Consider the following 259,278-nt stretch of genomic DNA (forward strand, 5'->3'; position numbering starts at 1 on the left):
CTGTGAACATGCTCAGTGTTTGCTTTGTAACTATTTGTCCCCCATCCGCCTAAAAATATGTTTTTAGGCTGTTAAAATTCATTCCTTGCCAGGGGAGTCTGGTGTGATAATGCAGCCTGTTTGTCTTGGAAAGTCCTCATTTCTGGGCCATGAATGGCTAAGCCAAAATTTCTGGAAGGTGAAAGGGGGAAGAGGAGGTTTTCTTCCCTATTTTTCCTCTCTGCATCTGCTTTTTTTTTTTTTTTTTTCCCCTAGCTTTTGCAGCTTTTTAGACATTCTGCTGAGTGTCTAGTGGGACTGGAGTGAGCCAAACAGCACAGTTAAGAAAGAACAGAGATGGATTGCAGCAAAGTCTGTGGTTTAAAATCTATCATCCAGGGGCTAAGGAAGTACAAACAAACTAATAAAAGCAGAAAATTATGAAATCCTGGCCTTAACGCCAAGCAAAACTTCTTAATTTAGGGCTCTCCTAATGGCTGAAACCACCACCAAGTTGGCACTGGGGGACAATCCCTCCTTCTGCCAGACCCTTCGTTTGGAAGAGAGAAACTCCAGGATCCCAGCCAGCCTAAGGTGTTAGTGGGGGAAAGAGGTTTCAGGAGGAATAAGGCTGGGGGAATGTAAAAGTCTTGTAAAAAGTCTTGCCAAAAGGGAGGTGCAAGATTATAGCTGAAAGTTCAAGATATATTGGGTAGGCTTTGGTTTGTTGGCCAAATTCTCCACCAGTGCATATAGGCTGCAAAAATTTAACAGGACTGACTGCTGAAAAATCCACCCAGTGGCCTGGAAGGAGCTCCCAGAGGCCCAGACATGAAGATGTGTCTAGCACTGATGTGTCAGGGCTGGAAAGCAGGGGACACACAAGGTAGGGAGAAAGGGACAGTGAGGGGTATGGATGAGCCAGCTGCTGTTACTGCTCCACTGCTGGAAGATTCTGAGTTGTAAGAAGCATTTTCCTTTTTTTTTTTTTTTTTTTTTTAAATGAAGAAATAAACAAACCCCATCTTTTTTTTAGTATATGACAAATTAAATCTGAGAAAAGACAACAGTATGGTGAGGATACCAGTGCCTGATAACATCTTCCCAGTATGTCAGACTGATAGACCACATCAGAGAGGCCATTTGCCCTCCTACCCTGCTCCTTTAATTAATCTGTAGGAGTTGCTGACAATTTGTACCACTGAACACCTGAGTCAGTGGTGGTACAATGAGATTTTGTTATAAAGGACATTTAGGGGAATAAAAGGCTATGCATGATATCCTTCCTGTCTCAGTCACTCTGTGTCCTTCAGCACATCAGTTCAACCCTTCATATCATAAGTCAACCCCCAGCTGGAAAACTGGGTGAGAAGTAAGAATCCCACTGAAAACCAGATGTTACATTTTAGTTGAGATTCTTCTTAATAAGCAGTTACCCATGCATGTTAAAACTGCTGTCTTAGTTAAGGCACATGAAGAGGTAAAGCTTAGCATAGCCCTCACTCAAGAAAAATCCAGTTTATAAAACAGAGCTATTGAACAAGAGCTCAAGTTCAAGATGTCCCTGTGATGACTGCTCCCTCCTTTTACACGTGTAATTAGCCTGGACGGGTAAGGCTGTACAGCTGTGGTTGCTTGGAGGAAGATTGGCTGAAGACCAGGACCAGCACAGATGACCATTAGAGCAGGAAAGAACATTCACTAAACCATAGCAGAGTGTAAGGAAGCTTCAGGAGCAGCACATCATTATCTAACAGATAGACTGACCACTCTGGACACACCAAACTCAGATATGACTTATATTAAAGGGAAGTGAGGGGATTCTCTTACCCCCAGGAAAATTTTTGTTCACACAAATTAGATTCTATTCAGATTTTTCACCTCTTGGAGTCTCTTACTTGCTCTGTTGATATCTTTAACAAGAGCTGAGGATTGTTATTGCCATTTTCAGTCCGCATAGATAATTTGGAAGCCTGTTGTATTTATTTTTTCACCTTATTGATAATACATGACTAACCAAACCATACTAGTTTGATAAAGTTAATCATGCTTCTGGGATTGCATGTGACTATCTCCTTTTCTCTTTATTATACATGGTCTCAGTTACCTTACATCCCCCAACACAGAAGCTGCAGCCACATATGAATGACAAAGTTTCCCCACACATGTGTACATCTGCCAGCACAGAGGAGTGGGTAGAGCTCCCTGCACCTAGCTGTAACCCAGCAAAGCATCCATCCCATGGTTTCGGTCCATGGCATGGCATTCTCCACTTTGTGTTGGGAACACAAGATCTTCATGGAAGACGAAACAGGTTTCCGAGTGAATGCTTACTTGGGTTGCCAAATGTGACTTGAAATTAGATTCATACTGCAATTTGCAAAAGCTCCTCATCTTACTGTTCTGTCTTAAGCGCTCTTCTAAATAATTGTAGATAAAACAAGGCACAGCCAGAGTAAAGTACCAAATGAGTTGTGACATCTATTTTTAATTAAAAATATCAGTAATTGAAATGTGTTTAGCTCTACTGAAATATTATGGGTTGGCAATTTTCAGGAGAAATTCAGTATGGGCAACAAAGGGGTTCACAGTCATTAAATTCCTACGTCCTTCCTAGTGTGCTTCAAACCTAGCCTAACAAACCACATTGTTAAAAACAACAAGAAGATCCATTTAACACAGTCCTTGGATGTCCTAGAGACTGCTGGCCAGAGTGTCCATTAAAAAGGGCAAGGATAGAAGAATTGCCCTTTTAACCTTCTTCGTAACCTCTCTCTTTGTCTTGCCTCTGCTATCTTTCATTCTTCCTATCCCCTCGTCCCCAAGAGACAGGAAGAACTGACTTTTCAATTTCCAGCTCCTTCCTGAGCATATCTGCTGTTTGTCAAGCACAGGCATTAAAGTGTAGCACTCTCTTGTCTTACTCTAGTGAGCTTGTTTTGGAGGCCTTATATGAAAGGCAAGTACATGTGTACATAATACAGCCATTTTTCATATCATGACAGATATCATAATTGAATAACATAAATCAGATCTCATTAATTATATGGACAGATCCCCCAAACTGGCTGAAAGAAAGATGAAGGGGGAAAAACAGTTATCCCTATAATATGAGTTAATGATGCATATTTCCTTCTTGTAACATTTTTCAAATTAGAAGTTTGCACAGAATTGGTTTTGACCTGTAACTGAACCATCCTCAACTTCCCAGGGACAGAAAACCTAGTTAAGGATTTCTTGCTGCTTCTTCCTTGTATTGTAAGAAAGCCAAGAAGCCCTGGTCACCCCAAGGCTTTATGTATTACAATACAGAAAAAATTTATTTTTCCTTATGCACAGCATTTGCAATCCAAGCAAACTAGAATAAAAGAAAGCAGTTGTCATCAAAATATCTTGTATAAAAAGCAGTCTGGAGATGTAATGAGGGGCATAAATTTAAGATCTTCCACTCTCACTGATTCCATTGTGGTGAACTGACTCTATTTTAACTATTGAGTCATGTCAAAGTATGTCACACAAGGGAAAATCACTAGCTAAGCAGACAGATAGGCTCACATACAGTTCCAAATGCTTTGATAAATATTTAGATGAGTGACTATAGTGTTATAGCATAATAAAAACACATTTTAGGCTAATGTAAATGTATATATATAATCCTCACTGTGATATTACTATCTACAGTTCCTTAAGCATATATATGCTATATATATTTATCATGATGTACCTAGGTGTGGGTTTTGGCAAACAGTCAACATGTGCAGCTTTCTGAGTTTCAAAATTCCCCTAACCTGCATTATTTCCACTTGTGATTTTAGTTTTCAGTCTCCCATCCAAAATAAGATCAGTCAAACATTTAAATGTAAACTCCTCAAGATGCCTCATCTCTGTTATTTTCCAATGAGGTGTGGAAGTTAATAAACTACTGTTTCTACTGGAGCCATACAGAGAGAAAGCTTTCATACTCCAAGCCTCAGGCAAAGCGACCAGACCAAGCTGGAATTACTAACAAAATCCATGGGCCAGGAGACAAGGTGGGGCAAGAAGATCAGAGCCCTCAATGTTCACTTTGATTCACCCAGTCTAAGGTCAAAACTTATTTCCACTGCTATGTTGGACACAAATCTTAGCAGATACTTTGGCCTCACCGGGACAGCAGCATTCTGAGGTCTGCAGCTGTGGGAGGTACTTGAGAAAGGATTTGTTTCCCAGAGCAAGTGTAATGATCTTAATAGACTTTAATGCAGGGGAAGCAGAGAGAAAGGAGTTCGTGACCAGCACACATGGTGTTAGGGGATTTCTGTTAAAGACATCCATTTAGGAGGGAGGTGGGGAATGGCAGGTACCATACATATCCGTTTATCTCAGCAGAAGACAAAAATGGGACAGAGATGGAAGATAGAAAAGCAGAAATCCCTGACATGTTATTGGTGCGCTTGGCATTTCCCAATGGATTCATTCTCTTAAACCCTTTCACCCATGCCTCCCACGTGACCAGTGCGCACTTTGGGGTGCCCCCATGTTATCCAGCCCAAACTGAGACCAAGGTGGCCAAAATCCTTCAACAGCAACTGAGGCAACTTTCTTCAGCCAGGAAAAGAATAATGTGCATCGCCCCTGGCCTTCTCATCCCTATCTCCTATGCTCCCAAGCTATGCCTCGAGCTCCTAATGTGGACTTAGAAAATCCTGTAATGATGCACAAATCCATTGGGGCATAATTCCTCCATCTCTTTCTGCATGGGAAGAAATACATATGTATATTGAATGGTCAGAAATCACCACGCAGACATAAGGACATGAGCAGGTCCATTCAACTCCAGTTATGTCATATGCAAGGTAAGAGTGTTAACTCCTCCTATGTTCCTCACTAACGGTGTAATAATAATGAATAATAGTGAATTCCACTGACTGCAGAAACATTGGAGTGGCACAGATGTTAAAAATATATTCTTTTCCCCCAGGTTTGTTACACTTGCAAATATACCAAATTTTAAAACAATGACGATAATATTAGGTCCTAAAAGATATTTTTCTGATTCCATCTGCACAACGAATGAAGCATTGAACAGGAAATACACAGTTCTGCATTTTCCAATGGCACAGAAAAAAAGATTAAATAGACCCAGCAGTGAAATTCTACCCAGGCCTGTCATTTGACCAGTAGGGAATGCTGATATTTGCAGTGATCCTTCAGGTCTGAGCTTTCTAGCCCACTCGTATCACATTCCTCCTAAACTGTCTGCCTTGTTCCCTCCAGCTAAAAGGGCAGTTGCTAATCTATTTATGCAGGGCTGACAAGGAAGGCAATCAGATCATGCTCAGAGAGAAAACAGCAAGGGACTTTTCGACTCAAAGACCCAATATGGCGTGTTGGTTGCTGCTGGGAGGCATCTGCAGTGCTGGCTGTATTTACAGAGCTGCTGAGTGTTGATGGCTGGCTTCCTCCTGAAAGCAAGCCAAGCATCATGGGCGTCTGCTATTAACAAGTGAGCAGAGGATCCTAATGGGGCTCTTGTCAGGCTGAACAGTACACACAGTTTATTCTTGCTGCAGCCTCTGAGGGTGGTTACTGGATGCTGAAAGGCCCTACTGAGCCAAGGGTGCCCACAGAAAGGGGGAAGGAAAAGGGAGCAGGAGGCTCTAATCGCCACGCACTGCCGCTTTAGGTAAATCTTTCTCTGTCTATTTGTAAAGTCAAGATGATATTGCACATTTTCAGAGAGGTCCAAGGAAGCCACTAGTGCCTGCAATTTTGACAAGCTCTTTTGACAGCAGGTGCAAAGTAATGCAATTCACCTTCTGTATGTCTTGAAGCTCCTGTACAACATGGCCATATATGATACATTTAATCCAGCTTTATGATACATTAGTATAAAGGAATGAAACCCTAAACAGAACAAGTAAAGCAGCACAGGACCGTTGGATACCTCCGGCTGTCAAAAAATAAATAAACTGCAGCAGGCACCTGGGAAGTCCAGAGGTACCTTCATGGTTGGGAACGTGAAATGTAATTTTTACCTAAGTCAACCACTTGGTCCCTCTGGTCACGGGGGTTACTGTCATGGGTCTGATGTCACCAACATCCCATCAACACACCAAATAGAAATTACACTATGTAATGACTCTCTCGGGCTTTCTGAGGGCAACAGAACAATTGTCAGCCAGTTGTAGAAACACTGGACCAATTCTGAGTGGTGGGGGGGTCCTCCCCTTACACTTGTGCAACTTAGTAGTCCAAGCACAAACTTCATTGCATGTACTGGGCTCGTACACACGGCTATTGCAACAAAACAGGGAAGTTGCATGCAAACCAGCAGCTCTGTAGCTGACTTCCAACTGCATACCCGCATTTGCACACATAAGGCTTTTGGCATGAAACTATTTTTTAAGAAACTAGATTCTTAACATTTCAAGTTCCTCTAAAGAAACCAGGAAAATAAGCAAGTTTGAAAAAAAATAGTGCTGAATTTTGATCGGTTTTGCAGGTGTGAAGAAAACATAACACGGAAGAAAGAAACCACTAAGTGATGAATAAACCCCAGGCTGATACAGAGGAAAGCTAAAGGAAGCTTACTACAGTGATGAAAACTTTCCTGCAACTCCAGGAAAGGGCTTCAAATCTCTCAAGAGGAAGTTCTGTTCCCAGATTTCTCAGACTACTCAGGTAGTTCTGTTAAACACTGTTTTAATACTTCCAAGCCCAACTTCAGCCAGAATTTGTCAAAACAGGCAGTATTTGAGCCATTAGGAAGCAAAAAGGGAAAAAAATATTGACACTACTGAAGTTTTCAGAGACCTCAAGAACAAAACCAGAACTGAACAAAAAGACCCAATTTCTGCCTCCTGAAAGAACGACAATTGATCATTAGCAGTAAAGAATTAAATGACTAAAGAATACCTAGAATATTCTTAAAATGCATATTCCAGCCAGGGGTAATGTGGAGTGTTCTGGGATTACTGTGCAGTGTATGGGAACAGATTAGGTAGATTCGTTGACTCTAAGGCCAGCAGAATCAGCCTGATACCTAGAAAGCTAAATGTCATTGCCAGTCATTAGAGTTTCTGCAACTACATGTCTAAACAGTTTTCAGGAATAGACTTTTCCTTTATCACCTCTTCAAAACTGACTTTGGGTTGGAGTCTTTGAATGCTTCACCAAATATACAGGAAATAACTGACTCCAGTTAAAATGGGAGCCCACCTCCGCTTAAACTGCCTTTGCAGCTAGGAATGAAGAATGGGAAAGAGACACTTGATGTTGTCTCTTTATCTGAATCCATTCAATCATCCCAAATGACAAAGAGGGTTCAGGGAGAGAAAAAAAAAAAAAAAAAAAAAAGTAAAATCAGCCTTTATGACAGATGTTTGAGTGTCCAGATACATCTAAAGCTAGTCTCACACTTCTCATTACGCATTACTGAAACATCTCTAGCTTTATGAGGTATCGACATTGCAGCTCGTTAGTATTATTTACCACTGCAAAGTCAGCAAGGGCTTTAACACTAGCTCAAACCACAGAATACAAATAAGCAACTAGCAGACTATTTTAAAGGGCTGAGTGGAGTCCTTTCCTTTTCATCCCCAGCACCTCTCCCTATCCACTGCTGCTGTGAACAGGGAAAAGGAGCACTGGGAATGGAGTTCAGAATTTGGATTTATACAACAAGTGTCCATAAAAGGGAACAATCCTGCTAATCTCTCTCTTTGGCCCACTGAGCCTCAAACAGAAACATCAGGAACCAGAGACTCTTCATTCTTACAGGGAAGAAAACAACTTTTTTTTTTTTTTTTTTTTTTTTAAATCAAGTCAATCTTTACTTGTCCTGGCCATTTTTTTCCCATTGCAGCCCTTGCACAAACTCAACATTGTGGCTAACCAGAACCAGTCAAGCAATTACAACTTCAAATGTCTCTTGAAATCCACCTCCTTGGTAACCCAATAGCTCCCACTACTGACCTTCTAGAAAGAAAATTGATGTACTCATGCTTACCTCGGCAAGTATATAACAAAGAAGGCAATGAGTCATTTCAACCCACCACTTCTCATTCTGCATTTTGTTTCTGGAGCTAATTTTGTACCACACAGTTAATACCAACAGGTGCTGGGACTTTCTTAATACTGTCTTTCTTCACCCAAGCAAAGTGTTCTTGTAGAGAACATGTATAAAGCACACAGATACTTACTATTATTAGTCCTACTATATTAGCCCATGGCTTACTTCATCATGTGGTTCCAAGCTCTAGTTAAAATGCTCCTGATGTCTCACCAAAAGATTTTTAACTGGTTGCTATCATGACACTAAGACAGAGGCACTTGTCTAAAATACTGATTTTTTTTTTAACCTCACAAAACAGTCCTTATCTTTTCTCCAAAACTTTTTTTCTGAATTTTTGACTTAATACTTTTGATCTTCATAAGGGTCTCTTGGCAAACGTTATACCTAGCAAAATGTTTATGAAACAATATAGTATCCCAAAAATTTGACATGAGAGAACTGGTCCTAGAAAGGCAAACCACTCTCCACTGATAAAACTACCCTGTATTTGCACTGTGAAAATAAAAAGAATCAAAGTGTTTGATATGGAACAAACAGCATCTGTAATTTACTAGCTAGGTCAAGGACACACTTGTTAAAGAAAAACTCAGAAAAATGTTGATCTCATGTTAGATCTTTTCTATAACAGGACCAGTAGGTAATTAGATATTTTTTTTTTCCAGCAGCCAAAGAGGACATCAAATTTTTCTCTTTTCGCTTCTAAAAAAAAGCAGTATTCTTCCATTGATACTGGAGCTGTTCCACTGTGACACATACCATAATCAGACAGCATTTCAACAAATACAACACAGCAGCTACTAACATAATTTTATCTTATCTTTTCCTTCAAGAAATCTTAATCTGTCTTTGTTTGCCCATCTGCTTAAAAAAACTCCAACACAATTACACCTGCCACAAGAGCATCCCAAACGTTATTCATTTTCTATGTCCTGAATGAAGACCTGCCTGGAATTTGAAGGACAAACTTCATCTTTACACTGCTGCTCCACAATTAACCTTACCTCCATCCCTGACCTGAGCACAGCAGACATGAAATACTATGAAAAGTACCTATGAAGGTGGTCAACAAAAAATACTGCATGTCTTCCATCCTACACAGACTTCAGCTCCAGCAAGGCTGCTCCTGAAATGCCTAAACCAGGGCTACCATTTCAGCTAGTGCAAGAAACAGCTTGGGTCTTGACACAAATTCCCCTGTCTCAGAAAGGATAAATAGAGAATGATCCCAGAACAATTCTATCAGCAGGTTTCATCTGTGAGAAGGAAGATTTCATCTAGCCTGATCCTCACTGTACTTTCCTCAGCTGTGCTTGTTTATTTGGGCTCCACTCAAAGATAAGAAGTCAAGTTTAAACACATAGATGTTGTATATAACCATAATGCAATAGACCAAGCCATTTCCCTGTGGTTCAGGGCAGCAATCAGTTCCCAACATATCATATTCCCATCCATATCCTCCAGAAATTTTACTGGCTGGTCTATTCCATATTATGCATTACAGGAAATGGAAGAGATTGAGGAATACAGTGTTAATGGAAGGTGCATGGCACAGAGTTTCATGGCATCAATTGGAAATGCTCTAGGAACAGCCCAGGTTCTGTGATGGAGCTGAGCTTACTTTCAATGTGGTACAGTGCTACGTGATTCAGTCTTGGAAAAATCGCACCCATGAAACACCAGGGTGAAGAGACAGGGGTTACTTGTTCTGCAAGACATTCAGTTTTATGAGTTTTATGAAGAATTGGAAGTCTCAAGAACAAATCCCGCATGCAGAAAGGCATACTTATATGCAAGTGAGGAGAGCATCATTAAGGAAGCACCTGGTTTCTCAAAGGGGCCTAGATAACTTACTCCACCACTTTCTTCCTGAACTCCAAGATTGGAACAGTGGATACACATGTGCATATGAAGAAAAGGAGGATATTTTTGTTGTTGTTGATTAATGTTTAAGTAACCCTTTAAGATCCCACAGGAAAGGTGTTCCAGATTTGCAAAACAGTCCTAAGAACCCAACAACACAGCAAATAGGAGCAGCATCTTAAAACACACTGCTCACCAACCACTCCTAAACAAAACCATAATAAGAAAAACAAGCGAAAATGAACTAAGCAAAAATGGATTAGAAGTTCAGCTTCAGCAGAGATAAGCTGTTCTGCCCTGTTTTCCCAGCAGCTGAACATAAATTTCTCTTGGAAGCAGTTCCCTGAAAAAAATCAGGCCATATTTTCAATCAGTTGCAATTATTTTTGTAAGGGTTCATAGCTTTCTATAGGAGGAAATGGGTTCAAAAGAAACACTCAGATTCCCTTGGCCTCCCTAGTTTTGATACAGAGATGTTGAGAAGCTGATTGTCCCTTTGTTTCCTCTCTTTTTCTATTTGTAGACTCAGAGAAGCATAATCCTGAATTGATAGCCTCTCCCAGTGCTCAGGCTATGATTTATCAGTCCAGAAGACTGCAGTGGAGAAGTAATTGCATTAGCACTGCCACTGATAAATAGTGCTTTCTTCAGACTTATGAGCCGCTGAGGGCTAATTACTCCTCAGATTCCAGATTCCGTTTGGCTTTAATCACAGGGTGAATCATCTCTTTCCAAACATGGCAGATATTAATGGCAGCACATTTATCCTAATTAATCTTCCATGGGGAAGGCCTTTTCTTTTAATTAAAGACATAAAAATGTGCAAAAATGACAAAAGAGCATGTGGCCAAGTAAGGACAAGACTCAAAGCACCTCAGAGGATGGTGAGGATTATTTTCACAAGGAGATAACGTAATAAGCCATATTCATCCTTAGCATCTGGATTTTGACCTTAAACTGACACATTGAGACAAATTCATCTTCAACACTTCAGCTAAGGAAAAGTGGTGTTGATGAAGGAATGGAGGATCCACTTCTAGCATCTTTGACTTTGTGGCTTAGTCATTAGTACTCAAGTCCCCCCTCCCAAGAGCTACAGCTCAATAATGATGATATGCAAAAGCCAGAAAATCAACAGGTTATTTGGCTGCAGAAGCCTCCTGCTGCCATCTGTCTAATCAAAAAAGAACAAACATTAGAGCTCAGGACATAGTAGGATAAAAATTTCCATTCAAATCTAAGCAAAAGTAATGCTTCACTAAATGCTCACTAGTTCCTAAGAGCTGTTCTTCAACCTATCAAGCAAGTTAATAGGATATGTTATATCAGTTCTTACAAAGCTTGCTACTGAGAACATTGTTCACAAATACAGGATTAGATGTTGGTCACTCTGCTGTGAACTAGATGCTGAGAATATGAGTTTCTTTCAAAGGCAGACTTCACATAGGTTTTCTGTAGGCAACATGGAAAATATGTTCTGTGAAATATGTGTTTCTGAATAATTCAGGATCCTGTCTAGGTTATGATGTTTTGCAGCATCAAGAATACCTTTAAATTAGAAGTGAATCTAGATGAATCTATGCTCATGACAGAAAACCCTCTTTGGGCAGACATAAAACTTTTCCTATCCTATGTCTCAGAGACAGGCTGTGGAGGAAAAAAAAAAAATGAAGTCAAGAATAGCAAGAACAACTCATCAGTCAGCCTTATTACATTATTTGGAGTCAGTTGTCAGATTGCTTACCACCCCTGTACGGTCAGTTGATAAATACTTAGCTTGGGTCTGAGCAGTGGGGTTACAGAGAGGCAATTATTCTCACAATGTGAGCAGATAAGATGATAGGATAACATTTTCTTTGAGATTTCTCATATTTTGTTTAACTCGGAAGCTGTTTTGTTTTCAGCATCTCCAGTAATTGCAAAGAAGAGTCCCTTCTGCACTGTTTTCCCTAGGTTATTTTACCTACATTTGTACCTTATGGTTTCCTTAAGCAAAAGGCCATTTTGATTGCACGTGCATATACTGCTCTTTTAGTGTGCAAAGAAAATAAAACCCTGTTCAAAGACCCTCTGAAATCAGACCAAGATGCAAAACAGTTCTTGCCCTGACCTAGCATATTTTAAATTTCAGAGCTTTAGTCTAACCTGATGGTTACGTGGTGTTCCCAAGCACTGAGGAAGTGTACCTACTGGTACATTAAGTGAGACTGCAGTCGATACTTCTAAAGTGCCTGTTTATGCTGCACCAGAGAGCTGATAAACAGCCTTGCTTCTAGTTTCTCTTAATTTAGAATTCATTACGTCTCTCTTTCCATGAAAGATAAACCAATAGCTGCCCTTGACAGCTGTTTTCTTTGGGGTCATTCTCTCTATCCACCCATCTACTCTTTCTTCAGGGGGTTTTGCTCACTGTAATGCTAGCTCTATCAATTTCATTCAATTCTTCCAACACACTCTACAGGGACTGGGGAGGACAGCAAAGCCAAATGTGTTTAACCATTTGGATACCAGGCATCAGTGCAAATTATGATAGTTAAAGGAACTGTGGGCAACAGCAAGAGCTCTATCACAATAAGGAGCACGAGAAAATGAGAAGAGTATGCCAAAAGGCGAGACACTCGGGAAGATGCCAGCTGGATTGACTTGAGATGCTTTATTTTGGTTCAGTTAGCATTGCACCTGGCTGCAAACTCTGCCAGGGTCTAATCTGGACATTCAGTTGTGTTAGTGTGCCAGATAGACACACAGGGCACATCCAGTCTTTTTAGATCAATGATTACTTTCCAGGACTCTGATTTATCCTCAGAAAAGGACTGATATAACTGCTTGAAGAGCATGAGAATCCACTATTGGATCAGCTCCAACAGCAACTGTAGGAGATGTTATTTACAGAATGTGAAGCCTGTTTGATCCCTTCCTCAGCAGATTCCGCCAATACCCAGTGTCACTGCACAAGGGATGTCAAAGAGGACATTCCGGCCTACTCCCATTGCTAACCATTCAGAGACTACTTATTTGTGGAATTATCTTTTCCTTTTCAAGACCACTAATGTTATTCAAAAAGCTCCTACAATTGTTCTCTGACTGAAGAAAACTGCTCAGGTGGGAAGCTTAGGAAGGAAGGTAACAATGCAACTTGAGAACAAGGAGAGCAATGGAACATGAACAACTTAAACTATACTGTCCTCCCTAGTAACTCAGGAGTATAGAAAACATTTCCCGGTGCCTAAAGGCTGGAAAACCACCTTGAAGCTGTACAGAGGGTTCCCAGGGGCCTGATGAGGATTTAATGTCTTCATTCCTATGGTGGCACCACACAGCTAAAACATTTAGACCATCAACACATCAGAGGAAGCAGAGGCAATAACGTTCACATTGCCCCTGTGAAAAATGTCCTTGGTAGAACTTTTCATAATACTGTAAGAACATCGTGATTCCTCATTTTAGGAGGAGTATGTACTATCCAAAAGTTTTTCACTTTATTCGTTCTTCAGTCACCTATTCAGCATCACAAGAGATGGAATACAGAAGAATCACCCAAATTTTTATTTTGTTCACAGCTGAGCTTATTTCTGCTCATATACTGTGATCGGCATTTTCTCACTGAAGCTGTAAGACCTATCTGAAAAACTCACTGTTAACAAGAGGTAATCTGTGATAAATTAGTGCAGAATGGCAAGAACAATATTGACAAACCTTAGATGGTGAAAGTCCCAAAATGCTGATAGCAGCAATAGAATTTCATTAGGTTTTTAAAGTAATCTGAAATCAGAGCGAGCATCAAAAGGCTTCCAACTATGCTGGGACTTAGAAGGAGAGTGGGCTAGGTCTTGCAATTTGTTATTCTTCAAGCTGAAGAGACTTCAATAAAATCACTACAGGCTTTTAAAGCTGTATTGTAAGGGACATCCCAGAATTCCCTCTTGGCATTCCTGGAACAGTTCATCCAAACATTTGTTCTCTGTCTGGTTGGTTAAGACAGTCTAATACTGGCTCTGTTCCCAGATCAGGTGATTCAAAAGACTATAGGGACATGGTGGACTTCAAAAAGCCAGTCTATGACTTTGCACCAACAATCCTATGAGCAGTCTTCAATCTCAAGGGTTTATGGTTAAAGATAACTTGGGGAGCAAACTCTGAACTCATCCTGATAAAGTTTCAGTGGTAGAACTCAGTTCTGTCCTTGTGTTGGTCCTGTTCTACAAAGAGGGGCACGGGGCAGAACATCAGTGGGACTTGGGGCCATTAGCCATAAACTGTTTGTGGCCAGATCAGAAGTCAGCAGAGAGTAGGAAACAATCTTTTCTGGCCTACCAGTGACTGTACACCAGTAGATCCATCTCTGACATTACCAAACTGGAAATGCTAGTCAAAAATTATCTGCTCCTCTCCATCCCACCCCCCAAAGAGTGACAAAAATTCCACCAGATATCAGAATTGGGAACGGTATACCGAACCCATCTCTGCAAAGCAAAATCCTGCTGCCAGAAAGCAACATGGGGGGAAAATGAACCATTAACTGAGCCAAACCTGCCCACTCCCTCAATGAAAGGGGAGCAGCTACTGTTTCTATGGTGGATGGGAAAGACCTTTGTATGGTACTGGAAGGAGACCACGTTCCCTGGCAGCAAAGCCTTTCCCCCTCCTCAGCTGTAATAAAAAGCCACCTCTCCCTCTCTCCTTACCAGCCTCTCATTAAAGGTTCAAATGATCCCCAAGCAGAGAAGTGTAATTAGGATCTAGCTCCTGGGAATTGCTATCAGTTTGCTCACACTGGCTGGTAAATGGCTGAACGTCTCCATCCGCCTGCCAGGCCATGATAAAGTTTCCAGTGTCTTTTGCCACCGCACAGCACGGTGACTCCCAGAGCTCAGGAGAAATACTGCCTGCAAGCCCTCAGTACAGCCCAGCTTCTAGTGTTCTCCTGATAATGCAAACTGCCAGCCAGCATTTTTAATTAGAAAAGCAGCCACGATGGAAGAAAGTCAAGATTAACCCATTGAGTCACTCTGTCCCATTTCCCCACAGAGGAATAATTTTGTTTAGAACCTCCTTTCTCTGAAACTTTAAGTGCCATCATTCACATGGAAAAAGGAGAAAAGAAAATAATAGTGGGTTCACACTACTGAGTCTTATTAGACCTCAAAAAGCTCTGCACTGTATAAATAACCACAATATTGTAAGGAAATGCTCCTCTTTAAAAGACAGGTGGTGAACAATACCAAGGAATCCAGGAGAATTCTTTAGTTCCCCTCAATCATCCACATGGACTAAGCCTGGAAAGCAGTAAATATTTTCCTTCCTTTAGAGCCAGGCTCTGTGTGACCTCAGTCATGTCATTTTGCCTTCCAGACCTCTTTCCCCACCCAAGGATTCAGGAATGGTTGTAACAACTCAGATGTTAAGTCAAAGGTCCCAATATGGTTACAAAAATACCATATCAAATGCTCAAAACACTTAAAAAAAAAATCTGTTTATTTCTAAAAGCTCATGTGCTGTTTGACAGAGATCTAACCAGTCTATAGCATGGTTCCTTTCTGGCCTATTAATCTGGTTTTTTCTTCCTATTAAAAAAAATATGTTCCACCATGTCTGTAATACAACACCTTTGTTGGTAAATGGGAACTCCAATGTCCTCCAGCTGTGACGTTTTGATCTCATGGCATGGATTTCATTCTCACAGAGTTTCCTTTATCTTTGAGTTCTTGTGTCAGCTTTATTCCTCATGTTACTCCACTAGCCTGTCCTGTTATTTATGTTAACGTGTGATCAACTGCAGCACTGCAAGCACTGTAGCATGCTGATATACAATGGCTTTTTTGTTTTTAAAGAGTGGGATGACTTTTCCCAAAATGCATATAATGAGGAATTGCCAGAAATACCCACTGCCCTTTCCCAGGTTCAGAATACAATTCTGTAAGATATTCAATACTGGCTTTATTATATAGAACAGAACCTTGGCAGTTATGTCAAACCTTAACCTGAAGTGAGAGATGGTTATACCATTATGCCGTGGTTCCATTTCTAAGATTGGGTAGAAAAATGATCTACAAATGCTGTAGATCTTTTCTGTAAGGATAATTTTATTTGTCAAGAGAGCGTTAAAATGTGTCCCACCATCACAGGAGATGAATAAATGAGACTACAAGGATGAAATGAAGGTGGGGACATGTTAGACTGAGTATTGGGACAGAGGTCAGGACGGGGATGTTTCCTTGTTTATGGAACAGTAGTGTTCCCATTACTATGAACATTTTAAATCAAACTGCGTGAGTTACTAGAGCAAGCAAGATTAGAACAAACCTCAAAGGGCAGAGAACTGACCTAGTTCAAGCCTTGTCTTTGAAATGCCTGTAATTATGTCTTCCCATTACCCCATTATCCTTCAGCTTATTATTTTAAACCATCACACCTACATTCTTCTCACTCATTCCTCTGAATACAATTAAACTCTACTAAAAAACTCCACTTTAACAAGAAACAAACTAAAGAGCAACATTATCTGTCTGTGCTGCCCTCACTTTCTCTTTGCTCCAGCAGGTAGAAAAACGCCATGCTCAAACTGGCACCCAAGACATTTGCAGCTTTTTTGAACTATATCTTTAACTTCAACTGCATCTGGGTTCAAAGAAACATCAGATTCCTGTCTGCATTTTATATTTCAGGCTCAAACAAGAACTCTGGGTTAAGATGAGTAGATCCTTGCTCTATCTTTTGCAGGTATTCTTCAGGGCATCAAAGTTTCATTTGAACCATTACCTTAGAGTCAAGAAATATATTGCTCATGGATCTCCAGGGAAAATGACACAAGTCAAAGTTATTAAGTGCACAGTCTCAATATTTGTCCATCCCTTCCCAAAGAGACACAAGACAAGGCTACTCACTTCCAGGACAATAAGTGGTCAATCATTTTAAAGCCTGAGGGGGAGCAAAAGCACTAACGGTAGTATTAAAGCAAAGCATCATTAACAGTACTGTGTGTTCACGGGAGCAACATAATGAAAAGGGAATATTTATAGCCAGTATCAGTTTATGCAGCGAGCACATCTGCCCCCCCACAAAAAAAAAAAAAAAAAAGCAGCCCGATTCTGAGGTTTATTACACTTATAATAAGGATCAGCCATAGACTTATAAAACCTGAGGACCTCTCTCAGATAGTGTTTGCACATGGCATGTCAGTGCCACATCCTACGTTGCCAGATATAACTGCTTCTCTGGCTGTACAAGATGGGCAGAAATCCTCCACTGTATCATTCTGGTCAGGCAATAAACATGGTATTTTTTGTATAATTTTTTAAGTCTAACAGCTTTAAGCACACACACCACCTCTCCACACACACCCCCAAAAAAGAAAGCCTATTTTTAACCCCCTACAGAATTAACAAGTTACCTGCCAAGCCAGCTGGCTCTTGGCTCCGTAGCAGCATGGCCTTGCTCAGAAGAATTTTGCTAAGACATGGTTAGAAAGCCAGTTGTCAGCGTCACCATATAACAGTGTTCCCAGTTTCAGGGGGCTGCACAGTCTGACTAAAGTCTGAAATGCCAGTTGATGTGGAGATTTTTGCTGAGTTTTCATTGTCAAAGGTGGAGGAGGCAACAGGCACATACATTGAGGTCAAACCTGAAACTAAAAGCACAAGAATGGAGAGCTGGTTGGAAATGTTATACATTGGGCATTTATCACACCCATAGCTGGTATCTGGCGAGTTGTCAGCAAAGTACAGAAGCACGCAGTGGATTATTTTCAACCATCTTATTTTTGCAGCCAGGAGAAGAGGACAAGCTTGACAATTAACAGCAATCATATTCAGAACAGATACCAGCAAATTAACTCTGCCTGTTTATTATTTTTCCTCCTTGCCATGCAGGCATCCTAAGGTCTGTGGATACAAGCAGAGAATAAAGTGGATGCTGCAGGGGAAAATACAAGGTCTCATTTACAATGCAGTCAGGAGAACTGTAGGGAAAGGGAGGATAAAAGATTATTGCAAGGTAACTCTAGCAGGAAAATGGCATGAGCCATAGCAATGCTGCTGATAAGGCATTTATTTAGAAATTATGAGAAAAAGGAAGTCTGCTTTTTTTCTTAGTGGATTTTTGGGTTCTCAGCCTTTCTTTTTTTTTTTTTTTTTTTTTTTTACTCCTTTTCAATGTTACTTCACAGCCTGATTGAGTCAGAGTTATTGGAGTGGATCTGTAGCTGTGTGTTTAGAGTTTCATAAAAACCTCTTCCTTTTATTAGGGGGGTGGGATGAAAGGAGCCATTACAGGAGAACAGGATAGAGTCACTACTGGAAATTGTTCTTCACCATTGGGGCTCACAGCTCCACAAGCTTTAAAGCCAGTTATAACCACAGCTGTGCAATATGACAAATGCAGGTTTCGTTTCATTGACCTCAAAATCTGATCAGTTCATGCTAATTAGTTCAACAGGACAATTTTCCAGCTCTCAAAGTCTACCTGTTCCAAATGCCCTACTACCCAGCAGCAGAGACCCAAATGTTTAAGGCCTTCAGATGGACAGTGCTAGAAACAACTGCAGAGCTTGTTAACACTGAACACTCCTAACACCCATAGGAGGGAGGCAAGTCTTAAAAAAGAAAATCCATGGGATTGCAGTCCAGAGAACAACTTCTTACGCAGATTATCAAATAAGGCACTGTTCTTTGACTTTATTTTCAGCTGACAGACTTTCAGACCTCTGGTCATTTCTCCAGCAAGGACTTTGTACCACTGTAATAAAATCTCTTTACAATAGGCCACCAGCTTCAGTAAACTGTTATTCCTTATTACCACCAACATCCATTCCTGGCACATCGCACTTTTCAGTACTGTCTTTGGGGGGAAAAAAAATTATGCAAAATGAATCTTCTCATGACCTTTAATGTAAACTTCCCACAGCAAGAAAAATGCCCAAGCTCTTTTGGCCAACATGCTCATGCTCAGCCAGAAGAGGAACCAGCCTGAGACACTGCCCTTTAGGCTTGGATCATTTATCAAGATAGGAGGCTCTCAGGCTCCTGTCTGACATGCACTGGCCCAGGAAAAGGAAGCAGTGGCAGTTTACCTGAAGAAAATAATAGTATACAGCTGAGTATTTTGGCGGGAGGAAAAAAAAAAAAAAATCTACACAGCAAAATTATCCTAATGAAAAATTGGAAATACTTGCTGAACAGAGGCAATCTGATGGAAGACCAGAGAGATCATTATTGTAACCCAGGGGAAGCATACCCTTGAGAGCAGTTTGGGTGGGGTAATAGAAATAACACAAAGAGAGGATGCCTAAACCTATATTTAATGCATTAAGATATTTCAAGCCATTAATGCCTCATATCTCCATTTCACTCATTCTGCCTCTCTCAGAGAACCTGAATTCCACCATGAACCATAAGGAAGGAGGGGGAGTATCACTGAAGGACACGCCTAAGTAAAAATATCTTTCCTCTCCTTGCTCCTTTTTATATTTGTACAGAAAACCAAAAGCTACTTTTCATATTTACTCAGGGAGTGAAGGCAGTAATCCTTCCCACAGCAAATAGTATCACCTGAAGCATCTCACACTACCACCTCACAAAAGTTGCATCAAATTTAAGAGGGTTTAATGCTTTTCCTTTTTAAATTTACAATACTTTACAACACCAATCCAGAAATCCTTGGCTTATGTTTTGTAATCAGAAGGTTAAATCATTTCCTTTATGAAGATGTTTGAGGTGTGAATAAAATGAGTGCAATAAAAATAAATCAGCTCTTGCTTCACTGGTTAACGCATGTAACCTTGCCTATTGTCTCATTCAAACTCTATCCTCACAAAAGGTTTGGAGGCCAGAGAGGCAAACTTAAAAATTACAGTGGAGAGAGAGTGGAAGGGGAGGGGAGAGGAAAGGAAGGAAAGATGAGTTTGCAGATGAGATCTGAAAACAGATGGGGAGCGACTGAGGCACAGAGATTCATTGTTCTTGCAGAAATAGCTCTGAGCAGATTATTAAAAGCAGCCCATCTCATACTGTCACACTGATCCACAGGAGTCTTTCCTAGAAATGTTCCCCATTCCCAGCTCACAGCTTTCTGCAATCAGTTCCACAAGTAACCACATCCTTTCTCTTGAGTTCTTCTCTTTTGCCTGTCTTCTTTTGGACATGGCTGTGAGGATGCACGCAACCTGCCCTACATCACCTGTTTACTGGCTGACAGTGCAAGCAGAAGTAGACCCAGGACTTCTCCATTTTATTTCAGGACACAGACTGGCAATCTAACAAGGTAAGCACATAGTGAAGCTTTTCCCAGTGTTCAGATGCACTGCTGAAATATAAGAATATATGCAACAACTTCTAATTCCCTGCATAATTGAGCACAACATATTTGACTCCTAAAGCATACTAAGACAAGACTCAGATCTGCTTGACCAAGCACGGCAGCCTCTGGTTTGATTGCTGAATCTTGCCTTGGCTGCATGAAGGTCAAGACATATATACATTTTACATACGTATGTTGTCCATCTTTGTTAAAACCAAACACAGTTTATTAACTGGAAGCAGGGCTTTGATGATTTGTAGAAAATTAGAGCTCCTTGGTTAGATTTGAGGGAACTCTGCAGATAAGACTTCAAAAATGTAGTCACCAGTGAGACTATGTAGACAGCTCAGAGAAAGATGGTCAACTCGCTTCATGAATTCATTCCTAAGATATAGTCTTTGCTCAGATTCTTGATCAACTGCTCTATCAACCTGATTGTGTCAGCCAGGATCTTGACTCTCCTAAAAAAGAATAGATTATGGTCTAGGCAAGGAATTTGCTCCTGTTACACCATCTAACATCCTGAGAGGGGAACATAAGCTGTGTTTACAAGTTGCTGAATTTACCACTCCCTGTGCCCTATGCTGTGCTTAGCCACTGGAGCACCAGTATAAATGATATTTAGCAAACAAGTCCATGTATAAGCATGACAATTTATTAATGAGGGATCTTGAAGTGACTTTCACTAGCTATAGGTATAATGCTCAGGCTTATTTCAGCCTTTCCAGTGGAGGGCTACCCTTCTGAAAAGATTTAAGGCTTTTCAGATAATATTTTCCTTTAATGCAAAGGAACAGAGCAAAGGAGACATTCCCCCTTTTCTCCCCCCAATTCACACTGATTATGATATATGACAGGTGATGAAAAAGCAATTTCTAAGAGTATCAAGTATGTTTTTGCTCAGTTCCTCACTTGAGGAAAACTGCACTGCCTGCCCACTGGCAATTGATTTGCCAGGTTCCAATTCAAGCAGCAGATTGACACAGTTACCCAGGCATTTCACATGCCTTGCACGGTCACATGTCAAAAACAAAGTCCTTTTTGGATGCTCCAGAATACACTTACGAGGTAACTGGCAAGTCTCAACAGCTACAGGGCATCTTTGTTTGCCACATCTAAACATTGCCTTAGGTATTTACTTAGTATTATTTCATAACAATTTCAGGAATGCCCTAAGAGTTTGAGTTTTAAAGCTCTCAGAGGAATTTTATCTTTACAACTGGATAGAAAGTTCCATCAAAAGATCTAGGGCTCAAGGTTTGGCATCATGGATGGTGCCCTACAACAGCCCTGGCAGATAGTTATGTACTACTAACCCAAAGAAACAAAGGCACAGTATCTGGAATACCAACTTCAGATACCGCTCCCTAAAATAAAGGGCTTAAATCCTGTCAAGGCATTTGGATATGCCAAGAGTGTCCTATGGGATCACAAAGGAATTGCCTCAGAGGCAGAAATACCATCCATATTTCTAATTTCTGTCCAAGGCACTGACCTCTCCCTTCACTGGATGTGTGACAGAGGGGATAAACAGAGCCACTGACATGTTCAGACTAACCCCTCAGATATCCAAGCCTAGGCTAGGATCCTTTTAATAACTATAGACACCTCAGGAGACGTCTCTGGAGATAACACATTGAGAAAGACATTTCAGCACTAGAACATGACTTAGCTCCATTTTTTTCTAAAGTTGCATTAGTCTGGGCCAGAATCTACCTGGGCAACCAAGCTGTGGAGCCTGCTGATCACCAATCATCGTTGTGACAGCCAGCCTCAAACATAGTGACAGCAAAGAACAAGATGTGAGGGATGATTTCTCTTGCTTAAAAATGCATCCTAGCAGTGCTATTAGTTTTTCATTGTACCATTTAGCTGCAGCTGCACTTCTGCATCTTGTGACCATCCCTGCCTCATGCCATCCACAGCTTTCCTTGTATTACTGCTGGCTGACCCTGATCAAACCTCATCTTTCCTTCCCCAGAGCATGTAGCACAGACCCTCAGCTTTCAAAGCATCAGCCTTCACTTGAATGGCATTCCTCACCCAATAATCCTCCAGTTCTAGACTTCTCCTTTCCCTCATCAAGACCCTTCTCAAGTAAGAAGGTAAGAAAAATAACACTTAACTTGTGGCATCTCCCCAGAGATTCCCATTTCCAGAGATATTTCTGTGAGCGTATGGAAACGCTTTTGTAGTCTTTCCCCAAGACTGCTGCTGCTGTTGTCAGAGGCAAGAAAGTCTCTGCAGAAGAAGATAAATCATTTAACATGTAAGAGGGAGGAAAAATGCAGAAGGCAACTCTCAAGAACAGTGCCAGTTCTGGGAAAGGATCCACAAGCAAAAGGTTAACAGCTCATAGCCATCTCCCTGCCCTGTGAAATCCAGGGGCCATTCCAGCACAGCTACAGGGTATAACAACATTTCATTATCATACAAGGAGGCCCTCTGAGACATCAGCAGGCTTTTCATGAAGACTCTCCTTAATATGTAACAGGCGGAAAGAAAAATATCTTCATTCACAATAGCGATTATTTACCACACTTAGTTGCAGAAGGCCACCCCAGGTGTTACATATAGGCCCAGAGGAAAAAAAACTATTGATAAGCAGCTATTAAGTCTTTCACTGATGTCTCTGCAATCTCTGCTTGTGTTTCCATTCTGCAGGGTCTATAGCCACATGCACAGATTTAAGCAGAACGACAAAATCAGTTGTCCTCTAAGGAACTATTCAGATGATGACTTGGTGCCCTGGAGAAACTGAGACAATATTCACAATTCACACAGCAGTTACTGATGAGAGAAAGGAAATAAGGGGCAGAAGGATGGAATAAGACCAAGAAGGGAAGAGCTAGAATACATCTGAAAACTTCTATTAATCACATTGAAAAGTAGCATGCCTCTTCACCAGAAACCTGATAAAACATTGAGGATGTTGCTTTCAAATGTTTCTGGTTTTGTCACAACTCTTAAAACTTCAGTACAAATATCTGAACAAAGGAATTTAGGCCTCTTGCTACAAAAATAGAATAAAAAAGGCAAACTAAGACTGAATACATCGGTAATGAGGAGATTAATTTGAACTGAGTGCTATTTTTTTTTTTTCTGACATTTCTTCAGTAAATGTGATGGGCCTTATACAAATGATTCATCCACCCAAAAGCTGTTTGAACCAATATGTTTTGACAACCAGCAGCTTGATAAATTTACCTGTGGATTTGAGGTTTTCAGGTTAAGTGCAGTCCTTAAAAAAGAAAATTTCCTCCCCCTGATAAATTAGCTCTTCTGGAAATTATTGAATCCTTGACTATTTTTCTAAAGTCATTCAATGCTACAAGTGCCAGAAATGGATTATATACCATCTCATGAACAGCCATAAAAATAGCTGGAAAAATCACCTTAAAATTGTGTCTGTCTGCCAGAATCCTGTTATCTGGCACCACTCAGCTGAGATCATCTTTTGCCTCTAGAGTTACTCTGGTTTTGTACAGTCACACCAGAACAAAGCGTTTGCTTTTTTTTTTGTGCTCCCACCACCACAGTAAGATTTCCTTTCATAAGGATTCTTATTTCTCACATCTTCACATAACACCACACTCAGCCCTGACTACTTTCACGGAGCCTTCTTTGCCTCCTCTTCCTGACCACTGACTCCCACTGTCTGACAGAGTCAAAACAGCAATGATCTTTGCCATAAGCACACAGAATTTTTGAAGAAATTCTCCAAAGTCATGGACTAAGCCAGAACTTGAAGTCACACTTCTAGGAGCCTGAGGTCTGTGAATCAACACAGTCCTTCACACACTTTCAGCAGAACCAGACCATTGCCACTTCAGTTGCTGTCTGAAGACCCTTCATAACTGACATGTCATTAGGTGAACTCTCTGCAACTGTTTTCACCCAACCGGAACAATTACAATTTGAAGTTTTTGTTTTTTTTTTTTTTTTTTTCCTTCAGCATAATATTTTAAATGCCTTCCTAAGTTCTTGAAATGTATGGACAAGGGTTCAAGGTAGCCATCATTTTGGCATCATTTTACTTATTCTTGGAGAACAACAGCCTGTCTTCCAACAAAATATACTAAAGAATGCCTGTATCTCATGGTGGCCAAACAGAAAAGCCATCAGGATGAAAAAAAAAGCATTAAAGGAATCTTCAGCTTTGCTGTGGGCAAAGCCTTTCATACAGCTTGCTGTAGACACCACTATTCCAGGGATCTTATTTTATGTCAGTAACCACTCCAAACACATGCATGGGGACAACACATGTTGAACAGAATAGCCCATATGGCACCCCTTATACTGAAATGGAGAGGGCTTCACAGATGCATGCTCCAAGGAGACCAGTTGGCTGCTGGGCAGGTCCATTGCTGACCTCTGATGGTCGCAGCCAGACTTACATGACCAGGGACAGTCTCCAGGACAAGGTGGAAGGATCCCCCACTCCTGTGTTTGTCACTCCTGCAGTTAACAAGCAGCTCCCAAGCTGTTTATCTCAGTGCATCTAATCATCAGTGAAAAGTTCAGGGTGGAGAAACCAACTTGGAGAAAAACTTTACACTAATCCAACTGTCGCATCTTTATAGAGACCAGTTTGAATAAAGTCTTGGACCACAAGGGTAGGAAGAGGTAGAATCTCAATAGCAAGACCACCCTTGAAAATGGATAAGGGTCCCACATTGTGCTCAGACCTCATCTGACCACAGTGAATGTGCTCACAACACAACAGTGCCCAGTTAACACATGGGGGGACCTCTGGGTCCAGTATTCTGTCTGCTCAGCTACATCAAGTTCAATGATGGCAGTATAGCAGCTTACTGAAACCTCCTGTCCCAGCAACTGCAATTGGCTCAGGAACTCCAGTCCAGTTATGAACACTCAGACTGGGATCCACCGTGATTGATAATTACACACGGTTATAATCAATGTTCTCTCACTGCAGATCAACACATCAGAAATCTTTAAACAGGAAATACGTTGCAGGAGTTAGGCACTGGAGAAGGGGTGAGGCATTTCAGACCAACTGATCCCTCCCCACCCTGTTCTTCCCCCCATCCCCAAAAGTCATGGGAGCTAAAATAACATTTCTTTCAGCAAATGTCAGAAGGAACTTTCATGACTCATCAGCTGTTGTTTTAGCCTGCAAGGGACTATAAATTACACTAATTAGAACATGGTATTTTTCTTGCAGTTATACAAAACACTGTCTCTTCCTGTGACATCTAAGAGCAGAGCCATCAAGCAGAAGCGTGCTCTCTACATGTTTTAACTAGAATCCACAATTCACTTGCATGAAAATCCTCCTAGCAGCAAAGTGGTGAGAGCTGGCAGAGTACATCAAGAAAGCTGTGCTGAGTTATGAGAGGAGGGAGAGTAAATTAGTGGCCGATCAAACCTGCCCAACCAGAAAGGGAGCCATTCCTTACAGTCAGGGACTACAGCACTAGTATCACTTTCACTCTGAGCAGAAAGAAGGTAATTTATGGGGTCTTCAGTCTCTCACACCACCAGTCCATGTGGATAATAAGTTTAGCATTTGTGACTCTGTGTTTTCTGGGAGCGGCTTATTTGCATTTAGCCATATACACACATGCACAATCTTAGACAAGCCAAACTGAAAAGCCTGGCTATAAGCTGTCACTTCAGTTTTCAAGGCTGAATTATCCCAGCAGAGTAAAAGCAGAGATTTATTCAGAGCCCAACATCCTAAATCTGGCAATTACAACAGGCTCCCGCAGAGCCATTGCCCTGACTCACCTTCCAGCAAGATTTCTTCAGGGACAAATACAAAAAGTTTTTTTCTGCCTCACTCCTAGAACGTGGCAGTGCATTATGGAGCCCTAGTCTATACACCCCCCCAAGGTAGGCATGTATGTGAACAATGTACCCATAGAATAACTGTACTGATGAAGAGGGAGCTGCCCTAAAGCAGAGCTGCTCCTTGCAGTGCTCTATTCATCACAACGGAGTTTGAGGTCTTTGGCTGATTTCCCCTTTCCAAGAAGGGAGAGAATTGCCTGACCTATGAAGGCTCATGGGACTAAGTTGCCCACTGATGGTATAGCTAAGCCCAGGGCCATGGGACAGGCTAGAAGTGGATCTGAAGCAAGGAGAGACACCAGTAGCCTTGGCCAACAAGTTATCAGCTAGATCTAGTCACACATTTTTTTCCTCAGAAAGATGTATTTTTCTGCTTGAGAGAAAATGACCCTCCTCAAAACAGGACTCCCTGGTGTTTCGCAACATTTTAAATAGTTTAATAAGTTCAACACTGGTTATTTTATTGATTGTTTCATAAAAGTCTCATGTGCCACTGCTGAGAGGCAACAGAATATCTACATTTTGTATTGCCACCAGGCTTCTCAACAATGTGAAAAACATGGAGAAAAACAAACTTTTTTTTTTTTTTTTTTTTTTTTTTTACATAAAAGAATGTCATCCTGGTTGCAAAGCCAACACACAACCCAGAGCCCAAGGCAGGACTCTGCCTCCCTCCAGAAACTCCTGACACAAACACTACAGCAACGTTGTCCGCTTGTGCTTTGCGTGGAGATCGCAATCCAGGGGACGGAGGGGAACGGCGAGGGGCAGAGCCCTCCGATTAACGCTGTGCTAAAAAATAAAAACCTTTGGCACCAGGAAAACCCTGAGGAGCTTTTGCCCAGCTGTTCGGAGCAGGGACCTGCAGGGGTCCCTCTTACTGCTCCTTGCAAGCCACCACAACCGAAGCCAAGAGCAGCTGGGGAGCGAGTGCTTCAGGGCAGCTGTTATAACAACCTCCCCTCCCGTCCCGAGTGGGGGGCACAGAGATGGACCCAGCTGCCTGCAGATGCCTCCCCTGGGGCAGGCCCCACAAGCGCTGGCTCTCTGCCCCACCGCCTGCAGGGATGCGCCGAGCTCCTCACCTGCGTGGGGAAGAAACAGCCATGCTTCCTTCACCCTTCCCGCTGAAGTTAGCAACTCGAGGAGCTCAGCAGTATCTGGCGGACATCTGGCCACTTGGATTTCCAGACAGTGACTCATACACACATCCTGGGACAGCAGAACCTGCGGCATGGAGAAGGGATATTACCAAAGGTCCCACTTTCTCTTGATTGTGCAAGCTTTAATTGGCACCTGAGCCTCTTTCAGAGCAGACAAGCAAGGGGCTAGTTTGGGTATTACGGTCACCCCCACCAAAAAACAGCCCCTCTGGCAAGGCAGCAATGCACCGGCGAGAGGAAGCAGACAGAGGTCCGCAGAGGGACTTGAATATGCAGCTCCACAGTCCAGGGCATTACCTAGAGAGTAACAACTTAAGTTTGAAAATTAATTCCTTAAACAGAGGGAAGTATTCGGAAAGTTCGTTTCTGCTGTTTGCCACGAACCACAGCCCAGATGTAACACGGGCAAATCTGAGCAAAAGAAGTCACCGGCACCCTGTCCCAGGTTACCAGAGGGCAGGTCCTTGCCCTTCACACTTTATTAACACAACACAGCTGTCCGTGAGTTATCAAAGTTTGAAGAGCCCTAATCTAGAATAACACTTCGGAGTCAGTGGATTGTGAAAGACAAATAGGACACTGATAGGTGTTGGAAATATCAGTCTTTTAAGTACAGAAAATATTGCTATTCCACTGCTGGCCAAGATCTACATCATCTTTTTGAAGCATGTACAAATATAAATGGGCCCAGCATTTTCTCACTGGGGTTTTTTACATCTTAATTTCACAGTAAATAAAAGGAAAGAAGAGAGGAAAAATCTTTGGCTTCTGTTAAGGTATCATCGCCCCAAAGAGCCAGAGATATGCTGGTCTGGATGGTCTCTACGCACTGTACGTGCCATAGCAGGATAAAGCAGCTAGAGCCACAGCTAGGTAATGCTACCTAAAACCCATGGTGTTTTTTTCCTGTCCTCACACCTGCTGCTCCTCAGACTTGGAGACTGTCAACAATTGCCAGCAGTGCTCCCATGAGCCTAACCCAAAAAAGACAGAGCCCATACACCCCCTTGCTGCCCCCAAATTCTGCCCTGCTCTGTCAAAGGAGCATAGGTCTCCTCTCTGTGAGGCTTGCTTAGTAAAACAAACAGCATATGGCATCCCACAATCGGCTTTATGATCTCATCTCGTCTGACTGCTATTTTTATAGTTTGTTATTAATAAGCATAAACTAGGAATTTGAGGTGCTGTCACATTGGATATTCACACACATACAGCCCAGATGGTGCTTTAGCACGATTACAGATTGCCAGGCAGAGGAGCACGCAAAGGAGAGCCACGCACAGCTGCATACAGACTCTACTCCTTATTCCCAGCTAGGAGTAGGGCATAAGTGAAACAGGACAAGAGAGCAACAGGTCTGTTGTCAAGTGAAAGCAAATTACCTATTTGCAAAACCATAGTACTAGTCCTACCTTAGTGAACTAAAGGAGGATGAACTGGGATTTGCCACTCCTACCAGACTCAGCAAAACAAACAGAGCTCCTCCAGGCCTCTGGGTGGGTATATGTACTCTCTGAGCAGGGGCATCAGCTCAACAGTTGAGCTCCATAACGTTAATTATTTCCACCCACCCTAATGGCTATCACCTTCCCACCACATTAGCAGAGAGGAGCTAAATTATAACACCTATGGGTAGGCTCACCTGTGACCCTGATCTCATCCTCCTCAGACCTACCCAAAGTCCTCCCTGTCTTCAAGTCCCCTCCATCAGTAAACCCCAAAGCAGGGCTCGGGTGGTAATTAGTGCAAGCTTCAGGTTTCACAGATGGATGGGGGAGAAGTCTGCTTCTTAAACCCCATCCCACCCCAAGTCTGACCCACTGTTTTACAAGCTGAATAGATGTATACTATAAAGAATGTGAAGACATCAGGGACTTGTAACACAGATGCCCAGCAGTGGCTGCATCCATGTCATTATCCAGGGTGTTGTCTAGATGGGTTCAGTCGGTCTAAGAGAGCATCAAGGTCAGATCACTAGATGAGTTCAAAGTCCAGCCATCAAGATCTTTTAGCTTGGATGGACACTGAAATCCCTGGGGGCACTGCAGTCCCACCTTGACTGGTTTTCACATTATACCTCCTCCCACAGAGACTGCCCGGAGAGGGGCTGCAACAAGTTCCCTTTGACCAAGGAACAAAACCAATCTCCTTGCTGACCTCATGACACACCGTCATTACAGGGGTCAGCCCTGCTCGCGTCATGTGCTCAAGTGTTTTGACCTACAGATACAGAGAACAAAGTCTCTTTGAAGGCAGCAATATCCATAGGAAGACCAAAAGGGGAAAAATGCCTTCCAACACACGCGAGGCAGTGCACAAGTGAATGAGGCAGAAGCTTCTGGCAGCCTGACAGACTTGGAGGCTGAACGCCTACCACCAAGGCACTGGGGTGGTTTCCACCCAGATAAGCAAACCCCTGCAGTCACTCAGCCTGCAGAACAACCCGTGGCTGCAGAAATGCCTTCGTACGTGCTTCATACAACCTTGGCAGAAATAGGGAGATGAGGACAGAGTCATGAGGAAGGAGGTGAAACACTACTCCCAGATGACAACCAGAAATAAGTGTCCTAGAGATGGGAAAGCATCCCTCTGACCTAAGTGCAAAAGGATGGGGAAAGGAAACATGCAGAAATGGGTCAGGAAAGGTGAAGTGTAAAAATAAGGCAACAGGAGGAGGAACAGGAAGAAGGTTTTAAGGTTATATATAAAGAGGAATGAGGCTGGCTGAGAAAGGTGATGGGAATTGGCTGCTCCAAGCAGCCCAAAAATACCATCCAGCTGTGCACAGCCCTGGGACCAGAGGACAAGATCAGGTGCCCAGCTGAGGGAGGAGGAGGAGATGTGGCTGGGGGGGGAGCAGAGAGGGCTGCCAATGCCTAGGGAAGCTTTACAGACCTCCTAAAGCCGACCAGGCTCCCACTGTTCTCTGGGCTCAGCCCAATATACTGATGTCCAGGGTTGTTTCTGCAAAACCAAGTGATGGAGATGGGTGAACCCCCCGCTCCTGGAAGGCACATGTGCGGTGCAGTGGGCAAGAGCATACGTGTGTGTTGAAACCCCCTTAGTGCTCCCGTGTGGGCAGTTAACTGAGCAGTCCCTCCCTTCGCCTGCCCTGGAAGCGGTGGTGGAGGCTGGAAGAGCCTCTTGTCTTTAACGCCTCTTGCTGACCTCTACATGGGGCCGTGCATACCGCTGATTTATTTTACCCCACTGGGGACACTGCTGTAGCAGTGCATTAAAAACCAGCAGCTTTCTGCTGCGTGCAAGATACTCTGCAATTCGCTCTGAGAGCAAGGCAGGTTTGAGAGGGGGCCTGTGTTGGCTCTGTGTTGGTTTGGCTTGGGTTTTAATTGAAAAAAGTGGTTTTTTTAAATGGGTTCAGAGTTGCCTCTTCGATATGTTTGGCTGATCCTCCCCAACCCCAGCTAACTACCAGAGTGGAGGGACTCCAGCACCTTGCAGGACAGGGCTGCATGACTGCTCAGCCTCAGATTTGTAGGATTTATGTCCCCCACCTCTGTCCTCTGGTCAGTCGGGTGCCTCTGCATCCTCTTCAGCCAATTCCTAGGCCTGAGCTGAATCTGCCTGAAGTGACAGTTTCATCCCCAGCCCATCCTCCTTCTGCTTCCTCTGAGTCGCAGTGAGGTTGTGGCTGGTTTCATGAGGCAGCCATGAATTGTCCATCCCCATCCTGGGCGGAGGAAAAGGAGAGGGAGATGGGGACATGGCAAAACCACATCATGCTCGCAGTGTTTTGGCCAGCTGGTAAACCACCAGTGAAACTGAGGAGGGTGCAGGACACAAGCACCTCTTGGCAAGAGGCTTCTGGATGAGTTTTGGCTATGGAGGACCATTGAGGGAGTTGCTGGGCAGGGAGGAGACAACGTGGAGAGGAACAGAAATGACGAAAGGCTTGCCAAAACTGGGTCCACAGGACAACCAACCCTTTTCCAGCTACCTGGCCCTGAAGGAAGGAGCAAACCTCAGAGGCCCCACAGCACTTTCCTCCCTTCCATCTCCATCCCTGCCCGGCCATCCCAGCCCTGCAGGAGAGCAGAGAGCGGCTCCCTGCCCGCAGCTGGCTGCCTCCCCAGGAGGCCATCTCCTCCTCTCACCCAGCTGGAAAACACACTGCGGAGGGAGCTTGGTTTTGAAAACAGAAAGGAGTGTCTTAATGCACCATTGTTCAGTGGGTAATTGCTTCCTTTCTTTCCCTCTCTCCCGGTAAAGCCAGGGGCAATTCCTTGTAGCTGGAGGCAGCCTCCTCCAGGCTTCTACTTAAGTCCTTAAGAGACACTTTCCAAAGAAATAATTGCTGCTTTTCTACTTCACAGTCTTAACGAATATCTTTCGACCTCATTTCAACACTTAGTGGGTTTTATTTAGGTGATGAAGGGATTGTGTTTTTTTATTTTAGCTCCTGCAGTCTTTCCTCTTTTCTCCTTTTCTGATTCTTTTTCCTCTTTCAGTCCTCAAAAGGACAGATAAGTTTTAAGGTCAATTCAGGACTATTCTTAGGATTCAGTGTACTGGAAATTTAAGATTACTTCCAGCAGCAATGTTTAACTCTGAAAACAAGGTGCTTTTGATCAAATGAAATAAGACTTCTAAGTAAGAAATATTACTTTACCCCCCAATATATCCCTGTTTAATGCAGGATGAAATTTAAATCCTTCCTCTTGACGGAGTAAATTGTCCATCAAATTATTTACTAAACCCTACAAACATGTCATGAGGTGAGGAGGTCTCATCAGCTCAACACAGCCAGCATATGATGGGGAAATTTCAGAGAAAATTTAATAAAGCAAATATGGTTTCAGTGGATGGTCTCGCTATAGCGGCTCTGACACAACCTCCTTTTTCATGCATGAAGGAATATCGCATTTTGTATTCAGTGAGGACTGCAAAAGTGAAGATCGAGGAATATGTGGCCCTCATCTACCTAGAAACCAGAAGTGGTGTTGAGCCATGAGGTAGGACTGGAGCCCATCCACCAAAGCCAGCCAGAGGGGACCTGAAGCCTCCTATACTTCCAAGAAAATTCCTGCATTAGCACTTTATATCTTTAGTCTCCTAGTCAGAGTATATGTTCAATGTCTGGATTTTTTCCCAAGATTCTTCTTTAGTTCCCAGGAGTCCAGGACTTCCTTCTTGCTGCAAACCACTGGATGATACGGTTTGTTACAGCACCTGCTTGCCTGGTGGGCTGTGAACCTGCTGGGTGCTCTGAAGAGAAAGGATGGCTGAGTGACAGTTCCTCCCTGGTGAGAGAGATGAGGAGGGAGAGATCTGGGGTGGGCTAAAACAAGAAGAAAGTACACTGCAGACATACCATACCATTTTGCTGCACAGGGACATGTGCTTTTACCTGGTATCTAAGTGCACAATCTGGGTGGCTCTTTCACAAGAGGAAAGAGGTTGAATATGGGAATTAAATGATCACAAGGCTGCTTAAAAGAATGGCTGGACTGACAGTCTCCAGCGCAACTGGTTTTTAGGAGTATCTTGGCACATGACAAATAAGGACAGGCATAGTGACATCTGACATAGATTTTTGGGAGATCCCATATGACATAAATGTGAGAAAAACCGAAGGCACATATTCCATACAGTGTAAGTAACCTAAAACCACAGACGCACTGAAGACTGAAAGAGAGAGAGACCTGTTTGGGTGCTGACCCCTGGCAACCATAGCAATCTAGCAGACTGGCCATATGTCCCAGTTTTTTTCCCAAAACAATCTTGAAGCCTGCATGCTACATGCTGTCATTCTGCAAGTGCTGAGCAAGAGCACCTGGGACTTATACGCCCATGAATTGGCTAAAGCCTACGTGAAAAGCAGGGAAAAAATCAGGAGGATTCCCTACAGAGTTCAAGAAAACATGTGAACCCTTTCTAGACAATACACAAGTTCAGAGTCAAGCAAATATTTCCCAACACCTCAGTCTGTCACTTTGGTTTTACCTCCTTATCAGCTGTGGATTGGCCACGTTGCATTCCTTCTGCTCTCTAAAAGGCCAGGAATAAATCACACACGAATGGTTTGAATGCCTGAGACTCTTGCTTAAAGTTAAGCATGTGGTTAAGTGATTTGCTGGTGAATTTAAGCTCTGGAGCATTTTGCTGAACTGGGCCTAATGAGTTTGTCCCAGTGGAATAGTCAGATTTGTAGAAAAGCTAAAAAAGAAGTTCTTGATTAAGTCACATTATTTCAGAAGTTCAAAAAAATACCGGGTTTTAAATGTTTCAGGTATAGTTTTTCAGGGAGGGTGGTCCTCTTTTATCATGCAAACTCATCTTTGTTACATATATGGACAATTTATACCTGTGAATTGCACAGCTCTTTTTCTCCTCCCTCTCCAATGCACAACCATAGATAAGTGTTCTTCAGAGTGAATGTATTGGCAGAACGAAAGGTTCTTTGTGAACAATACATTTATTGTTCCAGGTTTAAAAAATAAATATTTTTTTAAAACATTAAAATTGAACCAGGGGGCGTGGGGGGAGGGAATGTAAAGAAGGGATTTGTTTTCCTGCCATAACACCTTCTCAAATGAACATTATTGCTAAACAAAGACACAACAGAAGACACTTTTAATTAAACTGATTTATGGAAGAATTCAATGGATTTCTGCCAGTTTACACCAGCAGAAAATTTGACCCTAGGTGATTCTGTGTGTGGGAGATATTTGTACTTCTGAGTTGGGGTCTTCGGGGAGATATATGAATTTTAGATAATCTCTATTTGTGCTTATCACACAGAAAAACCTTGAAGTATCTTTACAGGGTGATCATAGATTGTCCTTATGTGAGATGATTCCTTGTTTAAATAAAAAGAACCTGAAAAAAAGCCAAAACTTGTATATCTTTGGTTGATATGTTCATTTCAGGAGGGCTGAGAGTGGGGAAGGGTACCACTAGCCTGAAAAGTTTTCTTATTGCAAGCAATGTTGAGGAGATACCAGTCTGGAAATGCACGTGGCAACTTTACATGGGAATACCTCTGCATGCCTTCTCTTAGAAAATCAGATTCAGCCTTTGGAAGTTTTTCTCTGGCTGAGCATCTCTTCACATCTGGCAGCATCTCTTCACCCAGCCCTCTCCCCAGGACCCTCCTGCTTTTTCAAAAGAATAAGGGCGTATAATCCTCGGCAACCCCTCCCTCTTCCCCACTTCAAGCCACTTTAGAAACCTCTGCCAAGAGCCTGTCTCTCTGGTATCGCAGCCAGCTAACAACAGACTGCTGGGGAGACCAGATGTCCTCTCATCTTTATCTGTACATCTGCAGGCTGCAAGTCCTGGAAGCTTCTCTTCTCTGTGCCACCGTGAGACAGATATTCATCTCATCCCAGGCCCATAGGTTGAGAAAAATGACATGAAAATGCAACCTGCCAGCACTGACTGGACTGACTGGTTAAGTCAATGTAGAAATTAGGAGAGTGGTTGCAGAAGGTCACATGAGGTAGGGCAAAAGCCAGTTGATGTCTTGAGAAGTGGGTATTTTCCAGCAACTGCCTCTTGGCCAGCCAGATCTTTTGGACAACCTAAGCCCAAGTTTTTTAAATGGCCGGGTAAAAGATTTAGGCTAACGGCATGTCTCCCCTTCCATAGCCACACAGGAAGTTTGATCACATACTGTCTCAGCACAAGGAACACTCTTAACAGTCTTCTTCCCTGTAGGCATCTTATTTTGATAGGAAATAATACAGTCATTGGAAAAAAAAAAAATTCTTTAAACCAACAGCACCTTCCTCAGGCAGATAAAAGTGTCTTTAATTTTGCTGGAGATTTATACATCTGTTTATTACTACCAGTTATACAAACCATTCTTCCATTAACAGGAGCCCATCCATTGTTCTAGACACCTTTTCACCATATTAAAACTGACAAGCCAACACCTACACTTAGTATAACAATGGGCTGCTTATATGCTCATAAAGTAAAAAAAAAAGCAGGCTTTTTCCTTCTTACCAGCAGTCTCCTTTCTCCTCTCTCCTTAAATTTCTCTTCCCGTCATGCCTGGGAAATAAGCTAGGTCTCTGCATCACAAATTGTTCCAGCAAAACATCCAAACAATCCATGGAAAGAGGCCCGGGACTCTCTTCTCTTTGCTGCAGCCAGGGTCTCATTAAATGGTGAAAAAGAAGACTTGAAAACCTTACTCTCTTTGCTATATGTAATTCGTGTATCACAAAGCAGAGAAAGCTAAAATCTTCAGGGTTGTCACAAAACCTCAAGACGTCCTCTGCACCTTCTCTTGGCACCAGACAAAACACGCATGCACCCATCCAGGAAGAAGAAGACAACACTAGATAAGGTCTCTCTCTGCAAATGAAGGTCTCTCTTTTCTTTGTTGGTGTTTCTTCACTCTATTGTCCAGTTAACGAGTCTTGTCCACACAAAGAGGCAGCTTTGCTATTTTCTTGGAGACTTTCCCAGCAAATTGGCTGCAATTCTCTGCTCTGTTTTTGTTCCCTTGTTTTGAATTGATGACGTGCCCCCTGGTCTTCATCAGATACAACTTTTGTTGCCCTATTTGATGGGGGTCTGAACCACATTGTCCTTTGCCCCACTGGAGTTAAAAGACCTCACAAAACCTCCACACATATGCACTTCAAGTTACACAGCTTGATCAGAGTCATATACGGTGAGGAAGAAAAGGAAACGTGTCAAGGAGAAGACTATAGCTGTGTCCAGGACATATATATTATATATATATGTATATGGGGCGTGCAGCAGCCAATGGACTGTTCAGTCTAGGTGAAGACCTCCTCTGGCCCATCTTACGACACTCTGGAACCCAGAACCCAGCTGCCTTTGAAGATGTCCATGTAAAGTTGCAGGTGCTGGGATGGAGGTTTGCTAAGATGCCCTCTTCTCCTGGACAAGCTTGTAGGGGTCAAGGAGCAGTGGGGAACACTTCCCCCTAGATAAGGTACTGTAAGAAGTTCTGATGAGACCCCGGCCAACTCTCCATTGCCACTTCTTGCATGGTTCTTCCTACACTGTACACCGAGCGTACTCTGTTACCTTGCATGCCCCTAAGAGCTTCAGGGGAAAATGGGATTTATGTTCATTTCAGCCCAGGAAAGTTTGGTGCTAAGGGTGCCAACATTGTCTTGAACACTGTTCATCCGCCACCATAGACACTGCTGCATCTTCACATTTGTTCCTAAAGGATGATGAATAAACATGTTTTAGAGGTGACTTTATTGAAGATACACCAAAAAAAGTGAGGCATCGCTTTTGCTGAACTGGGTAAGGTTTAAATTATCCAGAGAGAATTTAACAATGCCATTCTTATCAAGTGCTTAAGGATCACATCTCTCCTGAAGATAAGATTCAGCCTTACTCTGAGCCTTACGAATTTTTTAGTAATTTTCCTTTGTTTTTCTTAAGGGCACAATAAGTAACTTAGTTTTTTACAGCTGAGTACTAAAAAAGTTTTAAAACAAAAAGGTTTTTTTGAAATGAAGCATCAGAACATGAAACTCCAAACTCACTGAAATATTGAGTTATGCAATAATGCTGGAGCCTCTTTCCTCTGTTTCTTCTAAATAAGCATTCAACGAAATGGTCATGGTCCTGAAGCACGCTGAGCCTGGGACAGAAGTGCACGCTCCAACCAGAGCTTTGCCAGGGGATGGTTCTGTCACCGTGTTTCAATCATCTTCACTTGCCAGTAAGATCACTGTAATGGTCTTTTACGTTTACATGCACAGGCCCTTCATCTCCCAGGACCCCAGAGTATTTTTGAGGTTGTAAATAAAGAGATAAGCTCACCCTCCCCCGTTGAAAGCCACCTTCTTTGCCCTGGATTTCTGCAGCTCATTAAAAGCTGTCAGCACTGCACAGCCCTCACGGCGGGGGCACTGGGGATGAAGGGCAACGTGAAGCTGAGCCCACAGATAGCATTTGTGGAGGAAGGGTATAGTACTCAGTGTGGATGCTATGAAATCACGAAGAAAGTAGAACCATTAAATCAGAAGCCGAATTAGCCAAGACGTCAACTTAAAAAACAAGCTGTAGGTTAAAAAAGAGTTAAGGAGTATGAATTTTCATTCGGAGCAAATGATGTTCTTGGAATATATGAAACATCTATTACCAGACATCGATTTCTACCATATGGCATATGCATTACTTTCCCTTCTAAACACACTTGCAGTTGCAGGCTCATACCTCACATTCAGCTATTGTGTAGTGACAGAAAAGTCCACTTTGATGAAATGCATCAGTCTGGCAAGTTGAAGGTGTTCAGATGGTGGTGTGGAAGTTTACTGAGACTCTCTGTTCTTGTTCAGCCTGTGTCTAAGTACTACAACACGCAGCCTGCAGTAAATCTGAGTGAACATCTTCAGCCAAATTATCACTAGGATTAGGCAAACTAATTCAACTCAGATAAGTTCTTCAAATCTTTTCTAAAGCTCCAAGCAAGCTTTCAGTGAGGATTTATTTTGGCATGTCTCAGTCTCTTCTATCTCATGATCCTATGTTGCAATGGAAAAGAAAGATTTCAAGACTCTTTTTCCTGGCAGCTCAAATAGGAGGGAGGCTTCTCAAATTAATTCACAATTTACAGGTTGAAAACATCTAATCTGTATGATCCAGTTGGTTTACATTTCTTAGGCTCATCAAGAAAATACCTTGCAATATTTTCAGTGCAGCTGGAAGCAGAAACTGGTGGATTTTGCGTCTTAAGATACATCCACTTTAACTTCTTTGGATAAAATTAGAAGAGTCGAAGTGAAGCAGAGTGCAAGTCACAGAAATTCTGGACAGTAAAGGTCCAGCTCTGAGCAGGTGTTTTTACTAAGTGAAAATACCCATTCAAATGTGTCTCTTAGTGACTCAGTTTGGCCCAAATATACAGAAAAAATCTTGTGCATTTTTCTCTGGATCATGCCTCTAAACCTGCTAAGTACTTATCCCTCATTAATATGATCAGTCCTGCCTAGGATCCCTGTTACACTGCAAACAGATTCACAGTTTTGATGTGACCTCCTGAGATTTAATTTCCTTCCTCCCTGACAGCAAGATCGTAATTATTGAGGTATTAGCTGACATGCACTGACTGATTAAATCTAAAATAAATACTAATTGCAGACACATCATTAAAAAGGAGAGACAATATCTGACTGGAGGTCAGATGCAAGCAAAGATCCACTTGTAGTTAAGGACAAACCCCAGCCTGGTGATAAGTTTGATGGGGCAGCTTGTTCCTCTTAACAGTGCAAGTCTGCAATTGAGGAGCCTGAAACCTAGGTGATGGCACAAGTCTAGAATAGTCCTGTCTCTGGGGAAACACACCAAACACATGCACATTTACTGTTCCGCACAGCTGAATGAACTGCTTAAGTCCAAGATGACATGAAACAAGTTCTCTGCTGCTCAACTCATCACATGCCACATCCCTCATGTACTGACACCAGGTCTATAAAGACAATATTCACCTGTACCAGCGTGGACACAGGGTGAAAGCTACAAGGTTAATTTTATGTCACTTTTTAAACCTGTTTCCTCACCTCAAGTCTTGCTGTATCCCTATGACATTTTCTCTGCAAACGTCAAGAAGTCCCAGTCAAGAATGAAAAAAATCATAACACCTCTGACAGCCTGCATCTGGGTTTGGCTCCTTTTATTTCTGAAGCTTTTTCTTGTCTTTCAGTATAGAGTTCAAGTCCATGTTCCCTTTTCCCTAAAACTGATCCAGCCACTTACGGGATTCTCAGTGAGATCATTCAGGAAATATTTCCAGTTGGAGGTCTTTGCTTAGGGATTTTTTTTATTTATTTTGTCCTGTGCTTGGCATCAGTTACAGGTGCTTTTCCTATTTTGGATGGAAAGGATATTAAGCAGTATTCCTAAAGGCCCTTTTGGCCTTTTTTTTTTTTTTTTTTTAATTTGCCAAAAAAGCTTTTGATGGAACATCCTCCCCTGGCCCCCAGTCTGACAGGATTCCCTGACCTGCATAACGCTGTCCAGATTGAAGCATGAGAAACATTTCGAAAATGAACTATGCTGAAGTCTGGGAGTTATTAGCTGCCAAGAAATCCCAAAAGCTTTTAAACCTTGTTTGCAGCTGCAGAGTAGGAAACCTAGGTGCTATTCATAGAGGAATTCAACAGGAACTGTAAATTCAAGGCAACTTGCTGCTAAAATACAAAGGTAAAGAATTAAAACAGATTTAAGAAAAGAGCAGCAGCCCAAGCTGTTACGATGCCAAAGTGACTGACTGAAAAGGAAGTTTGAAAAATTTCAGTATGCCTAGCTGGGATATAAAACTCAGACTGAGGTAAAGCAGCACATTCTCTAAAATCATGTGTCTTTTGCAGTCAGTTGTAGATTAGCATTGAAAGAGGAGGCTGAAGAGCTTGTTAGCCCTCCAGGATGGGAGATTTTTGTTATGCACCTGGCACAATAGAACTGGGGGAGGCTCTGGGCAAAGACCAGATTCAATCAGCCAAAAAACATCTTTGTCAAGGAATCAAATGCTCCTCCAGTCTCACACTTTATTTACTATAACGTCAGAAAACTGTCCCTTCCCCATTAAAAAGAAAATGAAATGAGGGAGAATATTAGTTGGCTTCACAACCAGGAAGGGTTTATGAAGAGCACTGGCGCGCAATCAAAAGTCATTGGATTAGGTTGGCTTAATAAATGGTGTTCATCACCCAAGTGATGGCCATTACCTGGGTGTGTTCTCCCAGCCCAGGCTGTGAGGATGGCCACAACTATCATGCCATGGGCAAGCAATTCTCATTTCACAAGGAGGCAGAGTAGAAGCAGGCGTATGGTGAGTTACAGAGGGTCAACTTTCCTCCTCCAATACAAGCCCCATGCCCCTGGCCAGTAAAAAGCATGTGTTATCCTCTTTCTCTGCCAGCAGAACAGCTAGCAGCCCCAGTCAGCGAGGTAATAAACTGCGAACACCTTTAAGGGAATGATCTCATCCTGAACAAAAGTTAAATAAAATAACTTGATAAATCACTGTTCCCACGTGTGCATGAGCAGACAAAGAAATAGAGTCCTTCTGCAAGCTGAAGTGAGCAGCTGCTTCAATTTTCAAGGCATTTTTAGGGGAAGAGGAGCTTGATTTTCAAATAGTTCCATAAATACAACCTCTGAAAAATCAGGTCCCATCACGTTGCCTTACGTTCAATCCCTTCAACAGAAGCATCCCGAATGAACTTGTCACTTGTCACCATCTTTTCCAAGGACTCCAGGAGAGGCAGGACTCTCAAGTAAGGAAAATACTTTTGCACACCTGGCTTGTACTACTTTAAGGAAAATTACTCTCAAGAGCTAATTAAAATGCATGATTTCCCCCCTCTAGCTGTATAGATTAATCTATTTCATTTTCAAAATCTCATTTTTTCCCATCACTTCAAGTATTCAGAAGAGATTACATTATTACAATCACAACTTGGCCTCAGTCCCAGAACACAGAGATGAGAGAAAAAAGGCTTTTGTTGAGCACACACACACACTCACTCACACACACACCCCAAGCAGTCAGTGTAAGGGGCTGGTACTTTAGGCAAAATGAAAGCACATTAATCAGCTAATGGGGGGGGACTGGATCTAAATTCTTGTGACAGAAGCCACAAAACTGAAAGATTTCTAGTGGAATGTAGAGTCAATACAAGAGAAAAAAGACCAGGGAATCTGATGGAAAACTATAAGGTCTTTTTTTTTTTTTTTTTTTTTAACCAGGGAAAAGCACAGATCTTGGTCTCACAGAGGCAATGGAGTGGAAGGGACAATTTTTAACAGGGCTCAGCAGTGCCACTGGGCAGTTCGGAGCAATAACGCATCCAGGTGAAATCAAGGCCTTTTGGTCAGCCAGATCTTTCAGACAATCTGAAGCCCAAAGAGGTTAAAAAACCCTACTAATATAGTAGCTAGATAAAGCAGTTCTGCTGCCATGAAAGAGTTGTAAGGAAAAAAAAAAAAAAAAAAAGAGAGAAACTACATCGTATGTTAAGATGCTTCATTAGCGTGCAGCTACTCAAACTTTCCCTGGCAGAAACTAATCCCTTGAGGTGAAGGGACCAGATTTTATGTCAGTTATGCCAAAGTACTTTCTTTAAAATTAATGTAAGCACTGGGAAGTTCACACAGCTAAACGAGAGCAGAACTGCTGTCCCTACAGGATGCCTCCTCCCAGCGCTGCCGTCCCCCCTCTGCTGCAGATGTTTGGGGAGGGGGAGAGGCTTAGCCTGTGGTTCCACGTCTATTAATATCACATCTGTTGTACTCCCAGATTTCGTGGCAGGAGAGATTTGATCTGGATCAAGCACAAACACATTTTTGTTGAATTAGCCCAAGCACATGATATGATGTGCTCCAGTTTTAAGTTAGTTGGCCAGATTATGTCAGCCTGAAGATGACAGACAGTACTGGACCTGGCATGAAGGCTGCCAGGATAAAGTTATGTCACCAGAACAGTTGAATGCATTTAAACCAGCTTGTGAATGTATATCAGATCAGGACTTTGCATCGCAGGGATCAAGCTCTTTTGATCCACTACTGGGGACCTTAAATCCAGATGAGCAAGGTTGTGAAAGCAGCCTCTGAATCCTAAACCTATGCAAGATAGTCGCCATTCTCAAAATCCCAGTACCCAGAAGTTAAGAAAACAAGTTGGGTTAGATCTGTTTTATAAGAATCTTCCTTTATCTTGCTGAATCAGGGGCTGACCCCTTGTTGGCACAGGTTAAGGCAGAGATGCTGATGACTGAGACATCACTGTGCCCTGACACTGCAGTTCCCCACGAGTCTGCAGTTGAAGGGCTGTTTCAGGGTGGAGGGAGCATCTCAGAGCAGCAAAAATAAATAAATAAGTCATTTTTATATTTCATCGGAAGGATTTGGGTTTTTAAATTATATATTTAGTGAAAACACAAATAATTCATGAGTGTTTTTCAAATACATGAATAATTCAAACTGGAACTGAAATAGCTAAATCATCAGGGCCATCATCCTCATAGAGGCATCTAGGATAGGTTATTTCAAGTACATTTCACTGCAGACTGGCACGTGCACAAATTCACTAATAAGCAGCTGCATACATGCCTTTTAGCCTCCACAAAACCCAGCTAGTCACAATATCCCAGACTCAGGACGCCAGCCCTATAGCTGAGATGCATCTGAGCCCTAATTGAGCCACGGGTTTAAGAGTAGGGACAGAACCAGTTTGAAATCCCATTTTATAGCTCCTCAAACCACATCTGAACCATGTGGTACGTGTGTGGCATTTAAGAACAAATTATCTGAACGTCATACAAATGTTCACTAATAGCTAACTCCAAACTCTAGCAACCAGCACTCTTGCATGCATATTTGTGGCTGACATTGTGTAGACTTTGAGGCATGTATATTTGTTAATTTGAATTCTGTGTATTTTGCGGGCAGTGAGGATGTAATACTAAAACCATAACTTGATTGTGAAAAACTTTGCAGTTATATATATATATATATGGAAACCTGGAGTGAGCTGGACAGTCAGATACATCAGCAGGAATTCTCAGACCAAGAAAAGCTCAGCTTTTTAAGTACCTTTTAATGACAGTTTCCTTTACCTTGACATCAATGGACTTCAATTATTTTTTTTTAAAACTATTTCTTTAATTTTGTTGTCAAAATTTACTATTAACTTCTAGTTGCATTTTTATTAAAAAAATGCATCTTATATTTCATTTATCCTACTCCATCCAGCAGCATCACTTAAGGCCACTCCTGATTTACTGATGCAAACTGAAACCCTATGGATATTTTGCCAGGTAATCAAGGACATGTTTAGCTTCCTGAAAGAGCAGTAGTTTATCATTTAGGTTTTAAGCATAAAGCATTTGCCAAAAACCAGCCCCTGCCTTGACATTTCACTTATTACTAATTTAATGCATAATGCCAAAACTATATTCCAGTGCATGCATCATCCTACCTCCAGCCTCCCACTTACTCTGGCCTTTATACCATGCCTGGTCAGCTTCATGCCAGGAAGAAATTAAAAACTTAAACCCAGAGAAATGCAAATTCAGCATGATCTTAAAAGCTAGGAGCTGTTGTCACCTCAAACTCTGCAAACACTAACCCCAGAGGAAAACCAGTCAAATCTGAGAGAGCTCTGTGCAGAAAGATGGTGTTTGTTCACCCAAAGAGCTCAGTGAGGACTGGGATGCTCTTAGCCACCACAGTGCCTAAAACAAATGAGTCTCAGTCTAGGAAAATGGAGTTGAGTGTTCCTGGCAATTAGCCTTTCAATAAAGGGCAGTAGTCTCCTTACTGAAGTCTTGGTATATCATCTTCAAGATACCCTTGTCCTAGGGGGGACACAGTCCCTCTGCACTCCTGGTACAGGGTGACATTGGTGCATCTGATTGGCAGCACCCTCCCACCACCCCCGTGGCTATAGCCAGAGCCCTGGACAATCAGCAGGGAGGATATCTAACTTTTAGAAAACAATCATTAAGTAAATAGCTGTCCCATATCCCCTCCTGTATCCCACTGCAGAGGAAAACTGTCTGGGATGGGTTAAACAGCTATCCTGTGGTCAGAGATGACAGAATTTTCTGGAAGGAAGCTATAAGTGTAACATTTCTTTAAGAGGAAATGAAGGAGCTATGTTATGGTATTGACTGACATAGTTATATCTGTGATGGCATTTTATATTCTGTTTATCACCCAGCTATGTCTCCGCTTTGGAAAAACTTGAGGTTCAGAACAACCAATAGAAAAATGTTACATGTTAAGTGCCTAACACTAAGCATGCTGGAGCCATGTCTTCTCTAACCCTCTGATCTTGGGAAATATAATGGCTCATTCATTCTCTCTCTTTTTTTTTTTTTTTTTTCTTTTTTTTTTAGTTTTGTAGGAATTCTCCCATTGTAACAAGCCTTTGACCTAACCTCCATTTCTTCTAATACTGTCTGACATCTTCCCATCATATGTTAACAGTGTGTGTCTTCAGTGAAAAGCACACCATCACTGGTGCTCTCAGGCCCCAAAGAAAAGCAATGTGAAGGAAGAAAGAAAGAGAAACCTCGACCTCACTGGTTCTTCCCAGCGATCTGTTGCTCCAGCAACTGAAAGTCAAACAATGATGTCAAGAAGACGGAGCCGGCCACTTTAAACCCTGCGTCCAGTTGCCACAGCAACTAGTTTTTAAAGTAAGTGATGCAGAGAGTTTTTCTTTTCTCGGTAGTAAAAAAAAAAAAAAAAAATAAAAAAATGAGAGAGTAAATGAGGGCAAAGAATGTTTACCTGCGGCTGGGGATGTTAGCTTAGAGGGCTGTGTTATAGCACCCTGCCGAAGGGCTGGGGCATGGAGGAGGATGATGCTGTTCCCTCCCAGAGGAGCAGAGCAGCTGCTTGGAAGCGAATTGCTTTGCTCTTCCTTTCACCAAAGGAAATGCCAGAGAAGCAAACTCCGCTGCCAGATGCCACATGGACACCAAATGTTCCCCACCAGCCCGTGCTGCCGAGGCACTGAGGGGAGGGCTCACCGTCTCGCTTTCATCCCTCCTGCCCTGAGCTCCCTCAGCTGTTGCAGACCCATCTGTCCCACGAGCCGCTGGCCACGCTGGGCAGCTTACAGGCTTCAAACAAGGAGGACAGGTGCTGGGGCAGCGGGGGGACCCTTTGGCCACCCCTGAGCAGAAGCCCTTTTCCAGCCCCCTCTCCAATCCAGCCCTTTCCCCAGCCTCCTGGATAGTTCTTTTGTTTGGGACTGCCTTGGCTTCCCAAGAACTAAAATCCCTGGCAAAAAGGCAGAGATTTGCAATTTCACTCCACATCAGCAAACTCTCCCAGTCCTCTTAGGCTAAGAGGGATGATGGACTAGACCTCTCTGTGTCCTTGGGTGGACAAGACTTGTCTCATTTTGGAGGTCACAACCAACGCTTTGGCTGACCAGACCGTTTACTCACATAGCTTCGTTGCACTTGGAGCACTTTGGTTTCCAGAGCAGCCATCCACGTGGAGCTGGTGCAGAACAGAGCTCACAGACAAGACACAACCTTCAACCATGATCCCCGCTCGGAAAGACCTCGATAAACCGACCAGCCACACCGCAGACCTCCTAAGGAGCCTCTTATCCCCGCATGCCTGCAAGGAACGACGTGATTAACTCTTCCACCGATTCATTCTTATCCATTTATCTAATACAAACCATTTCTTACTCCATTAGGCCCTTGCCCTCACTGAGTAATCCCCAGTTGTATCATGCTTTGGAATTAGTCTGTAAGGTCCTCAGGGCAGGGATCATGTCTTGGAAGGTGCCTCACAGACTTTAGGCCATTGCTAAATTAATAAGAACATAATAAAAGTGTTAGAGAGCTCTACCAAGGGAGGCATTGTTATGCCCCAGAGGCAGCATATCTGGTTAACAACCCTGAAAAGAAATGCCAACAACATTAGCCTCTGCCCCTACATCCCTCTGCCTAATGTAAAATTAAATAGCTACAAATTACCTATCTATTTTTCTATCTGCCTAGGCAATTAGTCCATGCTTATTACTGGACATATGGGGATACATCCAAGCATGCAGGCACTCATCAAGACAGAAGACACAAGACACAACATGGCACGAGTGGATTCTCCCAGGCCTCTTCTCCATTGTAAAATATACCATTAAACCCATAATACATTGGACCATCAGTGGAGGTCAGAAAAACTCTGCTTCCTCCTAGGGGAGGGGAAAAACCTGCAAAATCTGTCAAGAAAAGTGTCCAAAGATCAAACCAAGAGTCAACAGTGACAAACAGGCTGCGAAAGTGCTATCGGAGTACGTGCAAGACAGAGATGAACAGCCAGGGATGTTTATTCATATGGGAAAGACAAACCCCAAACTATAAGCAAATGTGTCTCAGAGCATTTATTTGCAATTAAAGCTCATGCATACATATCCATGAATATGAGGTGCACCCTACTGATTAGCGAGCCCATTGCCAATGGTGCACTGTCAAGAACAAATCCACAGAATTGCAGCAATGGGACATCTGAGCATTAAGACAAATATCCTGAAAGAAAATTCAGCCCGAGGTTCTCTGGACAGCAGTAATGAATAGGACCCCCCCTTATGCTCCAGCACAGATGTGGGCTGATTTGGGCAATGCCACAGCAGACCCCCACACCATCACTCCATTAAGTGAAGAATGCTGTCTCAAATGCTCTTTAATCCAGCTAAGTTCAAACCCTCCGTTTTGCAGTTTGACGGTAATGTTATATTTTTATTCAGCACAGGATCAGGGGCCTGATGAAACCTCATGTTGCCAACATAAAAGTGGAAGGAGCTTTAGCTAATCCCAAGGAAAATGAAGTCCACCTCTTTCTCCCTGCACCCCTCCTGAAAAGAAAGAAAATGCAAGCCCCACATTTGACTCTCTTGGAAGAGAAAATTCCCTGCTGTCCTCAGATGGTTAAAACATGCAGCCTTAGTGGGCTGCATAAGGAATAGCAATTACATACCCTTCACCTCTTGCCAGCTTGGTTTTTTTTTTTTTTGGCGGGGTTTTGTTCTAAATCTTTCAACTGGCTTTTTTTCCAGTCATTCTTCTGGGGAAAACAATCTCACCCTCCATGAGAAAGGGTGGTTTAAGGGAAAGAAAACAGCAGAAGGAAGTTCACAGGCTACTTCCATGTCATTAAGAAAAAAAAAAAAAAAAAGAATAAAATAAAAAAGAGAGAAAGGCAGGCGAGGTCTGCAGTGAAGTTAGCCTGGCCATATTAAAGGAGCAGGTGTTGTACTGAGTTAATTTATCTGGGAGGAGACCTGAGCAAATCCCAGCAGCCCTGCAGAGAAAAAAAGCTTTGTGTGCTGACATAAAGCCCTCCTGGCTGCAGCATTTCTCTTGCTGCTTTGCCTTCCCTTCCCTCCTCTTCAGCTTCTAATTGCAGGGCTAACATCCTCTGACAAGTGCCTCAGATGGTGCAACATCCAGCCCTATCACCCACCCTCCCTGCCCCACTCCTCATCCCTGATTATTATAATTATTTTCACAGCACCCATCCCTGCAAAGCCCAGGCTGTTCTTGATTACTCTCTAGCACAATCATGCCTGCTGAGGAACTGCAAAATACTCCCTCCACCATGCTGAGGACACAGTTGCTTGGCCGTTACGACTTTGCTGCAATGTCTGGCACAAGGAACCGTGCAAACGGGGATCCAAAGATTCCTCTTTTGACGCTGCAAACCCAGGACCCACATCAAAGCAGCTGCTTGTCTGATGTTTGCTTTGAACGATGGTGTCTGAGGGAGGGGGCCTATCTGCCTGCCATGCCATGAATATGTGCATTATTGGCATAGCCTCCAGCCACGCCACAAGCTGTGTGTCAATTAAAATGTGGATCTGGAGAGCAGCAAGCCTAGGCAAGTAACCATGCGAAGCGAGGTTATTTATAAAATTATTAAAATAGGTAGGTGGTCTTCACATGAGGTAGAAGAGGAACAATCTGACAAAGTCTTCTGTTGACGACAAGAAGACATCCAGCTTTCACAAGCATAATCTTAGCATTTCTCACCCCCAGATACATGCCCAGAAACCAGCACTTCTCTAGGATCCTGGGGTTTTACACAGTAATCACCCTTTCCACCAGGGCCACAGCATCCACCCTTGCTGCTGACCACTTATACAAAGCGGAAAATGTAGGGCAAATATTTCCAGCAGCTCTGGGGTGCTTTGGGCTTCTCTTTTTCTAATAGTAGGACTTTATTCTGGGAACAGAGGCCAGCGTGCCAGCAAAAGGGAAACGAGCACCTTCAATAGCTGATTTTCCCCGTGGCATAAAGATGTGCTGCAGCTTCTCTACTGCCCTTACCATTGCTAGTGCAGCAGCAAGGTGGGTGGTCTGGGAAGAGAGAGGGAACAGGCTCTTTGCTACCAACAGATGCAGAAGGTGCATGCAGGGTTGCTTGAACAACCTCATACCAACATCAGCCCCCCCAGCCCGTGCATGGGTCAGACCACAGGGAGCTGCAACCACAGGGAGAGTGTGCAGGAGGGGATGGTGTTCCCTGTCCATCCTCAGCTGCACCCACCCCTTCATGCTACAGGGACAGGCAATTTATAATGGCAGTTTGGAGAGACAAGGTGCCCATCAGACAATAGTTACCCTGCACTGAATTACTCAAACTGAAATCAGTTTCTTTGTCAGGAGCAGAAGGTCCCCTCCCTTGTGCATCTGGGAGGGAAAGGAAGATTTCAGGATACCAGCAGGCAGCAAAGGGCACCTCATTCAAAAAGCTCATGGAGGTTTCATTGCACAAAGTTAAAACAAAAGACACCCCTTCAAGATACAGGGAAAGGAAAAGGAAGGGTAGTAGGGAGGGATGAGAGCAGGTGGAGAAGAATTCCAGGGGGACAGATAGACAGGCAGTCACAAAGCCTGTTAATTATTTAAAAAATAAACTAACACAGACAAAGACATCCTGGGAAGGAGGGGGAAGCAGAACCTCAAAGTACTCATCAATTTTACATGAACCAGCTCAGGGACACTCTGAATAAGGGTCCTGTGGGCACCTTCACGGAGATGTCACCAGAAGCTGGCCCCATCCCACCACTCATGCCACAGCATAGTACCTTTGTGACCCTTCCTTACCCCTGGTTTATTGTGTTTTGTAACTGGAGTTAATATACACAAGAGAAAACAAAGAAACACAAAGCAAGGCTTGGCAATGATCTGTGTTTCTAATTACATTGCAACCACATTTTCACCTGGCACCACTGTGGCACACAGTAAACTAGCCAGCTTGGGAGCCTCCCTCCTTATTTTTGAAACTGTGACCACAACTAACAGTTGGATGTTAAGCAGAAGACAACTCCATCCAGGTTATTGCTTCCAGATCAAGGTGAGCAAAGTTACAAGGCAGAAGACCCAGGAAACAAGTCTGTCCTGTAACGATCAGCTTTCCCGACCAGAGCTTGGATCAATATGGAGCAGCATCTCCGGAGCTGCAGATTGCCACTTTTCAATAGGATCCAGTCACACACACCATTCTTGGGAACTACACAACATGCTTTTTCTTGATTGAACAGCCACCTACACTGTGGGCTTTCGGATTTTTATTTCCAAGAGCTCCATTAACAAACAATAACCAAAATACAAAGTTTAAGTGGCAAAAGTATTTCTTCCCAATTTTAATATTTTTTTTTATAACTCGAGCCTTGAATTGATATCCTAATATCATCAGTAAATCTCTGGTCTGGAAGGTCTGAAGCTTAAGAGGGGAAGAACCATCTCGGGTTCATAAGCAGTAATCCTGCATCCCGTGTCCACTTCTGCCATTTCTTGTTATGATGAGAAAATATAAAATATTCACCAGAAACCAAAAGCACTAATTTGCCTTATGCACACCATTAAATAATCATGGATCAATAACAGCTTTAGCTTACAAATAGGTGAAGCTAGAATTCAAGTTTTCAGCCTACAAGTATGAAGACCCATGGCACTTTACAAAACCTTAACCCATCCAGGTCACCCTAATTCTTCCTACTCCTCTACTCTTAGTTTATACATGAACTAATCTATTTTCTTTGCATTGAGCTCCTCCTTAAAATACACAGAAACATGCAGCTTGCAAGCAAGAAGGGTGATGTGTGTTTGATAGAAACCACCCATATAAATGAAACCACAATTTTTATGATAGATTGGCAAATGGGCAAACACGCAGAAATTGTATCTGCCATAATGATTTATTTAAAATAAACAAATCCAGCTGTGGTAAAATAAGAGTACTCTACAAATACACACACAAATTCTGGCTATTTCATTATGAACATATTAAATCTAGTCCCTCAACTCCAGCTCTTGATGATAATTAAATACACATAAATGTACTGCAGTGAATTTGCTCCTGATAATTTGCATAGTAGAAAATAATTATTTTGGCAATTAGATACAGTACAACATGCTTCTTCTTTATGTGTACTGCAAATTTCTTTTGATGCTTTTGCGTCACCCTTGAAGAAGTTCATGGAGGACCCCTTCCTATTAATAGCACGATACAGCGGGTTCATGATGGCTTGGGCTCACATGTTTGAAGCAACTTTTGTCCTTGTTGCTAGGGCTGGTGTTGCAAACCGCTCGATGCCTTTAAATAGTCAGCTCCTTTGCTGGAACTAGAGAGTTCTCCATTTGTTATTATATTGGTCATTTGTCCAATTGTGCTGGCGTTGTCCAGTGACTAATCAAACAGGGCCAGGGAATCCTTTTCACATGATGCATCTCCGACAGAGGAGAAAAGGCTCAGACCTGTATCCATTCAGGTGAAACTCCTCATCCCAGGCTAAGCTTTATAGTCTACAGGTTTAGAAAGCAGTCCCCAGTCATCAGCAGGAGCAAAGGGAAGGATCAGGCCAAAGAGGAACATCAAGGAAAACAAAGCCACAGAACAGATTTGCAGGGCTGAGTTTTGTACAGCCAGAAAGCCCAGCCTTTTCTTCTCTAAAGGCATTTCTCTTTGAACGTTGGTTTTAAAAGCCTGTGAGAAAGCCTTCTCTCCCTCTTGAGGCTGCTTCCTGAGCTACAGCTGGCCATGCCAGAAGCCTTCCCTGCATTTCAGCCCCCAGCCTGTGCTAAAAAGAAGGAGATGTCTCAAGGTTACTTCCAGCACCTCCTGATCTCTCAAGGGTATTGCTGCTCCAGTGACACTGCTCAAGTCTTTAAAGATGGGAAGCATATATGATAAACTTCGATTAATCAAATCAAGAATGTTGAAAAATATTTGAGAACCAATTCGTTGCCAGTCCAAATCTTCTAATGAAGGAAGAGAGCCCAGGGAAACGTCAAAAACAGACAGCAAGAAACATGTCTGAGAGGTGAGACCATCACCACAGGGAGATTCTCTCCCTGCTCAGACAGCTCCTGGTCCTGCTTCCTCACGGTCTTGGAGCAGTTTCCACTGGTGCTGCCACCGCTCTCACCCTGCTGCCCTGTGCTGCTCCAGCTCCCCAGCCTGCAGCTCCCCTCAGCTCTTGCCCAAAGCCATTTCTCTCTCCCCTGAGCATCTCCCCCTTTTTGTTGTCCTTCACACTGTGATTTTAACTGAGGCTTAGTCTACTTACACAAACTGGTGAGAGAAAAGGTGGCCCAGAAGTGAGGGTGATAGCCTGGTCAGGGGAGTCACATTCAATTCTCCTCTCTGCCACCGACTTCTTTTCTAACCATGGGCACGCTATTTCACCTCTTTCTGTCCACCACTGTCTTCTTTAAAGCACTCTTCAGAGTTATCTATTAAAGGCTAGAAACACTCTGAACGTCATGTTAGCCACCAGCCCCTTCAGAAAATCTTATCCATTATGGCTGGATGTTTATCCTCAGGTGAAACCACCACTCTACCAACATCCAGCGTTGGACTCGGTGGATGGTGGATGTCACTGTCCCTTCCCAAGGGTCACGGTGAACGTTGCAGTCTGATCCAGCTTACATGGCTGCATGCTGTGTGGCACATCCCACCCCACAAACGTGCCGTAGTTCTCCTACAACTAGCCCCAAACCCACCTGGAGGTCAGACAGAGCAGGAGGGGTGGGATATGGCCACCCAACGCTCTCCAGTGCCGAGACCCACTGGCTGCTGCTGGGGTGTGAACAGGAAGAGGAAAAATGTAACAAAAGACAAGAATAAAAAGACTTCCAGTCCAAAGCACAATGAGGAAGAACGTACCCCTTTTTCTCAGGGTTAGTCTTTATTTCTTTTTCTCTTTTTGGCCTGGCTTATGGCTGCCTACAGCTCCCTTTACTGGTTGCCTAGCAGGGCTAGCATTCATGGCAATCTGAGGTACACCATGGATGCTCCCTGGAAGCAGCCTGCTATTTCCTACCCAGATGTCTTTTATTTCGGTCAGTGTCATTGCTTGAAGAGCAACAATAGTGCTTTATTTCCATGGCACTCATCCTCAGATAGTCTAGTGACAACCTCGCCTTACCTTCAGCTATGTTGTACCCTAGATGAATATTCCATACAAAATAATTCAAAACAAATCAAGAAAGCTAAACTTGTTAATCCTTCCGTTCTGCAGGGGCAAAGGGTTATTTTACAAAGCACAAACACTCAGGCTACACAGTTCTGCTCAAGTGCCCTGCAACAGTCAAGAACAGCTGAAGCAATTAGCAATGCCCCATCTCCTCCAAAAGGCACAAACTCCAGGGAAGGAATCAATAGGAAAACTTTACAATACAGAGCCCTTAGCTCAAGACATGTTTTAGAGATAAAGCCTTTAAAAGGCAGGGGATAAGATGCTAGACTAAGACTCAGGAAAGGGCTGAACTCTGTCCTTGAATATTTGGCTGTGCCATAGAATCTTGGGTTCCCCCCTGTAAAATGAAAGATAATGATACTTGTTGCATTCATTAAATCATTTGTAGTCCACTGACAGAACAGGCTAAATAAGAACTCTATCTCTGAGTTATTCATACTCTCCTATTACTTAACAGAATAGTTTTAACACTGATTGTCCTGGGTTGAACGAGTGAGTGGTGGACACTGACAGATGTGCCAGAACAGACACAGGGAAAAATGCTGCTGCAAACTTCTAACCACAGGCACTGATTCTGCAGGATATCTGGCTGGAGATGAACCATCTTTTCCTGATTAGTTTTTGAATGGGATCTGTGATATGTCCAATTGTCCAGGCAGGAGGTTTGATTTGCTAACTCCTCCAGTCCCACATCTCTAAAAACTGCACTTTCTACAAACAGGAAAAGGAAAATTTTCTCATACGCTTGCTGGCTACATGATGGATGTAGAGTCAGTTCAACCTCCCAAACACATTGCATGTATTCTTCTTAACAGAATTTGAGTGCAGATTTCCAAAATATTGCCTGAAAGGTGAAGCCTACCCAGAGCTTTCAAATTTAGAAATTTCACCTTCATAAGTCTGTATTTCACCTGAGAAGATGCTTGTAATTTGTTTATACTTTTCATCATCGTGCAAGCACCTAACACCTCAGCCACATAAAGTACTAAGAACAGGACTTAGAAAGATATTCTGATTATAAAACTGATTTATTGTTTACTCTCACAGGCCCTAGTTGCTACTTCCACTGAAGTCAATGGGAGTTTTGCCATCGACTTCAATAGGGTGGAGCAGAGCCAGGGACTTTTGTCTGTTAATTCCTTGTGGATCATTTACAGCTTTCCAAGCACCACTGCAAAAATAAACTTCAGATTTTTAAAAAACCACACACATACACAACAAAAAAACAACTGGAGTTAAAATGCGTGTAAATACCCAAAGAGAACCACTGGCATAATATCCCTACAGTAATTCAGAATAGCTCATTATTTACTCATTAAATCTGTAAATGACAACTCCATTTTTCAGGATCAGCAGCATGTGCATTTCTCTCATTGGGGATTGGATGATCCACGAACCCAGGTACATAATTTGCTGTTGAATATAGATCAAGTCTCAATATAATGAGTTGGGCTCGGAGCAGAGACGTGGCCAAAAGTGGGTTTGATAAGTGAGAGTGCTCTGGAGGTGCCTAGCAAAGACATCCACGCAGGCAAGGGGAATATCTCTTCTAGGTACCTCTCTGGTGCAGTTCACTTGACCAACCCTAGATGCCCAAGGCTCTGATGAGGGAGAGAGAGGGAGCAGGCTGCAGGGAACAACCAGCCACATTAAGTCAGATAGATATTCAGGGAGCCAAAAAAGGGAGAAAGGGTGAAAACTCATACACCCTCTATTTCTTCCACCTTTAATGTGACTCTTCTATCTCAAATAGCAGTGACAAAACTCAACATTAGGATAGAATTTGAGTATTTTTGCACCCCATTGTCACATATTTTCAGGCAGAACTCTTCTGAAACCTAAATATTTTCCCTGCAGGAGCATGTGAAATGTCACTCTTCTGCAAACTTCCACCACTCAGCTGCTGAAAGAATAAAAAAACTACAGCCCTGGACTAAACTGGGGCAATGCTCCTGGATGAACCTCCACCATCTTGCTGAAACGATTCTCATGTCAACTGCTTGGGAAAAGTAGGGCTAAGACAAAGGGGAGCTGAAAGCCTGGGGCTTGAATTGAAACTATAAAAGGAACAAAAGTAGCAGCAACAAAACTCTACGGACTCCTCTGGCACCCAAGGAGGAAGCTTAAAATACAGCCAGCATGTCTCAGCTTTTTTTTCTCTATCTTCTTCTGAAAAAAAAAAAAAAAAAAAAAAAGACAGCTCTTAGAAACAATCTCTTTCTGTGTAAGCTGTTGCCAGAGTCTGAGAGAATAAGCCAGCATTTCTGTGCCAGCCCATTCACATGGCCAGGTGAAAAGAAACTCATTCCTTTACAGCCTGTGCTGCCCCACACAACATCTGCTGAGAAAGTGGGATGGGAAACACCAAAAAGGGGAGAAGAGAACAGCCGAGGCCTTCAGGTTAGAAGGGCAGCCTGTTCCCACCAGGGAGCCCCTCTTTCACTTGCAGACAACTGCTGCATTTGACATTTCAATGGGAACTGAGGCAGAGCAGGAGGGAGGGCGATGGAGGAGGGGGAGGTGGGAGAGCACACATAAAGGGACCAGAGTGAGAAAAGCAAGGAGACAAAAATTCTGCATCTCTTTCATTTCTGCTTTCAGGGTTTTTTTTCCTCCATAATATGACAGTCAGGAGAAAGAGGAGAGTTTCTTTTAAAATTAGACAGATAGGCAGAAGGTTGGCGCTGTTAAAAACTTCTTTGAGATGAATCAATTTTATGGGGCTTACAGAGAGAAATTCTTTATTTTTCTGTCGTCCCCTTTTTTGTTTGTGTTTTCAATGAGAAGGAAAAAGGATTTACATAAAATAAACAAAAAGAATGAATAGCAGCAAACCCTGCCATGGGCACCGACAGTGGATGCTTTTAGAAAAGTTACACGAATATTGTTTCAGTGTTCAGCATTGTCTGAGGGTTCAACACAGACACATTCATCCTGGGGAGTAATTCTGGAATTCCGATCACTTCATACAAGTCCCTCAATGAGAGCTGCATGCTTTTTTAAATCTACTTTATAGAAACTTTCATCCAAACACATCAGAGTATTTTGTAAAGCCTTCAAAGGAGCCCTGTGCCATAAAAGGGTATTATCTCCATTTTACAGAACAGGAAACTGAGGCCCAGAGGGAATCATGCAGACAGCATCCAGAAATGAATCACTGGTGAAGCCTGGAATAAAACTGGTTCCCTGGAGCACCACACTCATCTGCAGTGAATGCAGAAGTGGCCTTGGCTAAGTAAAAGCCTCTCCACTGGGTTTCATGTCAAGCCCAACTATGCAAACCAAAAATAACACAAACAAGGCTCAAAACACAGTGTATTCATATCTACAACTAATAGATACAGATTCTAGTCACGACAGTCCACATACTGGGAAGCATGGAGGAACCTTTCGGCATTCGGTGAGAAGATAAGGAATGGTTAAGGTGGGAAAATGATAGAGGAGAGCCCAGGAACAGTTTCCTTGAAGGCAGCGCAGGAAGGTTAAGGGTCTCCTCAGAAGAGCGAGGTGCAACTTGAGTTCAGCTTCGACAAATCAAAATGGGAAATGAGGTATTACATCCACAGTTACTTTAGGTTTTCTTCTTTCTCAGTAAGGGTTCCCATGAATTCCCCTCACAGTCGGTAAGAGAGGGGGAAAAAAATAGAAAAGCTTGCAAGATTAACACCACACTCAACATTCAACACGTGCTGTGCAACAGTCAGGGGTGCCTCTTGCTATTTGCTTGCGACTAGGATCACACACAGGGATCTCCAAAAATCCACGAAGCCCTGAATGTCTGAGCTATAACTCAGAAGTGAGGATTAAGAAGTTAAAATGCTTTGTGTTCAGCTGGGATCAGTCTAGAAAGAGTTCAGCACCACTTATCCTTCTGTGTGTCAAAAATTGCCAATCTTCAGTCCTTCTTGACTGTTGTGATTCGGTATCAATTCCTTTCTGTCTCTGCTCTGCACTACACACGTACATACAAACCGGTAAGGGTAAGTTCCTGGTTAATAGGCCAGTTTGCACCGGGACACATTTAAGGGTGATGAAACAAAGTCACAGGTGCTTCTCAGTAACACTGCTCCATGTGGCACGTATCACACATCCCCATGAGCAAGTGCAACCTGCACCCTCCTCCCACCATCCCAGCCTCATGGCTCGACCCACGGCTCTCCAGGTTTTCCAACCTCCACAATGACCATTTGCACTCTTTTACACATCACAGGCATCCACAAGCAGATAGATGTGAAAATCCATAGGGCCAGTCACAAAGCATGGAGACAAGTAACCAAATTATTTTGGAGCAGTTTGAGGGGTTTGTTGGCTTGTTTAAAGTCAGAAGACTGTCTACAAACATTTCTGCCACTCACAAAAAGAAAATAAACTCTCTATCAAACTTTCTGTATCCTTGAAGGTTAAAGCATGAACCCTATTTTAAAAAGGCCCAGGAGCTTGTGTGAAATATGTATTTTATGTATTTGTCACACCTGCAGCAAGTTCAGTACCATGGCATAGCAGGTATCAAAGCCCTGTGCAATCCCCAAACCTCTCTACCAAACTTGGAGAAAATAACAAACACTTTCCATTCCATCTTTTCCTTCCCCCACACCCCCACAAAGAGAGAAAAAGGAAGTTCACCTCTGCTGAAAAGGAGGCTAGTACATTCTCCAAAACTGCAGGGAAAGCTTCAGCCCATTTTCTGAAAACTCCCATTTTTACACAGGAAGAACATTTAAGAGCAAGATCTTACAGCGTTTCCCCAGCACCAAAATAGAGAGTGGTCCCAAGGGTGGGAGGATTTGCTGCCTGCCCAGACTCACCACCAAAGTCCGGTACATGTGAGTGTCCTAAGGGGTAAGTCTGGATGAGTGCAGGGCGATCCAGGCTGCACTCTGTGCTGTATCACTAAGTCACCCAAAGCCAGGAGGACTCTGGATTTCCAGCAAGGAGCTGTTGGCACATCTGAACTGCATGGCTCTGTTTTCCATCTGCAAAACAGGAATAAAAACTACTCACACAAGCTAAGCACATTGAAATCCTGCACAGAAGATAAAGCTGCAAAGTGCTAGTAAGAGGTTAAATCCCTTCCTGATGCCTCATAACCAGCTGTCAGGGAGAAGACAGCAACAGATAGAGAAAGATTTTTTTTTTTTCTTTTCTAGATATAATAAAGTTGCCCTTATTATTACAATTTTGGCAACAGTAACATAAGTCGGGGAACTTTCCTATATTACAGTTTATGCCCTCCCCACCCTTTAATCCCCAGCAGAAGTGACTAATTGAGTGACAACAGAGCAGAGCCACCAAGGCTCCTGCAGCCTCTGTGGCAGGTGATGAGGACAAGTCCATCCACCTCTTTCTGTATGGGGCTGAAGCCACCTCCCCGTGCCCAGTGCTGAGAGGTTTCACTGTTTTGGCTGCCACGTTTTATAACACATACTCAGAAACCAGATATCTATGGGGTAACAGTGAGTAATGCGCTGGCTGCTATCTGCCTCGCTGAAAGGGTGATAAGAGTCAGTCGGAGATAGTCCAGGTTCCCAAATTAGATAGCTAAATGATCAGGCCCTTGGAAAAATAGCACCACAAGCCCTTCCCTACCATCACCTTTCTACTCACTGATAAGTACTGAGCATTGCTAACACAACATTAACTGAAGCATTAGTCCCTGGTCTTTAAAAAGTCATGACTCACACAGACAAGATCATGAAATTGGTTTAGATTTAACATGGCTTTTTACATTAAAAAGCTCATTTGAATGAGCTTTGGGTTATATTCTCATCGCTGGGATAAAAATGGGTTTTAAAACTGAAAACATTATCAAGAGGCAAGCTGCTGCTCCTACAGAAGTCGGACTTCAGTGAAATCTTTCAATCTGCAGGAAAGGTACATTTTTTTTCCCAGCCAAGTGATGTGGCAACAATGTGTGTCTGTCAAAAGCATTCCTCAGGCTAAGTGAGGCGTCTTCTCTGCCCTTGGCCTAAGCCAAGTTTCTAAGCTCTAGTTCATACATACTCCCCCCAAAAAAACTGCCTCAGAGTCACAGCAGTGTTTTAACTCAAAGCACTGCTTGATGATGAGTTTGCTCTGCTGCAGCAGTTGTTCCATGTTTTCACACTGCCAACTGATACGGGCCAATAACTTGGGCAGGCCAGGTACCTAGGTGGCTGATGAGGAGAAGCAATGGCACCTGGACCCATCACTGCTATTTTTCTGCCCCAGCCAGCAGGTCAGGTGAGGACCTCAGATGATTCAGGCTGGTTGGCACAGGCTACTGCATGGTGGTGAGGAACTCTTAATTAAGTCCACAGTGCTGTCCCTAGTGCCTTCTCCCATAGCAAGGGACTTAGAGACGCTTTAAATGAGCACTGGGATGGGGCAGATCTGTTTGGGGGAAAAAAAAAAAAAAGAAAAAAAAAAAAAGAAAAATATCACCCTGCAAGCATCTCTGAGAGAATGGAAAATCATTAAGTACTTGACACTGGAATGATTCTTTGGATTTGGCGTTTTGGTGCTCTGTGCTGTTGTTGCTGCTTTATCTGACTTGGGCATGAAACACTGTAGATCCACATCTCCCAGAAAAAAATGGATATGAAAGATCTGGGGTTCAGCACTAGCTGAAGAGCAAGGTGACCACAAAGTTGAGATCAGACTTCAGCCAAACCTTCCTGCGAGCGCTGTGTGTTGCTCCATGGTTCTGGTATTTGCAAAGTCCTGGAGAAAGGAGCATTTTCATACAGCTCTTAACACCAGCTTAACACCATTTAATTTTCCATCCCAAAAGGAAAGCTCTGGTTTGCTAGGTTAACTCTGGGCAGAACCGCACCATTCAGAGACCTGTGAGCTGCAAGTGCTGAATTTGGAGCCTCCTCCACCTACTGTCCCCCATTCACATTCTGGGAAATCGGGGAGGGGGGGATAAATCAGAGAACAAATTTTAAATAAAAATATAATTAAGTCCTCTGTAAGATGTACATGGATAATTTACCTGCTTGCTGTTACAATTAGCAATTTTTTAAACTGAACTTAAAGCAGATGAAAGCCCTGAAGGGTAAAATCTGCTAACTTCACCCCCCATCTACCCACCAGTTCCACAAATAAATCTTGTGGGTTTGGAACTAGCTCCTTCCCTACCTCTAACCACAGGCTTGACAGTCCCCGCCAAGTCTCTCTATTTCATTAGTTTCTGGATCTTTCATACACATACAAATATGCATACATACGCACACACATACAAAGAGCTGCCCACTTACAAACCTGACAGGTAAAATTATTCCCTCCTTCTACAGCCCTCCTAATTGCCTCCCCTGGGCTCTTGCAAAGTGTAAACGTCACTGGATAAATATTAAGTTCATGCAGTGTCACCGTTATGCCTTTCATTAAAGCAATATCTGTCTCATAGCTCAGCGTATATGTTACTTCTAATTTCACTGTTAGGACCCACATGTAGTGTGCAACTTTCCAGTCCGACTTTAAATCATTATGCCAATTTCCCGCAGTTATTTAAAGATAATTTTCTCAGGAACCACTTGAAAGAAGATGGTGATATTTTTTAAAAACAGAACTATATTTTTTTTCTAAAACACATTTTGTCCCAGCACGTATAGACGTGCTTTCTCCTGACAATTTTCTCAGAAATTGTTGGTAATTCAAGATCTCATTCATTCAAGAGCATTAAAATTGAGTCATGATACGAGGGTTATTAAAAGGTTTACATTATTTACCATCCTAAATCTCCACTGCTGAAGGCTTGTGATCACTCCATAGTATCTGCATTTTTCTTTTTAACAAGAGAATTCTCCCATCACAGAAGGGTCTTCTCCACAAGATACCATTTTTTACATTTTTTTATGTCTCCTGAAGTTCAAATGAAGGAATACGCCATCTGCAAGAAACAGTAATATTTTAATTGGATTGCAGTAACTATCAAGAGATAAATAAGTAACAAAAATAATTAGTGTCAACCGTTTGCAAATTGGAACCTGTCACACTCCTGAGTTCAGGATACAAACCAGCTCTCCCCAAAGACTTTTGAACTCCATTCCCAGAAGTGACAGGACCTTAAAAACTGAGGAGTCAGCAGAGAGACCGAAGAAACTGCAGACTAACTGGACTTAACCAGAAAACAAACTTCAAAATGGAAAAAGTAAATAAATCTGGCTGCTCCTAGCCGTGGGTTACTCAGAAAACAGCAGTACCAAAGTAAGATTTATTGTGTTCATGTACAGAATATTTCTACAGTCTGATAATTTGTAACAGAGTGAATTAACAAACAATTAACCAACTGATTTACAACAAAATTAACTATCTTCAAATTGTTTGGATTAATGATAAGTAGTGAGCAATGTGGTAGTTATTTTCAATTTTTTAAAGGTGCAGATAGCAACAAAGCATGCAAACTCAGATGCTTAAACCTGGGCTCCTGAGTATATATTTAGGCATCCAACATCCTTGTTCCAATTTTCAAAATATTCTCAACAGCTCAGCAGCTTTGAAAACCAAGCCATACTCTTCATACCCAATCAAGGATTTTTGAAGCTTGACATTTGAAAGGGTATGATTAGAAATGTTGAAAATGAAGCACTAAAATATCATAAGTACACACTGACTTCCCAGTTGATTTATTTCAACAGTTGAAGCGGTTGGTTGCAGATTGAACATGGAGTCAATAATTCTCATTTCTATTTCCAACTCCATCAATAACAATATTTGGGCACATTTCTTCCAGGAAAGATCATCTTCAAATCCTTCCATATGGGATATCAATTTGTTAATGCTGGTTTATGACATTTAAGACTTTGCATTAATAAGATAAAGGGAGGAGTCCCAGTAGTTCAGTGCACAGGCTGGGTGTCAGGCCAGTTATTTTCCAGCAACCACCACCATGGAGGTTGGTCATGGGTGATCCCTACAGCCCCCCTGTGCTGCAGCTGTCACAGGCCAGACTGCAACATCCTCTTTCAGGCTGTAAACCAGCACTTAGATGACTGCAACAGATTATTTAGGAAGCAAGCAAGTCTAATAAGACCAGCTGCTATATCTGTAATAGGTAGCTATGAATTTCTATTCCTCCTTTGCATAAAATGCACAACCCTTATCCAAGAATATGGAAGCACGTTTGTTCTCCACTCACCAAATACCTAAACTTAGTCAAAGGTGCAGGTATGCATACATTTATTTCAGCTGTAGGCTGTATCTGCAGATTAAATACCATTTTTTTGGGGGGGGGTCTGACAGAAAATGGAGCTGAAAAAAAACATAGCAAAGAAGAAAAAAAAAATAAAAACAACCCGGTCAGGCAATGGCTAGTAACTAAAAGCTGATTCCCACCACAGGTGTCTTATTTCCCCTGAGGGCCACCTCTCACTGTGTTTCCCCCCCAGATCCTACAACTCAAGAGGCAGTGGGATGAGTTAATGCAGACTGAAGCAAGTCATGCTCTCCTTCATTCCCCCTCCTCCTGCTAGCAGAGGCAGGCCAGCCACAAAGCCTCTTTCATCTAACACACCTTACTCCTTTCCCCATCCCCAACTGTATAATGATGCTTAAAATACCCCCAGAAGATGCTTTTCACTGGACATAATTATGGACACTTGCAGGATGCTGAAATTAGTAGCTATCCCCCGTGAAGGACAATGAATTAAGGAGACACACAACATGGAGAACAACAAGGGGAGGCAGAAGTCAGAACAAGATTTTCAGCCTCAGGTGTTCAGGCACTTCAGGGTAAAAAAAAAAACCCTCCTTGTTCTAAGTTTCTGGAGAGTTGGAAAAGGTGTGATTTGTACAGAGACAAAGGGAGAGACACAGTTACATCCAACGTGTCCATACTTGTTCCTTTCTTGTAAGAACCAGGGGAGCAGAAACCTTTTTGCAAGTTGGTCCCCATCCCCCCGCTCAAGTTTTGTCTTCCCTTACTGTGGCAGTCACACACTGGCCACACCATGGTGCAATGCCCAACCCCACCAAACCAGGATGAACTGCTAATGCACATCCATGAAGGGGCTTTTTGTAAAAATGGCTCTGGAGCATGTCCTTCCCTTCCCTTTTCTAGAGGAAGAGGCAGAGCCGTGCACTGATTTGGGAAAGCGGAGGCCCCCAAAAAAACAGCTAACTGCTTTTGGTTAGTAATGTGGAAACAGGAGCCTGGCCAGCTCTTACAAAATACACTGACACTGATCTCCCAAACAGGAACAGACTTGTTCTGGCTGTACGTACGTGTACACACACCCACACGCACAGATGTGAGAGGAAAACTCAGATCTTCTGGGCCCCAGCCACCAGCACTAACCCCGCCTCCATCACCGTAACCCACTGCTGTGGCTGGTGGTGGATCAGCTCTAGTTGACGTTTGGAGACCAGCAGACCAAACTGCTGGTCCTGCCACTGACCTTGAAGGGGACCTACCTCCATGGGTTGCAAATGCTGGTAGGACCTGGAAAAGTCAGGAGGACGAGATGAGAGTCTACATCCACATCCATCAAACGAGGCAGCTAAATAAATTGCCCTTTTCAAGAGCTGTGAGTGCTCCAAGTGCAAATCTGTCAGAGTTTGTGGCAATAAATTTCCCCCCATCCTATTAATAAAATATAATAGCAATTCTGAGAATAATGGCCTATTATCTAAAGTCTTGAAATGACAGAGCAATCACAAGTTAGGTGAAATATAGGGCTGGGGGAATCGTTTCCAGGGGGTTTGCAACCTCCCTGCATGGCACACCAGCAGAGCACAATAGATTTAGTCGTTTCTCAGACAGAAAAACACCACCAAACAAGAGTGAATTATTTTTAAAAACCTATCAGATGCGCATTTTTGACTTGTTCTCGGTGCACATATGTCAATTGTTTGCACAGCTCAGAAGAACTACCGTGATCTGCCATCTAAGCCTGCAGAAGAGGCAGTTGGGATGTACCAAACTCCTGCCCCTCCTACACCACAGCTGTCACGAGGCTTGCAGGCTCTGCCACCTGAAAGCAAGGACACAGGTGGCAACAGGGACAGCAAGGATCACATAGCACATGTTGGTCTCTGCTGCTATTCGAGTGGGTGGGGAACACTATTTTTTAATATTTTGCCCCATAGAAGGTACATAGAAAAACTGAATTTAACTAAAGGTTTAAAAAGGTTTTCAGACCAAAAATTATGTCTGACATTTTTGTTGTCACTGGAGGTGGTTTTTTGGAGCCAAATTATGGCCAAGTCTACACTTTATTTTCCATTTTCTGCTACTTTTGTAGGAATTTGAAATTTAAGAAAGGTTGTCAAAAAAGTTAATATTTTTACTTTTTCCTTTTTCTTCTAATGATGCCATCATTCTTCCTTCTTCCCTTATCTTTTATCTTTCTCTCCTCATTATCCAAATAGTGAATTCTCCAGAACACTGTCCTACTCAGTTATATAACCACTAACAAAAAAAAAACAAACCAAACAAAACAAAAACAAAAAAAAACCCCACAACAACAACAACAAAAAAAAACAACACAAAACAAACTAACAAACGAAAAACCACCCTCTGATCCCTCCTTGCATCCAGCCACTAATGCAAATACTGCTTATGACTTAATGATGCTCCTCCATGCCTCATTAGCTTTTATCAGTATGGAAATCAGGATTTGTTCCGAGCTCTGCAGACCTGTCACTGGAGATGGGCATGGAGAAGCAGGATAAGTTTCTGGCTTTCTCGGTGTCATTGGGCTTGTTGCCATTGATTTCAGGGGTGTCAGAAATGTCACCCATGGAGATTTTCAGCGATAGGCCGCTGATTCTGATCCAGCCCCAATTAGCAAGTGCCTGATAATTGTTGACATTGGAGAGCTATGAAGTAAATTGGGGGCCTTAATCCAATGAACCATAAAAATAAATAATAACCATAAAACTACGTCTGCACTATAAAATCTCACACAACTGCCAGTAACGGTGCCTGCTATTTATATATGCTACCTGGCTGGGAAGGGCCCTGCGTTAGATACATAACAGAATCTGCCCTAGCCATCTTTATGAGAGGGTGAAGGGTTTAGCAGACAGTGAATCAGCACTATTATTCTTCCTAGCTCCCAGTATAACCCAAATCAGGGCTGAGATGCTGGGGGTAGATCAGTCACTGTAAGACCCATGGGGTCTTTCAAAGAGGCAGGTTTAAACCACTTTTACAAAGTTCCAGGAGTCAGATTCAGCCCCTCCTCAAGCCCTAAATGATCTATTAAACACAGTGCCAAGTCCAGGGAATATTTTCAAACTTGCTTTGAGTACTTCTCTGAAACAAAACATGACTCCACTCAAACAGACTTTTGCTTTAATTCACCTTTCCCGTCAATTTATCTTCGCTATTGCTTTAGCATGCATAAATACATTGGGAAAAAAAAAAAAAAAAAAAAGAATGTATCTGCCAAAATAATTTTCAAATCAGAACCTGCTATGTTATAATTGCCTTTTCCCAGAAAGCAATATGTGACAACTCACTTGAGTCAACCTGTGCTTGTAAAAATAATCTTGATCTTTGCCAAACCCTGGCTGTGGCTAGTTCTTAATAAACCACCAGTCAGGGAACAACTTAATACTCATTTAAAAACTTCAGTACTGAAAACCATGGAAGCCTGGTCATCTCTTACCAGCTCTTCTGCCAGTCCTGTGCGACTCAGTAGGATTGAGGCACCAGAAAGGCTTTTAGTGGTTCGTTTAGGGTCCAGTACTACACACCTTTGCATATCAAATTCCCATGGCCTTTGAACTGCAGTGGAAAAGCCTGAAAGTTTTCTTAGTGCTACTCTAGTTCGTACAAAAGGGAAATTTCAGTGCTTTCCTACCTCTACCAAGCTTAATACATCAGGGTTTGCAAAGAGCTGTGAAATCCCTACATAGAAGATGACAGAGTATAAAGTTATCATTCGCAAACAGTCTATTGATGTTTTCACCAGAGCAGCTGAATTAATACAATACCAAGTCCTTGCTGATGTTCTACGTAATTAATTCAACACTTAGATGACGTTTCATTTAATCAAAACATATCATATCTTCTCTTTCAGCTGAAAGAAACACTGAAGTTATAATGAAAACAGGTCGATATATCAACCACCAGCAATTTTTCTATGTATTTCTGCTGGTCCCTGAAATCCAAAAAAGAGCTGATGCTTTCCCTTCTCGATCTGCTTGCTCCTTGTTTGATACTCCTAGTGATATGAGAGTCAAGACAGGCCGCGAACTTCTCAGAATACAGAAGTTTTTCGTTTTCATTACATTTGTTCACAGCAGAATTGGTTAATTTTTTTTTCCCCCTCCTAACTAAAAGTGTATTTTCATGTAAATAAAAAATAGAATTGTCAAAGGAGATCTCACCATCTGGTCCTGCATCCTGACTCCAATGGGGATCGGCCCCAGCTGTTCCAGGGGAGGTTTGTTCCCAATCCCCTTCTGTAACAAGCCAATTTGCATCCTGAAACAGGAGGGCTTTCCTCTCCTCCAAGCTTTAAAGAGAAAATTTGCAGCTTTCCTTTTTTTCTTTTTACATTTTACAAAAAAGTTCCCAAATATTTTACACTGTGTATTCAGAAAGGTACTGCAGTTAATAAGGAGTCAGACAGCTTTTCTGGGGAGCAATAGCTGGCTCTTGCACCCTCAAAGTATTTACAGACTTCTGTGACATGTTTAACAGAGAAAAGCTTCATGCTATAGCAGATACATCTATATTTTCCATATCTTAGCCAAGATGATGTGAGATAAACTTCAGCTGCCTTCATATTGTACGTAAAATATTGCAGCCCCTTTCCTGGGGTTTGCTGGAATTGCCATTCTGGTTTCTAATGAGGGAAGGAACTGGAACACTGTAAACTTGCAACTTCGTCCGCTTCATGTAAATCAAAGCACAGCTGCAAAATTTGGGAACAGAAAAAAAGTGAGGGGAAAAAAAAATTCTCCCACCACACACATCCAAAATATAAATACTCCTGGCTAGTAAATGTCACTTGACACTCTCACATCAAACCTGTCATCAGGTCGAGTGTTTAAAAGAAAAAACACTGCTGGGGTTGGGTTCACAAATCTGTCCCTAGTATTAATTTACAAGTAACCCTTCTATATTAGTTATTCCTAAGTATGCCACAATGACACATTAAATTTGCATGCAAAAGCCTAGTTAAAGTCTGAACAAGCCAAGACCTCTGAGAAAGTACCGCACATAAGAGAAATGTATTGTTTTAAATAACTACCTACTGCTGAGCTGGGGCACAGAACATATTTGGAAGCAGTAAAACTGCTGGAGAGAAGCAAGAATATTTTGAAAACAATACATTTGGGTTCTGCTAACATTGGAACAAATAAGAAAACATATATTAAGGTTGGTATAAGGTGGGTTGTTGGGGGTTTTTTAGTCAAATAAATGCAAGTATATATTTGCCTAGTCTGCTGATCCCTGGAGGTGGGAGTTATCTCTGCCTGGTCACAGTCGTAGCAAACACATGGAATATGCAGGTAGAATAAACCATTCCAGCTCCCCAGAGGTTAAGCAGCTGCAGGGACTATCCATAGTTCAGTGAAGCTATGAATCAAATTAGCAAGCACTGGCCCTGTTGCGATGTGCATGGACCTTCCCACAGTGCACCGGGATGTTTTTACCTCATAACAGATACCATCAATGCTAAGCAAATTGCTTGCATAATTATGCATATTTGCACAGTGCCGTCAGTTGAAGCTGATGTCACTTGCTGATTATCTTTCTCCTAATTTTTTCATCAATGGAAGCTTGTTTTTTTTATTTGTGACTCATTCTGCAGCATTTATTATATGCTGTGCCATGCCAGGTGTACTTTTAACACTTGCTTTATTGCCATAGACATGTTGTTTCAGATGAGGATGGGGTGGGAAAAGTGTCTGGCTGAATTTACCCTTCCCACCTCATGGAATGTTGTTATTAATTATAATTTATGTGTCATATTAATCACATGATATTATTATTTATAAAGCAATCAGTCATCCACATACCAGTTATAAAAGTATCAAATCTTATCATGCCCTGATGAATCAGAGTTCAGTATATGTTAGGTTTCCCATAATCAGCTGCCAAAGGCTTGCTTTCAAGAAAGATGCTGTTTATTTTTAGGTTAGCAATGAACAAACATCAGGAGCCCATAGGAGAAATAAAGGGAGAACCACTTCTCTGGGAAATGGAATGATCCTAGAGCAAAAGGTTTGTCCTTAGTGCCGTCACTGAAAGCAGCAATGCAGAGACAACACCTAACAGCTCATTGCATCACACCTTCCATCCGAAAAACAGAATAACATATAAATTTGGCCTCTACATACCCTCCACCTTTGGGCATGTTATCACAAAGATGCTTCCCCAGGGCATGAAGTCACAGGTTCACATACAGGAGCTAGACAAGAAACAGGTTGGCAGGGGATGGGGAAGACCTGTAGTATGCGTTTCATGAGATGATGTCCAAGCCAGGCTGCAGGAGATGGTGGCCTGATCAGATCTGCCATTAAGTAGAGCTTTACTCAAGCCACAACAATTTAGAAAGAAGATGAGGGATGAAGGAGCCTGGCTCTGGTCCACCACAAGCTGCGTTTCTTGCTGCTTCACATCCTACTCTGTTAGCCTTATGAAACAAAAATATGGTGTGAAAAGCCAAAGTGTCACAATGAGGGGACATTCAGGAGCTGCATTCTTGGCTTCAAAAACAAGCAGTTGCTGAAAGCCAGGCTGTACCTGCAGTTCATGGACAACAATAGACTCAATTCTCTGGGGACCAAAAGAGGGTATGAAGCCTTTGACTTGCAGGTCACTGGTTCAAAACCCAGACGGATTTTGTGAATGATCAAATGTCTTTCCTGCCTGATTGTTGTTTGTATCTAAGTAAAATAAATAAGAAAGTCTCGCTCCAACTCTCAGCTGCCCACAGCCTGACAGCCACCTTTCAGCGCTCAACAGCAAGATTCCCAGCAGCAGCTCTGCACCTCTGATAAGAACAAAACCTGCAGTCCAAGCAAGAGACATGCTGGGGTCACTACACCCCAGCTCACAGCAATCAGCAGCAGCCATAGCCATGAAATACTTCCCTTGAACCAGCTTAATACCTACAGTAGAAGTCTGAAATCCATCATTATAATCCTAAGGGAAATAAATCTACGGAAAGACCCCATCTAGTCAAGATGGAAGGATGTTTGCACAGTGTCAGCCCACAGCACGTAAGCCTTCATCCTTCAACATCACCGGGTTGGGTCCTCCAGCACCCATTTAGAAAGAGGATGGAAAGTGCTGGCTGTGTCCCGGGAACCTGGCTCCTCTATGAATATCACAAATTTAGGGCTTTTTGCAAGAACCATGTACGTCTACCACTCACAGTTATCCTGAAACCCGAGGAAGAAAAACCCTTGCTGCTCTCCCAGTGTAACCATGACTCATCCTTCAGAGAAAGGCGTGGACAATTAAGAGCATCTGTCAGTAAAGCCAGTGACAAATGACTCTCTCTCATGGCTCTGAACACACATACTTTGGTCTACAGCTTTGGCAACTCTGGAGTGTTTGGGAAGTATATTACTCCACAGCAGTCTCACCCCCCAGCTTGTTTACTGAGCAAGCACACTAATAAGGAGCCTATTAAAAAGGCCATGGTTATAGAGCACTCCTGGTCTGTCAAGTAATCAGGCTGGATTATAGTGTTGGATCATTAATTATTGGGGAGGGAGGAAGAAGGATAGGTTTAAATTAAAAGCAAAACCAGAGTTCATTAGGAGTGTAGTAAATGCAATATAAAGACAAAGGCACTCAGCTCCTTCCTGTAACCATACCTGAGACCAAGGGATCAGGGCTCTCACACCAGTTCAGTGTTGCTCTTGCCCAGTGGGTAACTTCATATTTCTGTTTCTCTGTGAACATCCAGGGCCCTGTTTCTTTGTCAGAAGAGCGTCTTTGTTATCAGACATAACTCCTTCAGTCTGTAACTGAAGATGATGCTCACACATGATGCTTCATGAAGCATAAACAGCAGGGCTTGGGGCTGCAGGGTGTCCTGTGTCTGGGGAGGCTGTGAACCACCCTGGGCCAAACACCACCTCTCCCCAGTCACTCTTAAACCAATGGAAAACAACCCATTGCACCCCAAAACTGCAGTCACTCCAGGGAGCATGTGGTGCTGCTGCAAAGACACAGGGAAGTGAAAGGAGAGGTGAGGACTGAAGCTGAGCCTGGGGAAGGGAGGAAAGGTGTTCTCCTAAGTGTCTGTCTTCTCCTGCAACCCAGAAGCAACTTGCAGTGATTCTTCATAACGTTTATTATGGTGACTCTTTAGGTATAACAAATGGACTGCTCCAAACTGTCCATTTTGATGCCTCACAATAGAAACACCCCACACATGACCCCCTCCGAGAGGTGAGAACCTGCCCTCACAGCATGCCTGCTTTGGCCTATCCCCCTTTCTCAGCAGGATCACAACAGTAGCACTGAATTTTCAGAACACTGCACAAATGTTGCAGCATCCCACAGAGGATGTGTTGTCTGACCAACAGTCAAAGCCACACAAGTAATAGCCTGTGCGTTTGAACCTAAATCTAGTTTGTAGCAGCATATGCTGTTCGAGTGAAGCTCCTTGAGCTCTTCTTACTCATACATTCAATTCTCCTTGCTCAGATTCAATTGCTTGAGAGATTTATCCACTACTTTTTACCACCCTTCATGTTGTCTTCAAGGCAAAGTTGCTCGTATTCTCCTTGATTCCAGAGACTTAGCACGGGGTTAACTGAGCTCTGGTCTCAACAGTCTCAGCCAAGAGGTCTCATCCCCTTTCCACCACTCATTCCAGTGCCTTACCATCCAAACTTGCCACTACTCACTTGTTTCCAGCCCACGCAGGTGCAGTGCGGGAAAGTCCCTGATAACAAAAATAAATGAAACCTTTTTCCCCAAAAACCTTCCAGGAGGAAGCACTGCAGAGCACAGCAAACTTTTGCCCCACCCATGTCTTTCATGAGTGGCCAGTCCAGCAAGGACACTTGGCTGATGAGCAAGCTCAAGCTCACCTCTGGCCAACCCTTACACAGATGGAAACCACTGACTCAAACCCAGGTTCTGACTTTCTGACTGCTTTCCCCACCCATCCAAGGAACCCAGCCACTTTGTCATCCCCCTGGAGCCCTCTAGTACTCTTTGCAAGCTTCCCACCCTGTTTTCCAAACCAAGCTGGGCGCCTTCTGGCTTCTTCCAACACCAAAAAAAAAATTTCTTCAGCAAGTGTCCCAATACCTTAACATAGGAATTAAAATCTCACTTAGTAAGTGTGCATGCCTCAGAAAAGAACCCTCAGTCTTGGTAGATCCCATAGGGCATCTTTGCAGTCAAACCCCAAGAGAAGCTGCAGTGCTCCTCAGGTCAATACAGGGTGCCATTCCCTCATACCACCTTTTCCCAGGACTGGGGTGGGGAGGAAGGAAAAAGAAAAAAAAAAAAAAAAAAATCAACAAGAGCAAAAGCACAGACAAGTCTTTTGTCTCTGAGCTGCCTGTCATTGTGCAGCCAGATGCAGAGTTTAAAGGAAAGGATTTATATGACTGCCTTGCCAAACCAGGCTCAGATGCTTTTTCCAAGCTTAGGTAAGACATAAGAAAAAGATCAGTTTCCCCGGTCTGCTTTAACTCATGGAAGGAAAAAGAGGTCAACTTTAATTAATTTTGCCTATGAACAAGCTGCACTCCCTTGGTAAGGACTCATAGCAACTTAACATAGAGTTGTCCAGAACAAAGGCAAACTTGACAGTAAGTCGGGTAAAACAGAGCTGACACCACTGTTTCTTATGGAGTCTTACTTGCAAAATAACCATAATTCACTGCACATTGTGAGCGCAGAGGGGTCACTTTCCTTCTAGAGAAAGCCATGCAACTTCCTCATGCCCTGCCCATACACAAGTGTCAGTATAAACAAATGTGAACTGAAATCTAATGAATCCAGCTAATTAATTATTTGAAAGACTTATGTGTTTAAGTTTTGTTTCATCTTGAGGTGTTTTTTTTTTTTTTTCTTCCAAGCATACCAGATGGCCAATACCATTCTCATTGCTAAGTACTAATCAGCCGCTTCCATATGATATTTGCCATGAAGAATTAATACAATTAGGTCAGGATGTAAAGACATCATATTATTCATGGCAATAAGCCCAGATTTACTTTTTATTCCTCCTGCAACTGCCTGCAGCCTGAGTGAGGTCAGAATCCAGGTCCCTTTTTGCTGCAGTGAGCTGAGCTGCTCTGTGTCTCATTGCACAGCACTTTTGCAGCTGCAACTCTTGTTTCCCTTGCATAATATAGTCAAATTCAGCTTCAAAAGTAAATCTTGCTAAGAGATCTCCACGTACATGCTTAGCAAAAGGATGATGCCCTTGTGATACCTCTCACTTTTATTTTTCAAGATTTATTTTTCCTTCTTGCACAGTCACTACAAAGGATGAAAGCAATGTGAATAGAGAACTGGTGAAAAGCACTGGACAGTCTTTGGCTGGCCAAGGCCTCAGAGCCAGGAGCTCACAAGAGCACAGGAGGGAGGACTACTGCCATGCACTTATGCACCTCATCATGGTGTTTCTCCCCGACTGCTCACCCAGAAGTGAATAAGTGGATCAGCTATTTTTCACTGCTTTATTATTTTTTTTTATAAATATTGTTGATTTTTCTTTTTATTTTTTGTATCTAAGTAACTGAAATATAAACAATTTTTCTCGCAGCAGAGGTTGGCCAGGTGGTAGGACCCAGGTTTTTCTGGGAAAGATAGTTCCTGTTTCACTCTCAGGGCATGTTCTCAGTTCTCACTCACAATGAGTTTGATTTATTTTAGGGGTCCTCTTTCTCAAGGTTTCAGGCTGTGAGCAAAGGTGGGATCGCTCAGTGATATATGGGAGATCAAGTTTTGATTCTTAACTCTAGTAAAAACATGTATGAGGCATGAATTTGGCCGAGTTGCTTGCTTTTCTTCTGCGCCACAGACTCCCAGCCCTACCAAAAGTTCAAGACAAAAATCAAAAATGCTCTCTGTGCAGTGAGCAGGGAGGCAAAGGCGCAGACAGAAAGCTCTCAGACTGCAGAACAGACTGAAAGCCAACCTGGGACCTGCTCCCAGGCAGCCGAGGGGCCAGGACGATTGGCGAGTCCCACACAGGGCTGCCCTGCCATCCGCAAAGCTAATTTCCAAGTCAGGCTCTGCTGTCTCACACTGCGGCCAACATCCCGGCAGGCCTGCCCATGAGGCAAACCCTCTTCTGCAAACCACGCAATGGCTCTGCTCTGCTTCCTCTGGCTACTTACAATTCAAGACATCTGTGTTTATTCTGTGACCCATAACAGAGGGTTATTTTCCCTGGAAGGGCTCCATCACTGCCTCTCTCCTGGTGCCTACCATGTGTCCATTCTTTTTTTCCAAGGAAGGTCTGCATGCTGCTATTTTCAGCACCCTCCCCATGTGCTAGAGGCAATTCATGCTTTGGGACACATGGCAAGGACTGCAGAAATATTTCCTGTTGGTCCAAGGAGAAGCTTCTCTAGCAAAAAAAAACATGATAGTATTCAAAGACCCCATTTCCCCTGTATAGCACAGCACACAAGGCAGATACAGTACTCAGAAAAGTTTGCCTTTGATACCACACAAAGTGAAAACCCCATGGAGAGCCAGAAAGCTTAACAAGGGAATTATCTAATCTAACTGCAACACAACTTCTAAGGCAAAATATACTCTTTGTTACTGCACTTCATGTTGTTACAGAAGGGCAACACTACCTTCTTACCTGACTCCTGGATGAAGCAGATTAGAATCAGATTTGGGGTTTAGATCCATGCCCAATGGATTTTGACTAAACAGACAGCTCAGCCACAGCCTTCATAGATGGTCCCATCTCCTGTCGTCATGCAACATAAGGAAGGCATGGTCCCTCTCAGGACTGCCAGCCCTCACTTCTGCTGCTGAATACCCTTTCATTTTTCTCCTGCATGACAACAGGTTGACCGAGTTGTCATCTCGTCACCTCCCTGTGGCAAGGCACCAAGGGACACTAACTCACTGAACAAAACCAACCTCCTGAACCGATGTCCTCCACATTCACGTAAATCCTTTCTGCTGCTCTCCCATTTCACTTTGTGACCCCCCCCAGGGGAAAAAGAGATTAAAGTGTTCATTATTATATAGTAGGGGAGATTAGAAGGCACAGGTGGCAATGGGTGTTGAGTGGCACAGCCCAGTCGGGTGGATGGGAAGACACAAGGAGGAGGGGTTTGCAGGGGACCTGCAGAGCAACTGAGGGAGGAGGGCAGTGCCAGATCCTAACGACCCCTTCCAGCATGGAAGTGGAAGTTTATTCCCCTCCTACGGGGCCCAGTTCCCCTTTTGCCCTGCACTGAGATTTCCTCACCGCTCTGACAACTGGGAAATGCTTGGCTGGGACAGGAGTCCCATCAGCTACACTGGGCCAAACCCCAAACCAGCACATGTATGCACCCTCCCTCCTCCCTGGGGCAGCGGGGAGGGGGTCAGCCCGGGGGAGCACGGGGTGCAGCGCAGAAGGGGCTTTGAAGGCTGACAGCCTCAGGTGCGAGCGTGTGACTGCAGACATTCCTGCAATGCAGGAGCAAAAGATTTGTTACCTGGAGAGGGCTGATGCTTGACGAGTGATGTCTTTATCCAGCTGTCCAAGAGGGGGTTATTCTGCCTGCAGGCAGCTTCTGCTTCATCAGGACCAAGAGCCCACATGCAAGACTTCTTAAGGTCCTTAAGACATCTGTGAAAGAGGGAGAGGACTGAGGGGAAAAAAAAAAAAAAAAATTAGCTGGGGAAAGGGTGCCTCTCTTGTTTCCATATCAGCTGGTGGGGAGACGTGGAAGGCCTTGCAGAGCTCCTGCCTGCCTGCACACTCCTCAGCATGGGACCTGCAGAAACGTGTTCCCCCTCCTAACTAATTCGTGTCACTAATCTGGCAGCCAGCCCTTGAAGCAGGGGTTGCTGAGCAGGCACAGCTCTGGAAAACAGAGTAGGACATATGGAGTTTTCAGCATTTTTCTAATTTCCAGAACTTTTTTCTTCCAGTAGAGAGGCATTCCTCTGGATACAGAATGCCAGGCTAATGATAATAAGCCTGATTTTCCAAGGAACCCGTTAAAGACAACTAACAAGTACCCCATGTACTGCTACATAAAAATCAGAGGGAGAATTTTGGAAGAGAATATTTGGGTGTGTTGTGGCAAGGAGAAAGACCCTGAAGGAAAGGCCACTGTGTAGGAGAGATGGGCTCCTAGGTATCATCCTACCCATATGGCTGGATGGTCCTGCAAACTCAGAGAAAGGAGCCCATTTCTCTGTGCTTCACTCCCCTTATCTGTAAATTCAGGCTGGTTCATTACCACTGCATTTTTAAAGTCAATACATGAGGTTTAATTTATTAGTGCCCATAAAATCCTTTGCATTCCAGGGCGGGAGTTTTCTACAGCACAAACCTCACTGCTGCCTTCTGCTGCCAAAGCACGCCTGTCACTTCTTGGTGTTTACCAGACCACAGCAAGACTCTTTCTGGGTAGCACCAAAATGAGATATTTTCCTAGGATGTAATTCATTTTTCCTTCTTCTCACATGGATTTTAGGCTTCATAAAGTTCACCGCAGAGAATCCCACCTCCCCACCAGGCAACCACAGCTACAAGAGTTGGTACATTGCAAGTCCAGCTCTCACTTGTGAGGATGCAGCCCAAAACATGGCACCTCTGCTCGAGTAGAAGCAAGACCACCCACCGGTACTGAGGGGTTACTGCTCATCCCAGAGGTGGCCTGGACATTGGTGGGAACAGGATGACAGCTACTGGTACTTCACAAGGATGCACATTGCTTGGTCATCAGATGGGAATAGTCTCCATTTACTCCTTACCCAGCCTGGATTTCAGTTAGGGCACCACACTCCCACCTTTCCCCTGCAAACTCAGGGTCAGACAAGGAGCCCTGGAACATCAAGAGGAGGCAGGGAGACAGGCCAAAGACGAGTCAAGTTAAGAGCCATGCAAACAGGCACTCCCTGCCCGCTCTGTGCAGTTGGAGCTGTTCAGAAATACTTTCAGGTTTGGATAATCCCCTTTTAGAAACACATTTCAAGCACTATTTCTAAAGGTCCTCAAGGCAAGATAGCTTCAGCTATAAACCTCTTGGCTAGGGAAAGAGTGAAACCCAACCACACTCAATTTACCTCCTCACCGGAGGACATGTCTGTATTACATTGGCTTCTGAAGTTCCAAGTTTATGTCTCTGCAACAGAGAGGACAGGAAAATGGATGATCTTGCATCTTGTCCGAAAGATGCAAGGCCAGAGGGGTTTTCCTAGTCTACATTAGGAAAAGGATTGAAGATAGTGTTATCAGAAAGGGTAGTTCCTTCTGTTTGCGCTCAGACATGCAACACCACAGATGGTGGGAATTTGCTTTCCAGTTCATTCCAGCAGCCATCGCCAGCACACGCAGGGGACTAGAGCCGGGTAAAGACTGTATGAGCATCAGATAAAGAATGAAAGGAACCAGGGAGAGCCTTGTGCTTTACAACTGGGTGTCCGTTACAGGTCTTCTACTCCTGAACGCTCCCATTTCTTTTCCAGCAAATACATTTCCACTTGATTCAGTCCCCTCAAAGCCAAAGGCTCAAGCAAACCAGAGGTCCCCATGACAGCTCACCCCCCAGCCAGACTCACCACAGGCCATTTCAGAAGGGTTAAAAGGATTCACATATGGCTCTCATTGCTCTTCCTTTTATCCTGGTCATGCCCAGCAGGCAAAGGAGAGCTGGAGGTGGGAAGAAGGAAGGGGGATGGGAGAGGGTTAAACTTGAGGGAGGTAGGGAAACAGCCCAGCCATGGTTTTTTAGCAGAGCCAGCAAGAAGGCTGCCTGCCTGCCTCAGGGGACTATTAAGGGACTATGGTGACTTTCATCTCCAGGTCACTAGTTCAAATATGGTCCAAGTCAGGGACAACAAAGGTATTATGTGAAATTAATTGCTGGTCTCAAGTCCAATTCCTAGTACATACGTGTCCGTTTCAGTAAAACTTGCACCAGCTAAAGCCCACTCCAGCACAGGGGCAGAGAAGTGAAGGGTGATGAAGCTCCTGCCTCATCCCCAGGGGGAAGCCCGCCTTCAGCAAGGGTCAGTGTGGTCAAACAGCGCTTATCATCCTGCTCTCTTAATTTCCAGAGGTATTGTTCTCACACCACACGTGCATTTGTAGAGAAAGAATTTCAAGACGTCTCAGATTCACATGTGCCGAGTCAATAATTCAGACGAATGAGTAATCCCTAACATGATGCTGGAATCTTTCCTTCTCAAAGAAGAATGTCTGAGATAAGTTGGAGTTAGACAGGGAGATTTATAGGGCAGGGACAGTCTTTTTGTTCCAGTGTTGCAGAGCAGCTCCTCTCCCATGAGCGCAGGAATAACTGCAGGCTGGAGAACTCCTCACACACTGCTTTGAACCATAACAAGACAGAACTGCTTCCGGCTCCTAGTGAAAATCAGTGCTGCCATTTCTCTTTTAAAGAAAGCAAATGAAGATGTTTGAGGAAAAGCCACTCATCAAGGTATTTAAAAAATAATACTAAATATCAAAATACTTTTAAACTCACATTAATGGAAAATTAACTCAGTCGCTTTAACAGAACAGGAAACTACTAGACACAGAAAGAGGACCCACAGCAAATTGTCCATGTTAGCAAACAACAGTTCACACCAGTTGTGCTCCAGATGGTACCTCCATACCACCATGTGGGACTAGGGGAAAACACACCACAAACCTGTCTTAGTTGTTCCTGGAGTGTCTGTAGGGCTGCCAGAAAACATCTGTATTGGATACAAAAGGGCATTTCATAGTCTTCCTAGACAGTGTGCTCCCAGACAAGGGCTGAGCAATGACTTCAAGAGCTCCCAGCATTTATTTTCCACCTTTAAACTGGGCAACACACAGCTCTGCCTCACTCCCTCACTGGAGCAGGCAGCCAAGGAAAAACTGCTCTCCAGTCACCAGGACAGACTCACCCTGCAACCAGTGCTCACCCATGATGCACATCAGCTCCCTCATGCTCACCAGAATCATTACCTTGTTTAATTTCTCTGTCGAAAATGACAGCAGATGGTCTCAGCTGGGAAATGTTGCTTGCCCCTGGAGTTACAGCTGCATCTCTCCTGACTGCTCGCCTCTTCCAATTAGAAGCAAATCTGCCTCCTGTCAGGCAGCAGCTCATTCTGCCCCTACAGCCCACCCCATACTGGCTCCCATTTAAAAATAAAAGATTGCCTTTTCTGAGCTGCTTATTGCTGCTTGCACTGACAATAATTCTGTGGAAATTGGTCGTTGCCACCGCTGATGACCATTAGCATGCTGACCTGCTTTGACTTTGCCATCAGCTTTGAATATCAAATCAGTGATTAACGACTTCCAGTAATGACCCTGCCAGGAGCATCCCTGTGTTTCTCCAAGAAGGTACCCTCCAAACTGAATCATTACAGGAGCTTGTAATTTGTCAGCAATTTAAAAGCTGATAAGTCAGCAGTACGCACTCGGGATGAGACTGTGCTGTTTTCCTTGATGTCTGTTGTACTTTTCCTTTTTTACCGGCAGAGGCAGATAAAATTCATATGGTTACGGCCAGTCTTATTTGGTTAACATCTAAGAATAATATGAGGATAATCACTCCTTACTTGCCCCCTCCTGATCCTCTTTCCGAAAGCATCTAATACTGACCATCTAAAGTTGTGATTCAAAAAAAAAAATGCATCAAGTCCAACATCTGTTGCCCAGTTCTAGGTCAAAGACACGATAAAAAATGGTGTAGGGGACCATTCCAATAAAAACTCACTTTTCCAGCTCCAAAAATGTTGGCAGGTTAATTCTGACACATTAGGCATCTGTGTTGCATTCTGTGTTGCATTAAATAGCATCCAACTTCCTACATGCCAGCTTCTTACAAGTGTAAAACCAGTGCAAGTGCTGTACACACCCACAGGTGATCCTGAGCAGATGTATCCCTGACTGGTCCAATGCACAAAGCCAGTACTAGTAAGTATGAAAGTACAGCCTCAGAGGCAGGGTGCTGGGCACACTAGACCTTTGGTTTGCCCAGGTACCTTGGATAGAAGAGTAAAGCTTTAACAATGCAATAAAGCCTGGGCCAGAAAACCAAATCAGGCGCTACTTCCACCCTAACAAAAGCATCCAGTCATTCCTTTTATAATTTTACTAGGGCTTTCTAAAGAGCTCCCTGGAGCAGCATCAAGACCAAGCACTGCAAAGAGCAGGTAAGCCACACTTGGAAACTGCCATCACACCTGCAAGTGCTTTATAGTCCTAAAGAGAAAAAGAAAGAAGAGGAGATCCTCTAATGAGGTTATTACCAGTGCCTGGCACCGCAGCAAGGCTGCACAATGCCTCATGCACTCCCTCCTCCTACAGGAAAGGGAAACCATTTGTGTGAATGATTTAAAGGGCTCCAAGACACTAAAGGTACCATCTCTCAGTAGTCAGGGCAATGGATCAATTTAGAGAGCAAAGGACAAGTTTCTAGTATTTTCAGCAAAATAACCAGCAAAGAATCTCCACCAACAGATGTGCTTGTGTGGTTACAGTCTTGATTTATCCAGCAGAAGGGAGCTAATTTAGACTTGCTGGATTGCATTTGGTGCACAACTACTTCATGCCTCAGTTTCCTCCTTATTTGCAAAGGGTTAACGCTCACAGAGTCAAAGACAAACAGAAGTTCCCATTTCCTTTGGGCCCATCTATTCTGACTGCATGCAACAACTGTAATAACCAGGTCCCAGGAGGAAGGAAACCATCTTATTTTAAGGCAAAACCTGTCATTCACATCAGCATTGCCAGTACATATAAGAACAAAGCTGCTCTCCCTGACCCCATTTTTCCACACAACACTGACACAGAGCCTGATACTTCGCACAGCAGCAAGTACCAAGTTATCCCAAGCTCAAACAGGCTTCCTCATCCTAGCATATAGATGAGCCATACCCTACCACAGGCCTCGGGGACCCTATCTTCGAGCATACACCAGCCCCTGTAAGCCATGTCGACAGCTCTGCATCTTATAGATGCAGCCAAGCGAGGAGGAAGACAGAGCCATAACACCACCTTCCCTACAGCCTGTAGTTGCCACACACTCCCCTCCCAGCCCTGCTCACTTGCTGAGGAAGCACCACAGCAGCAACAGAAAGATGCAGCTCCAGTTTTTTCTTACAGGTAGCTGAAAAAGTAGACACCCATCAGGAAACCTTGCCAAGGCGGCTTTCTCCTACCTGCCCAAAGCAATTTTTTGTTTGCTCCACTGGAATTTCATTCCCCACCACACACAGCTCTCTTGATTTTGCCTTACAATCATGCCACTTGCTTCATAGCAAATTTCCAAATGATAATGACCCAACAAAAAAAAAAAAAAAAAAAAGAAAAAATCAATAACCAAAACACTCCCCCTTTTAAGCAACAGCTATTTCCTGTTCCAGCCTCCCTTTAGTAAGCTTAGAGAAGAACTAACTTCCTCCAAGGATCCAATCAGAGCTTCTTATCAATTAGGGTAATTGGCACCCAGCTGAGCCTGTCTCCCAGTTGGGACCCATTAACACTCAATTAAGACAACCCCAGGCCCTACCTTCCCCCCGCCCTGTGACAGCTCTCCTCTCTATCAGTGCACAGGCCTGCGCACAAAACCCTCTGGAGGCCATGTGGTTGTCCACCCATCATGTGTCTGGAAAAGCATGGTTAATGATAATGAGTAGGTCATGTTCTCAAGGAGCTTTGCACATAGCTATTCTCCTAGCACTTGAGCTATGCAATTAGCCTTGCCCCCATGTCACAGACAGGACAACACAAGCTTTCCAAAGGAAAGGCAGAGATTTTGAAAGTATGGGATGCCTCCAAGCAGAGCTAGCTTGCTCTTGGTGGCATCAGGTGAGGGATTAGTCTCTGGTGCCCTCTGCTATGTGCTAAATCGAATATCTCATTATTCGTGAGAACAGCACCTCCAGTTTTCCCGGCGCTGTGTAGACCTAAGTCACCTTTTCAAGGGCTTTTTTTGTTTTATCTAATCATAAGGGGCAGAAAGCAAATAATAGCAACCCGACACACAGGAAACAGAAGAGCTCGATAGTCTTTAACCTTGTGCTTTCTTTAAAGTCTTGATTCACTTTGGTTGGCTGTTTGGAGCTGATGTCCTGGGACACCTTCACGCAGTTGGGTGAGGCAGGGAGCTGGCCCAGTTGTCCTCTACGTCCTCTCCTCCACCACTTCCACAGCAGCCTCCTCCCCATGGTCCCCCAAGGCTGCAGCCCCTGTTCAACCACACAGCCCTGGGGAGTGGAGAAACCATTCAAACCCCCAGGAAAACAGTGCGTGGTCTTTTTGCCCATAGGGTGTGATCTGCATCCACCTGCATGCCTGTTTGTGCAGGAGCTGTGTCTTGCCTTGTTGCGCAGCCCCGAGGAAACCAAATCTGCCAGGGAGATGTTCCTTCCTTGCTCTCCTCAGTGATTTATTTCTATGCCATACATCTCCAAACAGCACACCAACGTTTGGTCTAGTTTTAATATATACATTAAAATAACCATGTCTGCATTTCCATGTGTATATAAAAGCAGGGGGACAGGGAAAGGGAAATTTGTCAGATGACCTAGCAACTCAAAGCCAGCCAGAAAGCATTTCTTCTCCCATGTTTCCGAAAATAACTGGTGCACATTTGACTTCAAAGTAATAAACAGTACAGACATTTTCCAGCCATATTTATATCACTGTAGGAGGATGCAGCAGGAGACTGGGTTAGTGAACGAGTTTTTCTCTCTGCTGCTCATGTTCTGGATGAAACTGGAGCCGTACTTCCAGAAAAATCATTAATTCCCAGGCAAAAAATCACTCTCTTTTCCCCTTCTCTTGTCTGCTGTTCCAGGAGGTTCAGGGAATTCACATCATCATCAAGCAATAGTCCCATTATCTCACTGCTGCAATTCACCTCACAGGAGAGGGAGGAACCAGTGTTGCCCTGAGACATGGGCTTTCTGGCTCTGCCTGGTGTGTGGAAATGTCTTAAACGTCTGAACTAATTTACTTCCAATTTTCAAGGTGTTTGAACTAATGATACTAATTTATGTCCAGAATATTAGACTCCTAGGGATTCTTGTTGGGACTGACCTTCTGATCACTCTCCTATTTAAGCCTCAATGTATTCTGCTCATGTTTCGAGATCAACCGTGTTATGCCTGAAGCCTACAGTGACTGTTACTACTGCTTTTATGAGCAATCTCTTAATTGATGGTTTCTCCTGCAGTCCCAGGTTCCAGATTTCCCACCAACATGGGCATCACCCTGCCTCTGGTCAATCACGCACAACCCACCCGTGTCCACGATGCCTTGGCGTTACTGGGGATGTTGTGAAGGTGATGTGGATGTGCTCAGGGTGTCGCAGACCTCCTAAGCACAAACAGTGGTGAATTATTAATTCAGAGAGCTCATTCACAGGGAACAGGCTCTGTCCAGCAAGATCTCTCTCAGGAATTTTGAACCAAACTGGGGATCAGGGAGAGCTAGTTCAGACAAGGAGAAATACACCTTGCACAACAGACCCGTGACATTGACTGAGCTTCGTGGCCTCCACTTTTTCCATCCTGTACAAACAAGAACAAAAAAAAGATGACTGAAGATATGGCCACACAGGCCTGGAAGTAAGAATCTCCTGAGATCTATAGCCATCCGCAACTCTTATTCTTTCAGCAATCTCAGGGAAGTCATTTAACCATCCCATCTCTGGTTTCCCTCCTGTAGCACAGATCATCTGATAGACAAACAACTGTAGCAATTCAGGTCATCTTGCAGGTGACTGAGCAACGCACACCACTTTGCTCTCTCCTGAGGCTGCCTACATCAATAGCAGAGCAATCAGCATGGGAGCCTGAACCCCCTGCGTGGTACATCTGAGACTTAACCACCATTTATGGCAAAGCAGCAGCATCTTCTAAAGTCACTTCTAAAAGTGTGCCAAATTGTCATCCAACCCAGCTGTGGAAAAACACAGGTTCTACATAAGGTTTCCTTCCATATGTGTATGGGCCCGGGAGGGATAAGTCTACCCTTCTTGGATGGAAGGTAAAAAATTATTTATTTTCTTTTCATTAAAGGCTTCTTGGTATTTTTTAAAAAAAATGTATAGTTTCAGCTGTTGCTGAACTGCAGCTATTTCTAGGAAGAGCCTGACGAAAATGCATTGCACAGTTCCTCCCAAGGAAAGAAACAGGTGAAGGAGCCATCCATCACCACATCAAAGCAGAGCTCGCCCCTTTGTAGTGCCCATGAATGAGGCTTGTTTTGTCCTCCTAACAAGTGGGTCCTGCGCGGAAGATGGCCGCATTGATTCTCCAGCAGCTACTTTTAACGGCTGAGGCAAAACCAATCAACTTGATGTCATCGACAGCTTTTGAGACATTGACTAAGGATGGCGAAGGGGACAATACAACCTGGAAAGCTCTCCTTCCTTTCAGCCTGCCCTGCACTTCCCCTCTCGCCTTGTTCTCCCTTCTCCTTTTTTATTAAGCTGCTTTTGTGGGGCTTTCACCCATTCTCTCCAACAGTGAAAAAGTCCAAGTGAGTGAATCTCCTCCTCCTCTTTTTATTTTTTTCCTCTCCTTTTCTATCATCCTTTTTCAAAGTAGTGCTTGCAAGGGATGGCAGGGCTTTCAGTACATTGGGGTCCCTGCCATGCCGCTTTGTTGGCTGCCCCAGCATTGTGCTTCCCAAGGCAGTGCAGGTGCAGCAGGGTTTTGTCTGGGTGTTAAACGCAGGCTAATTAGCTGGAGGGAGGGGAACAGGGATTGCAGCGGTAGCGTTCATTATACAGAGACATTCAGGTTCCACAGGAACAGGGATCTGCCCAGTTAGCGCAATCCCAGTTTGTTTCTGCCCCTGCTGCGCGGCAGGAGGGACTTTGGGAGGCAGGGTCACACCCCGCGTGGGTTCGCTCGCCTCCTCTCCACTTGTATTTGCCACTATCCGGGAAGTCATCTCTGATAGGGAGAATAAATCACCATCAGCTCCCCACAGCACTCCCACACCCCCGGCACGGTGAAATGACTTATCAGCTTCAGGAAGCTGGGGAAAGGCACACAGCCCACTAAAAGAAACGCAAATAATCTGCACGTAAAATACTGCAGACAGCCCTGGCATTGAGGGCTAATGAGTGCGGGTCTGCCCTGACTTCAGCAACTTTTCTTTGCAAGCTCTCATGAAAATAAATCTATAACGCACACCATATGCAGTTCATGTGGCATTCAGTCTGGATATTTATTTTGAAAGACTTTGCTTAGTTTCATTTATGACTAAAAAGGAAAAAGAAGAGGCATAAAGTAAGCAAAAACAGAAATACTTTGACCCAAACCTGGAACACCAATGGCAGCCAATTTCACCAAGTAACAGATATGAGTTTCATCCCAGGTATTAGTGTGCACTAGCCCCAAGGTGTTTGGCATCAGCACCCTTCAGAGCAGCACTCGAACACACATTGAATAAACCACACCGACGACCCATGCCTGTGTGCCAGGGAACAAACCTTCATAAGCTGGTGGAAAGAAAATGACAAGTTGCTGTGAGTTGAGAGCTATAGGTCCCCTTGGGACCTCTGACCTCCCATTTCCAGAGTGAAAGTTGCTCCTTATTCACATCTCCCATTTGTAAGCCCAGCTAGGTCAGAGCAAATTCTGTGTTGATTTAGCAGCATTTTACATTTACTTTGGACTCATTTTGTGCTGGTGTGAATAACTGAATAAGTATCAGGCAATCAGGGGAGCAAAGATGTGCAAGTGAAGCAAAATAAACCATACAAAAATCTGCAAAGGAACAGTTCCAAAAAATCAGTCCAGTATTTCTGATATACAGAAATCATGCATCTACATTAAGTCTCAGTCTAGGTAAAAGTTGCTAGATAACCCTATTGCAATTCAGGTCAAAATCAAAAATCTCATATTATGTTTCCCCTGTCAAGCAACAGACAGTTTTGCAAAGCCTGTGTTTGTGGGAGTTTTCCACAAAGGGTTTCAGGCAACATAAAATGTTCCTGGCACCATTTTCAGCTGTGTGTCCCAGAGACACTTAACTCTGTACTTAATTCAGGTTTAATAGGCTGCGATTATATTAAATAAATACCAGCTGAACTGATTATTTAATACATAGTTATAGCTGTTTAACAGCCATGCAATTGACTGTTACATCTCAATAAATGTATGTTTTTCATCGATCGCCTAGTATTTTATTTCACATCCCATAATTTTCCTATATAACTCTTGGACCTCAAAGCGTTGCTGGGGGTCGCCCCAGCCTGCCGCGCGGATCTCTGCAGCCGCAGTATGACCATGCCTTCCCAGGGACTCCCACGCAGGTTAGGTCACCCCGACCGGGCTTCCTTCCACCTCCCCCCTTGGGTTTTCAGGTGATGCAAATGCCCCTCCGCATCCCTTCCAGCCTTGCCCAGCCGCCCCGTGCCCGGGAGGCAGCTGCACCTCTCCACCCCGGCACTGGCCTCCTCGCAGGAAGCCAGAGATCATTCTGCTCTCAACAAGCCGTAAGAGTTTAAAGCTTCAAGAGGCTCTAGAAACATATAATCCGGATCGGATACTTTAAAATTCATAGTTCCCTGCCCATTGATGCTTTCCGACCGATATTTGTGTTTTTCCCTTTGTTATCGGTCTGCCTGCAGCTCCTTTGAATATATTTACTCAGCTAAGAGGCATCTTTATTGCAGTGCTGTCAGGCGTTCAAAATGATCAGAAGATATATAAATAAGAAGTTGTTTTTAAAACCTGCATCTATTTGCAACCCAGCGAACTGAGTAACAAGCTGTTATTAAAAGCACATTTGTTGAGGTCTAACAACTGCACAACAGATACGTACAGTTTCTGCTGCGGAGTTGTTTACCCTAACTAATCACTTAACTTCTCAAAAGACAGTATCAAAATAAAAATGATACATAAGCATATTTAATTACTTTCTGGTGTTACTACGAAGAAAATGGGTCTTTAAGAGATACATTTTACAGAGGCTTTTATCCAAGCATCCACAGAAACTGCAGGCAATGCCATTTCCATGCATTATAACAACTGAATTTCCATGCTCTGCCAGAAATTTCAGGGTGCACAGTAAATAGCAGGTTATTTGTCTGATTTGTGTATGTCAGTGTAAGATCGGTGAGCCTGAAAATACAGCAGTCATTTGAAGAGTGGTAGAAAAAACAACACCAAAAAAAAAAAAAAAAACCCACAACAACAACAACAAAAAAAAACAGGGTGTTTTTCACTGCTTAGTGCTGTCTACCCTTTCAGAATAAAAAAAAACAATGCCCTCCACAATCCTGGCTGTCGTGAGTTGCACTTTCCTATTCAGATCCCAGCCCACTGAAGCCAGTAGTTATAAATGCTCAAGAGCTAATAAACACTTCTCAGGATTTAGCACTGGAGAACCACATGGTAAGGAATAGACAATTCTTTGTTATCATCATACATATCCCCTACCTTAAAATGCCCCGACACAATTTCTCAGGCAATAAATCAGCTTTCTTTTGCCAATGTGCTAAAGCCCATCTACGTACCATAAAAGCTTTTTTTTTTTTCTCCATATTCCATATCCCTGTGATGGCTTTATTCACAAGCAGCACATGTGCATGCAAAAAGAAAACGCAGATCTTGCATTTCTGAGAAATAATTCTTTTTGCAAGTTAATACTCCTCAGAGCAAGTGGAGAAATCTTGTCCTCATCCAGACAGCACCATCTTTATTTGCTCTATATTTTCCTGACACAGTCACAGCTCTGCACCGTTCCATCATATGGTAGAGGTATTAATTCACTATTTCCTGCATTATACAATCCTCACTTCCTTTCCAGTTTTCTCACTCTAATGATGCTATAATAAAAAACAGAGGTAATAATGAAATTGGAAAATAGTATAATTTCTAGCTGGCAAAGGGAGTTGCTGGAATAGAGTACAGCTCTGGAAGCTGCTTTGCTACTAGCTTGTTAGATGAGGGTTTTGAACAGCATTTGAATGACTACTCGTGAGCTGCCTCAAAAATCTGCCAAAGCAGCATTGCTGGATCTTGAGAGCAGCAGACCCAGGACTGGCTAGCTGATGGTCAAAGCCAGGCAGACCGGAGAACAACAGTTGGGGGTTATATTCAATATTGATGGAAAAATTCCTTCAAATGGGGCTTTTCTTGAGGTCGAGTTAAAACTTCTGCGTGCTCCAAAACAATAAGGAGTCCAAGATGCGCGGCTTGACGCTGCTCTCACGTTCCTCCTGCTGCAACCCCGCTGGCTAGTACGGCCGTATTGCTGGGCACGGGCTTTGCTTCAGGGGAGCTACTCCTGACTGCACTGGAATAAACAGGATCTGAATCAAGACATTAAAATAAAGTTTTTAATGAGCAATTTGGAGATAACTTTTCCTCTGAGCACGCCCAGAGGCACACCCTCGCCCATACGCTCTGCCCCTCAGCTGATTTTCAACACTTCATTCACATTCCCGTGACAACTCGTTATACAGATGCCTTTTCCCAAAAGAAGTCCTCATGGTATGGTTAAAGACACCGATCTTCTGGCTGGTTTCAGCTTCCAGAACTCCTAATACCAGGGGAAATGACATTTCAAAGGCTGGGCACCCTTGGGAAATGCAGTAATCTCCTTCAAACCTTATTTATGGGCTGAGCTTGTCGCTGAACAAGTTCTCCAGCCAACCTGAAATGCACCAGGTTGGTTTGAGCTCTGGACAGTGGGTGCCTCAAAGTTGCAGACAGTTACTGCAGTGCTACGTGGATGTCACTGAGGGAAGAGAATTTGGTGATTTACAGAAAATCTGGGCATTTCTCACCCACTGCATCCACCAGTACCAGCACTCTTCAGCCATTAGAAGACAACAGTATCTTGGATGCTTTTCTCAACCAAGCAGAAGAAATACCTTCCTGCTCCTACTCATGGTCATAGAAGCAAACATGAAGGAGGGAACACCGTCTCCAGAAATGGTGGCATGCTATAAAGACAGCTTACTGGTGCATAAGCAACTAAATCAGGAATGGAGAAACTTAGCAGGTACCAGTCAAAGGCAGACCATTCAGGAGGCTGTCCTCAGCCCCAGGGACACCTATTTCAAGGTCTCTGCTCCATAGGACCCTCAAGCTGAGCCCCAGAGCTCACTCTCATCTTCTATTAGTTCCCCCAGTTGCCTAATTTTATGCTTCATCTTGCACCACAGGAGAGTATTCAGCTTCAGGACAAGCGTGGCCTCACCCTTCTCCAGAGGAACAGTGGGTTTTCAGAGGAAAAATGAACTTTTCAGCTCTGTAGAGAACAGGACAGAAGCACAAGATGGGGGATTTCTTTTATGGATCCCATCTGGAGCATCCCTCGTGTCAGGGTGGGGTTAGCCCCACACTGCCCACAAGTAAAAGGCGGGCAGAGGGGAAAGGGGGACGTGGGATCTCACACAACCTGTGAGAGCCCACACTGAGTGGTCAGACCTGTATCTCATACCAAGACACAAAATCCTTGCATGGGATAAAGTGGGAGAGAGTAACTGCTGCGCTCAGCCGCCTCCGATGAAACAGGAGCCTGAAGCCGAGCCCTTTAGTCAGTGCGGCCTTGCTACCTCCTGCAGTTAAAGCTTTTGGGACAATAAACGGCACCCAGATGGTTACAGCACAGCCCCAAGCAGTCAGGTTTCAGTATCTGGAGTCTCTTAAAGCATTGCAAGCACAGACTTAACAGGGAGCCTCAGTTACGTAGGTGAACTGCAGCTGGGAGGAGGGGGCAGCCGGCTGGCTGGAGTGCAGCGTTGGACAGATTCAGAGACACTAGATCTCTCACTGGTCAAAAGGTGGTTGAAAATGAGATGCAGCCAACTCTGATTTCCAGCACAGGTGGAGCTGAGCTCCTGCGGAGCAGAAGGGTTACATACCTGGTGTCAATGCAAAGAAAAGTGGCATTGTGCATCGCCTTCCCACAATAAGGGAGGAATAGATGTCCTACACCCCATCTCCTCACCTGGCTGTCAGCACTCTCCAAAGGTCTGGGCACCTGCAGCAGCAGCTACGGGAGAAAATATTCCCTGTAATGGGAAGCAGATCCCAGATTGCATCAGGGACTCGGTACAGTGAACAGAAACGCGCATCATCCGTCTTTCCTCCGAAGGGAATTTCATGCCACCGCTTCTGCTTTTTGATCCAATAGCTGTCACCTGAAACTGCCAGCGTTTCCAAGCACAGCCACGAAGGGAAAAGCAGTTGCTTGATGCAGCACTATTCAAAATCTGCCCAAATGCATGATGGATACAGTGTCTGAGTGTTTTGACCTTCAAACCTCCCTCTCAGCTTTTCCATAGTCAGATATGATGGTGGTTTCATTTATTCAGGGTATGTGGGAAGAGATAGGTGTCTGTTGACTGATGGTATCCAGTTGCATAATTTGCTTTTAATTTATATCTGTCCTCCCAAAGAGTGTCTGGCGGGGGGAATAAAACAGATCTGAAGACAAAGCAATGGCTTCAGGGCAGGAGGCATGTATAGAACATATAGTCGTCTCCTCATAACACAGGCCAGCCTCTACTAAATATCTGAACAGACATTAGCAGCTCCTGTGGGCTTTGAACTATCATTTAAGCTAGAAAATTATGCAGGTAGCCTAAGTGGTTAGAACCCAGCTAGAATTTTGGAGCAGGTATCAGAAAACAGAGAAATCTGGGGTTGTACTAAACCACAAGCCTGGGCTAAAGGGATGCTCAGGTATGCCAAGAGTCAAGAAAGTAGAGACAGAGCAGGCAAACCAAAGCAAGAGCAAGGTCAGAGAAAGGCTCAGTCACATTGGACCACCCTATAAACTCCCTTGCCCCCTTTTTTTTTTTTTTTTGAGGGGGGAGGACACACGGACATGACCCTGAACAGTGAAGGCCAGCTTGGCACGGTAGGGTCAGCTGACTGGGAGCAGGAACAAGGACATCCATGTCAAGAAGCAGAAATTGGCACAAAATGACCAGAAGCAAGACCCAGGAGAACAACTACAGCAAATGTCACAAGCAACTGGTGGGATCGCCCGACATCTTTGACAGTAATGGGGACTGGCTAGTCCCAGGCCTAACAAGATTGCTCTGAAACTAGTTTGCCAGACAATCTTTCCCAAACTTTGGTTAATAAGACAATCTCTTCACTTGTCAGCCACACAGTTCCTAGCGTTTCATTCACAGCTCCTTCTACTCTGCAAACACAAGAGCAGCTGGTGTTTGCAGAGATTGGCAGCCTGTGTTAATTAATCCTGATACATTGAGAGTTTTCTCAGCCTTTGCAGAAAGACACCCCTCTTTTAATGCACTTATCACCAGCTTTCACTGCAGCCATATTCAGCCATCCTGCCTGTGCAGGCTTGGCCCTCTGGAAGCAGGCTTGCATCCTTTCCTTCCTCTGAGCTTATCTTTTCCACAGACACCAGCAGCTTGCTTTCCTCTGCATGAGGGGAAGGATACAGGCACTACTCTGTACCTTCACGTCTGTGGTCACCAGTCTGCATGGACATATGAGTATTATTAAATTCAGTCACAACAGTAAACGATCTCTGTGCTCTTTGTCCCTTCAGCAGCCCTGCCTGCAAACAGGAAAAGTATTTGCATCTTCTCCATCCTGAGGCCCACTTACATTGCAGGGATGATCATCTGGCTGTTTGTTCTTTCTATAGCTGCTTGTTAACAGCGATGGCTAACACAAAGTTTGTTACCTAGATTTAAGTTGCACTTGTGCAGAAAATGGCAGCAGTGTATTTAACCCACCTGGATTCCCCACTTTGCCATCCAAGACTTCCCTGGATTTGTGATTCAGTTTATGACTGGCAAGATCCCTATACCATTTTGGACTGCAGCATTGTACCAGATAATCATTCACACACTGGGTTAACTGGTCTCAATCACAGTGAAGACGGAGAGCCAGTGTGGAAAAGGCCCATGTAAACCAAATGTTCATCCTGTTTGATTTCATTGTAAAGCCTTGATGTGAGTAGAGGCATATCTGGGATTCAAATGTTTATTTCCAGTGCGATACTACTTACAGTAAACCTAACTATCTTAAAGAGTCACAGGCAAATATTCAAAATCATTTTAGTGGGACCGCTGGTTACTGCCAGCTCCATCCCTTTCAATGGAAGGAAGAAGGAGCCCTTTTCCTTGCTTATCCCCCCACTGTTTGCAGGCACAGCCTGGTGCTGCAAGCAAAAATGACCAGCAAGCAAAAAAGTCTATCCCACCATCTGAACCTCTCTGTACCTTTGATAACTAATTTGACTCGCTACCTTATTACAAAGCACAGCAAGACTGTAGGCAGAACTGAAGGGGAGCCTGAGACCATCAGAGAATTTGAGCACCAGAAAGTAATTGCTGCTTAGAAATCAAATAAAGAAACAGTAAGCTCCGGAGCAGGATCAGTACCTTATGGATGCCCATCAGCCTCTGAATCTCCATCCAACAGGTGAAGACGCCATCGAAGGGAGATGGCTCTGCGAGAGGATGGGCAGCCCCTTGAGCCCAGCACAACACTCAGAGAACAAAACTGGAATTCAAGCAGAGATAGCCAGGAGGTTGGACTGGTTAATATACTAATCATCCCTCTTACTCTTGCACTTGGTGAATGTTGGATCCTGACAGTGGGTCTCCCAGTGTGAAGGGCCCCAGGCTTTCAGGTTTGCTTCATACATGAGTGAACTTCAGGAGAGGTGGGATGGGGTAAGCCACACTCTGTGTGAGATATGATTGATAGCCAGCACTTCCATTTGGTTATTCAAATCTAGCAACGGTGGGAAACCCTTAGAGTCTTCTCCCTGGGGTACCTCCACTAGTTACCTAGAAACCCAGACTGAGTTTTATGAGCAGAAAATATGTTGGGAGGCATGTTTGCCTCATCTGCTTTAAAAAGGAGCTATTTTCCCCTATTCTCCACCCAGCAATTTCATTAGTTGAGAACTATTTATGGGCTTTAACCACCCCTCTCTTCTTTGCAGCCTGGATTTCCCAGCTGCAAGAACTTCCCAGCCCCTTTCACTTCCAGCATTATAACCTCACCCAGAAGTAATCTGTACAAGCTTCTGTGGTATCTATAGGGCTTTCTGTGAATAAGAAACCTTTTATGAGCCTAATACCTCTGCACGCTGTCCTGAGACCTCAGAGAAACCTACTTGCAAGATGGATTTTGCCTGTGGGGCAAATTGGGGTGGGGGGGTGGAAGACCTACCAAACCTACTGGGATTAAATTCCAGACCCATAATTGAACCCAGCGAGTTCTTCACTTGATTGTCCTCTCCTTTTGTCCAGGATCTTGCTGAGCTTTCTTTGTAGGTTGTTTGCTGAATATCACAGAGCAAACAGCCCGGCAGCCAGCATATTATCCCCGCGCACCGAGCAGGGCTTTCATTTAATTCATCATTTATGGGTTGCAGCAGTGATTTCCCAAAGTTAGCGCACCGCCTTAACAAAGCAAAGGGGGCTCAGTGGCAGGGAGGGAGGCGAGCGTATTAGCCTTTCACCTTTGGAGGCCTTAGCTCAAATCCTGGCTCAGGTTACCAAAGAAAGCGAGTCTGATGGGCTCTGAGCACCATCTGCCTCCCTGAGCAGCCAGGCCAGCAGAGATGTGTTACGCCCCGCGCTCGGCCCCAGCACCCCGTGCCCCTCCATAGGTTGCCCATACCGGGGCTCTACTGCCAGGGGGGTTTGGCCAGACTGATAGTTTCATAGCTACAAACAGCCACATCTCTTACGAACACTGCAAAGGCAAGCAGCAACCAAGGCAGCGCAGTCCGAAGGTGAAGGCAGGCTGGGTAACATCTCCCCATTTATTTGCTTTCCCTTGAGTTCGCTGATATTTCTTCTCCAGTCTAACTGGACCAGCTTAAAATTTACTGATCCTTTCTCTTTGTCATTCTGCTTCTCTCTGTGACAGATGATGCAGCTAAAAGTACAGAAAAAATATTGTAGTTTAACTATAAAATAGCTAGGATCATCACTTTTCTTTGGGGGGAGGCTCTGCTTTACGTGAAGCTGAGCTGCTAGGGGATTTATTTCTTTAATTACACTAGAAAAAAGCAAAAAGAATTTATTCTGGGGAAAAAAAAAAAAAAAAAAGAATACAGAACCCAAAAATCATCTCAAACTTTTCAGACTGTTCCTGGAGATAAGACTGAACTTGACACTCAGAAATGTATTTTTAGAGTGGAAAAGTTTTACTATTCTTCCTTCTATATAACCATAACCACCAGCTGTGAGTTTCTGCAACAGCCTTCCAAGGAGAGTATCAGGGACAAAAATACAGCTTTAGAGATGAAGGTAGAGCAGCTTAATGAAAATTTAAGATGTAGCTGCCAACAAGAGCTGGGTTTTTAAATTTATCTGAGATGTGGCCTACTTACGGATCTGAAGTAAGTTTGAATTGTTTGCATCTATAAAACGCTCTGGTTTGATTCAGAAAGAAGTGAAGCGGAGTTTTCTTCCAAACTAGCTGATTTCCTGGCACTCCCTAAGAGGACATCTCCTTCCAGGGACAGTAGACTTCCCAGCACTTCCAAATTTTCTACTTCCTGACTCAAAGAAAAGTGGGGTCGCTGAGGTTTGATGCATGGCGAGGGTAAGCATTCGGATACACATAGCTGCACCAGGGAAGGATGGGGTGCAGGACAGCTAGAAGTGGGCTGCGTAATTGAGTTACCAGCCAGGTTTGTCTCTTCACACATTCTCAAGGCCAGACTCAGCCACCACCCCCAAGATCAGTTCCCACACTTGTGTTTTAGGAGAAGCCAGTCAATCTCAGATAGATCAAGCATGCCAGAGGCTTAGCCCTCCCTCCAGCACAGACCTCAGGGGCTTAGCAACTGCTCCTACAAGACCTTCATGGGCTGTGCAAGGTCAGACCTCGCTCACTCAGCCCACTGTGGGTACTGTTCAGCAGACCTGAATGCTGGATACAGACAACCAAGAGCCACCCAATGTGAACAGAAGGTCTGTGCGTTTAGGGGTCTGGGCTTTTGAACCTACTCAACTGACCATGAAGGCACCCCATCAGGGCTGAGCGTGGACAAGTGAGTTTTTCCCTGCCATGGCTCTTGTCACTGCTGTTTTGCAGGAGGTAGAGACCACCACGGCTGTCAGGCAGATACAGACCACTGGTGCTATTTTCACTTCAGGTATTTCTTTTTCCCTTCATGGAGGAAAAAACAAATACAAGGCCTTTTGCACCTGGTGAGGAACAGCTGTTTGTTTAGACAGCCAAATGAAGTCATCACTGAGAAACGATGCACTCACACACCCTTTAATACTCACTCGCCAGAAATCATAATGGAGTGAAGTGACCCATCACCATCCACAGCTGTCTGATATAACCAAGAATGTCTCTGCCTCTTCCTCCTTCACCTCTTCTAACCATACAAAGGCCAAACTGTTCTTATCATTGTCATTTAACAACAACAACAACAAAAATCATCTCCCTAGGATGAAAGGGAGGTGGAAATTACTGCCTAACTAATTTTCCCTGCAATTTGCCCTGGGAATCTTCTAATGAAGGCTACAGCACCTGAGCCTGCCCTGCTGTGGGGTCTGGCCAAGCACTACACCAGCCCCCAGCCCAAGCAAAGTTGCCTTAGAGAAGCCCCATGCTTTAACACCACTCTGCTCCTCAAGACAAATAGAAAACTCAGCATTTTTAATTTGCATTTTAAAACAAAGGCTTCTAATATCCAGACCATTAACTTGGCTATAAGGCTTTCACAGCAAAACTTGTTACCCACTATGTGTTTTGTTGTCATTAAGATATATTAAATACTATTAATTGTGATGCCTTGCTATTATGCTATTTGGAGACTTGCCACAAGCCCACTTCCGCCCAACCTGTATTATGCTGTGAAACTTGGAGGCATTTTAAACACCTCGTGTAAAATTCATGAACATGAAAAGGAGCCTGTGTATATTTCCAACATCTTGAGGGGCCGGGGAGCCTTCCTGAAACCCAACTCAGTTCAGGGCTGATCCCTACCAGCTACTACATCTCAGTCCAAGCAGCCAAGCCCCCACTCAAGCCCAGATGGTTACCATGCTCTATATGCACCTTCCTTCTAATGAATATAGGCTTATGGACATCTCATGCATTATTTACCAAGGTGTGCTTATTATGATAGCAATGATTTAAGGCAGTTTGTTACAGGCACAGCTCTGAGTGATATCGATCAATAGAAGAAACAAGAACAAGCCAATCTGCATGGAACAACAGTCCCTGTCCTTAGGGGCTGTGCTTCCCTGATTAACCCTTCCCAACCTGGCAGCAGAGGCTAGCACTTGCTTCACAAAAGAGGCTAGCACTTGCTTCACAGACACAAATAGTTGGTTACCCTCCCTCTTGCCCTCCCCACCTCAGTCAAGGGTGACTAGGCATTCAAAGGGGTTATGCAGCTCTTCCAGCTGTTACTTGGGGCAAGATCCCACATGCTGGCACAGCATTCCTCATGGTATTTAATGTGTACCTTGCATGTGGCTATAATCTCCTCATTAGCATGTGTCGTGCCTCCACCTCCAGGCTCCATATATAAAGCCTCCATCTCTTTTCCCAGATACAAATTTAGAAACAGCAGCTTTTGCTGCTAGCTGTGGAGATCCCAGATTCACCCCCCGAGGATGACTAAGGTAGTAGATATGAAGCAACTACTGCGAACAAGTAGCTGGACACTGATCCTTCCTGCGTGAAAGGCAGCGGGAGCTTTCTCAGCAAGAACTGGAAGGAGGAAGGGAAAGGGACAGGGAGCCATTTTGTGACTTCCCAGGTTTAAAGACTGAGAGGTCCCAAGTCTTTGTACCAGATACCTCCTAATATACAGAATTATGGTTCAGCATTTGCTCTGTGCACCCTGGGAGCTGGACCAGATCTCTGAACCAGTCAGGACAACATGGTGATTCTGCTGCAACATCCCACCGCAATAGCATGAGGTCTCAAATGCAAGAAACTTCTCCCCTGTACCACAGCGAGCAGAAAGCTATAGCCTCTGGACATGGTAGCCCAAGGAGTGTGGTTTTAAGGGCAACCAATAAACACTGCTTTAGATTCATCCCAAAACTCCCCACACAAGGTGAGTCTGGAGATGTCTTTCCCCACCAAGTACATGACTGATCTCAGCTCAATGCCTTGCTTTAACATGGGAGCTTTGGATCGGACCTGCCACACAGGAAATATATTCATTATGTCAAAGGGGAAGCAAACAGGATGTCTGGACAAAGCACCAAATAAAAGGCTAATGACACAAATGGATATTTAATACAATGACTTCCTCTGATTATCCTATAAGGAAACACTTCAAACGCTGTCCATTTTGTACATCCTGCATCATTGTAATACGCTTCAGAGTCTGGGAGGGAATTTTCCACACTGTGCACGGGTAAGGTGGGGCTGTGCTCTTACCTGCCTGCTGCAGAGGAGGTGGTACAGCACGCAGAACCTGCCTGAGCTGCCTGGGGTCCCAGGATGCTCTGACAAGCAGCAGGATGGCAGCCCAACAGGCCAGCACCCTTCTTCCTCCCCATCACCGGCTCAGCACGGGGAGAAGGGCAACAAGGCATCGCTGCACGGCTGTTCATGTTACAAAGCTGCTCTTGGTGATACAGAGGAGACCAGGGTTACATTTTCCCCTCTGCTCTATCCCCGCCATCGCCAGCAAGGCGTCAGGAGCTGGGGATAACACCAGCACTGGGATACCACCGCCCAGGTTCAGCCCTCAGACTCGATCTCTCCACGACCATCCTATAGCCTGAGCCATCCCCAGGGTACTTCTGTGCTGGGGGGGAGGCAGTGAGCAAACAGAGTTTAGCTGAAATCCCTGCTTAGATTAAACCAAGACAGAATTCCATTAGCACAGCACTTGTTCCATGTGCTGCTGCTGATCGCTCTGAAGAACAGACGACTAAGACTTTTGCCTTATAGCAACGGAGGGCAGGAGGAGAAAAAGAACAAAATAGTTCAGTTTTAAAAAAAAAAAAATTGTTTCCAGAGTCACTGTGACCTGATGATTGTTTTGGGTTAAACTAAACCCAACCCAACATAACTGGCCAAGAAGTCAGAGACAGCGATATGTAAGAGAATTAAGATTGGATTCCTTTTTGCTAGAGAGACAAGCCTGAAACACTTCTCTGTAGAAATCTCTTTTGATTTCTCTTTGATTTTTGATATGAAAAATTCAAGTGAGAATATGGTTACTGACTAGCAAAATAATGACACCATTAGGAACACAAAGCTGAATGATTGAGGGAAGTTCCTTTCTAGTTTGAACTCGTAGGTTTTGTTATTTCATCCCAGTGCCTAGCCAGCACTTTGTTTAAAATAGGTCTTTGTTAATATTTTGATGAGTTAATAAACATTATTAGACAAACCTGACTATACACAGCCAAGGACGACCTCCTAGCAAAATCAGAAGGAACATTTGACAGTCCTGAGAATTCTAAGATAAGAAAATACACAGAAGAAAAAAAAAAAAGACATTTTCTCAGCCTGAATAGTCTTTAACTATTCCAGCAAAATTAAATACATAAATAAAATTAAGACTAATTAAACAGCAAATTTTATTACAGGCTGTTTTCAAGGCACTGTTCTTCCAATAAAGGATATCTATAGTCTGGGGAGGAAGAGGAATATTTTCTAATGCCTTCTGAAGTCTGTCTTCCTTCCAGAAATTTATACACTGTTCGCTGGGACGATTTCACAAAAAAAAAAAAAAACAAACAAAAAACGCGAACAAACAAACAAAAAAAAAACACCAACCCAAACCCAAAACAACAATCAAAGCCTCTTCTCCATTTCTTAGCTGCATCCTTGGCATAAAATTTGTTTTCCTGATGCAATAAAGGTAGTTCTGACCAGTACAGACATCGCTGTTAGGAATCAGACTCTGGTATCGTTGTACATGGTGTGAATTATAGTTATTTCTGTATCAGTGATGCAATAGCAGTTTTCTACACATCTTGAGTTGTTCCTAAGCTCAAGGGAAAGAGGCTCATTCAATCCCATTTTTGCTGTACAGCTGCTTTAGGAAAGAAGCCAGTTAGTGCTCCATTCCAGTCCAAGAAAAATAATTTTTAGGGATGAGATAAGACAGAATTTGATCCTATGTTTACAGCTCCCATTGCAACCAAGGCCAAGCTAACAGACCTGTGGGAAAGCCTCGTAGTCTCACAGAACGTAGGTGTCACTGAGAAGACAGTTTACCCCAAAGGGCTAACGTTTCTACAGAATGCCTTTCCTAGAGCAACACAAGGGATTAACTGGTCTCATTATTTGATAGCTCAAAGCTCCCTATTGATTCCCATCTACTGCTGACGCTAAGAAATTACAATTAGTTGCAGTCAGTTTTCACACTGGGACAAGACTACTGGCAGCAATATTTAGCAGGCGGAGGGAAAGCCTACAGTCCCATTACCTCCTCAAGTAGCCCAACACCAATGGAGAATTCAAGATGTAAAATCAGGAAACCACCTTCATTCAGGCTCAAGGCCACCTCCTTCTCCCACAAGAGCCCTACACTCCATCACCTCCTCCAGCCTGGGAAATAAACTCCTCTTCCTTCACAAACAACCCATTTCAACAGGCAGCAGCTGATGCTCGGCCACTTACTAGCATCCACCTCCAGCTGCTGGCTGATCACACAGCAGAGGAGGTTAAGTGTCACTGGAGCTTAGCAGCAAGATTGGACCTGCCCTTCTCCAGCTGCATCCGTTGTGCTCTTGGGGCTGGGCCAGGCTCAAGACAGAGGATCTGACAGGGTGGAAAAGGAAATTCTGTGCATTCCTCATCCGTAGCCTACATGCCAAGTGAAATGCAATGATGAGCAGCCAGGCCAGAGCGCTTGTCTGAGGCTTCATTCTAGCTGCAAAAATTGCAATGTGCTTAAAGCAATGTTATTGAGTTGGGTCCAGAGAAACCAGGCTGCTAGGGTTCTGAAATCATTCGCCCTTCAGTACTAGTGCAACAGGTGAAATGTAAGGAGGAGCATAAATCCTGGAATACACCCTCCAAAGACTGAATTCTGTCTTAGGAAAAACACCTGCCCTGAAATGTTCTGAGCATGTGATTTTAATTTTCTTTGACCTTTTCATGTCTCTCCTTAGCCAGGCACAAAAATATCCTCCTCAGAAAAATTTCTGTCTGGAAATGATGGTCCTTTTTCCCCAAGTCCTTTTAAAGGGAAGAAAATTGCTTGTCTTCCAGAAACACGCTGCTATGAAAGAGCAATGCATGAACTGCCTGTTTGGAAAAAAACATGTTCCGCAGAGGGAATGCTCTCAATGCTCATCCATACTCATACCAGCTATATCCTAACAAACACAACTGTAATGAAATTAAAACACAACAGCAGGAAAATCCAATGTAAATGCAATGTGAATTTGCTAATTAACAGTTGAAAAATCCACCTTTTTGTTCCCAGCTCCCTTCTGCCAGTGCATCATTAACTTTGTAAATGGAAATCTCCCATGAGCAGAGTCATGGCTGCTAATCACAGCATCCTGACAAATGCTGGTGTGAGTAGTTTCCCTTCACTGACTCATCTGTCTTCATGGTTTTCTGGGGGGATCACATTCCATCCCAACAATAACACCAGCTCCTTTATTCATCCCATAAAACCCTGTGGGTATTTTGGGGTGCCCCAGATCTAGATCATGTCCTCTCAAGAACTGTCCAAGCCAGTTAGTTTTAATCCCACAGTGTAGCTAGGGCTCTGTGGGCATGAAGAGCATAAAAGACATATGAAGATCATCACTGTTATAAGAAGTGATGGAGAAGGATCTGCTCAATGTCCATGCCCAGGGGTGCCTGTCAGATATCCAGTGTGCAATCAGACCTTTAAAACTTTCAGCATGAGGGAGCTGGAGACAACAATACTCATGCCATGGGGAGAGAAGACTCATCCCTCAAAAAACATAACCTGTGCCTTCCCACCCTTGCCCAGCAGCCAAGACATCGGCCAATGCCACCACGGCACCTCAGCCATTCCATGTTTGCTGACATGGATGGGACATCAGCTCTGGTCCAGGACTGTTTGGAGAGAGCTCACGCAGTTAGGTTTCAGTCCAGGCATTTCTGGCAAATCTACCTTTGATTCAGCAACAACACGGGGTTTGGAGGCCTGGATTTGGAAAACCTACCAGCTCATCTAAAATCACTGGGCAACAGGATATGGCTGGGAGATGGTGCCAATAGCCAAAGTGAAACAAACTGCTCAGAAGAGTCTTCCAGGAAGCTGGTTGAGCTGTATTGGCATTGTCCACACAATGTTTTCTTCACCACAAAAACAATGTTTCTGCCATTGCTACCACTAATTTCACTCCATCGCTCGTAAAACAACTCCTGTCTTCATAAATCTGTATCTTGAAAGGGTTTATAACCCTCCCCTTCGCATCATTCAGTGTGGGACTCGCTTCAAGCCATGCAGGAGATGCATAACCCAAATCCACTCGGCGGTCACCTCTAGTCGCTGCCAAGTGTCACACCTGCTCGGAGGAAGGTGCGACCCTCTTTGGACACTGACCTGCCCCAACACTACTGCAATCCAGGAAGGAGGATGAACTTCAGGAGGGAAAAGCCAAGAAATCAGTGTGAGGCACCATTACAAAGGGCTTTCTCCAGAGCTCTACGTACTGTAGGTACCAGACTAGAAGGACCATAGCATAAATTATCCCCAAGCAATTGACCTAAAAACACTTTTGGTGCCACGTAACGAAGAGTTTCAGGATGAGATGAATCTGAGCCCGAGTGGATCAGGCTGGGGGCATTGGCCCCATAAGAGAAATGGGTCACAGATCAGCGGGGAAATCCAAGTGTGTAGGAGGTAGTTGGTAGGGATGTCACACGGGGTTCCTTTTTCCATCAAAGGGCTTAGTTAACATCTGTAACTGATGCCAGTAGCAATGTATTTCATATGTTCATGCTGGCAAAATGGCTTTTGGTGTTTAAACTTGCCCGCACTGATGCTTCTTTCAGCTGGATATGATATTCGCAACATCCTTCCTAAACCATCCCATAGTTGTCTTCTACAAACTGAAGTTAGTCTCCATTCAGTGCTGATTTCTGCTGAAACACTGCTCAAACTCAAGGTCACAGTCTTCCAGCCTAAATGGCTGATGTAAAACTCTGGGATAAATATCAGCAACAACTTGTGTTCCTTAGGTAAAGTGGAAACCTCCCCAGGAAGGGTAAAGCCTGTGGGTGCAGGAGACAGAGCTCATGCTGAGCTGGCACAGGGTTTGGTCGTTTGTTGAAGGAAAAGTGACATAAGATCCTCAGCTTTTCTTCCACGTTTCTTCACAGAAAACAGTTATGATCCAGGAACAGCCTTGCAACACATGTGCTGAGGGTAAACAACTGCACTACTTTTAAAACAGTGCAACTAGGGCTATGGTAACATGGACCAAACTCCATATCCTAGAAGGGTTTTTCCAGCCCTGTGTCCTATGGTCCTGTTCCTCTGACCTTGCCTTTCTAACATTAACACATACCACACATTTTTCAAAAAGCAACCAGCAAAATGAGATATTTCACTGCATTTGATCCTCCCTGGGAGAGATGAGAACAAAAACTCCTAATGCATGTTAATCCCATCACCAGAGCACTGCTGAAAGATGGTTGATAATTGGGATAGGAGCACTTGCAAGGGATAGGAAAGCCTATAGTCTTAGCAAGGCTCCCACATCCCACCCCAGCAGCAGCTGCCCATCAGTGGTTGGTGAAGCAATTCTCAAATGTAATTTGTTCAGCATAAATAAGTCCGTAGCAAGGCTCATTCGTGATCACAAAGCACTCAGGACCATGGTTCGGGCTCACTCTGTGATCTGCCTGTACAACGTGTCGCAGCGGGCAGGGAGGTGGCCCGGCAGTTTGGGTGATGGACAGCAAACACACACTGCTCTGCACGTGTTGGGTCAAATCCCCTCCTCAGCCAGAACCCTCGTGCCTCAGCCTCAGAAAAAACCCAGAACAAGACAACTTGTGTCCATGGGACCGTCATGAGCCATTCGTCTAGGGGAGAGGAAGCCCTCTACCAAGTACAATGAAATACCAGTAAACACAGCCTAGATGAAGGGTGGCAACTTCAATGGGAGGAAGGGAGAGTCAAGCAGCAATTTCCATCCTGGGGCTGGGGCAGGTGGCAGCAGCAGCCGCCGGGGCTGCGTACAGACTTGTCCTCATTTTTGTTCTTTGACCCTCTCCCCCCCTCAGCAGCTGAGTCTTGTTTACCGGCATTTCGGCAGCCCATCTCCTGTTTCCATTAACCCTCAGAGGAGGTGGGAGGGAGATAAAGGAACGGGCTTGTCACGCTGGGCTCTTGGTGCTCTGCACGAAGGTGCAGCGAGCTGCTCTCAGGCACCACCACGGGGAGAGGCTGAGCCGGGATTTATCGATGGGGGAAGCACGGGCACAGCAACCTGACATGGGCCTGCTGCTTTGCCTGGTGCACAGCACACGGAGGGGGACAGGGCATTTATAACGACTTTGAAGTCGCCAGCTTTGCCTGTGTTGTTGAACATCTGGGGGGATCTTTTGCTGTTCTGATGATTAGATGGATGGTGTCAAAACTAGCCCTGCTCTGCCTTCGGGCTGTGTTTATTCAGCACTGAGATGGGACATTTTCAGAATTCCTCCACCTAGCCTGACCTTGTAAGAGAATGAAATCCAAAAGACCTGTCCCCCCCGCAGATGACACCAGGGAGACTTCAGTACTCCTGGATAACTATGACCCGTGGGTTAAATCCAAGAGTTTAACATAAAATCCAAGGGGAAATATTGTCCTGCTGATAGTCAGCGCCACTGAATTGAACTGATCTGAGCCACATCTGGCCAAACAGATCAGAGATTAATAATACCTGCTACAGGCAAGAAGGCACATCACCCACTCTCCTTGCTCCCTCTGATAACACTGCAGTTACCGTAGCATGGCTGGCACCCAGGCCATAGCTTGGGGTTATCTGTGGGGACAGTCCTGGGACAGTTCTGAGCCATCCCAGCTACGGGCCAGGCCAGTGCTGCACTGTGAATGCCCAAATAAACCCTGTTGCAAGGAGCAGGCATCTAGGAAAAGCCCTCCCAAGTCTTCACATTTTCAAGCCATAATGAGAAATGAGCTCTGCTTACCTGCAAGGTCATCTAGGTTTAGCTTTGGGATATTTATATTTGTGGAGTCTGGCTTCTCTCTTCTTTTTTTTTTTTTTTTTTTTTGTTTTTCTTTATGGAATCTATTGTTAACAACAAAGAAGGAATTTCATCTTTGCAACACTGCCAACTGCACAGCATCAGCCCTTGGTTTGGAGAAATCCCATTAACCGTTTTACAAGATAAATGCTGAACCTAGTGACAAGCTGTCATACAGTTGTTCAGGATGGATAGACAGACAGACTATATCTCCTTCTAATCCATAAATGTCTCAGCCCAGCTGCAGTCAGTCAGCTTGGCTTAGCCATAGGTATATTTGTCATACAGGGACCTGAAGGATAGGGAAGGACACAGTTTTAATCATTACTCCTGCAAATACAGGGTCAGCCTCCCCACCGTGTGCCTGGGAACTACCAAACGCCACAAAGAACAAATTGGGGATTAAAATGACCCCTCGGTCCTTGCGATGCCCTGCTTTGCTGCTGGCCCTGGGGACTGAGCGCTCCCCTTCTCTTTGTCTCTGATCCGGACTGGGGCAGGTGGCGAGCCACTCGCCGGACGAGACAGCAGCCCTCCCTGCCACCCCGCAAGCGGCGGGCTGCTGATGAATATCCATCTAATTGGAATTAGGGATTCTCCAGACCAGCCCTCCAACTGGAGAAATTAGCTAGTTTATTCCAATCAAGATGCTAATATCGGGGGCTTTGTGGAGGGCGAGAAATGCCCATTGTCATTCAGAAGCAATTTGTAGCGGATTTGAAGCCTTTGAAAAGGTGATGTGCTGGTGGCTGGGTTTGTATAATAACCATCCCCGAAATTCACAGCTGAGCATTCTTCCCCTCCATATGCTTCAGTGCTGCCCAATTTGTATTCCCCCGGTGAGGAGCCGCTGGAGCGGAGCAGCGGGCGATAGCAACAGCGAGGGAGACAGCACAGCCGTGCCCGGTGGGGCTCCACGCTGGGCTGCCGGGGATGGGGGTGCTAGGCAAACATCTCTGCTGGGGTGGGCAGCACACAGACTGAAAAAAAGCTGCTTTGGGGGAGAAGGGTCTTAGACGTCTTTATCCAGTGGTATTAATCGTTTAATGCTTCTTCGGGGTCTTCGTGCCATTTCACCCACACTGAACTCCTCTGTGCAGCTCCGTTGCTTTTTGGAGCTCAAATCTCCGTTACTCTTTATCTCTAGATGTAAGTCATCAACTCTGGAAGTGACTGAGACTGAAGTTAACACCGTGTCTCCAGAACAACGCCAAAATCCTTAACTGAAATTTCCAATTGAATTTAATTTTTCCCGAACACTCTCTCTTCAGGTGTAGCCTGAACTGAAGACTATACAGGCTGGTGTCTTGCATGAGGCAGTTAGTGGGACTGAATTATCCGGGCGGGCTGAGGTTCTCCAAACCACTTGGCAGGTGATGTTTTAAGAACCTTCTATCCAGACTTGCCTCTAATGCACCAGTCTCTGCAGTAAACCTAATCAGCATTTTAGGAACAAAGCACTTTTGCAAACTGCAACCTAAATTCACATAAAACCGAAATGCCTCCCTAAGCTGCTGTTTGAAGATTGCTCTAGGAGATAAAATGATATGAAAATGTTTCTCTAATCTAACAGCTGCCTGGAAACGGAGGTAGAGCTCTGTACCACAGTGAGGGACTATTTTTGCTGAGGGGGCATCCTCTTGCCACTGACCTTATATCCTTTGCTCCTTCCATCTCGTGACGCAAAGGCGAGGAGTGACAGCAGAATCCATGAGCAGCTGGGGTCGCTCCCCAGAAGCCCAGACACACTTGACTCCTGTCCATCTCTCTGTCTCTGTAGCCTTATCTGTGTGAAGCCTGGCACTGAATTTAATGTTTCCTGCGGATTGCATCGCTCCGTTGAGTCCATATAACTGACAGGGGTTGCTCTGCTTTAAATGTTACGCTAAGGTCCCGCTCAGCCAGGTATTTGAACTCATGCCTGAATTAAAACATAGGATGGCCACGCTGAGCCCAAGGGACTACTCCCGACCCTGCTGCAAATACCTTGAGGTCAGATGGTTTAGAAGCACAGACAAGGGAGGAGGAATATTTCCATCTGCTCAGGATGCTGCCTTTCCCATGAGCCATGGCCTCACTTAGGAGAGGACACCATTGACCAGGTCAGAACCCATAAATGCTCACTCTTAGCCATGATGAGGAGGACTCCTTGGCTGCAGCCACTGATTCTCTGTTGTACCAAGGCTTAAATATTTTCTCTAGCGATACCTCGCAACAGAAAGGACTTCTGGTGTTTCTCAGTAGCCATGCTGTGCATTTACTGATCAGGCCGCAGTTGAACCAATACCAAATTTTGATGCTTAAAGAAAGTTTCAATTCAAAAGTAATAGATAAAAGAATATTAATAAATGACTGCATAGGAAAAAAGAAGGCTTGGTCCCCAGCCAGGGCAGCTGATGCATCTGTGAGATTTTGCTTGGCTGTGCAGCCTGGCTTGCCGCAGGTCTCTCGTGTGACCAGAGCGCAGATGAGGATCATACGGAGTAGGAGAGCAGTCTTGGCTGAGCTCATCTTTATGCTCTGAAATAAGCTAAATTCAGCTCTAAAACCCCCTGAGTAGGGATTACAGAATCTGTTTGTGATCACAAAGCACTACATAATTGTAACTGTACACTTCTTTTCTTATCTTATTTGCAATGTTGATATGAACTTTAATGAAAATGAGGAAAAAAATATTTCTCAGACATTTTGGCCAGCTCTCAAGCAATGCTTTGCATTATCTACCCAGAAAGAATAGCTCTATTGGTACAATAGCTTTTTTTAAAAAAAACCCTCTTGAAAAATGGAGTGATGATAGTATTTTATTTTTGGTTTCCAGCTGGCTTCATTTCCCACTTGGGGCTAAGAACTGGGGAGTTGTGCCTTTTCCTTGGTCCTTGATCGGGATGGGGCCGTGGTACCTTCCTCCCAAATGCAACAGGGAAAGGAGCAGAAAGGAACCAACTTCACTGAAATGTCCCAAATGGGTAGATCAGGCCCAAGCCAAGGAAAAATGTAAAGATCAGAACAGAGACCCAAGAGCACATGTTGGCAGCACCTCCACACTGAAGCATTCACAGGGGAGAGGGAAAAGGAAAGGCTACCACGTTCCAGGCAGCAAATGCGCAGCCTTGCAGTCCCTCCCACGCTGGTTCACTGCCCAGCTCCAGTCTGGAGACATCCATGTCCTCCCATGGTGAAGAAACCCCATACAGAGCTAAATGCACCCCACAAAACACAGGCTCTGTCACTTGCCTGGGGGTCAGGTCTCGCCTCCTTGCGCGGGTAACGGCAGAGCTGTCGGTGGCTTTGTGGCACTAGAAGGATAAATACATCTCTCTGCTCCTCAGCCCTTCCCCTCCTCCACGGTTCCACATGCTTTAGCTCTGCAGTTTAGGCTCTTGGGGATCCCGTTTTGGTTTAGCCCATGATGCACTAAATACAGAAAGGGAGCTGGAAGGATGGATGTCCCTCCCCAGACACATGGTCCCCACGGGGGGGTTTCTCAGTGCCACCATTAGCCCTACCAACGTAGCTGGGTCATTACCTCCTGAATCGTGCCATTGTTCCTGTCTCCAAAATAAAACAGGCACAGGAGGCATTTCCACCCAGAGAAAACCAGTTTCCAGTGGTGACTTCTCCCTCTTTGCTCAAGAATCCTCCCTCCCTCCCTTTCAGGGCCCCCATAGCTTTTCTTTGTGCCTCTTCTAGGATGAAAAGAGGTAGTCATTGATTGTATTAATAATTCAGAGCCTAATCTCACAGATGGGTGTTCACGACCCGTGAGGTGGCAATCTTTCATCTTGAGATCAGGATCAGCCAGATCTTTCAGAGGTCAAGGAAGATAGCTGAAGCACGGAAAATGCCTTCAAAATAATAGATTGAGGAGACTCTTGTCCGTGGATGAAAACAGCAAATGAAAAGCTCATGTGTCTCATACTCTCCGTTGCCCCTGCATCTCAACCCGGTGATGCCCACATACCCTTGAAGATGACTTCCATCAGCTTCAGTGAGCTGGGGAGTGAGCTCTGCCCCATGCCCCAACCCACCAACATTCCTCAGGTCACCTGAACCCTCCTGCTCTTCAGGAGAGCCACCTGCCTGCTGTTGATGGATCTTGCACTACCATCCTTCTCGCATGGCCAAGCTCCTCCTTTAACGGCCTACTCAGTTGTGTTGTCTTAACCATTTCTAGAAGGTGAAAGTGTACTGGCACTATTTGTTTTGCTTTGTGGCCAAGCAGGTCCCTATGCAGGGAGAGGGGCAAATTCATCTTCAGTACAAGTAAGTAAAACTGGTCACCGGCACCAAACTGAGGATTCCCAGGACAAGCAAAGAAAAGGGAAATCTGAATATTCTGGATTTAATTTTCACCTGGCTGTACTTTACACATCAGGAGTAAATTTACACCACAGCTCTTGAAGCCTATCTAAAAGGCCAATAGTCCATTCTCCATCGAGTCCTTCTCCCACGACCCACAGTTATCTAGCTGCTGCATCTACATTAATGCCCTGATAGCTGGGTGTTGCTCTCACCTCAGGGGCAAAGCTCACGCAGAAGGGTGCCTGCAGAAGGGTGCCGTTACACCTACACCTCTGCTCCACACCTTGCTGGCTGGTTATGGTGGAAATGGCAAGGTCAAAGACATGCACCTTGTACCTGGAACTCAAGGTGCCAACTCCTGCTGCGACGCCAAAGATTAACGGCGTGCTGATAAGAGCCGGGGGGGAAGCGGCCAGCGGGGACTTCTGAGGGTTCCCCTGAGTGCGGGTGTGCTTTGCTGGGAGCCTCCCTGCTCCGGGGCTCCCCGATCCCACCAGGAACCAGGCTCAGCACCAATTTGCTGCCGCCGCGATGCTCTGCCGCTGTTACCGAGGCGCTCCCAGCGCCCTGTGCATTAGCATTTCTTCTGTCTTGTGCTTTGTCTTCCCAGGGAAGCGCTTCCACAGCACAACCGAAGCTGACGTGTTCGCGGTGGCGATGCCCCCCGCCCCCCAGCCCGTGCTGGCACAGTCCCCAAGTGCTCAGATTAGTAACGCTCCAGCGTACGGTATTTTACAGCCCGGGACTCGAGCCCGACCCACTGCGCACACCTGCAGGAAGGCCTGGGCTTGCCATCACTTCTCCCCCCCTCCTCTTTGTCTGCTGCATTCACTTGGGCTGCTCTGAACAAGCAGTTTACCTTCTTCTCTCAGGCAGGGTTTGTGCCTGGTTTCCTGTCTGTGCAGCGTCCCAGGCCTGACAGAAGCAGCTCTGTCTGTTCTGTGGTATCCAGACACCACAGTATCCAGAACTGTGAAGCGATTTGCAAATAATTATTACGGAAGGAAGCCGTTCTTTCTATAGCTGATAACTTATCTGGTATACATCACACTTTCCCCAGTCTTTTCTCTGTTCTGGCTTTAACAGTTCATCCACAGACACGTTGTTCCTTTGTCAGGACTATATATGCCCATAGTATCCACATTTAAGAAAAAGACCTCTTTGATGGCAGGGTTTCCGTAGCAGGGCTGTTTAGATTTGTTGTGATTAAATCACATCCATTTTCTAATTTGTACCTAACACACACTCAAATCCCTCCTTAAGCCTGAGCTGTACAGGCACATTTTGTCTTCACTGCTGACTTAATCAAGCAGCGGAGAGCTGCTGTGTGCCGTAGCAATTGTTGTCTCTTGCACTGGAAAAAAAGAAAGAGAAAAAAAAAAAAAAAAGGGAGAAAGAAACACTTTGCAAAGGGCTGCTATTATCCACACACTACGGCGACAGCGTATTTCGCGTGTTTGTGGCTCTGGGGCTGCAGTAATTAATTAATTGTGTGTCTGACACTTTGGCTGGCACAGCCTTGCACCCAGAGTTTTCCCATCCCAGCAGCAGAAAACCAGGCACCCTGGTACCCACACATGCCAGAATCTGTCCCCCCCAGGCCTCTGTGGGACATGGGTGATCACCCCGATGGTGGGGGAGGCTGGGGTGGTGGTGGTGGGGAGCTGCCACACTGCCCAGCTCCAGGCAGTGCTGGGTGCTGGGGCAGCTGGGGGGGGGGGGGGGGGGGGGGGTTTACGCTAAGGGGCTGTTGGGGTATCCTGGGGTCTCCATCCCTTCCCCATTGCTTGGATCCTCTTCCCGGTCCCAACTCCAGTCCTCGCTGCTACCCTCCATCAGGGGAAAGATGCTCTCAGCACTTCTACCTGCCCCAGTCGCTGGAGAGGGGGTGCACCCGCCCACCCCACCCCAAACCCCGCTTCCCCTCCATACCCTCCCGCTGCAGGTGGAGCATCCCCACCCCTCCGGGAAGGTCTGTACCCTGCAACCCCCCCTCCCCACCCCCCAGCCCTGGCTGCCTGCACAGGGAGATGGGGTGGTATGGGGGGGGGGGGGGAGGCTTGCAGCAGGGGGGACACCCCCCGCCCTCCCCTTTCTCCTGGCCGGGGGGCTGCGCCTGCCCTCCCTCCGCCGCTGCAAGCTCACGACGCTTCTCAGCGTGTGCGGAGGGAAGGAGGGAGGGAAAGGAGGGAGGGAAGGAGGGAGGGAGGGAAGGAGGGAGGGAGGGAAGGAGGGAGGGGACGTCTCTATCTGGCTCTATCTCCTCCGCAGCCTCTCACATGCTCCGGGAGGGCGATGCGGCTCCCCGCGTCCCGCTGAGCGAGGCCGCGCTGCACCGCGCCGGGGCTGCCCTGCGCAGGGCAGGGGGGGCCGCTGCACCCCGCGGTTGGCCATCCCCCCCCCCCCCGCCCGCCCGCCCCCCCCCCCCGCCCCCCACCCCACCCGCCGCCCCCGCCGCCCCCCGCCACTTCTACCCTTGGCGGTTTTGTTTACTATTATTTGATTTGATTTGGTTTTCTTTGATTTCATTTCCTTTTTATTTCCCCCCTCCCGGAAAGAAAAAATAATATATATATATATATATATTAACATAAAAAGCCGCCGCTCCCTGCACCGACCCCCGCGGCGGGCTGGAGAGGCTGATGCGGCCGCTAAGGTAAGCGGGGCGGGGGGCTGCGCGGGGCCCCCCCGGCCGCATGCTGCCCCCGGCTCCCTGCATGGCCCTTCCTCCGCGGGACCTGTTGAGGCTGTCGCTCCCGGTCCCCGGCTGCCTCCCCCCCTCCCGAGCTGTTTTTTAAGAAACCTCGATCCTTCCCATTTTCTCTGCCCAGCTCGCTCCCTCTGTCCGGCTTGTTCCTAGCCTGGCGTGCATGCGGTTATTCATTTATCCTCCCTTCTGATGGTTGCCACTAAAAATGCACCCCGCTGGGCTAAGTCGGTCGAGTAATTCCTTGCAGACCACTGATGGGAACTGAAAATACCCTCCCCTCTCTTTTCCCCTTTCCGTTGCTCATCGCGGGGCTGGTCGTGATTATCGAGACCGGAGCGCTTCGTTTGGGCAGACACAAAGCTTTCCCTTAACTCCCGTCGTTGCAAAGCGCTGGGGTGTTTGCAAGCTCCGAGGGAAAGAAGGAGGGGGGGGGGGGGTGGGATGAGGTGTGTGACAGCTGGACAGATGTGGGACATGGGCAGGGATGGCCACATCTGTGCGCAGGGAGAGGATGGGCAGCTGGAGCATGTGTGGCCGGGGGGGACTTTGCTCCTGATGCTCTGAGTCCATAAATCGCCGACAGCCTCAGCCAGGAGCGGGTGTGGGGGGGAGTTGGTGGGGGGGTGGACAGAATACAGCCCCCAGGCAGGACTTTTCAGAGGCACCAGCTAGAGCAGCCCCTGCTGAGGCTTGCTTCCTACTCTTCGGACCTGCACGTTGCCCTTCCTAAATATTATATACATTTAAGGAAACCGGGCTGTGTTTGCAAGACAGGTGCTTTTTGTTGTGGTGGTGGTTGCAAGGCAGGAGATGAAAGTTTGGTGTTGTTTTGATGTGATTCTTGATTGCTGCCTGTTGGAGTAATTGCATCGCAATTGCTCAGAGGTAGAATCAATTTCCCCAAATTGAGATTTTAATGGGAGCTCGCAAGCTGCTGTTATGTCATGTGGTTTAAGGCGGCGTTGGATTGCATTTATTTTATAAACTGGATACTTTTGCAGACGGCGCAGGGATAACAGCACCACCCAGTGGGGCCGCAGCCCAGCCCAGCCCAGCCCAACCCAGCCCAGCCCAGCCCAGCCCTAGCCCGAGTCCCAGTCCCAGCCGTAGTCCTAGTCCTAGTCCCAGACCCAGCCCTACTCCCACACCTAGTCCTCGTTCCAGCTCCAGTCCTAGTCCCAGTACCAGCCTCAGTCCTAGCCCTATTCCCAGTCCCAGTCCCAACCCAGCCCTTGCCCTAGCCCTAGCCCCAGTTCTAGTCCCAGCCCCAACCCTAGATCTAGTCCCAGCCCCAGTCCTAGTCCTAGTCCCAGCCTGAGCCCCAGCCCTAGTTCCAGCCCAGCCCAGCCCCAAGCTGGGGACACTCGGGAGGACTCCCAGTGCCACCTCGGAGCTGCTCCCCCTTCACTAAAACTCACGGTTTCATTTGTGGAAAAACCTGTAGAGGTGCTGGATTAAAGTTGTTTGGTTGTTGCCTTTTTTTTTTTTTTTCCCCCCCCCCCCAGTAAGAAGAAATGTCTCTCAGATAATCAGGAAAAAGTTTTAAATCAGTTGGTGACACTGTCACTTAGTGTTTCATGACTGAGAGCACAGGAAAGGTGTCCTGTGGTGGGTTGTATTTCTGGCCACTGCTGTCAGGAATTGACAGAAGGGGACCTGGGAGAGGTGGTTGGGTTTCACAGCGCTTTTTCCATAGGATCCTTCAAACACCCGTTTCTCAAAGGGCTGAAGGTGTAGATTTGCAAACACTCGACACCATCTCCCACTTTTAAATGAGATCCAGGAGATGTCCTTAACTGACCTGTTAGTTATAGGGAGGGGAATTAGGGAGCTATGTTTGCACTTTCTCAAGATACCTGTAGCTTTTAAAAGCAGCAGAGAAAGACTGGCCCATTACAGTGACTGGTTTCTGTCTCTGCTGATAAACACCCAGTTCTCTGCAGTTCTTCTGTGCTGTTCATTTTTTGGCAGTTCAGATTTATCCATCTCTTCTTCTGAGCTGACATTTGGCCATTTGAACTTGCTCTTGGGGACCTCCCAGCCTACATTCTTTTATTATTTTAGAGGGGAGCCCAGATGTGAAGAAGATACACTAAAGAGATATTGCTCGATATTTACCTCAAAGAGAAGACTGGGCCAGGAAGACCAGCTCCCTGCAGAGAACTAAATATACAGATGGTGAATTCCAGCCAGCCCTCCAAACACTGCCGAACAAGGGATGGTTACATGCTCCCATCTGTAGGAGTCAGGCCTCACCCCACAGGGCTTTGCAAGCAAGGGAAAGGGAGAGACACGAATGAATGCCACCAGTCAAAAAAAGTTGACGTGATGAACTCTATTTGCCTGAAAATATCCCTGCCTGTTTTGCTTTCTGTCATGGGTGAGCCTGGAAGTTTTCCACCAGCCCATCTTCCCTTCCCTTGTCCAGTCGGGCTGGTTGCGAGCGTTTAAAAGTGATTTTAGGGCTGTGAGCATGGAGCAGGCATTTCAAAGAGAGAGCCCACAGCGGGGATACTCACGGTGACTTCAGTTGGGGCTGCTGTTAATCAGTTCATCTGTGGATGCAAAGATGCAGGTCAACAAAGCATTCTTAGTATTTTGTATATTTATTGGTGTTACAAAGCTGTGTTTTATTCCACCCTCAAGCCACTGGCCTCTTTTTACACAGCCAGATTGGCGAGCCTAATGTTCACAGAGGCAGACGTGGGGAGGTGGATTAGCTAAACCAGCAAACCCTTCTCTGCACTTTGCTATGCAGGAGCGGGTCGCTCTTCAAAGCCCAGCTCCGTGCCATCACCTCCGCCTGCCCCGTTCAATTACTGCAAAAGTTCTGTGTAGGGCACTAATGAGATCTTGGGGGGACGCTTTCCCTGCTGGCTGCTCTACCAGGCGTTGTACTGCAAGGCAGCAGGTCAGGAGGGAAGGGGGTTTAGATGTGTACTCGGCAGCTTCGAGGTGGGCAGTTCAGGGAGAGTGTCTGCCAGGGAAACTGTAAAGTGATAAGAAAATTGAATTATGAGTAAAAGGAAGGTCTTTAAAATGAACTGCAGCATTTTCCAGTATTGTAAACATCAGGGGTGTGGCTGTTACTGCAGAAAGACGAGGGGTTTTTCTTGTTCAGAGGTTTTTCCTTTAGTAAGGGGCTGTTTACAGAACAGCTGTTTGGTTTTACTTCCATGAACATTTTGGGATCAGTTGTCAAACCTCCCCAGACAACAATTTGGGGGTTTCCACTCCAAACTTCCTTTCTTCCTCTTTTAGGAATTTGCTTTTTGCTGCTCGCCCCAAACACCTATTATTGCCGAACGTTTCAGGATTGGCTTCCTGCATGGGTGATCACAGCTCATCCCAGCCAGGCCAGGAGCAGCGTTTGTTGAATGCCTTGTCCTGAGGCAGAGCAGGCAAAGGCACGTGCTGAAGCTGTCCGGAGATAGTTGTGTGAAGAGTGGCCACGCAGAAAGTTCATGGGAGAGTCAGGAGCAGGCCAGGAGCCCTGACATCCATTCCTCTAACTACTAGTTACAGTCCTCAGAAATACCCATGTTTACTATTTTAGCCATATAATTACAGGTAGTGAATAATTCCATTAGGAAAGCTGTAAGGGGAGGTATCGTCTGTAAACCTTAGGGTTCAAATTAGACACGTTCGTTCAGCCCCGTTGAAGCCCACAGCCATGCACGGTGTGACGCGGGGCAAAGGGAAGTTCAGAGGAGCGATCCCAGCTGAGTTCCCCCTGGGAACTGGGAATCTCCCTGCTCATCCTGAAAATACCTCGGAAAATGCTGTCAGCTGACCTCGGCCGTGATTTGCATGCCACCCCCTCCGTAATGACACCAAACGTGAGGACCAACGTGCAGGTGACCACCGAGGTGCCTTTGGGCCCCAGAGCCGAGCCGCTGCACAGCGTAACCCCGCTGTGCCTCAGAGGTGTTTGCATTTTAGCGGTGGGTGGTTTCCCACACGCTGTTTGCAAAGAGCGTTGGGCTCGGCGCTGCCTAACCGGGAAGCCCCGGCCGAGAAGGAAAGAAGCTGGGGAAAACGCAGTCACCCCACGTTTCCACACCTCCGTATCCCCATTAAGCAAGGTAGAGATCCGAATTTCACCCAGCCTGTGATTCAGTAGGTGATTTAAAGCTAATCAGAAAGGTGAAGGTTATTTGAAAAACGTGGAAGGGGGAGCAGGATTTCAGAAACGCACCTTATTTGGGGCCTTTTCCTGCTCTGCAGTTACGGTTTGGACACATCTGTTGTTTTCTCCAGCAAAATCCGCTGCTTTGATCAGTGCCAAAAACAGCAATCCCATTTGCAATGCATGATGCAACTGAGCAAAATCAAGGAGAAATTTTTACAAACTGGAGCCAGGGGCATCAGTCCGTTGCTTTGTGGCAGCGCAGTTTTCCCTATGCCAAAGGCAAAAGTTCCGACAAGGGTCTTATTTTAAAAATAATGCTTCAAACGGGATTCCAGTCTATCATTGCAGTGTGTCAGCTTGCTGCAAAACAGCAGTACCGAAGTGGCGCTTTAGGTCAAACAATCAAACCAGCCTTGCAGCGGCTATTTAGCAGCTGGATTTTAAAAGATCATAATCCAGATAGTTTTTTGAGTTGAAAATAAATGGATCGTGCTCTATGTCATTAGCCAGGATAGTAGCAGAAGTGATGTTTTTTCAGACTGATATAAAAGCAAAAGTTGCATTGCAAGAGGACAGGGTGAGAGCAAGAGGGAGGGATTTGGGGTCTGAAACCCCATCCCCTGGATCCCTCCCCCCTGCCTGGGCTCTCCCCAGCTCATGGACCCTCTCCCTCTTCCCACCAGGCTCCTTCCAGCCTCTCCAGGCCCCTTCCAGCTCCAGCTGCCTACACATCCCATCAGCAGGCATTTCTTCTTGGGTGGTAGCAGCAGCTGGCAGGGTTTGGACATACTTGCCCCTGTTTGACATCCCCCACAAAGAGGTGCTTCGGGTAGGCGTTCCTCCCACACTGCCTGTGCTACAGGTCTGGATCCGGCCTGCCAGCTTTCATCTCCTGCCCAGCTCAGCCCGGTCTGGCAGCTCTTCTGCACACAGAGCTCCTTCTGACTTTAGTGGACATCATCTGAGTGCAGCTGTAGGAGGATCAGGACCAAGACAGATCTCCAGTCAAGCAGGCAAGGCCCCAGGATTTTTTGATCCCATCTGGGTCCCAGATGGAAAAGCTTCAACATTTTACTTCCAGTTGCAGCCTGGATAAAGCCCCAGTGAAGCTCCTCCTTCATTTGGAGGCAAGGGGGCTCAAATTCCCCGAGGAGAACTAGAGAGATGTTGTTAGATCCCTTTGCTTCATGGATATTTACTCCCACCTCCCTCACCTTCCATTCCATGGGATATTTGTTGTAGCTGAATCACAGATTCGGTCCACAACAGGAGGAGATCACAAACTCTTCCTGGAGACTTTAAGCTATCAGAGCATCCTTAAGGGTCACTGTGAGGCAGAAGAGAGGGGGATTTCCAAGGACAACTAGAAGCAAAGTCAAGGAGCATCCCTGGCCTATGCCAAGCTACAGGGGGAAAGACCCACTGTTAAAGGGCATTTAAAAAGCTGGGAGACGAGTTGTGTAAAACAACCAGCATCCTTTTATTCTTTGTATAAGATCCCCAAGAGAAAGGAGATGAAACATTGGGATGGCAAGGGGGCACTCAATCAAAGGAGGGTTAATGATCTAAAACAGGGAAGCTAAAGCATATTAATTAAAGCGTATTACACCCGTGGGCACTCTCATTCAGAAGTGAAGTTGTCTTAGTTCACAGTGGCTAAAACACCCTTATGAGAAATTTGAAGGAGATCCAAGTTAAGGGGATGCCTCCCACCTGACCCAGCCCTTTCCTGGGGGGAGCAGACCCCTGGGGTGGCGGGGCTGCAGATCCAACCCGCTCCTCCTCATGCTGGGGCATCGCAGGAGGTGGAAATGGGCTGGATTTTGAAGCCCAGCAGGCAAATGCCTGTGTGCTTCCAGCTGCTGCTCCATCTACATGGTCGGTGAGCGGGGCGGGCACTCCCAGGACTGCTGTGTGCCCAGGGGCTGCCCGGAGGGTCCCTAAGGGGTGGGTTACAGAGCGAGACCCCCCAGGACAATTGTACCAACACAACTGGTGAGACTTTCCCCCAGCAAAAGCTGATCATCCAGGTCTGGTGGTGCAGACTGGTCGGTGGTGGAGGTCCTGAGGGAGCCTAGGTACACGTGGGTCCTCTCCATCAGTCCTCGGCGGGCCGGCAGCGGGATGCAGGGACCCCCCCAACAGTCATCCCCCCTTTCTGAGGAGTGTCGTCTAACGATGAGGATCTATGAGACTTGCTCTTTCTGAGTTGTCTGAACTTACTTCACCGCTGCCAGTGCCGGTGCGGGTGAAAGACCTGGAAAGGTTGTGAAATGCTCCCACCTCCTCCGCAGCCAGGGCTGGGACAGCGTGGAGGATCTCCCTGTGCCGGGGGTGGGGGGGGCCATGCCCCTGTGGGCCGGGGGCCCGCAGCATCGCTCCCATGATCCCTGCCCCGCACAAGCTGCCCAGCATCTCCCTGCCTCAGTTTCTCCCCCTCTGCCGTACAACGGCCTCTTTGCCCCCGATTTGGGGGAAATCCCAAAGTGCTCTCGTTAGGCCCACGGGAAGGCGGCAGGGAGGCTGCGCCGGGTGTCGAGACCCCAGTGGAGTGGGAGAAAGCCGCTCGCTCAAATCGCAACCGGGCTGCGATGCACGTCGGTGAGGAGACGGGGCAAAACCTCCCGAGCCCTCCCCATCCCGCGTGGGACCACGGCCACCTCAAACAACACCCCCCCCCCCCCCCATCCCCTTCCCCAGAGGGTTCGGTGGCTCGACCCACAGCACTAACCCCCCTCGCCCGGGTCTTCCCAGGGTTTTTCTTCCTCTCCCTCCCGCGGCTGCGGTGCGCAGCGCCCGTCCCTCCGCCCCTTCCACGCCGCCGGAGGAGCGTGGCCGGGGAGGCGGGCGGAGGCGGTGCAGGGAGAGGATACAGACATTGGAAGGCAGCCGGGATGATTGATGGTTCGGGCTGTTTTGTAATGGGAGGGGAAAGAGAGAAGGAGAAGGAGGAGAAAAAGTCTGTGTAATCTTTCAGTGCGGAGGCCACCGAGCCCGAAGCTGGGGCCGCCCGTCCCTGCATCGCTCCGCGGAGCCATGTGGGGCTTTTGATTTTATTTTTTTTTCCAGTTCTTTCTTTCGATTGATTTATTTTTTCCTCTCTCTTTTTTTTTTTTTTTTCCTCCTTCCTCTCTTCCCTTCTCCTTTTTTTTTTTTTTTTTTTTTTTTTTTTTCCTCCCCCTTTTTAAACTCTTCTTCCAGGGAGAGGATAGTGGTTAAAGCTCGAGCTGGATGGATGGGTATGGGGAGAGGGGCAGGATCCACAGCCCTGGGACTTTTCCAAATCCTCCCTGTCTTTCTCTGCATCTTCCCTTCAGGTAAGGAACAGCCTCTTTATTTTGAAGAATATTTTCCTGTATTTCTCAAAGCCCTTGGATAGCCGCCTCTGTTCCCCCTGTCTCTGGGCCTCTTTCTCTCTCCCTCTCTTTGCAGCAGTTTGCCACATGTTTAAAATAAGCAAGTGGGGCTCAGTTTTGGTGTGTGCTCCCCCTCCATTCCCTTTTCCCCAAGCAATTGCGGTGAGTGTTTTTCCTTGACCTCATCTTCTTTGTCTCCCTGCTGCCTCATCCCACAAGGAAGGAGATGGTCGAAATCAAAGCAATTCCCGGCGAAGGCAGCCGGGGGTCGTTTCTGACAGCGGCAGGCAGGTTACGTTGTTCTCCCGTTCCCGGGTGTGCTCTGTGCCTTGAGAGTAAGGGGGGGGGACACCCGCACAAGAACACCCCCGATGCCAAATTTCTGCCCTTGAATGCAGTGGGGGGGTCCCCGCTCCGCGGCCCCCACCCCACCCCGGGGAGGGGAGAGCGGCTGCGGAGGGGGTGAAGAAGGTGGTGGTGGTGGGTGTGTGTGTGTGGGGGGGGGGGTCGTTGCTTTGTGATATCGGGAAGGTCGCGTGTCCGTGGGGGGATTGCACGGCCCCACGGCGCGGGGAGCGCGGCCCCGGGGCTCACCTGGGCCAGGCAGCGCGGCGGAGGATGCGCGGAGCGGAGCGGGCTCCCCCTTCTCCGCGCTGCCCCCCCTCCCTTCCCAGCCTCGGCCTGGGGTTGTTTTGTTGTTTTTTTTTTTTTTTTTTTTTGGGGGGGGCGGGGGGGAGGAGGGGGGCTTAGCACCATTATTCCCTTAGAAAATTAATTCCGGCCGGGCCGGGAGGTGTTGAGCGCTGTCCGAGGGCGGGATGGCAACCGAGCGGCGAGCATCGGCTCCCCCGGCCGAGCCCCCGCCCTTCCCCGCGCCCCCCCGGCCGCTCGCACCTAGTGCTGGTCTCTGCCTCCCCCCTCCTCATCCCCGGTTTGTTTGTATTGTGTCAGAAAAGGAGAGAATTTCAGAATTACAGCTGAAAACGCCATCTGTTTCCAATGAATCCCCCATAGTTTTTCACAATGTTTTTGGCAGATCTCTGCCTGCAAATTCCTTCAAGCCCTGAGTGCTTGTTTTTGTTGGGGGAGGGGAAACCCAGTCCACAGAGGCGGATTTGTTCCTTCCAAAACTCTCCAGTTTCTTTACCTCCTTTTTTTTTTTTTTTTTCATTTGCAAGGGGGGGAAAGGAGAGAAAGCAGGAGGGAGAAAGAAAAGCTCTAAACGCTTAAAACTTGCCGTGTATCTTTTTAGCTTAGTAAAACTTTCCCTAATTTTTTTTTTTTAATTTATTAATTTTAAAATCGCCTCTGCCTTTCTTTTGCATAACCGTAGGTGAAGCAGTCTTGCACACACACGTAGTAAATAAATAAATAAATGCTTTACGCCCTTCCTCCCCCCTTTGCCCTCTCAGCCCTGTTGCAGGAAAGCAAACGCTGCCCTTAGCACTGAGGTGTCCCTCTGGACCCCACTTCTCCCAGGGGACTTCCCAGAAAGCTGGAAGCCGAATCCCCCCCTTTTTTTTTTTTTTTTTCCTTTCTGGAAACTCTGGAGCTGCTCCCATATGCGTTGCTTAACGCCCTTTTCGGAGCGGTTGAGTTGCAAAGCGTTGAGGCTGTGAGATTTACGGTGCAAGAAAGAACTTGATAGGAGATCTGGCTGGCTGCTTTGTTTGCTTCTCCCTTCAGCAGGCAAATAAGGTGCAAGGAACTGGCAGAACGAGGCAATCCGGGGCCCGCAGGAGCAGGGCACAGGCAGAGACAGTGCTCCCCATGCACAGGGCTGGGAGCACGCCGGGGGCTCTCCTTAAAAGCTTTTTGGGATGGGAAGGTAGGAAAAAGGGGGGGATTTATTCCCTGGCATATCCTTTGCCCCTTTTTCCCCTGTGCTTCCTGGGAATTTGTAGATTCCCAGCAGGTTCCCAGCCCGTCTTGGGAACCCTGGGTGAGCGGGGCCACTGGAGGCTGCCCAAGTGGGTGCTCAGCGTGTCAGACCAGTGCCTCGCCGAGTCCTGCCCTCTTTATTTATTTGCTTAACCCCCCACCCCGCTATGTGCACACCCCGGGCTGGATTCCCACTTCTGCTGCTCTCACACCGATGGCTTCACCCCGTTGCCTCCTGGGCGGTCCCGGCCGTCGAGCACCCTCAGACTGGGGGTGCCGGCGTTGGTTCCCCTCTGCGTGGGTCCCCCCCCTCACGTGGGTCAGGGTGACCGCCGAGCGTGGGGCGGCTGGGGAAGGAGGTTTGGGCAGAGCAGGCCGCTGCTGGCAGTTTCCCTGGCAGAAGTCCTGCTCAGGGCTTGTGCCAAGTCCCAGCGTCGGGTGCTCATGGGCGCTGTCCGCCCCCCCCAGCTGGGACCCTCATTTCCCCGGGGTGCTCGGCTGACCCCCACCTGTGCCTCCCAGTATGGACCATGCTGAGTTTTCTTGCAGATCCTTTTGTACTTTCAAAACCTGGCCCTGGGTGTTTTGCCCCAGAGGGTAAGCCTTGCTTTTTCCACTCCACTTTGCTTTGGCTTTCCCTGTTCGTCTTCAGCTTTGGTTTTTCGGCTGCAATACGCTCCTGCCTCCAGAAAAAAATTGGGATTTTCTGCCTTCAGTCCATCTGGGTAATGCAGTTGATTCTAGATAAGGATCCATCCCTACTGGAGGTGTATCGGTTCAGTTGATAAATGGCTTTTGTCTCAGCGGCAGGGAGGGACGTGATCGCAGCATTAAGCCGAAATTGAGAAGAGGGGTAGGGACGCTGTTAAAACCTCCCCAACACTGCAAACAGGGAGCTGGGCCGGGGGCCGGGGAAGGTGGCAGGAGGGGAGGAGCGCGCCTGTACGGGATGTTGTCAGGGCAGAGAAGAAGGGAGGGATTCAAACGTAAACCTGGAAATATTTTGGCCTCCCTCTTTTGTTGCTCACACAGAGCTGGTCTCCTACTTGGAATGGGGACTTCTCTGTGACTGCCAGCAAGGCTCATTGTGGGGCTGAAAGGAGGTGCCTTGTTTTTAATGCAGATGGGGTGGATATGTTGCTTTTTTCCACAGAAAATCCTGACATTCCCAACCCTTGGTTAGTGGGAACGGGGGGATATTAAGAGTGACTGTGGGTTTATCATGGCAGAGGCTGAGGTTTCCTTCTTTGTGGCCCGAACAGCTGTGCTGAGTCGGATGTGCACATGAAAGTGCTCGCAGGGCTGGGCAGCCATAAAAACTTCCTAACCTGGGGGCTCAGCTCCATCTCTGCACCAGCCTGCTGTCCCTGGAGAGCCGGGCAGCAGCGCTGGATCGGGCCCCAGAGACAATGAGTTTTGCGGTCGCTCTTCTGACTCCCTGATGAGCACATCCCATGAAGCAAGCACAGGCTCTGGCAGGGTCAGGCATGACCCAAGTGAGCCCCACCTCAGCCCATCTGTCCTTCAGGGACCCCCCCAGCCGAGCCATACAGCTCCCAAGGGGTGAGCATTAGGTGGGACAGCAAAGAAGGTCAAAGACAAGGGGGGGTCTGGTCCATCTGGATGTGTTTGATTGGGTTTGATTTGCGTTGGAGCGGACATCAAACTTGGAATAAGGGGGAACGTGGGATGCCAGGACCAAAAGACCATCGGGGTCCCAGGTGGTTTGGAGGGGGGCTGGGGTGAACTCAGGGCTGCTGCAAGCCAGGAGTGATGTGTGCTGGGGCGACAGGGAAGGGTTTTCAGGGAGGGTGGGGGATGCTCGGAGATGCAGCTGTGGAGGGGCACGGGAAGGGGGGTGCCCTGGCCTTTTTCTGGCTGTTCTGGCAAATTCTGTCCTGATGCTGCAGAGCAGGAGCGAGCTGTGCAGGCAGGGTCCTGCCTGGCCGTGCACGGCACCCGGAGCGCACTTGTAAGAGGAGAGCCCCTAAATGCCTTTAAAAAGCTTTGTACCCTGCACTTGGCAACTACTGGGATGAAAAGAAGAGGATATTTATTCCCTCGTCCGCGAGCTCTCAAAATAACAGGGCGTTCGATTGTAGCCTCAAGATTGCTTTGCACTCAAGTGCAGCCCGGCTGAGTAAATCACTGCTTCACCAGCTGAAATTCCTGCAGCAAGGGGGAGAATTGAATTATGGCCAACTGCAAAACCAGATGCCATCCCCTTGATGAAGTCATCGGGCTCTGACTGCGGAGAACAAGCTGGCTCCTACACACACGCAGCCCTCGTAGGCGCAGACTGAGCTGCTCTGTCTAACAGCCTGGCCACGGTGTGCGGGGCAGCCGGAGGCTGGTGTCCCTGCAGATGTGAGAACAGTAAGTCCTTCAGGGTGGAGCACCAGAAGGGTGTCAAGTCCCACTTTCCGCTGCGTGAGCATCCAGGGGAGTTTGGCCATTTAATTCCCAGCAAGCAGAGCTATCCCTGCATATACGGGGATTTTACGGGTCAGGCAGAGAGCAAGCTTCACTTGAGCCCAAAGTATTTTCTCCTCCCTCGGTTTCCTCTCCTTCCTGGACAGCTGTTGACTTTGGTCCCCAAAGCCCTAGTAATGATCTATGGCGTTTTGGTTTTCGCACAAGCTACCTTTTTTTTCTTGCCATGTGACGCACTCCAGCCAACCCTTTCTGAGAGGACGAGGACATGTGGCAGGATGTTTTAGGGATGAATCCTGGCTCTGGGCTTTGCCAGCCCACAGTGATGTGAGAGCATCGCTGTGCTGGGGATGGAAGGGTGCGGAGCAGCAGGACTGAGGGGGGGGGCTGCGTTCCAGTTAGAAAGTTACTTTTTGTCTTAAGATTAAAACCTGAGCCCAGGAGGCCATCAATCAGATGTATTTAAAAATAAATAAACCTCTGAAGGTCTGTGGCTGTGAAGGAAGAGCAGATATTGTGGCTTCCATGGGGCACGAGCGATGGGGAGCGAGCCTGGTGCCGGGTGGGAGCCCAGCCCGCAGGAGGGGATCCACTAGATTCCCTGCATCCCCAGGTGCTGCTCCAGCGTCGGTGGGGTGCCCGTGTGGGTTTTCGGTGGTCTCATGGGGCTGCTGCCTGCCAGCCAGGCAGCTGCCACCCCACGCCCTGCGCGCAAACCAACGCCTCCGATTGAGATGCCGCAGTTTTTTGGCAGGCGTTTAATTGTATAAATTTGCCTCATCCAGATTTATGTGCTCCGGGCTTTTCTCCATCTCCTCGTTTCGTGTCTCATTTACCTCTGCGTTTGAAGGGTTGAAATTTCACAAGAGCACGGCAGAGATGATTATTCCTAGAGGGAATCCACACCTGTGAGCAGAAAGCGTTTCCCTGCCAGCCCCGCCGCGGCCTGGGTGAGGGGGAGGAGGGCGAGGGACCTGCTGCCACACCTGGGGGGCCCCCGGGCGCAGGTGGGTGGCAGCCGTGCCTTCAAAGGCACCCTGGGAAAACAGCTTCGGCGTAGGGAGAGGGATGTCTGCTGGAAACCCGAAACACTCGGCAATGGGGGTGGCTGGCAGAGGTGGCCTTGTCCAGGTACTGCTGCTTCAGAAGGATGGGGACATGGGTGGTGTTGGCTCGGGGAGGAGGCGGAGGGTGATGCTGCATGCAAGGGGTGAGAGCGCGTCTCCACCTTTCTTCCCACTGGGCTCATCTTGAGTGAAACCCTTCACATCCTCGGCGTCCTCATCTGTGAAATGGACCGTTCCCCTCGAGGAGATTTACCGGCTCTTGAGATCTGTTGGTGAGAGCAGCTGGGCACTCCCCAGCTGGGAAAGTCAGGTGTGCAGCTCCGGCATGGCTTTCCAGCCCGCGGCACGCCGTGGCGGGCAGCCAGCTTCGTTAGCACCCTTCTGCAGATGGAGAATCAGAGGAGAGCTCTTCCCTCCCTCCTCATCCTCCATCCACCAGCTCATGGTGGAGAAAACCTTCATCCTCTGCACTATCCACCAGCGCTGCTTCCTCTGAGGAGGTAAAAGCTCAACGGCTGCAGCAAAGGCAACGCTGAAGCCCGAATCCCAGGATGAAGTTTTAAGAGCAAAGTCAGTGACTCTGTTGCTGCTTTGGCTGTAAATGCTGGTTCCTCCTTTCAGCCCATCATGCCTCCGGAACTTCCCAAGATTTGCCAGTAATTCTCAGAGCAGCATCACCAGCTGCTCATGGCCCCGGCTACCAGCTCCGTGGTTGATGCCCTCTCCGATGGTGTCTGCTCACCCATCTCCCTGGAGGGGGATGTCGAGGTGAGCCTGGAGGAACAACACTGGCCGGGAGGGCTGGGGAGAGATGTATTCACCCCCGCTAAGCATGCCGGGTCAGCAGTAAGCTGACTCTCCGAGCCAAAAGAGCTGACTAAGTGACAGGAACGATCAAGGGCTCCTTCGGCAGCATCCAACGGTTTGTGCCGTAGCTGGTGAAGACACTGACTCTGCTTTTTTCCTGCCTGTGCTTGCCCTGTGTCTCCGCAACGCCTCGAGAGGAGAGATGGGGGGCCGTGTACTCTTAGGACAAAAGGGAGTTGGTCATGGCGGGTCCTGCAGATGCGTTAGTGAATGACACAGGTTGAAATGAGAAAACTCCTTCTCTGTCCCTCTTTTGATTTAAAGGAACTGGAGGAAGCTTTTCCCCATCATCCTCTTGGGCAAGACAGGGACTGGGTTAAAAGGAGCCGCACAGATTGAGGTGTGTGCTCAGAGACATCTCGAGTCACTATCAGTACTCCCTTTGCCTGGATTTAATGCATCTGCTGCTTTTGCCAGTGGAAGAGAGCACAAAACCCGGGCCCCAGGGTGGAAGGTGGCCCCTCTGAGCCAACCTCCCCATGCACGCCCTTGCAAAATATGAGCTCCAGCGCTTTAAGAGAGTCAGGTTTATTTTTCTCCTTCAGTTCCCTCCTCCCAGTCCTCCTCCCCCTACTTCAGTGCAACTGAAACCTGATCTAATCCCTTTGCACATGGGTAATTTATTGGTCTATTGGGCTTTTCTTGATGGCAAATTGCATTGTCTTTCTTCCTGGGTTGAGGCTTTGGAGCAGTTTGCTGCATTCCTGCAGCTCTTTTCTCAGGGCTGATCTTTCACACCCCCTCTGAGCACAGTCAAATCAGTTTTATTGGGCCTCTTTGTTATGCAAACAAGGCAATAATAACCAGGCTATTATTCTGCAAGATTGTGCTTGATTAACAGTTCAAAGGAGGTCGCTGGAAGAGCCCGGTGCCGCCATCGCGCACAAATCCTTTCATGAAGCTTGGGTCAGGTGGCCCTTGGGTCTTCCTCACCCCACGGTGCCCGGTGGGGCTGCAGGAGAGCTGCCCCTGCCCCTGACACCCCATCCATCAGGGCTGAGGTCGGCACCGATGGGCTTGTTTCTCTTCCTGGTGCGATGAGGCGCCGGTTGATGCACGTCGTAAAACCGAATCATAGAATAGTTTGGGTTGGAAGAGACCTTTAAAGGTCATCTAGTCCAATCCGCCTGCGATGAACAGGGACATCTTCAACTAGATCAGGTTGCTCAGATCCCCGTCCAACTTGACCTTGAATGTTTGAGGAAGGGGGCATCAACCACCTCTCTGGGCAGCCTGTTCCACTGTTTCATCAACCTCATCATAAAAAATTTCTTCCTTCTATCTAGTCTCACAGCCCATGCGGGCATCAAGGTGTGGGACCAGCATGGCTGGCACGTGGGGTGTCTCGTGTAGACTTCCCTGCTGGGACAGGTGCAGTGTAAGGGGCTGAACACAAAGGGCTGATGTTGTTCATCTCCTCTGTTTTTTCCTTGGACTCCTGAAAACTTGCTGGAAGGGATTGTGTCAAGCAGATTTTTGATGAGCAACGTGATTTATTTTTTTTAAACTTCTGGTGACATGTTGGTGCTGGTGGTGACTGCTGTCCACCCAGGAGCTGAGCAGTTCACATCTCCGTGAAGCTGGTGGATGTTGCTGGTATTTAGCACCTCCAAGAGTCATGCCTTTCCTATTGAGGTGTCAGCATAAATACGTTTATTTAGATTACTTAAATAAATATGTGTTTAGGAGCCTAAGTCTAGGTGCTCAGATCTGAGGCCAAAGGTAATTACGTTTTACTGTGTTCTTCGAAAAAGCCCTTCACTGCATGTGTGAGGCTTGCACATCTACACTTCAATCTATATATTTGGAGAGATGCGGGATGATGTATTTGCATCACGTGTGGGTGATGAAATACTTTCCAGCCTGTTAGTAACCAAAAGGATATTAAACAACATCTCTTAGCAGTGAACGCTTTAAAATTAACAGTTCTGGTTAACACGGACCCAAGAGTCTTAAAAGAATTGGGTTTTGCATACTGAAATTAATTTCGAGTAATTCTCTTTGCTAGAGAAATTACAGAACAGATGAATTGTTGATTTTGTGTTAGTTTTCTGAAAGAGCTTTATTTGGGTAAATGAAATCCAGGTAACCTGACACCAGCTGAAGGGAAAGTAGGGGGCACTGATATTTAAAAGGCTGTTAAAGTTAGATATGTGCATGTAATATGTTTGAACACTTAATTTAACAGTGTGTAATATAATGTACCAACGATGAGGGCAGAGCAGCAGGACCTGGGTCGTGTGGGACCCCAGGCCCCTGAGTGTGTGTTCGGTGGGCCATGGGCTGCTTGCTGGATGCAGGACCAGTGCTTTGCAAACTGGGGAGCTCTGGAAAAGGTCCTGGCCAAACTGCACATCTCGGTGCCCACTGTGGTGACATGTCCCGGCGAGAGGGGCGACCTCGGGAGAGCGTGTCCCGCGGCGGTATCGCATCGCCCGTCGCCGCGGTAGGTTTTGCAGGAAACAAGCCTGCCGGGGGCAGGGCTGATGGTGCGGCTGGGCAAACACCTTCCAGTGAGAACTTAAAAGTGCAAACCGTTTAGCTTATCTAGAGGATTGACAAGTGACTTGATTGCAGTGTGTAAATATCTTTGTGGGAAACATACTGGTTACTAACGGACCTTTTACTGCTTTGGAGAAAATTGCTGGTTCTTTTTATGTCCTTACAATGAAGACAGATAAAATCCACTTATAACCAAGACCCGCGTTTTGTTAAGGTGATAAACTCCTGAAACAGCCCGCTGAGGAGAGGGGTGGCTTTTCAGACCGCACAGACCGCAGAAGTCCTCATGGGAGGTATACCTGAACAAACGTGGGGCACCGGGCTGCGCAGGGGGGGGCTCTCTTAGCCCAGGTGATTTAATGATTTCTTCTGCCTTTAAACGTTCCGAAACTGTTGGTTTCAAAATGCTGAAGAAAATTTTGTCCCTAGTTTGAGTGGCACCGAGGCCTTGAAAGGGGAGGTTGGGAGGTGGCTGGGCTACCAAGGGTTGAAGTCACCTGTCCCCCAGGATGACTTGCGATGGGCAAGGGTGTTGGCATCACCCAGACGCAGGGGTGTCTCACAGATCCCAGGAGAGCATTGCTGGGTGCCTGCTTTAAGAGGGATTTGTTTCCGCGCTAAGTCATCTGTGGTTGAAAAACAGATCCATTGCAAGTCGATGGAAAATAGATTATGCGAAATTGAATAAACATCGTTTCTTGGCCCGGGTACAAATGAGCCTGCCCTGCTGTGCCAAAGCTGCTGCCAGAGGGGGACGAGGCCAGGCGTGCATGTCGGGAGGGGGAGAGGGTCGTGTTCGCTCTCCTCCACATCCTTTGTCGGCCGCGGTCCCTCCCCGTCAGGGTGAGGGGTTTGCCAGTCCAGCGGTGCGGTTGGAGACATGTCTGTGAGAAAGCCCAGGCGTGAGGGGCTGGGGAGGGCGCGCGGCCCCGCTCGCACACCGCCTCTGCCGCTGCGGCACCTGGCTTTGGAAATCTGGCCTTATATGGGGCCCTGAGCGAAACAGCAAAAAGGGGACGGGTGCCAAAACCGGAGCGATAACATCTTAAAGAAGAACGCTCCCTCTTCAGGCCCAGGGAGGAAGGAGATGGGCTTCCCTGCCCATGGTGTTGGGTTGGTTTTTTTTTTTTTAAATTCAGTACCTTATAAAGTCATGCGTGACCCTGGGGCAGTGCGGCAGCGAGGGATGGAGGGTTGGGGGACTGTTTTGCAGCAGCCTGCGCTGCCCGTAGGCTGCCACAGCTCATGCCTCCATCTCCTGCTCCAAGCAAATGAAGCACGTCCATGAAGAGCAGCAGGCTATGGCTTTATTCCTACTAAAAAGTCCCGTCTACATGGCAGTAGAAGGGCTGGAGCAGCCGGTGAGTGCTGCAGCCTGGGCTCTACCAGCTGCTCGCTGGGTGGGATGCTTCTCACAGCGCGTGGGGTGAAGTGGGATGTGTGGGTCCTGCGTGTCCAGGGACATGTCCTCCAGCTCTTCCCGGGGCTGTGCCGGCAAGTCTGTCCGCTGTGACAGCGCATTAGGCCACATGCAACCTCAAGGCATCCTCAAGCTGTACATTAGCATAACTACTAGGAGAGCAGTGATTTTAATTGCCTGATGCCACAACTGTTTGGGATAACCGGCAGTGGTAGCACTGGTCACGATCCTACATGCTTTTTTGACTCCGAGCTTCCACCAGGAGGGTCCTGGGGGATCTGCAAAGCTATGGTTGCAGTCTCTTATCGGAGGGAGTGAGATGCAATTTCCTTATTTTCCACCCTGATAAACCCACACCACGAGCGTCTGGCCCCAAAATGCCCCTGCTTGCATTCCCTGCGCCAGCAAACTCGCTTCTGTCACTCCAACTGTGCTACCATGTGCAATTGCATGCGTTAAATACCATCCCTTACTTCTCCCTCTGAGTTTAGGCACTGTGCTAGCTACAGCATATTGCAACAGCCGTGCTTCAATGTATAGCCTCCACAGCCAAGGCAGGCAGTGCTGGGGAGCTGGGCTTTTCTGCGTGCTGTTAAGAACACATCATTTGAATAGTGTGTCTCGTCTAGGAGAAACACCGAGCAATACACGCCATTGCAAGCCAGCTGGCTGTGATGGGAAGCCCGCTGATAAGCAAGATGTCTTTGGTGAAAAACCACACCGTTGGGGAGGGAAAGAAAGGGATGTGAAATAAAAAATATTTTAAAATTTGATCTGTACATGCAGAAGGCGTAGCAGAATGTGAGCCCATGTCCTGGGTCAAAAGCTTCTTATCAAGTTACCTCTGGTCAGTGATGAGTTAAAGACTTTCTACAGTCTTCTTGCAGGTTTAAATGGGATGCTGCCAAGATGAAACAGCTCCTGGGTTCTTGGTGCTGTTGCTAGCATATGAGTTTATTAAACATGAATTTTAAAACTGTGAGGAACCTGTCACCATTTCCTATTTGCACTTCACTCTTCTTGGAAAGGGAGAGGAGGCAAGCTTGTTTCTTAAAGCTGGACTGCTTAGTGTTTTATAGCCTCGGTCTCCCTTTCTGATTTTCCAGCACCAACTATGTTTAGGTTTCCAGCACTGCAATGTTTAAAACTAAAACATACTGTTTTCCCTGAAACAATACTGGGTTTTGTAACTTTCTTTTTAAACAAATCTGAAATGGTTTTGGCACAGATGCCTTGCCAGCCTCCTTCTAAACAAACCCCGAGACAGCAATATACATGTATGCCTGCAAGAGGCACCACAAAAGCATCTGGAAATGGCGGGGCTTTTCTTCTCATCCTTCTGCTGCCTTTTGTGCCCGAGCCCATTCTGTCTCCAAGCCCTCCGAGGAACTCGATTAAGAGGAGAGGAAGGAAAACTCCATGAATTTTAAGCGGTGTGAGCCCGGGTTCACCCAGCGAGACTCCAAATTGGCACGAGCAGAGCAGTGTCTGGGTGATGTTCAGCGACGGCCGTGTGCTTTCTGCAGAGCTGTGTTCAAGCCTGCTCCAGGGAAGCCACGCTGCCCCGGGGAGCAGACGCTGGGGGAGCGGGGCGGGGGGGGGGGAAAAACAGGATCTGAATTTTCTTTGCCTTCCTCCGCCTTGCCAGCAAGCACTGGGGCTCTGGCTGAGCCCGGCAAAGGTCCTGCTGCCTTTGGCTTTGCCTCTGCGTGGGCAATGCAAGGCGGGTGCGAAGGGGAGGCGGGGGCTCGGCTGGCATCCCCGCACCCTGCCCCGCCGGTTTTTCTCCTCCACCTCTTGTTCTCTCTCAGCGGGCCGTGGTGGGAAACGGCTCCCAGGGCTGGGCAGAGCCGCATAGCAGTCAAGAAAGAGGTTTTTTTGGCTCCTGCTTCTTTCCGGGGAACGGGGACACGGGCAAGCACTGTTCCTGGCACTGCTGCAGCCGTGGGGATGGTGGGGTGGCCGCAGGCTCTGCTGCAGGGCTGTTCACGGCATGGATCCTGCTCTAACCTCCACACGTCGACATGTGGCTGGGGCACAGTGGTCACGCCGAGGCTGGGTTTCCCCGTGCCTGTGGAGGAGGAAATGGAAGGCAGACAGATTTTCACCCTGGTAGAGCTCAGTCTGGACACAATGCACAAGAATTCATGCGGCACAGAGCTTTGAATGTCAAACCCTAAAAAGACATTAAAAACCCCATTGCATTTCCCCCCACATTAATGATTCTGCCTCATCCCCGCTAATGAATACATCCTATTCTTCCCCACCCTGGTTTTCCCCTCCAGGAGCATTCATCTAAAGGCTGGATGCCGTTTCCCTTCTTGGCTTAAATCGAGGCAGATCCCGTTGGTTTCTTTGGCTTTGATGCGTGAGAGTTGGGTCATGTGAGAGGGTCACGTCTGGTGAGCGAGGCCCTGTCACGCGGTAGAGCCGATGTCATGAGTTCGGGCTGCGGGAGGAGGACGCCGGCCTCTTGGTGGGGGTAGAGTTGGCTGTCCCACTCGCAGCCGTGTGAGAATTGACCACCTTGTGTTTTCCTCCCCTCCCGCAGTGACCTCTCCATGCAAGATCCTCAAGTGCAACTCTGAGTTCTGGGCGGCCACGTCGGGCTCCCACCACCTGGGCACGGAGGAGGCGCCCGAATTCTGCACGGCGCTGCGCGCCTACGCCCACTGCACCCGCCGCACCGCCCGCACTTGCAGGGGCGACCTGGCCTACCACTCCGCCGTGCATGGCATAGACGATCTGATGGTGCAACACAACTGCTCCAAGGATGGCCCCACGTCCCAGCCCCGCCTCCGGACATTGCCCCCTGGGGATAGCCAGGAGCGCTCCGACAGCCCCGAAATCTGCCACTATGAGAAGAGCTTTCACAAACACTCGGCTGCCCCCAACTATACTCACTGCGGGCTCTTCGGGGACCCCCACCTCAGGACTTTCACAGACACTTTCCAAACCTGCAAGGTGCAAGGGGCTTGGCCGCTCATAGACAATAACTACCTGAACGTCCAGGTCACCAACACGCCGGTGCTGCCAGGTTCCACAGCCACTGCCACCAGCAAGGTGAGCCTTGGGCATGTCCCCATGAGCAGAGGTGGGCAAGGGCAGAGGTGCTGCAGAACAGCCTTTCTTTCTATCATCTCTCTCCACCGTTTGCACATCTCCTTGGGGAGGGTAAAACCGGGTGGAAGCTCCTCTGAATTTGAGCGTTTGGCCCTAAATATCAGATGCCCATCCTTTCTTTGTCCCCTCCTTCGCTTAAATGGCCTGTGGTTTCTTCCTGAGCACATCCAGCCCCGTCGTGGTTAGCAGGCTGAGATGCTGCAGCTCAGAAGGCCATCGTGGCCAAAGTGGGGGACTGCAAATTAAGAGGGCTCCCACCTGGGGGACTCCAGCTTGCTGTGAACAAACAGCCAGACCGCGAATGATTGTGGCACCTTTTGGGGCACGCTCAAGGTCCAAGCAAACCCAGGACTGCCCTAGCAAGGAGGCCCCAGTTTGCAGGGAAAAGCCTGGAGGGAGCTGAGCTCCTCACACCGCCTTCCCCTCTGCTCAGGTTTATAATTGTGTTTGTGGTTTGCAGCCAAGTCAAGGCATTTTGTTGGGCACAGTCTGTTCTGGAGGTACTTTGACAGCCTAGATAAACACCCTGAAGGTACAAGGCAAACACTGAGAAAACCCAAGTGAAAATGTGCTGCTGTGATACAGCAGGACTTGTGTGGCATGGCCTCAGCTTCAGGAGAGACCTGGAGTTGATGAACTGTTATGTTGCTCCATGGTGCACAAGCTCTAAAGGTAACAGGCTGCTTTTTGTGCCAAAAGAAGGGAGGCTCAGCGGGAGGCATTCTCTTGCTTTTGCAAGATGTCCTGTCCCGCCTTGTCTGGGAGTTCTGCTTCTCCCTATGTGTGGAGAGAGGAGAGAAGCACATGTAGGGCAGGGGCTGCTTCTCAGCTATGGATGTGACCTTTTTAGTCTGAGGCGGAGCTGGCGTTTTGGTTTTAACCTGCCCCTAATAAACCTCCTTAAAGACACTTAATGATGCTCTCGACATCTTACCTATCGAAAGGCATCAAAACCTGCTGAAGCTTGCAAGGAAGTCTGGCTTGAGGAAAGTGGTCCTTAAGAACCCCAGGGGCCTGCAATTTCTAGTCTGGATCTCAGGATCTTAACTGAGCCTTTTCACCCGTTATCTGCCTCACGGGCTTGTGGTGAGGAGGGATTAGTCATGAGATCTGCAGCATGAGCTGTGGAAAGCATTACTGGGCCATTGCTAGAGGACCTTGTGCCGTTGGAAGGGACGGAAGCCTCTCGGTTGGGGCTCTTTGTGTTTTTGCATGATATTCTGTGGTCTACCTTTCTTCCTCCAGCCAGAGGCAGGGCTGGACCCAGAGGAGGTAGCAGGAGGCCCATGCGAGGGGTAGTGAAGCCTGAAACCCAAGACGTGGTGGTGCCTCGTGACGTGGCTGAGGGGGGGGTTAGCAGGGCTGCCGTGGGGCTGGGAGCATCTGGGTACTCAGTAGAGGACTGGGTGAGAGAGGAGGACATTGCTGGGGCTCTGGACAGCCCTGGGCTCCTTGCCAGCGCCAATGGGAGCAGAGGTGCTGGGAGCCACCACCGTGTTCAGCCCAGTCCTTGGAAATTCTCAGTTTTACCCTTGGGGGTGCCTGGCCTGTAGCTGCTGGAGCCATCTCTCCTCCAGCCCTGCCCCACTCTGGCCAAATCTCAATCTGCTCCTTCATGGGGGTCACATGGCGGGAGGTCCCCCCTTACTGCTCCTCCCTCATGGAAAGAGGTGCAAGAAGAAGAGCAAGTCTTCAAGAGGTGAAAGAGGAAGCATAGTTTGCATGGGAAGAAAAGCAAGTTGCTCTTCCTCCCATGCAAACTCTTCCTTCACCTCCTCAAGCCTTCCCCCCAAAGCCAGGTCAGCAAGGGAAGAGCAAATGCTCTGAGGTCCTTCCTCCAGCAAGGGATCCATGTTTGAGCCCAGCCAAGTGTGGGGAGCCATGCTGGGCTCAGTCGATGCCCATATCACCCCTAGAAGGCCCTGCCCACTTGAACATGGTAAAGGTGTGTGTCTGCGGGGTTGCAATGAAGCACGACATGTTCTGAGGCCCGGAGAAGACGACTGTTTGTCTGCAAGTGGCCATGGAAAGGAAGAGGTCCAGCCCTTGGGAGGTAAATGCCATGGGAGCCAGAGGAGAAGCTCCACCACCTCTAAGAGAGTCAGGGCTCATCCTCCTCTGCTGTCTGCCAGGCCCTGGAGGCAAGACAGTGCAGCATGCGTGGGCATGCTGCCACAGGCCTGTGAGTAGTGACACTCCACCCAGCTCCAGCTACAAGGGAGTTCCTGTGTTGGGCTTGGAGATAACAGCACAGATCCAGATGGTGTGTTCAGTCCAGCCTCTGGGTCTTGACTCCATACAAGGTGTCCCTGTCCCTGTGCTGAAGCCGGATGACTACGTCTGGGTGCCTCAAAGTTGGTCATCCTTCTTAGGATGAAACTCCTGGCTGGGCTGAGCAGACAAGTCCTCCACCTCCCATGCCACTCGTGGTGGTGGCCACACGCTCTCAGGTGGTCACTGCTGGCTGTAACTCTGTTCCTTTCCTCTCTCCACAGCTCACCATCATCTTCAAGAGCTTCCAGGAGTGTGTGGACCAGAAAGTGTACCAGGCGGAGATGGACGAGCTCCCCGCTGCCTTTGCTGATGGCTCCAAGAACGGTGGGGACAAGCACGGAGCCAACAGCCTGAAGATCACTGAGAAGGTGTCGGGCCAGCACATTGAGATCCAGGCAAAGTACATTGGCACCACCATCGTGGTGAGGCAGGTGGGCCGGTACCTCACCTTTGCTGTGCGCATGCCAGAGGAGGTGGTCAACGCTGTGGAGGACCGGGACAGTCAGGGCCTCTACTTGTGCCTCCGCGGTTGTCCGCTCAACCAACAGATTGACTTCCAGACCATCCGCTCAGCTCAGGCCACAGAAGGTCGTGCTCGTAGGAAGGGACCCAGCCTGCCGGCCCCCCCCGAGGCCTTCACGTACGAAACAGCCACGGCCAAGTGCAGGGAAAAGCTGCCCGTGGAGGACCTCTACTTTCAGTCCTGCGTCTTCGACCTCCTCACCACAGGGGACGTCAACTTCATGCTGGCTGCTTACTATGCCTTTGAGGATGTGAAGATGCTTCACTCCAACAAAGACAAGCTGCACCTCTATGAAAGGACACGGGATCTGGGCCCGGGCAACATGGCTCCCTCGGGGAACCCCCCTGCCCTCTGGGTAGCACTGCTGTGTTTGAGTCAGTGTTGGTTGTGCTTGTTGTAGGGGTTTGCTCCTTCGCACCGTGGAGAGCAGGGAAAGGGGAGCAGGAGGGAACCAGGGATGAGATGGCAGTGCTGGACAACAGGAGGTTGGATATCAGAGCTGCCTGAGTTGTCCTCAAACGTCAGCCCCTCTCTATGGCAGCAGGTCCTCCACCTTCCCAGCTCTTGCCTGGGAGGAACGTGTTCCCAGCGGGACCAGTCAGAAGTTTTTGCTGGATTGTACCTTCCTCACCTCCCCCTCTCCTCCTCCTTCTCCTCCCAGTAGTGTGGGTGCTGAGGAGCACCCACTCACATCCTTGTAGTGCTCCTCCAGGTCCCAAAGCTGCACATGGTGAACGTGACATTGGCGTGCACGAACGTGGCTTTGTCTTCGGAGAGCAGAGCCCACAAGAAGGGTGCGGAGCAGTGAGATGGGGCCAAGCCTGGCAAGCACAACGGGGCTGGGCTTTCTGCTCAGCGGGGCCATGCTCTGCTTTTCGGGCATGTCCCACTCTTCCTGCAGCCCCGTTGTGGCACACGGTGGTTCAAGGGGCCAAAATGGTGGGGAACGGTCCCACGCTTGCCCGGCTGCTGGTGCCAGGTATCTTCTAGGTGCAAGGAGGACACGTTGCTCAAGCCTCAGCTTGCATTTGCTGTGGTTCGAAGTGCATCTCTTATTTTAGCCAGTTGATTCAGCTGATTCACTCAGTAGTTTTATTCTTGGCTCCCTTGTCTCTTCCTGGATCCACTGAGGACTCTTGATGGCAATGGGAGTAATCTGGCCAGTATTCAAGCGGTTTCTGCAACTTCTGCCCAGCGTTGGATGAGTTCCTCGCACCATTTTTTTCTTCAGTCCCCTAAAACCAGCAGCGGGGAGGCTGCTCAGCGGGAGACCCCATCCACACCTCCCTCCAGCCCTGCACCCACTTGCCTGCCCACAGCTCGGCCAGGCCCTGGGATGGAGCAGGAGTGTCGCACTCTCTTTGTTTGCTGCTAGGTCTCTGCTCCGCTCCTCATCCTGGGGCCACGACTTGCAACCCCATTGCAGACCAGTTGCACCTTAAGCCCTTCTGGGCTTGAATCAGAAATGGGGCAATGTTAGAAATCCAGCCAGGAGATGGGATGCAGCAGAGGACCCCTCACAACTGTCTCCCTTCCTCAAAACCATTGATAATCTTCCCCCATCACGTAGTGTTGCCCATCTCCTCCTCTCCCCTGTTCCTCTGTGGTTCACCTCATTGCTTAGTGAACAAACAGCAAGACCACCTTTGGTCTGCGTCTTGGAGACCTCCTGATGGGCTTCCCCTCCTTTCCTCAAGGGGAAGTTCCCAGAAACAAGCCCCCAAACACATGTCATTCTTGGGGGCATCTCCTGCTCCCAAGGGAGGTCTCTGGGCATAAGACAAGCTAGCACCAAAAGAGGTGGGAACAGGCTACATTTGGCAGTCTGAACTGGTGCCAAGAGGCAGCCTGGTGTAAATACTCAACGTGACTATTCATTGTGTCCTAACAGCTCTAGAGCTCCATTTGTAAAGCAGCAGAGAAATGCAAATTGTGTCAATGGATGTAATTTATATTGTCTCTTTAATATATAGAGCCCTGGCATTGATCTCGTGTGACTGTACAGATGAAGAGTTGTAATTGGTTTTTAAATGTTTAAGGAAAGAAAAGAAACAAAAAGATGTGTTTACTACTTTGCTCCTTGCTTTGTTTGCTGGTGCCCCAGGTATTCTGTTTAGGGCGGTTTTGAAATAAGGATATCACAGTTGAGGCCCTGAGGAGAGCAACCACTGGACCGCAGCACAGGACAGGTTAGTTTCCCAACGCGCTAATTGCTCAGCCAGGCTGACTTGGGCTTTTTGTTTCCTTAAGAAAGAACCAAGTTTTTGTCTTCCCTAGAAATTCAAAACGCAAGTTTTGAAAGCCAAAATTAATCACTGGCTAAGAGGGAACATCTGTTTCTTGCTGTGTTACCCCATAGATAACAGCAGCTGTGCAAAGCATCCCTCTGAAGACACGGTGCTTCTTGAAAGCAGTCTTAGCTGGCCGAGCCACAGCGTGCCAACAACTCAGTACTTCCCTTAAGACTTCCCTTTCCTATAAAGCGATTGCCCTACGGCACGATGTGCTGTGGTTTAGGGGTAATTTCCAGCCAAGGAAAATCTGATAATGGTGTGGCTCATTCCCACTGTCCAGGTGAGCACTCCAGTGGTGGCCGGCCATCGTACAGTGGGTGGGGTATCCCTATTTTAGAAGCAAACAGTGAAGCACTTTATTTTGATTGTGTTTAACCCAGATCTCGTTAAAGGTGAAGTGTGGCCAAGAGAGACCCGACACTTGGAAACAAAAAAAAATACTTAAGCAAAGGCGGGGGTGTGTTACAAGAAGGCCCCCCCACACCTCCTCCCTGCGTTGAGACCCACGGGAGTGTCACCGCGTGTATATACTGTAAATTATTTATTGAGAGAAACGCAAGTAAAGTTTGAGGTTTTTTGACAAGAAATGAGTGGGTCTTGTTTTGTTCCTGGTGTGTTGGATGGTGCTGTTTGCCACGCAGTGTCCAAATGCTGCCCCATTTCTGCGTTCACTCTAAAGCAGCTTTCTTACACCTGTAACCCAAGGAGCCCTTGAGAGCTTATTCTGTCCTAAATTACCCTGAAAATTTCAGCCAAGCGAGAAAAATATAAAAAGGGGGTGGGGGCAAAAATACAGATAACAAACTGTGGGAGCTGAACTTCACTGGGAAAGGAGATGTGCAGCAATGGAGTCCAAGCGGGTACTGTCACCCTTCCCCTGCTCACCCCAGCAACTGGGATGTGCCCCCCATAATTTCCCCTTTCAATGATCAACCCTTTCTTGGACATTGCTCTTGCTCCCAGCTGGGTCTGTTACTGCCCTCTAATGAGGGAAACTGAAACTGCAATTTTTTTGTTAATTTTCCTTTTTTGAAAAGCTGAAGGACTCTCTGCCCCAGCAGCTGGGGCCAGGGAGATGTGGAGGCTGAGTGGGAGACCAGCACCAGCGGAAAACACACATTATTTGGGCAAATGCATGCAAAGATATCCAGCACCAGAAATTTGAGACCCAACCTCCCCCCCCTTCAGAGTCCCAAAGAACCAGCAGCTTTTGGAAAGCGCCAAACCCAACTCCCTTTGCCACCACTTGCACTAGCTCACAAGAGCTCAGCTTTAGCTAAATCTGAAAATTCATATAAAAACAGCCCAGAGCATGGGGGGAAGGGGTCTCCCTCACTCACCGTCCTGCCGAAACATCACTGAAGACCCTCTGCTCAGCAGCGTTGGGCAGTGAGCAGGCAGCAAGAGCACACCTCCATCTCCTGGTGGGACAAAGTGCTGGACGTAAGGGAATGGTGACCCCTGAGTGACCGGGATGCTCCTGTCCTCGTTAATCACAGACCACGCAGGGACACCGGGCCACGAGGGCAGTGGTGACAGCAATGACCCTACGGCATCTCCGAGAGGCTCGAATCGCTCTCCAGGTCATGTTCCATCGGCAGTGAGGGTGACAGCCCCAGGCTCTGCGGGCAGCCCACGGGAGATCCAAGGTCCCATCCCATCCTATCCCTCTGAGGCACACTGTCCTGGGGTGGATGGCTGCTCAAGCGCCACAGCCCCGTGTCTCAGGCAGGTTTTCAAGCCCCTTTTTGGCTGTGCCTGCCCATCCCCTGGCCTCGGGCCAGAGCCTCAGCTACTCCGAGCTTTGCATCTGGCTGCTCGGGGTGAGCGGGGACACTGCAGCCACCCCGCTGCTCTTCACACCCGGCTCTCTGGGAATAACAACTGCAGGATATTGTTCACCAAAAAATAGCTTTTTGCTGGGAACCGGCTGCCCTCTAGAGGGTTCACTCCGGCACGGCGTAAAGCAAAAAACGGGGGTCTCTCAGCCTCCCCGTCCCCTCACTGGGGGTTCCTGCTCCCTATGGCTGCACAACAGCTTTGCCGACCACCTTGGGCAATGGGTCCCCTCACTGAGATAAGCCAGTGGGCAGTGACCACAGCCCAGCACCCCGGGATGGCCACAGCACCGCAGGGACCGTGTCCTTATGGAGGAGACATCCTGACGGGGAGATGCGGGAAGTTGCACCGAGCCAAGGGGGTGGCTGCCCCATCGGCTTTGGCGAGGTTTCAGGATTTAACTGTTTGCAGCGTGGTGCTGCAGATGCCGGGGAGCTGATGCTGATGTCCACCCCCCACACACACACACACACATCAGTCACTCACCTGCCACACTGCTCTGGTTCCTCAGGCCTCTGCTTCTCCAGCTTTCCTGCGGGTACCCCTGGATAAGAGATGAGTCAGCGCTGAATCAAAAGAAATACATCACCTGCTTCAGGTAGATTCACATCCCTGTGCTCCAGGGCAGGGACACCCAGACCAGCTCCCCACAGTCCCTGCACCTCCCTCCAGCTGAGCCCCCTCTCCTTGCCACAGCCCCACAGCTAACAGCCCATCACTCTTTCCATTAGCAAATCCGTTTTTCAGGGGCATGTAACTCAGCTGTGAAATTTCACTCTCGGCTGAAACTTGGCTCAGCAGCAGAGAGGCTGGGAAAGGCTGGACCCAGTGGCTACAGGTGTGAAAAGCCCTTTTTACAATGAGCTCTTACAATTTGGGAGGAATGGCTTCAATCCCTGTGGTGGGCCTCTGTGAATGGGTGGAGGGTAAAGACCAAACCAAAGCAGCCGGCTGGATGGCATCGCATCCCACCTGGGGTGAGGGGAGAGGCACATCCTGCCCAGGAGCAGCTGGGAACAGAGCAGAGAACTCCACCGATGCAGTAGGAGCAGCACTTCTCCTAGAGAAAGGGGAATTCTCCCCAGAAAGGAGTAAAAAGAAGTTACACACCCACGGAGATCCAGAAAAGATGGAGGTTGGATAAACACATAAACATTGGTACCATCCCAGTGAAATCTTGGTGGAAATGGGTGAGGAAATGCGCAGCTTCTTCTCATCAGGTGGAAATTCCCGTCCAGTGGGGTTTCCAAGTCTCTATCACCGCAGACTGAAAAACTATGTAAAACAGCCAAGAAGAACATGCTTATTCCTGCACGGTGAAAATACCCATTGCGGCACACCTGTGGCTGGCAGGGAAGGTCTCTGTGATCCCGTAACAGCCCCGGTTTTAGGTGCTCACACTCTGCTTCCACCAGACATGCTGCCGTACTGAGGGGCTGCAGGACCACCCCCCCCCAGACACACCACGCTGGCGCGGTTCTGAAAATCTCAGTAACACTTTTTAATATACAAGAATCAAAAGTACAGCAGTTTTACAATGTAGGAAAATTTAATACTTACTATATAAACAACATATTTACATCAGAAATCACTAGGACAGTGGCATTTTTTTCACAAATATAAATTAATATTAATTACTGTTTTAGTCAACAGGTTTAAAAGTCCACATTTTTACAGTAAGAGTCCTTCTCTCCCCAGAGGGGAGGTGGAGGTCGGGAGGAAATGGGTGAAAGCAGAATCGTATTTTCCTGTGGATCACTTAAACTGTTCACTAAGAGCGCTGTTAAGTATCCATTTCGGTTGGGCACCACATCGCCTGTCCCCACAGCAGGTTTTGGTCTGCAGGATTTCCATCGTGTGAACTCACAACTTTTCACCATTTCCAAAGGGGTCAGGCTGAAAACCTCTTTTTTAAAAAATAAAACCCCAGCAAGATGCTACTTTTTCCTGCAAAGAGGCTTAGAGGGAATCCCGCAGCTGGTTCGGAATGAAGAGCTGTACCAGATGTTGACACAAACACCGCAGTGAGGTTTATGGCTGTGGGCCTGTCCCACTCCTATCCCACTCACATCCAAGTGACTGTGTCTAGTTATGGTCCCTCTGTTGCGAGGACATAAAAATGCATATGTGTTGTGTGTGCTCACGGAGGATTTTCTCCCACATCTAGGTCTCCAGGTTCATTAAAGCCAAACCCAGCAAAGACCCACCCACCATGAGTGAACAAAACTATATGACTTCAGTATCAGGCTAACATGACAACGGGGACAGCTCTTCAGTGGATACAGGTAAAGCTTTTGCTGTTGCACAAGGCGGAAATCCCACCCAACCTCATACCTGGAATCTGGGAAAGCAGAAACCCCCACATCTGGACACAGAAAATGCCTCTTGCTGGGGTTCAGAGTTTCCCTGCACCAACCGTAACACTGGTCTGGCCAGTATTGCCTTTTGCTACAAGTGTATGGCACGAACTTTCCATCATGATAGCACCGCTTGGTGAACAAAAAGAGCAATTCTCTTTGCCCCTCCGAGGTTTCTTCCATTTTCACATTAAAAGCTAATACCTCTGAAAAGAAAGGACCTCTTTGTTGAATACCACAGCAAGCGCACCTGCAATCACAGCTTAGTGAGAAACACCGTGGAAACATGTTATCTCAACACCTCCCATCACCTGGCAGTTCCACGGGAGACTGTGGAAGACTTGCCTTCACCTCCTCCTGCACAGGTAAACACAAGCGTAACACTTTCTCGGGGCAGCACAGTACCCCTAAGGAAGCAAAATTGCCCTGCATTTGGTGGAAATCTTGCAAAAATAAAAACAAAAGGGGAGGAAAACACTTCCCGGGTGTCCCGTTAAAGCAGTGGGCTCAGAAAGGAGTGAGTGATGACAGCAGATTTTAAGGGAAGCACGGCATGGAGGGGGGACATGGGGTTATTAGTGTCGCTTTGCGTGCGCCTTCCAAGGCGCTGGCTGGAGTCAGGAAGCCAGCCCTGAATACCCAGCTCCCCTCTGTCTTTCCGGGAAAAGGACATCACAGCTTATTAGGGTCAGATACTGGCATCTTAATAGCAGGCCCAGCTTCTGTCCCCCACCAAAAAGAGGAGTCTGGAACAGCCCGGTCTTTAATACTGAGCTCCAGGAGATGACACATCCCCGGACACCACGCTCCGGGCAGCCCGGCTGCTGGGAGAGCTTTGTGGTCTCCCGGGATGTGACTCTATGAACAAAGACCTAGGACCTGAAAAATAATCACCTAAACTACTTCTGGCCAGCAATCTGTGCACTCCTCTCGCCACACCAGTCTCCAGGCTGGACACTGCTCTGCATGGTATGCTGTGACTCACATACTTGGAAGAGCGCTTGCTCTACTCAAAGAGCAAAGTCTCAACTCCACCGAGCTAGGCTGTAGACTCCTCTTTTCTCTCTGACATCCTGGGCTCTTAAGACGTTTGCTCCAAGGATTTTCAAGGACCCAGTCCTGAATTCCTCATTCTCTCCCTGCTAAGTTAGGTGCTAAGCCCCCCGGCACATTTCCAATTTGGACAGACAGAAGGTCTTCCAGTGCAGGTACTTTTAGCAATTCAGAGTTAGTGCTGACCGCTGGAACGGTGGCAGGAAGGTGACCGTTCCCTGAACAGCGATCAGTCCACTGGATTCCTATTTAACTCTGCTCTACCATCCCTTATCTTTTGGTTACAGTAAAGATTTGCGATCAGTGTTTTGCAGAGTGGAGAGAGAAATGGCTTGCCCAAAGACCAGAGCACTTCAGTGGCAGGGAGATCAGGAGCTTCAGGATCCCCAGATGCCCAGAGCCATCTCTTGACCTTGAAGCTCTCAGCCAGCATCTGTTCATCCCTGGGCCATCTGAGCTCTCCATGTCAGAAGAGAGGAGGATTTTTATTATGAATTCCTGAGCCCTGTCCACTGGGAAATACTGTTCTCAACCCAATTTCTTTCCTACTGGTTTGAAGCGAACTAAGCCTTTGCTAAGGAAGTCTGTCTTTTTTTTTTTCCACATATCCCAAAGCCTCTCCAGAGTCAAAATTTGCCAATTCCAGCCCTGGAGATGGGAGGAAGGTTCCCCACACCTCTTCTGTTACAGGGGACACAACAGCAATCAAAGCAGAGCCAGTTTCTTGAAATGGATAAAGACATGAGAAATGATAATGTGGCCAGGAAAGTGATGGATTGTCACCAGCATGGCTCCAACTCCTTTGGAGTCACTCTGCAGGGACATCGAGTCCCTCTTTCAGCCAGGCTTGGCTGCTGAGGGACTCTCCTGCCCCTCCTTGAATACATCCTCCCATTGCCCTATGCTGGTTACACACAAAGCCCAGCCCAACCGGTTTACCCCCAGTCCTAAAGCAGCATCTATCACGTAACATCAAGTCAGAGCAGGCACACAGCCTTCTGCACAATCCTAAGCAGCATCGATCCACCTTCTTGGTTTGAGGAAACACTGGCTGGGGAAAATTCCCTTGGGTCCATCAAAATGGGGAAAACAAAAACAAAACAAAGAATGAGGCAGTAAGGCTGATTCCAGCGTTCAATGATAGAAGAGGGGAAACAGGAATCCAAACCAGAAACGAGAACTAGGGAAACATCTTCCTCCACCTACTCCCCCAAAATCCTCCTTGACCCAGCAAGATGATAGCAGCATGTTCAGAGTTTCTGGTTGCTGGCTTGGAGAAACCAGCCACTGTTGCATCAAACCAAGTATTTCAGATGTGCGCTTTCCCCCCTCGCAGTCACTTTATGTTTTCCTCATATTCCAGTTATAATCTGGATTGTTTTTCTGTTCTAATGACCTATCCAGAGGTGACCTGTGATCAAGAGGTGACTTGGAATCGTGGGGGGATTTCTGAGAGGGGGGTGAGCGAGGGTCCGACACTGCAGGGTGAGGTGGAGGGAGAGGCTGTTTGTAATCTCCCAGTTTGTCTGTGTGGAAGGACCGGTAGTGGTCCGAAGGTCCTTGGCCATGGTATCCCATGGGTGGCCTGTGATCAGACATACGTCGGAAATCCTGCTGGTGGTAGTTCTGAGGCCTGAACTCATCCGATCGTCGACGCTTGGAATCGTGGTGGTGCCTGCAGAGAGAAAACAAATGGATGGAGATCAGTTCCCCAAGGAAAGCCTGCCCACTGCGGCCGGGTGCATCACTGCAAACTCCTCCCAGCCTTTCAGATGAAAGGGCATTACCTGTCATAATAATCCCGGTGGCCTCGGTGGTCTCGGTCACTGTTGTACTGTTCATATGGCCTCTTGCGGGAGAGGTTATTTGGTCTGTAGTTCCCAGAGCTCCTGTGGGGCTCTCCACGAGATCGCCGATCCCCGTAGTGGTGGTCCTTGTACCAGTGCTGCTCATACTGGTGATGCCGCTCCCCACCCCACATCTGGTTGCTGTTGCCACCGTAGTTGAACTTTCGATCCCTCTGCCATTCTCCTCGGTCTGCAATGAGGAAAACACCAGTAATCATCTTTCATGCTTTAGTTTAAGCCCATTACTATGCAGAATTCTCAAAGAAATTATAACTATTGCCGTGCCTCTGTAATTTTCTCCTCCCTAAACTATGCGGGCCCAATTTTATTCTTTGGATTTCTTTATCACTATTCTAGCAAATCTTATTCTGTCCTGTTCTTATACTCTTTTTATCACTATATCCTCTTTTCTAGTCTGGCAATAAGTACAATATATGTGCCATCCCATCCCTTTTCAACCTGACCAGCCACAAGTCCCAGAAGGATTTCTGTCCAAGAGCAAACAGCCATTAGGTTAGAAGGGATGGTTTCTTCCAGCTTGCCAGCGCTCACCTGTGTTGCTGAAATGCCTCTTGTTTGGATGGCCATAGTTGTCACGTGGGTGCCCGTGCATCTGCTGCTGGGCGTGGGAAGGGGGCAGGTGGATCTTCTGGGAATGAGGATTGTGAGGCACGTGAGACTGGGACATCACAGAATCGCGGCTGGAGCCTGAAGGCTCTGGGCGGAATGGCTTCTTCATGCTGGACATGTCCTCCTTCTTCTTCTGCTCCTACAAGGGAGAAGAGAGGATTACAGCTTAACCACTCATCCACCAAAAGACTCAGACTATGTGAGCAACGGCCTTGTCTGTCAGGCCTAGGATTTTTCTGCAGATTCCTCATGCTGTGGGCCACCCAACTCTTTGAGGACTTGGTGAACCAACTGTGCCCAAGCATGGTATGAATGGCAATGGTACAAATGTGGTGGCACAGTTTTGCCCCATGCGGCTCTGCTTCCACATCCTATCTCTACAGGGCAGCACTCCCAGGCTTTTCACTCTAAAGGTCGACACAACACAACGTGCCACACCAAGAAATGCTTTTTCTTGGTCAGCACAGCCAGGACAAAGTGACCAGTGTTGTTAGGTGAAGGGAGAAATGCCACATGGAAGAGGAGGCAAATGCAACCAGATTGTTTAGATGTTAAGAGTATCACAGGCTGCCAACAACAACAAAGAAAGCCCATGAGATGAGGGGCAGAAAGTATTGACACTTCAAGTGCGACAACTTTTAAAGACAGCGAAGAGAGGGGGAAGACACTTCAGATCTCACCTCCTCTTCCTGCGATCTTTTCTTATGAGCCATCTTGTAGAGTTTGTGCAGTTTTCTGGCATCAAATTCTGTGAATTTTGACACAAATATCCATAGGTTCCTAGAAGGACATGAACATTTTCTGTTAATTGCTACATCAGCATTTTAACTACCAACTGCTTTCAAACCAACATCAAATCAGTTCTACCCTCTCTGGAAAACAGTCTCAACCCAGCTCAGGACAGGATGATCAGGAGAGCTGGAACCAAATTCTTCAAAGTAAAATAAAGATGTTTGCACTGGTTTATCTAAACTAGCTCTGAAATCAACTTAAGTGAAACCAGCAGAACTTTCACCTGAGACTGGTCATGGACTGAGTGGGCTACAGAACAGGTTAAATAAGAGGCAAATCACACACTTACCCACATAAAACCCAGAAGCCTCTGACCACCATTTTTAAATATCATAGACCAGCCAAAGAAAACAAAATGATCCCTGACCTTCTCCATAGCTTGATATGATCCTGGTCAGTGTAGGCTTTAAGGCACTCAGAGATGCGGTCCCCAATTTTTAGGAGGCAGTTGCGTGTGTGCTCCAGCTGTTCCTGAACCGTCAGCCCCTTATCAGGCTTATCGAGTTGCTTCAGTGCTTTTTTGACTGGTCTCATCCTCTCCTTGCACTTGAAAAAGCAACAGAGAGCAGAAAGCGATTAATTTGGCACAGGGCTTTACACTGTTCCCTTGTTAATCAGGCAGAGCTGGAAGAAGTTCATTAGCACAAGATATTAGCCTTATCTGACCATTAAGCAAGGAGAAATCAGCTATGAAAATAGCAATGTTAGACATGCTGCAGAAAATAATAAGGAAAACATGAGAGTCTCCCCACCTCCACTGCCCCCGCCTTATAGAGGGAAACAATTTGCTTTGCAAACCATAACCACACATGGTCTGCTCTTGTACTGATCCCACGGCAGGCAGGGAAGCGTAACTGAGCATCGACGTGCTGAACCAACAGCCCCAGCTGAATGAGTGCTCACTCAATAGCCTCCCTGTCCATCCCCATCTGCGGTCGCTTTAATCTATTGCTTTTACCAAAACTGGAAGACATCAGATGAAAGCACCATCTTTTTCAGCTGTGTACATCAACACTGCACACAGACAGTAAATCAGACAGGTTTCTACTGCCTGACTGGATCTTTCTAGTATCACAGAGGGAAAATTAAAGAAAAAAACACACAAAAACAACATAGGACCTGCAGTGAATACATAGATTTGCACTTAGAGAACTGTTTTTAAAAAGTGGTATTTCAGCATTTCCCTGTGCAAGTCAGGCCAAGTACAGTCTGCCTTGACAACTTTTACGAAAAGGCTATTTTTACAACAAGCCTTGCAGGCACGTTTGCTGCAAAAGCATTTACAGAACTAGGGAAGTGCTTACAGCTCAGACAACTCCGTACCTCCTACAGCCATACAAGGTCAGCCTCAAAACTCTCCTGTATTTCCCTGCCTGGAAGAGCCCAACTGGCTCCTTGGCTTCTACAGGAGATAGACTGCCACATAAGGCTGCATGGTCTTCTGTAACCCAGGACTGTCAAATGAGTGGTGGGAATTTATCAGCTGGAGAAGAGAGCCCTTCTGCATGCTCTGTTGACATGCTGCCCTCTTCTGCCCTGGCTGGCATCCCTGGCAGAGAGAGGGGATGAACACGTGCACTCATGCAAAGCTGAATTTTGGAGAGTTATCTGAACCCTTTAACAGTGCAATTGCTTGGTGAGAATCAGGAGCTGAAAGAGCTTTGAAGTTTCTTCCCGTTGAAGTGCCATTTACAGCAGCCAGCTGGTAGGCACTGAGGAGGCTGGTGGACAACTCTTGTACAGGGTTGTTCTGCCATGCTCTCAGATCGGCCAGAGGAAATCACTGTAGGGCACGAGGAGGGGGCTCACACCCTGACACCTGAAACATGTTCTTGGGTAACATGTAAGCAAACCCTGGCTGCCTTGCTGGGCTCTCTGCCACTGCCCTCCCACCTCCTGAGGAAAATACTCACTACGCTGAATGTTTCTTGGTCCAGATCATCATCCTCGTCTTCTCCAATGGGGATCGGTTCACTCCCTGCGGTAATGTGGACGGGACCTTGTGATCTCTTCCCTTTACTTCCAGATTTGCTTTCACCACCTTTAGGCTTTACAAGGACAAATTACACACATCACATGATGAGCCACATTGCCGGATCCCAAGTGATCCAACTAACAACCTCTGCAGTATTGTTACTGGCAGTTGTTAAACCCCGGGCACTGGTCCTACAACTTTCCTCCCAGGATCTCAAATGGTTTAGCTGCAATGCCTCTACTTCGCTTTATGTCATCCCTGAGGGAGTAGACAGAAGTCAGAGCCAACATTTTGGACACAAATACGATACTCATACTCATGGAGAGAAAACCAACGTTGAAGACTTGGAAGAGAGGTTAAGCTAAAGGATATATATCCCTTGCAAAGGACAGAGCTCAGAGCAGTCTCATTATCTACAGGGATCTGCAACTTCATGTGATGTCACTAGTCCTCACCCTCTAGAAAGTAACCTCAAATTATGGCCTGTTAGTGTAAATTCTGACTTATATGATTTATCTGCAGTCAAGATCCTCTAGAATCAAAGTCACGCCAAAAATCACTAGAAAGCAAACTTTCCCCTACATATGCAACAGAACTTCTTGGTTTGCACTTAGGACCTCAGTGTCAAAACACACTGGGCATACAGTACATACCTGTTCCTCGGACAGGTACTTCAGGTCATTATTATAGAAGTTTTTACCTCCCTTCCAATTTGAGCCCAGCCTCAGGGCAGTTGTACCCAAAATTCAAGGGACATTTTAGTCCACAACATACCACTGATGTTGAAACACTTATTCTGGTGAATCCTGAAGAGTGACAAGGACAACTTACAGTCTTGATGGTGTGGGCAGTTAGGTTATTTGGGGGGAGTTTAAATTAAAGGGGAATACAGACAAGGAGCTGCCAACCCTGTGATAAATCACAGCTGAACAGAACTTTGATCTGAATGCTCCAGGCTCTTCCTCCTTTCTTCCTTAACATCAGCTATTTGACCATTTTGCTGTCACAGGGACAGCTGTACTTTAAAGGCAGTCTGACAAAATCTCTTCCTTTCTGCTCACATTCCATCAAGCATTAGGATATATTGCCTTTTCTACTTTTTATCTCAATTCTTCACAATAAGAGTTCAGGAGGGCTGGAAAAGGGATAATACCTCACCCCACAGTGCTTCATTGATGTCTATTCACACAGGGCCTTTAATGAATCGTAAGTCTCATAGTTTGACCTTCTGGCTCAGAGACCTTCCCAACTCTTAAACTGCTCCTGAGAGTACCACATACCTTCTCTTTCTTGTCTTTTGTCTTCTTTTTCTCTTTATCACTTTCCTTTTCTTTCTTAGTGGTTGTCTGTTTTTCCTTGTTTTCTTTGTTCTCTTTCTTCTTCTGTTTCTTTTTCACTGGGCTCTTTTCCAAGCCATCCTCCTAGAAAATCAGTCACAGCACAGAGTTGGAGTCCCTCACCTCACGTACACTTTCTTCCATAAAACTCACATCCTTGAAACACGGGCCATTTTTGAGGTCCATCCAAATTTGCCCTCACACCTCTTTAACCAGACAGCAAGCCCTACTTAACTAGCTGAAATCCACCCAACCCTTGACAAAAGGGCATAAAAAAAATAGACAAGCCCCGGTCTGTAACCAGCTGGCAAACTGCAGATAAGCACTGCTTTCCTATGCCAGCTGCGCTCGAGAACGCTCAGCCCCTAAGGTAGATACTGATCAGCACATGAACAAAAAGCCTTAGACTACAAGCCAAACCACTCAAAGACAGAAGGTTTTCTAAGCAAGAGCATGACCTTGGTAAACTCCAGCTTCACCACTGGCTGACGTATTGAAAAGGAGAGGGAAACAATTCTTCTTTCTCTCCTTTATAAGGGCAACAGACTTTGTCCTGAGACAACCTTTCCTCCAAGTCAACATGTGGATGGATGTGTGTGGCCATTCTAGGATCCATCAAACACTTAAAGCACTAACCTAAAAGAGTGGGTGGGACAGGTCCTCCTTTCACCCCAGCAGCTGCATATGTTTTTGTGAACTTGCCAGTCTCCTGGGGGAATGCACTCTGTAGTGCTCCCCGACTCCACGGGGCATTTGCTAGGGGTGCTTCTCAAGGTGAGATTCTGCAGTAACATAGCTCAAGGAAACCTGAAAAAGCCGCTATCCACCAAGTTGACTCACCTTGACTTCACCTTCTTCTGACTGGTTGTCTGAGTGCCGAGGAGAGGAGAGTTCATTCCCATGCTCATCTTTGACTTTGGGAGCCTTGTTCTCTTTCTTTACTCGTGGTTTCCTCTTCTTTAGCTTGCCCTGGTGAAAACACAGAACAAGTCAGGGCAAGCAAATAGCTGTAGCTACTTCCTGGGGACATACCCCATCTTCTGAACATCCTGCGAACAGCTACAGGTCTCGCAGGGTGGCAAGAAGCCTCATGAGCCCAAGTCCTTCACTAAGTGTAATAATTACCTGCCCCTTACTAACTACCACTTCAGCATCACAATACAATCAGACAAAAGACAAGTCCATATTCTTCCATGCTGATGACATTCGGTGATCTGGGAACACAGGCTGTCTCCCGCCATCAGCTAACCACTCATTCTGAAACCCCCAGAATCAAGCAGCCACATCTCACCTCTTCCCCATCTTTCATGTTTTCTTTCTTGTCCAGATCTTTCTTCAACAGTTTCAGTAGATAATCAACTCTGGTCTGGAGCTGTTTTCCCTGAGGTTTCTTATCTGTCTCTACAGGTAGGATCTTTGATAAAGAAGAAAAAAAAAAAATTACACCCACATGCACCTATCAAACCTTGACAAGAGAAATACACACTAGCAGCAGCCCTTTCAGGCCCAGCAATGGGTTGGAGATGCTGAACCTTTTTGGGGGGAACAAGAAAGTTCAAGCATTTCTTCCAGCTCCCACACAACAAAAACAAAAGTGGAGCTCCTAACAAGCATCCCTCTCCTAGGCCTTTTGTAAAAGTGAAAGAGCCCCAAGGCAGCACTCTGGATTCTTGATGATCTTTCTTGTAAGTACACAAAAAGAAAGAAAAACTTTGCAAACTATATTGGGATCTTGAGTTGCAAAACTGAGTCCACTCTCCCCGATACATCAGATTTGTTTGTAGCAGCTTTGTCACAGCAGGCTGGTCCCCTCTGGTAATCCAAGACATTGTTACAGCAATGATACGGACGCAGAATTTCTAGCAGAAAACAATGCTGCAAGGTGCCACTTTGTGGAGGAAGCATCTCAGTTTGCCAACTAGGTTACCTTCATACTTCACTGGAAATTGGCTGGTATGTCTCAGGCAATTGTTTCCATCATAAAATGCCTTTCTGAACTTCATGTAGGAGGGCTCTCAGCCACAGTCTGATCTTTGCTAAACGCACTAGCGGGGATGTCATGGGAATGTAGCGTATTGGCAGCAAAGCCAGTGTAGAGATTCTCTATGTTCCTCAGCCCTGTGTTGCAGCTCATTCTCCTTCCATTGTGCTGACACAATGGATAGCGGCTTATTTTTAACCTGGAACACTTCAACACGGTCCCCATAAACAGTTCTTATGGGAATGACTGAAGAACAGCGGAACTAGATGGAGGCTTTCCATCTGGCTTTGCTGCCGTAGCCAGTCATGTAACTGTACCCTCAAAGCTAACAGAGCAGTCTTGACATAAGCAGTGTCAAATCTGTGAGAAATTATTTCCACACAGAAATTCAGACTCAGCTTCTTGTGAGATGCTCAAGGAAATATCAAGTCACGATTATGCAATGCACTCTACCCTCTACACTGTGCATGTAACCACACATTAGCATTACCATTTTCTTCCTGCATCATTTCGGTGTGGTTCATATGGTACTGCTCAGAGAAAATTTACTGGTAATCAAATAATGCAACTCTGCTTTCCATCAAGCATGCAACATTCCATGGAGGTCACTATTTTCCTCATTATTATTTATTATTATTTTTGGAGTGGTTACAAACACAAACATCTGTTTCTGGAGTAAATCAAACGTTCTCTGTGAACACTGTAATGGACTCAATGCAAGCAACAAGCAAAGTGACTTACCTTATCAGATAACTTCAATTCCGGATCTGTTTTAATTAGCTCCCAGTTTCCATAACCATGCTCATAAATTCCCACTAACAAGCGAGAATCCTCTTCCACTCCCCAGTCTACATCAAAATGGGCAGCTTTGACCCGGCATGTCAGGCGGTACCTGAAGGCATTTAAAACATGAGCTACTTTTAGTGCTGGGGAGGATAAAGCAAACCCACATATCTAGGCTGTTCTCTTTCTACTACAAAATCCAAATTCCCCGAGCCTCTTTCTGCATTTCCTACTTAGCCAAACTCACTTCTTCCTTTCCTCTGGGTCTGTGGGAATGGATTTATGCAGCATTTCAAACTCCTCTTCATGCTGGATGATGGATTTCACATTGACTTGGACACCAGAAATCTTGATGGTAGGACCTCTTCTTTTTCCAGGTCCTTTCCCTGCTCAACAATAAAACACAGCAACTAAGAGAACTCTTGCAGAAAGAAGTACCTCTGTGAAATGTCTAGACAGACAGAAATCAAGACCTTGCCCACAATCTCTTATTTAAATGTAAGGCTGTCTGCTAAGGCAGGCCCAAAATATAAGTTTTCGTTTACTAACTCACTTAGATCTGCAATCCAAACACCTTCCAGTATCATTTTCTTAAAAATACATCTAAGTACACCAGAGCTGTTGCTTCAGTAGTTTTGTTCAGCTGCAACAGGCAGAGGCCCAGCAGGAAATCCAGCCCAGACCCCTGTATCTCCAAACCAACAGCCCAGAACAGCCCTACATGGAGTAGTTGATGATGACAGCTCTGGGAAGTGCTAATTGTGGATCCAGCTTTACCACGCAGTATACAGCACCAGTTTGATTCCCAATCCCAGGAGCACTTAAAATATGATCTGCTTTGCCTTGTAGCCTAGCATTAAATAAGCTAATTACTTCAGCCTCTCCCTATGAAAACTCATGTTCAGCAGAAGCCAACAGACCCAGATGGCACTTTCCAGTCTGAGCAGAAGACTCAGGGGTTTCTCTCCATGGGTGAGAGCTGCCTGGCAGAGATGGGATGGTTTCAGCGTGTGCTTGTTCTTTACTTTTAAGTCACAATGTGGCACGCCTCCCCATCCAGCAAGGGAATGTATTTCTCACCAGCTCCATGGAACACCCCCAAAACCATCATCACAGCAGCACACAACCCTCTTGCTTACCTTCACCTGGATTTTCTTTCAGCTGCTCCTCGTATTCTTGCATTGCTGACACACAGCTATTGTGGATGAGTTCTCCCAACCGTTTCAGATCAGCCACAGACTTATCCACCAGCTCAGCATCCCGGGCAATACACTCCAGCCTGGGAGACAGCAAAAGAGTTGTGTATTTGATACAGCATACCTCCTCCCAGTCACTTCCTGAGCAATTGTTTCATAGCTTTTAGTAGTCAATGCTGTATATGTATAAATGTATAAAACCTGCACGAGTCTAGTTCAACACAGTTTTAGTCTTTTTTTTAGGTCTAACAGCTGCAGTACAGTGCAGATGTAGTATAACCGATTGAATCCTTTGGAATTTTTAGTATTAAAGCAAAGGTGGGACCTGTCTATCTTGGGCACGACAGAAACCCTCTGTGACTGTCCAGTGTTCCTTCCTGCTTTCTCAGTTCCATCTAACTCCATCTGATGGTCAGAAGCTGCCATCTGCTGCCCCTTGTGCCTGGCTGAAGTTAGTAACGTCAAGGCCCATACACGAGCCTTGTGTTTCACAACAGAAAAGTACAACCAGCTGAAAAAACAGTGTCATTTCTCATACCATATATGCAGGGATCCCTGCCCCAGCTCTGAGACCTCAGCAAGGACTACAGCTTTCCAGACCCAGCTCACGTACGCATCTCCCTTCCTCCTTCATTTACCCTGGGTCCCAGTACTCGTGCAGGGCTCTGCGGACCCACGCTGGAGGACGGCGTGTGCCTCAGGGATATGGCAGCAAGAGAAAGATGCTCCGAGTTCAGTCTTGAAACTAACATGCATAGAGAAACTTGGCGAGCATTTTGGACAGCATTTGCTGTTCAGACAGCTGCTCCTTCTCCTTTCTAAGCAGAGTGGAAATGCCCCAAGGGCCAGGCTCTGCCAGCAGGATGATGCTGTGTACAGCCCGGCGCCACTACTGCTCTAGCTGATTTTTGGCCAGCATTCATCAGCACCCACCAACTGAGACATGAGGGACTGTATGACTTGGGTTACTGATCACACGGCAGCGAAGCTTTGTGCTGTCCATGGAGGTTGTATCAAACACGCACAGCAACTTGTGTATGACTGTGCTTAGAAACACAACATCCCCCTGCAATAACCCTCTGGAGCAGGGCCAGGTTGGGACTTACCGTTCAAGAGGCAGTCCAAACTTCTTGTAAGCCTTGATAAACCTAAGCAAAAAAAAAACAAACAAAAAAAAAACAAAAAACAGAAACTAAATCAACTGCCATAAAAAAGTGGGTCCAATATCACAAAGGCACTTCAATATATTAATTACAGCCTGCCACATTATCAACCTTGCATTCCACACTGATTAGCTAAGCATCACTCAGGACTGGAAAGCCTAATCCATTAACGCCCACAAAGAGTTTTGTGACCTCGGCTGGAGAAGAACACAACATTATTATGTATGTTGGAAGTTTGGCAGATGAGGAAAAAAAAGTGGAGAGTCATAACTGTAGTGTAAAAAAAAATTGAAAGCAAGCACTGGCTCACACCATGCTGGTAATTATTAACTTCATTTTTCCAAGAAGAAAAGAAGCATTAAATCAACGTCATTAGTGATTTTAATGCTCAGGCTATAAGTGTAACAACCCATCAAAGAAGAGCCAAATGTGGTGTAATCCATCACAGAGGTTTGCAGACAAGTATTGCTATTTATTTTTATGTCTTATTTTTATTGTGAAAGTCTCTGCCATGGCTGATGCACAACTTTAGGGCAAGAATCAGACACCGTTGCTGCAACTGAACAGTGCCTTGTGCAGGAGTAGACCCAGTGGCTTCAACTATAGATTATTTTTTAAATTAATTAAGCTTTTCCCTCCTCTCCTTCATCTGGTGCTCTTTCAGCTACATCACAATAACCTAAATGGCTGCTATACTTCACACTGCAACACCTCCTTCCTGCTCTATGGTTTTAGGGCTGGATATGGGGCAGCTACCAATCTGAAAAGTCTGACCATCTCTTGTTTAAAAATACATCAACTCAGAGGGGGAGAGAGAGTCAAGGAAAACTCACAATCCCCTCTTTTCCACCTTTGGCTGAACATCTGGGCAGAGCCATAAAACAAAGATCTTTGGGAAAGGCTCAAGAGTTAGAAGATACAAGAAGAAAATAATGCTCTGGAATTCAGCCCATAGCTGACTTCAGAGGCACAGTGCAGAAGAGGATACGCAACTACTGGGATCAACAGGACCAGTGCTTCTCATGGGATTATTTTGCTAGAGCTTGCCTTTCACTTAAAGCTTAAACCAGCAGCACTACTGCCAGAAAAACGTCAGAAAGGCCAGAGTCCTTGGCTTCTCCAGCTCTGTATCTCATGGTACTTAAGACCTCACGTGTAACATGGAATTAGCTCAATTCACTTGGCCTAGGAAGGGCAGTTACAACAAGGATTAATTTTAGGAAGGTATCAGCTTCAGGGCAGCCTGACTAAAGACAACCCAGTCCATTTTGCACAGACCTGAATCTTAAGGTCCTCAGCTGGGAGCAAAATGAACTATACAAAGATGCAGAAGTCAGCCAAATGAACCAGCTCCACCTAAAACAGTGAGGTGCTTACAGATAAACACCTCCTGGACCAATCTGGGTTTTTCTCCAGCCGTATTGGATTTCTTCATTTTTTTGTGCTCAGAACTGACCTCCTGATTTCAGCATCAGTAAATCCTTCCACAGTATCTTTTCTAACACTCCGAGGACGTCCCCTGCGCTTTGGTCTCTTCTCGTCATCAGTATCATCAGTCTCGCTTTCTGATCCAGATGATCTCTGAAGCCTCCTCTTAGTTTCTGCATCTGATTCACTGTCATTTGTCTGAGCCTGTGTGTACCAGAAAAACAGCAGTACAGTTAACAACTGCTCATCTGCCAACCTTTTCTGTCCCTCCCATACAGTAGTTCTATTTCACGTTCAGACTGTAAAGATCTCTTCCTGAAGGTGCAGAAGATAACGTAATCAACACAGAGAGGCTGCACATCCTTGCAGTTTCCAGCTAGCCAAGGCTCTGGTGATCATTGTCCCTACAGAGCCTTCTAGCCAGCAGTTTCACAATCACATTTTGATTTACTTAGGTATAAGATATATTAAAACGTATTGATTATCATGGTTTTGTGCCACAGTCCCTCAGACTGTTTTGAAAACCAGGACACTTCAGAAATGAATCTGTAATCATCGGATACAAGCTATCCTTCTCTCCAGTTTTCACTTTAATGTTTTTCCCCAGCTCATCCCAGAAAGCAGTTCATAACCCCTTAAAGTTCCATATTCCAGAAGAGCTTCCTTGCACAGTCTGCTTTCTGTTGGATTGGGGTAGATCCCATCACCTAAAAAAGAGCTTGGGAAGACACCATCTCTTTTGCCTGCAAGAGCCACATTTAGGCAAGAGCAGCCCAGGAAGCTAGAGAGCCCAAGGGAAAAAAAGAAGTCAGACAGTGGCATAGACCGCAGTAAAACCTGCATCATACAATTGGATATTTTGCCCTGTCCTCACTACAGGTTCCCTTTATTCTGTCTGCTAAGACAAGATGAGTCAATACCAAATCCAATACAGGCCCTCACACTGCATTACAAACCATGGGCCCAATGCGTGAGGCCAACAAGAGCTCAATGTGCTATCTCTGGGCTTTACTCCTAACTAACTTTGGAGGTGGGAAAGAAGCACTCCGATGGCAAGAAGGCTTCCCTGGAGTGTTGCCTTTGCCAACTCTTGCCTCCTGCCTCTCAACTCCCCGAAATGGGCTGTACCTTTTTAGTTGAGCTCCGAATTCGAGGCAGCATGTAGATTTCCTCCAATTCTTTCTGCCTTTCTTCCTCTTCCACCTTCTTCCTCTGCTCCTCTGGAATGATATCGTCCCAGTCCTTCTGGGACCGCTCGTCCAGCTCCGTCTCTTCCTCCTCCATGGTTGCAAAGTTGGCCACCTTTTATAAGCAATGGAACACTTTTAGAAACTCCCTCCCCTGGCAGGAATACCCCAGAGCTGTCTGCTAAGCCTCAACTCCTTCTCCATAGGAATTTTGCCAACATTTCCACAATTACTTTATAATTGATCCCTATGTCACTACATTCCTGGTTCCTTGCCATGTCTTTGAGCTTACAGCTTTTGAGGAAGTACGTGCAGTTTAAGAAGTACTGCTGAGCCTCTGTAAGTTATTGGGTTTGTTTCCAAATTTGGTAAATTCTGCATATTCACAGCCTTCAAAACCACTTACTTGAAATTAAATTAATACCTACCTATCTCCCCGGCTACCAAACCCAGACAACCCTTCAGCAAACTGCTTTCTACAGCTCACCTCTCACCAGGTCTGATTTGTCCTGTCTGTTACTGACCTAACTACTGCGGCAAGATGTGGGGAGCCAAAATCCTGCACCCCACTCCAGAGCTGGGGGGTCCGTACCTTGAACTGAGAGAGGAGCTCATCGGTGGCACTGGTGGACACTTCATTCTCTCGTGTTTCAGCCAGTCGCAAAATCTCATCGATGTCCATCTCCTACCAGTCACAAAGAAAGAGTGATAAAGCGGACGGTGTCGAGCACAGCAGGAAATATGAAGCTTTCAGAACAGACTTGTGGGGTGCAATAGCTAAACACACACTGTGCTGATATGAGCTAAATAAAGTGCAAATATCTGCTGGGTGTCATCACCGAGGGCAGGGATGAGCTATCTCAAGTGGTACAAAAGAGTAGAAATAAGGGTGATAGGACAGAAGAAAAGGAATATCAAGGCTGAGCAGCAGGGAAAATTTCCAGACAGTGAGATATGTTAACTGTGAACTGTTTCCCTCAGGGGAAGCCCTGCTATTTGTGCCATTAAGAGAACTGGTCAAAGCACTCAATACTAAACTGTCAAGCCATGCTGCGCTGAGGCAGGAGAGCAACCTATCTGACTTCACTGTGCTGACTCCCTCCTCTTTATGACAGCAACCAAAAAGGGATGTGGAAGGTGCTCAGAGGAGGCAGGGAGATGAGCTTTCAGCAGGCTGTGCTATAACTAGCTAATGAATCCTCGGGAGCCAAGGGACTCTCTTGGTGACCGTTACCATACAACCCCTGAAAACGAGGCTCTCCTCAACCCCCTGACCCCCCAACCCCAGAGCTTCAGCTTCTCCAGACTCACAAGTGCCCTATTCACCAACCTAATCTCATGCACAGGGAAAGTACAAAGAGGGAGCAAACACACACGATCCCCCATGCAGACCTGCAGAGGACTACAAACAGCTACGTGATTTCAATTTCAAACTACCTGAGGCTCTGACTCTTCCCCTTCGAGTTCCTTGAAGAGATCTTCAGCTCCAAACTTCAGAATAGCTGTCAGCTCCTCTTTGTTGAAAGGATTTGAGCTGCAAACACAAACAAGAAGGAAAATGTGTTTTGAGCTGTTAAGTCAGCACTGCTACAGCACAAAAGCATACCAAAATTTTTCCTAATTAAAGCAAGGAGTAAGTTTTCTACCCAGCGCTACAAAAGCTTTTTTATTCATCTCCTTCCTGCTCTAGCACAGACAACTACTGTAAAGGAAACAACCTCCATCTACTGGGGAGAAATGGGGAGAGTCTGAGGTCACTGTCAAACTGCAGCTGCTGTTCCATAACCACCACCAGGTTCCCTCAGACCAGGATGATCTCTGGGAGGAAGGCAAGGAAAACCAAGCAGTGCACTAAAACTAGATTTTTATTTCTGATCATCATTATGTGTCCAAATTAATGGTTTCATAAGCCAAATCAGTGGTAGCTGCAACTATTTATTAGCCTTCTGCCCTGTACCCTATCAAACAAATGTTGGTAAATACCAGCAGGTGAAGCTGGTTATGCCACATGCTGTCCCAGACGTCTCTGCCTCATGACACAATCACTTACTTGGATCGCCCAGAGTTGTTGTCCAGAACAGTCCGGCCAGTGGTGTCCATACGCTGGATCACCAAATGATCCAGCACCATTTTCTTCTTGGCCCTCTCAATGATTTCCTCCTCTACTGTACCCTTTGTGACCAGGCGGTAAATATTCACCTGAAGGGCAAGAAAAAAACAGAGCTATTTCCTGGACGTGAACATGCTCTGCTGACAGAGTGATGCATCGCTCAGTGGTTTCCCAGCAGACTACTCTGCTGACATGGTCCCTTAGACCCTTAGAATAAAAAACATCGCATACTTCTTGTATCTCAAGCAAATCAGCTAAAATTGGGCTGGTTAACACAGATCCTGCAGTGAGCACAGAGTAAAAATCTTCTGAGACAATCCATCTAAATCCAAACTAGCACCAAACTTTTCACATACCTAATAAAACCCTAGTAAAGGTGGATGTTCTACTTTCCAAGATTTTCAGGGCAAGAAAGAACAGAGTCCACTAGGCTGAGAAGTGCGATGCCACAGGCTGGGTTCTTGGTTTTGAACCATGCCGGGATCCAAAGCCAATAGAAAGACCTGGCATCTGGCAAATTTGGGCTGATTTTTTGTTTCCTGGATTTTAAATGAGCTTCCCTTGAGTTGGCAGTACTCTCTGGAGTCAGGACTGGGGTCAAAAAGACCATGTTTTCAGAAGCTCTGGTGAGGTGGGAGCCCATTTAGATGGCCACACTGACACCACACAGAAAACGACCCAGGTAGCTCTTCTGACCTGCTTCTTTTGTCCAATCCGGTGAGCCCGAGCCTGAGCCTGAAGATCATTTTGGGGGTTCCAGTCCGAGTCAAAGATAACAACAGTATCAGCAGAGGCCAAATTAATTCCCAGCCCTCCAGCTCGTGTTGACAACAAGAAACAGAAGTCCTGGGGGAAAGAAAAAAAGCATCCATGAGTTAGTCAGCCTGTAACTGTGGACATAAAATAGCAGTGGTGACTTCAAAGACGTGCAAGGAACTGGAGGGGAGGGCTCTGCTGCACTCGTGCTTCTTAAGAAAGTAGAAAAAGGATTTCCTTTCCACATCCCCTGCTCATGCAGGTTCACTACCGCTGGTCTTTAAGCCGAGGCACAAGGTGAGGTGGTGCTGGCAGGGGTGAAAGGTGTGCTATTCTAGAGAGGGCCCGGCATGCATCATTATGAGAGATCAAGGCAAACAGCTCAGGGCACTTCAGAGTTGCTTTTGAAGGTCAGACCATGCTGCCCACCTGACTCCTACAAAGGCAGTGGGCAAACACATGCCTTTTGCTGCCTGAAGCCTGCTGGGGGTGAGATCAGCAACTAACAGGCTGAGTCACTCCCCCAAGGGAATGGGGTGCCAGATTAGAGCCAGGATATCTGAGCTCCCATGGATGCTCCCAGGAGAGGGGGGAAAGGGCAGCTTCTGTGGGCATTCCTGCTCCTTTCCCACCCATACTGCTGTCCCCCTTTTCACCTTTATTTGTTACTTTTCCCACTACCATGAAGCACTGAGCTGTATCTCCTGTGTCAGCCAAGATTCCCACCCCAGTCCAGGCTTCTGGAGCAAGGACAGGTATTTCTCAAGGCTGGGCTGACTGTGGCACAGAACAAGTGCCTTGCACCAGTCACTGTGAGTCAGCAAGCCCAGACGAGAGGCTTGAGATGCCCTCTCCTATTACGCTGGAGACTTTCACCTCCACACCAGACACCACTGCCTGCTAGAGACTTAAAATCCCCCTTTCGCCTCGGCCATTTCATATCCAAAACCAGTTTCAGACTGGAGGAATTGTTTAGGAACCATCTCATTAGTCAGACCACGGGGAAAGAATTGCTAAATTCTGGCTATTCCCATCTTCTTTGGGACTTTCTGGAGATGCGACTTGCAGCCCTGTCCTTTGGATGTGGGAGATTTAAAATAAGCAGTATGTCTAGTTGCAAAACCTGCTATGTCTGTGTCTTTAAAAGTATCTGGGGTCCTGTAAAAAGAAATGAACGGAACTGATCCCCCCTCTTGGCAGTCACCACCTGTGGCTGAGCCATCAACGCCCACTGCTCGGGCAGCCCACCCGGACCCTCCTGCGGCAGGACAGCCCCAGCGGCCGTACCTCGGAGCCGTCAGCGTTGAAGTGGTCCAGCGCCTGCTTTCGGATCTCCCCTTTGATCGAGCCGTCCAAGCGCTGGAAAAATCAACAATAATGATAAAAGAAAGAAGGTAAAGGAGCCCTGAGGAACTGCTGCACCCGAGTTCTGGGAACCCTACAGCTCCCTTTCCCTGCCTGGTGAGTTTAATAATTAAAAATAACCGCCAATTAAAAATAACTGCACTGCCTTAGCCTGCTGTGTCGTGAGGACAAGAGGAGGGTATGCTCAGGCAACAGTCACACAGAGGGTGACACTGTGGCTCCCATTACAGGCTCCCAGCCAGGGTCTCTGCATTTGCTATCCTCTCCTCGGGGATGAAGGCCAAAGCAGGGGCCTGTCACAGGAGGTATTTTGTAGAGGCTGGGCCACACTGAAATGAAGGGACTTCCCAGTTCCCGCCAGTGTATTTCAGTAAATGGAACCTGTAATCCCAGCCCCCAAACTCTGGGAATCTCAGTGACTCCCACTGCCCATGATGCCTCTGCGTGTTCCTCAAATTTTCAAGTGAACCCCGCTGTTTTCCATGCTGATGTTTCTCACCTGAAACGGGTAGTGTTTGATAGTCAGGTACTCTGCCAAGATGTCCAGCATCCTCACCATCTGGGAGAAGATCAGCACTCTGTTGCCTCTCTCCCTCAGTCTGGTCAGCAGCTTATCCAAGAGAATTAGCTTTCCACTGCTCCTGATCAGAGACTGAAGAAGTAACCGTCATTCCAGCTGATGCTTTCCAACCTTACCCTTACATACATTACAGAGAGACATGCAGAGATCTGGTTCTTTCAGGCTCATGCTTCTCCCTTACATCTCTAATCAAATCATCCGGATTTACACAGCACAAGCCACACACAAAAAGAATCATCCAAGGTAGATCTTATATTGCATGCAAGTCCCACTCTAGATGGCCACAAAACATTGCCTACAGTGGAAGAGGAGGGCTGGAGATTCAAGTGGGTTAGCTGTGAGGACTATTTCTAATAGAGGAGCTGCAGAAGCTAAAGCTTCACCAGAAGGTGGGAGGACAGAAGAAAGAGGGAAGTTAAGGAAAAAGGGTGGTAACAAAAGACAATGCCCACCTGGAGGGTCTCAAGGCCATTCTCTCTCTCATTTTCCTCGGGAGGTTTGATAAGGTAGCAATGGTTGCAGCACTTTTTCAACTCCATCACAATGTTCAAGAAACCAGATGTGCTCCCCCTTGTTCCCTTTGAAAGAGCTTTGTAGTTTCTCGTCAAAATCCACCTGCAGGCAGGAAAATGCGAAGTCCAGATCATCTCACAGTGTAGAGTGGGTATGCTGGAGTCTTGGAGAAACAGAACCTCCAGGGACATCTTGTTCAGGCATCAATCTACTTCCCTCCATCCACCTATCTTCACTACTTCTTCAGGATACTGCTGTTTCCTTACTAGAAACCCTGCTCTTACTTTCCTACTCATATTATTACAGTTTAAAATTAAGCAGCACCACAGTTTTGTGGGGAGCTTTACTCCCCTAGGAAAGACATAGCCTCTGTCCTGCAAAGCTGGCCAGCTAAATTGTATCACTCTACAACAGCAACTCCAGTGGTCTGGAGATGTTTTTTTAGAAGGCAAGATACCAACTACCCTACCTCAGATTCCCACTGGGAAGCTCCTGGTACTACAGGTGATGGCTGTCACATTGCACTCTGCAGGACACAATACACTGAAACACATTCCCAAGGCACATAGAAAGGTGTGCCCATTTCTACTGGCACTCCCAGTAACTTAGTAAATGACTCACTTGTAATACTGTTTCTGCAAAGCAGACATTTCCACGCGGAGGATCTGCTCCACTTTGGCTGGCAAAGATTTCTCCACATCCTTCTTCACTCTGCGTAGGAGAAACGGCTCCAAGACTTTGTGAAGGCTCTGGTAGCCATTCTCTCTACCTTTCCCGTGATCCTCTTCAAAATCCTCCCAGAACTCAAACCTAGCAACAAAAAAGAGCAGCAGAGAGGGGTCAGAATACCTCTTGTCTTATCACACCAAACAGCATCTATCATATATGTTCCTGCTGCACAACAAGACAGGAGATCATCAACTTAACAGCGATACAGTGGAGGATAAAATGTTCACTCTGTTCTGGCTGACTAAACAGATTGGTGGCAAAGCTAGAAGCTCTCTGGGCTTAGGTGCCTTCCTAACATCTTATCTTTGAGCTCCACACTGACTCCCAGGACCCAAAATTCCAAGTTTCCCAGTATTCTGCTCTGCTGTCTCCTGCTGGCATTTGCCTGGCAGCAGTTTCTGAACTTTACACAGTCCCCTCACCTAGTCAGGGCTCTGACAAATGGACTGTCTTACACGGCTCTGGAGGCTCTTTTGGATTGCTGCTTCCTCCAACAGCTCCTTTGAAATGTGGAGATCAGCTCTTCTCCTCAAACATTTCTTTTACTCTTTCTGTGATCCAACAAAAAGGATTTGGGAGACAGCTCTTTTTGCAGTTAAACATAATTTTAGTGAGTTTTGGGGCATGCTTGTCTTAGCCTTAGCAATGCACATAGCCCATTTTGTTTTAAAGAAAACAAAACATTTGTAATAATGTGGATACATGAACAATCAGATAGACAGCACCATCCTTGAGCAACACTCCCAGAGACTGACATAAAATTGTTGGTGAGGGTGGTTGAACCGCAATGCACTGGAAACCTCAGAAGTGGTTGAGATGATTCTTGAAACAAGTTTAGCTTTTTAGAGATGGCTCTAAGACAGCAGACAGATTTGAAAGGCATGTATTAGGTTTCCCCATTCAACTTGCTACTGGAAATACTACTTGCATTAGTCATTTAACCTCTGATATTCCCCACCAACGTTTGTTCCCCCTTCATTGCTCTAACTCCACTGAGTTTAACTGAGAGATTTCTGCCATTCTGCACTCCCTTGAGTCTATTTAATGGACAAAAATGGACAGAGAGGTATTTTTTGAAGGACTAAGAGGAGACTTACTTCTCTGGCATGATGAAATGAAGCAGCGACCAGAGCTCTTTGAGTGAATTTTGAAGGGGGGTGCCAGTGATCAGCAGCCTGTGGTTGGACTTGAAATCAATCAACGTTTTATACAGCAAAGAGTCATCATTTTTCAAGCGATGGGCTTCATCCACGCCTAGAAAGGCCCAGTTAATACTTCCTAAAACAGCCTGGAGGAAAAGAAGGAAAAAAAAAAAAAAAACAGGCCCCAAGGAGATGCTGGGTCAGACAAGCTCCATCACCTTGCACACTCCCCCCTCTCCACGGCCACAAAGCACTGCAGTGTGTGCTTTCCAGGATGTCCAGCCCCAGCCCTGGTGCCAGGCCCACCACCAAAGGAGCTGGGCTCACAAGAGTTTCTTCTTAACAAAATATGGGGACCAGTATGCCTACACTAGTTTTGCCTCCCTGGAAAAGAGAAAATTAGCCATGCTGTAGAGCACTCCTGCCATATCTAAATAAGTCTTTCAGCAAGTATACCTATTTTAATCCACCTTTGCCTTACCCAGAAAACACAGTCCTCCCCCAGATCCCTACTCCTCCCCTCCTCCATGCCCCTGGGGCCCTTCTGTAGTTCTAGGCCCACTGGAGCAGCAGCAGGAGAGCAGACAAACAAGCCTATAAAGTAATCTGAGAGTTTTGATTTTTTTTTTTTTTTTGCATTAGTATTAAGCTTTCTGTTTTCTGCTAGGACTCAGTGATGTACTGACAGGGTTGATGAGCATTTCCTAAGCAGACAGATTTCTCATAAGTGCAAAAATCCAGATATTGTTAACACTGGGACCAGTAGTTCAGTATAGTGTTTTGTCCTCTTACCTAGCCTAAATTAAACCAGGTAAAATCCAGCTACTGCCCTGTCTGGCGTCTTACAAGTAAAAAGAATAACACAACTGTGCAGTACAAGAGTAAAGACATCCTAACGGGTGTCCCACATCCCTCTGCATTACTGGTAAGCAAAAGCAAATAGTAGCTATATGGTCTCCATCACCACAGATGAGAGAGGTGAAACCCACTAGCTGAGGGTTGGCTTTCCCCTTTGCAAGCAAGAGAATGTCTAAATAAAAACGTCCTTGAACCATTATTCACCTTATCCTTGAGGAGGATCTCGTATGTTGTGATAAGTGCATTGAATTTCAACCTTTTAGACTGAGCGTGGATCCACTCATATTCACGTATCTGCGAGAGGAGACAAATGTTAACTTCAACCCATGTTATCAAAAGGAGAGTTAACAATTGTTATTTTAGTGTAGCTATAGCCAGAGACTCCAACAAAGTCCAAAACCCTGCTGTTCAAGGAGCCATTTCATGAGCTCAGTGTACCCAAGGAGCAGCTTTTTCTAGTGCACATGTGGTTCAACTGCCCTTGCACAGGTAACAAAATGAGGTCAAACAACTTGCTGTTGTGACATTACCCTCATCTGCCAAATGAATGCATCACCTCACTGTTGACGTCACGGGACTCACAACATTTAGGTGCTTTGTCGTCTGAATAACTCAGAACGTAGGAGGCAAGCACTTTTACATTCCTATGCTCCTATCCTGCAGCATGTTTCAGCCCAGCACAGTAGTGGTTTCCAGACTGAGAGAAGCCAGTACTCCTGTGCTCACTCTAAGAGGGGAAATAAGGTGGAAAAGTCCCTGCAGCAATGAATGGTGCCCAGGTGCTCAGCTGCACCAGCTCTAGCTGCCTGCAGTACTGCCAGTACTACCCGCCAGCCTCTCCGGCAGAATGTGTGTCACACGTTACACAGAAGCTGCTGCTTTGTACCCAGCGTTTCGACCCAGCCCCACACCCTCTGCTTTCTGACTACACACCATGTTTCTGCTCATGAGGTCTCCGATGTAAACCACCACATTTATCTCAGGTGCCCACACTTCAAACTCTCTCTGCCATGAGGTGAGAGTGGACAAGGGCACCACCACCAGGAAAGGGCCGTACAGCTGGTGCTGATGGAAGAGGTACGACAGGAATGATATTGTCTGAATCGTCTTGCCCAGCCCCATTTCATCAGCCAGGATCACACTGTTGTTCCTAAGAAAGAAGAGAAGAAACATAAATGCTGTCCGAGTGCATTTCTGCCACTACTAATTTACTGTGCACCAGCATGAATAGCAATCCACAACTGGGACAGAAAGGGGGCAGTGCAAAAACATTTATCTGAACACTTCCAAGTGGATCCCAGGGACATCCAGATGGTAGGCAGCATGATAAATTGCAAAAAGGAACAAACTCTGATCACTCCAAACTGGCAAGCAAGGACAAAGGCAAAGGAAGAGGGGAGTCAGTGGCCTAATTTTAGAAGGACATTTCTCAAACACTTCAACAAGTGTGTAGGCATTCTGGGCCAGAAACCTTTTTTTCAGTTAAGGCAATGGAAAATTAGGGCTGATATGTAGTAGGCTCACACAGCAGCCAAGTCTAGCATTTGAACAGACCCAGACAGGGAAAATGCTTTTTGTTTTTGCACAAGGTTTCTTAAGTTCATGCTTTAGTTCTTGCTTGCGGTGCCTGCAATGCAGCTGGGTGTGATAACATTTAAAATCCTTCAAACTGCAGAAGGAGGCCAGGTAAAGACCTCACTTGAAAACGAGAGGGTCAGATCCTACTGGGACAAAAATCAGGAGACACAAAGCGAACGTCACATAGCATCCGCACATACTTGCACCACGAGTGAGCAAGCCAGTTGAGACCCTCCAGCTGGTAATCTCGCAGCTCCAGGTTCTCACCACCAATGTAAGAAGGCTGTTTCTTCAAGGCAACAAACCTCGGTCTCTGCTTCAGTACCTGAAAAAGATGCTGCTCTAAGTCCATTGAAGAAAAAGACGAAGTAAGGCTGAAAATTCAGCAGTGAAATCTATGAAATATTCAGCAAAGAACATGTATCTCTTCATCAGTTAAAGTCTGTTTGCATTTTCCTAGCCAGTGATTATGTCTGCGTTTCAGATAACTGCTCTGCAGTGCTACATTTTGCCTGCTGCCCTTTGGCTCTGATAACTACAGCTGAGTCCCCCAAAGAGTGCAGTAAGCTGTACATAATGCACACAAGATGGAACAAGCTCCACTTTCTTTTTGTTCTCTTTTGGTTTTTCTCCCATCATTTCTGTCCCTCTCCTCCACTATATCAGCATCCCGTAGGTTCCCTCTTTTCCCAAGTGTGCTGTTTTTTCATCCAACTGATATTAAAACTTTGCATTTCTGCTGCAGCTCCTTCTGAGAAGGAAGCACTTTGCAAGGATTAATTAAGCCTCCCACTCCCCAGGGGGACATAACATTCTCACAGCGTAAATGAAGCTAAAAGGGGTTCACATCTCTGCCTAAAGTACAATACAAGAACAGAAAACAACCATTCAAACTCTGGTGGGAGGATGGGAAAACGTTCTCTGACATTCATCCTGACAAAACTCCACTGTTCCCACTGCTTGTGTCATCACCCAGCCTGGAGAAACCCAGTAACAGGAGAGAAGAGAAAAGCAGCGAGCAAACCTTGCAGTCCCGGGTAGGAATCGTTTTGGAATTGTTACGATTGTTGAAGCTGTCAATGCAGTGCTGGAATTTCTTGCTTATAAGAGCCTCATCTTCCCAGCTGCACTCGGCATAGGGCAGCCCCATCCACTTACACAGGTATTCGGGGTCATTCGAGGACGTTTTGCGACTGTTTGCTGCAAAATATGCAAAAAAGCCCAAACCTCAGCAACTGTGGTTCTGTGGCTGAACCGCAAGCCTGGTTCACAGGGGCAGTCTGAACCACCCATACAACCACAAGACAGGTCTCAGCTAGTAGGAAAATCTTAGAGGGACCAAAAAAATGCTTCTTTACCTGGGAAATCCGAATGTCCTGTCGCAGACTTGCTGGTCTTCACAGCTGTGTTTGGAGACAGAAGGGAAGGAAGGGTTTGGAGTGCTGGCAGCCAGCAGAGGGAGCAGGGCAGGCAGGCTGTCACTGCCACACATCCCAGGCGTTTTTACAGAAATTGTATGAAAATTGGTTCAACAGCTCTCCGTGCCAATTCCCACAGCAACTGGATGCCAGCACCCCTGACTGACATGTCTGTGATAGCACTGAAGTGCTCAGTAAGTCCTGGTTTTATTTTTAATAAGTAATCAGGAAAATCTAACCTCTGAGCTGCCTTGCAGCTTAACCACATCCTCAACCAGGTCACAGAAAGCAGTCCTCACAACAGCTGGGCCTGTACTGCTGCTTTGGATGTAAACACCTTGCATCCAAAGGGCTCAAGTCAAAGAACTTCCACAGCAGCAACTTCAACATCCCCTTGAAAGCCAGTGTATCATCCCATACTCCAGGCAAGGAGAGTGATTTGTATTGCTTATAAATACTGTAATACACTTGGATTTCTACTGCTCACATGCCTGAATTTCACACACTGAAATACACTTAACACCATTTTTTTTGCCTCCAGAGACACTGGAGGACAGGGAAGAGTGAGCCATACATTCATTCTGCTGTGGCTAGAGATTAAAGTTCCCACGTCTTTCTTCACCCCCTTACAAAAATGTTGGGTTCACTTACCAATTACTCTCTCCACTATTTGATACTGTTTGTTCAGTTCTGAAGCTAGCTCTTGTTGGCAGTTGAAATATTCTACATCTTCGGGTGATACCTTGCCCAGCCTAGATGCAAAAAAATCCCAAACAAAAAACCACTATAAAGCTTCTGTCATAGTGCTCATGAAGGCCACATATGGAAATTCTACTTTCCTATATGGTTCTGTCATTCAGACAAGTCACTGCAGCAGACTACTGTTTATGTGACATGTTTCTTAAAGCCTCCTATAATTACAAATTATTGCTGAGAAGCAAATGTCATAGATGTTCATACTGTCTCGCTGTTAAATGGCACCTTATTCTCCTCCAAGAATCAGTCTCAAAACCAGAATCAGACAAAGATGAAAGTTGCTTTTATCAGTTTGGAAACACACCGAAGCTTCCCTTATAGTTCCTGGGGAGGTTGGACATAAACTGATGCAAAAATTTGCATACAGACAAGGGCTAGTAAGGCTGCACCTCATTGGTGTCACCTCCTGGGCCAGGTGAACCTGTGCACAATTTATTTGTTGTCAGCTACCCCAGTTCTTAAGTCTGAGAACAGGCAGTATTGTGGATTTCATGCTTCTTCCTCTCTTTTTCAACACCATGGCCACAGATATCATGTATTTAAGGGGGGATGTTTTTCAGTAGGCAAAGGGAGACGTGAATGTTGTGCACTGAAAAAAACTGCTTCCAATGAAACATACTTTGCAAGAAGAAATCAAATGGGTTTTTTTCAGCTGTAACTCTGTAAACCTCTGGCTAAAAAAGATTCGCCCAAGGCCAAATCACTGGTTGAAGTAAAGCATACCATTGCTTGATCTCCTCCTCTTTTTTCTTGAAGTTTTCTAGCTTTTTCAGGCCCTTCACTTTCTGCTGCTGCAGGGACTCTTCACTCTCCCATGTGCTATGGATGTATGACCAGCCTTTCCATTTGATCAGGTACTGAACTTCTCCCTCATCCTTTTCAGGATCAAAGTCAGCACTTGGGTTGCCATTGGCTTCAGTTGCATACACCGTGGTGGAAGCACCAGTGGCTGCAAAAGAGATCAGGCTGCAGTCAGTACCTTTGTTATCAAGCACGGGACATAAACTGCATTAGAGCAAAAAGTTATTTTACTAATACATCTTTTGACACAGCACAAAGAATAACCTACAGATTCTGCAATCCAATGAGACGGGCACACAAAAGCTTTGCATACACCAGAATCTTTTTTAATCTGTCATGTATGTCTTTAAGTATAATTCAAAGGTCTCTTGAAAACGTTCACAACCATACAGTTTTACAAAACCACTTTTGTAAGGCTATGAGAACAAAACATCGGCTTTATTTTCATTATGGCTTTGTCACTGGAGCTACGAAAACTGACTCTACCGGAAGATCTATTTTATATTTCAAAAAAGGGAAAGGCAAAAAATGCAGAACAATAACTGTACCTTTAAAATGTGTGCATGCTAAATGAAAGCTGCCAAGCACATAACTTGGACATTTTAGGTTTTTCAGTACTAGATTTTACAAAAGCTGCCAGAAGACATAAATAACAGACATACAGGAAAGGGTGAAGAGCACTGAAGCAACCCTTGGCTCCACTTTGAAGTTGCAAAAGCATTGCACCAACTTACGAGAAACTGTGGGTGCACATGATTGACATGAGAAATAAAGGCTTTTTCCAGAACTACACACCTCCTTTCTTTCCAAGCCTGATGTCCAAGACTTTCTCAATAGTTTCACTGTTGTCTTGTTGTTCATCAGCTCCTTCCCCAGTCATCTCTATCAGGTCATCAGAATCCGTCTCAAAATCATCATCTTCTTTGTAACTGAATAAGATCAAAACCAAATTGATAGAAAGCCCTTGACTATTCCCAGTCTAGAAACACACAGAATGGCATGGACTTTAGCAAGCCTTCTCCAGCATTTATCCTGTGGTTCAGTGCATGTTCACCACATGCATTTCTTAAGTTAGCCATTCAATACTTTTCCCCAAGACACTCAGCTGGACTTTATCAGGCTAATACTCTATCTTGCTCATGTAATTTTTCTGACCATGGCCAACACCGGATACTTTGTAAGGAGATGGAACAACACCTGTAGCAGAAGCGAGGCCATTAACAGAGAAAGTCTCCTCTATCTGGTCAAAGATTATTTTATGTATAGCAATGGAGGTTGCAGAGCATCGAAAGGCTGCATGGGTGCTTACACTGCCCTAGGAACTACACTTCTCATCTTCGGTGAACATTTAACCACCAAAAAAGCATTCTTCAGGTGGCTGTCTGCACCTGCCTTACTAGGACTGTCAAAAGGTGAGGAAGTACATCGGGGAATGGATAACACTGCCTGCACCGTGTCTCAATACTCTGTCCCAAGGCATTACCTATCAGCCACTCTCAAATAACTGGCCTAATCTAGCACAGCTGCTGCCTTTTACTCATTTTAATCTATTATTTGCAATTCTTAATCTCATCTGAGAGTGCTTTCGAAACATTATGCAAATATCCTCACATTTCAGTAAGAGGGACTGGTAAATATTCCCTCCTTTACAGATGGCAAAACAAGGTAAAGAGAAGTCAGATGTTCACAGCATGAATCTGTCAAATGAACCACATCTCAGCCAACAGGTATCTGCAGGGCAGAGCAGGGGCTCTGAAGCATCACACAGGGAGTCAGGGCCCTCTGGTGTCCCCTCTATTCCAGCCAGCCAGCTCTCATCATCAAGCAACCCCACACTTCTTGATACCTGACATTTTTGGCTGCTCTTCGTCGAGTTTGTCTCTTGGGGGTCTCATCGTCTTCATCGTCATCATCATCTTCAGATGAGACCTGTTTCTTTCTCTTCTTCCCACGCTGGGGTTTGTGAGGCTTTTTAACAGTGGTTTTAGCCACAGTTCTAAAAATAAAAATTAACAGAAAGCCATACTACAGTGTGGTTTACATAAACATCCATTTCAGTAGACATTTAAGAAAGCATGAATCTCAAATATTAGACTCCTAGGGATTTAGTCTGCTCCCACTACCATGGAAACCACTGCACCACTCACTGGAGTGTGAAATGGGTAGACAAGAGAGTAACTAGGTCCTAGGTTTACCAGGTCAAAAACATGGGCAATATTGCAGAAAAGAAAAAAAAAATTATTTAGTGACAAATAGAGATTACCTCTCCACACAGCACAGGCAGAAAAAACATACACAGAAAAAGAGACAGACTAAACCAACCACTCCTTACCTCCTTTGGGCAGGTCTTCTTGCTTTAACTTTCTTCGGTTCAGGTTCACTCTCTCCACTAGTTCCTTGCTCCCCTCCATCTTCATCCTCTTCCTCACCAGAGACCTCTCTTTTCCATTTATTTCTATGGTCAGAAACGTTGGTCATGAAGGGCAATCATATTTCAACACAAATACTTGGTTAAGCAGACATCCAAGCCATCTAGGTTAATACTAACAGGCCATAATTACAAGAAAAAGTTCAAAACTGCACTCTTGGTTGTTCAGTGCAATGCATGGGGGATTTTATGGTGTGATTCTGTGCTTTTAGGAAGAGGTCTCAGTCACCTAGGTGTTTTAGTTCACATAGTGGCAGTATATGTTGAGTGAGAGTGGCTCCTAAAACATACTACAACAGTGCTTGTGGCAGAGCTGTACTTCTTACAACTGGGTGGGAAAGTGCTCCGATTTATTTATTTTTCTTTACACTTCTGCATTTCTGAAATGATCTGGAAATATCTTAAGAGGAGTGCTCACTTTCACTTATGGAGTACAAGCCACAACATGCACAGTTACATGATCTCCTTGTAGCCTGGAAAATGGAGCAAGAAGTCTCCTGCCATCTAAATTCAGGCAATTAAAGTTTCCAAGCATGAAGCCAAATCACACTGTGCCATTAGTGGAAGGAAGCATGTTCTCCGCGGGCAATTCAGAACAAAACTGCAGCTCCAAAATGCCCTTCGAAGGAGCCCCTCCTCTCTCCAAGGGGATGTGAAGAGTTGACAGGGATTATTCCCCATGCCCAGGAGAGGTCCATACTACCACAGCCCTCCCTGAGCTTTATCACCTTCCCTCCTGCACTGATGTATACAACTAAATGAAAATTTAAAAGACAAGAAACAGGAGAAAGGGAACAGGATCATGTGGCTGTGTTTAAGTTTTCTCCAGCAGGCAGCTTGTAGTTCAGTTCAGTTTAGCATTTGGAAAAAATTAAAAGGTACTTATTAGATGGAAAAAGGCAGTGAAATATGACTGTAAGTGAACACAGTTACGGTGATCAGACATCCAAAATATCCTTTATGGAAGTTCTTCTGTTTTAGCAGAGGGTTATAAAAAATAAAAGAGGGTAATATTTTGGCATTTTATCCTCTGTTAATCAAAAAGGTAGGAGGAGAAGGGATTGAACTATTTTAAGTATCTCTGAAGGAGAACAAATAATCTGGTGGAGAAGTGAAATACTGACAACAGAAAGTGAACCTGACTTGTTCAGATTCTGTCACTGGCAAAGTGAGAAAATATAAACAAAAGAAAAGCTGGGAAATTGCATCCATCTGTAGATCCAAATTCGTATTTCAATTTCAGTCATCCAAAGTATTATTACTGGAAATATTAAATAACTTATTTTACAAGATCTCTGTGTTGACAACACCGATCAAACAATCCAATACTACTATTCTGAAAAATAAAACAAAACGAAATACCACTATTCAAAAACCCTTTCCCTAGAAACTTACGCTTTCTTCATTTGCTTCTGGCCTCTTCTTTTTGGGCTCTCATTTTCAGATTCGCTACTTGCCTTTAATTGAAAAGAAAGAAAATCAGGTTGTAGGCTTCGCTCTGGACTGTCTCCTCAAGGACACAACTGAAACACATGCACGCGGCCTGAGCCTGGACACAGCCCGACTGCTCCTCCACTGCAGCGCTGGAAGGATGTTTTGGTGCGACGGGGCTGCACAGGAGCAGCCGGTTCCCTCTGCTGCAGGGTTAATCTCGCTGCACCCTCAGCGGGAAGAAGGTAACTCTGCAGAAAGGCTGGAGAGCTCTACTCCAACATCTGTCCCGGAGTCCCTGAGCTCAGGATGCACAAGGCTGTGTGACCCACCTACCCCTCAGCATCACCCTCCAATACCTGGTAGATGCCGCCTCGGCAGTGGCCGTGCAGACCTGCAGTGTGTGCAATACCCCACGGATTACAAAAACCACGGGGTGACTTTAACCCACCAAACCTTGCACTGCCCGCTGCTGGAGCCAAAACCCCAGAGAGGGAGAGAGGGGAGGCAGCTCAGCTACTGCTACCTCTGCCTCAGGTGCAAGGCAAGCATTGTTCCTGCCTGATGCTTAAGAATCAGGCAGCAACGTGTCTCTGTGCCTTCTGGACAGCACTTCCAGGGCCTGCCGCAGCACTAGGGCTCAGCTGTTCTACAAGGCTTTTTAAACTGAAAGTGCAGTATGAATGTACTTTCGTAAGTGCCCACAGTTGCCATTTCAGAAGGAATCCTGCAATATTTGGGGGCATTCAGGCTTAGTTTCTGTGATTGCAGAAACTTTTGCAGCCACTCAAATGCATTATGATCTCTGCCTTCATTAGATAAACTTTCTGTAAGGAAGGGAATTCTTATAAAAAGATAATATTCTCATCACAAGAGTGTCTTTGCTTTCCCGAGTCACTGAGGATCTGACTGGGTCAGAGCCACGTCCTGCTGCTTTCCTTCCTCCTAACTCTCCAGTCTCCACCAGTGAAGTCTCTCTGGCTAAATATATCTAGAGATATTCTAACTACTTGCTGTACTATTTTAAATGTGGGCGTCATTAACTCCTACAGACCAAGATAACTAAAAAAAAAGTCTTTAGGCTGGTTGTACACAACCCCATTTTTGTATAAACAAGTCAACCATAAAATCAAATTACCACACAAATAACACCCCTCAACCAACAGATGACTTCACTGTATACACTTGCCCCAGAAAATACAAATCAGCAGGAAGAAAACTGAAGAAGCCAGTGTAAGATTTCTCAAGGAGTGTTAAAATGATAGAAAGTAGCCTCCAAGACTGCTTGCTCTACATGCTTATTGGAAATCCTCCACTTCACACTGCTTTTTGCCGCAGTATTCAGCTTTAGCTGTAGGTGTCCATCACCACAGGTACCTCAGTTTGTATCTCCTGATATGCCCACCACCCTCCCAGATACAGCTAGCAAAGCTTAACAACCAAGAGCTGCTCACACAAGAATTTTGTAATACAATGTCAGCTGCAACATGAAAAAAATCGAGGCTCTGGAGGGCCATGGCCCAACCCCTCAGATTGCTTTCTGCATCCTTTATTTACATTTTCCAGCTTCCCTTCCACCCTCTCACTTGCATCAGTGTTTCCATTAAAATATACTGAAATACTGGATGCCACGGTAGACCAAAAGCTTGTCACATTTACGTGACACAATAACACCTTTTGCACCATATCTTACTATGGATGCCTATTCATCCACCTGTTTGACAGCCCTGCACGAAATCCCTGTCTCATTTACCAAGAATCCAGGAAGCAAGTGACTGACAAACACCGCGGAGAGCCCTACCTACCCTTGCAACATAAGCCAAGCATTCCACAGATTACAGTTTTGACAAGCAAAGTTTAAAAGACCTCAATTTTCTTTTTCTCCTTTAATCTCTTATCCGCTTTCTGAAGCATGCTGCTTTGCCATTCTGATTTTGGCATGTTTTCTGGGAGCTGTCCCTCAGTGCACATTTACTTTTTGCTGTCTTTTGGCAAATGACAAGTAAAGAGAGGTGGATTTTTCTTCTGCTCTGCGTCAGAGAAGATCAGGTTTGGAGAAAACCAACTAAAACCCTTGGCTCTTTAAAACTAACTCCACTTCTTTGCCAAAATCTCGTTTTCCAAGTTTCTAGTGTCCATTTTCCTAATGCCTCTACTCTCCCCCTTTTCTGTTGCTCTCTCTATAAAGCTGATGCTTTTAAAGACTCGTCTTTTCCTCATCTCTTCCTGCCTTGAAAAATTTAACTTGTTACTGCAATTCAGCCGCCTTCAGTTACATTTTTCAAAGACACCATTGTCTTTTTTGGATGCATGTCAAGCTCAGCTCTATCTCCTCTGACACAGCCAGTCCCCAGCCTGAGTCATCTGCCTGCCTTGTGCTCCCACATCCTCCCAGCCCGAGTGCGGGGAAGCGCCGTGCCTGCAGCCCCGCGCGCAGCTGCCCGTGACTCAGCCTCTCCTCCTCGCTCCCTCGCCCACCACCGACCCGTGTCTCCTTCTCACCAACTCCTCCTGGCATCCTGACTCTGGCTGAAAGCTGTTTTCTACCATTTTATACAGAAATAATAATTTTTTTTTTTTTTTTTTTAAAGCATAAGCACATTTTAGCAACCTCTTAATTCCGCTTCAATCCACATTTCAGGACCCAGCTGCAAAACTGTACGCTGACTTGCTCAAATCGGCCCAAGGGTGAGATATACACCTCTGCAGCGCAGAGCTTGTGCTTGTAACACCCCGTTACCAACGCCAACCCACAGGCTCTGGCTGGTGGTAAACTCCTCAGTTTAGGAAGCCCGGATGACAAGCAGGGAGCTGGGAGCACACCAGGTCCAGGGCGCGCAGCCGAGGTCCCGTCTGTACTCCAGCCTGCCACCCACCGTCACCAGGAAGCAGACCAGGTGGGAAACTGCATGCAGCTTGCACGTTAACAACGTCACCTCCCTGAATGACACAAGCTAAGCTGACAAAATCCGTTTCCAGTCCCCACCAGGGCTTTTGTCAGCCCAGCAAGAGGTGCTGGGGACACATTGCCTTGCTCTCAGAGCCTGAGTACCAGCCCTGCCAAACTCTGCTGGGCCCAGGCAGCCCCTCTGGGTGCTGCTGCTGTGGCCAAGGGGAACGTGACTTGCCTTCCCTAGCTCCCCCTTTCCCTCCCAAACGCTACAAACGTGCCCAACTTATTCCTGCACCAGTACTTAACCAACTGGACGAGGCACTGGACTCTTGCAGTTTGCTTTCCCTACCTCCAGCTGAAGGGAGCAGCCTTCCCTCTCCATGCCTCACTGATGCCTCCCATCTAATTTATTCTTTCTCCCTCCCAGCACATAAAGTGTGCACACTTCTACTAGATTAATTCTGCCATGGAGCAACACTGTACAAAACATAATGCTGCTGCACACACAGCACCAAAAAGAGCAATGCAGCAGCAGCTTTAAAGTTCTGGTCCTACAGGTTGTCCACAAGTGTCCTCGCCACTAGCCCAGGGCAGGAGAAATGTAGAACTCAAGGCCATTGGCATGGTCCAGCTGAGCCTCTCGAGCTCATGGTGCCTACTAGGAGATATGAAGACCTGCTTAAACAGAGGCAATGAATGTTTCAGGCTAAAGTCAAAGTGAGGATTTGCTCATTTCAGGCTCAACAGAGGCGAAGCTCTAGTGCTCCAGAAAAGCCGGAGAATCTCAGCTCGCCAGGTTAGTTTTCTTACATCTGCTGAACTTCTCTCTCCCTGCAACACCAGCAGCATTTGAACTTTCAGCAAAGACATAAGGCAAAGCATTAATCAAAATGTAAATGAGCAGATTTTTCTTTTTTTTAATAATAAAACCAACGGTATTTTGGCAACACCTCTGGTGCATGAACTTGTGGCCTCTCACAGAAAAGATGCACCGTGCCATCTATTACCAACTCCAATCTCAAACCATTCTTTTTATAGTAAAAAGATTGTGTCTGTTTCGGGCACATTTATTTCTCAACTGTCCCAGAACATTCTGAATGGCACCTGGCTCCGTATGTCTCACTTCCCCTGGCTGAAACCTGAAACTGATTTATTAACTGCAAAGAAAACGTATGGGCAAGTACTGTTTTTACTAAAAAACTCACATGTGTTCTTATTCCTGGAGACAGCCCCAGCCCTCTGAGCATCTCCGTACCCCTATGCAAAACTGCACTTTCACTTCCTGATCTTTCAGCCCACACCTCAGTATTGATCACAAGTTATCACCCTCTCTGACTGCAGCTCAGACACGTACACGAAGTGCCTGGTGGCCTCCGGGCAGTTCCCAGAAGACAATCATTTCTAACACGGAAATAACCCTGCCCAAACTGCTGGTCTCAGAAGACAGACTAGTGATTGAACAGTGCCCCAAAAACTGAGCCACCTCCACCTACGTGCCATCTCCCCCGACCAGGGTGAGTCACGGGGCAGCACGTGGGGAGGTGTGATAGCTGATTCTTGTTCTGCGCTCTGAGCCTGCCACGCTGCCTGGGCGATGCTGTTTGCTAATGCTGCAGAGAAGCGTTAGGGAAGAAGGCAATAAAAAGCTCCTAGACACTGTGCTGGAAGTCCCAAGCAGCAAGCGACAACAGCAGGTCACTGGCGACAGGCTTAACCCTGTAAAGGTAAAAAGCAATCTTAAGAGGTGTCAAGCGCCTTGGGTTTCTGCCAGCTCCAGCAGCAGCAAGGAGTGCTCAGCACCATGCAGGCTCGAGCTACGCTATTTCCTCCCTCTTGGTGTTTAGATCTTCCAAAAGCAAGACTTTCCATCACCTCCTGCTCTTTGTGAGGCCCCAGCACTGTGCTCCTGACACGTCACACCCTCCATCGGACTCTGCTGCAGATGGGAGTTGCCCTATGGGGACCAGTCAGTGTTGCTCTGGGGGGAGAAAGGGGAAGGGGGTGGTCCAATTTTGTGAATTTCGGCTTTCCGTTTCACCGAGGTAGCAGTGGGGTCATTTGGAGGACTTTTTTTTTTTTTTTTACAATATTTTGTGGTATAGCAAAGTTTTTACATCTTGGATTTTTTTATTTTTTTAAAAACTTTATCGTACCTTAAGTAGTAGGAAATAAAGATATCGGAAAAGAAAACAACATTTGCAAAACCACGTAATATTGTAAAACAAAAAAAGATGGGACTTACCTGAGCCCCTAAGAGGGCACTCGGGTCTGCAGCGGAGGTCTGTGGTGGGTGTGACATCGCCAGCACAGTGCATGCCGGGGCATCGCACAGAGAGGCGGCCAGCGAGCCTGGGCTTTGCCGAACTTGAAAAGGAAAACAAAAGCTAAGTCAATGATGGGCCCCAAGCTCCTTCCTAACCTGCTGCTATGTGGGACATCCAGCACAAGAGTCTGGGGGGGCAGGTGGTGGCACTGGGGGTGCTGCAAGGCTCAGTAATAACGCAACAGAGCAAGGAGCCGGAGACCTGCGTTCCCTGCGTGACTTGGACCCCTCGAGCATCCGAATGTGCATTTTGGTGGCAAAGCACAAACAGCCTGACCATCCGAGCGCATCACCGGGCGCCTGCTCTGATGAAAATCTGGCTACTTATCTCCAGATTCCCAAGTGCATGTTTCTGTAGCTAGTCTAAGCCCCGAGCTTTACTTTCGGTCTAAGCCTCTCCCTGGTTTTCATTCCTCTGTGCTATAGCTCTCAACCTTCCTGAAGACCTGCAGATGAAAAGCCTATGCAGAAAGCTTGCTAGCTGCCACCTTCATTTGCATCTAATTCTTCAGAAAAAAAAACAACACAGTGTTCTGAAAGAAGGTCAATTAGAACGTATTTCTGTCAGGCTCTGACCACCATCATCTCCAACTGAAGCACAAAAGATTCCCCAATATTCAACCAAAGAAAAGTGACAGTTTGTAAAGCTGAACACACACAAATGCATTTATCCAGCGTGAGCCATTCCAGGATGGGCAACAATGACTGTTTTGTTATGAGGTATTTCTGGGAAGCTTCCTTTATTCCTGGTTGGATTTGTGTTGTGTTTTGTTTTGGTTGGGTTTTTTGGTTTGTTGTTTTTTGTTTGGTTTTGGGCTTTTTTTTATGTTTTTTTTTTGTTTGTTTTTGTTTGTTGTTGTTGTGGTTTTGTTTTTGTTTTTTTTTTTTTTTTTCTTTTTACACAGACTCATTCTCTCCAGGACGTTTCTACAGCAGAGCATGACTTGCGTTACGCCCCATTCCAGCAATCAGATCAGTGCATGCAGCTCTCAGCCCACGCAGGGTCCCGCTGACTCCAGAGGTCTCAGGCCAAGAGGATCCAACTGCAGGACTGGGACCTTAACTGTGAGCTCCAACATCCACGCACCAAGCTAGGACTCGGTGTTTACAAGGCAATGCAAACGAGACCTGACTTTGCTCTTTGGGTTTGGTTGGTTTTGTATGTTCAGTAATCCCTCTTTTTTTTTTTTTTTTTTTTTCCTTACCTCATCTTTTATATTAAATCGCGATGGTTCTTGTCTGCTTCGGTTTGACCTCCTAACCCCATAAACATCAGGATATTCTTCCCACATCTGCAAAATAAACAGACCATCAGAAGGCCTGCTTCACCCCAGTTATTTCTGACATTTTAGAAGTTTGATGGTGAATGTTTTAAAAATAAATCAACATAAAACCATTACAGAATTAGCAACCAGTAGATGGACACTTTAAAAAACTGGCTGAAAAGGATTATGATTATTTTGGGGTATCTGGTAACACTCTAAAGCAGCATGTTTTATCTCAGCGTTATCTTTACAGTGGTCCATCTTTCCACCAGGGTACAAATTACTCTCCAGCTCATTCAGGCTGAAGGATCGAACGCTGAGACAGATACACAATACTCTGCAAGCAACGGTGCTGAAGGTAAAGAGGCAACACCTTGCCCTTGGAACGAATGGACCTACCAACTCAAAAGGACAATTCACTGTCACTAACAGGTTCCACCACAATTCCTTTCCATAGAAAATACCCCCATCAGCCGCCTGACAAGCCCGGTGAGAAGACACAGCCAGCAGCCACTTCAAAAGTGAATTCTGTGGCCCAGCCTGGATGGCAGGCGGACCGGGACACCCTGTCCCTTGGCAAGGCACTGCGGTGCTGCTGCCGGTGCCTCTCCTGAATGCACTGATGCGAATGCGGTTTGGCAGCGCAGGACACGTGGACGTGCAGAGCCGACTACTGGGAACGGTTGTGCTCTATTTGCTGTAACCAGGCCTTAAAAAGTTTCACACACTGTGCGTAACAGCGTGCATTTGTTCTCGCTGGATGGACAGGAGAAGGGGGAACACAAGGACTGATGTCCTGAGGGATATGAATGCAGAGCTGTGTTGGTGACACAGGGCACCACAAGATTTACAGGACAGATACAAACCACCAGCATCTCTCAAACACCTACACCCACAATCCCTCTCTCCCTCAGCAGAGCTTATCCTCTTACAGTTTTCTAAATCTATTCATTCTTCTTCTGCTTCTCTCTCCCTCCAGTCCCCAAATGTCTCTGTGAACCACTTGCAGGAAAAAGAAATCAAAATACCCTGCCAGATGCAGCAGCGATTTGGGATTGAGAGCGTGATGAATGCAAGGCTGCAGCCCAGAATTTTTTCTGCTACTGTTAAAGGAGTAATGGGATAATAATGCAAAAGATAGATTGCAAAGGTGTGTATCTGTGGGGCATGCGAGTACAGAGGCAAATTCACATGAAAGAAAAACTCAAAATACTCCTCAAATCGTTTGAAGAACTTGTCTTTTCGTCTTTTAAATGGCACAGGTTTTGCATGAGGGATTGACTCCCATGACAAATCTGAATAGCACTTAACGCAAATTAACCTCACCTTCATGGGTGTATCTAGACAGAAATACAAAATAAACAATAATATAATAATTAATTGCATTGGTTATTCAAGGTGAACAGGTATCAACATGCTTAGGTTAGACCTAGCTAAGGAAAACACCCATTAACAGAGAAATTAAGGAAGGGAGAGGCTTTCTTATTAGAGGGTGCCCTGACCTTTTCATGTTTCATCCATACTAATTATCGCCCTGTGTATGGATGCGCTCCCTCATAGGATAATTTTAATGTTTATTGTTAGGGACATGCTTTTAGAAGCGCACAGAGGAAGATAAAACTTCCTTCAGTCCCCATTTATCAACAATAAAACAGAAATTTCAATATTGTGTTACCACAACTGCTTTATAAATGCATCCTTCTTTGCCAGTCTGAACACAGGAGATTTAGCCAGGACCTGAGCTGGCAGCCTCGAGATTTCTGAGAAGCTGGTAGCAAAATCCTTCACTTCTCCCCTGCAGGTACGTGGGGAGCACAGGCTGAAAGCACGCCCTTCCTGCTCAGTCTTTACATACATAGCAACTTTCTCCATAGAACTCAATCTCATGAGCAAGCTCTGCAAAGTGCAAACCACAGCTAAGGACAACAACAGGATAGTTACACACCACAAACAAACAAACAAACCAACCTGACCTAACCTGATTTTCCTCCCTCCACATAAAATCAGTTCACTGAGTTCCTGTCTCCGAATGCGTATTCGGGCTCCTCTTTCTCACCTCACACTAGGCTGATACTCAGGTATCCAAGGCACAGCTTCTGCACTGGGGAGGTGCTCGACAACCAGAGGGACACCACATGCATTAGACACCTGCAATCCCTTTTCTTCCTGTGCAGCAACAGGAGGAGGGGCAAACTTGCCTATTTGAGGGGGGTATTGCTAGGGTGTAGCTGGGAAGCTGCAGAAAAAGAACACAACAGAAAACCACTACTCTGGACACAATAAATAATAAAAGTTAAATAGCCTTTTTTCCCCTCCTCTTTTTTTTTTTTTTTTTTTACTTTTTTCAAAGAGGAAGACAGTGATGGAAACAAACCAAAGTGGCCCAAATCCTAGACAAGCATTCTGATTATATACCACAGGGAAGCTTTAGCACTTCTGAGGGAGAGACAGGAGAGAGGAGTGGAAAGACAAAGGGAAAGGATGAAATGACAGGGTCATGTACTGATGACAGGCGACTGCCCCTCATTCGCACCAGTCAGCCCCACCACTATCTATCCGGAGCCCAAAGGGTTGGTTCCATCAAACACACAAGCTCCTGCTCACAAGGATGACACCAGCAAGGGCACAGGCACACAGACCAAAGAGCCGAGTGACCTGGGGACACAGAGGTCGGAGGCTGTTTGGTCAATGTGCAAAGTGGCCGGGAAGTTGAAGACAGCTTCGTTAAGGTCCTGCTGTCTGCCCTTTGGTGGTGGGTACAGGGGTAACACGGCTGCGCAGAGCAGCAGGGGCAATACCTTTTTAACATCTGCTATCCTTTCCTTCTTAGAGGCAGGTTTTTCTTTGGTTTCAGGAGGGGTCTGCTGGGATTTCGAACCCGTTGATTCACTTTCAGATTCAGACTGACTTTCAGAGGACTCCGAGCTGCTGTTTGAGTCGCTGCCCTGCTCGCTTTCAGACTGGCTTGCGGAGTCAGAGCCAGAGGCTTCTTCAGATGCTGAGTGACTGACGGTAGAGAAAGAAGAAATTGCATTTTAACTGTACTGTCACAGCTTGAAATATGCAGCAAGCAAACCTGGGCCATGTTCGAGCTACAACAACAGGCTTGCAATAGCCTAAATGCAAGTGTGAACCGTGCAGTCCCAGACACCCTGCACTGGCATACTGAAGCAGAAGCAATTCCTTCCCAGGACAGGCATTGAACACATGGGTGAGAGTGTGGCCTCAAAAATCACTGTCCAGTATCTCCCAGTAGCTCATCAACCAGACCAAAAAGAACGGTGGTACCATGAAGAGAAGCAACAGCAATACCAGCAGCACAGATCCTACTGGGAGGATCTGGCTCGGTCAGAGTGAGCAAGAGTAAGGTACAGTGGGAGCTAGAGCATACAGAGACCATCCTGCTATATTAAAGATAAGCAGTTGCTCCAGCACAGCTGTCCAGGACATCCTAGTACGGCCAGTGGTTCAAAATTCTGACATCCAATTTCTGAAAGAGGCCAGCATCAAATATTGTACGCATAATACTATATATCATAGTAAATATGATGTTTCTTGCAAAAAGAATAAATTCAGCAACAGAACAGCAGAAAGGAGCTTATACAGGCATGTATGTTGGCTGGGTCAGTTCCTGTTTAAAGGATTACACCAGTGCTGTGCAGACTGCATTTCTCAAGTAGCCAATAATGGGAGAGCAGAACAAATAGGTGTATTTTGCCTTTTTTCCCCTTTACATTAGAATGGGTTAATATACAGAATATTCACTTAAATGCAGGCTCTTAACCAAACAAAACAATGAGAGGCCAAACCATTTTAGGTGGCCAGAATACCTTTGCCCAATCACTCCAATATCGATTTCTCATTTAAAATCCAATTAAAGAAAACTGAAAACTCATTACAACATAACATATATGCTAGTAAGGCAGCATTACAAATCCAACTCTATCACAAACCAAAATGCAGCGCAGCAATAACGATACTACAAAGTTCTGGAACAAGGAGTATCTCTTACCAAGTCAGCTCTTAATCTGCAGCTAGATGCTTTTGTAATATTTAAGGGCATACTGCAGATGTAACATCATGAAAGAAGAGTCAGGAAAATTTTGTAGAGGAAAACCACATTTTTTTAATCTTTCTCCTTTTGTACAAAACTATAGAAGTGACAAGATGCATCAAAGGCTCTGCTCAGATTTCTCAAATCAAGGAAGAAATAATACAAGGACAAAAGAGGAAAAGCATGTGTACAATTACATACAATTCTACAGAAACCAAGACGCGCTACAGAGATGGGATCGCTAGACTCAGCTACTGCTCATAGGTATAGCCACGTGCAAACAGGGCTAACGTACACCACAGAAATAAGTTTTCCACTCGAATAAAAAACCCCGAGGATCTCTGTGAAATGGAACGGGCCCAGCCCCCAGCAGCTCGTGCATCAGCGCTGCCGCCTCTGCCTCCCCGCGCCGCAGCTCGGCTCCGGCCGCCGCCTCCCAGGGAGCGGGCAGAGGGCGGCAGCCGAGCGCCGCAGGAACCTGCTCCAGAAATCCCGCCGGCGCAGGGCTCGCAGCCAGGCTCCCCGCCGCCATTTCACGGCCATCCCTCTTCCACCATCTTGCGATTTCGTTGCGGTTGGCGGCTGCGGCGCTGGGGCTGATCCCAAGTGCTAAAATGGAAGAGCGTAGCACGCGCAGGGCAAAAAGAAACAGGGGCGAGCGAGAATTTCTAAGGCTGAAGTAACAGAAACGGAGCCTTTTCAGCAAGAAGTGGAGGGGGAGCTGCCACCAATGGTTTCATTGTCCCAGCTTGGTTTTGAAGGAGACGGAGGTATCGCATCACTTCCTCCTAGCAGGGCTGGAAAATCAAGTTGAATTACCACCCTTCCAGGCCGCCGGTTGCTCCTGCCTATCCCACTCCTATCCGCCACAGCCACCTCACCATACCCTGCCGCTTGCCTGTCCCTTCCTCTGTGTTTTCTGCAACTTCCAGTCCCCTCTTCCCCACCGCAGCCTGCCACGGCTGCGCTCTCCTGCTACACCCCGCTGCCAGCACTGTCCACCGCGTCTCTCCCTGCTCGCCTGCCGCCCTGCCGCCCTCCGCACGGCTTCTCACCAAGCCCGTTCACAGACCCGCTGACACCTGGCCCCCAACGTCCCGCCCAAACACATCACTTCACAACCCAATCTACTTGGAGCAAGTGATGAAACTTCTCTGTTGAAGGATTTTCGGAGTTCCAGGGTTTTTTCGTGAAAACCAAAGGAATTTTATTAGGAAGTATTGCCACACCACTCAAGGAAACCATACTCCAGCAGCTCTGGGGACAGCCGGCTTCCACGGGCAGGGCTCAGCAGGACACCGTCCCACAGAGCCTCCTGCGGGGACAGAGACTCAACCTCCACAAAAGAAGGGGATATGGAGGCATCCAAACCTCTACTGTCACGACACGAAGTGGCAACATCGGGCTGTGGTTGAGTTGTGCTGGCATGCCATGTTCCAGGGGATGCACGAAAGAGGAAGACGCTTTTCTTCAGTGAGATTTATTAGCAATAGCTGGAAGAAATTATAACCACCCAGGCTAGACTGAGGCCAGACAGCTTTGGCAGTATTTGTTTAAAAGCAGAACAGTAATTACTGGCCTCCTCCCACTGTGGAGCTTTCTCAAGGCCCTAAGCTTTATTTCAAGGGCACAGGGACACAGCCTTTCTGCACACCAGTAGCCATAATTCATGTGCTTTATCCACATTATCTGGACACTATAATTCTTTTTTTCAACATGTGAAAAGAGGGTGACTTCTCTAGCGACAGAGACAGATGATGTACACATCTGCATGTACAGGTATGCACACACTTGCCCTACTAAGGAAAGAAATGTAGAAGACAAGTGGTATGTCCCTTTTGAAGGCTGTTGCAAATAAATTTTTTTAATAAACAATCTGTTATCAAGGCAAAAGGATATGTGCTTGTCTTTATTTTTACATGGATAGAGTAAAAAAAGAAGTGAAAAGGCTAATTCCATAAAATAATCCTTTCTATCACCAAGACAATCAGGAAGCACTTCTACCTGCCAACAGAGTATAAAGGATTAGCAATATTATACGTCAAGTAAGGCCTTACACTGTACATAACCAGAGATTTAAGTCCTCTTTTCAGAAGCCATTTTTGGAATATGTCCTGCTTTAATGCCCCTAAGTTAACATCCAAACAAGGCCTACTTGCAATTAAACTGTAAGTGGGCAATAAGCTATATTTGATTGTCCGAAAAATCACGATTCAACCAGTCCACACTCCTCCAAATTCAGCAGAGAAACACATGTGAACATCAAGAAAGCGACAGTTGGACCGTTGGTAACTCCCTTAAGTGAGAAACTCCTATAAAAATTGAGATCTACTAAGACTCAGCCAAGTATGTTCCCCTGGTTTCTAAGAAACACTTCAGGCTATAATTCTGTTTTAATTAAGAGCCTGCTACTGACTTGAGGGGAAAGAAAACCAAATCATCCATTACCAAGAAGGACACATTCCTTCCAAGAAATAAGTAGCTGAACAGCAGCGATAAGACCCTTTACAATCAGGCATCTAACTTTACAAGGCAGTTACAGCGTGCCTGAAGCCTCCAGCCTTAGCATTTAATATTTCACATATGACTTCATTTTATAGGGGATCATCTTTGCTAACAGCAACAAAACATTTTATAAGCTCTCAACAAGTACAAACAGTAGATATGTTTCCAGAATGTGCAAGACAAGCTGAAAAAATGACCCAATACGCATTTCTGGAAGTAAGAGCTGAAAAGGGAATGGCTCTAACTGGGACCATTCTGCTCAACTTTAAAATTAGGCTTTTGATGGACAGATCTTGAATTCAGTCAAGGGGATAAAGGAGGATTAATGACCCAAGACCCTCCCACAAGCCAAGCTCCTCCTAGCTTTAAAAGTCATTGTGATTATTTTGAATCTAAACAAGTTTGAATCCAAACAGCGAGCTCAGAAGGGACTCAGCACCAGCAAAACAACCACGTGCAGGCTCAAGAAGGTCCTTGGCACAAACTCCCAGGGCTGGATAATATCAGAAACCAAATTTATTATTTCCCTCAGGCAAACATATGCTTAACCCTTACGCATTGTTGGATGCAGCTTCACATGTCCTGTGGATAACTGACACCCAGGTGTCCATCCACATCTCGGCTCGCTGCCATGGAAAGGCCAAAGGCAAGCAGCTGGGAGAGAGTCCCTCCCCCCTCTCCCACCCATCCTCACTCCACAGCCCATGTTCCTAGTACTCACCCGTGCTTATACCAGCACTGACTGGGCTGCTGGTCTGACTTCTCCATGAGCCACTTCCAACTTGTTAACGTATCAGAAGATTAGCCCAGAGAAACAGCAAAATAGGTCTCTGCCAGCTTAGGAAGTAAAACCAGGACCAAACCTTTTCAGGAACCAGCAACAACAGCAGTATACTACGTCTGGCAGCACAAACAAGTTGAAGAGGAGAAAAGGGGCAAGCAAGACCCCAATTTGGGGGCAGACGGAAGGCAGCTGCTCAGTTAGGCCATCCCTGGGTCCTCAACATCCCTCTCTGGCAGAGCGCAGCCAACTGCCTGCGCTCTGGCTCAAACATTCCAATTCCATGGCAACCTTCAAACACGTGTGAGCAGGGTCGTGCTCTGGAACCGCAGGTCAGCCCACTGGACCTGCTGCCTTGTGGCACTGATGAACCACAGCACAGCAGCAGGCAGCCAAGCTGCGGCTCTCCGAAGTGAGCGGGATGTCTCCTCCAGACCAGACGTACCTGTCAGATCCAGCTCCACCAGTCAAAGAGGCTTCTCGGCCCCTGCAGCTCTTCAGCAACAGCTGCCAGCCTCACCCATCCACCGCTGGCACCGGCCCTAGATTTACTCCAAAGCACAGATTAGCAAAACCAAGGCAGGCCACCAATTTAAAATTATTTAAACAGATGTGTCTTCCTAAAGCAACCTACACACAAACTGTTGTACACACAAAGGGACAGTGACAAACTACAGAAGACGCTAACGCGCTGACTCAGCTGGATACCCTGTTGTTGTTAAACATTTCCTTTGAGTTTCTGATCCATAAATGTAATCCTCCCAATTATTATATATAAACATACAATAAATGCCTACATAGATTGCAAATAAAAACAAGCACTAGTGAATGTTGATGCATGCACCCAAGTCACACGCTAGCTGTAGTAAAGCACCAAACCACATTAAATTTCACCTCTAGGCTAGACAAGCCAGGGAGAGAAACACAAGACTGATTCTGGCTATAGATTATCTGATGAAGAGGAGATAACATTTGATAAAGAAGTGATAATATGTGGACCACAAGGGACTAAGAACTTCATGGGATCTATCCCTTGCCGTGGAAAAAAACTCATGAGCAAATGCTATAGTAAGTGCAGCCAAAGCCAGAGACAGCACATGGAGCTCGCAGGAGAGCTAAGTGAATGACACAAACCGTGATACTGAAGATAAATTCATTCCTAGCTTTTTAAGTTCCCTTTATTTTATTCTGGAAGCCTATTGTAAAGTGATTGGTGCTTGCCTGTCCGCCAAGGCAAAGATTTTCCGAGTGATAAGTGTTGAGAAGGGTCAGTCGGTGAACGAGCCTTTCCCAACTTATTTCCTGCAGGCAAAGTGAAAATGGGGGAGCGGAAGAAAAATATTCCTGCTACTCCACTATCCGTACCCATGTGCAATACATATTTCTAACAATGGTCTGTCCCAAAGCAGGAACTTACACTAGAATATACTAAACGCAGACAAGTTCTTCATACTGTTTAGAAGCAAGCCTCAGCACTCACAATATAATTTGGCCAACTCAAGTGGTACAACAAACACTCCCAAGGCTACAGGGCTGCCCCTGCAAACATGTCCTTCAAAAAAACCAGAACAATATTTCCCCAACCTCATTTTGTGACCAGCAACTTTTTTTCTTAAATAGGCAAGTGAGAAGCGTTACCATGGCGAATATACACTTCTTCCACATGCGACTGCAAACCCTGCTTGCAGAGGTTGGGTGTTAATTACACTTGCACAGCACTAGGCACAATAGAGCCATGGTGCTACTGTGACAACTGAGGGATTTATGCACTCAGCATGTACCTATCTAAATAACCATCTGAATTGGGCTATGCAGGTTTCCAGCCTGGCTCAGAGGAGAAGGGGAGGAGGCAGAGGGAAATCTTCACACACATTCTGGCCACCCCTACTTGCCCCGGCACAGGATTCCCAAATGCCAAAGGCAATGCAATCCTGAGCACACAGTGAGCTAAATATATCCCTCACTGCTCTGCTGCAGCTCCCTGTAAAGCACATTGGGCTATCCTGAATGCCAAGTATTCTCCAAAAGTGGGATTTTTTTTTTTCCTCCACTACAAAGACACCACATTATGCTTGCATAAGCAAGCAAAACGAGCGGTTCATTCATGATTGGAAGAGCTGGCTTGATCTCGGATCTTTGAGCCAGGGGCTGAAAATGCTTGGGATGTTTAATGGGAAAAGAAAAAATAAAGAAAAAAAGAAAAAACAGCACAGGGACAGAAGGAGTCAAAACCTGTCTGCTTGATTAAGGAGTGCCACTGAGAATCTCCAAACGCAGCATTCTTTCGGGCACAGAAAGGGAAGAACAATCACAGTTCTCAGGGTTTTGAAAAGGGCCCATCTCTCCCTCCCCCAGCCCAGGAAGGTGGTGGAGCCTTTCAGTGCTCCACGCTCACCATCCATAGGACACCCCAGGCTGGCTCCTGGCAGCACCCACCGCTGATAATCTCCTCCCACCCACGCCAGGGAAGGGACATAGAACCTTCCCATAAGACCAAGACTGGAGGCAGGGGTTAACTCTGCCATCCCAGACACAGCTTCTGCTTTGTCACAGCAGGGGCCAGCCTGGCTAAAGCTAATAGCAGCACAAAGGGAACTCTGCACACTGGCAGCATCCCACTTTTTGTAGGGATGTGTGGATGATGTGGATGCATGGGGGCAGGGGGGACACGACACTGGAGCGCGCACACGCAGTTCTGGGTTAAATTACTAAAGAAAGGGTGGCTGTTTTTTCCCCCTTAGCATTTGCAAACTTCCTTTAAGACCTAGCAGAAATGTAGTAATATGTAAATTTAGGACCCAAAATCATTAATAAGAACATGAAGGTGGACAAATTCCTTTCCAGTTCCAGATGACCTGCAGTTCCAAAGAGGGAAGCCTGACCTGGCCTGAGGGTTTTATTCCAAGTGACTTTTAAAAGCTGTTTTTAACCAAGAGAAAGGTTCATCATTAAGCCTCCTTTTACAGACAGCACATGGCATTCAAAGCTCTCAACTGGTAACAACTATGTAGTTAAGAGCAGAGGTTCCTCCCCATGAAAGAGATGTAAATTACTCCCACAATTAATATATTAGCAATTCTATTAAGCCATCTATACCTAGCAATAAAACTTGCAAGAAACAGAAATAGTTACAACACGAGTTTTTCCTAAGGAGCCAGGTGTTCTGGAGTCAGTGGATCCGTGACATTGCAACACTCTTGCTCATAGCTGGGGTAAAGGTTTGTGAGCAATGAAGCCTTCAGCATCCCGTCTGTGAAGCACTTGGTGCTTGGCAAGCACACCCCACAGAAGCCCTGCCAAGATGAAACGCCATACGAGTGTTACCAGCACAATACCAGAAGGGAATCTGAGATCACTCTTTCAAATTTTTATTTTTTTTAGCCTTAGAAGTCAAGACCAGAAAAACACATATACTGCAGCATAGATTATCTCAGGCCACAGCTAAATATATAGCAAGCTGTATAGTGAAAATTATAATTTAACACCAGTGCTGCACAAGCAGTGATGTAGTAAGAGCTACTGCACATTTGGAAAGACTTGTCAACATTTTGCTGATTACATCCAAAAGACACTCCCTCTCTCCAAGAAAAGGAGGCGTTAGCAGCCTGACGGACTTACAAAAGCTTCACTGCAAGTCACTAGATGTGAATTTTTCATCTAGCCGTCTTTGCTTTCATTTCAAGGATCCTTTACAGGATATAAAGACAGACTTTACAAGCACACCACCACCTGTTGAAAGAGCATCTTCAAATGGCATTTCAACACACGTCTTTTAATAAAAACACACCAGAAAAATTTATGTAAGATGCCATGTCACTAGAATAGCACATTCTTTGCTAGAAGGCTGGTTATATCTAATTATGGTAATCCAGGCCATCCCCTTCCCCAGTGCCATTCTGTTTGTATTTATTTTCCTTGAAGGAGAGGAGAGATAATGCAGAACAGAATCTTTCTCCATCCATTATCACCACCTTCCTGAGCTGGATTTCAGCTAGGGGCAATGGGAGACTTAGAAGCGCTTCTCCATCTTCAGAAATTAACAGTCTAATTTAACATTGCAATTCCTGCTGGAACTGTTGTCTGCAACAAAAAGACAAGATACAGTGGATATACACACCTCCAGGTTATGTATCAGGAGACATGATTTCAGCACAAACTGACAAACCCACCCAAACTAGGTTTACTTTAGCTGTCTTGAGTTCAAAAGCAGCAAGGCCATGGCATCAGAAGCTTCAGTTCAGTCCCTACACTCCAGCTCACAGTCCCAGGTACTTAACCACGGGGATAGTCTCATTGCATCTGCCACTGGTACCCTCATCTGCTCTTAAAACTAGCAGTGATAAGCCTGAAAAATAAAGAGACATGCCAATAAAAAAATTCCTCAGACACCAGCTTAGCAACTCAGTAACCTGCTAATCATACGAACAACTTTGAGATGAGCGTGAAACATGAAAACAAAGATGGGAACTGACTTCCCTCTGTTCTGAGTTTGAGAAATTAAACACTACTGCCTTCCTGGCCCTCCCTTTGAACCTTCTCAAAGATCTAATACGAAGTTAATAGGGCAAATGTTTGTACCGGTGCAAATGCAAGTGTGGTTATTGTAGCCCGAATGCAGACAGCCACACTGATGCCAAGACACACATGTGAGATCCCACATTCTCAGAAGTGCCATCCCCTACGAGCGGTCGGGGTATGACCCTGTGGCACTGCAACACATTATTTCTCCCTGAGCCCTGGGAGAGCTCAGCTTCAGCTCACATAGGAAATGGGGGAAGGTGCAGATAAGGGTAACTGTTGCCCTCAAAGTACAGCAGGTGAAACATCAAACCAACAGAAAGCAGAAGAGGCTCTAATCTACAATCTCAGCCACGTCAACTTCTCTTGGCTGAAGGCACTAATAAATTTGGGCAGGAGTGGTGTGCGAGCATGTGTGCGTGCACGTGCACACAAGTATAGCTATGCCCCGGCAGCAGCACACGCTCTGTGCCACAGAAGTATTTTCTGCAGGGTTACAGCATTAACCAGGTGAGCTTTTTATTCCCATTTTTCCATTTTTATTCAGCAAAACAGTCACGCATTTAGAGAACATGAAATTTGATTAATGAGCTTAAGATGTTTAGCTAAAAAGAACAATCCATACAAGATTAAATTTCAGCTAAATGTAGCTTCTTGCAGTTGGTGCGGCTTTTTTATAGCATTGTATATATTGTACCCATTCCTGGCAGCAATCACAAAACAGGAAACAGAGAAGTTGAAAGTCTCAGAACTGTGCATTTGTAATTAGATGAGACATTTCCTTTGAGAGGGTAATGCGAAACAGAAGTAACAAAGCAAAACAAGAACAATCTCCTTTGTGCTGCACACAGATTACATCATTATTCATATGAATTCCTTGCACATTATTCCTTTTGTGTCCTGCACTGATCAAGCATTTTTCCCTTTTCAAAAAAGCCTCCAGTTTCATAAAGGGTTAAAGCTTAAAAAGGAGGGAAAAAAAAATCCTTCTTAAAGAATCCAGCAGTGCAAATGAAACTGAAAGACTAGGTACATACACAATGGTCACAACAGCTAAAAAAATAAACCCCCAGCCCAGATGAAAAGTTGAAACCCGTAGTTGGAAGCATTCTAATAAATGTGTTTAATGTTTCCACTATGCTCAAAGAAAATCAGCTGCAAAATTCACATTGAAAGCAAGAATGAGTTTTAGTGATTTACGGATGCTGCAAGCCATAATGCTGTAAAAAGTGCCAGATGTTCCAGGAATACTATAATCTTCTGCAATTCCTTTTCAAGTTAAAAAAAAAAAAAAAAAATAGGGGGGAAAAAAAAATAATGCCACACCAAAAATAACTCTACTCCTTTTCAAGTCACTTGCTTCTCAAAATAGCCTCCACCATTAAAAAAAAAAAAAAAAAAAAAAAAAAAAAGGAAAGAAAAAAAGCCTGTGCCCGCCAGATGAGAGGAAGTGAGGGGAGGCAGCGGCAGCTGCACGCTCCACAGCCACGCTCCCAGTTCGGCCCAGTTCAGCCCAGTATGGCCCAGTTCAGCCCAGTATGGCCCAGTTCAGCCCAGTACGGCCCAGTTCGGCCCAGTTCGGCCCAGCAGAGCCCGGGGCTGGCGGGGGAGAGGCGGCGCGGCGTGCGCAGCCATCACGCGCAGGCACAGCTCTGCCTCCGCAAGAGCCGCCGCCACCGCCCGCCTGTTACCAAGCGAGCGCAGCCAATCCCCGTCCCCAGCGAGCACAAGATGGCCTTTGAACTCCCCACCAGCAACTTCCTGCTGTTTTTTAGAGTACACACAGTGCAATGCAGTATGTCTGTCAGCTATGCGGCACAAAGGAACAGCCATTTTGTGACTGAACTGGACCCACACCAAAATGCCAGGCGGTGCAGCCTTCCCCTCTCCTTTCATGGGGAATCGGGGCTTCCAGAGCGCTACCAGAAGAAGAAAGGGATGCCCTCCGCTTTTATCGGCAGCCAGGGAGGGCAATTTTTGTTTAACGTTTTTGATTCCTTCCTCCCTCCCCCCCCCAAATCCTCTTTCGTATGTAACTACATCTTCATAAAATGGCTGCCACGTAAAACGAGGGTGTTCTGCTCTGCGAAGGCTGCAGCACACGCTGCAGAGCACTCTGCCTCTGTAAAGTAGCCACTGAGCAAAAAACCCCCGCCATTTCAGACCTCAGACTTCCAGCTCTCTGAACAGAAAACAGTCCAGGAGCTAATCCACCACAGTCTATTTTTTTTATCCCCCCAAAATGATGTTTTAGTGTTAGAGAAGCCAAGAGCTGGATACAGGGTTTGTTCAGCCCTGCAGCTTCTGTACCAGAAACTGTTCCCACACCAGGGTAATTAAGGAGGTACAAGAGCAACTGCAACAGATGGAGGCCAAAGGAAAAGAAGAGCAACGTATCCACTGTGTGTTACTTGCTATCCCCTACAAAATTCACTCCTGGACTTCAGGGGACCCCAGCCTGCCTCTCGCCTCTGAAGTTCACATTAGGTAGGGTTCCACCCCAGACGTACCCTCTCATACCACCTGCCTTTCAGAAACGCAGCACAGAAGATGCTAGAAAACACACCAGGATTTCGTTCAATTATTTAATGCAAGTCCCAGATACACAGGTGGTAGTTATTAGCAACTGCAGCATACCAACTTTTATCCTAGGTGGAGAAAGTTGCATGAAATCAATCAGCTTGAAGTTTGTTAAGATTTACTGTCAATACACAAAGGACAGGTGTTGCCATTCATCAACAAAGGCACTAAGTACACCCCTCAGCTTACAAACTGTACAGAGTTAACACCACTTCATTTCCCAGTAACAATAATCTGTTTTGGGACAATTCTCAGGTATTTTTGTTTATTCAGCATATGCCTTTGTGTTTCCTTAGGACTGGAAAGGTAAGAGTCATTCCAAAACATATTCCCCAGTTAGGACACTAAAGTATATAAGAATTGTACTTTCTTCTGCTTTGCCACCTTTCTCTAGTCCTGCATTTTGGATTCTCCAGCCCAGGTGATCGGCACCAGCCATATCTACCTTTTCCACCCATCTCCACCACCCAGGCCTCCCACCAGGGTTTATGTAATGGTACTTCACGTATTTCCATGGATGATGAGCTGGTCTCAGAACCGGGGAGAAAGCTGGCCAGCAGCACTTGAAGTGCAGCCATCAATGCACTTCTGGGCTACAGTAAAGCAAAGTGGTGGCTTTGCTTCCTAGAAATCATTTCCCCTACAACTTCAAGTCAACCTCAGGAAGTAAAGCCCATTTTACGACATTCAGCTGACTCACAGCTCAGAAATAAGCTCAACAGGGCTCACTTACAAATATCCTGTGCTCAATTGTTCCCACACTTCAGGTGAATGGATGTTACCCACAGTAAGTTTATTCTGAGAAAAAAAAAAAAACTGTGAAGGGGGAGAACGGTAGCCTCAAACAACAGGTGTTACATGTAAATTGATCAATTATGATAAATAACCTTTCAATGAAAACACCAAAAGCACACATGAGACACTATGCAAATACAATACCCCTAAGGCCAAAAAACCCCAAAGGTCTTCTTCCTGTGGAACTACTGTGAGATGACTCCAATTTAATCTCCTATTTAGCATAATACTTCTAACACCGACAAAATACCTTAATTTAGATTTCCTGAACAAATGATATCTATTATTGCTCTTGCTGGTAATCTGCACTTTCAAAAAAGCATAAAGACTTAGACAAGCTGAATCGTAAGTAATATTTTTGAAAATTGACTTTTTAAGCAATATTTCGTGTGCAGTATTTACAGTAATATAAAGGTAGCACAGTTTGAAATTCTGATGTGTTTTTAGACTGCATTGTTATAAAAGCTCTGGATAGGTGCTATATGTAATGCTTCAACAGTCCCTGGGGCTCATTTAGTTAATAATAATTTCAAATTAAACAAACTTACCCATATCCATTTTAAGATTTAAAATTTGACTGCAATTTTAATACATCCAGAATACCATCCGAGTTTATGCTAGAAGGTTACAGTAATTTGATTTTTTATATATATATGTATATATATATATATTCCCACAGTATTTCAAGTTTGTGTGTTTAAGGAAGGTTAAATACTGGACATCAAGAATACTAATCAAACACCTGCAAACATCACAGAGCACATGTGATACAACAGACAGTTCAGAATTCTTTTTTATTAATGTTGGTTAAAAATACTGAAGACAACACTAGAGGAAAGTAAACAGGCCACAATTCAATTGAAATTAACAAAATGCAGAACTCAAGTATATTTACAAACTAGGAAACAAAAACGCAGTTTCATTTCCAATTTTTTAAAAAGCCGACCCCTTAAATACAAAATGAGCAATTCAGTAATTATACTTCTGCATTCCTAGCGAACAAACATTTCCAGTATTTCATGCTTTTCCCACATCACGGTTAAGTTTAGAAAAATCTGTGAAGAATCTCATTCTTCAACAAAAGTAAATAAAAACACTCTGAGCAAAAATACATTAAACAAACAAGCAAAGCATTTGTAGTCTCTTGTTAACAGTCCCAGTGTGTATTTTATGGTACAAAATGGTATCACAAGCAGGAGAAAGTCTGGTTAAATTGTAAAAAAATATTCTAAAATACCTAAACAGTACCAAAGTTCTACAAGCTCAAGTAAAATTTGAAGTAAGGGGTATCACATAAACAGGCACTTTCCAGTTTATATTTTAAAATGAGCTTTTTTTCATTCATGTAACTTTTTCTTGTGTCTATTTACTATAATTTACTACTACACCAGGCTTCTGTATGGCCCTCAGTTAAAGTTTAGACTTCTGAGATTCTTCAAAGAAAAATTTGCCTTGTATGTAAAATGGTGCAATGCAGCAATGGCTAAACCGACAAGGTCATTTTTCACAGCACAAAAAAACTAAAAACTGAAATTCAAAAGCTGGAAAAACATAATAAAGAGGAAAGGGCTCCCTTGAATAAAGGTACAGTACCTTTTGACTATGACATGGGCCCTTAAGTCGCAACACAACTTTCAGAAATTGCTACCAAAAAAAATTAGGGTGTGGCATGCTAACAATCTCAAGGTCATTCCTTAAAAAGGAAGCAAAATCAGTAAAATGTTTTGTATTAAGCACTGACAGTAACCCAAGGCTGTCAAAGTAAACAGGGTATTCACAGGTTTTTAAAAAAAAAAAAAAAAAAAGAAAGTTGATAGATCATACCTCGATGCATTGCTGTGGACTGAACCCTCCTCTCCTTGGCTTTTGTCCTTATTTCTCATCATCTTTTTATTCTTAAATATTAAGAGGGGGTCAGGGGTGTCTGTTTGCTTTGAAGTCCTGTGCCCAGGTATTTACTGTCAAAAGTTGAAAGAAAGGTAAGGTCCCAGTTCGTTTCACTGGCTTTCATTATCAGGAACAAAGTCCTGACGCTGCAATGATATTGTTATAACAATACACAACACTGATCAACACGGCAAAACGGAGATTTAAAACAAATAATCGTTTTTAAAAGAAAAATCTGAGAATAAACACAGTAGAGGAGCATCCTGCAAACTTTCCCAAAGTAACACTGGATGCAAATAATCTCTGTATCTTATTGCGTCATCTCAATACAGCTCAAATCGGTCAAAAATCAAAGTACTCAAAACAGCAGAAATCTAAAAATTATTATTATTAATTGCTCACCTACCTGATCCATGCACCGCCGCCAGGACCAAGTCAATATTAGTTTCGGGTAGTGGAAAAACATTAGATCCAAAATATTTAGTTATAATGATAAAATATGAATTTCAAAGAATGAAAAAAAATATATATTCTAATCCCAAAAATATGCTGCCGATAAAGCAAAAAGAAGCGATAATTAGTACAAAAATGTCCGGGGGAAAAAGCTCATTAGGAGAGCGCACAAAAATGGAGGTACGCCATGGCTTCTAAGCTGGAAAAACAACGACCTGGGCTCTCTCCACGGCTTCTTCTTTCCAGCAAGGCACGAAAAGGGAGCCCTCAAAAGCTGCTTTTCTGCCCGAAAAAGGTCCGCTCGGCCCCCGATTAGTGCCTAGGAGAGGCAAGGGGCTGTGGGGGCCCCCTGAGGCTGCCCGAAAGTTAGGGAAAGTTGCGTAAAGTGTTGGGGAAGGCACGGAGCTGAGCGCGCTCTCTCTAAGGCACAGCCGCCATCTAGAGCTCCTTCCCAGCTCTGAGCTCTGCCTTTGATTGACACTCTCTACATTTACCCCACAACTCAGGTGATGTACCATAGACCCACCCCTTCATTTCTACCAAAAAAAGAGATAGCCTCCACCTAAAGGGTGCCTGCTACCCCCACAGCCCTGGCTTCTTCCAACTACCCCAGCTGAAGGGGCACCTTAACCCCATGTGGCTCAGGCACCCTTTTGAAACCAGAAAGAAATGGAATTTGTGCCTTTTGTTTTAAAGATTTGCTAAATATTTCAGTGCCTGGGCTAAAATTACTTCCTCTCTGGACAGGAAGTGGTGCTCTTACAAGCCATTTTGAAAGAATGGAAGTGGAGCTAGCAGCCATGCAGCCAGCAACAACCCACCTTGGGGCTCACCCCACCCAAGGGGTGGCTTTTTTTCAATTCAGTGGCAGTATCCCCACACAACAGCTCCACCATTTGCCACCCAACACTTGAACTTAAAGCTTGGGGCAAGAGCATCACACGCTCCTGAGAAAGCCCCGCATTGCTGAAAACCCCCTCCAGCTCGACAGCGCCTCCCTAGTGGTTTTCCCCAACAACAAAAATCCAACAGCTACACAGTTTTCATCAGTTATGCAAAGATACTACTGTAAAGTAAGTCTGACACCACTAAAAGGGTTACTTCTAATTCACTTTCTTAACCCATTAATGTTCGTTAACAGATTTTAACACAACAAATTCATTTTAAAGCCGCATAGTAGCCAAGCTGTAGAACTGGAAACCAAGCACCATCTCAAACGCAACATCCTAGTATTGAGAGAATGTAATGGAGGAGATCCAAGCATCCCCTAACCGCTCGTACTCTACCAGTTGTCTTCCCACAAGCAACAGACTCTAAGTGCAAGGACATCTCGCGTATTTGTAAGCATCACAAGACAACAGTGAAATCAGACACTGAGGGACTGCTGGGAGGGTAGAGGGTAAGGATCTAGTTTGGGCTTCTGTGGGGACATCCATGGCACAGCACCCCAACAGCCTGAAAACAGACTTCTACCAGTAGAACCAAGACAGTACCCATCAACTCCTCCACACACTTGCCATCCACATCCTCCAACACCCCATCATCCTTCCACATCAAGGAGTTTGAGTAGGAACACTCTGTTGCCACAGTCCATTTTAAAGAATTTCATCTTACTAATTATTTACAGAAGACCCCTTGCACCTTAACTACAAGGACTAAAAAACACAATGCAAGACCATTCCAAGCAATTTTGGGTAACACTAAGGAAATCCGCTCATCTAAATGGGGATCCCTTTAGGTTGCTCCCAGTATCCAATTCCACCATATAACACATGGCAAAACCAAACCTGAGCAAGTGTGTATCAATCAAAATGGCTGGATTAAATACGTATGAACAATTCCTCATTGGTAAAAATGGGTATTTACAAAGAAATCTGAGCAAGCCAAACAGTTAAACACACAATGGGGCTTTGCTTGGGTTTGTTTGTTGTTAAAAGAAAACACCTATGTTATGTCAGCACCAGGTTTGTGGTCTTGGCCTTCCAGCATAAAACAAAGACAACTATAAATTTCAGGTGAAACACACACAGGAAGGTGGCTACAGTTTAACTATTTGATCCACAAGAAACTTGAAAGGAAATTGGTTTCTGAACATTAGAACCATATAAAAATTCATTTGTAAAGGTTAACAGATCATCTGTAGCAATATCAAAAATAACTCCATTATTTCTCATCAATACATGATACAGTTTCACACAGCTAAGTCTACATTAAATGGCGATGAAACAGATTGGACACTTGTACAGAACAATTTTAAGACCAAATAGACTGTTTAGGAAGCATGTTGTCCAGGAAACCTGTTGAAAAGTTTCTGTACCCATACAGAACCACAGAAGCATACCTAGGAAAGTTGCACAAAACATTCAAGTACTCCTTTATTATCATATTTGCCCAGCCTTCAACCGGTATCAATTCCATCTTAAAATAACTTCAGAAAGTTCAGCAGAAAGACCCTGACAATAGGCCAAGTACTGAAAAAACCCCTAACATTAAGCACCTGAATGAACCAGTAAAAAAAAAAAAAAAAAAAAAATCATTGGAAGTCATGGCAAAGTGAACATAATTTGCAAGTGAAAACCACATTTTAAAATCAAGTATAGGACAAAATTTTACCTTGCTTTAAGCGCTTAGCAGCTAAAGTAGTTCTCACTTTAATATCAACCCAAAATGTAACCCACTTCAATATCAACACAATAAAAAAAAAAATTAAATATTCAGCCATAAAGGACAAACACAAAGTGTGAAAGAAACCAAAACCTTTTATTAAGTCACTTAAAAAAACATTACATTTTCTCCAAACGGGTAGCAAGGTAGCAACAGATCTCTTACCAAATGAATTTGCCTGTTATGCATATACAACCCAAGAGTAAAATTTTGCCACCCACTCCTCAAACAGATCCATCATTGGATAGTCACTGATACAGCCCCCTGATTAATTCAAGTGCAAAGTCCATTTTGATAGGATGATCACAACCCAGATCTTCTCTGGCTTAATAACACGAGAGTCCATGTTTTAACATCCTTTTCTTGGACAGACATATCACAGCACTCATGCATTAGTCCATTTCCTCAACCTCTCAATCAACAGTGGAACTGCCATCTTGGTGTCTCATTCGTAGACTCCTTTTGACACTCTTCATCTGATTGGATTCTTTATGGAAAATTAAAAGAAAAATGCTGTTGGAATACAGATCATATCTTTAAACTAAGACATTCAACTACTGTACCTTGAAGATAATATAAACATGTAACTGATGCTTCATTCCATATTACACATTCTAGAACATCTACTTTTAGCATGAACAATGTCAAATCATCAGTTTAAGAGTCAAAAATATAAACTTTAACCAAAACTATAAAGAAGTAGGGGAGGAACAATTAGAAGTTCAAGAACCCTTTCAGGCTCCATAAATTCCATTTGAAATTTCTCCACAGTGTTAATACACTAGAGAAATCAATAGTGGGAAATTCGAGATATTTGCTCTGGCAACCATCTTTATTGGACTGACCCATCTACTAAAGCTGACACTACTTAGTGGAGAAACAAGTTTATTATAATAAGCCAAAATTTTTAACTATTGTCCATCCTCCTTTCAAATAGATCCATCAAAACCGATGTAGTAGGCATGAAAACTGTTTTCCTATACACAGATGGTGACTGGGGGCAAGACATTCCATCTTAACCCAGTTTTCCAGCTCATGAAAGACATGCAGTGCAACAGCAAACACACACTTAAACAAACAGAATGACTGGTTTAGTTACTGGTGGGAAAGGACATGTCAGAAGTCAGAGGAAAATGGTAACAAGTTACACTAGCTGCCTTCAGCAAGGCCACCATACTACTCTTGACCCATATTCCAACTTTACTCTTCATCTAACAGCAACCAAGCCCATAGGTGAGTGACAAACCAAACTGATCAAATGACTTCTACAAAACGAACATCCCCAGCTTTCCATTTTCTTCCATGAAAAATAAGCTCATGTACTTAAAAAAACCTCACTACTCCTCCTAATATGCAAAAATCAAGCATAGGAAGTTCCTAGGTGCTAAGAACAACATTTTAAAACCAATGCTAACTGTAGAAGAGACTGACAGACAAAACGGGGGTTTAAAATGTCTTCATGATTTTGACTAGCTGCACTCCAACATCAATTTATTCTTTTGAATGTGTATAGCCTTAACCTCATGTTAGTTTGAAAGCCAACTCCACCACTACGTTGTTTCCCTAATAATCCTGGGCAGATTCTCCTAAGTGATGCAGAAACTGCCCACAGTACAGCAAAAATCAGTGGAGCCATCTAGTGGTCTCTGCCTCACCATTCCAGTACCCCCACTCTCATTTCAAAATAACCAGTTACAGCAAACAGCAATGGAACCAGTGCAACAAGCCTCACTGACTTTCACAACCGCCCCTATGTCCTGTCCTATACTCATCTATAGACCTCCTTGTTTTAAATACAATGGAAAATAAGTACAGCACAAGAAGCAGAATACAGGATCTGGTAATTCACATCACATTGCACAAAGTGTGGAGTTGTAATGGTATTGAACTACAAGATCTTAATTTTCAGAAACAGAAATTGAACATTCAAGTTTTCAGAAATTCTTTGTTTCAAGAATTCAAATCTTCCTCAGTTAAGACAGGAATTAAATATTTTGAAAGATTTTTTTTTTCCCCCACGCTAAACTGTATAAACAGTTTTTGGGGGTGGTTTGTTTTTTTTTTTTTTTAGTTTTTACTGGTATAACAGCCTAATTTCAAATCCAGTTAGGCATTTGAAGATAAATTAAAGCTTTGAATAATTTTTAATGCTAATGCCTTGACCGAGGTACCAAAACATGAAAAATAACCACCACAAAGTTGTCCATTATTGTCACAATCAAATATTCAGAAGTACTAACATAAGCACAGTGTAAACCCCATAAATAAGACCATTAAAATAATTTTTATAGTTATTGTAAGAAGCTCAACATAAGGAAATTTAATTACTGGCATCAGCCTTTCCCCACCTCTCAAAAATGTAATTTAGTCACCTATTAGTCAACCTTGAAAGGCCCTTTTCAGCTGGGTTAGCCTTCTGCCTGAAGACACTAATGAGATCTGCCAAAAGGAATTTAAGGGCAAGTTTCCCTACAAGGTTCACCTACATTTGGTTGTACCAAAAACTTCGCAAGTAACCCTGCCACATTCATTTTAAACTCTTCTCTTGACCTTGTAAAATAATTAGCAGTAAACGGAACTGATGATATATAATAATTAAGAACATGCTACAACAGCCCTTGTTCCAGAAGTTATTCATACATCAAAAAGATGCCACAGTAATGGCCAAAATATTAACAGCCATCTGTATGATTTTTCATGTGAAATATACATTTCCTTTAAAAGATTTCACAGCATTTGTTTACTTATGAATTAAGGCACATTTTACTAAGAAGTTTCAATAATGTTGCAAAATATACTTCTTCTCCATCAAGACATATGCACTGATCCTACTCTTTAGGTAGGCATTGAAGAGCTGAATTTTTTTGCTAGATCACATATTTCATTTCTTCTGTAACATCAATTAAGCATCGTCTCATTTTTCAAGCTTCTATTATCTACTACTTACTGTATTTATTTCCAAATACAGTATTTTGGTTGTGATAAGGAACCTGGGTAGCCATGTTATACTTTCCATGTTTCCTTGAAATCACTGGTAACATAGTGACACTCAACAGACAGAAACAATTCACAACCATGCCTAAATATTTAAGGACAAAGTTTTGAAACATCTGAGCTTACAAAGTTTTTCTCTTCAGTTTTTTGTAATTATTTGTTGCTCAACCCATTAACAGACCACAGCAACAAGACACCCTTATGGCCAAAACCATGGCCGCAGCAATTTCACATCAACTGAATCCTGGAGTTTCTTAAGTAGAAGACTGAAGGCCAATAACAACATGTAAAACACCCATGCATCAGTGCAAGTGCGTAAGACACCAATACATTTATAAAATTTTCCAGAGTGAAATCTCTCACACTGAGGCTTAAACTTAAAACCCAAGGTGACATACTGCTAGTAAAGGGAATTCACTTCAACAGAGGGAGCTGAATGGACAGAATGAGGTTCTGAGCAAATCAAAACTGAAGTTCTACACTTCAAAGTTAATTACAGCAAGATTTTATTCTCAAAGACACATCTCTGGTAACTTTTACACTAGAGGGAAAAGCAGATGTTCCCTTTATTGACACCTAAAGTCTATAATGATGTTCTGTCCAATCTTTTAAAGAAACTAAATACTCTGGACAGCCCTAAGTCTGCTTTTACCCCTATCAGACCTTCAGTAAGAACAGCAGTAAAAGCAACACATGTAGGATCAAGTACTTTTAGCTAAGAAAGGCTGTTTGCCAGGTTTTTGAGATTTAGAGATTAATTTCAGGTAAGATGTGACCAGATTCACAGATGCACTCTTTTGAAGGAATAATTTTTAAATAATAAATTTTATTGCATTAAGCAAAGTATGTCAACTTCAATAAAGCTTCTGGTGTTTTCAAGTATTTTCCCTCTTCTACTAAAAAAAAAAAAAAAAAATAACCAGTACTTCAACTAAACAGTCTATATTAACCAAAGAAGATAATACTAGATTTTTCAAGATCCATACATTTGGATGTTTTTACAAATGCATTTTGAAGCAACTTCTTTTGATGGCAGCTGTTTCTAAGTCAGTTAAGAGTTTCACATTCACCCCTTCCTTTAGGTAAGGACTATAAAACAGAAAAGGATGGAAGAACTACTCTGTGTGTAACTGAAAAGCTAAATTCCTGCTCAAGAAACCAGATCTGACAACAGTTTATTTATAACTCAATGAAAGAAAACAGAAAAAATGTACATAGAAATATGTAGGAAACAGATGAAGAGTAATGTAAAAATGGAACGAGTCACATGCTTTAAGATTATAGCAGGTGATTAGGGAAAATAAGGCAACAATGGACATCATAGGAAGAGACTTGAGGAACAGTTGGAGGGAGTATCATTCAGTTCTAATATACCAAGAAATACACTGTTCTACACATACCTGCAGTGTGAAAAATAGCTTAAGACTCCTGAAAGAACAAAGAAATAAAACTTACAGAACACAGCAGTGGAAGAGATGAAGCACTAATCAAAGATCATCAAAGTTGAGCACACATATGCACAGTAAGAACTGAATTCCTCAAACTTCGTGAATTCTACCGTTTTCCTTCAGGACTGAAAACTCAGTGATAAAATCGGTTCAAAATAAAGTGTATCTAAAAGGAGCACAAGGCCACAATAACACGGCCTAGCAAGGCTTGCACCCTACACCCCACATAGTCCTTTTTCCTTTCAAAAGAACTCTACATTAGTCTCCACATCACGTGAGTAGACTGGAAGAAAGCATGAGACTTTGGAGTACAAGCAGGGAGCAGCTGCTTTTCTAGCACCTGAGGCAGCATAGATGGCAGTTTGTACAAGCATGTCTGCTGAAGGTCTCTGCTAACATACAAAGCCATTGGACAGCTAAAAATCACTATCTATCCACCGAAATGAGAGAGCATTTGCATCTTGGAACATTTTCTTAAGCTGCCTGCAGTCTAAGGAAGGCATTACTCAATCAGGTAGCATGTCATGATGAAAGAACTGTCTCCAAGAAACTGTCTCAAAGAAAAGCATATATTCCAAAGCATAGTTCTACAGGAATAGAGCTTCCTACTGCAAAAAAAAAAAAAAGTTAATTCATGTGCACAAAATGCAATGGATGCCCTAATTAAAAATGTAGAATCAAGGAATCTGAATTTTAAGTAGAGAGGAACACAAAGGGACTTGGGTCTTTCCAGACACAACTCCCAAGAGTGTCACATAATGTGCCAGACAGCAAAAGGTCAAGGCCAAATTGCTTTTAGTTAAGGAAGCTGAAGTAAATCCTAACCCCCTATTTATCTGGTATAGAACTGAATTAATTTCTCTACTCAAGCCTGCCAATTTTGCATTTTGACTACATGAGAAAGGATTCCTAAATTAAGTCTATCAGCTAGCAGTTCAATACAGAAAACTGTATCAGCATTACATATCATTTTCTGCAAAGCTGAAACTTTATGAAGAACAGAAACAGAACAATCATAGAACAGAAGACAGTTACTCTCCGCTCAAAGACTTTCACTCATCCTGACAGAAGCGTAAAAGAACACAAGATGCTTGTAAGACAAGTTCTTCTTGCCATACTTTCCATACCATTATCCAAATTGTGTGGAGTACTTCTCTGTAGAGACAGACATTTGTGTACCAAACCTTTCTGAATAAGAAAATTAATAGTTCTCAATGAAACATGGAGTCAAATCACAGAAGCAGAAGACCAAAGAACTACAGCTAGATATGAAAACTATCCTCCAGCAAGACAGGTTGAGAATACTATCCAAGTATAGCTTCATTTCCTACGAGCCCAAGAATGATCTTGTGGTCCTTCTAACTGAGCCTTCTAGAAACACACATACGCACACAGACACACTTTAAGGAATTTCAGGATGTATTCAACCAAAAACCTTAGCAAGTTAAACAACAGTCATGTGTGCTTGTTGGGGGTGTTTTAAAGCTAAAAAGTAAATGTTATTAGGGATAACAACTTACCAGTGCTTCAACCAAGAGCAGTTATTTTGCTTACAGTGAGTAAACCAATTCCTCAACACATCTGTAGGGAAAATGATATATTAAACACTTGAATTAAAATAAAATAAAATAAATTTAAAAAAAGCCCTATCCTCCACATAAAAGAAACCCAAACCATTTTCAGCAAATCACAGCACAGAGTACAAGACATTTTTATAAAAAATTTGAAGTATCGCTAGGCAACCTGTTATCAAAGAACCTGTGCAAACCACCCAAGAAATTCAGACAATCTTGTACACAAATCCCTTGAGAAACAAAGCAACAACTACTTTTTTTTTTTTTAATTTTTGAAAAAAATCAATCAGGCATCAAGTAGAACTATGCCTAAACTGACTGATCTGTCCTTCACAAACATAAATAGAATACTCATTTTACTGAGAGGTTGTATCAGCTAGATGCAGTAGAATTATTTAACACACTAACATGTAATAGGTTATCTGCTTTATCTCTCAAAGTTATCTGCATATGGGCAAGGCTTAAATTTGAAAATTCAACTTTGAAAATGCTTATTGGCAGTTCACATCAACAAACATTTAATCAAAGTCACCTTAAACAGAGGTAGTAAGATTAAAATAAGACCTAAAATTCTAAAACAACTCATGAACCCCCCTTTTTATACTTTAATTTTCAACTGCATGAAGTCATCCGCTATCTGGAACCATACAAGCTATTCACCTAACACATACAAGTAAACTCCTTTTCTCATGATCTCTCAGAATTTACTTATATTGTAATACAGCCATAAATACATAAAAAATTAATGAACCTATTCAGTGATAACATACTGTGTATAATTTTTTACCATCTTCTAAATTCTCCCCTTCAAATTGAGAGCTACCGCAGAAAGAAAGCTGTGATGACAGAACTGTAATTTCTTTGTTGATATAATTTACTTTAAATTATTAATATGGGAATGGATCCCTTTAGAAAGGGGAAATTGTAAAAAAATTACAGTGGTAAAGTGGCACAAATATATAGAATATCCAAATGAACATGAAATTTAGAGGTTTAAAACATGTATTTAGATGTGATCCAACAGCTGCTATTAAATGGAAGAACAAAACCAAAGTACTTCTAAAATGGTGGATGGCCACTTTGTAGAAGGAACACAATATGGTTCCTGGACTTCGATCATCCAAGAGGCACCTATCAGTCATGCAAAGCATAAAGAAATGAACTAGGTAAAGAGGTTTCTTTAAGACCTTTAAATCTTCTGTCCTACATGTACCATTTCACTCAAAAAAAAGCCACTTAGAAACTATGATTTAATATATGAAGACTAGGTAAAGTTTATGACTGAAAGATTCTCAACTTACAGCTCTCAGTCACTTTTATTCATTTACAGCGCAGCTAAACATATATCATCTACATCCAAGTTCAATCCTGTTTTCTTTAATTCTAGAGTTAGAATCCAGTTACAGTAATTTCACAGAAATTTTACTGGGGGTACTTAATATGACTTTGTATCACCAGAGGAACAGCTTCCTCTACTGAAAAAGTTACTAAGGCTCGATCAGAGCATGTTCTTCTAACCTCAGCAAAATTTTGTTAAGGAATCTAGTATTTGTCAGTGTGGTGTCACTTAGTAAGACTTCTCTATTCTGAAGTGAACAGATAAACCAAAGAATGAGCTTTGTAGAAACAGCACCAAGATGTTAATAGAATATTACATTTCATTCGTATGATCACACAAATGATCATTTTTACACCATTGTAAAATATACCACTGTATTCTGAGTTCTTGAATTTTAATATCCAAAACACATTCACTCCCAAACTATAGAATACATCAGAAAAGCTGAAGGCTTTGTGCCAAGAGCCATGACCTACAGCAAGTAAATACAAGTTTCAGCTGAAAAAAATTAGACTTTCAGATTAACACCTGTATCTCCTATTTAACATTAAATTTATTTAATAAATGTCAAACTAAAATTCTTTTCATCAGACTACTCGCAGTAAGTGTTGCAGTCCCTGTGTGATTAAAAAATCCATCCGCTATTTAAAAATAAAAATGGATTTACTTTTTCTTAGGTAGTCTTATATTTGTGGCTTATTTTTATATTTATTCTAGAATACGTTGTAAGTACAGTATGGCCTATGCCATATAAAACACAACTTGCGCCACAGGTTCATGACTCCTCCATCAAAAGACCGGCACCGCTTGCACCAAGAATCAGGAAAGTGTATCTCCTTTTACATCATGAGGTGAAGTAATACTCTCTAAAGCTATCTACCTGACATCAGAGTCTTTCTCAGGATATATTAAGGAACTATTTCAGCAAAGACAGTATGTATCACGACACAAAGTGTTTTTCCATATAAACTGCCAATGCTACAAATTAATTCTACGAGAATACTTAATATGGCTTTGCATCACCACAGAGGAACAGCTTCCTCCACCAAAAAAGTTATGAAGACTTAACCAGAGAGCATTCTTCTGACCTCGCCAATCCTCATTAGTATGCTGTAGGGTGGTCATGAACTTAAATCTTTCCTCAAGTCCCCAGCGGTATGCATCTAGCCTACTAAGGTCTACCTAACCTAAGTATCAAGCTGCCATTTACTAGATAAAAACATGTCATTCTTACAAGAAAAGGCAGCTCCAAAGAGCTCACAAAAGTAACAAGGGACAGTTAAAACTGTTTTTATTATAATATCTACTCAGCACAAACAGCATCATGACAATACAGGAAATATATAAGACCATTAAGATAAAAGTCCTCAATTTCGTATTCATCTTCAAACACTCAGGTCAGTCAAGATGACTCTGCTCTTGAGCACTGTATTTTTTAATTTACTTTTTTTTTTAAGAGCAGGTCAGTCAAAAGTTGCAGCTTTAGACATTTAAGGATTTAACATTAGGAATATAAGTCTTCAGTTTAACAAGTTCAGTCCCTTCATTACCATCAGACTTTTATGTGAATCAGGCTAGTCTTGCCTTTATCGTATTAGACTGTGAAATATCTGATGATTTTGACCCACTAAATTGAAAATTCATGTGGTATTTCAAGTATGTTCTGCTGTTCTTCTCAAGATACCAGATCATCTCTAACACAAACTTATAATTCTCAAACTTCCCATCAGACAGCTATACAATGAAGTTCTGGAGCATAACTAACAGCCTTGTCCGTTAGCGGTGTTTTGTTGCAGGACATTCATGGTGTATGGTACATGTTTGTTATTTATAAATATTATTTGAATTCTGCTTTGTGTATTAGCAGTGACTTACTGCAAATAAAGGTTTACTACAACCTAGAGAGACATTTTTAAAAAGCTTAATTTGGTATATGACTTCTTATATGAACAGGCTAAAGCCTTCATCCAAGTCAAAGAGAACAGCTGCACTCAGGTAGGGTTCACAAGATCTGCATGAAGTTATCATGATAAATTATATAATTTTTAAAAGCAGATTATAAAGAGTATTTTTGAGAATCCTGACACACACATCTTCATGAAGGCGCCTTACGCTTTGAGGTCCTGAATATATACTGAAGTATAACAACATGGTAAGCTGTGAAAACGAACTAGTTAAGACAAGCAAACAAGATCCCCAACTGTTAATTACACAGTGGTGAAACCATGACTCAAATATAACACGTTACTCTGTCTCTAAATGCAGAGCCTTAAAGAAGAAAACAAAACAAATCAAACATTACAAAGCTGATTTGTTTATACTGCAAGAAAGAGCAAGATACTTCCTACCGACTGTGTACAGGCTTAGTCTTTTCAAGTAAAATTTACACTGAAAAGAGAATTTCCATGTTTGTTGTATAAAAACAATTTGTTGGAAAGGAAAAGCTTATGAGTGTCACTTGCTAATGAATCAATACCTTGAACTGAAATAAACGTGTTTCTGAAGTTTGATTAGACTGAATGTCCTTAGTAGAGATGGCAATCCTCATAAGCACAGCTTTATTTTACAACATGTTGACATGGTCATTTCAGATTCTTAAAAAAAGTCTTAGTTATGAATGACCATAAAAATCTTAGAAGATGGGTAAGCAGACATTAACATTACTATATTTAGTATGTACTGCCAGTTTTCAAATGCACTAAAACTTGAAAGAAAATTCAACAAGGTAAAACATTGTAGCTCAAATGTTCAGTGTTTATTTCTTTAAAACAAAAAACAAAATAACCAAAACCTCACAAAACAAAACACAACTTCCGGGGTCATTAAAAAAAAAAAAAAACACACCAACACAAACCACAACACAGTATAACATACCTAGTATGCACAGTACAGAACTTTGCTCGAGGATTACCCAATCAGCCATCTCAATCTTTGGAAAGAATATCCAGAAGCAGCCTTTAAAGAAAAAAAAGCAAAACCAGGTTTGTCTGAAAACAGAAGTAGAGATTTTACATGCAGTACAAAAATGTAATATTCTATCCTTGCCAAGCATTAGCATTCATGTCTCCAAAAGCGAGGAACAGGCCCCAGAAATCTCTCTCTCTCTGAATACCTGAAGCCTATAGTTATTACTGTCATATACAAATTCTACAACATCCCTAAGCGTTAATGCTACAAACTCATTATGTGCAAAGAACAAATAAAGTTCAATGCACATTTTCACTGGTGAAATGGGACATAGTGAACTAGGTTTATATGAAAATTTTTCAATTTTCCACCAAATACAATGCGTATGTATGTGTATACATATATAAAAAAAATACCAATCCACTTAACAGCCTCAGTAAACTAAAATTTATACAGAAGTAGCAGCATAAAAATCACATTGAGACAGTCTACACGTATCTGCAAAAAAAGGCTTTTAGAAAGTCCAGAGAATTTATAAAATGTGTCCCAATTTAAGAATTAGGTATTTTTGCTTCCCGTCTGCACAGCAGCAAAAAGGCAAATCCCAAGATCAAAAAAATAACAAGGAAATGAGCATACTACCACAAGCTATAACCACTCTTACCTAAGAAGTAAGGTATGAACGATTCTTCTGGAAGCCAGTCAGGAAATAACGTATTGTTCATGGAATTCTACCTAAAAAAAAAAAAAGTATGGAAATTTTCAGCATTTTGCTTTAGAAAAGCAGAACAAGTCAGATGTTTGAAATGTATCGATCTTTAGGTAATTATTAAGTTAGGAGAAACTTATGATAGCAGTAACTGTATCTTTAGAACTCAACTCTAAAAATAAAAGTACGGGTAGCTGTACATACTTGGCTGAAGAAAAACACCGAGATGAAGAGTAACTGACATACAACATGCATGATCTATATTTTTGCATTAATAACTGCAATCTGCTCTTCTGTCTCCCATGACTTTAATTTTGAATGACTTAAAGATCAAATGTCTAGCCAATTTAAGACTTTAAGAGTAATTTGTCACACAATCTCTCTCAACCCTTGTACTTTTTTTCACATTTAGAAGTAGGCTATGCAAAATTAAATAAAACCTCTAGTGATAGCAAAGTAATTTTAAAATGGCCTCTGCTATCAGCTTCTCTGAATTTGAAGTCGTAAGTTCCTTGATCTCCCACAAAAAAGATATTTTTTGCCCTTCAGAATACAGTTTTAAAGCCTTCAGCTTCTTTAACCTTTAATCAGATCCCAAATATGCTCTTTAACACAAGGAACACCATATTTGCACTATCTCTAGCCAACTTTTCTCGCCTTTTGTGAAAAGGCTTAACATTTTATTTTGCAGCAGTTATATTTATCACCACTATTTCATACTCTAGAAGTCCGGAATCATTCTGTAAATACGTGGGAAATTTAAAAAACAATTTATATTACATTAAAAGATATCTAAATATAAATTTAAAATCCTACAAAAATGCAGAACCCTTAAATAAGATATGCTAAGAATTAAGAGCAATTTATTTTCAGTAGGTGAAAGAAACAACTCAAAGCTACTTAAAAAATTATCCCCTAAAATATTTAAAAAAAAAAAAAAAAAAAAAAAAAAAAGGAAAAATACAGCAGACACCCACCTAAAGCTAGAACTTTCTTTTCAGCAAAGTGGGTATGTCAGAACGTGTTCTACACTGCAGAACTGTTGCTGGGGTTATAAAACCACCATAATCCAAATCTAAAATAAAGATACCGAACACTCTGCATAAAGGTGACAGAAGTCCAATGGTTGCTGCAACTTGTATTTATATATCTAAAAAAAAGCCAACTTTCATTGTTGTAATGATGGATTCGTATTTGCAGTGGAAGTACCGAAAAATGTAGATTTACCTCCAACTGTAATATTTAAAACCTTTACGGAGTTTTATAATCCTGTACAAGTGTCCACCAGATAAATCCAACAAATGTGGCTATATACAATATCCAATTAAAACTAAAGTTCTTAATATTTACCTCTTGCTCTATTACAGTGACTTTTTATACATTTGGAATTACAATTTTACCCTTAAATCGGTAATTGCTGAATGCGAGCCAACGCAAAACAAACATCAGGCATTCCATTTAAACTTGCGTTTTTAGAAAGTCTTGCAATAGGTGTTGTACAACTTCTAAATTATTAACAATCGAAACAACGATAAAAATGCTACGTAAACAGAAATGACTGCGAGCTCCCTGAAAAATGCATAAACTGAATGCTAAAAAACTTACCCAACAAATGCTTTTTAAAAGCTTTTAATGTCACAAACCCATTCGTTTTCTTATCGTGTAATTCATATTTAAAGTAACTACCTTTTCTTCTCGTAGTGTCATCTAAATCACAACTGTAGTATTTTACCAACTTTAAACTGTAGACTTGGCGTGACCGAGCTTTGGGGTTTTTTTAAGCTTGTAAGTTTTTGTATTGCTGTTTTAATTGCAAAATCATATTGCCCGTAATTCTTAAGAGTTTTCTTTAAAGTTCTGCACGTGAACTGCTGCTTTTCAAGTGAAGTAAATTTCTATCTATTGTTTCAGTAAAGTCCTGAGGTGTCTCATCCGCAGCCTGTTTTTTCTTGCTGGTTTAGAAAGAGTTAAAAGCCAACACCCCACAAAAAAAACACCAAGTTTTATTTTTAAGAGAAAAGGACATGGCGTCTTTGTTCTTACAAACTACGAAAACATATCCTCTTCTGAGCAGCAACGGGCAACAAATGCTCTTTAGACAGATACGGGCTTGGGGCTAAACATTTAACTGATGATGTAGTACAGGCTTCACCTCTCTCCACCCCCCCCCCCCCCCCCCCCCCTTACTGCTGCATTGGAGTTATAAGCTGGTTTGCAGATGCCCCCTTTCCCTGCTGCACTGGAGGGGAACAGGTCTGCAGCCCCCCCCTCCCCATCACTGCTGCGCTGGGGAACCCGTCTGCAGCTGCCCCCCATCCCCGGTGCTGCATTGGGGGCCGGGGTGTGCGGAGCCCCCTCGCTGCTGCAGGAGCAGGGGGGAGGGGGAGCGCTCCGCAGCCCGGGAGCCGACGGGTGTCACCGGGGCGGCCGCCGAGCTGCGGCACCCCCCTTCCCCAGCCGCTCCCTCCCCAAACTACGTGGGTCCCCCCTCACCCAAACGGGGTCACGGAGACGGACGGGGGTCCCCGAAGCTACCCTCAGGGAGAGGCGAAGGGGGGCAGGGAAAGGCAGGAGCCCCCTCCCCCTCCCGGCTCCAAGGACATTTTGTTTTTCCTCCCAAGGACAAAGGACAATGAGAAGCGAGGAGACTCAGGCACTTACCCGGCAAAGAGCAGCCCGCCGGCAGGCAACGGGGGCCCTGAGAACGGGGCGCTGCTCCCCTCCTCGCCCTGCCCGCGGCGAGGGACGGCCCCGCGCCCGCTCGGCGAGGCAGAGGCGCGGGCAGAGCTCCGGAGCCCGGCGCCATTGCCCTCCGCCCGTCGGCAGCCCCGCACGGCAGCCCGGCTCGCCGCCCTCCGTCGCCCCGGAACCCCCAGAGTGCCGGGCCCGACTTGGCCCCTAAGACCAGCACCCAGGGCGCTCGCCGGGCCTCCCCGCTCCGAGCGGCGGGGAAAGCGCCCGGGAGCCCGGCCGCAGCTGCGGCTGCTTCCCCGGCCATCTTGTGCCGTGTGTGTGAGAGAGTCTCCCCCGTCTCCTCTCAACTCCTTCCTCCCCTCCCCCCCCGCACAACATGGCCGCCGCTCACTACTCACTGCGGCGAGGAAGGGGCGGGGCCCGCGCCCCTGCCCCCTACCGGCGGCGCGCAGCGCTCCCGCCCCGCCCCCGGCTGCGCGCGCGCCGCGCGCCGCGCCCCCATTGGCCCACAGCCGCGCCCTCCCCGCCCGCCCACCTCCCATTGGCCGGCGCCGCGCCCTCCTTCGACCTCCCCCCCACCACCACCACCACCCCCCCCGGGGCCCGCGCGCACCGCGGCCGCCGCCTCCCATTGGCCGGCGCTCTCCTCCTCAGCGCCCGCCGCTCCCCATTGGCTCCCGCCCGCTTCCTCGCCGCCCGGCCCCGCCCCCGCCCCAGCCTCCCCTCAGGGGAAGGATGGCGGCGGGCAGCTCGCTCGGCGCGCCCGCCCCGCTGGCGGACCCGGGCCCCGCTGCCGCCGCCCCCCTCCCCGGCTCCACACCCCGCCTTAGCGCAGTCGCGACCCTGCTTGCCCTGAGCGCCGCCTTCTCTTCTAGCCCGCGCCTCAGCCCGCCCAAGGCGCCCCTCGCCAACCTGCACCGATGGAGAGTGAGGTTCAAGCCCCCCCTGCCTTGGGCTTGTAAGAACCCCGCACCTAACGGCCCAGATCGCCATCGCACCCTACACTGCCATTCCCGCAGAAAGCACCTCTGTTCTCGTGAAGTATGGGGCAGCCCGGCTTGGGCCCTGGCACAGCCCACCCGCAAACCAGGCCCGAGCACCGGCTCCACCTCACCACAGAAAGTGATGCCACAAAAGCCTTCGATCTCTTGACCCGAGTACAGCCAACTGCTCTGGGCCTCCTCTGTGTTGTACACCCTCAACCGGCTCTTAAGTCCTACTGGTAGAAAGAGCCTAAGTGACCAAGCCACCTGCCTGTCTTGACCATGTCTTCATCAGCACCTCTCAAAACCACCACAGACACCCAAGTAAAACTAGGTGCTTTTTTTAGCCAAAACCATAGAAACTGTCTCGTATGCCAACCTCACCAGGACACCGTCTCCTATTTTGACTACTGCCATGGAAACCACTTCAGATATCAGCAGGATAGTGGGGCATCCCCCACATTCTTGGTCACTGTCACAAAAGCCTGTCCGCAGCCAGTCATTTATTATGTTCCTCTGCAAGAGGCACACCCAGCAAACATGACAGAACAGAATAATTAATATTTACATTCTTCAGCAGTCACTTCGAATTATATGCATGCCTCCTTATTTGCACAGCTTACTCCATTAAAAGCAAAGAGAAAGGTGTCCCATTCTCCCTTTTTTATACTAATAAAGTGGGTAGTAATGGCAGCAATTAAGCCAACAATGCTTGAAATTATTATGGAAGGTCTCAGGAGCTAATCTGGCACTTGAAATCAGGCAGTTGGACTTTAGCAGTGATCTGGCTTTTCTAGGACACAACTCAACAGAATAGCTGGTCCATTGAAAAGAATCACTCGCTAATGTCCCTGAGGAGAAATGATTCTGAGCTGAGAGATGTATTTCCTTTAAAAATACAGATAAAAGACCACCTCCTTGTATAAGATATCAGGGGAGGAACGCACAAACCTACTGGCTTGTAAATGGTGGTGATAAAGTGGTGCCCATCTTCAAAGAAGGGATGGTGGTGGCCTGCAGAAAGTTACCACAACACCAGAGCCTCCAGCCAAGGAACCCATGGTGGAGCGAAACAGCAGATACTGCCTCTCACTGGAAAAGGGCAAAAGGCCTTTTTTTTAAACTCCACAAGAAGAAGAATTGAAGTTCTGGTCTATGGAGACTATGGAGAGGAGGAAGCCTATTCTGCAACTTCATTCCCATTTGGACTCTTGCAAATGCTAATCTTGCTTTCCGTGGAGTTTCTCACACATAACTGTACGGAAAGGTGTTTGCATGGACAGAACTCAGATGCTGTCCTCTTTGGAAAACTACCAACAGTGGAGAAAGAGGAAAGGCAACCAAGGATAAGGCAGGAATAAAAGTAGGGTGCAGCGAAAGCACTTCTACTTACGTTGACATTTTCAACTGACACTGCAAGGTCTGACTTCACAGTAAGGACCAAGATTAGAAGTTCAGTATAGAATTTCCAGCCTTTCTACTGTTTCTTCTCAGAATTCAAGTACATTTCTAGAAAAATATATAAAGTGTGATCACTTGTAACAACCACATGAAAGGGAGAAAAGAGATCAGGCATTCGAGACATAATTGTGCTTTGTAAGGGTAGTGTGATCCCAGCCAGAAGAGTTTAAGATTGTAACTGAACAAGACCTAACCTTTATGCTCAAACTGCTATCTGATTTTCTCTAACTACACCAAGACTAATAGACTATTCCTCTTCAAAAAAAAAAAAAAAAAATGTACATTTACAGACAGAAATGTTTTTGAAAGTTGCTTACTGTATTGCTGCTACATGTGCACAAAAAATTACTGCAAATCTAATATCCTCATTAAATATATTCAGTGCTTTTCTTTTGCTTCATGGCCACCAAGGCCTAAAGTGGCTCAGAAAAAGCTTACACAAGTATCCATCACCTCTTCTGTTTCTTGGCTTCAAGTGCCTTGTATATATGTGAACATAAGCAGAGAGTCGCAGCACTTGTCTGACAACTTTGTTGTTCATGTACTGGTAACAGTCTATTTGCATTCTTCTTTCCTAATGAAACAGAACAGTGCTAGTCTCCTTTTTCACATTTTTATCTCCCATGGTCAGATCTGTATAAACACAGAATTCTCATTCCTACTGCCCTTGTGTTTATCCCTTTTTTTTTTTTTTTTCTTCCAAATTCATCATTTCTACCCAACTGCAAATTCCTCCATACAGTTTATTTCTTCTCTTTTAGATTACATGTTTTCTTGCTTTGTGTATCATTAGACCAAATACTTCAGCCATGTTTTATGAGCCACATGTCTGATAATAATGAGACAACTTAATGTTTCCATTACTAATTTGGGAACTATTTTCTGAGACTGCATCTGCAGCTAGAATTCCAGATGGAGGCACACAACCTCACTATCTGGTACTCACCCAAACTATTTTATTCTACAACCTTTTTTCCTTCCCCCCAGCTCGCAGGAAGATTGTTATTATCCCTTTGGAACAACATGCAAAAAGCACACTGTAATTTCACAGGGCAGTGTCCCTTCCCTGCCTGCCCCAACGTGCCCTCTGTACCAGAGGATACCAAAAGATGGGTGAAACTGCTTGTTCTTTGCAATACACGAGGTGCAAATGTAGCATACAGATCTTTGGAGACACAAATACAATGGAAAGGCTAGAGTTCTAAATCCAGTATTTGACAAAATGGTTAACTATTGTATCTGCCTTTTGAAGTAGAAAACAGGAGTTGAAACAAGATTGAGAGATGTGCAATATCATCAAACTTTTCTTCAACCAAAACTCTTATCGCTTTTCAGGAGAAATCAATAACAATTTTCTAGGCCCTAAGCCAAACGTAATAGTTGGAGTATTTTGATAGAGAATATGTAAACAGGATATCAGATGCCCTTTGAACACAGCAAGCTGTTTTGAGGTAAGCATTTAACTTCCTGCAAACTGGGTGTTCACAGAAATTGTCACTTTGTCCTGAATTAAGTATAGTCCTATTTTCTATTTTTTAATGTAACCTGTAACATGTTACTAAACCAAACAATCTGCTTTTCCCCCCCTCCCCATTTCCTTCCTCAGTAACTCACTATTAAAATCACAGTAGTCGTTCAGGCGGATGCAAATTACCTTCCATCACCCTTCTGAAAACCTGGGATTTTGGAGCAGCATGCACAAAGACACTGTAAGAGTACAGCTAAGCCTGCGCTGCTGTCATCCATGGACCTCTCACAGCAGTGACACACAGCAACACTGGCAGAAATGTAAATAAAGACAAAGTTCTTCTAAGCATGGAGCCAACTTTCCTGTGTGACTAGTGAAGACTATTATAGTCTATTGATCCTAGCAAAGGCTTTTTGCTACTGTCACAAAAGTAGTAGGAACAACAAGCAGCAAGGATAAAAAACAATTTTAGCCATCAGCTTGTGCTATTCATTCTGCTCTAGGTCTGGAACTGGAATTCAAATCCAGACTTTTGTTCCAGCCTGTAATGAATAATTGCAAACACATCTACACACATAGAGAGAACTTTTACATATGCCCTTTTTGTTTCTAGGATTTAACACTGAAAACTAAGATTATGCTAATATGGTGGGTTTGCTAGCACTTTTATGGTGCTCATGTTTAGAACGATGAACCTTGTGAGCAGCAAGAAAAAGATTTATTGCCATGAATAATTAGAAACAAGTTCTTATCAGTGTCATAAACATGGTAAAGGAAAAAAAAAATCTTTCAGTCTGCTAAGCCAGACTCCAGTGCTTTTTCAGTTTATTCAAAATGAAGCAATTTTAACCAAGGTTCAGCTCTTTTTTTTTTTCTGTTTTCAAATAAAAGTAAGTTATCAGTAAAAAGTATAAAGACATAATGGAATTAAGAAATGGAACCAGTATCTTTTGTGGGATTTAACTATTTCCTATGCAAATTTTTAACTTGTTGGCCACAATGCATCAAAGAATCAGTATTGTTTCTGTACACATGATCTTGTGGCCTAAGCTCAAATTTTAGATCTAAGAGCTCCTGAACAACGTACCCACCTCACTATTTCAGTTTTGCATGAGTTCCTGTATACAGTAAGGCAAATAAAAAGACCAGTAACTGTTGTCTAGTGAGAGGATTAATTATTGTGTTTTATATTACCTTGACTAAGGAACATACATATATTTTCCTTGAGAAATCAAGTCCACTTTTCTTAAGGAGGTTTGAAACTTGAAGTTCTTTGTTATTATTACAGATCGTATTCAAATTATCCCTTGTTGCCATCTTAACTGTAAGAAATAGTAGCCATCTCAGTCAAGTACTTATGCTGTATTTGGTCAGCATTTACCATACAGAGATTGCCTTAAACAGCAGTCTTAGAGGTGTAACAAAAGTGGGAAGGATACAGTAGCCCTTATTTTGATGAAATCTTATGACAATTTAAAACTCTAGACTGTTTCAAACTTAAAGAATTTGGGTGATTGTTTAATAATATGTTTAATTGATTCATAAAGTAAGCCATCAGAGCTTGGAACAATAAATATGTTTCTTTACCACGGCTACTTGTATGGAATTAATTTTTTTTTAAGGTCAGCTTTTAGGTAACAAACTGTTTTGCCAATCCAAGCAGACTTTTTTATAAGAGGACTGGAACATGGTAGAAAAAATAGATTGACTATTTCGTCCGTACCTACTCGGACGCTAGAATTTATACAGGTGCTAACAAGGGATTACATGTCTGCTTCCATGAAAAAGAATAATGCAACTTTGCTTATTACTAAAATTATTTTTGCAAGCAAGTAAGAAACTAACATGTACCTTCCCAGGAACTTTAATACCCATACCTACAGCATGCAAAGGCAGGTTCCTTGACTTGACTTACATGCTTTAACTTCCCTGTACTGATGAAGGTTGCTGCTTGGAAGCTTGCAGATCTGGAAACATGGAAGGATTAGACATGTTGGTAGGGGTTTAAATCTCTTCAGAAGGTAGAACCTGCAAGCAGTGTTCTTTATCATAACATTCTGGCTGTAAATACGGTCTGCAGAGTCGTACGAGCGTTATCCTGAGCTGGTAAATGGCCATCATTTTATCAAGAGCCTGTAAAAAAAGAAAAGCATTGGCATGATTAAGAGAGTAACCAATCTTACGTTTCAAAATACAAAATGTTGTTCACCTGTTTTCCAATATATCACACAATGGTTACATAGAGTCTAACTTTTAAGCAAAATCTTCAGAATATTTGGATTTTAAATGTAGCTGGGGAACAAAAATATATATTTTTTAAGATCTAGACAATGAAACTAATAATAACTTCAGTTTTGTTTTAAACTTACATAATTTGAAAGTCTAGCACGATTACTTCCTTGTGCAGGTTTACAGTTCATTTTCAAAAGACATTCATCTATCCATCCTTGAAATTTATTTGCTACAAACATGAGCCAGTAAAGCTTGATTGCTTAAGTGTTTGAGGAATACGATCAGAAAAGGGAAAACAGACTTGGCGCAAATATGTGTTTACACATCAAAACCAAGGACCAAAAGCACCCCCCCCCCCCCAACTATAAGCTCTAATTTTTATTTTTTACTAACTCCCCATCTGAATTCTAGGGCAGACTTTGGAAAGTCTAGATGACGACCATAACAACAAGTATACTTTCTTGGTACATCTCCTTGGAGGTTTGGAGGCAAAGGGCTTCATACCAGCCTTGAAAACATGATGAATATCACTCAAATTGAACAAGATGAATTACAGCTATTCTAGAACGAAAAGAAAAACAACCCAGGCCTCCAAAATCACAAGTATAGAACTGGGATTTTTATTTCAAGCAAGTTTCAAGCCTGTTTCCATAACAATCTTCATTCTTGTCTCCTGTGTGCAGGTACCACCAAAGGGCATTTTATTGATTGCTATATAATAGTTGACAAAATGATGCATTATTCAGCAAATTGCCACATGCAGTGAAAAGAAACCATGTCTTTTTTTCTGAAATCTTACAAGCATATACTTTTTTTTTATTTTATAGATAGTCTGATGAAGCACTGAATCACCCTGGTGTAATGTACCATATACATAAAAGACCCCTTATATTTGTAGCTCAAAACAAACTTCTTCGTATTTTTCCACACTTGTTAGATGTGGAGTCCAATCAATTTTTTATGTAGTGATACTATATAAGGGATACACTTGGATTAGAATGTCACCTGAACAGAAATAGCTTCTGTGTCAGACTGATGTTTCCCATGAGCTTTTATATTTTCTTCCTATAGTCAATTTGCTGTAAACTGGCTCCTGTCAGAGCTTTATCCAGCTAGGAAAGCTCATGAGCCTAGGGACTAGAGCAGTTTTCTGCATGTCAGGCATCTAAACTCCAGAATTTGCAGCTTTAACTCTTGCAGGCAACATATTTGCATGCTGAAACAAATACTCTTTCTGACCAAGCCATTAACAGTGATACTCATCTCAGCTTGAAATCATTCACAGTGTATTTTTTTTTTTTTCCTATTTAGTCAAAGATTAGTATTAGAAGGTGAGCTGGTGAGAAAATGCAAGCAGCCCAAGAAAAAAACCACTGTTGGTACAGTCCTGTCACAAAATTAGGTCAATGGCTTTTTGTACAATTAAAGCAGCAGAGGGAATGCAAGACATCTTGGGTGAGACATCCACAGCGCTTGAACACTGTCTGAAATATCTGACTGCAACGCTCGCTGCAGTTTCACCCAGTGGAAGACCCAAACAAGGTTCTACGTGCCCAAAATGTGACTTATTTTCTTCAAGATTTAATAGTGGATTTAACAAGAAGCTATTACCTCTCACTACAAACTTATTTTAAGCTTTAGAAACATTTAATTTAATGACAAAAGCTGAGATTTTGATCTCTTCTTGTTACTCCAAACACATAGGTCTTAAATTATGTGCCTGTGACTTTAATTCAGCGCTGAGTAATTACATTTAGGTCAGTGGAATCACTCCATGTTTTTCTTGGTGTGTCTAAACCCAATGTTGTCCTAAGGATTTGGAAGCATATGAAGTGAATTTAGGAATGAACATGTATGTCAGTACTTGGAAAATGCAACTGAAGTGAACTAACGCAGTCCACAGACGGGAAAGAGAACATAAAGCAGAGATCTGAATTTCAGGAGTAAGAGCAAGCATTGTAGTTTTGCACACGTAGGTATAATTGCATCACTACTCTTTGTGTTTTCCCCAACATTTCTTCTCTTGCCTATTTTTATTAATAGTGGCAAAGGGAACAACAGAAATTAAATTGTGCTAGCTACTTTACCTCTTTTTCATGTCCTTCAATATACCTTTAAAACCTTCCCATAAAACACAATATTGACTATCAAGAGACCAAATGTTAGACTTAAGTAGAAGAAAATGTGTTAAAATCAAATGCATTTAATTGGGAAACCATCTAAAACTTTCTTGTAACAAGCCACATGTTACTGGTATTAAACAGTACATTTGAACACTCTGTATGTAAAATAAAGGAGACCACAGAACACTTTGGAGGGAAAAAATGCATGGGGAACATGAGTTTGTATGTGTAGGAGATAAAGTCAAATGATTGAATAATTCAGAATTGTAACATGAACAAAAAAATGAAACACTGGGACTTTAACTGGCAGTCTGGTTTGCAGTTTTTTTTTTGGTTGGTTTTTGTTTGTTTGTTTGTTTGTTTTTTTTTAACTTCCCCCTTAAACTCCAATTATTAAGATACTGTGCTCCTAGCTAGCTTATCAGGTGCTGATAATGAATATTCAGGGATAGAACTTTTGCTGCATGAATGAAAACTGTTCTGCTCAAAACATTCATAAAGGATTATCTTATATATATACATATATATATATACACACACGCACACACTAAAGATAATGTAAATTGGAACCAAAAGTGAAGCTGAATTCCATTCAAGTGATATTAATAAAATGGAATTAAGTTTGAGAAAGTATAATTAAGAGGTTCACACAGGCACGTTAGTATATGCTGGAAAAGTAATTTTTATATATGAAAACTATTTTATGCCTTATATTATCATTATAATGCAGTCTCACACAAACAGATCAAAGTCGTGCATGAACTTCACGCTAGAGCTCTGTACTACATGTATCACTGGTCATCAGTGCACACTGCACCTGTTACATTTGACCTGTGGATTTAATATAACCTCAGTGGAGTACAAAAGGTCAATCAAGAAAATAATGATCTTGAGGTGGCAAAAATGTTTCCTTGCATTGGTATTCTGCAGTGAAGGAATCACCATCTCAGAAATCTTTGCAGGTGACAGGCTTGAAACGGAGACACTCTTTTAGACCCAGAGCGAGATCAAAGATCCTGCAAAATTCAACCACAGCTGATGTGGAGGAATCTTGGTTTAAAACATTACTAATACTTTTTGCAATCCTAGTTTGGATTTGAGTATCATGGTTAGAAGTTATCAAGTGTTTTTTGTGAGCAGCTGAAATAACGAGGCCTGCTTTCCTGATAGCTGTCAGCCACGTACCCAACTAGTGCTGCATCGCTGCAGCATCCCCACTCCCGCACCACGTTCAGGCAGAGGCTGCGACATTTCTGAGCTGTACATTACCGAGCGGTCAACTGGCACGTAGGTACCGACTGCTTTGTCGGCAAGGAAATCAGAAAAGATAGTCTTTGCAGTCATTTTGTAGGTCTTCCTTTAGCTGAAGCACTAATTGGTCTCTAAAACCTGCAGCCTCCCCCAAAGTGCAGAAACTCTAGAACTGAAATTTGTTGAAACGGAACATCAGATCAAAAGCTGAAGGCCTCTAGCAGCGTGATTTCATAAGCCCTGCCTCCTTAAGAAGCCAGGATAAAAATACAGCTACATGAAAAATAAATGAGCAGCTTTTCCTTGCTCCGAAACCAGAAAATAATGACACAAAACCAAAATCAAAGGCAACAATATCACTTGTATTCCCTAACGCCAACATTAACGCTCCCTCTCCTAGCTCCCAGAGGTTTGTTAAACGAATGAGCCTTATAACGTACTTTGCAAGTGAAAGATCTCAAAATGGAGAAAGTAAACTCCAGCACCAAAGACCCTTAACAAAAATGCTGTTGCTTGCTCAACGAGTTTTGCACTGAAGGGGATTCAGTCTGACCTCGCTCCTGCCACAATCAGTATTTTCTCTTTTGATCAAATGAGCCGTTCTGCAGCACTAGCAGTAGTCTATTTTAGATCAAAACTAATATCTCAATACCTGGAGGTAAAGTAAGTGCATGCAAGTCAAAAAGGGCTGGTATCGCGTGTGCACAGACATCTTTATATACTAGAAACAGATACTCTAAAACATAGCTGATGTACTACATTTTCCCTGCACGCCTCAGCTGTGCCTCCACGATGCTGGGAGCGCAGCCGCATTATCATCCCGGTTAGCCTTGCGCTTGGTGGCATTTTAGGAAACACAACTCTAAAATTTTTTAAGTCTCCTGGAGAGAGACCTGATTTTGGTTGCGCACTGTGATCCCCTCAGGAGAACTTTTCCCCTTTTTCCTTGTTTTTTCTTACTTGTTATTACTTTTTTTTTTTTTTTTTGCCTTAAGAATTAAAGCCTCTGGACTAAAAGAGGGTGAAGGTGGAATGAGTAAGCCTCTTGATTAAAGCCAAGGAGAAAACCCCTAAAATACAAACTCCCATGAACACAACATGTCTCCTCTGGCTGCATTAATGCTGCTTCACGAAATGGCGACTGCCTCTGTAGACAGCTGCCTAAAAACGCACACAGCCCCGCAGGAAACCAGAAATGCAACTTTTTTTTTTTTTTTTTTTTTTTTTAAAAGCTTTCATTTTTCTCTCTTTACATTCAGTCCCTCGGGGACTTCCGAGAGCCCTCCGCAAAGCTGTAACCTTACACAGAAGCGATGGGGAGGGCACAGAGCTCTCCCTGTGCCCAGACCAGTCTTTCCATCCGCCTTCACCTTTTGGAAAACACCCGGGGACTCATCCCCACGCTGGCGTGGGGTGAGTGGGTGCCTGCAGGCTGGTATGCGGGGCTCTGGACTCCAGCGCCCTGCACCGTGCAAATAAATCTGCTGATTCAACCGGTATCACCGCGATCTTGCGTTTCCAGAATTTTCTCCCTCCGCTTCCCAAACATAAAAGGACTTTTGTGCTAAATACTGAGCCGGAGCACTGATGGGCTCCGTGTAGGGCGCCATGTGGTATTTGGTTTCTCGCTACAGTACATGTTTTTATAATGATGGGGGAAGGGAAGGAAGGGAGCTGCTCTTACCAGCATGCCAATAATCTGTTGCAAAGGACTGGAGCTCTCAGAGCCAATTAGTCCTGAAGTTAACCATTTAACTGCTGAAATAAAATCCCTCAAGTCTCAGGCACAGACTCGGCGAGATTAAGGACAGAAAACACTGCGAGGGTACCCCGAACCCCAGGGCATCGAGCTCAGTGCAGATTTGTTCGCCGTTGCATTTTTCTACACCTTAGTACTAAATACTTTCAATACAAAAACTGACCACAGAACCCCCCCCCGCTTAGGTCACAGCATGCAAAGGTGGGACGGCTCTATCCACAACACATACACAGCATAATTTTAACAGAAGCCGGATGTGTTTCAGGGTCTGTGGCGGAACCATGAAAGTCACTCCCAGGAGCTGCATTTCAAACAGAGATTTTGGGTGGGTACGAGTCCCTGCCACGGGAACAGCAGAGCCGTGCGGCCCCGCGTGGGGTGGGAAGGGTCAGGGTGCTGCCCTGGCAGAGGGAAGCGGCTGGGTCACTGCTGCCTCTCAGGAAAAACACCGCGAAGAGGGGCAAGCTCTGAGAAAGAAATGGCAGTTTGTCTCTCTGCCTCTAAATACGTCTCCATCATCCCAGGTCTGTGCCCAGACACAAACACATACCTTGGACCTCCCTGAACCAGTCTTGTTTTTCTAACCCCTTAACAAGACCAAAAAAAAAAAAAACAAACCCAAAAACAAAAAAAACAACCAGTTCTTCTTCTATTCTGTAGTTTAATTTGTCATAAACTTCTAATGCCCGAGGCATACTAGCGCATGGCTTGTGTGCTGCTGAACAAGCCGGGGAAGAACATGCTTGGGTAATTCCCAGCCTCAGTCTTTCTCCAGAGGCAAGTCTGAACACAGCCAGGGAGTACAAATTAGTGCTAATGCAGAGCAACAGTAACATGCTCCTACTTGACCCAGCAGGCCCCTAGAACTATTTTTGTGCTCTTTTTTTCATTCCATGACGTACCAGCAAGTATTGGATCAGACTCCCCGGGATGTCGGGAAGACCAGGAGAGTTTGCACAGCACAGTGAAGTGCCTTGGCATACCAAGAGCAGGCTCTCCACCCCAGCAAGAAGCAGAGTTGATCTGCTTGGGAGAGCCTACACTAGTGCTGCAGGTCTGCTTCCAGTCCAAGGAAGCACAGCAGTGTACCCAAAAGGCATATTCCTACACCACTGTGGATGAAATGAAATAAAATAAAATCTCCCTGCTTGCCGTGGAGAAAGTCCAGTGCATGTGGAAGTTGCATGCTGCTCCCCTTGAAAGGCTATAGCAAGGCTGGCACCATAACACATCTCACTTTTAACCTCCAGGAAGAATTCTAACTACATTAAGGTATAACTTTACATTCAAATTATTAAAAAAAAAAAAAAAAAAACACAAACAAAAAAACATAGGGGGAGAAAAATGCATGGCTAAGAAAACAGCAGATTATTTAAGCATGTGAGCTGTCACAGCTCTAGCACTACAAGAGCTCTCTTGTTCCTGTTGCCTCCCACAGCTGCATTCACTAAATATATCCTGGGCAGAGAACTGCATTTCTCCACCCCTTTCTCAGCCCAATCAGGTTTTGCACAAACACCACCAGGCTCGCTTGGGACAAGCAGACAGACAGCAGCGATGCCCTAGATACAGGCATCATGAAGGACAGAAGTGACTAATAATGTCTACAACAGGGTGAAATTGTTACATCCACAGGTTATTGTGGGAAGAGGGAGTGCATGCAGCTGATCCCTGCATGTTAGAAACAGAGTGGTTTGTTCTCCCAAAGGATAAACTCCTTCTATGTCAGAGTCAGTTACTGGAAGTTATTCCCATCAGATGATTTTCAGTAGCTTGTGGAAAAAAGAATTGGTGATCTCAGAGCAAATTCAAACAGAAGTATGGCCACCTCTAGTTAAAAAAAAAAAAAAAAAAAAAAAAAAAAAAATCAGCTCCTGGCAGATTTAGAGGTGAGCAGTGGTCTTCAGTGCCTCAGGCACTGGCTAGCCCACAGAAAGCAATGACAATTTTACCGTCCATCAAGTGAAGGCTCTGTGACATACTGTCTGATCATTTATCTGCCTCCAGGGGAAAAAAGAAAACAAACTAAGGCTGAATTTTCACAGGGCCAAGGTGCTTCCCCACAACCTTAATTCTGCTGTCCACATTTCTCCTATCCTCACCTCACAACTTCTACTTGCAAGGATACACATTCTTTGACCCAGCACAACGGAGCCCTGGGCTCAACTGCAGCCTTGGAACACGGCTGCAATCACAGCAACAAAGAGGAAGAGCTGTCCCTTCTAATACAGTTAATTCTAATTCTATAGTGGATCAAATTCTGGCAGAAAAAGAGTCATCTTGGTGGCTTTCCTCGCTTTCAAGCTGTGAGCCAGCAGGGATTTTGACCCTCCTGGTGCCCGCTTCTTCCTTTCCTCACAGTTCCCTGTTTCTTCAACACCTCCAGCTCCTCTAGCAGCACAGCAAATTTGACAGAATCTGGTAAATTTTTCAAGCTTTCTCATTTTAAGGAGTCAGTGGGAGCAGACTATATCTGCAATCAAACCTCACAGGAGGGAGAATTAAATATCTCATGCATGACCTTAATCCGTAGGATTTTGTAGATAGTGTTTCTTGTAATCTCAATACTTGGAGTTTATCAGGCATTCAAGTCATATCTGTAGCCCTAGAACATTTTGCAACAAAAGGAACCCAAATTCATTTTGATGTAATTATGCAGTCACACGAGTCACATGCTTGCTGTGGAATAAATATAAATACTGAGCTTTTGGGAATAACTGGCAGACTTAAATCGACGTGTAGGAAAAAAAAAAAAAAAAAACAACAAACAACACAACACAAAACCACAAGAAGAAAAGCTATCTAAGGAAAAAAGATCAGTTTTAGATGTCAAACTGCAGTAAAGGAAAATGGCACAATGTATGTATGAAGAGTCTTTTAACATCTCCTTCTTTCAATCTGCAAAACGTAAAGTAACCTAAACTCAAGCATCCACATAAGGGACGGGCCTTATTTTCAAAGGTAGTAACATAATCTGAAGTATTTAAAACCTTTAAAATCAGATAATTCTTTCACAAAAATGGCCACAGGTCCTTAAGCTTAATCAAATAGTCGAAAGCTAGAAAATACAGACAATTAGTCTGTAGTTTTTGTCTCTTTCCTACACATTCGTTCCTTCTCTGCTTATCTTGCCTTCCTAAAACAAACTGTCCTCAAAGACTGTTCTAATTTTGTATTTGGAAATTGCCACTATGTTAATTAGTGACATTGCTGTAGAAAAACTACACCCTGCTGCACCGGTTGTACTGAAAATGAGTCTTGTTCGCTGGGGACAGAAGTGGTGTTGCCTGCTCTGATCTCATAAGGTCTGCTGGATCCCATGGATTTCTGAAAGGCACGTAGAAAGGTGTAGTTTCATCTATGTGCTTTTAAGAAGGAAATACAAAATGTGAAAACAGATGTTAAAAAAAACGAGCCACAGAGAAGCCAAGGGGGGTGCGAGTTGCCTTCAACAGTACTGCAGTTCTAAAAGCAAACAAAGGCATAAGAAACTGGGATGGAAGGTTTCATTCCTCCAGTAAGGCAGTGACTCACCCGCATTCCGAACTGCTCAAACAAGGGAGGCAAACCCTCCTCCTGGCAGGCCAGATCCTCCGCCTTGTATTGTGCAGAGCAAATCCCAAGCAAAGGCAAGCTGTGGTGGTGGCACATTGTAGCAGACACAGCACAGGGCCCCGTGTATTTCAGAAAGGGATCCTCCTTCGCAAACCGCTATATTAGCTTGCCTTCTTGAAAAGATTCAAGAGTTCAGAAGTTCTGCTTTTCACATCTGAAAACACAATGAAAAGTGCTGCTACTAACAATTGCTTTTCAAGAGCCAAACTCATATTTTCTTGGATACCAGGGTTTTCTGAGATTGCTAAGAGGCAGTAGTTGACTTAAAAAAAAAAAAAAAAAAAAAAAATCAAGCCAAGGACAGATAAAACAACTCAAAAAGTTAACTGAACAAAGGGAGCCAAGCAGTGTGTAAGGTGACTAAGGTGCTGCTTCTAACCATCAAGTTATTCACATAGCAAAATTTGACCTAGGGGTATGGAGACTCACCACCCTAAACACAGGCTCAGGCATTCCCAACATATAAGGCAGACTTCACTGATGGAGGACAAGCATGATCCCAGGTGAGGGACAGCTCACAGCCAAGCTGCTAAGCACGCCCGGCTGCACCCTCCCTGCGTGGCTGGCTGAGACGTGGGGAGTGCTGTGCGGGTCCTCCGGTGGCCGCAGCATCAGCCGAGCTGCTGCGTGGCAGCAGTGGAGCCAGCAGCAGCAGGGATGAGGAGGAGGTGGTAGAAGGGCTGGATATAAGGAAACAGGACCAAAAAGAAGCACAGAAAGCAGAGGACATTGCCAGTTTTCAAGAGAAACTCCGTGAAGCCGCATCTTTGAACTATAAACCTCAGAGTGGTTAGGAGACAAAAATTGGTGGGTGAGGGGACTGCAGGTAGGGCTACACCAGTGCTCAGGGAGAGATGCCACAGAAAGGCACGATTCATCGGGACCCCCGCAAGGAGCAGGGCTGAGTAGGTGGTCCCCTCTGTAGATGTGCCAGGGCTCTGCTGGGTGAGGTTCAGTCATCTGTGTGATGGAGGATGCCAGGTTATGAGCACGAAATTCCCCTCTGGCTTCGCACTCCACAAAGCAAAACACAGTGTTCCACCCTATACCAAGTTTTTCAGTTACCAGGTTTCCAGTGGTAGCCAGACACCCCAAAGTGACATTCCTTCTGGGGGCCAGCTCCCAAGGGCACCTGGAGCTTCTTCAAAAAGCAAATGGCAGCATTACCTAACAGAGAGGACTTGTTTACTTAACAGTTATCAGTGTAGGTTTGGCTGCCGGGATAGGGAGGGTCTTTGACAACACAGGCTGATAGCAGAGGAACACAAAGCTGTGCTCTTAATGGAACTATCAAGCCTCACACAAATAAAATAAGCTACCTTGGAGCTGAAGCCATGCTCAAGACATCACGAAAACGCCTGTTGCACTAAGGCTGCTGCTGTGCTTGAAGCCTAGCCCCAGCGAGCAGGAAAAGCATGCAAACTTGATCCTCCATGCTGCCGCAGATTTTGGTGGTGGCATTTGAAATATTTCAGGCATTTCAGACAATCCTGAGTGGACTAGAGCAGAGACTCACCCGTCAGGACTCCAGAGCTTACATTAAAAAAAGAATTAAAAAAAAAAAAATGTTTATCAAGTTGGAGAACAACAACTCTATCTACTTTGTTCGGGGGAAACAACAAAAGCAGGGGAAGATTTTGCTGACATTACTTCTCCTCAGTTCAATAAGCTGCCTCGATTAAGTGAGTATTGTGATCAGCACAACAGCAGACAAACAGCACAAGCTCCTTATAAGCTATTTCCTTGTGCAAAGGCAGAAAAACCATCACAGGAGATGGACCCTGAGCATATTATTATTACCAAGTATTTTGGGTGGCTCGGGCGATTTAGAAACTCCAGTTCTGCCAGGCTGCTTGAGAAAGGCAGCATTTGTCCCCTGCCTTCAGCATGGAAACACAACTCAAATCCCTTCTCGGGAACAAAGGTGCTTCCCAGGAGCCTGGCGTGCTGCCGGCATGCCGAGCGCGTAGCCAAGCAACGGCAGCCAGATCGGGGCTTGCGCCTCACCCGTGATGCTCCAGCCTCCACAAACAATTCTTGCCACGTAGACAAGACCGTGCAGGGTAATGGAAAATTACTGCAGGCTTTTTCTTAAAGGGCGAGAATCTCCGTCGGTGGAGGAGGTCGGTCCGCATCCCAGCGCGCCCCAGAGTAATTTTTTTGTTTCCTGCGAGAACGGCTGTAGTGCGTCACTAGCACGCCGAGGCGTTAATAGAGGCAGATATCATTTGCATGATATTTCAACTGACTGCAGTGATAAAAAATGTAAAGCGGAGAGCTGAGCTGCAGTGGGGGCAGGGGGAGGAGAAAGGCTGAGCAGCCAGAGGCAGGAGGTGAACAAGCCGGCAGCTGCCTTTCTAAAACTGCTTTCGACAGAGCCTCAAACATGGCGATCTTAGCACGGCGCAGTTAATATTAGCTGAAAGCTGATGCCAAAATAATCCTCTTGCACTTGGCAGGCGCAGTGTTTTAACAACTGTCTAGCAAATTTCTGCCTGCAGGGCTGCAGGAAGAGAAAATGCCTTTAAAGAAAGAGTAAACTTGCTTTGCCAGTGGTTAGACTATTATCAGGGCAACAGCAATTTTTAAAAATTATGGCCATGTTTGCCTCCAGTTTCTAGTGTAAAAGAGAATTTATTTCTTAAAACAGCATTTCTTAAGACAGCATTAAGCCAAGCTAGCTTAAAACACCAAGCTAAAGATCCACGCAAATAGCTACAGTAGTGCCAAGCAGCCCATTCAACTTACTGCACTTTTGCCACGTGAAAATCAGAGATTCTCAGACTTACCAGTTGGGCAGGGCAGCAGCTGCCTGGCAGGCCCAGGGCCCCAAGAGCTGCCCACCAAGAGGGTGACAGCACTGCCGCACAACCAGCCCTCTTGGCGGGGTTCAGAAATAGCTCCCGTATCCATTACAAGTCTCCTCAAGGAGCAACCCACGTTGCCTGGTCCTCAGGGCACCTAGGGGGAACCAACTGGGTCTAGCCTGCAGCAAAAAGAAAAAAAGCACGGCTGCTCCTCTTGCTATAACCGTTTTGCTCACTGCATGCAGCTGTGGCTCGTGAGGGCCCTGCTTTGGTTCGAGGGTGCAGCTGTGCTTTCTGCCCTCTCGGGAGCTGCCTGCAATTTAAGGTGTTGCTTGCCGGAGCGGTTCTAGGTCAGCTCCTGTAGCAACAGGGCTTTTGCTTTTTCTCAACTTCATGTTTTAATTCATCTTATCTGTTTTTCTCGGGTAAGCACTGGCTGAAGTCTCAGCCCAAATCTTTTCACTTTGTTGTAGTCAGCAAGTGAAAATGGAGCCCCTGCACCGAGTTAGGGGACTTCTTTGTAATAGAAACTTCCCCCCCTTCCCCCCCCCCCCCCCCCCCTTAAATAGAAACCTTTGTTGTGGAGCTGCTTTCATTGCAAGCTCCACAGGGAAAGTCATTACATTTAATAGAGGTTGACCTCATTTTGTAGTCCTTGATATTAAAGCTTATAAGGAGGGAACATAATTAGAAGCGGTGACTTCTCAACAAAGATATACAGTACTTGTTGTTGCTACCTCCTTCTTACCTAAGGATTTGTTTAACATGGCTTGGAAACAGTAACTTGAAACAGCTTTTGGCAGATAGGTGAACTCAAGTAAAATGCAAAGATCTGGTTTCCAAGAAGCCTTTTACAAGCTGTACAGAGAAATGAAATTAAATCCTTCAACAACACACAAGGCTTCCTACAGAGACTCGCTGGAAGCAGTGCAAACGTGCGTTCTGGGTGAAAGCGAATCTCAGTCTGACTCTGGAGTTACATAAAGATGTCTGATGGTGGAGAGCACCAGTGGTCGTGCATGGACCTGCCCGCATGGCAGCCTCTACTCAGCTGGAGGGAATTGCTGGAATTTTCTACTGCCTTTCCAAGGCTGTGGTCTGAGACAAAGAAAGCAAAAGCCTTTGAGCTCAGATTCACAAGGGAGATGAATGCAAAGATGCCCCAGCTTTGTTAGCTTTCTCGTTTTACTAATGCAACCTGGGTTTCCATACAGTGGGCTCCCCTGTCACGGGGGAATGGGTGAACACAGCCACTGGCCACCACTGTAGGAATTAATACGTTTTCTGAAGCAAGGCAGTGCGCCGCGGCGAGGGATGTGCCGCCCTGTGCCGGGGGCCTCTCTGAGCACAGCTGCACTGGGGCTTTTCACCTTAACGTGTTTTGAGTTAAAAACATCTGTTCATTCTGCCTGCTTTTCGAGTAACCCCTACCGCAGAAGTCCACTTGAAATACACATTTCAAATTCATTTTCCTGGCTCCTGTGATGTCCCCATTGCTCTCCCACCTTCTGAGCATCCCTTGCATTTCCAGTGCTCTGGGTTCTGCTGACTAGGTGTCACCTCCCTGATGAAACACTGGTGTACTGCTATGAGAAACTCTCATTTATGTAACAAGAACAATTTCTTATTAAACCCCCCAGGCTTCCTTAAATTTCCACTTAGATTTTTCAGTTTGAACAAGCGTTTCTGTTTCAGCAAGCCTCAGAACTTCCTGATTTTTGCACAGTTCTCCCCACCGTAAACAACTGTTCAGCTCTGCTCAAAACTCTGCTTTGGACTTGGTTTCTTGAAAAATCAAGATAAATGGTGGAGTCCACCGCTGAAGCACTTTCACATGGTGTTAAACGGCAACTTCTTTTCTGTAGTACCACCTCTGCTGGGTCTGTGTGCCCTGCGTGGAGCAGCGCGGTTGCTGCCCGCACCTGCAGCCGGTTTGCTGTGCCGGCTGTTTGCCCTGTGGTTTGTGGCACAACGTGCGTTTCGACCGGAGAACAGAGAAGGGCAGCTCTCCCAAGAACAAAATCAGAAGCTCCCTCAAGACCACAGCGTGGTGGCTGACAGCACCCAGCCTTTTTGTTCCTCCTCCCCCGGAACAGATTGCCACTCCATACAAGCGAAAGGGGTCAGAGTCATGGAAAATGTGTGAGGAAGCCCAGGGTGGGACCTCACCAGCCTGGCACGGTCCCGGAGGGCTGGGGTGTGGGGCTGGGGGGACACTTGGTGGCCAGTGGCTCTCCTGCAGTCCCACGGGGACAGAAGGACCTGGTGTAGGTAAGACACCTTTAGTCTTGCACCCTACTTTGCCTCCGCCCTCAGCAAGGCCAGGGCTATTCTGGCTCAGCTAGTTTTTCCTCTCTCCTTCAGGAACCTCTTGTATCAGATAAAGAGCATTAATAAATCACACCCAACAATTCCCACCACACCTCAAGCAATTAACCCTGTCCCTGGCAGCGCTGGCTGGGGAAGCCCTGGACACCGTCCTGGGATTCCAATAAATTTGAGAGCAATTTTGCCACCCATTCAGTGCAAAGAAGGTTAGGTCTTTTTGTGTTTATTTTTAGAGCCGTAAGTTATTTTCAAAGAGCCTCTCTGTCAGGCTTGGCCCTAAGCTGCCAAGTTGGCTCCTCCAGCTCCATGGGCATCGTTAGCAGGGCTGCCGTGCGATGAAGTGGTGTCAGCACTTCCATTACAGCACCTTTCCCTTTTTTATGGGACATAAAAATCCAGTTCTGGCAGAAATATTCCAGAGCCAACATGGAAAACAGTCACCACCTTAACCTGATCCTTACTAAAATTCATCTGGCTAGGGAGAGAAAGTGGGGATTTAAAATATATTTTATCCCTCCCACGCCTAAATCCTGAATTTTAAAATCCAGCTGTATCAGACTCAAATTACTCACCAGGAATTTTTTTTTTTTATTATTTTAAACATATCTGTGGTAAATGGAGAAGTGATCCTTTCCCTCCTCTGCTTCTTCCACAAGCCAAACACTTGATTAAAAGTTGCGAATGTCAATCCTACTAATGAAGGCCACAGTTAATAGTCATTTTAATTGGGCACAAATCCATGGCAGTGTTGAATGGGAGAGATGGCTATCCATCTCACCACCCTCGGCCACACGCAGCCACCCAGGGTGGTGGGTCAGGGAACTAATTTAGCTGACAGCTAACCAGGAGCTTCCAGCCAGCTCAGATCTGGCTGAAACCACCCGTCAGCACGAGGTGAGGGCACTGCAGTGCTGGGAAACAGCGGCCGGGGCTGGAGGAAAAGCAGGACTGCTCTTGGCACCAGTGCTTGTGCCTATGGAAGATGTTTTTTTAATAACTGGCTTCTGTATCAGCTGCTGCTCAAAGAGAAAGCGGCCCCTTCTCTTGTGGAGATGCTTGCTATTGAGTGGTCATGCGGTCGGCCAGACTGATGAATTAATCCAGACACAAACTCCATCTTTTTCCTTTTTCTCTCTACTTTTCAGCTGGCTGGGTTCCCTGAGCACAAGGGCCAGCACACAAAGAGTGGGAATAGGGGACTGGGACAGAGGAGTGCAAGATGCCTCCTGCCAGCAGCACCAAGGATTTGGGTTGGTGCGCACTGACCCTCAAACAGCCCTGCAGTGCCGCAGCTCTCAGCTCGGCTGGTTCCTCTCTCCCAAGCCAGCACACGGCGAGTGCACTGCGAAATCAGCAGGGGAAGAGAAAGAGCCTAGAGCTTACTCTGCATTGCTTTAATGCTGGAGCAAATGAGCATTTAAGGGGACAGATAGGTATAGAGGAACTATGGGAAGAGGAACTATAGGAGGGAGCCTACCAACTCTTTCTCTCTTACAAAGAAGTTACCCACTTCTGGTTTCAATGTTTATACATTTTCTAACTCCAGCATGTATTCCTGTGTTACCCCAGAAAAGACAAATTTTGGAAACTGCTACAGGCTCCAGCCAAGAGGAGCTTGTTCTGGTGTGGTAACATCTGCAACTCCAGACTTGCCGAGGATGTTTAGGAGGTGCAGAAGGTAAAGAGATTTTGTGGAGTCAGGTGAGAGAGCAGCTAGCTCAGCCCAGCCCAACCCAGCCCTGCTACACCACTTTCCTATGGGAACACTGGGCTGCACGACCTGGCAGTGCCTCCTACACCACTTTAAGCTCCATTGCCAGGTCCAACCACACTTGAAAGATGCATAGAAGAACTGAAGAGAAGGTTCTACGCGTCTCCTGAAAACCCCTTCCCCCACCTGACCTCCAAACACTGGAGCTCGGGGTAGGAAGGCTGCGAGCACGGCCATCTGCCATCCCACTCGGCTGCAGCTGCCCGGCCAGACTGCATGTGCATTTTAGCCTGCTAATTAGCGTGCATATCATCCCATCGCATACTTTCTGCTTGGTGTGGGTGTGACGGGAGACATGGGGATAGGCTTTTTCTGCAGTGGAGTCTAGTAATACAGGACACAAATGTGCAGGAAGTGAGGCTTTACTTCCTGCTCAGGGGGAATCGTGTCCCGGTTGTCTGTGTTATGGTGTATATCTAGAGGAACATGCAAGAAGATGCATATTCCTTTGCAGGACACATATAATGCCAGTCCAGCACCCCCAAGAGCACTTGTAAGGGGTAACTGGTATTTTGGCTGATGCCCTCCATCGCAAGGGCATTAGAAGATCATAGAGTGGTTTGGGTTGGAAGGGACCTTAAAGATCATCCTGCCCCACACCCCGCCCCGGGCAGGGCCCCCTTCCCCCAGCCCAGGGGGCTCCCAGCCCCGTCCAACCTGGCCTTGAACCCTTCCAGGGAGGGGGCACCCACAGCTGCTCTGGGCACCCTGTCCCTCAGCAGGCTGGGTCAAACATCACCATTCCAGCCTTCTCCCCGTGTCCTGCTGTTAGCACGGCTGTGCCGGTAAATACCAGGACCAGGGCTTCTCCTCCTCCACCGAGGAGCTGCAGTTTTCCCTGTGTCATCCAGTGCAGTGCAGCGGGCCATTTGGCAGAGCTCTGCCGTGACTTTCACCTGGCTAAAATTTGAGCTCCATTGGGAAGGATGACATATTACCCTGGGCAAACAAAAAACCTTCAACAAAGAAACGAATGTAAATACAAAAGGTAGCCAAAAGATTAAAGCGGTGCTCAGAGGACACTGGGTTTTGCGGGAACTCTGACTTCACTTGTAATGATGTGGTTTGCCTCAGCACTGGAATTTATTCCTGTTAAATATGTACTTAATGAGACCATCGACCTCCTGGTTGCATCAATTTTCATCCCTGCTGTTCCAGCTTCTGTTAAAGAGAAAGGCAGTCACCCAGCACGGTGCTGCCCAGCATGTTTGGAGCCTGGCCTATAATGAGATGATGTGTGGTTGGTGTCTCCTCACCATCTCACCGGGGTGCATAAATGCAGGTCTTGCACATGCACCTTTGGAAACTGGTGGACCTCTTTTGATAGGGGTGTGTCAGGAACTGGTTAATACACGGTACACTGGCCCCATCTCCTTCTTTTGGGTGGGCCTGGGACTGCTCTAGCCCCAAGACTTACCTGCTGCTGGCTAAGGGAGATTTGCACAGACAGGTCCACATCTCAGTCCTGTTGTCACTGTGAAATGCTGAGGTCCCCTGTGTGCCTCAGGGAAGTAACTGTGAATTAGACAGAGATTAAATCAGTCCTGAAATGCCATTGCTCTGCCAGGAATTTTGTGACCAAAGCTGACAGGTGAATATGGGTCTCCTAGGCTAAGCAGCAAAACAAATCCTATGGTTTTTGCCACCTGTTCATAAGATTGAAGTTATGGCTTTAAGGGTATGTATTACAGGCCTTCTACTTTAAACAGAGAAATATTCTATCAGTGAATAAAACTATTTCATCAGTCAGGCATAAGATGACTCCAAAGGCTGTTGCAATTACGAGTTGGTGCAATTATGATTTAAGCAGTCATTTTGATTGCATAATTTCCTAGTTCTTGAGACTATCCCAACAGAGAATAAACAAACAAAAAAAGAAATCATGAAAAATGTTCTGCGTTCTTAATGAAATTGTTACCAGCAGACTTAAAGCCCCCCCATTCTGAGCCAAAGGTAAAGCCCTTGAAAAAGAGAAAAAAGAATGTCTGCTTGTCTGGCGATGCTTTCTGTCTAGCACCAACCACAAGAGTGCATAAACATCTAGTATATACCTACATACATATAGGGAGAGGTCAGACTTGAAATCCAGCCAAACCCAACACAGCGTGCAAAAAGGAAACATTCTTTGCCACATACTGCTTTGTCCAGAGCAGTAAATTGGAAAGTAATTCTCACTGATGAGTTAAGACATTCCTATTGCAAAGAAGGAAAAAAAGGTAGTAATTAGGAAGTCAAATGAAAGGGCTCTTAATCCGCCATGCTAGCTCGGTGTGTTAACAGCCAGAAGAATTAAACTACATCTGATACTCAAATGGGTGAGATGAAATGAAGCGCAAAATATGAGAGAAAATACAACTAAACTCCCACAGGTCCTTTTGGGGATCCCAGAGGACAGAGGTAGGAGAGATCTATTTTACCATCCAGCAGGAGCAGCAAGGAGTCCTTAAACCAGGGCCTGCTAAATCAAACCCTAAACCACCCTAACGCACCGCCAGTTGTTAATAATTTTGTCCTTATTGGTGACTCTGGAGCTAAATCATACCCACCCCCCCGCCCTGTGCCCATTCCCAGCCGGCTGTAACGTGCAGTGAAGGACCCTCCTGGGGATACTGAGGGGGAGTGATAAAAAAAGCAGAAAATGAGACGTGTTTGCGTATCGTTGGATACTGCCCCGTGGTGCAAGGCGATAGGATTAAGAGACACAACCAGCCACGTGAACTGTTGGTAGAAGAGGCTAAAAAGAAAGAATGTGTTGTATTCCAGGAGCCGTTGCTGAAAGACGAACAAAATTAATTATATAAACTGGATTTGGTATTTGTTATAGGGCATCAAGGTTTGGTAGTGGATGTTACATTTAGGTATGAGAGTAAACCAACACCTCTGGCAGATGCAGCAGCAGAGAAAGTAAAGCTATATCAACATCTTAAAGATCAAGTTCAAGAACTGATGAATGCTACTATTATTAAATTTATGGGATTTCCTTTGGGAGCACGTGGAAAATGGCATCAAGGCAAATACGAGTTATTAGCAGAACTAGGACTCTCTAGTTCCCGACAGGAAAAGGTTGCGTATCGTTTATCAAATTGGGTGCTATTTACATTGGTAGATATTGTACATACATGTGTTAGTCAAGGGTGGATGGTCTTAAGATTTTAATGAACTACTGTATTTGTAATTGTATTATCTGATTTATTTTTCAATAGATTGAATCTTCCAACATCTAGGGTAAACCTAACCTGCTTCACGATGCTTTAGGGTGGGAGCTGGACCCCTGGGGCGAATAGCAGGAGCGCCGAGTATGAAATTACCGATGGAATGTAGGGACCTGGAATCACGACGTGTCAGTTGTCCTGCAAAAAGCCGTGACTCACCGACCTGGGCGTAGGGGGAGGGGCCGCTGGGTGGCGAGTGCCGGAGCACCGGGGGCTACCGGGCCCCTGCCCGGCGCTGCCGCCTCGCCCGGCCCCGCTGGAGACCGGCTGCTGCCACCTCGCGGCCTGCGAGCCCCGCACCCCCCCGCGCCACCCCGCACCCCCCCGCGCCACCCCGCACCCCCCTCCACCCCCCCGCACCCCCCCCGCGCCACCCCGCACCCCCCGCGCCACCCCGCACCCCCCCGCGCCCCCCCACACCCCCCCGTGCCCCCTCGCATCCCCCGCACCCCCCCCACTCCCCCGTATCACCCGCACCCCCCCACACTCCCCGCACCCCCCGTGCCCCCTCACACCCCCCCGCACCCCCCGCACCCCCCTGTGCCCCTCGCATCCCCCCCACCCCCCTGTACCCCCCGCACCCCCCCACTCCCCCGTATCACCCGCACCCTCTCGCACTCCCCGCACCCCCCACACACGCTCCCCGTGCCCCCCCCGCACCCTCCCTCACCCCCCTGTACTCCCCACACACACGCCGCACCCCCCTCGCACCCCCCCCACACCCCCCCCCCCCCCCCCCGTGGGCTCCAGCTTTAGTTCTCGGCACCCGAAGGGCACTCCGGCTTCTCCCTGCCCGCCCCAGCGCGATGCCGCCTGCGCCGTGGGCTTCCGCGGGGCAGATTTTTGGGAGCGTGGGCGTGGGTACGGTCGGTATTTTGCCTCGGGCGTGCAAGAGGGCAAGACGAAGTGCAAAGCGGCGATGTTACCGAGAGTGAGAAATCAGGGGGTTCCTCAACAGCCCGAACGAAGCATGGTGTGTGATGCTGAAAAAACTGAGCAAGATCTGGGCCAGGAGCTCTGAACAAGGAAAGCGTCCCCAGTTCCTTGAATACTTCTGTTCAGAAGAAAAGTATTTTATATATTTGTAAATGCACAAAACTAAGTCAAATAAATTAATTGTTCAGCCCCTTCCCTTCCCTTCCCTTCCCTTCCCTTCCCTTCCCTTCCCTTCCCTTCCCTTCCCTTCCCTTCCCTTCCCTTCCCTTCCCTTCCCTTCCCTTCCCTTCCCTTCCCTTCCCTTCCCTTCCCTTCCCTTCCCTTCCCTTCCCTTCCCTTCCCTTCCCTTCCCTTCCCTTCCCCTGATTTTTTTTTTAAAAAATATTTAGGTCAAAAAAACAACAATACTTTTATCTGATCTGAACTTTTTTGTTGTTGGTTTTGTTTTGTTTTGTTTTGAATAGGAAATTCTGATAGCAAGTGTGGCTGTGTCTTGCACAGCTTTTAGCATTTTGTAAATATCTTGAAATTATCGGGCAAAGGTTCCCACCTGCAGACCTCCAAGGGCTGTGACAAGTGTACTCTTCCCTTCCTGTGCCAAACTTCTCCAAAAACCTGTGCTGTTGCGTTTAAGTGGGTATGTTATTTCTTCTTGGACCAAATGAAAGCACACTTTGCATGGAAGCTTGTTTTACTATTAGATTTATAGAGCATTACTGTATCTATAAAAAACAAATCACTGCAGCTAAATAGCCTGTGAAATTCTTGCAAACATATGAAAAAACACATAAGGAACAAAATGGTGAGCATACCTTTTCCCCTGACTTTTTTCTGCCTGAAGCAAGCAGAGGTTCCCTGGCAGTTGGTGCAGGGAGAGCTCCCCCTCCTGTTGAAAATCATCTTTAGCCCCTCTCCACCCTTGGGAGACTTGTTGCTCCGACCCGGCATTTATGGGGATCAGGCCAATGACAATGTCAGATGCTATAAATAGAAAATTTTAAATGGATATAGATAAACAGCACAGATAATTTATGTTCATCTCTTTTATTATTTGGCTTTACAAAACAAAAGGTCGTTTTTTGATTTTTTTTTTTCCTACTGCAGCAAGATTATCCGTCAACAGAAATCATCCAGCACGCAAACGATTCATCTGAATGTCTGTCACTTCACTAAAAAAGCCAAAAAAAAAACCCTACCCTGGAATAATTTTATTGTCTGTTGCAAGGGATCAGTCATCTGACAGTTTTTAAGAGGGTGAGATGCTCCTGTCTGGCAAGTAGATGATCCCGTGCTGTGCTAAGGCAGCACGTTTGCATTGCGAGCCGCAGCAGCTGACTCAGGGAGGACTTTCCAGGAGCATCAGGCGGGCACCACGTCGAGTCTCATCCAGAGGCTGCACTATGTAGAAACGTCTCCTATAAATAGGGTAAATGCTCATAATAGGTAGCAAAGCTAGCGGGCTTTTCAGACCGGTTTGAGAAATAATTGAGCCTGCACTGAGTGGCTGTATTGTTCCATGTACCAAGCTGCACCAGCAATTTCAGCTGGCTATTTATGCTTTTTTGAGGACTTTGTTATTCCCCACTTTTTTCATTTAACCTGATTTGTAATGAATACTCCTGGTTTTATAAAAGGAAAGGTATTGAGGTAAGAAACATTTCAAAAAGTTCTGTTTTCCAAGTGTTAAAGATCTCTCCAGCTCACCAAAACATGGCCATGGATGTAAAAGCACTGTTCTTTGATAAAGAGGAGGAGTTGAGAACAGCAACGTGGGGGCAGCAACAGGGCTGGCTGTAACACAAGGTTTCCACTTCCTCGGGACTTAAAAAGGAGCCAGTGATGGTAACTGAATCAGGCTGAAAACAAAAATGCTTGATTTTTTTTGTGTGAATTAGCAGTCTAAAAAAGAGGACAGGGCAGGACTCTGCAGCAGCCCTTTGCCTCCAGGATGAAGCTCAACCCTCCAGTGCACCTCCGCTGCGATGTGCAACAAAATGGAGAGATGTGAGAGCCAGCCTCTGGCAGACCTGAACGCTCAGGGTTCGCAAGCAATGACAGTCACCTTGCTGTAGTGCAGAGTGAGATACAACCCTCCGGATCCCACCCGGGCTTCTGGCCCTGCTCCTCTGAACCTCAGCCAAAAAAACCAAAGCTCTCGGCTGCCTCAACGCCTCTGCCACACTGCTCTGTGACCATTGTCCTCTGGTAAATCCATGCTATAGGAAGTATTTTCCATGCGTTTAACAGATGGGTAAGCTGAGACAAGGGATGAAGTGCATCATTTGGGGCAGAGGTGGAAAGGGAGGTTTGTCTTCCCACTCCTCCATCGTGACCATCCGCTCCATCTGTTAACACTTCAGCATCTCCAGCGTGATTCCGATTAGTCTGCAAAGTGCTGCATGTTGATGTTTTGGTTTGATACTTGAAGAGCTCTGTGGAGATATTTAATTAGACAAAATTAATTCCTTTGAGAACAACCTTCTGGCAGCACTCTGGAAAGTGCTAGGAAGCTTCTGTTGTTCTGACACTTGTTAAAAATTGGCATTAGCCATTTCCTAATTTATTTTTAAGAGGACAATTAAACCACATCATTCCCCAGGTTAAATGATAGCTGCGACTTGCCTGCCAGCATCACTATTGCAAGATGAGGTGCCAGACCTTCTCACCAGAAGTCACTTCCCACAGCTGCCAAGTTCTTGCTGCTGTCGCCCTGAAAGGTTTCCCTTCTGCCTGAGCTGTCGGAGTCCTCTGGCCTCGTTGTTTTCTGTCCCTTTTTTGCCACCTTCGCAGCAATGGTAGGGTCTGACGGTGACAAGACAGGCATGGTAGGAAGGGGAAGCATCGGTGGTGACCTTGCTGGCCAACCCTGCACGGTGACATTGCTTACAGCCACCTGATGGGGAGGCAGAGCAGGAGGTGAATGGCTGCCCCGCTTCATGCCTGCCTTCTCCTGCAGTCAAACAGGGTTACTGGTATTTCTTGTGGGACCATCTGCTGGTATTTCTGCAAACCTCCTACAGATAAGGGCACAGAAAGGCAAAGTCTTAACAGGATTAACCTTTGGGAGCCCCAGAGGTCTGTGTCTGTGGTCGTACCTGGGTTGGAGTGGGGCTGGAAATGGCACAGGCTGCAAGTACTGTGCAAAACACACACGTAAAACCCCAAACAATCCCCATAAGCCTCTTCCATTTCACACTGCAGCCAAGTAGGCTCTGGCTGCTTGGGCCCATTTATACCCTGGAAGGGACCTTTGGGGTCAGTGGTTGGCAGAAGGGCCACGTGGAACTGCACATCCTCCTACCATAGACAACTTCTTGCTCATTCATCTTCTGTCCCAGCTCCCAGTCCTCCTCTTCTCGCTCTGAAGTTGCATGGGGGGCTCCAGGCTTCCACACGGGTTTCTCAGCCTTTTTGCTGCCTGCATCGGCCTCTGTGCAAAATACAATTCTCCTTTTTGAGGTTTTCCTTGGCATCTGTGCACTTACCCTGGAACAGAACGTTTCATGGCTTCATTGTGTGAAGGGCTGAAGCAGCACCAAAAGGTACAATGTTTAGCCCTCTTCTGGCATAGCCAGAGCAATGCAGCAGTAACAAAGGGATGCATGACATGATGTCCATTTTAGTCAGTCTCTTCACTTCCTCACTCGTCTCCAAATTAAATTAGGATTTATATGGATCTTTAAAAATTCCAGCTCATATCATGCCATAAAGGAAGGAGGAACCTATACTTAAACACTTAATTAGGGGATGACTGCAGAATGCTCTGAAAATGGGATGGTGCCGGACTGTGCTACACATTTGGTGTTTAAATATAGCTGTATACACACCCTTGGCCTCCTGAACTGCTGAAAACCTCCTAGCAGGTGATCACAAGCCTTTCTATAATTGAAATAAACTTAATCCTGACAAAAATGTAGCAGCAGCTGCTGTGAAAGCTGTGGCTGCTCTCCAAGTATTTTTTACATTACCCCGGTCTGTATATTAAAGCGAGACCGATTGCTGTGTTGTAGAATCCTGCCACAGAGTGTCTCTTACAAAAAAAGCGGCTGTGTTTTAGATTGAAGGGCTTTGTTGTATTTTTCATAAGGACACTTTTCTCTTGTGTGATGATTGCCACACAAGGGTCTGAGCTGCTCAGATATTAATTATTTAGGGTCTGCAACAATACTCTAAAATGTAAATATGGATATCCTCTCTCTCTCAGACCCACACTATAGTGATACATAAGGGCAGTTGCCTGTATGGTGGGCTGAAGAAGCAGAGCTGTTTGGAGGTAAAGGAGATGAGCTGCCAGCCCGGAGGATGTATGCAGGATGCTGAGAGGAGACAGCAGCCAGCCAGAAGAAGAGATGAGAAATGACTGTAGCTGCCCTCCTAATTTAACCTTCATGCCACAAATCTCTTCTCTGTGGAGACGTGGGACAAAGAGCAGCTCCTCCTGTAATTCCTGATTTTTCACCGTTGTATGAGAACTCCCCAGCTTGCCTTGGCTCCTCTGAGTCCTTCCTCCCCTCTGCCCTCTCCCTGCCTCCTCTCCTGTCCCTGGATCTCCCAGGGCTTTGCTGAGTGGGACCTGGCACTTATGCAGCACCACCAAAGAGCAACCATCAAGCAACTTTTCTGGCAAGGAGTAATGTCTTCGCCTCAAAGGCTAGCAAACCCAACAGCAAAAAGCCGGGGAAAGCCGGGCTCAGTGAGCGTGCAAGATGGATTGTGCAGAGCAGACACTGAGTTCCCGTTCCCTGGAAGCCACCGCAGTAACAAGGGGGTCACGGCCCTTGAAAAATCCTGTAGGCAGGAGTACAACCACCGAAGTGAAGGTACCTTACCTGGGAAACCGCTTGACTTGGAGTGATTTGCCCGCGGTCGCCAGGGTTCGCCGGTCCCTGCTGCCTGCCTCTGCCTCAGTCTGCAGAGCGGGACTCACGCTTCCAATCTCTTGTGCCATATCTGTTTTATGGCTTCGACTCCCAGCATGGGAAACATTAACTCAATCTTATTCAAACTGTTCTTACGCCCCGAGCTAACCAAGGCACAGGCACTCATTTCTAGTGTGACATCTAAGGCTGTTTAAAGGGCAGAACAGAAGATGGTGCTGCCGAGCCAACATATTTTAACAAGAAAACTTGTGGAGCTGCTGGTCTTTTTGACAGCTCCAGTTCCAAAATAATCTTTGTTTAAACTAAAGAGTTGTCAAGGAGATAAGTTTAAGAAGCACATGAGCTACAGAGAAACATCCCACAGCCCGTTCCCTCATGGAGCAGAGATGCAGTGAAATATTGATGGACAAGACTCCCTAATTATATCTCCTAGGGGCTAGCTTGAAATCTGGAGCTTTCCTGCTTTGTATGCGGCACTGTTGGGACAAAGCGATGGGATCCCTTGCAGAGCTGCATGGGCAATTGGGTTGGGATGTCTGTGGCTAATGAACAGGCGTCAGCTAGACAGCTTTGTGGGAGCTAATGAAATGTTCAGTACAAAACGTGTCACCTCCAGGTATCGTCTATGTTGCACTCCTGGAGTTTAATCCTCTTCTCTGCGGCTGCCTGGGCGGCCTCGCTCTCTGTTTACTGAAGCCTGCTCCATGTAAAACAACAGGAGCAGCAGAAAGAACAAAAGCTCTTTTGATCATCAAACTGGGCAAAATGGTGTCAAGCTCTTGAGCTGTGTTTTTTTCTTATTAAGACATTATTCAAAAAAGTAAGGCAAATAATTTTCACCCACAGCTATGTATTTTTAATAGGGAAATATTAGCTCAGACTGAGAACAGCAATAGGAAACAGCTTTACTTTCCACATCCAGGCTACCCCCATGCCTCCACAGCTCACCTGTCCGGGGATTTCAGTGGTTTGGTGGAAAGAGACATCCTAAATTCAGATGCTTCTTCACAGTTCGATTTACTCAGCAGCTGTAAATGAATTGGCCGTAAAAGAAGAGGCTGTCTCACGGTATTTCATTTTCTAACTCACCTGGCACCTGTAAGTGCAACTGAGCATAGAGAGCTGAGCATCTGAACACAGCGATGCTGAGAACCGGGACCACGCTCCCCTTTGTCCCTTCCGGCAACTCCTTACTTCGTGAAGCCCGTGTGGGTTACAGGGCTAGAAATCAGAATTTGTGCTGCATCTCAGCGTGTCACTGTGATGACAAGTGAGGTCTGTACTGTTAATTTCTCTAGAAAGGGATGCCACACATATGTACGCCTGTGGCAGCACAGATGATGACTGCCATCAACAGCCTGGAGTCTTCCCTCCTGGCCTTAACACAACTTTCTGGGTTAGCTTGGTGGAGCCACTGTATCTTCTTGTTTTCACTTATCTGGCTCTAGAGCAAGAATATTTACCTATTTCACAGGCCACACCAGGAAGATAAATTAGCTAATGCTTGTTCAGTACTTTGAAGACACAAAGCAACAAATGCATTTAAGGGGCTGCGTTCAGTGTGCCTGAAATCAACAGATTCTTGGCAAAGACACTAGTGAAGGGACCTGGGTGGTGTGGAAGTACACAGGGACTTGGATAACCAGGTCCTGACCCACAGGGGAGAGCACACATGTCCACGCACGTACCCCTGCCCCCCCCTGCAAATGTGCCCACTGCTGCTTGCAGCAGGGTAAAGGATATGTTGGTACAGCCTTCTGCTACTCAGATAATAAAATCAACAGCAGTTCTCCCAGACTGGGGAAGAGGCTCATCAGACCGTTCATGCCCTGAAGCTGTCTGTGTTTGCAAGGGGTGGGTGGATCACCCCAGGAGCCCAAGCCAGCTCACGGTTTTCCCTGCCTCAAGCAGTTTCTCCTTTCCAGGCAGCATGTAGCAGTTGTGAGCCAGCACAGTGGGAAAAGTTTTAGTAGGCACAACGGAAGGAGAGGGAAGAAATGAATGTCTGAGGCTCCTGGTAAGCAGCTGGAGGATTAAGAGCCATTCAGTGCTAAAACACTGTCCGAGACCTGGGCATTGTGTAAGAACCGGTGGCTGCAGCTGCAATTCAAGAGCGAACCAGCGCGCAGCTGCCTGACGTGTAACTCAGCAGCCTGTGAAGACTTCACAGGCAAAACAAAAAGCCGTCCGTAATTAAGCTGACTTGTTAACTGAACTCCCTCTTTGGCTGTGGAGAAGGTCCCTTCGGGCCAAGGCTGAGGGATCCAAACACAGTCCCTGTGTACCAGCGGCACCCTGCTCCCTGTGCTGTTCCCACTCAGGAGGAAGAAGAGGTGGGCAGGCTGGCACCCTCTGTGGCACGCCGGTGTCGGCGTGAAGAGGCGAAGCAGGGCAGACAGCAGGGAAGGGCCTGCAACCCCGCCAGCACCTGCCCTGCCCGGGCAGCCTCCTGCTCTCCTGCCTGCCTGCTTTGCACCTTCCTGGCAAGGAGGTTCAGCGTCTGTTCCCGGCAACAACAGTCCCCTTTGCGCAGACCGATTTGTGGCCTGCAGGTACCTGTTGAGATACAGGAGTTAAGACCAGACAAATTTACCATCTGGTATGGCCAAGGACACGAGCTTCATTAACCACCACAGGGGAAACCTAATGTTTGCTCTTTTTAAAATATCACGAAGATAAAGGCAAGGTTGGGAGGCCTGGAAGCAGATTGCAGAGATGTCAGGAAGGGCTCTGACCCTTCTGCTTTCCGTCCCCTGACAGGCAGTGCACACAGAGCTCGTTCCAGCACAAGGAACTGGAAACTTCCCATGGAGAGGGGATGGGTCACCAAGTGATGGAGAACCTCCCTGCAACCTTGTGCTCAGAGAAGTGCTGTGGGCTTGTTCATGCATCCCTGTGGCCTCTGTTGGCTTACAGAACTTGGTCTAAGCTTGAAACTAGAAAAATCAAGCAACAGATTTCCTGGCTTTCCTCCACTCCACAGTAAGACACTGCTACCTACCCATACACAGTGTCTCAAGGACAACATGAGAAGAGCCTTTTCCTGAGAAGGGTCAGAGAGGGCCTGCACTGCCCTGTTGTTATTCTGCAGCTCTGAAAGCTCAGAGAGCTACCAGACACGGCCGAAACAGCTACTGTCCATCCGTGTCATTCCGTATTGCTGAAGTATCATGCATCAAAATTTGATTCTTTTTTTCCTCAAGCAGAAATACTAAATCAAAGGCTAGAAAAAATGTTTTTGCTCCATTGAAAAAGAGTCAAGACAGATTCAAAATGTTCCCAGTGTAGAAATGTAGGAACTGTGAAATCCTCATACATCTTCCTTCAAGAAATGCTTATATACCTAACTCCTCCATATTCTAGCAATCAGAAGTCTTGCACTCTGAATACAGAATTGTCTGAAATACTGGTTCATTGCCTCAGTTTCCCCATTGTGTCTCCATAACTGCATTAACTGGGACACTCACAGCCCTTCATTTATTATTCTTGCCCCAGTTATTTATGAAAGGTATGAGAACAAGTATATGCAGATCAAACACACAGACACCAGGCTCAGAGACTGACCCTTGTGCCTGTAGTCCAAAACCACTTAGCAGGAGCCTACATTTGTTAAACAAGACTATCAGTCTTCAGCTATTCCTAGAAAAGCTGCAAGGAGGGAAAGAGACGGCAAATCTTCCAAAACCGTGGCAGTGTCAAGGGGCCACCTCTTCCTAAAGCTGTTGCACTTCTTTCACCGTTTTCTGTGCAGCTGGTCATTATGAATTACTGATTACCAAAGCAGGCCAGTTAGGTCCGTTGCTGACCTGCTGTGTAAGCTGGGGAAAAAAAAATGGATCTGTCCCCACTGCATTGACTCAATGTAAATGTAAAATATGTGCACTGAAGAGGCTTGAAGCTTAATATAGGTCCTATTAAGTGTTCATAAAGGATACTGAAAGCCTTAGATTAAGAGGTACACCAGAGGAGAATGATAGGGTTACAAAATCTATTTCTACAAATAACTCATATTTATATAGTGCTTTTCAACCTAACAGATCCCAAAGCTTTTTTTCAGCGTGACACCCTGATATACCGTGTTCGCTTCACCTACCAGTTCAAGGCAACCTCTGCTGAAGTGAAATGTGGCAGCTGTTTGAAAGCCCCAAGTAGTAGTAACTTTAATAATAGCAAGGCATTTATATGGTCTTACAAACTTCAAAGAGTTAATTCTCTGCCCCTTCAGGAGGCAGACAAGGTTTATTATTCCCATTTCACAAAGGCAATATAACAAGAGTGGACAAGACTGGAGAAAATCTGCACTCCCACAGATTTATAAAGCAAAATTCCGTGCATGAGCCTAAAGTGCTTTTAATTCCACAAAGAGAAAACATATCAACATGTCTTATTAAAAAAGTCCTTTACTAAAAATAATGATCTGGAGAGAGCTCTGATCTGGATTCTAACACCTGCCACTTCTGGTGAAAAAATTACCTCCTCAAGCACATGTTGACATAGAAACATCATGGTCCACAAATGCTTCTGTGCCATGAAACAAATTGGGCACTCAAAATATACTGCCAGGAATCAGACAATCTGTTTTAAGAGGACCCAAGAGTTACTAAAAACCTCTTGAAATATAGCAGGAGAGAAAGCTGCAGCAACACCAATCTCTGAGGCAGGCTGGCATTGTTCTTCCACCACATGCGGCTCCGCTGTTCTTCCCAGCCTGCCTGCATCACATAGCAATGATCCTTCCAACGAGGAGGAAAATTTACTTCTGTTATCCCCAAAGGTTCTGCAAGATGGTCCCGAACTTGGGAAAAGAAAGTTAAAAGATTGCTTGGATTTAACTTCTTATTCATTGAGAACGGGAATCCTGTCCCCCATCGTGTCACTGTTTTCATATTGTTTCCTGACTGCATGCTGATGCAGAATAAAATAGGAGCTTAAAAGGAATATCTTATCCCTGGAGTCCCAAACACCTTTTCACACGGCAGCACAGAAGTCTCCTGTTTTCATTCCTCCCGTTGTTTCCCACCAAGGATTTGCCCTATTGCAACTTCCACTCTTATTTACAGTCTGAACTGAGAAACACCCTCTTCTAGACCCCTTTGCTGCCTCGAAATCTGCTTATCCAGCCCAGACTGCATAGCCTGCGGCATAAAGTCGCTGCAGCCTCCTTACAGCCATGGGCAGCTTTTCAGTGGGGGCTGCAAAGCTGTTTTCAGCCAGGCTACTGAAGCTCCCAAACCACTCTCAGCTGCCCACAAATGGACCTGGACAACCGTCCATCCTTCCAATAGAGACAACCCCACTGCAGATGCTTTGAGTCACTCCTATAACCTGAGCGATGCTTGGGGCTGGCGGAGGGCGAGCTGTGGTCTCTGTGTCATGCGGGATGTAGGGCCGAGGGGCAGGGAACCGGGAGAGATGAACTGACCTATGCCAAGCATCATCGATTCTCCAGCAAAGTGATTTCCATCACGGGAGCACATTTGCTACATGAATCACATCCCATTCATCGCAGCAACTGTCTGGATGTAACTGCCAGCCAGGGCTTGGCCTTTCTCTCCAAAAAGCCCCTGATGTGCCGTACAGCAGCTTCACAGTGCAGGATGCGGATCAGTGCTCCTGCCTGACTCGCTGTCCCCCTTCCTCACTTCACGGAATCTGCTCTCTTTCATCCCTCTGGCTTCACCAACCCCAAAGAAACCTGTGCTTTCACCACCCCGCTGCCGCCTCTGCTGCTAAAGGGTGGCCAGGGAAGAAAGGATTTCTTGACCGCTGTCGTCACTGAGCTGCAGGCAGGTCCTGCATCCCCCATCACCTGCACGCCTACGAAGCGGTGCTGTGCATGGGAAGCCACACAGCCAGGGAAGCTGGTCTGAGAGCAGCACGTTACAAAAAGCAGTTGCAGGGCCCTGGCAAACAAACGCGCCCTGGCCTGAATTCATAGCCTGGGGCTGACACTCATTTAGGCACACGGACAAGGATGTAGAAATCTGGCAGGCAGATATAAAATGTGGGCCTTTCTGACACCGTGAAACTCAAAACCCAGAGCAAAATTGTTTCCTACTGCTGTGGCACTGAGCTCACAGCGAAGAGCTTTTTACCTTCTCCGCTTCTGGAATAATTAATTTAACTTTATGGCATTTCACTACCATGCAAGTCAAACACACCAGCAAGCGTCTAGATGATGGCCCAGGGGAGAAATCTCCTTGACGTATCTGATGCTTTATGAGACAACGCAGATGGTCGTGGAGGAGATCCTGTGACTTTGCTTCCTTGGAAACACCGATGCCAGGAAACCGAACGCACCACCGTCCCTGCACGGCACCGCAGCCGGCTGCCGGCCACGTTCACCTACCGCTACCGCCCGAGAGGGGAAACACCCCAGCCCTGCTGACGGCCCCCGCGCTGACACCGGCGCCGTGGGCTCCTTTCGGGAGCCGTGCTCGCCCTGCCTGATGTTTGCTCTGCGAGGTCCAAGCTCTGCTAGTGTTTGCTGTCAACCCCGAGTAATAAGCGTAATGAAGTGTGTTCTGGTGGGTCTGACTGGCAACGTCGGTTGTTTTCTCAAGATGAGGAGGAGATTTACAAGCTTAAGATAGCTTACAGGTCCTTATTTAGAGCTCTCAAGATGAATCCTAGACCTAAACACTCACATATTTGGACTCAGAGGTTGGGCAAGTAAAGAAAACATTTAAATATCTCTCCCTCCTCTTGATTCCCTGCCTGCAGGATTACTGTTCATCATAGGTACGAGTGTGAGGAGAGAGTTGCCTGTCTATTCTCCACCGATGGCTCTGGGGAATCCCTGAATCCACATTATGGCAAGTCAGTCACTGTCACTGTCCTTCCCCTGGAGAAAGGCATGACACAGCCCTTGCTGGCTGAAATGGAAGGACAGAGTGAAGCCCAGATCACCCTGGACACAATTTATGGGGTGAGGCAGTGGAGCACGGGCACCCAGTTTTCAACTGGTGTAAGCCAGCAGAACTACCCTCAATTATACCATCTGAGAAGTAGGCTTTTTCTATTAAATAAATCCTGCAGTTTTTTCTTTCCTTTTTTCCCCCTTCCTTCTTTAACTCTGAAAGAATCCCATTTAATCTGTAGGGAGCTTTTCCTGAACAAAAAACCCCACCAGGCTTGACCCTGACCTTTGCAAATGGAAATATGATGTAGTGAGAATTGAGACCTGAGAGTCAACTAGCATCTTTGGTTTTGCTGCTGAAATACAGCACATCGTTTCACATTTCTATTATGAGCCTCAGATAATGGGGAAGAAATTTAGGTAATTCCATTTTTTGATTAGTTGGTTTTCTTGTGAGCTGGGAGATGGGATCTGAGGTATGTGGAGAATGACTGGAGGCACAGGATGAACAGCTGGTCATAGATATTATTTGGGATGCTATTTCTGCATGACCTGCTCCTGAGATATCAAAAGAGATTGTGTCTGTCTCCCCTGACATTTATACCTGTTTTCCATCGCTGACTTCAAAGCAGTTGCTCTGCATTTGCCCACATTCGAGTGAATAGGGAATCAGGACCATTGTTTAAAGATAGTCTTGAACTTTACCTCAGCTGTTAAATGATTGAAAATTATGTATGCAGACAAGAAAATTAAAGTACATCAGGGAACTCACAAGCGATAGCAAAATGTGCAGGAAAGGGAGCCTTGCCAGAATTGAGCTGTTTCTGGGGAGAATTAGAAACTCTAGTTCAAAGTCTGCAAATTGCCCCGTAAAAGCAGATCTTCCTCATCACAGAGGCTGACTGGCTTCTACACACAGGTATGTACAAAAAAAGAGTTTGCAGAATCAAGAGCAGTGCTAGCAAAAAAAAAAAAAAAAAGAAAAAAGAAACCACAAAAGATCACTGCATGAAAGATGAATAAGTGTAGTGAGAGACAACTGGATACTAGACAATCTCGAGAGAAAAAAGGCACAAAAACAATGTCTAGAAAGTAAGTCTGATTAAATTTAACAATAAGTTTTTTAAAACAGAAAAAGCAATATGTGTGCTTAATGAAGCAAGGTATTTGATTTCCCATCTCATGGGGCCTTCAACTCCAGACATTCTGGAAGAGATGCTTTAGTGATACCCATTAGCAAGTTCAACCAAGGATTGAAAGGAGCAGATTTGATGTTCTCATGCTTCTTTCTGATCTTAAAAATCTGTGAGGATGTTTGGATTTGGTAAAGCATTTGATATCATATCATAAAATTTAGCTCTCTGGATGATCTGAGTGCAATAGTCTATGGACCAAATCACAGCTGAGCAGCTGCAAACAAAGAGGAATACTAAGCAGGGAGTTACTGTGTTATAGAATTATGTTTATTAGGGCATCACAGAGATCAGGTCTTTGGTCTTTTTGACATTTTTATTGATGACTCTAAAGAAGGATTGAACAAAAGGATGACAGGCATTCACAAAAGTGACATGAAGTTGAAAGGGATCACAAACACCAGGGAAACCTGAAAGATAATGCAGAGGAATCCGGACAGGCTAGAAACTCAGAGTGAAAATATCTCAGTGCAGTGAATCTCAGAGCCGGGCAGGCTGCAAGTCTCTTATCTGCTGATACCTATAGGCTTTAAAGGCGATACTCATTAAGATCGTGCCATGGAGGGAAAAGCCTCAAAAGTGCAGTGTATGGGGAGATCCTCTATCTGAAGTCCTAGAGATACGTGATACAGCAAGCCGGAAGGAAAACAACAGAGAACCCTTTAGCACTTCTGGCAGGCAAGCCATTTAATAAATATGCCTACGAAGAATCTTCTATACTAAAACAGGAGGTATCATTTCCGTTCACTGAGCTAGTGTCATGTCTGCAAACTGCACAAGGCTTTGTCTCCTCAGTGCATAAATTTTTATCCAAATGTCCAGGCAGAGTCTCTATTAGCAACCTATGTTGACAAGAGTGGATTATTCAGGAAAGTGTAACTAACTCTTATTTCTCTGAAATCTATACTTGCTCCTCTGCTGTCGGATGAAAACTCACAAGTGAAAATGTCTACTGTCCTTTCCTTGATTTAGGTCTTTGGACTGGATTTAGAGAGGGATTCTAGAGATCCCAAACAAGATTTAGGATGTGGAATCTGCTGTGGCATGCAGGGAGTCTGCAGTCCCCTTAACTCATCTCCCAGCACCTCTTGGGTGAAGGAGAAGGGGACTAGGAGCAGGCAGAGGTCTCCTGGGGCCCCTCTCAACTGCAAATGGATCATTGATCTGTAAGTCCTAGGGAAATTGGGCAAATTTAGCCAGTCTAGAGCAGCAATTCTGTGCAGGTTTCCCTGCTTTGCTGTGGAATCCCTGCTTTCGAGAGCCTATGCCAGCAGCCAGGGAAGGATATCCTGGAACAGTGGTAGGATGGAGCAGTGCAGCCAGGAAACTGGGACAAGAGAACCTGATGCCAGATTGCTTTAGGTGGCCCAAGAGAACCCGATGCTAAAGGATTTGTATTAGGTGGGAACAGAGGAATGACCTTCACCTGTAGGTCCACCCCACCCTGCCTGGAATTAGCTAATGCCCACTAGGCTCTGGAGCAACTTTCTGCATGATTTCATTTTTTCTGTGACCTAGAAGCACTTTCCAATTTACCACTCGCATCGCTCAGCCAAAGCACTTTGTACAGATCTGCATGCAGAGCATACCATGCCATTGCACCTTACTTGATTGGCCTGCACTGCTCCTGAGCATGGCTTTATCTCTCTGTAAAATAAAGGTCATTATGGTGGTGTGCAGGTAGTGGAAGCTTTGAAGAAATGCTTTGAAGTACACTATAGAAGTAGACATTATTACCCACTGCCCAGGGACTTGGAGAAGGTTTAGTCTGATAAAAAGGTTTTGCATTCTGCTGGCAGGAAGCATGACATAAAGTGGAAATTTTTCCAAGCTGAATTCAAATGAGTTGATTTTTCTATCAGCCCTTCTTCTAGAGAATGGATATGCTGCTCCCTGGGCTGTGTGAGGTTTAATGCTCTAACAAGGTTCACTCTGCCAGTAAGGATTCACTGGGTAGAGCTGTGCTCAAAGTTTAGGACTGAAATTTTAAGGGGCTTGATTTGAGATGAAGTTTATGGTGCGCTGAAAGACAGTAAGTACTTCTGGCTCAAGAGAAGTGCTTGTAGTGGTCTTGGTGCTCAGGATTTAGGGGCGCTGCAGATTTGGCAGGGGACAGGAGTTGGAGTAGAGGCTAGATTAGCAAATCCTCATAGCTAGGACCATGGTGAATTAGCTTCCGTAGGAAGGATTGTGTGCTATGTTTGGCTCCAAACAGTGCTATTAGACTCCTACCTTCATAACCACTACATCCTTTCACAGGTGTTTGGATTGGGGAAAGCAAATGGGGAGAACCAGGATAGGATTATGGACTAGACATCTTTCATCTCAACTGCAATAAACCTATTAGCATCCCACAGGTGAGGAAGGGTTTGTGGCACTCTGCTGATAACAGCATCAACAGCAGATGTTTAGTGTCAAGCAAATTCTATGTGGCCAACCTTATCTGAAGTGCTTGCTTCCAAAAATCATCAGCTATATTTGGGGTGATGCTGAAAATATTTTAAATGGTGTTTCAGACAGCAAAAACAAGAGATGGGTAGAAATTGCAGCTCATAAAGACTGGCTTAAGTGCCAATTTGTGTAGTGGGAAGGAACGTTTATTTAGTTGATTTAAAGTTGCTCTGTAAAGGAAACAAATATATTTTACACCTACTCTTCATGTGTAACAGAAGCTTCAAAATTTAGCTGAAAAAACATGTTTGTTATCTGAGGACTATCAAGGCATTTTCCCTTGCTGTTTTGCTTTTTAAACAGAGTGGAAAGTAGGTGTGAGATTTTTTAAAAGTGATGAGATACCCAAATCTTCTTAACATCTAGATTCCTACCCCGGGTGTCCTTCTGATATTTGAATTAAATAGATGATAACAAGCAACAGTGAGTTTCTAGCAATTTAAGAAATAATCCTTCCTTTCCTGATTGCTTATCTTTTATCATTTGATCTGGTAAGGTTATTCTCCACTCATCATCAGAGACCCTCCAGCCAAACAAAGATAAGGTGTCATGTTTGTAAAGTAAAACCAGAAAAATCCTTCTCTGGAAATCACAGCAAAACCAAGCAAACAAAGCCTCCAACTAATGAGCCACAGCATTCAGCCCTTTTTGAAAGCAACAAGCCACAACAAGAGCTCATGGATTTTCCCCTGCCAGTACACCTTTCGGGATGTCCTCCTCCCGGTATCCATCTTGCCACGAAACAGTCTCAGGTCTGGTTCCCACTGGGGATTTGGAAGCCTGGCTGCAGATGTTAGCAGATGTTTCTCTACTGTCCCCGGAGAGTGGGTGCCACTTGAGCATCTACAATCCTCTGCTCACTGATTCCTGTAACAAGATGCCGCAAGGGTTTAATCTCACAGCCTCCAGGGGAGCTGCTCCACCCGGAGAATTATTCGAGGCAACTCCATCACTGTCATTCCAGGGGAAAGGCTGGTGCTGGGCTGACAGTTACAGACGCTGCTCTGTTAAACCGGCATTAAAGTCTGCTGCTGCTTAAAGGGGAATTTTTCAATAAGCCAGGAGGCAGCTTGCCTCATCCCTGCTCCCTCGGGTGTTAGGATTCCTGTGAACTGCAAGCAGATGTTTGGCAAGGTGCGTTGCTCTCAATAACCAGCTCTTCCGTAGCACTTTGACATGGTACGTGTTTTACAAAAGAGCACCCAGTATCAGCGGGGTCACTCCAATCCACAGGTCAGGTGAGGGATGGGCAGGTAAGTCACACAGCAACTCTTTGAGCTTCAGACTTTCTGGAGACCAGCTACAGGCTCCAAGGGGATGTCTGCATGACAAAAATAGTTGCTTTCATAGTGGCAATGACCATGATGCGTTACTGCAGCATCCTACAAGGGCTCAGGTGGGTTCTCTGCTTCTTACACCCGTGCAGGACTTTTAAGACATAGGTAAGCAGGTACTGATGGATGAGAAACACTATTACAGCACACCTATTTCCCCATTGACCTGTTTTGACTTCTCTCTCATGCGATGACAAAATAAATGCCATGTCTGGGGGTGACAACAGTTCAGCTGCACCAGGAGATAGTACACATAAGGGTTAAAATCCAATTCTGTTTTTTGCACATCCAGGTCACTTGTAATTCTGGATGGAGTACTGCTACTTGGCAGTTACTTTAACATCATCAATAAACCTCCAAAGCAATCTGAGGCTGCAAGATTAGCAGCTACCACCCCAATGAGTTTATTTTATGCAGCTGAGATTAAGAAAAATAGTCTAAGGACACAATCTGCAAATTATCTTGAAAAAAAGAGACTTGAATTATTTGTCAGCTTTCTTCAGGTTGCGCTTCAGCTGGCCAGCCGGGATGTACTGCATGAATAGGCAGTGAAACAGCGAGAGGCAAAGTGATAATCGGTTTTTGTGTTACTTTGATTATTGTTATACAAACTAAACAAAGATTTGTGGTTTACTGGTGTCCTTCCTTTCCCTGTTTTTTTTTTTTTTTTTTTTTTTTCAGATTAACTGCCATGCTGTGACACTGTGTATATTAGTGATATTGTAGGAATCTGCTCAAGAGATAGTCTCTGCACCCTAGCTTAATGATTGCACCAACCTTTGTTTAAAAGAAATCTGCTGCTTATCATGAATTTAAATTGCAAGGCTTTTGCAGGAGTAACACTGGATTTTAAGTGTCTGTAAAAAGCCATAAATGCTTTGGAGGGTTATAGGAATAACAGGCTAATATAATGAGCTAACTAGGAACATGCAAAGGAGGCAGACTTGTCCAAGCTTCTGCTTGCTCTAGATGACTGGTCTTTAATTAGCAATAGGACTACACAGCAGCCCTCAGCTCACTCGTGACAGGTGAGGCACTGGAGTTTTACTGCACTGCTGGTTGAGGTTATCTATCGATATTCACTGGAAGAATGATTAATCCTTGCAATTACCATGTGCTCTCTTGTCTGACATCCAAGTTCAAAGACTCTGTGATCGAGACCTGGTTGCTCCTTGAATTTATATCTCCACTAGTAGCCTGGGTTTTTAGTTTTGAGATGTCAGAGGTGTGCTCACGTAGCACTGATCCCTTACAAGTTACACTTATTTCCTTCCATGGTGAGATGACCCTGGCTGGAGGCCAGGTGCCCGCCAAAGCCGCTCCATCACTGCCCACCTCAGCCGAACATGGGAGAGAAAATATAACAAAAGGCTCGTGGGTTGAGATAAGGGTGGGGGGATCACTCAGCAGTTACCATCATGGGCAAAACAGACTTGACTTGGGGAAATTAGTTTAACTTACTACCAATCAAATCAGAGGAGGATAATGAGAAATAAAAACTAAATCTTAAAAAAACACTTTCCCCCTACCCCTCCCTTCTTCCCAGGCTTAATTTTACTCCCAATTTTCTCTACCTCCTCCCCACCAGCCCCACAGGGTAACAGGAATGGGGGTTGTGGTCAGTTCATCACACGTTGTCTCTGCTGCTCCTCCCTCAGCGGGAGGACTCCTCACGCTCTTCCCCTGCTCCACCGTGGGGTTCCTCCCACAGGAGACAGTCCTCCACGAACTTCTCCAACATGAATCCTGCCCACGGGCTGCAGCTCTTCACAAACTGCTCCAGCGTGGGTCCCTTCCACGGGGTCACAAGTCCTTCAGGCACAGACTGCTCCAGCGTGGGTCGCCCGTGGGGTCACAAGTCCTGCCAGCAAATGTGCCTCAGCGTGGGCTCCTCTCTCCACGGGGCCACGGGTGCTGCCAGGAGCCTGCTCCAGGGCGAGCTTCCCACGGGGTCACAGCCTTCTTCAGGCACATCCCCCTGCTCCGGCGTGGGGTCCTCCACGGGCTGCAGGTGGAATCTGCTCCGCTGTGGGCCTCCATGGGTGCAGGGCCACAGCCTGCCTCACCATGGTCTTCACCGCAGGCTGCAGGGGAATCTCTGCTCCAGTGCCTGGAGCTCCTCCTCCCTCCTTCCTCACTGACCTTGGTGTCTGCAGAGTTGTTTCTTACATATTCTCACTCCTCTCTCCAGCTGCAGTTGCCCGCTTGTGCAGCAACTTTTTCCCCTTCTTAAATATGTTATCCCAGAGGTGTTACCACTGCTGCTGCTGGTGTTATCACCGGGGTCGGCCCTGGCCAGCGGTGGGTCCGCCTTGGCACCGTCTGGCATCGGCTCTATTGGACATGGGGGAAGGTTTGCCCCCTGCTGCAAAATCTTGCCATGCAAAAACTCAATACACCTTCCTTATTGAAACTCCGGTCTTTGTCCAGAAGGTGTATTACTTCTGCAGAAAATCCTCATGAAGGTAGTTTACCTCATTTTGTATACATTTCATTTCTTGTACAGAAACACATATTCATTCCTGCAAATCCTGCTTGCCTAAATCCAGCAATTAAGCCAGCTTCAACTCCTTTGCTTATTTCTTCTCTGCACAATTTCTTGCAAATTCTCCGCTATTCTGAGAGCTAAAAATACATCCGGGTGCTGCCTGGAGGCCATCAGAGAGTACATGGAAAAGGGCAGCCTGAGCTTCATATGCATTGCTAAGCAATGCATGAAGAGCCTTCCCCACAAATGAGGATGCTTTTGTAACAGGCATCCATAAATACAGAAATCTGCCATTCCCAGAAGCGTTTGCATATAGAAACACACTCACTCGTTCCATGTAGCCAGCACCAGACTCTTCTACAGAAAGTGCAATTGCTAGTGAGAGCTCAAACTTATAATGATACTAAACAGGTGTAAACTGGAAGAACAGCTCAGCAGGAAGAAAAGCTACACCAGCTCCCACCCTTGCAATCAGCAAAGCCTTCTCCTCCAGGTTCATGTTTGTATCAAGAAAGAAAAGCAAGCTCTCATCAGAAAGGAAACCAAATCATTTCTGCATTTTTCACTGACTGTGAATTTCCTCTCAGCTTCTCAATGTCCTGTTCATCTACCAAAGCTCTTGGGATTGCAGGCTTTCACATCAAACACTGCTAAGAGGGAGATGAAACCAAGATGTAGTTTCCTTGTTATCCAAGTGGGACTCTGTCCTATATACATGGAAAACGTGACTTGCTAGGTAAAATCTAAAACTCAGAAATTAGTTCAGATCCTCAAAAGATGACTATTCAGATAAAATGTTTATTACAGAATGACTGGTAAACTCCCCTTGCTCTTATTTATTACTGCTCTGTTCAGAACAAACCACATGATGTCATTGAAGAACAGAGTTGCGAAATCCTGCATTCCAGACCAGGAACCAGGAATGATTCCCAAATTAGGCAAATGACATGCGAAATATCAGTAACGCATCTACAAGGAAAAAAATAAACCCACAAAAACCCAAACCAACAAACAAAAAAACCTGAAGCCACATGAAACAAATTATGCTGTCCAAAACTGTTATAACTCGTCACCTCAAATACATTTACTCAGAAAGTCCTCAGGATCTTCAGAATCTGGAGGTAGGATTGCAAAGCTAACTTAAAATTCAGGAGCAATATTTATAGATTATTTGTATAGCAACAATCTGCAAATATTTCCTTTGGATACTGCCATTTGACAGAGATTTTGGATGTCCTGCTTCCAACTTTAACGGTATTTTTAGGGGTAGGACTGTAAAAGAACTTGCACGCTTCCTCTGCTCTAACAGCCTATTTGTTTGAATTTGTTTGAATTCTGAAAGCTGAGTCTTTGAATGGCTTCAGTTTATTGCAGGGTTGAAAACCCAGAAGATCCTACTCCATGACCATTGTTGAGATGAGGGCCCTTTTACCCCTTCATTACAGTTTCAGGATTTCTTTCCAGTATAGCATTTCCTGAGGCTGGTTTAGTATTTTCACTTCTGAGGTAAAACTTCCCTCTTCTGGCTTGGAAGGAAGTTAAGATAGCAAGGACAGCTGAATCAGTTTATGTTGTATAAAGTTAGCTGAGATGCTGGGAAGTCCTCGGGAGATATACTACCTCTTGGGGCTGTATGCCTCGTTCTCAAACAAGTTGAGACATATTCTGCTGGTTCAGCCTTTTTAAGATATGAAGGGGAAGAGACTACACTAAATACTTGGTATAGCTCAGAAAAAAATGGATCAGAGCTTAGATATTCTTAAGAATCAGTTACTTGAGATTTCTATTGAACAGATGGGAACAAAGCCCAATCTGACCTAACTAAAGAACAAAACCAAATTAAATTGTATCTGAGCCGTTCCTCAGCGTCCCTCAAAACGTGGTGGAATATAATGTCCCATTGCACTGCAGAAGGGAGGCACTGTGGCATAAATCTAGGCCCTCCAGGCTCCGAGTATGTTATTTAAGGGCAGTCAAAGAAGGAGGCAATCCTTTGCCAAAGGGAGCAGCAGAATTGCTGGGTGCCACACATCCACCCAGCCATTCCATGTTGTCCACGTGAAGGGGACATTCTCTACGGTTCACTTGGTGAGCCACGGGACTAATGCGGCAGCCTTCCAGCCAGCAGCTCTGCTCCATCTCCTCGCAGAAGGTCACAGACACCCCCAGGCACACGCTCAACTCCTCAAAGCAATACAGAGTTTGATGGAAGGGTCACCTCAGCCAAGAGGAAGATTCCACTTTCTTTCAGAGAGTTTCAGATGCGGCTCCAAGCACCTCTGACATCTAATCTCAGCACCAGCCACCTGAAACACTCTGTGCTTGGTCACATCTGCATTTCTCTGACACCTTTCAGTGGAAAAGACATGCAGGGATCATGCAAGAGGTACACAGAGGTATGAATTATGGGACTTCCTGACTCTGCAGGTGTCTAGATCGAAAGCTAACTGAACTCA

The 259,278-nt window shown here is 45.4% G+C and overlaps 2 protein-coding genes and 1 long non-coding RNA gene across 7 annotated transcripts; 1 reads left to right on the forward strand and 2 right to left on the reverse strand.

The window, feature by feature from the left end:
* Positions 1-109,143: 109,143 nt before the first annotated feature.
* On the forward strand, positions 109,144-135,842 carry RGMA (repulsive guidance molecule BMP co-receptor a). Its single transcript, XM_032994317.2, has 4 exons — positions 109,144-109,329; positions 116,717-116,832; positions 129,593-130,104; positions 132,660-135,842. The coding sequence occupies exons 1-4, from the start codon at positions 109,316-109,318 to the stop codon at positions 133,359-133,361; spliced, it is 1,344 nt and encodes a 447-aa protein (XP_032850208.2). The 5' UTR covers positions 109,144-109,315; the 3' UTR covers positions 133,362-135,842.
* LOC122154573 lies at positions 114,975-116,329 on the reverse strand. The gene is made up of 2 exons (XR_006166615.1): positions 116,247-116,329; positions 114,975-115,772 (listed from the first exon to the last, which is right to left on the reverse strand). It is a non-coding gene; the product is annotated as an uncharacterized LOC122154573 (long non-coding RNA).
* A 2,732-nt stretch (positions 135,843-138,574) lies between the features above and the next one.
* CHD2 (chromodomain helicase DNA binding protein 2) lies at positions 138,575-236,984 on the reverse strand. 5 transcript variants are annotated; one of them, XM_032994344.2, is made up of 52 exons: positions 236,706-236,984; positions 235,525-235,662; positions 234,887-234,984; positions 229,353-229,549; positions 227,883-228,096; positions 226,993-227,730; positions 226,483-226,717; positions 217,461-217,716; positions 216,778-216,905; positions 215,770-215,892; positions 214,048-214,163; positions 208,933-209,003; positions 208,236-208,316; positions 203,969-204,029; positions 194,827-194,960; positions 180,568-180,775; positions 177,710-177,796; positions 171,253-171,314; positions 169,762-169,884; positions 169,276-169,425; positions 168,225-168,358; positions 167,352-167,577; positions 166,524-166,624; positions 165,813-165,857; positions 165,479-165,654; positions 164,655-164,779; positions 163,810-164,026; positions 163,081-163,170; positions 161,974-162,164; positions 160,769-160,957; positions 160,087-160,249; positions 159,554-159,706; positions 158,977-159,048; positions 157,630-157,779; positions 156,874-157,022; positions 156,261-156,357; positions 155,416-155,508; positions 154,765-154,938; positions 153,665-153,840; positions 152,152-152,193; positions 150,989-151,128; positions 150,097-150,235; positions 149,808-149,958; positions 148,377-148,499; positions 147,926-148,054; positions 147,029-147,169; positions 145,687-145,821; positions 144,141-144,319; positions 143,662-143,761; positions 142,904-143,120; positions 142,292-142,541; positions 138,575-142,179 (listed from the first exon to the last, which is right to left on the reverse strand). In XM_032994344.2, the coding sequence occupies exons 15-52, from the start codon at positions 194,886-194,888 to the stop codon at positions 141,846-141,848; spliced, it is 5,493 nt and encodes a 1,830-aa protein (XP_032850235.1). In that variant the 5' UTR covers positions 194,889-194,960; positions 203,969-204,029; positions 208,236-208,316; positions 208,933-209,003; positions 214,048-214,163; positions 215,770-215,892; positions 216,778-216,905; positions 217,461-217,716; positions 226,483-226,717; positions 226,993-227,730; positions 227,883-228,096; positions 229,353-229,549; positions 234,887-234,984; positions 235,525-235,662; positions 236,706-236,984; the 3' UTR covers positions 138,575-141,845. The 5 variants fall into 5 exon arrangements, with proteins under 5 accessions (XP_032850235.1, XP_032850234.1, XP_032850236.1 ...); XM_032994343.2 differs by lacking the exons at positions 203,969-204,029; positions 208,236-208,316; positions 208,933-209,003; ... (9 more) ...; positions 235,525-235,662; positions 236,706-236,984 and adding an exon at positions 195,296-197,808; XM_032994345.2 differs by lacking the exons at positions 177,710-177,796; positions 203,969-204,029; positions 208,236-208,316; ... (10 more) ...; positions 235,525-235,662; positions 236,706-236,984 and adding an exon at positions 195,296-197,808.
* Positions 236,985-259,278: the final 22,294 nt, after the last annotated feature.

This window comes from Tyto alba, unplaced genomic scaffold (assembly GCF_018691265.1).
Source record: "Tyto alba isolate M040663 unplaced genomic scaffold, T.alba_DEE_v4.0 Super-Scaffold_41, whole genome shotgun sequence".
Taxonomy (NCBI): domain Eukaryota; kingdom Metazoa; phylum Chordata; class Aves; order Strigiformes; family Tytonidae; genus Tyto; species Tyto alba.

Excerpts from the sequence above, each read along its gene's own strand:
- RGMA (XM_032994317.2), top strand. Across the intron at positions 116,833-129,592 it reads TCTCTGCATCTTCCCTTCAG|TGACCTCTCCATGCAAGATC; the intron begins GTAAGGAACAGC and ends CCCCTCCCGCAG. Across the intron at positions 130,105-132,659 it reads CAGCCACTGCCACCAGCAAG|CTCACCATCATCTTCAAGAG; the intron begins GTGAGCCTTGGG and ends CTCTCTCCACAG.
- CHD2 (XM_032994344.2), bottom strand. The coding sequence starts at position 194,888 with ATGATGAGAAATAAGGACAAAAGCCAAGGAGAGGAGGGTTCAGTCCAC. Across the intron at positions 155,509-156,260 it reads GGGAAGAGTCAGAGCCTCAG|GAGATGGACATCGATGAGAT; the intron begins GTAGTTTGAAAT and ends TGTGACTGGTAG. Across the intron at positions 142,180-142,291 it reads CACCGGGATTATTATGACAG|GCACCACCACGATTCCAAGC; the intron begins GTAATGCCCTTT and ends TTCTCTCTGCAG.